The sequence below is a fragment of the Lutra lutra genome, chromosome 10, assembly GCF_902655055.1.
Source record: "Lutra lutra chromosome 10, mLutLut1.2, whole genome shotgun sequence".
In the NCBI taxonomy this organism is placed as follows: Eukaryota; Metazoa; Chordata; class Mammalia; order Carnivora; family Mustelidae; genus Lutra; species Lutra lutra.
In genome coordinates, this window is record NC_062287.1 from 76,015,664 (window position 1) to 76,271,486 (window position 255,823).

The 255,823-nt window shown below is 38.2% G+C and overlaps 1 protein-coding gene and 2 long non-coding RNA genes across 7 annotated transcripts; 1 reads left to right on the top strand and 2 right to left on the bottom strand.

Moving 5' to 3' along the window:
• Positions 1-89,610: 89,610 nt before the first annotated feature.
• Positions 89,611-105,258, bottom strand: LOC125079079 (uncharacterized). Its single transcript, XR_007121038.1, has 3 exons — positions 105,182-105,258; positions 104,101-104,244; positions 89,611-89,691 (listed from the first exon to the last, which is right to left on the bottom strand). It is a non-coding gene; the product is annotated as an uncharacterized LOC125079079 (long non-coding RNA).
• Positions 105,259-122,977: 17,719 nt separating this feature from the next.
• LOC125079078 (uncharacterized) lies at positions 122,978-127,629 on the bottom strand. Its single transcript, XR_007121037.1, has 3 exons — positions 127,025-127,629; positions 125,702-125,849; positions 122,978-123,436 (listed from the first exon to the last, which is right to left on the bottom strand). It is a non-coding gene; the product is annotated as an uncharacterized LOC125079078 (long non-coding RNA).
• Positions 126,215-232,550, top strand: ANO5 (anoctamin 5). 5 transcript variants are annotated; one of them, XM_047692444.1, is made up of 23 exons: positions 126,215-126,533; positions 136,395-136,437; positions 147,024-147,029; positions 147,816-147,866; positions 158,964-159,005; positions 161,751-161,864; positions 165,866-165,934; positions 167,190-167,474; positions 172,363-172,476; positions 174,339-174,454; positions 189,250-189,384; positions 189,734-189,839; positions 189,942-190,002; positions 199,027-199,178; positions 208,048-208,122; positions 209,912-210,134; positions 212,805-212,974; positions 213,621-213,718; positions 220,389-220,519; positions 222,711-222,916; positions 225,051-225,229; positions 227,072-227,177; positions 230,153-232,550. In XM_047692444.1, exons 1-23 carry the CDS (start codon positions 126,358-126,360, stop codon positions 230,372-230,374), a joined length of 2,880 nt encoding a protein of 959 aa, XP_047548400.1. In that variant the 5' UTR covers positions 126,215-126,357; the 3' UTR covers positions 230,375-232,550. The 5 variants fall into 5 exon arrangements, with proteins under 5 accessions (XP_047548400.1, XP_047548396.1, XP_047548397.1 ...); XM_047692440.1 differs by lacking the exon at positions 126,215-126,533 and adding an exon at positions 126,597-127,124 and having other exon boundaries at positions 136,391-136,437; XM_047692441.1 differs by lacking the exon at positions 126,215-126,533 and adding an exon at positions 126,597-127,124 and having other exon boundaries at positions 136,391-136,437; positions 147,819-147,866.
• Positions 232,551-255,823: the final 23,273 nt, after the last annotated feature.

A 255,823-nucleotide genomic window follows, 5' to 3' on the forward strand; every position in this document is an offset into this window, starting at 1 on the left:
CGGTGGGTTTTTCATAGATGGCTTTGATAATATTGAGGTATGAGCCCTCTATCCCTATACTTTGAGGAGTTTTGATCAGGAAGGGATGCTGTACTTTGTCAAATGCTTTTCAGCATCTATTGAGAGTATCATATGGTTCTTGTTCTTTCTTTTATTAATGTGTTGTATCACATTGATTGATTTGCGGATGTTGAACCAACCTTGCAGCCCTGGATAAATCCCACTTGGTCGTGGTGAATAATCCTTTTAACGTACTGTTGAATCCTATTGGCTAGTATTTTGGCGAGAATTTTTGCATCTGTGTTCATCAAGGATATTGGTCTGTAGTTCTCTTTTTTGATGGGATCCTTGTCTGGTTTGGGGATCAAGGTGATGCTGGCCTCATCAAATGAGTTTGGAAGTTTTCCTTCCATTTCTATTTTTTGGAACAGTTTCAGGAGAATAGGAATTAGTTCTTCTTTAAATGTTTGGTAGAATTCCCCTGGGAAGCCGTTTGGCCGTGGGCTTTTGTTTGTTTGGAGATTTTTTGATGACTGTTTCAATCTCCTTACTGGTTATGGGTCTGTTCAGGCTTTCTATTTCTTCCTGGTTCAGTTGTAGTAGTTTATATGTCTCTAGGAATGCATCCATTTCTTCCAGACTGTCCAATTTGTTGGCGTAGAGTTGCTCATAGTATGTTCGTATAATTGTCTGTATTTCTTTGGTGTTCGTTGTGATCTCTCCTCTTTCATTCATGATTTTATTTATTTGGGGCCTTTCTCTTTTCTTTTTGATAAGTCTGGCCAGGGGTTTATCAATCTTATTAATTCTTTCAAAGAACCAGCTCCTAGTTTCGTTGATTTGTTCTATGGTTTTTTTGGTTTCTATTTCATTGATTTCTGCTGTGATCTTTATGATTTCTCTTCTCCTGCTGGGTTTAGGGTTTCTTTCTTGTTCTTTCTCCAGCTCCTTTAGGGGTAGGGTTAGGTTGTGTACCTGAGACCTTTCTTGTTTCTTGAGAAAGGCTTGTACCGCTATATATTTTCCTCTCAGGACTGCCTTTGTTGTGTCCCACAGATTTTGAACCGTTGTGTTTTCATTATCATTTGTTTCCATGAATTTTTTTCAATTCTTCTTTAATTTCCTGGTTGACCCATTCATTCTTTAGAAGGATGCTGTTTAGTCTCCATGTATTTGGGTTCTTTCCAAATTTCCTCTTGTGATTGAGTTCTAGCTTTAGAGCATTGTTGTCTGAAAATATTCAGGTAATGATCCCAAACTTTTGATAATGGTTGAGACCTGATTTAGGACTGAGGATGTGATCTATTCTGGAGAATGTTCCATGTGCACTAGAGAAGAATGTGTATTCTGTTGCTTTGGGATGAAATGTTCTGAATATATCTGTGATGTCCATCTGGTCCAGTGTGTCATTTAAGGCCTTGATTTCCTTGTTGATCTTTTGCTTGGATGATCTGTCCATTTCAGTGAGGGGAGTGTTAAAGTCCCCTACTATTATTGTATTATTGTCGATGTGTTTCTTTGATTTTGTTATTAATTGGTTTATGTAGTTGGCTGCTCCCACGTTAGGGGCATAGATATTTAAAATTGTTAGATCTTCTTGTTGGACAGATCCTTTGAGTATGATATAGTGTCCTTCCTCATCTCTTATTATAGTCTTTGGCTTAAAATCTAATGGATCTGATATAAGGATTGCCTCTCCTTCTTTCTTCTGATGTCCATTAGCATGGTAAATTTTTTTCCACCCCCTCACTTTAAATCTGGAGGTGTCTTCGGGTTTAAAATGAGTTTCTTGTAGGCAACATATAGATGGGTTTTGTTTTTTTATCCATTCTGATATCCTGTGTCTTTTGATTGGGGCATTTAACCCATTAACATTCAGGGTAACTATTGAGAGATATGAATTTAGGGCCATTGTATTGCCTGTAAGGTGATTGTTATTGTATATTGTCTCTGTTTCTTTCTGATCTACTACTTTTAGGGTCTCTCTTTGCTTAGAGGACCCCTTTCAATATTTCCTGTACAGCTGTTTTGGTGTTTGCCAATTCTTTCAGTTTTTGTTTGTCCTGGAAGCTTTTTTTTTTTTTTTTTTTAAAGATTTTATTTATTTATTTGACAGAGAGAAATCACAAGTAGGCAGAGAGGCAGGCAGAGAGAGAGAGGAGGAAGCAGGCTTCCCTCTGAGCAGAAAGCCCGATGTGGGGCTCGAACCCAGGACCTGGGATCATGACCTGAGCCGAAGGCAGCGGCTTAACCCACTGAGCCACCCAGGCGCCCCATGTCCTAGAAGCTTTTAATCTCTCCTTCTATTTTCAATGATAGCCTAGCTGGATATAGTATTCTTGGTTGCATGTTTTTCTTGTTGAGTGCTCTGAATATATCATGCCAGCTCTTTCTGGCCTGCCAGGTCTCTGTGGATAAGTTGGCTGCCAATCTAATATTTTTACCATTGTATGTTACAGACTTCTTTTCCCGGGCTGCTTTCAGGATTTTCTCTTTGTCAATAAGACTTGTAAATTTTACTACTAGGTGACGGGGTGTCGACCTATTCTTATTGATCTTGAGGGGGGTTCTCTGAACCTCCTGGATTTTGATGCTTGTTCCCTTTGCCATATTGGGGAAATTCTCTCCAACAATTCTCTCCAATATACCTTCTGCTCCCCTCTCTCTTTCTTCTTCTTCTGGAATCCCAATTATTCTAATGTTGTTTCATCTTATGGTGTCACTTATCTCTCGAATTCTCCCCTCATGGTCCAGTAGCTGTTTGTCCCTCTTTTGCTCAGCTTCTTTATTCTCTGTCATTTGGTCTTCTATATCGCTAATTCTTTCTTCTGCCTCATTTATCCTAGCAGTGAGAGCCTCCATTTTTGATTGCCCCTCATTCATGGCTTTTTTTATTTCAACTTGGTTAGATTTTAGTTCTTTTATTTCTCCAGAAAGGGCTTTTATATCTCCCGAGAGGGTTGCTTTAATATCTTCCATGCCTTTTTCGAGCCCGTCTAGAACCTTGAGAATCGTCATTCTGAACTCTATATCTGACATATTACCAATGTCTGTATTGATTAGGTCCCTAGCCTTTGGTACTGCCTCTTGTTCTTTTTTTTGTTGTGAATTTTTCCGCCTTGTCATTTTGTCCAGATAAGAGTATATGAAGGAGCAAGTAAAATACTAAAAGGGTGGCAACAACCCCAGGAAAATATGCTTTAGCCAAATCAGAAGAGATCCCAAATTGTGAGGGGGGAGAAAGGGGATTAAAAGGTTCAGAAAGAAAAAAAAAAAAAGAAACAATTAAAAAAAGAAAACCAATAAAGAAAAAATATAAAACGGAAAAAAATATATATATATTAGATAAACTACTTAAAAACGTTAAAAAAGAAAAGGGTAAAATTTTAAAAAATTTAGCAGAAGAAGAGAAAAAAATTGAAAAAGAAAAAAAATTAAATTAACTGCAAGGCTAAAGAATCATGGGGAGAAAGCCATGAGTTCTGTGCTTTGCTTTCTCCTCTTCTGGAATGCCGTTGCTCTCCTTGGTACTGAAACTGCACTCCTTGGTAGGCAAACTTGGTCCTGGCTGGGTTTCTTGTTGATCTTCTGGGGGAGGGGCCTGTTATAGTGATTCTCAAGTGTCTTTGCCCCAGGCGGAATTGCACTGCCCTTACCCGGGGCCAGTCTGAGTAATCTGCTCGGGTTTGCTTTCGGGAGCTTTTGTTCCCTGAGCGCTTTCCATAGAGTTCAGGAGGACAGGAATGAAGATGGCAGCCTCCCAGTCTCTGGCTCGGAGGAGCCGAGAGCCCAGGGCCCCACTCCTCAGTGCGCCCCCAGAGAACAGTGCCCAATTACTCCCGTCACCCCGGCCTCCGGCCGCACTCGGAGCTGACCAAGCTTGCGACCGGTTCAAGGTAACCCCGAGCTTAGAGCTCACTCCTCAGCTCTGTCTCTGTAGCTGGCTTCCCCGTTCTAATACCTGTAAGCTCTGTGACACTCAGACACCCCCGATCCTTCTGCGACCTTGGGGGACCTGAGGCCACGCTGACCCCACGTGGGCTTCACCCCGGTTAAGTCTCTGGAGCGATGTCCCTCAGCGGAACAGACTTTTAAAAGTCCCGATTTTGTGCTCAGTTGCTCCACCCCTTGCCGGGAGCCGGCCCCTACCCCTTGCGGTCTATCTTCCCGTCGCTTTGCATTCACATCTCCGCCAGCCCTACCTTTCAGAAAGTGGTTGATTTTCTGTTTCGAGAATTGCTGTTCTTCTTCTCTTCGATCTCCCATTGGATTTGTAGGTGTTTGCAATCTTTAGATAAGCTATCTAGCTGATCTCCCGCTACGTGAAGTAGTCTCAGCCTGCTACTTCTCTGCCATCTTGACTCCTCCCCCTCATGAAGTGGTTTTAATGAAATAACTTTAATTCCTACTAAATGAGACTTTTAAAAAAAAGATTTATATATTTATTTATTTTAGAGAACGAGCAAGAGTGGGAAGGGCAGAGGTAGAGAAAAACTCCAGCCGACTCCGTGCTGAGAACAGGCCTCAATTCGGGGCTGGATTGGAGGCTTGACCTCACTGAGTTCATGACCCTGGTACAGGACCTGAGTGGAGAAACCAAGAGTTGCATGCTTAACCAACTATTCCACCCAGGCACCCCTTAAATAAGACTTTCAATTGAGCTGTGATAAATGTGTCTTTCTAGGTTTTCCTTTTATTTATTCAGATCTTTTTTTTAAAGATTTTATTTATTTGACAGAGAGAGTGAGTGAGAGAGAGAGAGCACAAGCAGGGGGAGAGGGAGAAGCAGACTCTTTATTGAGCAGGCAGCCCAATGTGGGGCTCGAACCCAGGACCCTGGGATCAGGACCTGAGCCGAAGGCAGATGCTTCACCATCTGAGCCACCCAGGCACCCCTATTTATCTACCTTTCTTCATAACCTCCATGTAATGGATGGTCATGAAGAACCCAAAGTCCTGAATCATTCACTACAGTTATGGGGGTCAGAAAATAAAAGTAAAAAATATCATAAATTGTTTTTCCTTACCAGAAAAGAATGTACCATTGAGATTAAATGGGCTGGAGAAGACAGATTCTAACCATCCCTTACTCTGTACTTGGACTAGTCTAGACTCCGTGGTGTAACTCTGACAGTTGTTTTTTCTTTGTTGTAATCCTAGTACTTGATTTAAGCTCTGATTGTTTAGGACTTCACTTGGAAGACCACTACCTCGGAGAAACTCAGTGCCAATTACAAGGCTAGATAAAGAGCAAATCACCTCCCCCTTACCCCAGGCTTTTTGCTTTAGAGATCTTGATTGATTTCAGAGACTGACCTTTTGAACTGCTTGTTTTCTTTTCCTCCCCCACCCCTGTGCTTTAAATCACCACCCCTCACTCTCCTGTTTTAAATTCCAATAAACACCAATAAAGAGAGAGCCCACCCTTGACCTCCCTGAAAGCAGATCCCTAGGCTCTCCCTACCTCCCTCCCAACCTGCAGACTCTCCCCACCTCCCTCCCAAGCTTGCAGACTTTCCCTGTCTCCAGGCCTGTACATTCACCTGTGCCTTTCAGCTCCAGGACTGGTAAGTAATAAGCCCCCCACCCATTTCCCAATGGTTACCGCTGGGGGTGTCTTGCCATCATAGTAAGAACCACAGAGTCTAGTCCTGCCACAGTTAGTGGTTAGTAAGTGATAGGCTGAGACCCACACATAACACTGTCCCACTGGCAAGCCAAGTTCATTCCCTCTGGGTATCTTTATGGAGGTCACTCTCTACGTCTGGATTATCCAGTTCTTAATAACTGTTCAGCACTGAGATCAATTCCTCATGCCATTATGAAACATTCCATGCTCATTACAATCCATCATTTATCAAACACCGGTGGGCAAACCATTGCATTATATTTATTTACAATTCAATATGCTAAATGTTAGAATAGAGGATTGGGAAAAGTGCTATAAAAAATAAAGTGCTTTTTTCTTTCCTCTTGTGTATCATTTTCAACACTTAAATATCTTGCTTGTGGCATTTCTTTTGTTAAGTTTAACTTCTGTAAAATTGAGCCATTGTTCTCATGACTGAAAACAGTAGAGGGGATAGTAAGGGAGGGCGGGATGGACAGTGAGGAAACTCGGAAGTTTTTGGGGTCTTGAGCGAAAAGCCAAGAAAGAATTCCTGAGATGTTTTTGGTGCAAAAAGGTGATTTTTATTACAGCACGGGACAGGACCCATGGGCAGAAAGAGTTGCACTGGGGTTATGAGGAGTCACTGATTAAATACTTTTTAGTTAGCAGGAGTTAGGGATAATGTAAGTATCTAAGGAATTTGGAAGCAAAGTTTTTGGGACCTGGAGGGGCTAGCTGCTGTTAAGATAAGGTGACTTGAAGTTTTTAATAAAACATAAACATTAAGGCACTAAGGCAGCCATGAATTCCTTGAGGAAGGTCATGTTCTGCTGCTTCATGTCTCTGTCAGTGGTCTGCAAGCTGTAAGGATTTTTAATTTTAAACTATTTCTCCTGCCTTTATTTCCCTCATCAGAGCGTATGGATATAGGTCAATTACTGCTTAAGAAATACAGTTAATCTGCTCGTCTGGCTGGGATTTAGGGACTAAGACACTGCGTGGCTTCTGTGTGTGTGTGTGTGTGTGTGTGTGTGTTTCCTTTTTCTTAAGGAAAAAGATGAAATCTAGTTCTCCGTAGGAAGAGTTCAATGTTAAGAACTGGGAACACCCACCCATATCCACCTGTGCACAGACTTGCTTCCTACAATTCCCCCATACATCTGCTGAGTGACTAAGAAGCATCATGTGGATTTGGGCCTTCCAGAATAAAGGGAAAGAAATCCCAGGTGGATCCTCTGACATCTTTTTCTAATTAATTGTATTAGCTGTATCATGATGTTTCACGTATTCATTTCCCCTGAAGGAAAAGTGAGCCAGAGTCCTGTATCATGACCGGTGATAAGACAGACAAAAGAGGACCAGAATGACTGCCCTTGAGACTTCAAACATAGAGGTAACTTTTTGTGGTTTCTTTCTTCAACACCTTCTTCGTTCCAAAAAGCGAATTTAGTAGCTGACAAAATACGCTAGTGTAAATGGGAGTATTTATACTAATGGTGTTGCTATGGAACAATTTACTGGGATGGAAAATCAAGAACTCCTTATTCAGAGATCACTGGTATTTATGCTGTTAAAACTGTTTGATGAAGTTCAAGCTCCTGAGTTCAAAGGGGTCATGGGGAAATGATTTTCATTGATGGTCAAAGATGTACAGGTGGGAAAACTCCTTTTAGGGATATGGATTCCAACAGATGATCTATGGTACATAGATGTCAGGCAAATTCCTCCGTATTGGACCAGACATCAAATTTTAAATGATATGTGAAATTTGCTTTAGAAGCAACAGAGGATGCATTATTTCTTCTTGGCATATAGCAGACGGAATTTTGAGCTGAAGCTTTGTGCAGCATTTTACATAGGTGAGTCCATCTTGCTGTAAGGCGAAAGGGTAGTAGAACATGGAAATGGCATATTTACAGAACACGAGGGATCTGTCAACTGAAGGAAGTAATGTAGTCAAATGTTCTACTCAGTAAAGACAGGGAGCTGAAATGGGACAGAAGAACAGATAATGGATACTGTGGACAAAATGTAATCTTGAAGTGAGGGTGCAAGTTCTAGAATTTAAAGTATGCCTGAGAATATGAAAAATGGTGCATCACCATCTTAACATTCTTGGAGAGATTTTGTAAGGTGGAGGAGTTAGCTCTGGGAAGGCCTGTTGGACATCTAAAATGAAAATGATGGGTTATGTTCCTTGAAGCCTCTTACTGTTGTTCCAGTCCATGTGACCAGTGCTCTTGTCGGTAAGTGGTATTAGTCGTAAGAAAGCCAGCTGGGTATGGCTTAGTGAAAACTCACAATGCTTATTCATTTATTCATTCAAGAAATGTGCATTGAGGACCTAAGTATGGGGACTTAAGACAGTGGAGCTTTAACTATTTTAGTGTTCTGGGAGCACTAGGTGGACTAATAAATGGTGTACAGGGGTGTAAGTCTGTGATTGTATGGCGTTACACAGAGTGGGGTGTGACCATACTTGTGGCCTAGTGGGTGCCAGGGGAGGCCTCCCAGAGGAGAGGAATTTAAAAGGTAATCATGCAAAAGAAATTAGCTGGGAAAAGTTAAAAGTTTGGTTACTGTGTATAAAATGCCTTGCTGAGGAATGAAATATTTCAGACAGGAGGAAAATTAAAATATGTACCATATTAATGGACTGTATACAATTTCACCCTAGGGAACAACAATTTTTTTTAAATATTTACAGTATGATTAGATATGTAGTTTGGTTTAGGACATGGGTAAGTAAAACTGATTTACTTATTTTCTCTTTTTAGTAGTCTATAAAAGATCTTATTCTAATTATCCTAGGATGATTTTTTTTTTAACTTTGCTTTGTAGAAGTATAAAGGAGTGGAGGTGGTTGGTAGGTCAGGGAGTTTTGTCCTGATGAAATGACCCAATGATCAAAAACACATGAGAATCATAATCAGTGAAATCAAAAGATACACTGTCTTTAAAGATTAGGTACATCTGATTTTTTCTGATGGTGTGAAGTAAGCACTGGGATGAGGAAATCCAGGTTCAAATTCCAGATAATTTCCATGACTTTTGGAAAATCCATGATCTCTCTATGTATCATTGTATTTTACTTTATCTTATTTTATTTGGAAAGTGAGGGAAGCTAGACTTCATGATTGATCATATACCTTTTGGTTTTATTTTTATTTATTTATTTTTAAATTTCAATTTAATTAACCAGCCTGTAGTACATCACTAGTTTCAGATATAGGGTTCAACAATCCATCAGTTGCATATAACACCCAGTGCTCATCACACCATGTGCCATCCTTCTTTTTTTTTTTTTTTAAGATTTTATTTATTTATTTGACAGAGACAGAGATCACGAGTAGGAAGAGAGGCAGATGGCAGGGTAGGGAAGCAGGCTCCTGGCAGAGTAACGAGCCTGATGCAGGGCTCAATCCCAAGATCCTGAGATCATGACCTGAGCCGAAGGCAGAGGCCCAACCCACTGAGCCACCCAGGCACCCCACCATGTGCCATCCTTAATGACCATCACCCTATTACCCTATCTCCCCAAGCACCTCCCTCCAGAAACCCTCAGTTTTTTCCCTAGAGTTAAGAGTCATGGTTCTTGTCCCTCTCTGAGACTTCCTATTCTGTTTTCCCTCCCTTCCTCTATGGTCCTCTGCCCTGTTTCTTATATATTTGGTATTAATATCTAATTTGACATTTAATTCAACTATCTTGGGACGATGGCATCTAGCAACATTGAAAAAAAAAGATGTGCCTTCTTTTAAGTGTGGGCTAAATAGAGAAAGGGAGCTATAGTGTGATGGTTAATTGTCTAGGTTTTGAAAATGGACTGAGTTCAGATGTTAGGTCTCATTTAATAGCTTTGCAAACCTATCCTTTAATATCCTTATTAGTAAAGTGGTGATAATGGAAGTACCTTGTGTCATAGGGCTTTTTGAGGAATAGTGTTAATACACACAAAGCTTTTACATAAGTATTTAGCACATAGTAAATACTCAATAAATGTTCCTTACAAGTATTTGCCGTCTTATTTGGAGCATTTACTAAACATTTGAGATGGGAATTAAAAGTCTGTTTCAATAAAAATGACAAAAGTTCTAAAATTGGAAAGTGATGAGTTGGATATTTTATAGCCACTTTGGTTTTTAGCCAGCACTTTCCAGAGGAAGGAAGAAAAGACACAGTCCATCTTACAGCATAGGGAAAACGGTTTAGGAAAAGGTATGGAACAAAACTATGACAAATAAGGAAATAAGGCTGCAAACATATTTTGTACTCAAAAAAGTCAGTGATTAGAACAACCTAGAAGGAGGGGAGAAAGTCCTTGGGATTTGAGATGAAGCATTAAATGACTGCTGACAGAAGGATACTCATGCTGCTTATAAGGGCCAAGGCCAGCTCCTCTTTCTCTGCTTTTATATAGCATTATTTAATATTAACCAGAATCTCCTTGAAGCCTGGTTTGGTTTTCCCAAGAGAGTCTAAAGAAATCTGGATTATAGTGAGTGGATGAGTGGATATATAATTTGCTTGTTTTGGGTGTGTTCTGGTCTGGAAGATCAGGATTTCTGCTCATGATCAGTGGGCCACAGTGAGCTGGTCCATGGGCCAAGTGGAGTCAACTGTGTTGCCAGAGTGGAAAACTAGGATTATAATCACAAAATGTTTGCCATCATGGCTGGCAATAGGGTGCCAAGAAAAGCCAGCATCCGAAAGGGGGAGCAGCAACAAGGTTGCCTCCTGCAGGGGGCAGGCAGAGCTGACGAATATAATTAAGCATGCATGGTAATTAAGAATAGGGCTCTGTTGTTCCACTGCCTGGGATTCAAATTTGTAATGTCCAAAGTGGGAGGCATATGTGTGGCCTTGTTAAGCCTAGTTTTTCATAACTTGATAGTGCTGGCTGACTCCTAGTCCCTGCCACTCAAGGGATTTTCGCACTGAGGAAATGCCGGCTCTTCCCCTCCCCGCCCTTACTCTCACCAGGCCTATGGTTGTAGCTCCTTCTTTGAGCACAGTCTGGGCATACATAGGGATTGGAAGGGGTGGTACAAGATTTGATGCAGAACATAGTAATGTGGATTATTATTCCTTTACTATATTTGGAAGAACATAATAGGACTTGAAACCAGGGATCTGCAACATCGCATTCTTTGGTGATGATTCAGGAAGAGGAAATGATAAGAAACTTCCCCTTCTGTGGAGAAGAAAGGAGTTTGTGGGTGGTTCCCTGGGCAGTAGGCCATAGGGAGCTTTTGGGAGGGGTATTTGGGGTACTTTATAAAGCTGAGCTACATTTCAGGGACATACATGGCATTTGCTTGGAATGAGCTAGGAAGACAGTCTGTTGTGAAGGTCTGCTGTAAACCTCTGTTCAATGGGACGGAAGAGGTGAAGTAGTGTAATGGCGCAGATGGAAAAGGCAGAGTTGGAAAAAGATGTAGTGGTTAGAAGATTGGACATATGGCGGACAAGATGGCGGGGAAGTAGGAGGAGGTGCCTTTTCAACCTGTACCCTAAAGTGAGCTGATTCCCTACCAAAGAACTCCGATCACCCATGAAATCATCCTGAGATCAGAATTACACACATCTGGATCTCTACAGGAGTAGAAGACGCCAGTGGGCAGGTAAAGCGGAGTGGGAAAGAAAGACTGATATCGGAAGATAAACAAAAGGGGGAGGGAGCCACCAGAGGTGATCAGTTGGAAAGTAATACCCCTAATATGAGCGAGAGTGCCCTGTGTCTGGGGACCAGCATTAACTTGGGAGACTGGTTGAAAGCACTCCAAAAGAGTAAAAGATCTCGGGGGGGGGGGGGGGCATTGTGGGAATCGGGGCAGCTAGGGACAGAGGCTTAAGTCCCTGGTCCCAGGACAGCCTCCCCTGGCGCTGAGCCAGAGTGCCCTGGAGAAGCGAGGTCTTGGTCCCTGAGTCGCCAGCGCGACCAAGATTGCATGGGTTCTGGCCCCTGTGAGGGATGGGAGCCATGCCAGAGGGCAGAACGCATGAGCCCTGCTACAGAGCCTGAGATGCACGCACCCCTCATCCTCCCCAGAGAGAGGTACAAAGGCCCAGCCTGCACTCTTTGACACGCGCCATTGTTTCAGAGCCTAAGACGCGCGCCCCAAACTCTCCCGTGAGAGAGGTGTGCGAAGGCCCAGCCTGGTGCTTTTGGACCTGCTCCCCGTTCTCAGAGCCTGAGACGCGCACATGACCCACAGCCTCCCCTGAGAGAGGTGCACGCAAGGGGCGCGCTCTTAGACCCAGAAAGACCAGGCACTCCCAGCCCGGGCCAGCGGGAAAATCTAACTGTGCGATCGATGCTTGGAACCTCTCTGGTGGTCTGGAGCTGCCCAGACAGCCGCAGCTGCTGCCATGGTTTTGGGTACAAGCGGAAGATCCTGCATCCCCAGGGACCGGGACTGGGAACCTGCTCTGCCAGAGGCCAAGGGGGGATTTATATGGGCTTTGCAGCACCCAGAGAAGAACAGACTGAGGCTTCTCTCTGAGAGGGAGGTCAGGGTGCAGTTTGCTTTCCTCTAAACCTACAAAAACCATCAAAAGCGGTCAAGGCGAGAGGAAAAAAAAAAAAAAAAAAAAGGTGAACAAACATAAAAACCTCCAGAGAACAAAAGCCTTAAAAAACCGGTTTCCTCAGAGCCCACCCCCTTGAGGGGGACTGGAGGACTTAACTCAGGGAACATCATTGACTGAAAACTCACGTGGCAGGCCCCTCCTCCAGAAAACCAACCAGGAAAGGAAAAAAAAAAAAAAAAAAGACTACAAGAGAACCACCACCACTACTTCATAGGACAACTTTTATTTTTAATTTGTTCCCACTATTCTGGCTCATTTTTTTATATAGATAATTTTTTAACCTATTTACCATCACAGCAAGCTGTCCAGTACATCAAATTCCATAATAACCTTCTAACCTGAACTTTTTGATACATACACCTGTGTTTCTTTTGCATTTCTATTTTTTTTTGTCATTTTTAAATTTATTTTTCAGCATAACAGTATTCATTGTTTTTGTACCACACCCAATGCTCCATGCAATCCGTGCCCTCTCCAATACCCACCACCTGGTTCCCCCAACCTCCCACCCCCCCCACCTCTTCAAACCCTTCAGATTGTTTTTCAGAGTCCATAGTCTCTCATTATTCACCTCCCCTTCCAATTTCCCCCAACTCCCTTCTCCTAACTCCCCATGTCCTCCATGCTATTTGTTAAGCTCCACAAATAAGTGAAACCATATGATAATTGACTCTCTCTGCTTATTTCACTCAGCATAATCATTTCATTTCTATTTTTTGAATTTTTTTTAAATTTTAGTTTAGTCTAGTTTATTCCTTTTTTATTTTTAAGAAGCATCTTTCATGCCAATGGGCCTCAAAAGAAGGCTGGGGTAGAGATTCTCATATCAGATAAATTAGATTTTAAACTAAAGACTGTAGTCAGAGATACAGAAGGACACTACATCATTCTTAAAGGGACTATCCACCAAGATAATCTAACAATTGTAAATATCTATGCCCCCAATATGGGAGCAGCCAATTATATAAGAAAACTGTTAATCAAGATAAAGAGTCATATTGATATGAATACATTAATAGTAGGAGATCTTAACACACCTCTCTCAGAAATAGACAGATCATCAAAGCAGAAAATCAATAAACAAGAGCATTGAATGACACATTGGACCAGATGGACCTCATAGATACATACAGAACATTCCACCCTAAAACAACAGAATACTCATTCTTCTCAAGTGCACATGGAACCTTCTCAAGAATAGACCACATACTGGGTCACAAATCAGGACTCAACTGATACCAAAAGACTGAGATTATTCCCTGCATATTCTCAGATCACAATGCTTTGAAACTGGAGCTCAATCACAAGGAAAAGTTCAGAAGGAACTCAAACACCTGGAAGCTAAAGACCACCTTGCTTAAGAATGCTTGGATCAACCAGGAGATCAAAGAAGAACTGAAACAATTCATGGAAACCAATGAGAATGAAGACACTTTGGTCCAAAACCTATGGGATACAGCAAAGGCAGTCCTAAGGGGGAAATACATAGCCATCCAAGCCTCCCTCAAAAAAAATTGAAAACTCCAGAACACAGCAGCTGTCTCTACACCTTAAAGAACTGGAAAATCAACAACAAATCAAACCAACTCCACACATAAGAAGGGAAATAATCAAGATTAGAGCTGAGATCAATGAGGTAGAAACCAGAGATACAGTAGAACGTATCAATGAAACTAGAAGCTGTTTTTTTGAAAGAATCAATAAGATCGATAAACCATTGGCCACACTAATCCAAAAGAAAAGAGAGAAATCCCAAATTAATAAAATTATGAGTGAAAAGGGAGAGATCACAACTAACACCAAGGAAGTAGAAGCAATCATCAGAAGTTATTATCAACAGTTATATGCCAATAAGCTAAGCAACCTAGATGAAATGGATGCATTCCTGGAAAACTATAAACTCTCAAAATTGAACCAGGAAGAAATCGACAACCTAAATAGACTGATATCTAGTAACAAGATTGAAGCAGTGATCAAAAACCGCCCCAAAAACAAGAGCCCAGGACCTGACGGATTCCCTGGGGAATTCTACCAAACTTTCAAAGAAGAAATAACACCTATTCTCCTGAAACTGTTTCAAAAAATTGAAGCAAGAAGGAAAACTTCCAGACTCTTTCTATGAAGCCAGCATTACCCCTGATCCCCAACCAGGCAAAGACCCTACCAAAAGGAGAATTTCAGACCGCTATCACTGATGAATATGGATGCTAGATTCTCAACAAGATCCTAGCAAACAGGATCCAACAGCACATTAAAAAGGTTATCCACCATGACCAGGTGGGATCACTCCTGTGGTACAAGGATGGTTCAACATTCGCAAATCAATCATGTGATAGAACAAATTAATAAGAAAAGAGAGAAGAACCACATGGTCCTCTCATTGATGCAGAAAAAGCATTTGACAAAATCCAGCATCCATTCCTGATTAAACGCTTCAAAGTATAGGGATAGAGGGAACATTCCTGAACTTAATCAAATCTATCTATGAAAAACCCACAGCAAATATCATCCTCAATGGAAAAAGCTTGCAGCCTTCCCATTGAGATCAGGAACATGACAAGGATGCCCACTCTCACCACTCTTGTTCAACATAGTATTAGAAGTCCTAGCAACAGCAATCAGACAACAAAGAGAAATAAAAGGTATCCAAATTGGCAATGAAGAAGTCAAACTCTCTGTCTTCTCAGATGACATGATTCTTTATATGGAAAACCCAAAAGATTCCACCCCCAAACTACTAGAACTTTCTGATGGAGGCATAACACTCCATAGTGTTTGCAGGGTCATAGGGAAGTTCTATTTTTAATTTCTTGAGGAATCTCCACACTGTTCTCCAACTTTTGTAGCAACATGGACGGAACTGGAAGAGATTATGCTGAGTGAAGTAAGTCAAGCAGAGAGTCATTATCATATGGTTTCACTTATTTGTGGAGCTTAACAAATAGCATGGAGGACATGGGGAGTTAGGAGAAGGGAGTTGGGGAAATTGGAAGGAGAGGTGAACAATAAGAGACTATGGACTCTGAAAACAATCTGAAGGGTTTGAAGAGGGGGGGGGGGGGGAGGTTGGGGGAACCAGGTGGTGGGTATTAGGGCACGGATTGCATGGAGCACTGGGTGTGGTACAAAACAATGAATATTGTTATGCTGAAAATAAATTTAAAAAGATTAAATAAAAATAAACAAATAAAAAATAAATTAAAAAAAAGAAGGTTGGACACATGGTATTATATATGAGCTTCTGTCTGACTTGGTTCTTCATAGGAAAGAGCTTGGATTATGTCTCTCTGAGACAGGTTATTTTATTCTTCCAAACTGTTCGCCTATGGTCTCTTTCTTACCACCCCCTTTTCTCTTCTTTTAAAGTTTTCTGTGGGAGACAGAACCCACAAATTCACACTCCTTGGTTAAGGCATAATTTGTTAATAAGGCAAAATGTGCATACAAAGCTTCTTTTGTTACATAAGATACTATATCTCAAATGCTTAGCACAAGGTGTGGGTTCATGGTCAACCGCTGGTATATTAGCTATTACTACTAGTAATAGGTAAGAACAGCAATAGTAGTACCTTACAGTATAATCATTACTTTTGCCTTTTATGTGAGAATGATTTTAGCTTGACAGGAGAAGGGATTATTCCCCAGCTAGTGTCATTCTAGGGAGCTCTGATAGATAAATAAGTAACAGCATTTACTATTGTTAAAATGATAGATAAGGACAAGGTACAATCAGGTCTAAGAGTTCGATAATTTTTTAGATATTTTTTAAAGATACATCTGATATATTTGTTTAAGATATATCTTAAAAAAAAGATAATTTTACTATATTTTATTATCTTACTATCTTTTTAAAACATAATTTTTAAAGATGTATCTTCTGATAGCATGATATGAACCCAAAAGTTCATGAGAAGAAATGTTAGGCTGAATTATGATACAGTTCTCACAGTAGCTGCATTACGGTGATATAATTTCTTCTTTTCCTTTCTTGATGTCACAATTTTTCTGATACATATTTTTTTTGTAATTGAGTCATAAGTTTCAATTCTGCAACTTCTTATCCTGATACCTTCAGTGGGTTATTTATCCATTCTAAATAAATTTCTAAATGTATCCGTTCTGAAATTAATAATGTTAAAATGAATATAATAGTCACTCCCTCATAAAATTGTTTGGAGCCATGGGTGAAGGAATGCCTACCAAACCTTGAGCATACTCACTGATCCACTGTAAGTACTCAAGGTATGCTGTTACCACAATAAATCCTTAATGATAGAAGGATAAGAGTTTTGACATGAAATAACAAATTAACATAGTACACTTAATTTATTCATTAAGAATTTATGAACTTGTTAATCCATTTCAACAATTATTTATTGGGTGTCTACCATTTTTTAGCTTTGTTTCAGGTGCTGGGAAGATGAAAATTAGAAATCAGACAAAAACTTTGGCCCTCATGAAACTTCGAATCCGAATAAATTTATTTGTTGTATGTAAGTTCAAGAAAGTAGAAATAAACAAACATGAAATGTACAAAACCCAGCATCAGTGAACCTGTGCTGCTATAGGGAATATATTGAGGTGTGAGGGGTTTCCTTGACACTGCTCAGAACTCATGATTTAGGTGTCAGCTTTAGTCCTAAGTCATAAGAGGATGATGTATGATATACAGGCTGGGAAATTTTAAAACCTGTATCTGGGATGCTGACCTATTATTTCAGTGGGGCTCAAAGTCCTTTAACAATACTGAATTCTCCCATGAATGAAATCATTTTCTAGGTAATTTAAAATCTTTGTGACCCCTCTTCTAAATTCTATGTAAGCAATTGTTATCACTACAAGGAGAAAAGGAGAAAAAAAAGGCAATCGATAAGCAGGAACAAAGAATAATGAATCAGAAGTGGCACGAATGGGTGAAAGAAGCTCAAATTAAAAGGAAGAAGACAGTTGCTAAGCCTGAAAAAGGGGAAAGCAAAGATTTACATTTATGAGGATTTTAAAAAAATCTATCAGAAAAAAACTAATTAAACTACAAATTTTAATTGGAGTTAATTGGGTTGGGAATGAATGAAGGAAGTGGTGGGGGAAAACCCTCCACTCTTTCCTTCCTCTCAAACACACTAATGATTGATGAAGTAGAGGCAGTTGATCAAAGTATCTAGTTCCCTCACTGAATCTTAGAATGTCAGGCCCAAGGTTTTAAGTCAAACTCTCTAACAGCATTATCTGATAGACGGGGGACACTAAGAACAAGGAAGAACAAAGATGGCTAAGTGACATGCTCAAGGTCCACCCACAGTGCCAAGGACTTGTGCCCAGTGTCCCAAACCAGAGAACTTTCCAAGCACACACCATTGTAGCTAAAAGGCATGTTTGCCACTCGAGGAACAAACAGAAAAGCCTTTCAAGCCACAGCACTTAGAAAGCAGTTACCAGGTGTTTCTGGAAATAACTATTTTGACCAAGGAATCCCCATGATTAATCAACAGTTGGGCATTCCTTGTGCTGGTGGGAAGCGGTTACAAAGAATGAGGGAGAGAGCAATGAAACTGGCAGTTTTTTTTTTCTTTCTTTTTTTTTAAACATTCAACATTATTACAATTAAAACAAAACAAACAGAAAAGAAAAACAACACAAAAACAACCTAAACAGGGGCCCCTGGGTGGTACAGTGGGTTGAACCTCCGACTCTTGGTTTCAACTTAGGTGATAATCTTGGGCTCCTGAGATGGAGACCTGAGTCAGGCTCTGTGCTCAGCACGGAGTCTGCTCAAGATTCTCTCTCCACTCCCCCTTCTCCTCCTGTTGTGCTTTTTCTCTCTCAAATACGCAGTAAACCTCTGGCAGTTCTTCTCCCAGAGACCAATGTCTTTCCTTTCTTGTTCTTCTTCCTTTCCCCTTTTCCCCTTCCCTCCTTTCCTCCTCCCCTTTCTGTCCTTCCCCATCCCTTCTTTATATGGTGCTTATATATAGGTGAGCTTTTATCTATTGGATAAACCTAATTTGTGAGAAGGTGACCTAAAGAGAGTCCTCTTAGTCAATGTAACCATACATTTTCCAAAGCAAGACATTTCTTTGCAGGAATGTAAGGATGCTCTAGAAATGATTATGTATTTAAAAAATATTTGTCTATTATCCAAATTGCTCTTAGTATGCTTAAAACTACTTTAAAAATTAAAACCTATTCCTGAAAGTTAAAGCAAATAAATCAGTATCACCCCACCCTTTATTATGGTGATTGAGCATTAAAAACTATGGTAAGCATTAAAATTATTCTCAGTATTTTTCTATCTTTCATCAGTTTCTTGGCTATACCTATCTGTAGGATTGTGTTACTGATATTTTTCTGAAAAATCTATTTTAATATAGTCTTATTAAAGTTTTAATAAAATTGTTTGCAATCTTCTGGTTAATAAATTTGAAAATGCTGACATAATTTGTTGGCTTTTCTTTGGTGGGTCTTTTTTTTTTTAAGATTTTATTTATTTGTCAGAGAGAGAGAGCACAAGCAGAGCTGCAGATAAAGGGAGAAGCAGGCTCCCCGTGAGCAAGGAGCCCGATGCAGGACTTGAACCCAGAACCCAGAGGTCATGACCTGAGCTGGAGACAGATTTTTAACTGATTGAGACACCCAGGCATCCCAAGAGTCACATGCTCTTGACTGAACCAGCAGGGTGCAATGTTAAATGTTAAACGTTAAATGTCTAACTTCTAAACTGAATTTATAATAGTATTAAAATTTATGTCAGATGCTTCAGAACAAATTCCAGATATTTTTCTTATTCCATTGATTTGTTGAAATGATTAAAATATCATTGGACTGAAGTAATTTTCCATTTAAAGTATCTGATGACATGAATGTAAGGCTGCCATCATTTAAACCTGCGAAGTTCTGGGTGCCTGTGTGGCTCAGTTTAGTGTCTGCCTTCGGCTCAGATCTTGATCCCAGGGTCCTGGGATCGAGTCCTACATTGGGCTCCCAGCTCAGCGGGAGGCCTGCTTCTCCCTCTCCCACTCCCCCTGTTTGTGTTCCCTCTCTTGCTGTGTCTCTGTCAAATAAACAAATAAAATCTGAAAAAGACTGCAAAGTTCTTCTGCTAATGGAGCCAACATATAAACTATTTTTTGTATATGCCCAAGAAAAGTTGGAAATGAAAATGAAGATTTAATTTTGAAGAATAGTCATCGGATCTAATCAGTCATGCTCACAGAACATATATAAAGCAGTTGCCAATGTTAAATGGTCCGTCCCCCCTCCTGCCTTTTTTGTCACTTTCCTTTTAAAAACTAACTTTTGAAGTCAACACCAATGTTTCTTTCCACAGACTTACATCTTCATGTGGTCCATGATGTCACTCTGGCCTCCATAATGGGTTATAAATATTGACGAATATTTTGTGTAAGTCACATAAGCATCATGACTTTTGTGAGGAAAAAGTTAGTTCTTGTAGTATTTTTATGAACGGTTTTTCATTTTTTTAGCTCCTTGCTGCCGAGTGTTTACCATAAAAAGAAAAAAAAACCTGCTGCTGAGTAGTAACATAGTTTTAGATTTATTCTATATCAAACCATTGTGGTGAGAGTATTCTTTTTTAAAGATTTTACTTATTTGACAGAGTGTACAAGCAGGGGGAGTGGGAGAGGGAGAAGCAGGCTCCCCACTGAGCAGGGAGCCTGACGCAGGGCTCGATCCCAGGACCCTGAGATCATGACCTGAGCTGAAGGCAGACGTTTAACTGACTGAGCCTCCCAGGTGCCCCTGTAGGGAAAGTATTCTGAATATTATCTGATCTGTAGCAGGATGGCTCGGTCTTTCTATCTCACATATGCACATACTGCATATACAACTCAACTATAATATCTTGATTCCCACTAACCCCACCAACTGGTCCTCAGATGGAATTTTATTCTTTGTACGCTATGGACCAGTAAGAGTGGCTAATGCCTCCAATAGCTGAAAGGTATCAGAGAATCACGTAACTGTCCACTAGTACCTTAAACCAGAGGAGTTAGCTGTCCCTGGCTGGTTGGGTCTGGAGCTCCCTTTGTTTTATGAACAGCTATCCTATATGCTGTCCTTGAAATGGAGTTCCTGGGAAAGATCATGAAACCAGAGAGATTGTCACTAGTCATATTTCAAATTTATCTTCCCATTCCAGTGAGTAGTTTATTAATTGTCCAAGTGACTCACACACTGCTGGGAGAAACCACAGCAGAAACTGGGAGGCCAGAGTGGAGGGAAGTCTGCCAAATCCATTCTAGCATAGTCTCATTGTTACTTATAATTACATTATAACATTGTAATAACTGTTAATCATGAAGCTTCGTACAAGATGAGAAATAAGAAACACAAGCTTAACTGGATGGGAAATCAAACATACCAGGTCATACTGCTTTAGGTACATGGGGATGTATGGTTATAGTAGTTTTGGGGCCTAGTCAAGCTGGGACGGTCATGGCCTTTAGAGTTACCTGGGAATACAGTGAGCCAACAACAGATTAAAGCACGAAAGGGAAGGATGATTGAGTATCTAAGGGCACTAGAACATTCATCAAGCTGGAGAAAGCCTAATCAAGCATGGGAATAAGTATTATGATCGTGTCCAATTTAGGGAAAGGCTTAGGGCACATGTGATTGGAAGCAAAGTACGTGAACATGAAGCACAAGGTAGGATATATAAGTTTTAACAATAACAAAATAAGGTATTTATTAGGCCAGGCACTCTACTGGCATCTAGTTGACACAACTACTAGGCAAAATTTGCATTAATTTCTCAATGACACAGATGAGAAATACGGAAATAAGGGAGCAATAAGAAACAGTTGGGAAGAAAAGCTGGAATTGAATCCCAGATATGTTCTGCTCCAAAACACACATGTTTTCTACTATGCCACGCTCATCTCCTTATTTCTTTTACATGGAGCTAGATTTTGAAATTTTCTGACTTACAAGTAATCTGAGCTGACCATTCAGTGTGTTTTATCTTCCTTCTCAAATCTGACCTTTCTTTTGACCCCAGGCTTGGATTCAAAGTGGTTGAGTTTCTTGAATACATAGGAATCATATTTGCTTACTCTTTTAGAATCTGTGTTTCACACAAACTTTATTTGGATGTCACTCACTGTAATCTATACTTCCTGGTAGAGTCTGGGATGTACCATCAGGCCTTGTCTCACCTCTGGGCTCCCTTAGTTTGGCCACCAGACCAAAGAAATCCAAGGCTGCTTCTCAAACTTTGGCACTTAAAATTTTTGTTTAAACTAAAATTGAATCCTAATTATGGAGTTTTGTACAGCCCCTTGGGGACCCCCCCCCCCCCCCGCCCCTAGTGATGAGAGAAAAGCACCATAAAAAGGAAATAGAAGAATTCATAACCTGTTCATAATTTTAGATCTGAATTTCACTTTGGCCTGCTCTTGAAACATCTGATCTCACTTCATTGCTACATCTCCTATGTCTGGCTTTACCCTTGTTGGGACTTGGCATTATTTCCCTGAATATGACTGGGGCTTTCTTTTCATCTTAATAGTTAATATTCTTCTTGAAGCCTCTTCACATCGGTACCTCCCTACAGGTAGCACATTCACATGATAGTCTCACAGATGTGATAATCCCTGAGTAAATGGGACATGGTTCAACATTGATAACTCTTGTTGAGGGGCTATGTATAATTCTTTGACATGAATACCAAGAAAATTAAATACTAAATACTACCTTAGCCCCAAATAGCTTCAACCAGTTATATCTGCCTGTATCTAAAGCCCGAGAAAATGTGCTTATAAAAAATAAATAGGGGGTTAAAGCTTGGGCCTTGTCTATATACACATAAAGAAAATTCATGAAACTATAAACTTTTAGAGCCGATGACCTGGACAACAGCGGATAGATCCAGTCTTTTCAAAGCCCGAAGGATGATATTATTAAAGAATATCTGACAGAGACTTTACGAATCTGCACCTTTTTAAGGTTCTCATTAACTATTGAGGACAAGCATCTTCTCTTTCATAAATTTAAGTAGGAACGACCACCCTGATGGACTTGTGGGGCCCATGTGGTGGTCTGGTTGACCGATGGACAGCAGGAAAAGCCTGCATCTATCCGTTCGGCGACTTCATGGCCCTTGCCCAAGAAAGAGATGCAAATTGTCCATGTGAACAATATGGAGCCTCAACTCTGCTTCCAGGGTAAAAACAACTGTGTTTTGATCTAATCACTTGCAATTTTCTGTTTTCACAGTGCGCTAATGGTTTCATTTGTCACTCTCTTTATCACACAATGATTGTTTCAACCTTGAACAAGAGTTGCAATGTCTTTGAGCCTATTATATAAAATCAGAATAGTGTATTACGTTTCTCAACCTTGGCATTATTGACATTTGGGACTGGATGACACTTTGTTGTGGGGATGGGGAGGGAGAGAGTCCTGGTATTGTAGGATGTTTAGCAGCATCCCTGGCCTGTAATCCCTAGATGCCAGTAGGCCACCTCCTGCCCAGGTATGACAACCAAAAATGTCTCCAGGCATGGCCTCTGTTCATGGAGTCAACATCGCTCCGGTTTGAACCACTGCACTAAAACATCCCTAAGTTCTCTTCTACTTTGTATATTTTGTCATACATATTCTACTGCTAGAGATACATTCTTGCCTTTTTTTTTTCTTTTTCAAAATTTTTTCTTGCCTTTGCAATAGACAAAACATTTCCTAGAAATATAGTCCAAGAGGATAACATGAAGAGGGGTGTGTGGCGACCTAAGTTTATAATTAATAATTTATATTTCTCTGGGAGGTCTAGATTTGGGCATTTTATCCTTCATACGAACTTTTATTTTCTCATTTACAAATAATATTGTTCACTATTATAGTAAACTACAGAAAAGCATCAAGAAGAAGTAAGTCATTCTACCCAAATAATTAAGGAAAGTCACATCAACATTCTGGTATATTCCTTTGTAGGATTTTTGACCTAAGTCCTTCAGTATAAAAGCTGTGATCATGTATGGACTTCTGAATCTGTTGGTAAACTTGCCTGAGAGAGTGGCTTCTATGGGGGAATTCTTTGTGCAGTATCATTGCATTATTCCATGGAACAGGATAATCATTTAAAATGAGAGTGTTTACCTTTAAGCTTTCTTTTGGTGTCATTGTGAAAGGAACTCTAAATATTTTTACTTTCTTGCAGGTTCAGTTCTGTGTCGGTCTTAATCTCTATAGTACTCACTGGCATTAGCAGTATTCGGATGATTTGGGATGTTACTGTTTCTTTAGAGTCCCATCAGAACATCCTACGGGCTTCTTTCACTCTGAATCTTTCATTTGTGTTCTTCTATTTTGCCTTCCTGGTTGCCCAAGTTAAATGAGTGACGTATTCTTAGTTCTTGTATATTTGAGGATATCCTTTTTCCTGTTATTAATGTGTAAGAGAGAAATTGGCTGACTATAATCTCTAAAGATTATATCATTTCCCTTCTCAAATTCTCTGTAAATTACTTCATTGTTTTCTGACATTAAACATCTTAAGGTGGGATCTGGGGAAGGCATAATTCTTGGGTTTTTTTGTTTGTTTGTTTGTTTTAGATTAACTTTTTTCTACATAGATACTTGGTGGATTTTTCTCTTCATTTATCTAATTCAGAGATTTTTCTGGGCTATGCCTAGATATACACGGTGGTTTATTAATTTTTCTTGTAATATATTGAGTTCTGTATACATAGATTTTGCTTTGTTCAGGTGGGAATGGAATTTTAGACTTTTTCTTTTATTCCATTTCTTTGAATTTCTCTCTCAATAACCCTGTTTTAATTACCTAGCCTATAGAATGGAGGTGGGAGATGAAGGAAGAATTAAGGTGACCATACATACCAATTTGTTCAGGTCAGTCCTGGGTTCTGTTGGCTGTTCTGGTATAAATATAAACTAATGTATTAATGTTCTTCCTCAAAAATGTCCACTTTCAACTATTTCATTCTTTTTGGCTGCTCACTCCAGGATGTCTCTTACCCTACAGTCCATGCATGGTGAATCTTTGTCCTTTCTGCTCCATTACAGGAGCAGGGAGGGAAATGGCCTATCCAGGGCAAAGCAAGGACATGCTGTTGACACACCTGTAGGCGAGAAAAGTAGTAGCCATCCCTGGCTCTCTTCTACTATCTCTCTCTAAGGTTCCTGATTACATATGCAGTTAACAACATAGTGTCAAAATATACAAAGTTATGATCTAGGTAGTAATGGGGAGATACAGATAAAATATCTATTGTAGTTAAAAGGTTTTTCTTAAAAACATTAAATGCATTTATATGAGAGATTGAGATAGAGAGTGAGAGAGAGATAACAAGCATAACCAGGCAGAGGGCCAGAGGGAGAAGCAGATTCCCTGCTGAGCAGGGAGTCTGATGTGGGACTCGATCCCAGGATCCCAGGATCTTGGGATCATGACCTGAGCCGAAGGCAGACACTTAACCAACTGTCACCCAGGCACCCCTCTAATTAAAAGATTTTAACAACTCCTCAAAAAATGAATACTCAAGATGACAAAAAAAATGATAAAAATAAATCAGCTCAATATAAAGTATGTCTGTAGAATTTACACCCATAAACAGAATATTCATTCTCTTTAACACACCTGCCACCATGACAAACCTGAAATTTTATACAAGTATCTTCGATTGGGTCCCCTAGAAAAAAAAACCCTGAAGTGGAGAGTTGGATGTAGAATGTTTACTGGGACAGACAGGTTTTTAGGGGCTTGCCTGTACATGAATGAAAGGGGCAGAGTTAGGCAGAGAGGGAGGCTGACCCACAGTGAGGTTGCTAGTGAAGCTCAACCATCTCTGACAGATTCTCTGGGGTTGGGAAGGACCTTCAGAGTTTTCTGAAACTGAGATGCCCTGGCTGCAAGCTGCACCAGGGAAGGGGCATAAACTTGCCAGGGTCATTTCATTGCACCTCAGGGTGGTTTCCAGTGAGATATATGCTGCGAATCCTAGGTAGCTGATATTCCCAGCAATGAGGGAAACATGAGTAAGATGTGATGAGCCCAACTTTTCGGGGCATCACAGATTCCATTATACGAGATCACAAAAGCCTCAATACAATCAAAAGAATGGGTACAGTACAGACTATAGTTTCTGGTAACAAGACAACAGTGCATTAGAATTAGAAATCAGTATCCAAAAAGTAGCTTAAAATCCCATATGTCTTGAGACTTAGAAGACAAAACAAACTATGAAATTACCGCTTGGTTAGAGAGGAAGCCATGTAAATAAGATGATGAAATACTTAGAACTGAATGACAATAAAAACACACATGTGGAAATTTGTGAGACAAATGTGAAGCAGTACTTGGGTTAAAAAAAATGTAAAACTTTGACTGTGTTTATGAGGAAACAGCAATGATTTAAAATAAGGGAGCAACAAAAGAAGCTAGAAAATTGGAATAGAGTAAACACAAAGAATGAAGAAAGAAAGATATAATAAAGCTAAGGGCAAGAGTAAAAGAATAGGGAATAAAAATAGGTAAAATTAATAAAAACAAGGCATGGTTCCTTGAAAAGTCTCAAAAGATTGATAAACCTTTGGTAAGACCAAGGGGAAAAAAAGGAATGGGGCAGGAGGAGATAAGATAGAAACTGCCTCTTCCTAAACAGGAAAAAAAAAATAAAATGGTAAAGGGGGGCATAATTACAACTATGTTGACAGATTAATTGTTGTAAAAGAATACTACAAAGTATTAGTACATTTGTAAGATGAAATTGAGAATTAAAAAATAAAATGGAATAATTGACAGAAGAAAAAATAGAAAATAGGGGTGCCTGGGTGGTTCAGTTGGTTGGGTATTCAACTCTTGATTTAGGCTCAGGTCATGATCTCAAGGTCGTGAGATTGAGCCCCACATGGCTCCATACTCAGTGGGGAGTCTGCCTGGAGATTCTCTCTCCCCCTTTCCTCCTGCCCCTCCCATCATGCTCTCTGTCTCTCATAAATAAACAAATCTTAAAAAAAAAAGAAGAAGAAATAGAAAATAGACCAATAAAAAAAAACAGTAACAGTGGAGATGAAATTATCGGCTTTCTCCCAAAATCCTTCACACACAGATGTTGTTAGGGAGTTAATATTTATCTAATACAAGTTGTTCTGGAACATAAAGAATAAGAAAATTACCGAACCCATTTTATGAGGATGATATAGTATTGATTCTAGAACTGAATAAGGACAATATGAGAGAAGAAATGAATAATTTCACTCTTAAACTTATCTTCAAATATCCTAACTAGGCTAAAATAAATAACATTTATAAATATAAGTATGTAACGATGGCTCAGCTTAGAAAAATCTATCCAGGTCAAAAGATTAAAAATAAAAAACATCAAGCCAATGGAAATAATAGTAAGAAACTGTGGGAAATCTGGGTGGGAAAGATTTCTTAAATGTGATTTGAAAACTACTAGCCATGGGGGAAAAACCTGTGATGGATTTTATTATAATTTACTGTATTAATATACTTAAGGAAAAAAATTCAAATCACCTTGCCAGATTCAGAAAACCACTTGAAAAAGTTCCCACTTATTTATTTTTTTAAAGATTATTTATTTATTTGACAGAGATCACAAGTAGGCAGAGAGGCAGGCAGAGAAAGCAGGGGGGTGAAGCAGGCTCCTGCTGAGCAGAGAGCCCGATGCGGGGCTTGATTCCAGGACCCGGGGTTCATGACCTGAGCTGAAGGCAGAGGCCTTAACCCACTGAGCCACCCAGGTGCCCCTCCCACTTATTTTTATGAAGGGACTCTTAGAAAACTAAAGATAGAACTTAATTTGTTGAAAATTCTGAAGAAAGACTAATTTGATACAAATTCCCTTTGAAGTTAAGGCAGTGATTCATCTGTCACTTCAACTGTTGATTCTGAGAAATGTATATAATATAATAGGGGAAAATACATAAAAGAATTAGAATTGCTGGAGCGCCTGGGTGGCTCAGTGGGTTAAAGCCTCTGCCTTTGGCTCAGGTCGTGATCCCAGAGTCCTGGGATCGAACCCCACATCGGGCTATCTGCTTAGCAGGGAGCCTGCTTCCCTCTCTCTCTCTGCCTGCTTCTCTGCCTACTTGTGATCTCTGTCCGTTAAAAAAAAAATAATAAAAAAAAATCTTAAAAAATTTTTAAAAAAAATTAAAAAAAAGAATTAGAATTGCTATTATTTGCAGATGACATAATTTCCATAGAAAACCCAATAGAAACCAACAAAAAAAACCCCAATAATCTATAAGAACAAGTAAGTATTTTTACAAAGCTGTGGAATACAAGATAATGAGCCACAAAATTAATGCCATTTCTCAATACCAAAATAGTGAAATAAGAGAATGACAGCTCTTATTTGCTAAATTAAAGAAAATATTATTTAGGAAATAACCTATTCAAAAGATGCATACAAACTATGGATAAGGGAAAAAAAAAACGGCATAAGAGAATATATGAACACCATATTTATGGCAGGACAATTTAATGTATAAAGATCTTAATCAACTATTCATCTTTAAATTCAATTTTGACTCGGGGGAGGGAGGTCAAGATGGCAGAGAAGTAGCAGGCTGAGACTACTTGAGGTAGCTGGAGATCAGCTAGATAGCTTATCTAAAGATTGCAACACCTACAAATCCAACAGGAGATCGAAGAGAAGAAGAACAGCAATTCTAGAAACAGAAAATCAACCACTTTCTGAAAGGTAGGGCTGGCGGAGATGTGAATCCAAAGCGATGGGAAGATAGACCGCAGGGGGGAGGGGCCGGCTCCCAGCAAGGGCGGAGCAATGGAGCACAAAATCGGGACTTTTAAAAGTCTGTTCCGCTGAGGGACATCGCTCCAGAGGCTTAAACCGGGGTGAAGCCCACGTGGGTCAGCGTGGCCACAGGTCCCGCAGGGACACAGAAGGATTGGGGGTGTCTGAGTGTCACAGAGCTTACAGGTATTAGAACGGGGAAGACGGCTACAGAGACAGAGCTGAGGAGTGAGCTCTAAGCTCGGGGTTACCTTGAACCGGTCGAAAGCTCGGTCAGCTTGGAGCGCGGCCGGAGGCCGGGGTAACGGGAGTAATTGGCGCTGTTCTCTGGGGGCGCACTGAGGAGTGGGGCCCCGGGCTCTCGGCTCCTCCGGGCCAGAGACTGGGAGGCCGCCATCTTCTTTCCCGTCCTCCTGAACTCTATGGAAAGCGCTCAGGGAACAAAAGCTCCCGAAAGCAACCCCGAGCGGATTACGCAGACCAGCCCCAGGTAAGGGCAGTGCAATTCCGCCTGGGGCAAAGACATTGAGAACACTATAACAGGCCCCTCCCCCAGAAGATCAACAAGAAACCCAGCCAGGACCAAGTTCGCCTACCAAGGGAGTGCAGTTTCAGTACCAAGGAGAGCAACGGCATTCCAGAAGAGGAGAAAGCAAAGCACGGAACTCATGGTTTTCTCCCATGATTCTTTAGCCTTGCAGTTAATTTAACTTTTTTTCTTTTTCAATTTTTTTTCTCTTCTTCTGCTAAATTTTTAAAATTTTACCCTTTTCTTTTTTAAAGTTTTTAAGTAGTTATCTAATATATATATATATCTATATATATATATATATATATATATTTCATTTTTATATTTTTCCGTTATTGGTTTTCTTTTTTTAATTGTTTCTTTTTTTTTTTTCTTTCTGAACCTTTTTATCCCCTTTCTCCCCCCTCACAATTTGGGATCTGTTCTGATTTGGCTAAAGCATATTTTCCTGGGGTTGTTGCCACCCTTTTAGTATTTTACTTGCTCCTTCATATACTCTTATCTGGACAAAATGACAAGGCAGAAAAATTCACCACAAAAAAAAGAACAAGAGGCAGTACCAAAGGCTAGGGACCTAATCACTACAGACATTGGTAATATGTCAGATCTAGAGTTCAGAATGACGATTCTCAGGGTTCTAGACGGGCTCGAAAAAGGCATGGAAGATATTAGAAAAACCCTCTCGGGAGGTATAAAAGCCCTTTCTGGAGAAATAAAAGAACTAAAATCTAACCAAGTTGAAATCAAAAAAGCTATGAATGAGGTGCAATCAAAAATGGAGGCTCTCACTGCTAGGATAAATGAGGCAGAAGAAAGAATTAGCGATATAGAAGACCAAATGACAGAGAATAAAGAAGCTGAGCAAAAGAGGGACAAACAGCTACTGGACCATGAGGGAGAATTCGAGAGATAAGTGACACCATAAGATGAAACACATTAGAATAATTGGGATTCCAGAAGAAGAAGAAAGAGAGAGGGGAGCAGAAGGTATATTGGAGAGAATTGTTGGAGAGAATTTCCCAATATGGCAAAGGGAACAAGCATCAAAATCCAGGAGGTTCAGAGAGACCCCCCTCAAGATCAATAAGAATAGGTCAACAGCCCGTCACCTAATAGTAAAATTTACAAGTCTTATTGACAAAGAGGAAAATCCTGAAAGCAGCCCGGGAAAAGAAGTCTGTAACATACAATGGTAAAATATTAGATTGCAGCAGACTTATCCACAGAGACCTGGCAGGCCAGAAAGAGCTGGCATGATATATTCAGAGCACTCAATGAGAAAAACATGCAGCCAAGAATACTATATCCCAGCTAGGCTATCATTGAAAATGGAGAGATTAAAAGCTTCCAGGACAAACAAAACCGAAAGAATGGCAAAACACCAAACCAGCTGTACAGGAAATATGAAAGGGGTCCTCATAAGCAAAGAGAGACCCTAAAGTAGTAGATCAGGAAGGAACAGAGACAATATACAATAACAATCACCTTACAGGCAATACAATGGCCCTAAATTCATATCTCTCAATAGTTACCCTGAAAGTTAATGGGTTAAATGCCCCAATCAAAAGACACAGGGTATCAGAATGGATAAAAACAACAAAACCCATCTATATGTTGCCTACAAGAAACTCATTTTAAACCCGAAGACACCTCCAGATTTAAAGTGAGGGGGTGGAAAAAAATTTACCATGCTAATGGACATCAGAAGAAAGCAGGAGTGGCAATCCTTATATCAGATCCATTAGATTTTAAGCCAAAGACTATAATAAGAGATGAGGAAGGACACTATATCATACTCAAAGGATCTGTCCAACAAGAAGATCTAACAATTTTAAATATCTATGCCCCTAACGTGGGAGCAGCCAACTACATAAACCAATTAATAACAAAATCAAAGAAACACATCGACAATAATACAATAATAGTAGGGGACTTTAACACTCCCCTCACTGAAATGGACAGATCATCCAAGCAAAAGATCAACAAGGAAATAAAGGCCTTAAATGACACACTGGACCAGATGGACATCACAGATATATTCAGAACATTTCATCCCAAAGCAACAGAATACACATTCTTCTCTAGTGCACATGGAACATTCTCCAGAATAGATCACATCCTCGGTCCTAAATCAGGTCTCAACCATTATCAAAAGTTTGGGATCATTCCCTGAATATTTTCAGACAACAATGCTCTGAAGCTAGAACTCAATCACAAGAGGAAATTTGGAAAGAACCCAAATACATGGAGACTAAACAGCATCCTTCTAAAGAATGAATGGGTCAACCAGGAAATTAAAGAAGAATTGAAAAAATTCATGGAAACAAATGATAATGAAAACACAACGGTTCAAAATCTGTGGGACACAACAAAGGCAGTCCTGAGAGGAAAATATATAGCGGTACAAGCCTTTCTCAAGAAACAAGAAAGGTCTCAGGTACACAACCTAACCCACCCCTAAAGGAGCTGGAGAAGAACAAGAAAGAAACCCTAAACCCAGCAGGAGAAGAGAAATCATAAAGATCACAGCAGAAATCAATGAAATAGAAACCAAAAAAACCATAGAACAAATCAACGAAACTAGGAGCTGGTTCTTTGAAAGAATTAATAAGATTGATAAACCCCTGGCCAGACTTATCAAAAAGAAAAGAGAAAGGCCCCAAATAAATAAAATCATGAATGAAAGAGGAGAGAATCACAACGAACACCAAAGAAATACAGACAATTATACGAACATACTATGAGCAACTCTACGCCAACAAATTGGACAGTCTGGAAGAAATGGATGCATTCCTAGAGACATATAAACTACTACAACTGAACCAGGAAGAAATAGAAAGCCTGAACAGACCCATAACCAGTAAGGAGATTGAAACAGTCATCAAAATCTCCAAACAAACAAAAGCCCAGGGCCAACGGCTTCCCAGGGGAATTCTACCAAACATTTAAAGAAGAACTAATTCCTATTCTCCTGAAACTGTTCCAAAAAATAGAAATGGAAGGAAACTTCCAAACTCATTTGATGAGGCCAGCATCACCTTGATCCCCAAACCAGACAAGGATCCCATCAAAAAAGAGAACTACAGACCAATATCCTTGATGAACACAGATGCAAAAATTCCTCGCCAAAATACTAGCCAATAGGATTCAACAGTACATTAAAAGGATTATTCACCATGACCAAGTGGGATTTATTCCAGGGCTGCAAGGTTGGTTCAACATCCGCAATCAATCAATGTGATACAACACATTAATAAAAGAAAGAACAAGAACCATATGATACTCTCAATAGATGCTGAAAAAGCATTTGACAAAGTACAGCATCCCTTCCTGATCAAACTCTTCAAAGTATAGGGATAGAGGGCTCATACCTCAATATTATCAAAGCCATCTATGAAAAACCCACCGCAAATATCATTCTCAATGGAGAAAAACTGAAAGCTTTTCCGCTAAGGTCAGGAACACGGCAGGGATGTCCGTTATCACCACTGCTATTCAGCATAGTACTAGAAGTCCTAGCCTCAGGAATCAGACAACAAAGGAAATTAAAGGCATCCAAATCAGCAAAGAAGAAGTCAAACTATCACTCTTCACAGATGATATGATACTATATGTGGAAAACCCAAAAGACTCCACTCCAAAACTGCTAGAACTTGTACAGGAATTCAGTAAAGTGTCAGGATATAAAATCAATGCACAGCAATCAGTTGCATTTCTCTACACCAACAACAAGACAGAAGAAAGAGAATTAAGGAGTCCATCCCATTTTCAATTGCAACCAAAAACTATAAGATACCTAGGAATAAACCTAACCAAAGAGGCTAAGAATCTATACTCAGAAAACTATAAAGTACTCATGAAAGAAATTGAGGAAGACACAAAGAAATGGAAAAATGTTCCATGCTCCTGGATTGGAAGAATAAATATTGTGAAAATGTCTATGCTACCTAAAGCAATCTACACATTTAATGCAATTCCTATCAAAGTACCATCCATTTTTTCAAAGAAATGGAACAAATAATCCTAAAATTTATATAGAACCAGAAAAGACCTCGAATAGCCAAAGGAATATTGAAAAAGAAAGCCAAAGTTGGTGGCATCACAATTCCGGACTTCAAGCTCTATTACAAAGCTGTCATCATCAAGACAGCATGGTACTGCACAAAAACAGACATATAGATCAATGGAACAGAATAGAGAGCCCAGAAATAGACCCTCAACTCTATGGTCAACTCATCTTCGACAAAGCAGGAAAGAATGTCCAATGGAAAAAAAGACAGCCTCTTCAATAAATGGTGTTGGGAATAGTTTTGTAGCAACATGGACGGGACTGGAAGAGATTATGCTGAGTGAAATAAGTCAGGCAGAGACAGTCAATTATCATATGGTTTCACTTATTTGTGGAGCATAACAAATAGCATGGAGGACAAGGGGAGATGGAGAGGAGAAGGGAGTTGAGGGAAATTGGAAGGGGAGGTGAACATGAGAGACTATGGACTCTGAAAAACGATCTGAGAATTTTGAAGGGGTGGGGGGTGGGAGGTTGGGGGCACCAGGTGGTGGGTATTGTAGAGGGCACGGATTGCATGGAGCACTGGGTGTGGTGCAAAAATAATGAATACTGTTATGCTGAAAAAATTAAAAAATTTAAAAAAGAAAGAAAGAAAGAAAGAAAGAAAGAGACCTAGGTCACAACAGCAAAAATAAATGGTGTTGGGAAAATTGGACAGCCACATGCAGAAAAACGAAATTGGATCATTTCCTTACACCACACACGAAAATAGACTCAAAATGGATGAAGGATCTCAATGTGAGAAAGGAATCCATCAAAATCCTTGAGGAGAACACAGGCAGCAACCTCTTCGACCTCAGCCACAGCAACATCTTCCTAGGAACATCGCCAAAGGCAAGGGAAGCAAGGGCAAAAATGAACTATTGGGATTTTATCAAGATCAAAAGCTTTTGCACAGCAAAGGAAACAGTGAACAAAACCAGAAGACAACTGACAGAATGGGAGAAGATATTTGCAAATGACATATCAGATAAAGGGCTAGTGTCCAAAATCTATAAAGAACTTAGCAAACTCAACACCCAAAGAACAAATAATCCAATCAAGAAATGGGCAGAGGACATGAACAGACATTTCTGCCAAGAAGACATCCAGATGGCCAACAGACACATGAAAAAGTGCTCCATATCACTCGGCATCAGGGAAATACAAATCAAAACCACCATGAGATATGACCTCACACCAGTCAGAATGGCTAAAATTAACAAGTCAGGAAATGACAGATGCTGGCGAGGATGTGGAGAAAGGGGAACCCTCCTACACTGTTTTGGGAATGCAAACTGGTGCAACCACTCTGGAAAACAGCATGGAGATTCCTCAAAATGTTGAAAATAGAACTACCCTATGACCCAGCAATTGCATGCACTGCTGGGTATTTACCCTAAAGATACAAACGTAGTGATCTGAAGGGCACGTGCACCCGAATGTTTATCGCAGCAATGTCTACAATAGCCAAACTATGGAAAGAACCTAGATGTCCATCAACAGACAAATGGATAAAGAAGAAGTGGTATATATACACAATGGAATACTATGCAGCCATTAAAAGAAATGAAATCTTGCCATTTCGATGACGTGGATGGCACTATAGGGTATCATGCTTAGCGAAATAAGTCAATTGGAGAAAGACAACTATCATATGATCTCCCTGATATGAAGAAGTGGAGATGCAACATGGGGGGTTAAGGGGGTAGGAGAAGAGTAAATGAAACAAGATGGGATTGGGAGGGAGACAAACCATAAGTGACTCTTAATCTCACAAAACAAACTGAGGGTTGATGGGGGCAGGGGGGTTGGGAGAGGGTGGGTGGGGTTACGGACATTGGGGAGGCTATGTGCTATGGTGAGTGCTGTGAAGTGTGTAAACCTGGCGATCTACAGACCTGTACCCCTGGGGATAAAAATATATGTTTGTAAAAAATAAAATTGAAAAAAAAAAAAAAAACTTCATTAGGGGCACCTGGGTGGCTCCGTGGGTTAAAGCCTCTGCCTTTGGCTCGGGTCATGATCCCGGGATCCTGGGATCGAGCCCAGCATTGGGCTCTCTGCTCAGCGGGGAGCCTGCTTCTCCCTCTCCCTCTGCCTGCCTCTCTGCCTACTTGTGATCTCTGTCAAATAAATAAATAAAATCTTAAAAAAAAACACTTTGTTAATTATTGGGAAAATGTAAATAACGTGGGAAAGCATTATGTGGATAACTTGGGAGACAGTGAGTGATTAGTTATACTTGTTAACGGCAACAAACTTTCTTGTAGTAAAATGTCATCTGGAATGTTATCATTTAAAACTCAGTTATTAGGGGCACCTGGGTGGCTCAGTGGGTTAAGCCTCTGCCTTCAGCTCAGGTCATGATCCTAGGGTCCTGGGATCGAGCCCCACATCGGGCTCTCTGCTCAGCCGGGGGCCTGCTCCCCTCCTCTCTCTCTGCCTGCCTCTCTGCCTACTTGTGATTTACGTCTGTCAAATAAATAAATAAAATCTTTAAAAAAAAAATAAAACTCAGTAATTAAAAAAAAAAAAACAAAACCCTAATAGGATCTTTAATGTAATACCAGAGTCAGGGGAATAAAAGTCACCTGTGTGCAGAAAACAAGATCTCCTCTGGCATCCCTCATTTAAATTCATTTTGCTTCAATCCTAGCCCTTAAAAAAGATGAAAAGCCCCTAATTACAATATCTAACCCTACTTAGGAAGCTACTGTGCTTCAGTAATTTCCTATTCTATAGCAAGTGCTGTTAGTATCTCTGAGATACTTTGAGCCTCCAGAGAAACTTGGGTAAAACTGATTTCCTTAATCAGTTTGCATTCACTGTGCAATTATTATGTGCTGAGCCTTGCAGGTCTCTGAGGGGGTAAGAAAAAAGGCGACAGTCAAAAAAGTCAAGAGTGTGCTCAGTTGTCCTTATTCTTGACCTTGCCTGAGTTCTCCAGACCTGAGACTGAGTTTGAACTTGGTGTTTGTTTTTCAAAGCATTTCAAGGAGTGTCATGATATTGTCAAGGCATTATCCTGTCTTCCCTGGCATCGTCTGGACACCTTGGAGTACCCTCAACTGTTCCTCCTTTCTCAGGCTGCCTCAATAGTACACATTTCATGAGTCAGTGCATTTTTTCAATCTTCAGAAGAAGCTGTTCCATCAGTTCCTGCTCTCTGTCCCCACTGTCAGCAGCCTTGCCTCATGCTTTTCTTCTCCCGACCTGGACTCTTACCATCTTATCTTCCTAATGGGTCTCTCATCCCCTTGTCCTAGGAAAGAAAAAATATGTGTGTGTGTGTGTGTGTGTGTGTGTGTGTGTGTGTGTGTGTGTGTGTGTGTGTTTGCATAGAATATTAATTTTACAACAAATAAATTGGAAGGGAATTGCCATTTATCCCTGATCTCACTATTCATTTATTTATTCATCAATAAATTCAATGCCTAGTTCCTGTTCTTGGCACTAGGAAATAATAATGAGCAAGACCGAAATGATCCTTACCAATATAGCTTACAGTACAACTTATGCACCCAAATATATAAAACCTAACTCTCTTCTTTCACTGAGAAACCTACAAGTGTATTTGTTGCTACTAGAACAGAACTGTAAAACAAATTTGCCCTAAATCTGCCTGATAGCCCACTTATACTTAATAATTCCGAAGATTACACCTAGACTGAGAATGTAAATACCCAGGGGTCAACAATGGTAAATAACCCCACAAAATTACTTCAGGTAATTGTAACTAAGAATACTATTTTATTTAATAATTTTTTTTCTATTACTGTTCTTAATAAGGTAAAGATATCTATCAAATGGAGTTGTTGGTATGAATAGTAATGTGTGTATGTATACATAATATCCAGCATGCAGTAGATGCTCAAAGATGTTGAAATAAAAATTCTTTTGTCTTCTTAGGATTCATCAAAAAAGAATTACCTATCTCAGATATTGCTATAAAAATATCTCAGAAATGCTACTGTGTTTCATCAAATTATAGGTCAGCCTATACTACTTTTTAATAGATCATCCTATCATAGTTTTGGTAACTATTTAACACTTTTAATATTAAAATTATTGAAGAATTAATCATCAAGCTTTTGACTAAAAGAGCAAATATTTTTTTCACCCTGTCCAATTCTTGATCCTTAAGAGCAAATGGTATCTGAAGAAGCTGTATGCTCTGCACCCCATCCAGTTCACTCTACACCTTATAATAAAATAAGGAAAATCACAAGCAATATACATGAGTGCATTTGCATGAGCTTCAAATGCCTAGAACTAAGGCTGCTGAAAATGATTTCTTATAGGTTTTAGACACAAGGATGAGATTTTACATCCCCTACTTTTCTAGTATAAAGGGAAGTTAGTTCATGACACAGATTTCTCTCGATTTTGTCAGATTCTGCTTCTGGCAAGTTGCCTGTATTGAAGAAGATACACACTAATGCCTGCTACACCAAGGTCTGTGTTGTCTGAGGTTTCAAAACCACTAGGCATCCCTTGCTGTCCCGAACTTTCCTCATTCCCTCTAGCAGAGACCTGCTTTCCTATCAATGATACGGAGTATTTTGACACCCCAGGTTTCACTCGTGGCACAACCCATCTTCATGGCAGCACTTTCCCCTAATCCCATTCCCAAATAGTCATGTTGTGTGGCAGATGGCATTCATCATCTGTGCATCATGTCTTACAAGGTTTGTGGCTGCTAGAGGAGATGTCACTAGAAAAAAAAACCCAACACTTGCGTTGATCTGCAGGCATCTGTCATGGTCTGGCAGCCATGGCCATGGGCAGGAATCCAAATACAGAACAAGAGGGCAAGTTGCCCATTTTAGCAGATGGACATGCAGCGAAATAGCCAAGAGCTTCATAACAAGCACCATGGACATGGAGGCAGAATGGGACATGCAGCCAATAACATTCAGTTGGCTCTTTTTCTGTTGCTTAGAAACCTCAGGTTCAGGAGCAATGTCCTTTCTAATCATGACTTGAGCTGGGAACATTCCCATCATAAGAACTAGAATCTGTGACTGTCATGGATAAGTGTGGGGCAGCAGGAGGCCAGCTGGATCTTTGAATCCCCAGAGCCAGTTATAAAATCCACACTTGGGATAAGCATTATCTCGCTGGAGCTAAGTCAGCAAATGCAGTGTGGTTGTCAGAGCTAAGAGGTAAGAAATCAAGATGAATTATTGCATGCTTGTGTTCTTTTCCTCTGCTCTCATTGTGTGTGAGCAGGAAAATCAACTAGGCAGGAATAATTACAGGAATAAGCCCTTCCTGTAATGGCAGGCCAGACTGGGCTGACCCGAGTCAGACCAGAAAGAACAGAAAAGCCAATGAGAGAGAGACAAGCACAGGAAAGACACTGGACTCTGAACCAAGATGTTAACGAGCCTGTAGACTATCATGAGGCTTGGACTCAGAAGTCAAATCATCGAATTCCAATCCCAGTACCCCATTAACTTCTTAACTGTGGCCATGTTACTAGAATTCAGGGGGGATCCCGCCTTTGTTTTGGAGATCTTAGTTAATTTCCATAAGTAGCCATTTGGCCCACTTGCCTTTTCTCTTTTCACCTGTTAAATTCCCATTCTTGTGTTTTAAATTGACCAATAAAAAGCTGTGCCAGTGAATCCTTACGCCCCCTCCTCAACCCCAGCAAAAGTAGAACCCCAGGTGTGGGAGGCCACAATAAGGCTTGAGACAAGGACCAAACTAGGCCTTGACTTGTGCCTCCTTTAAAGTCTGAATAACCTAACAAAAGGTTTAGGATGGGAAAAGTTGAGTAGCACTGAGAAAGGGTCTGTGCTATGTGTTGTGCACTCGCCTATGTGACTTCCCACACGCTTGCTAAACAAATGGGAACAATTCAGTTGGGGTCATAAGTTCCTGGCTGGTCCTTGCTGCCCTAGTACAGCCCATAAATTACTTTCAGGTTTGCTGTATCAATACAGAACAATTGTACTGGCATCAGCCATTTGGCATCACGAGGTCTGCTTATAGTTAAGTGTGAAACTTATTATGGGAACTCGTGGTTGTTTAACTAGACACAGATGTATTGCTTCTCCTATTGTAATATCACTATATATATGGCCTTAATGCTTTGAATAAACTTAGCACTGTTGGACATCCTCCTCAGTGCTCCTCCTGCGCCCATCTCTCTGCTTCTCGAGTTCTTTTCTTCATCCTCTTACCCTCACGTTCCTGGTCAATTTGTTGCGCTGGCCATGACACCCTGGCCTGCATTTCTCTCTCTTTCTCCCCCCATTCCCTGCAACCTCAATGTGTGGCCCCAGGTGCGCCATGTAAGTTACAGGACTTGTATATAATAAACCTTGCATTTTCTGAGTTACATAATAGTTGTTGCTGACAATGTCTTGCAGTCATAGTAAGAACCACAGTCTGGCTCAGTCTGTGGAGCAAGAGACTTGATCTCGGAGTTGTAAATTCAAGCCCCATGTTTGGTGTAGAGATTCCTTAAAAACAAAAATAATCTTTAAAAAAAAAATAGGGGTGCCTGTGTGGCTCAGTGGGTTAAGCCACTGCCTTTGGCTCAGGTCATGATCTCAGGGTCCTGGGATCGAGTCCCACATCGGGCTCTCTGCTCAGAAGGGAGCCTGCTTCCCTCTCTCTCTCTCTCTCTGCCTGCCTGCCTCTCCATCTACTTGTGATCTCTCTCTGTCAAATAAATAAATAAAATCTTAAAAAAAAAATAGAACCACAAGGGCAAGTCCAGCCACAACTTTGGACAGATACACTGAGACTAGCAGAAAAGGACACTACATCTCACAACAGCCAGTGCAACTACCAACAGTCCAAGAAACTATCATCCCCCTTCTAGAGTACGAAATAGGATTTTCCCTTCTTTTTCTAGCTCTTAAAAAGGTAATAATATTTTTTATGTTTCTGTTTTATCTCCTTTTATTGGCTTATTAGCTCTACCTTTTGTATGATTTTTTTCAATCACTGCTTTAGGGATTACAGTACCTATCTCCAACTTACCATGGTCTATCTTCATATAATATTATAGCACTTCGTGTATAATATAAGAAGCTTAAAACAATAAATCTACACTTCCTCCCTCATCTCCTTTATGGTCTTGTTATCAAACATTTCACATCTACATAATTATAAATCTCTTAGGTTTTTTTTTTTTTTGCTTGAAACAGTCAACTATTTTAAAGAGATTTAAAACTTAAAAACATTGTATTATTTCCCACATACTTACTATTTTCCATGCTTTTCATTCCTTTGTGTAGATCCTTATGTACATTCCTTAAGTGAAACTAGAATAAGAATAGTCCCTAAAATTACAGAGTTGCTGCCAGAAATAAATGAGACAATGAGTGTAAAGCACTTTGCATACATTTTCTTGTATAATACATGGGTATTAAATATTAGCTTCTATTAATTTTTTACAAAAAATACAGCGGGTGTAGAAAAAAAATTTGTAGCTTGAGAGTGAAAAGGGTTTGGGTATCTACAGTAATTACAAACCTAAAAAGAAGGAAAAGAATAAGCACTGTGTCAAGAGTATAAAGACAGACGTTTAAGTTTCCATGTTACCCTAGGTCTTGTTTGCGTTAGTCAGGGTTCTCCAAAGAAATAGAACCAATAGAATATACATATCTATATATCTATATATCTATATATCTATATATCTATATATCTATCTATCTATATATATATATATATATATATGGAGATAAGATGAGATTTATTACAGGAATTGGCTCACATGGTTATGGAGGCCAAAAAGCCCCATGATCTGCCATCTGCAAGCTAAAGAACAAGGGAAACAGATGGTATAATTCAGTCTGAGTCTGAAGCCCTGAGAATCAGGGGACAGATAGTGTAAGTCCCCGACTGAGTTCAAAGGCTAGGAACCAGGAGTACCAATGTCAGGAGTACCAATGTCTTCAAGGAGAAGAATTCACTCTTCCTCCACCTTTTTTGTTCTATACAAGCCCTCAAAGATTGGACGATACCCATCTACATTAGTGAGGAGAATCTTTACTCAGTCTACTGATTCAAATGCTAATATATTCCAGAAACACTCTGACAGACCCTCAGAACTCATGTTTTATAGCTATCTGGGCGTCCCTTAGCCCAGTCGAGTTACACCTCCCAATATTATTAGTGGAAGTCTTACAGCCATATATGAAAAGAGCAGAAATGTCTACTCCAGAGGTCATTGATTGTCATCAAATTTGTATCAAATAAGGATGAAAATAATGCAGAAAGAGGTACATTGGCTAAGCATGACCCCCAGACATACAGAGGAAGAGGTGGAGCTAGAATTCCAGATACTTGACCCCCTACCCAGGGCTCTCTGCACAGTCTCAGAACTGTTGCAGCCCTTCTGAAGCCCTGACCAATGATGGCACTTTACATTCTGGTCGCAAGAATACCCCTCTCTGCCCAAGTTTGGTGCTTTGCTGCTGGCTGAGGAGCCCAAAGCTACACTGTGCAAAAACCACATATCTCCCTTGAGGTCAATGATATTGACATTTTCTGCTTGACTTGGAGGTGCTTTATCCACAAGCACAGTAAATCTGATTTAGTCTCATTCTCCATATCACTGATAATTCTGACTTTGGCAGGAGCATGTGTCATGCCAGAGAAACAAAGTGAAGAAGAGGAACTAGATTCTGAGATACGAGTATGATATATGATGAAGGATCCTATAGTTCAGCTCTCAGTTTGTTGGTTTTTTTTCCCACCTAGAATAAGGTTACCTTCAAAGAAACTTGGAAATAAATTAAAAAATACAATAGATCAAATGTCACCCAAACAGGTATTTATCACCATCTTATCTGGCTTACTAAATAGTTTGTTCAACCAACTGTGCAAACTTAGTCACAAAATCCCCTTTGTATTTGGTGACATAGGATGAAGAAGGGTGTAGGGGGAGAAAAACAACAAAATATGTGTTAATGAGAAGATTCAGAGTATTTTTAAAAACAAGGTGAAAAACTGATTAAGAGATATGGAAATAGCCATTGCTTTTTCTTACTGGGTGTTTTGGGTTTTAGGGGTTTCCAAGCATAGTTCATGGAACATCATAAATGTAGACAGCTTCAAAACCAGATTTGGAAAGAAACACACAAAGAGAGCTTCAGTCTGTCTCCTTCCCCCCATTTGTAATGCGAGCTATTTTGGTGTTGTAGCCTTTCTTCATTCTTCTGGTAACAGAAGACTGCTTTTTCTATCAGAAATCAATGTTTCCACATTCCATACACACCAGGTGGACTGTCGATTATAGCTGTGAGCAGGGGATTAAGACCAGCCAATCAGAGAACTCTATCTATCTCCTTGGTTCCAGTGATTGGGTTAAGAATAGACACATAACCCAAGGAGTATGAGACTTCCAGATAACTGATGTTTGGAGAGTAAGAATGCAGGGTGGGGGGTGGGGAGAGCGGGGAGAGTACTTTTTTTTTTTTTTTTTTTTTTTTTAATAATAAACTCTCAGCACGTTAGCCTGGTCATCTCTTCCACTACAGAAGTCTGAGAATTGAAACTACATGCAGGAGATAAAGGAGCTGAAAGATGAAAATGGAGGAGACAGACAATAACGAAACTTCTAACAATATCTTCTGTGTTGGAGCACCTGGGTGGCTCAGATGGTTGAGCGTCCTACTCTTGATTTCAGCTCAGGTCATGATTGTGAGTTAGAGCCCCAACTTGGCTCCCCATGCAATAGGGAGTTTGCTGGGGATACACTTTTCCTCTCCCTCTGCCCTTCCCCCCTGCCCCTCTCTCTCTCTCCCTCTCTCTCTATATATATATTTCTTTAAAATAAATAAATAAATCTTTTAAAAAAATCTTTCATGTCATTGAATTTTGATACTCAGAATCAAGCTACTTTCAGATATGTAAGCCAATATATTCTTCTTTTAGCTTCAGGAGTTTATTTTTGTGGTTTTTGGCTAAAAAAGAACTAAATGGTATATATTGGAATCTTTCATTATCATAATCTCTAGGACCATGTTTTTCCAGTGTAAAATAAATATAAACCAATTTGCTTCTGATCCTTGGGGAAATTATTTAGACAAAACCATCTAGGAATATGAGATGAAGGCCATCTTTAAACCATCTTTAAACCCAGTTTCGTTCTTTAAAAGTAAACACCGATGTACAAAACCCAGGAGACACAGCAGAGACATAGCAATGAATATTGACCCTCTTACTGCTTGGACTATCCTCCTCTCTCCACAATTATGGCCAGTATTGATTAAAGTTGGTAAAAAGGTATTTCATCAATTACATTTGTTCTATGTAAACAAGTTATGGCAGGATTATTTTGCTATAGAAGTGAAACAGAGTAATTTTTTGAAATATTAATCAATGGTTTTCCCAAGATATTTCTCATTATCTAACCCCTTCTCCTAATTAAAGCAAGTGGACATCTTGTCTTTACTATTACAAGAATGAGATAACCCAGAAAAATGCTTAGTTCAGTTCGTAGCTTTGGAGCTGTGGAAGTCTAGAAAGAAGAAAACTGGAGGGAATTGGAGAGAACTGAGAAGTGGAAGAGATTCCTGAGAAAGGGGCCCCCAGAAACACTAAAGTACAAGTGCTGTGTAAAAAGTGCTTGATGCAACCCCTTGCCCCACTCTATCCCACCAGTTTCCAAGCTTCAGAGTAGGCAGGGAGAGCAGTCAACCAGTTTCCATGCTCCAGGGCGGGGCGGGGGTGGGGTGGGCTCTGAGGCAGCAGAGAGACTCTGACCTGGAGCAGAGGAGAGCACGGTAACAATCTGCAGGACTGATGATCCAGAACCAGACCAGATGACTGACATCACAGAAGATGCCCACATGGGCGGATGACAGTCAGAAACCAGACATCGCTATGCCCTACAACATGAGATACAGAATTTAGCCACCATCCTGGAGGAAAGGGGCAGGACCTTGAATTGATTGAGATTTTAGTTCCTGTCATCGGGGGAATGAGGTCTTGAAACAGAATTATATTGAGTTATAGAAAAACAAGAGTTATGTTTTTGAAGAACTAAAGCTTGTGGGTAAGCCAAGATTCGTATTACTGAAATGTTAAAAATACTTTCTCAGAGTAACAGAATCAACAAAAACTTCAATCATTTATTCAGTATTTACATTTGACATGGATCGCTAAACTTAAGGTTTTGTGTTAAATAAAAAATTGTTGCGTTGTAGACAGCACCTAAGTCTGCATCAGCTGTGGCCTTCACACTCCTGGATCTCTTGGACTTGTGCCTGGGGATATTTGCCCTTCGATTTATCCAAGAATCCTCTATTTGAGGCCAGCATAGCACAAAGGTGGACTGTTAACCAGGAGGAAGGCTAAGCTAAAGGAGGCCCACTATGTATTCTTACCATATAACAATAACTCCAAACCCACCCACATCTCCAACAGAGTCTGGACAGACCACATCAAACACACAGGGTTTGGGAAACACACAGGTATGGGAAGCAAGGCATGGAGAAGTAGAGGGAGAGCAACTTCCAAAGTTCTAGGTCAGCACTGTCTCCCACAAAGAAAAGCCATGCTTGTTTTACCCAGCTATGATGACACATTTTCCTTTTTTCATTTTAAGAACACAAAATAAGGGTGCCTGGGTGGCTCAGGCCATTGGGCATCTGCCTTTAGCTCAGATCATGATCCCAGGGTCCTGGGGTGGAGCCCTGTTCAGTGAGGAGTCTGCTTGTCCCTCTGCCCCTCCCCCCTTCTCATGCTCTCTTTCACTCTCTCTCTCAAGTAAATAAACTCTTTAAAAAAATAAAGAAGAATACAAAATATACATCAGGAGACATGCTAGCTGCTTTATGTGTGTGGTCACGTGTAATCCTCACATCAGCACTGTCTGGTAGATTTTATTCCCATTTTCATATGAGGAGAGAGAAGCTCAGAGAGGTTTAGTGACTAAACAGGTATAAGGAGAAAATTAGGTTCAAATTGTGGCTTGATGACTTAGCTGAAAACTTCATTAAGTGCTGTCTGTGTAATTTCTGTAAGCAATGCTCACCCTTGCTGTTCTTTGGCCCAGAATCCCCGGTCCTACATATTCATACAGTGGGCTTTCATCTTCACGTCTAAGCTAAGGTAAGTTATTTCCTAAGCTAGACTGACCCTATGGCATTATCTAAAGTGAAAAAGTAGCCCCCAGTCCCCAGCCTCTATCTCATCATCGTTGTTGCCCATGTTTATCACTTCCTGAGATGACCTTTTTTTAAAAAAATATTTTTATTTATTTATTTGACAGACAGAGACCACAAGTAGGCAGAGAGGCAGGCATAGAGAGAGGAGGAAGCAGGCTTCCCGCTGAGCAGAGAGCCTGACATGGGGCTAGATCCCAGGACCCTGAGATCATGACCGAGGTGAAGGCAGAGGCTTTAACCCACTGAGCCACCCAGGCGCCCCCAGAGATGACCTTTTTTATCTACCTCCATCTCCTCCAGGTTTCTGACTTCCATTCTTGTGTCTCCACCATGATGTCACAGTAGCCAGAATGATCCTTTGAAAATGTAAGGCCATAATTAAATTCCTCCACTCAAACTCCTTGGAGTCTTCCTATGTCACAGAGTAAAACTCCAAGTCCTTCTTCCGTCTGATCTCTGAGCGCCACTCCCTCCAATCTCCCCAACTCCCTCAGCCCCAATCACTGCTTCCTGAGCAGACTTCAGGGTCTGAGCCCCTACAGTTTTTCTACTTGGGACAGAATTTGCCCGGGTCTCCTCACTCCTCTATCTCTTATTTCCCTCAAGTCACCGTTCCTTATACCCGCTTGCCTAAAATAATAAAAAGTAACATAATAACCCTTCACTTTTAACCACAGTCCCTCTGTAGGCATCCTCACAAGACTAATTACTTGTTTGATTCTATTGACCCTGAAGGACACAGGCATTTAAAGGAAGAAGTAAGAATTTAGTCATCTTGCTATTTCAAGAAAAAAAAAATTTAATCTATGCCCTAGTGGTCAAAGATTTGAATAATTTCATTTGTTGTTGGGTTTTTTTGTGTGTGTGTGTGTTTTTTTTTTTTTTTTACCATTCTACTTATCTTTCATTTTTCTTTTTTTTTTTAGTTTTTTTTTTTTTAATTTATGTATTTGACAGACAGACAGAGATCACAAGTAGGCAGAGAGCCAGGCAGGGGGTGGGGGGGAGGCAGGCTCCCTGCCAAGCAGTGAGGCTGATACGGGGGATGGATCCCAGGACCTTGGGATCATGACCTGAGCCGAAGGCAGAGGCTTTAACCCACTGAGCCACCCAGGCGCCCCTTATCTTTCATTTCTGTAAGCTATTGTCATTTATGTTGGGTCCCCCCAAAATTGGGTACCCCAATAATGGGTCCGTGATTAAAGGAGCGAGACTGATACAAAGCGAAAGTCAAGCAAAGCTTTATTTCGTGCCAAGCATCAGGAATCAGATCATCAAACAGACCGGTAGGGGCGGCCCCTACAGAGAGGATGACCCCTCCCTGCTTTCTAGACTAACTTTTATAGAGCAAAGGCCATGTGGTTGGGCCTGGCCACACACAGGTGGCCAATGAGATTGTAACACACACACAGGAAACTCCACAGTGATGCTAGGCGACCAATTGAATTACAATTTACCCTAGTAGACATTTGATTTAGCCTATCACACCTTGGTTAGGATTGGCGCCAAAATGCTCCCAAAGGGTGGGGGCCCATACTCCTTGGTAGCTAGGAGACAGTATGCGCCCCCACTGAGTACCTCCACCTGGCCTGACCCACCCTTGTATTTGGACTTTGTTACCTGGGACTGGTTTCCAGGACTTGGTTTTAAGTAAGTTCCCCTGTGGTGGGGAGGGGACAAGGTCAATTTAAGTTTTACAACAAAATGGCAATTCAGCCAGGGTGGGGCCGCTCTGGCTGAATAGGCCCTTACAATTTATTTCCTTCATTAATCCATTTATTCATTTATTTACCCTTTTATTCAATGTACATTTTTTAGTACCAATGAAGTATTCAACGATGTTTACAAAAATGAGCAAGACCCCGAGTCTGTCCTCGATGGCCTCAAAAATCTAGAGCAACATTCCTCCTATCTGGAGGGACACTGTGACCTGTGCCACCTTATGTTTCCAGGGGGGCATTTTACATTAAACTATTCCAAAAACCCATTCTCAGACTTACAAAGTTAAAAGAGCTTTCTGGAACCTCACTTTTAGGGGACCAGGATAGTTAAAGACACGCCACACTAAGGAAATTTAGTATTCATACGGTAACAGAACCAACAGGCTTTCTCTTCTTGATGAGTCACAGAAACTCTAGCAGGAGAGGGGTCATACAAAGAAAATGTTATTTTCAATAAATAAGGAGATCATGAGGAACAGCTTTCAAAGCTGTGACTCTCCAAGAAAGTGAATGGCTACCTTTTGTTAAGGTTAGGATGAGTATTTAGATAGGGAAGCCTTGTCATCTGTATGCTGAGGCCAGAGGCTCCTCCTTGGGTGGAGATTTTTGTATTCTAATGATGTAAAAGTAATTGTGAGTCTTTCCAGGGGTTGCTCCATGGTCTGTCTGCACAGATACCAGTCAGGGGTTTAGCTCAAGGGGTGTGGGGCGGTCTGGGCTGGCTGGAGCTCTTGTCCCAGATGTTGCTGTCACCTGAAGGGTGGTTTCAAATTTCTTTCGCCTGAGGGAAGAGGTAAGCTGGAATGAAGGGTGTAAAAAGTCCTAAAACAAAGGTAGTGAATACAAGTAGGTAGGCAGTAAAGGTCAGCCATTGGGCATCTAGTCGGTGACAATAACTAGTAGCACGCCCATCTTAATATTTGTAAGTTCCTCAATAGAGCTTTGACAATGGCACCATATCTTCTGAATGCAGTGTTTGGTATTAACCCAGCCTGCTGCATATGATACCTTTGACAGAACTGAAGGAAAACAGTAACAGAGGGGCAAAAGCCAAATCTGGGATCTTTTTGTTTGTGTGACTACATAGCTAAATGGTAATTCTTTTCTTTTCTTTTTTTTTAAGATTTTATTTATTTATTTGAGAGAGAGAGAGATTGAGATCACAGGTTGGCAGAGAGGCAGGGAAGCAGGCTCCCAGCTGAGCAGAGAGCCTGACACAGGGCTCCATCCCAGGACCCTGAGATCATGACCTGGGTCAAAGGCAGAGGCTTAACCCACTGAGCCACCCAGGTGCCCCAATGGTAATTCCTTTCTGATTCTCTTCCTGGGTAGGAAGAATTAAGAGAAAGCACAAGAAGAAATGAAGTATGGATCACAGGAATCATTGACACATATTTTTCTTTCAACTGAAACTGATTTGTGACTAAACAATTGCATTTAATGTCGGTGAAGAAGGACTGCAGGTTCTGAATTCATTCAGAAACCCTCTTTGAGTACACTGGGTTATGGATACATAGAGGAGACAACATTTCCTTCTACTGAGGTAGAGAAGGCAGTAACTATAGAATATAGAATCATGAAGGTTCTGAAATATGGTTTCATTGCGTTGTAATTTCTGTTTGACAGGTTACTTTAAAATACTTCCATATAAATAATAGTATATTGTGCGGATATGTGTTTATGGGTGTGTGCGCCGTGAATGTTTATGAGTGTGAATCAAGTTGAATTTGCATCATAGGGACAGCTAGTTAGTACTTGAAGTACTGCAATCAAAAATCCACATTCCAAAGTGACTATGCCAGCATTTCAAGTACTTATACTAAAAATATTCTAATAACACACTGGTTAATTTACAAAAGGAATGTTAATTTCACCCCACTGGTAAAAAGAAGAGGTATTCAAACCTCTCCTTGACTAGAAATATTTCACAAACTCCAATTCCTTTTCATGAACCAGATATAAAAACCTACCAAAGGGCTGTTGCTTCATGCCTCAAAGCATCCCTTCTGGTCTAGAACTCCTTTAGGACCCGGGTGTCCCTGGCCTAATGAATACTCCTATGCCTTAACCAGTCAGAAGGTTGCTGATGTGGAGTCCATTTCAGAAGGAACCATTCAAGCACGGTACCGTGCCCAAGGTCACAGAAAGTCACATTACAAGAACGATGGTCTTTGTGTCTGCTCAGCAGTGACCATGCAAGCAATGAAACCATTTGGTAAGAGGCTTACATTCTTGTCATATGTCCCTAACAGTGAGGTTGTGATCAAGGAAATGTATAATACCTCCCACCTCTAATCTCGAGCCTTTCAGGGCAGATCGCCTTACTGATTTAGTTAGTTCCCAACAAGCCTCCACAAAGGACCACTCTCTTTAATCTACTCTGGTTATTAACTTTGGGGCAGAAGAACTATAATAAATGACCTCTTCATGTGCAAAATGCTTTACAGTTTTAGAAATCATTTTAAACCCACACGACCACCTGAGATAGCTCTGAGGGTCCATCTTCCTTGAAAAGGGTCTGGGATACAGTGGATGCACCATCGTCTACATTAGGTATATTTCAATTACTATGCAAGAAAAGCTAGTGTGGAAGGCTTGTGATTGGGACAGTAAGAAATGAGTGTACCAAGAGATACCCTTTTAAGGGTCTGTTAAAGTAAGTTCAGACCAACCCATAGTTATTGAAATAGGTAATCTCAGAGAAGCACATTTTGGTTTTAAAGTTGCTATAGAACAATATCTATATGTTGTCCCAGTTTCATAGGCTCTATTAGTGGAGCTTAATAGGAACAAGTGAATAAATAGAATGGTATTTTGAAGCACCTTATATCTTCATAGAGTTTATCTGCTTCCAAATGACATAATTAGAGGAGCTAAGGGCAGGCAGAAAGAGAATGAGATTGCTCCCTTAAGGTAATTGGTGTGTGATTATTACTTAGTAGGAAATTGTGTGTTGCATAATTTTCTTATTGTTCATTGTTGTCACTTCATTTTAATCTGAAAGAGGTTGAATGAATTAAAAAAAAACAATAAATTTCTAAAATGTCAAATTATCCTAATGGCAGTAAACATCTTTGGATGTTTACTGCCATAATAATCAGTAAAATATATTTTGAGGTTTGAAGGTGGGGATTACATTGAATATCATCTCTATTGTGGGATTTAAGTTAAAGAGAGTGTGTGGACCCAGAACAAACACCTTAAATAAAAGCACATTGCACATAGGAAGAACACAACTGGTGGTTAGCCAGTTCCAGTCAGTATGGAATGGCCAATGGAAGAATTCCATTCTGGGAAGTGATTTATTGTATTTCTCTACAATGCTCAAATCAACTACATGATCATTAAATCTCAACTTTACTGGAAAGCAGTGTTTTAGGGCTCTCCAGAAAAATAGAATCAATAGGAGTACATAAGTATATGTAAGAGGAAATTTGTTATAGGAATTGCCTTATGCAATTAAAGTGGCCAAGAAATCCCACAGTCTGCCATCTGCACGCTTAACCAGGAAAGCCAGTGGTATAATTCAGCTTGAATGTGAAGCCTGAGACCCAGGAGCACTGATGTCTGAGGATAGGAAAAGATGGATGTCTCAGCATAAAGACAAAATTCTCCCTTCCCTCCTTGGCTTTTTTTTTTTTTTTTTTTGGTCTGGCCCCTCAATGAGTTGGATGCTGCCCACCACATTGATGAGGGGTCCTGCTTTACTTAGTCTACTAATTCAAATGCTAATCTCTTCTGGAAATACCCTCACAGACTGACAGGGAAATAATGCTTTACCAGCCATCTGGGCACCCTCCAGCCCAGTCAAAATGACACGTAATATTAACCATCACCAACTGTGTGAAACAGAATTGATGCAATTGTCCCCATAATTTAAATTTGAAAGAGAAACACAACCACACATTTTAGCCTAAAATAATCAGAGGTATAGGTTCTAAATATTTTGAATAAATAAAATGAATTCTCTCTTTCACAGGCAATCAGAATAGTTTTTGTGATTATTCTGGTACAGTGACTTATTTAGACATTCTAAACAGCCTTGCCTCCATTCATATGTAGAGAGAGTTCCCTGATTCTATTATCTTTCAGATCTGGAACAATTGCTTTCAATCTTAAAAATTCAATTTCAGTGGTTATAGGATGTTGAGATTTTTCCCTCTGTCCATGTCAACTTTGTTTTTAAATAAATCGAATCTTGTGATTAAATGTGGACAATGAAAAGAGCTCACTGATCGTTTTGTTATGTTTGTTTTGATAGTTGTTTTACTTTGCTGTGGACAGAAATAGGGCCATCCTGGGGGTTGATCTAGTGTTTTATGTAGGCTTCCACACAGATACTAGTAGTGTATAGAATATCAAGTGTCTTATTTACATGTCTACCCACTCTCTACCCATTTCAGGGAATAGCAAACCCTTGCTCTTTGATCTGTAGCAGCACAACTACCAAACGTTCTACATGGCGTGATTTCTGCTTCAACTTCTTGTTCTAGGGGAAATAGTGAGACACACGCGGAACCAATCCCAGCCCTCAACTGGGATTTTTGTGTTGGGAAGGAGTGGTAGCTGCTGGTGGCAGAAGCTTAACAATGTGAAACTCAGAAACTGTTGGTGGCCATGTCAATTAGCATTCGGTAAAACTCTGTCTACAGTGGAAGAAAATGGAGCTAAGCCAGTGGAAGATAGGGGAAGAGGAGAGAGAATCTTGAAAGTCATTGAGACTCACTTCCATTCCTTCCCCAGATTTGCGTTGAAGCTTTTTTTTTTTTTTTAATTTTTGAGCCAATAAATTTCCCACTTCAGCCCAGCCTTGAGTTTAGCTTGCTAATTTGCAGCTAAGTTAATACAAATTGACATATAATATCTGATTTTTTAAATCAATACTAGCATAAACCAAAGATAGCACATTTATTACCACATGGAAAGAAATCTCCTAAATCACATTTCAATCTACTCTAAAGCTTGCATATAAACAAGATGAATCTTATTACATACCCTCCCCCCGCAAAAAAAGAATTGGCTGTTTGGTACTGCATATCTGATGGAGTTAACCTGAAGTCTAAATATGTAGGATTTTCAAAATATTGTTAGTTTGGATTTCATTCCACACTATTTTAAATCTTTAAATCAGGTTTAAAATCTTTAATGTCAAGGGGTGCCTGGGTGGCTCTGCTGTTTGAGCGTCTGACTCTTAGATTCAGCTCAGGTCTTGGTCTCATGGGTTCTGGGATTAAGCAACGCATCAGGCTCCATGCTCTGTGGAGAATCTAGTTGGGGATTCTCTCCCTCTGCCCCTCCTTCCACTCGCTTGCATGGACACGCTCTCTCTTCTCCCCCTCTGAAATGGATAAATAAATCTTTTTTAAAAATCCGTAATATTAAGCTTGTTTTCACCTTAGGACATTTTCACAAGCTGTTTCCTCTCTCTGGAATACTCTTGCCCACGTATTTCATGGCTCATCCTTCCCATTAAAGTCTTAATAAAATATCACTATCTTTGAGAGATTTTCTCTTATCATCTCCACACAAAGTAGATTTTTCCCATCTCTAGTTAAATTCTGTTATCCTGTTTTGTTTTCATTATAGTCTTTGCTGAAATTCTGTTTCTTGTTTCTTTTATCTCTACTTTACCTAGAATATAAACTCCATGAATAAAGAAACACATCTGCCTCGTTTATAAAGCATCCAGAACAGTGCCTGGCACTGTAATTATTCAATAATTATATGTGGGAAGGTAGAAGGGAAGGAAAGAAGGAAGGAAGGAAGGGTGGAAGGCAGGAGAGAAGGAAGTTTCTGAATTTTTTTTCCTAAGTACTTGGCCAATTGAAACCAGAGCATCACAAAATTGAACTCAGTTGATGAGTTTTTTTGGGTGGTTCTTTTGTTCCTTCCATATTGGAAATGCATCTAGGAATATTATCCAGGATTATCTGCTGGCTATCAGCAATCCTCTGGGGGAAAATACCTTTTGGAGCACCAGGGTATGGATTTCCATCTTAATATTCCATGAGCTGCATTTTCTTATTCATCCTAATATGATCCAATTTTCAGTAGTAACAGAACACTGAGTTAACCACATAAAACCATTCTAGCAACCAAAGGTGCTGCATTGTCTAGTAATAGAGGAACATAGTGTTTTATTGCATCCCAGTGTCCCATCCTCCCACCAATCCATACCTAACCTCCCGTCCTACCAGTATATTAGTGTCCAGCAAGCCAAATGATTAATCAAACCACTTCTTGATAAGCACGAAATCCGAAAGAGAGAAACATGTTGGTTGAAGGAAGCAACAGAGACCTCAGCAAATGCACCGAATTGAACTTATCTGTAACCGAGAATAGTTCGCCAGAGATAACACTGTTTAGGTCCTTCTGATCCCGCATCTTCCTTTCCTGGGGAATATTGAATACAGGCTTTCAAACTCTTTTCTCTATGTAAGGCAATGTCTCTTGAGGTAATACCTTTTTTGCACTTTTATGTATTCATATTACATCCTGATTTGCCATAAGCCCTGTCTTTCAGAGTTTAACTAACTAACTCCTAAGGTATGGATCAACCCCATGACTTCAGCCTACACAATCTAATTTTAATACTCACCTTTTTAAAAAAGCCTAATGAGGTAGTTATGATCTTAGATACAAAGAGACACAAGCAAAAAAACCCCCGAAAACCTCAAGCCAAAATTCTAACGCTTAAAAGATTTGTAACTATGTAGGTAACTTTCCAATTAGTGAGAAGAGGGTATATAGAGTTTTAGAAATCATTGACTCAAGCTTTCAGTTGTGTATATGTATGAGTGCTTGCAAAATTCTTTCTTGAAGGAGAGATGTATATGGGAATGTAACTTGTGAAACAAAAATGGCTCAGAAGTAACATCCGTGCAAATATAGAGTAAGAACATCCAAAAATTTGTCATTTTATAAAAGCAATATAATAAATGGCAAAAATCATCAGAACCAACTTTTGAAGAACACCGAAAATTAACTAAAGGCTTATAGCAACCCAGAAAGCATTTATTCAAAAAAGACTACTGAATTCACAATTGGATTTCTGTCATTGTATTATAGAGAGTCCTGAATTCATAAGTTGCCTGAATATGTATTGTCATATACACTCTGATGAAACGTTCAAAGACCTATCAGAGTAAGGAAAAAAAGTATAACCAACAAGACTCATCAAGGTAGGATCTAGGGAAGAAGCATAACTTGAGCCAGGCCTTGAGCATTGTATAAGGTTGGGCCTTGTATATCTTTGTAAAGAGTTTATATTTTATTCAGTGGCAATTAATTCTTAAAAAACATAAGTGATATTAAGGGAAAGGGAAAAGGGAGGTCCAGCCTTGATATCTCTGTATGCTCATTGCTTTATTGTTTATTTCCCAATAAGAAGGTTGTTGGTATTTTATATGGTTCATACCAAGTCTCCACGGGCTTAAGAACTGATCTTTAACTTCTCCATGTTGAAAGTTTTCTCCCACTCAGTTATTCAAGGTTGATCAGATTCTAGGGAACTAACTGATGCTAATCAAACTCACTAGAGACTATTAGTAACTTGAAACTAATTTCTTGATTTATAATTAGAAACATCATTCCTTCATGGACCATAATTTTCAAGTCAAGAGCATGGTGCATTCTTTTTTAGCAGGCAAGTTTTCTTGGGAACTAAATTAATATGAGAATGTTGCTTGGTAAGTATAGAGATGAAGGAAAGAAAATATTATGATCCTAATGAATTTATAATTAACTATTTTCTCTTCTCTGTGTGTATAGCACTTGACTTGTTTGTTCATTCCACAAACATTTACTCAGAATCTAGAAGTTCCTGAATAATTAGTTGCTTAGCCATGTTAAAATATATGAAATCTGGCCTCTGCTACCAGTAGGAGGACAAATGTGGAACCAGCATTAATCAAGATCTTAGGATGTGCCAGGCCCTATACCTGGTGATTTATATCCATACTTCATTGAATTTTCATAAAAAACTCTATGAGAAATTTGGATTTTATTTTGCCATTTGAAAATGAGAGTATTTTCTTAAAAGGAAAAATGCAATTTAAGCAACTTACCCAAGATCACAGAAGTAAGTGGTTTCATGATTGTATACATTTGTCAAAACTCATTAAATCATAAACTTAATTGGGAATTGTATAATATGAAAGTTACACTTTAATAATACTGATTAAAAGAAACCATGCCAAAAGGGCAGAGGGATTCTGAAGACAAATTTCTGAAAAAGGTTCTTACATGCTATGAGTTCCCAAACCCCCAAACAACTACCTCACTTTACCAAAGGCAAGGTCTTTTACCAAAGTGACTAGGGCTTTAGGAGGAAGGAAATTATAAGAATATTTTTAGGGGTTACTGGACCGGGGCTCTGTACTGACACTAATTTAAGGAAACCCTACATGTTTCTTGTGATCCATTAGTGAGACTAGGGTTTATAGAATTCAGGTGATCAGTGGAGTTTTTAGTTTAGGTTTACCTCTCAGGGGTCTATTGAATTACTATGATGGTTCATTTTAGGAGTCAACCTGGCTTGGCCATATTGCCCAGATAACTGGTCAGACATTATCCTAGATGTTTCTATGAAGATGTTTTTGGTTGAGATTGACATTTAGATCCATGGACTTTGAGTAAGGTAACGTACGCTCCACTGTGTGGGCGGGCTTTTGGGCAAGAAGGAATTTTGCAAGTAAACTGCCTTCAGAGTTCATCTGTAATATCAGCTCTTCCTCGTTTGCCTATAGACTGTCTTTGGACTTGAACACAACTCTTACCTAAGTCTCCAGCCTGCCAGCCTCCTCTGTCATGTTTTGGACTCACTAAGTCTCCATAATCACATGAGCTAATTCTTAAAAAAAAAATGTGTGTGTGTCTTGTAAATGTATCCCTATTGATTCTGTTTCTGTTTCTCTGGATAACTGTAATATAGTCCCCAAGCCCACCCATCCAAATCTATCTTGTTTTGGAATACATAATTGGAATAGCAACTGACAGAATCCCCACATTAATTCCTTGATCTACGAAGTTCATGCTATTACAGTAGGAAAGGCCAAGTGAAAGCCACTAGAACTGCCTGTACCTATGGATATAATAAACCCAAAGCAATACCACAAGACTCAGGGAATTGTAGAGATTTGGGCTATCATCCTATTGGTTCTGTTTTTCTGGGAATTCTGACTAATCCAGTCTGACTCACACCAGAGAAGGTAAAACAGACTATATTAGCAGGATGGAGTTGGTTTGACCTGCATTTCCAATTTGTTGGGACAAGGAATGAATGTTTTCCATGGGTCAGATGTGTACCACTGAGGTGATCTTGGTCCTAATGAATAGGGCTATATAAGAACAGAGGCATCACAGCAACAAGAAGCTACAGTGGACAATGGATTGTTAAGAGTGTGAGAAGGAGCCAATAGTATCCACCCAGAAAATTGATACATCTGCCCAGGTCAAAGGAACCATTGAAGAAAAGTCACTAGTATGGGAAATGTCCAGTATACCTAAGAAAGTACATTACCTAATCCAATCCATAAATATTTATGGAGTTCCTCGACAGAGTTAAGTAGTTTTAGGTGCTACAGATACATAGCACACAAGACAAAGATAAATCATTGCCCTCATAGAACTTTGTGCTGTGGGTAGGTGGAGGGTGGGGGGGACACAGATGATAAATATAAAAATAAAAGTAATAACCAAGGGGATCAGGAATGCTGGGTAGACATCATTGAGAAGGTAGTAATCTGAGAAAAGCTGTGAAGGAAGTGATAAAATAAGTCACAGAGACATGAGCTAGGAAGAGACAGAGCATTCCAAGTAGAGGAAACAATCACTACAAAGATCCAAAATATGGAAGTTTTACTAGCATGCTAAGGATTAAGGAAAAGGTCAAGTTGTCTGTTGCTAAGTTAGTGGCCAAAACTAATCATAGATGAAAGCAAAGAGATAATGGGGTCCAAATTATGTTAACCCTTTTAAACCATTGTAATAACTTTGGCTTTTGCTGTTGAGTAAAACAGATTTGTTTCAGGGCTGACCTGGAGTCACAGTGGTTACTCACTAAGAGCAAAGGGGTAAGAGTGGAGGCAAGGAGACTAGGTAGGAGGCAATAATCTAGGTGAGAGAAGGTGATGGCTTGGACTCCGCTAGTAACAGTAAGAGCAGAGAATTCTGGATGTCTCCTGAAGGTAATGCCAAAAAGATTTTCTGACAAGTCAGATATATGTAAAGAAGAAAGAAGAAAGAATAACTCCACAGATGTTGGCCTTAACAATTAGAAGGATGTTTTCTTGAGATGGAGTAGACTACAAATTGAAGATGCTTTTCAAGGAGAGTTTTTTTGTTTGGGGAATTTTTTTAGAGAGAGAGAAAGAGAGGGAATCTTAAGTAGGCTCCATGCTCAGTGCAGAGCCGGACGTGGAGCTTGATCTCAGGAGCCTGAGATCATGATCTGATCTGAAATCAAGAGTCAGAGTTTTGGGGTGCCTGGGTGGCTCAGTGGGTTAAAGCCTCTGCCTTTGGCTCAGGTCATGATTCCAGGGTCCTGGGATCAAGCCCGGCAACGGCATCGGACTCTCTGCTCAGCCTGCAGCCTGCTTCCCTTCCTCTTCTCTCACTCTCTCTCTCTCTCTGCCTGCCTCTTTGCCTACTTGTGATCTCTTTCTCAGTCAAATAAATAAATTTTTAAAAATCTTTAAAAAAAAAAAAGAGTCAGAGGTTTAACTTATTGAGCCACCCTTGTGCCCCTGAAGGGAAGAGTTTAGTTCAGATGTGATGTCTTAAATTTTAGATGAGTATCAGAAATCCAAATGGGCATGCTGAGTAGGCAACTGGAAATATAAATTAAGAAAGAAATCCAATCTAGTCATATAAATTAGGGATTCATTATTATAAATGTGATCTCACATGAAGATATCATACAGTTTAGAACTGCCTTGTGCCCTTAACCCTTCCTGCTGCTGTGTGAAAGACAAAAGAGGTGAGTGACAAAAGGAGTAAAAGCTAACCATACCCCCATTCCTGAAGACTACTACTGTCTTTACTTTGGGGTCAGGGGCAGGTGAGACAGAGTCCTCCCTTTGAATGAAAACTGAAATGTTTATTTAATATCTTGGATTGGACGATCTAATCTTTGAGTTAAAACTGCATTTGCATCTTAAGGGAGTCATAAGTCTATTTATTATCTGAGTATACTGAATGAAGTCATGGGTAATGTTCAAGTTTTGAGCCAAGGTCATGGAAATATTTCACCTAGTGAATACAACTGGAAAGGGCATTTAGAGAAAAAAGCAAAATTGCTCATAACTATTACAGCATAGCAATTACAGTAATAATTAGTTTATGCATTATAATCTTTTTCACGTATCCACTTAAGTTAATCCTTTTTTTCGATAAGCACATAAAGAAAGGCATCTATTGGTGTCTAGATGAAAAAAAGCTTCCAATTACGGAGTTTGCCAAAGGATGAAGCTTTTATGAGTGTGTGAATGGGTGAAGCGTAAGATTTCTGTGATGTTCCCGGCTCAACACTGAGCAAATTCTGATAACCAATTGTTCTCCATTGATATTTCCATTTTTACTGCAACCACAGAAATAAATGTCCTTGATTAGGTGCTTAGAAAAATATACTCAGTGATAAGGCAAGCTGCTTACAAAGATATTTGACTAGCTTAGACCCTTACTTTTATGCAGACACAGCTCATCAGCTCAGTTGATAAGCCAGGGCACTAAGTTGTGGGTTGAAATGTCATGATGGTATACAACATCTTACTTGATGACTCAAAAAGCTCCCTGACTTAATTTACTTCAATTTTCCCTTTTTATAGCATAGTTCTCTTCTGAAAAGACCATCAGACTTTTACGACTTTTATAAACGTTGCTTTTACAAAGCACATAGAGATAGCATCAGGTGTCAGGATCTAAAAAGGGCTGTCAGGATGATCTTGCATTAACTGGTGTTCTGGCTGCTTGAAGCAGCCTAAAAATATTCACCAGCATGCAAGCCCAATGGCCCAGACACACATAAGAGGATGAAGCAGAGCCAGAGGCCAGCTATTCGTTATTTAAATAGAACATTAATGTAATAGAAGGTATTTGCTTGTTTCAGCAAGACTACCGTCATAAACTTTGCAGAGTAATACCTTGCCTTTAATAGCACAGCTCAGGAGTCATTATGGGCAGCAGCCACCATATGTCTAGTTTAGTAACGGAAGGCAGTTCAAGCCAGAATTTCCCATCCCATACTGCCATTTCCGGAAGTTTGTAACGGTGACGTGGCATGTTAAATATCAGGCGCTCCACCGTAGCACTGAGTTCAAAAACAGCTGGAGACAGCGGGAGTCATGCACTCACCCAGGATATTGCCAGCTTGCAGGACAGTTAAGTTCCCAGGATCCAGCCAGGATTTAGTTATTCAGTCTCATCTCTCTTTGCTCTCTGATTAGAGAAAACAAGGCAAAGCCATGCCTTCAAGGATACTCTAAATTTCTGCGTATGTTTCATCGAAGGTAAACATATGCAAAGGTATGGAAGACTCGGACAAGAAATCAGCCTAGTTAAAACTGTCTTTGTGTTTGCTTGGTCCATGAGAATTGCTCCAACTCTCTTCTGTCTTTACAGAATGTTTGTTTCTTTATATTAGCACATTTTCCTTAGAAAACATAAACATATGGACTCTGAAAAATAATCTGAAGGGTTTGAAGAGGTGGGGGGGGTGGGAGGTTGGGGGAACCAGGTGGTGGGTATTAGAGAGGGCACGGACTACATGGAGCACTGGGTGTGGTGCAAAAACAATGAATACTGTTATGCTGAAAATAAATTTAAAAAATGATTAAAAAATAATAAAAATAATAAAAACATGAAAAAAAAAAAGAAAACATGAGCAGGTATAAAGAAAAAAATGGAAGTCTCCTATAAGACCTCCAACCCAAGAAAACCACTATTAGTATTTTGGAGTTTTTCCTACTATTTAATTATTTGCATATAGTGTGTGTGTGTCTCATATAAATAAGAATAGACAGTGTAAACATATATGTGTGCACACACATATGGTAAAACTATGATAGCACTGGGGATTTTTCCTATAAGTTTCTCCACATTAAATGCAACACATTACTTTAAATTACATCCTATGCATATATTATACTTTGTCCAACCAATATTAAATGTTGTGCATTTATATTGGTCTCACCTTCTGATATTATAAATAATGTTGTAACAAAATATCCTTGTATATAAATCATTGTTCACATTTTTTATGATTTCCTCAATTTAGAGACCTATAAATAAAATTGTCACATCAGAAAACACAAGTAATTTTAATCATATAGACAAATGCAACTGAATACATTCCAGAAGTGTTTTACTAATATATCTTTCCAGTAGCAGCATATGAAAGAAATTATGGCATTGCCTCCAGACTAGCAATGAGAGTTATCTTTGAAAAAAATAGTATTTTTGCAAAGTTAATAAATTGGCAAGGCATTTTGTCTTATTTATGAATCAAAATTCATTTCTTTGATTACTAATAAAATTGAATATTTAAAATATATTTATTAGATAAATGCCAGAATTCTCTACTGTTAATAGTTATGTAGGACCCATCAAGTCAAGAATATCTCTGTTACAACATGTGGAAGGCTTCTTTCATTTGCAAGGTTATGAAGAATCAAAGTAATTTGTTAAGAACAAATTGATCCAATCTATATAATATGAAATATATATATGCAAATATATACATATAACACATATATATTTACACAATAACTATGGAAAACTACTAAAAATAACATCTAAAAATCCACGAAATACATATGACTATAAAATTCCATTAAGGCAGGAGTTTAGTATAATTAAAGAATTAAAATACTTATATCCAAATTGAACCCTGGTTCTCACATGTTCCTTCTATTCCTTTCTTGTTCTATAGTTGTAGTAACTATTTATCTGAAATTCTTAGTCTTTGATTATGTACTTGCTTCATTTTTCCACCCAGTTATGATTTTGGAAATTAGTTTCTGTAGAGTGTTACCCTTTCAACTTTAGGTTTCTGTTATTCCTCATAGTTTTATAGAACTCTTTCTCTCTACCTTTCTGCTCTGTACTCCTGAATCCTATAAATGTTCCATAGTATTTGATGATGGGAGTGTAGTTTTGAATTCCTAATGACTGGACTGGAATCCAAAGTGAAAATGTCTTTCGTCTTGATCATTACACGGTACCAAGAAACTTTCATTATCACACTCTACAGGTAATAGCTCAAGAGTGTTCCTCTTTCATTCCTCTATGCTAGCTACCCAGATACCATTTGTTAAATAATTTCTGCAATGTATAGTCATAGATCGATGAGAGTTTCTGCAGATATCTCATCTAGACAAATCTATAAGTTGCAAATCTGAATACCCCTAAGGTATTATTTGTGGATATTGCCAGAATTGACTATTCAAATATGAATTAGAGAAGGAGGAAAAGGAAGGAAGCAACAGATTTAAAAAATATACATGTAGAACACATCTATTTATTTTTTTTATGAAGTGAAGCCTGAATTAATCTGTTTAATGGGGAGAATGGAAGAGAGGTAAAACTCATCAAGCACCTACTAAGTGCTAAGCTAAGCATATTATTATCTACTTGACAATTAAGCTAGTGAGAAAAATAAGGACCACTTCTTCTTTTTTTTTTAATCCAGTCACTCTGCTAAGTACTCTATGATTGCCATTACATTTAATCCATACAGCAATCCTATTATATATGTCTCTGTTATAGGGTCCCTTTACAAATGAGAAAACAGATTTATAAGTTTTAAAGATCAAATTGCTATGTGATAGACCTAAGATTATGGACACAGATCTATCCGAATCTAAATTACATGCATTTAATTAGTATGTTTTACTATTTCTTTGTGAGGTATATTTAATTACCAACTTTATGGCTTAGAAATTAAGGGTCAGGGGCGCCTGGGTGGCTCAGTGGGTTAAGCCGCTGCCTTCGGCTCAGGTCATGATCTCAGGGTCCTGGGATCGAGCCCCGCGTCGGGCTCTCTGCTCAGCAGGGAGCCTGCTTCCTCCTCTCTCTCTGCCTGCCTCTCTGCCTACTTGTGATTTCTCTCTGTCAGATAAATAAATAAAATCTTAAAAAAAAAAAGAAATTAAGGGTCAGATCCATTAAGTAATACACCCAAGGGCATTCAAACCCATATATGTTTTGCTCCAAAGCTCTAAATTATCCAATGAAATAAACAAACACTCAATTGTTAAGAAGAAATCCCTTGGGTCTGAAAATATGGATAGCCAAAAAAAAGCTATCAAGTAATGTTAACTAAATGTAAAGGATGGGAGCCTCTGATTACAATTCTAGGTAAGGAAAGTGAGGGTCCTCAGGAATTCCAAATTGTAAAGGTTTTCTTTGTTGTTGTTTTGTTTTGTTTTGTTTTCATTTCAAAAACACCAGTCCTGAAAAAACACCTACTCTTTAGGGCAGGATGTTAAATGTAATTGATTATCTCTGCTTTGGTGTGAATAATTAGCACACACACCCATCAACAGGGCAAGCCACTTGAAACAAATCGTTGGGAAATGTCAATGATACAAGAAGGAAATTCTGCTCAGAGCAGCCCTCTGAGTTTCCCTAATTCCCTGAAACAAGTAATGGTTCCACCATGGAAATTCTGATCTGCAGATTTTAGGACAGCTAGAATACCTCACTACAAATACCTCACTACAAATACATGCCAGACTATCTCTTTCAACAGTGAGTCAGAAAAAGCCTGTTTAGAGTATATTACAGAGATGTAAAATAGTCCCAAAGTTAGAAGTTTTGTCAAAGTGTAGATTTACAGATTAGAGGTTCCATGGTTTCTTTTTTTTTCTTTTCTTCCTTCTCCTTCTCCTCCCCTTCCCCTTCTCTCCCTCACATTTTCCTTCTTTCTCCACCTCCTCCCGCTCCTTCTTCTCCTTCTTTTTTAATTTACTCTCTCTCTCTCCTAGGTTTTTATTAAGTCAAGTGGGTGGAAGCCAGCTTCACTCCAGAATTTGCTTTTCTGAATTCTTTAAAGACTGTCTTACTAGTAAACTTTACCCCAAAAGTGAATAAAATCTAAGCAAAGGAGTATGTGGATTTAATATCAATTCTCCAGATTAAAATATATTTAAAAATAAAAGCATTCTTTGGAACTGAATTGGTTTGGGGGACATATCTCACTTTCTACCTAGAGCTGACATATTCCTATTCTTGAGCCCTGGTCAATAACTAGCATACAAGAATGGGTTTCATCATAAGTGCAACTTACATTAATTATTAATAGCTATCGCTAATGTTTCCAATATAATTTTCTGCAGCAGTGGAAATGTTCAATATCTGTACTGTCCAATATAGTAGCAACTAGCCATGTGTACTTCTTGAGGATTTGTCCTCAGTGTGCCTTAGCAAGATTGAGAAACTAAAATTTTAAATTGTACTGAGCTTTAATTACACTAAATGTAATAAACAATTTTATATCACTAAATTTGGCAACTTAAATAAGATGGAAGACTTCCTTTAAAGACCCAAACTATCAAAGATCACTCAAGAAGAAACAGAAATCCAGAATAGCCTTATATCTATTAAAGAAATTGAATTTGCAGTCAAAATCCTTCCCACAAAGAAAACTCCAAGATCAGATGGCTTTCCTGGTCTATTAAAAATTTAAAAGAGAAACAGTATTAGTTGAACACAAATTTTTCCATAAAATTGAAAAAGGAGGGATACTCCAAACTCAATTTTAAGACCAGCATTACCTTGATACTAAAACCAGACAAATATAAGAAAACAAAATCATAGACCAATATTCCTCATGAGCATATATGCAAAAGTTCTTAACAAATTTTTACCAACTGAATCCACGAATATTTAAAATGAAAAATGCAGTATGATGCAGTATCTTGGGACATGCCAAGAATTTAAAGTTGGTTTAACATTAAAAAAAATCAATCAATATACTTCATCATATTAGCAAAACAACCCAAATAGAAGGTACTATTATGTCAACAGGTATAGAAAAGTGTTGGTCAAAACCCATTCCTTCCAGATAAACTCTCAGCAAAATTAGAAAGAATCTTCTTCAACCTGATTAAATGCATCTCTGAAAAACCTACAGGTAACTTCATTCTTAACAGTGAAAGGTGAAATGCTTTCCAATAAAGTTCAGGAACAGGAAAAGATATCCGCTCTCTTTTTCTTTCTCTTCTGGAATTTGTACCTTTTGACCACCTTCACCCATTTCCCTTCAACTCCTTTGCCCCTAACTCTGGCAACCAGATATCTGTTCATTTCTATGAATTGGGTTTTTTAAGATTTCTACAGGTAGGTGAGGTCACACAGCATCTGTCTTTCTTTCTATGACTTATTTAATTTATCGTAATGCCCTTAAGTTCCATCCATGTTGTCGCAAATGGCAGTGTTTTCTTCTTTTTGTGGCTTAATAATATTCCATTATCATTCCAATGAATAACATTTCACATACACACATGTACACACACACACATATATACGTACAATATGTATATATATGATATACATGGTATCATATATGGTATATATATGATATACATATATATGTACGTGTGTGTGTGTGTGTGTGTGTGTATATATATATATATATATATATATATATATGATATCTATCTCACATTTCCTTTTTCCATTCACCTATCAATAGACATTTAGGTTGTTTCCATGTCTTGGGTATTGTGAATAATGCTGCAATGCATATGAGGGTGAAGATAGCTCTTTAAGATTGTGATTTAATTTCCTTCAGATATATATATATATATATATATATATATATGTATATATATATATATACACAGACATGAAATTAATGGATTGTATGGTAGTTCTATTTTTAATTTTTTGAGGAAACTCCATACTAATTTTTTTAGCAGATGTACCAATTTACATTCCCATCAACAGTGCCCAATTCTCTTTTCTCCCCATCTTTGGGGAGAAACCTGGTTATCTCTTGTTTTTTTGATGACAGTCACAGGTGTGAAGTTGTATCTCATTGTGGGTTTGATTTGCATTTTCCTGATAATTGGTGATGTTGAGTACCTTTTCGTGTACCTATTGGCCATTTATATGTCTTCTTTGGATGAAAATCTATTCAAGTCCTTTGCCTATTTCTTGAATTGAGTAATAGGGGTGGGTTGCCACTGAGCTGTAAAAATTCTTTATCTATTTTGGATATTGATCCCTTAGCAGTTAGATGATTACCAAATATTTCTCTCATTCTGTAGATTGTCTTTTCATTTTGTCAACAAAATGCCCAGCTTTTCTGGGCAGAACTTTTTTTAGTTTGTTATAGTCCCACTTGTCTATTTTTGTTTTCATTACCTTTTCTTTTGTTGTCAAATTAAAAAAATATATATATTGCCAAGACTGATATCAGGGAGCTTACAGACTATGTTCGCCCCCTCCCCTCACCAGGAGTTGTATTAGGTTTCAGGCCTTAGGTTTCAGGCCTTAGGTTCAAGTCTGTAATTAATTTTAAGTTGATTTCTATGTATGGTGTTAAGTTAGGGGTCCAGTTTTATTCTTTAGCATGTAACTGTGCAGAGTTTTCCCAACACCTTAAATTGAAGAGAATATCATTTTCCCATTGTATATTCTTGACTATTTTGTAGTAATATAACTGACCATCTATACATGGGTTTACTTCTGGCTTCTGTATTCTATTTTGTTTATCTATGTGCCAGTTTTTATGTCAATGACAATAGTGTCTTGTTTACTATAGCTTTATAATATAGTTTGAAATCGGGAAGCATAATGCCTCTACCTTTGTTCTTTCTCAAGATCGCTTTGGCTGTCTGTGTCTTGTGTGGCTCCATACAAATTTTAGAATTGTTTTTTCTATTTCTGTGAAAAATGCCATTGGGAGTTTAATAACAATTGCATTGACTTTGTAGGTTGTTCTGAGTAATATGGACATTTAAACAATATTAATTTTTCCAATTCATGAGCACAGAATATCTTTCCATTATTTGTGTCTTCTTCAATTTCTTTCATCAATGTCTTATATTTTTAGAGTACAGATCTTTCACCTCCTTCATTGAATTTATTTTTAGGTATTTTATTCTTTCTAATGCCATTGTAAATGGGATTGTTTTCTTAATTTCTCTTTCTAATAGTTTGTTGTTAGTATATAAAAACAGCATTGATTTTTATATATTGATTTTATATTTTGCAACATTACTAAATTTGTTTATTAGTTCTAACAGGTGTTTTTTGTTTTGTTTCATTTTTGGCAGAGGCTTTAGGATTTTCTATGTGAAATATCATGTCATCTGTAAATAAAGACAATTTTACTTCTTCCTTTCTGATTTGGGTGACATTTCTTTTTCTTGACTAACTGCTCTGGGTAGGACTTCCATTGTTGTGTGGGGTGAGTGGGCATCCTTGTGTTTTTCCTAATCACAGAGGAAAAGCTTTCGGTGTTTCACTATAGAGTACAATCTTAGCGGGCTTGTCATATATGGCCTTTATTATGTTGAGGTACATTCACTCTAAACCCAGTTTATTGAGAGTTTTTATCATGAATGAATATTGAATTTTTTCAAATGTTTTTTCTGCATCTATTGAGATGATTATATTATCCTTCATTTTGTTAATGTTTAACAATAATTATGCTGAGTTTAAAATAGTACATGATCTTTGGCTTAATTTACATAAAATTCTTCAAAAATGTATTCATCTATAGAGATATAAAGCAGATGAGTGGTTGCCTAGGGATTGTCAGCAGGTCAGGGAAGAGTGAGAGGGAGAAATGACAAATGAGAAGAAAGAAACTTTGGGGAATAATGACTATGTTCTTGATTATATGAATATTTTCTACAAGCATATATACATATTTATCAAAATGTATCAAGTTTCAAACTCTAAATATGTGCAGTTTATTGTATGTCATTGAAACCTGAAAAGGCTGTTAGCATTTGAAATTTAAATAGTCACATGTGGCAAGTGAGTACAACATTGTATAGGAGACAGCACAAATCTAGACCATTGAAGCAGTCAAGGTTATTTAAAATGTTATGGGGACGCCTGGGTGGCTCAGTTGGTTAAGCAGCTGCCTTCGGCTCAGGTCATGATCCCAGCGTTCTGGGATCAAGTCCCACATTGGGCTCCTTGTTCTGTGGGGAGCCTGCTTCTCCCTCTGCCTCTGCCTGCCACTCTGTCTGCCTGTGCTCGCTCTCTCTCTCTCTCTGACAAATAAATAAATAAAATCTTAAAAAAAAAAAAAAAGAATAAGACTTTCCTGGAGTCTCTATAACACTTTGAAACTGAAGTCCTTTGGTGGCAGGGGCAAGAGATGGTCTAAATGTTCCCGTGTGTCTCAGATGCTCCAGGGTCCAGGGGTAGTAAAAGCCTTTGGGAATCAACTTCCACAGCAATGTCCTTAATTTATAAAAAAATAAAATAAAATAAAATAAATAAAATGTTATGAAGTCAAGTGCCATGATCAAATATGATATCTGCTCTGGATATGAGAGAGGAAGGGGAAGTACATGGGTTACGCTTCTCAGTACTCATTTCTACGTGACGACTCCTAGGATTCCGGTCACTCTGTGTTCTCTGATCCAGTCAAGGCAAAATGTAGCTGTTTGCAGGCCATCCAAAAGGATAGGCTAATGTCTTTTGTTGGAGTAAAAACAGAAGTCTGGAGAAGCAGATAATGAAATAATTATATTCTTATCCAACTCAGATATCTTTCATAGCATTCCATAAGTAGTCATTTTGCAATAAATCCTTCTTGTCATAATTTTACCAAAAATTTTACTGAATTTTATCAAAATTTTCAATTTCAATTTCGATATGCTAAAAGTTTTAAAGAAATGATCTTACCTACCTACAAATAGGCTAATATGTGTTTTTTTTTTCAAGATTTTATTCTTATCATCTGAAACATATAACGCCTACCTCAAAAACAGTGTTATGGTTATAAGAATGAGGAACACTAATATAAAGTTATCTAGAAAAAATTGTATCTTACTTTTCAGTGTTCATAAGAACTGAAGTGTTCATGCTGCAGGTAATACAAGAAGAAGGGGTGGCAATGGTAAAGTGTACTCTCCATATCAGTGAAAGACAATATCGCTTTCTGAGAGTTAAAACTGTAATATAACTATATGGTTAGGAACACTGGTATACAATGTCCATACAGGAAGGAAAATATAAGAATAGCTTCCATGACAGCAAGATAAGAGTGTAACTTAATTTAAGGTATTAGGATAGCTAGAGAAACAGTGTCAAATGTAAGGGGATTAAGCAGTGAAGAAAGCATAGAAAAATGAAAGTCAGAAAAGATATACTTTGCCTGTGTCCCCCTACCATTCCACAGGGGAGAGAGTGCCCCGTCAAGATAACCCAAGTATCCTCCCACTTCTTAGGCTTTCCTATCCCTGGGGGTGCATATCAGAGCATCAGAGTGCCAGAACTCGAAGAAAACAAAGTTCCTTTCCTATCCAACAACCATTGCTTGCTTGCTTTCCTGTTAAAAGAAACGGATTTTATTCAAGTATCAGGCAGCCATGTGTTTAGAGAAATTGAAGCCTGTTTCAAGCCCAGTGGTAAACCATAATAGATTAAAACCAATATTGGTAGGGAGGTTTGGAAAGTCCAAGCCAAGGAAAACATTGTCCCTCTAAGATATCATCATCTGGAAGTGACACCTGGAGCTGCGGCAGCGACCTTGACATTATTAGGTTAGTTCACTCGAGAGGACCAGCCAAGAGGACTGAAGATGACAGCCCTGCATCTTTGATGATGTCATGCAGCCACTGAGTTTACCAACTCTGGAACCCCACTAACTTTAGGCCAGGATTACTCAATTACTCACTATGGACATTTTATTTATTTTTTTAAAGATTTTATTTATTTATTTGACAGACAGAGATCACAAGCAGGCAGAGAGGCAGGCAGAGAGAGAGGGGAAGCAGGCTCCCTGCTGAGCAGAGAACCTGATGTGGGGCTCGATCCAAGGAACGAATGGGGATCATGTCCTGAGCTGAAGGCAGAGGCTTAACCCACCGAGCCACCCAGACGCCCCACTGTGGACATTTTAGACTGGATAATTTTTTGGTTTTGGGGGGCTGATCTGTGCTTTGTACTAGTATAGGATGCTTAGTAACATCTCTGGCCTCTACTCACCTGTCCTTCAGTGATAACAAGCAAAAGTGTCTCCAGACATTGCTAAATGTTTCCTGACTGCCACAATGGTTCCCAATACTAGTCCTGGTTGAGAACCACTGCTCTAGGTTTATTGATATAGGAGATAATACATGTTTCCCATTATTAAACATTTAGTTGGATATGCAGCCAGAAGCATCCTAATCCAGAACTTCATAGCATCAACCATACAATTTATTCATTTTAACCTCTGTATTTCTGTTCTGATGTCCTTGTTTGCTAAATTAAAAAACAAAATCAAAAACAAACAAAACAAAACAAAAAACCAGGGTGGCACAGTCAGTTAAGCATCTATCTGACTCTTGGTTTCAGCTCAGGTTGTGATCTCATGGTCATGAGATCGAGCCCCGTGTCGGGCTCCATGCTCAGCACAGAGTCTGTTTGGGAGGATTCCCAGTCTCTCCCTCTGCCCCTCCCCCCACTTGTACTCGGTCTCGCAAATAAATAAATCTCTAAGATAAAAAGGAAACCTTATCCTTCCTCTTTGGTTTTCCTTTGTTGATTTCTTTCCTTCTTGTTTTAGCCTATCCTCCTCCCTCTTCTCTTATCTCTACAATTTATCCTGCCCTTCCGGCCTTCTTCAGCTCTTCCTCCCTCTCTCTTTCCTTCTTGTCTCCATCCCACTTGCTTGCTTGCTCATTTCCTTCCTTCCTTTCTTCCTATTCAGAGAAATCATGAGTCCTAATAACATAACCATAAGAGCTGGCTTTGCTCATTTGACAGCATTAGGATTCATGCATTAAATCAAAGAAGTTGGAATGACAGGGCCACTTTTCAAGTGGTGGTTGAACAGAATGGCAACAAATGAATTACTACATCTGTTTGTCTTTCTCAGAGATACTGTCAAGCATGAATCATGTACACTGATTTTGAATCTCCAGGTGAGGTGTAACAAAATATGTTGCTCACAAACTGGCTTGAGTTGCTCCAGGCAAAGCCAGAATAGCTACAGCATATTGAAGGAAGAAACCACACACATATGACATTGCCCTGGGATCACGTGTGACAGACCCTAACTCTTCCCTACTCCACCAGTCATCATCTTTTCAGGACAACCATCACCTTTATTTTTACAAGTTTCTGGCAAAGAAGTTCTTACAGGAAATGATGATGAAATTTAGCATTACTTTAAAATGAGTTAGCTTGAAGTGAGTTTAAGACATGCACTAAAATGGGTGTGTTACAAATTAGAGAATATTCTTTTCCCCCAGAAGTCTCCTATGGCAGATATAATGTAGATATAATTACAGATTGTCAGGATCAAACCTTGCTTCAATTTAACATAATTAAAAGTAGTTCTACCAAATTCAATGTTCTTTCTTTGGTAGCAAGAATAACTTAATGTCTTATTCCTGTAGTTACAAAACTACACGTCTAATGGAGCATTTCTGTTTTCGAATTGAAGTGCCATGTTTGTCAAAGATGCATCTAAATCCAATGCAAAGGCTTTCATTAGCTATGTTATGACAATTAAATAACAGCTTTACAATTCAGGAGGCAAGGAAATACTACATCTTGAATGGGAATTTCTCAATAATTGAAATATTAAAAGACATATATAGCTTTTCAGATACCGTGTGTGCTTACACCACCTGGCAGATTCGATCATCCAAAGAATTCTGAGTTCCAGTCTGCAACAGCTCTAGTAAATGAACCAGGGTTGCAAAACTTTGTTGCAAAGCACTTCATATCATTTTTTGAAAACCCTTATGCAATTCCTCCCTCTCCTCTTTCTTTCTGTTTTCTTTCCTACCTTCTTTCCAACATACTTACTAAATGCTACTCTGGAACAAGTTCTGTGTTAGGTTCATACAATCGTGAATAAGATACCGTTCCCAAGCTCAAGCAGCTTACAGTCTACATGGAGGTACAGTAAAGTTAAAAGGCAATACAGGAAGGAAGTACCAAGACAGAGGTAAGCTCAGATATTGGCAAAAATTACCAGAGTTGTATACACTGTTTTTAGAACTTAGGAACCCACAAGAGAATTCTTACTTTATAGTAAGGCAAAAATCTTCCTCTCTGCAATTTCAATTCACTAAGTCTAGTTCTGTGCCCTAAAAACATGTAAAACAATTGCAATTTTTTGCTGTGTTCAATAATCTTGTCAAAGACTAGTTTTTCTTCTTTTCTTGGGAGGAACTTAAGGGGAAACTCAATCTATGATTATTCCCAAAATGAGTCTTTGAAATTTTCCTATGATGGGAAACCTGAAGGAAAGGTTATTTGGAATTTTCCACTGTTGTTAATTTTAGTTGAGAAGACAGAGCACTATAGGTCAGGTCGTAGTCCTTCAGGATTTCACTTTCCCAGAATATGTTCTACAAACAATGGTATTGATAAGTCACCTTCATCATTGACACAAAAGTCAGTGCTCAGATTAGTATTCCAGATTGCACTTGTATTTCAGATGGTTAAAACAAAACAACACAAAACCAAACCCAAGTTCTTAGAGGACCAAGGTTATCAAAGTTGAACTTTCTAGATAGTGTATAATAGAGACTAATTTACCATCATTTCCTTTCCTCTGGCAAAAGTTTTTAAAAGCTTAAGAATTTAGGATTTGGTATATAAATTGTTAAGAAATGTGAATTAAATGAATAATCCTTGGTTTATGAATTAGGAATCTTGGATTCTGCTCACAGGGTGGCCACTAATTAGCTGTGTGACCTTGGAAAAGTCATTTAATTATTTCAAGTCTGATTTCATCAACTATGATAAGATGAACCTAGTATTCCTTAACCTCTTCCTATGATTTTGAACTTTCTATGATTTTGAAAGGACATTATTGAAGAAGTAGTTGAGAAGTCCAAGAATGATTTGAAAAACTGGGGGTCTCTTCCCCACCCTCCACAGGCTGCTCTGCCACAATTAGCAAATCTAAAGAATCTTGAATTTCCCTCACATAAGATTTGTCTGTTAAATTTATAAACCGAAAGGTGAGGGTGAAAATCATTGTCTTCCAAGCACAATATAAAATGCTAGATTCTTGAAACATATTTGCTCAATCTTGTAATCACTCATTTTGTATGTCTTTGTCCCGCTGTTATCGCACCAGTATGACTGTATTGAATTAGAGAGAAAGGGACTGTGACCATTTTTTTTAATCACATAGGTTAGTAGAGAATTTGAGCTGAGATTCACTTAACTCCTGCTTTCTTTTCTGCTGACTCAATGACCCTAAATAGACTTAACTCACCCAGGAAAGGGTCACTGACCTCTCTCTAATTTATCTACAATCAATACTTTGCTGTTGTTATTGTTTTAAACACTCCTATGATGACTGCTTTCTCCTTCAATTCAGGAGTTATAAAATCTTGCTGTGGATACCTGTTCTGACTAATGACCTAGGAAAAATGAGTAATAATTCTTCAAGTGAGGAGTTTAAGGGAAGCTGACATGAATAGACCAAGGGAGAGAATGAAATGAGGTGGAGCTCTCTTCTGGAATGAAAATATTCTTACCTCATAGGAAGGGTGGTTTAGGGGCCACTGGGAAAGATGTGCCTCTAATTAAATTTGCAATAGTGTAGAAAACTGCCCCAGAGTTTCTTTGTTATAACAATGAAGACCTATTACCCTGCAACCATGAGCTCTAGCGTCCTGGAGTTATTCTAAAGACTGACAGCCACCATTTGCTTGGGAGGATACCGGAAAATTGCATGATCTTACAATATTCCCATGCTTAAGAAGTTAAGCAGTATCTTCTTGGGGGCTAACCTTAGACTGAAATCATTATTAAAAATTTAATAGTTTATAGTTGGGGGTGGGGCACCTGGGTGGCTCAGTTAAGTATCAGGCTTTTGGTTTCAGCTCATGTCATGATCTTGGGGTCTTGAGATTGAGCCCTGAGTAAGGCTCTGAGCTCAGCACAGTCTGTTTGAGAGTCTTTCCCCCTCCCTCCCTTGCTGCTCATCCCCTTGCCCAACCACTCACGCACACACGCGTGTGTACTCTCTCTCTCACTCAAATAAATAAAATCTTAAAAAAAATTTATAGTTTCTAAAATTACAACAAATTTTCACATGTCTCCCAGCTAACACGATCCTCTTTTCAATATAACGGCATAGTCCCAGAAGTAGTTAGGAAGGGGGCATAAGAGCAAGGGATGATGAAGAAAAAATAGTCACTCTAACTTTATCCTTGTCCTAAGATATTTTATCTCATCCTTTTAAATTCTGACTAAGCTGTGCTGAACATGAAAACCCCCAAATTCTACATTTTGTTTCCCAAGTTAAGGGAAAGAGAGATTCTTCTCCTTTCAACTTCTAATTTTGTTTATAGGGGGTGACATCTGGGTCCAAAGTGTGAAAGCACATTTAATAGGTGCAATCTAACTTGATTAACCATGAAGGAAAGGAACAGAGAAAAGCCAGTGTGCAACCGTGTTGCCATTTAATGCTGTTCTGCATAAAGATAACAATTTCTAGGGTTCTCTCAATTTGCTAATAATTCTATCATTAGACTTAAATATGCTTGATTATCACTCAACATTATTCTATTTCAAAATAGTAGCAGCCCATTTTTTAAAGAGAACCAACTATGAAAATGGAGGTTGATGATATAGAAGGGGTATTCATTAGGCTTTCATTTAGAAATAATAATGTCCACAATGGCTCTATTCTTTTTTTCCCTGATTGTTGGCTTCTATCTTCCTCCAAAACAATAATATAACCAAAAGAGTCAAAGCCAAACAAGGCCAAACCAGCTCTTGCAGTGGGATAAACAACTGGGAAAACATTTCATCTTCTCTACAGAGAAGCAGCCTCATTTTTAGAAACCGGTTTTCTAGAAAACCAAATCTTCACTTTCATCCTATATTTTCAAAATGAAGAAAAAAATGACAAGGGATTTAATTTATTTTTGACAAATGCTGATGAGAAATAACTAAATCAATGTTAAGAAAAAACAAAAAAAGGAAGGGAAACTGGTCCCAAAGGTGCTTCTGTGTTCACCGCACCTCTCTTTCCTGACCTATAACAGAGCATCTCAAACCAGTGTCCCATAACATTCTGCCATGCTACAGGTGGGCTGAAGATCTGCCCAGATACTGATCCCCACAGCCCTCTCCAAGGCCAGACATGGCCTGAGAAAGCCAGAACTGTTGATTTTTTACACAACCATTCCTGTTAATTTTCCCCAGTCTGCCTACAAGTATTACCATTTTTTACCTATGCCATTACAAGATAAAAGCTAAAACGGCTTGCTTATAGGAATTCTATTTAAACTTTCTCATAGGAAAGACCCTACTAATCTAGCCATCTCTATGTGTGAGTGTGTGTACGTGTGTCTATTAGCTTTCAGAATTAGCCTAAATATTCTAAACATGACTAATATTCCTTGAGGGCAGTAAATCAATATAACAAAATTATGCCACTCGATGGTGCCTAGTGCATTGCTCCAGTCATAGTGAGATCTCAGCAATCAAATGCTGGTTGATATAAGTTCATTTTGTGTCCACATGAATATAGCAGGACCCACTACCCACTCGGTGAACTGAGCCAGCACTCAGACAGATCCAGACAAGGGAATGATTCTTATTTTCATTATTTAAGCCACATTCCAACTGCTAACCAAAGTTCTAGAAAAAATGTGCAGTCCATGTTTCCATTTATATACATGATGATTGGCATAAAAATACTTTAACAGACAAGTAAAAGCAAGGCTTGGTATGTAAGATACAACTCAAATTGGTGACCAGACAGCTAGAAGCTGGTTGTTGGTCCTCAAAATTGTATTAACATTTTTTCTGTGCATAAATTTTTTAAAAAATCTATTCTTTTAGTTTTAAGTCACACAGTCTGTGGGTTCCCCCTGCTGGCTCTTTAACTGTTAGAATCAGAAGCTATAAAAACAAAAACAAAAACAAAAGCAAAAAAACACTGATGATACCTGTCCACTGAAAACCAACTCTACCAGAGAAAGGAAAGTCATCAGAATGGTGCCTGATACTGGAAGATTCTAGTTCAGAATGGCAAAGAGATGTGAAAATAGAACTGTTTATTTAAGCCAAGAACCAATGAGAAGCAAAGCATTTTATTTGACATGTTCATCTGCTTAATGTTTTTGTAAATTGGTTGCCAATATTTTAAAATCTAGATTTGTAGTTTCCCTTGAAAGCCTGCCAAGAGTGAGCCAATATTGCCCATGGCTATGGGAAAGAGCTTGGATGGAGCGTGCCCACTAGGGTTTGCTAAAGGTACCCGTGTTTCCCATGACCTGACCCACACTGACCTAATGTTAGTGGCCCCTCACCATCAGTAGCATGAGTAGTTAGATTTTTTTTTTTAAGATTTTATTTATTTATTTGACAGAGAGAGATCACAAGTAGGCAGAGAGGCAGGCAGAGAGAGAGGGGGAAGCAGGCTCCCTGCTGAGCAGAGAGCCCGATGCGGGGCTCGATCCCAAGACCCTGAGATCATGACCTGAGCCGAAGGCAGCGGCTTAACTCACTGAGCCACCCAGGTGCCCCAGTAGTTAGTTTTTGTATACTTGATCCTTTTCACTCGTTACTATTCTGTGTCCAAATTTCACCAGCTGATTGAGTCTTGGAATTCTCCTTTGACACATAATTTGAGAACCACTCTCTCAAAAAACTACCACTGATTCCTCCACATCCTCCCACCCCAACCTCTTTCCAATAAGCGCTTTTGTGATTTTTGACATAAAGAGGGCTAACAGGCCCAGGGAAAGAATGCTATGAAAACCATAATTTGGGCTTACCTACTTATAATGAGACAGCTCTTATCGCTTCGAGTTTAAGAACAGGGCATGTAGAGAGTTCTCTGAATGGAGAAAAACTATCAAAAGAATACAGTTTCAAATTACTGTTTCAAGTCTGAATCCATTTCTATAGCTGTAGCATGGGAGAAGAGAGAGAGTGGGATCCAGAAAACTTTATCAGTCAAATAGCAGAGGAAAAAAACCACTGTGACTAAGAAAGGGATAAAAGAAATATTTGAGGTATTTCAAGAAAAGACTATATAATCTTATCAAGACCTGCCCAAGACAGGCTGGAGGTCAGGAAACCCAAACCTCCTTTTACACTGCATTTGGATGAAAAGCAAAGCCTTATTTGGTCCTTTATAATTATGTGCTCCCCGAGAAAGCTGAACCTGCCATCTGGACTCACTGCTCCTTGACATAGATATTCCAGGCACTGACGGGTCACCAAAGTAGTTGTTAAGTTTGCTCTGCTTATATATTTGGCATGAAATGAGCTGTTGGGTATATATATATTTCCTCCCCGCTGGAACAGTTAAATAACAGTGTTCTGAGAACCTTCTGTTGTGAGGCTCTCCCACCCAAGTTCAGTGTTTTTCCTTCATCCACCTCTCACTCCAAATACCTCTTATCCCTCATCTCAGTAGTTTGTTTGTTTGTTTATTAAGAGAAGACAAAATGGAGCAGTATGAAGGTACCTGTCTGGGGTCAGGATTTCTGGGTCCAAATCACATCTGTGCCACTGAACAGATTCTGGGCTGGTTTCTTCCAATGGCAAAACACAAAATTTGGAATCCAGGAAAATCCTTTTTCTTTTTTCCCCTTTGGTGACCACTACATCATTAGATATCCGTGCATATAGGCTTACTTAGTTTAATATTTTTAACTGAACACAGAGGTGAGCCAAAGGGTCCACAGTGTGTGAGAGAATTATGCATGACTCAAACACAAGGAAAGTGAATACGGAGGCTTTATCACTTTTATTTTCCTTTTGGCAGACATCTTTCATAAGGATCCCTGTTGTTTTGTGATGAATGTTAATAAAATGAAACCTGAACAGCTCAAAGTATATAATGAATTACTATCAGCATCCAATAAAATGATTCATTGATCCAAGCCAGTTAGCCTGATAGCCAGCCAGTCAGCGTCATGGAGAAACAGATGGGTAGGTCTCAAAAGACCATGAGTATAATCATGTTTAAAACAAAAATTCCTCTTATCTCCAGAGCCAAGTAGGCCATATCTGGCTTACAGGGTGCATGGAGGGATACCAGGTATTGGATGATCTGTATCTTTTTGCATTCTAATATTACCTTCCCGGTCTTTCTTCCTAAAGCAGTATTTTTCTTTCTTTTTCAAAAAAAATTAACATATAATGTATTATTTGTTTCAGGGGTACAGGTCTGTGATTCATCAGTCTTACACAATTCACAGCACTCACCATAGCTCATACCCTCCCCAGTGTCCATAACCCAGTGACCCCATCCCTCCCACCCTCCCCCCTCCATCAACCCTCAGTTTGTCTCCTGAGATTAAGAGTCTCTTAGGTTTGTCTCCCTCTCTGGTTTTCAAAGACCATTCTATAGGATCTCACATGGTGTTCTAACAAAAAACAAAGGGTGGGGGGAGAATGGGGTAGATTCTGAGGTTCTATTATTTAGGATATAATGAATTGAATAAAAAATATTTTTAAGGGAATTCTAAGAATCTTTAACATACCACTTTGCCATGTTATCTGTGAGTTTGGTGATCAGCTACGTTTGTTTTCCATGATATTTCGTACAGCCCACCCAGGGTCATTCAGAGATGTAATAGGTCTTGTTTATTTGTTTGTTTGTTTGTTTGTTAGAGAAACCACAAGGGGGCGGGAAGTGGAGGAGCAGAGGAAGAGGGAGAAAATCCAAATCCCAAGCAGGCTCCACACCCAGCATGAGTCTCACATGGGGCTCAGTCTCAGGACCCTGAGATCATGCCTGAGCCAAAATCAAGAGTCAGATGCTTAACTGACAGTCACACAGCCATCGCCCCCCCCCACCCCCAAAGAAAAAGAAATGTGTTAGGGCATTTTGATTGCCACGGTGGTTGAGGACCTCTACTCACACTTAAAAGCCAGGCAGCAAAGATGCCGCATTCCTACAACACTTGGCACAACAAAGAATTGTTGGGCTCAAGATGCTAGCAGCCTCTCATTGACATAGGCGGTGAATGCAATACTCCTCAAATGAATTTGACCACAGAACCTTTAATTTGGAGAGTAGCTTGTGACCTAGTATTCCCTGGGATCCATTTTGGGAAAGTTAGCCCAAGGTATATACTTAAAGACTTAGATTATAACACTAACCAGCCTTCCCCCCAACCCCCCCCACCCATGAATTTCCCTATTTAACTGGGACTTGGTGAAGACTAAAATGATCACAATCCCTTTAATCAAGTTGAAATGGAAGCAGTAAAATGGAGATAGAGATCTGTAAGTAGAAATTCTGCCTTGAATCCACTGAGTCAGAGAGCCAGCCTTGTCTCTTTAGAGCATTTATGGCTTGTTCCTCTTTCCTCAATTATTAGGATGACTTAGTAATCAAAGCCTTTCCACAGAGTAGTACAACTTGCTGAAGTAGAAGAGAACCGTCGTCTAACTACTGGGACTGGGGTCAGGACTTTGACAAGAAAAAAAGATACAGAATTAGAAATGTTTTGTTGTTGGTTATTTTTGAAAAACATCGGAGTCTTACAGGTCCTTACACTGTGGCCTCTCGCCTGCCTCTGCATCAAGGAGTCTGTCCGTAAGGGTTGGCAAGGATATGGAGAAAAAGAAACATTAGGGCACTGTTGGTGGGAATGCAAATCGGTGCAGCCATTAGGGAAAATAGTGTGGAGGTTCCTCAAAAATTAAAAGTAGAATTACCATATGATCCAGTAATTCCACTACTGGGTATTTATCCAAAGAAAATAAGAACACTAATTCAAAAAGATACATGTACCCATGTTTATTGCAGCATTATTTACAGTAGCCGAGATATGGAAGCAGCCCAAGTATCCATCGAGAGATGAATAGGTAAAAAAGAGATGGTATATATATGGTATGTTTGTGTGTTTGTGTGTATAATATAGCAGTATTATATATATTATATATTACATATACATATAATATTATGTATTATATATTATATATAACAGTATTTTATATACATATATACATAACACATATATATATAATACATATATATATTCATTTAATATATATATATTTTTCAGCCATAAAAAAGAATTAGTTTTGGGGTGCCTGGGTGGCTCAGTCGTTGAGTGTCTGCCTTCAGCTCAGGTCATGATCCCAGGGTCCTGGGTTCAAGCCCCACATCGGGGTCCCTGCTTGGCAGGAAGCCTGCTTCTCCCTCTTGCACTCCCCCTGCCTGTGTTCCATCTCTCGCTGTGTCTTTGTCAAATAATAAATAAAACCTAAAAAAAAATGCATTAGTTCTTGCCACTTGTAACAGGGTGGATGGAGCTAGAGGGTATAATTCTAAGTGAAATAAGTCAGAGAAAGACAAATACCATATAATTTTCATTAATACATGGAATTTAAGAAACAAATGAACAAAGAAGAAAAGAGGGAATCAAACAAAAAAAGACTTAAATAGAACAAACTGGTGGCTGCTAGAGAGAAGGGGGATGTGTGACTCTGATAGAGGAGATTCAGAACACACTGATCTTGATGAGCACTGAGTAATGGGCAGCATTGCTGAATCATTAGATTGTACACTTGAAGCTAATGTAACACTGTGTATTCATTGTATTTCAATAAAAAACAGATTAAAAAAAATAAGTCTGGGTGTGCCCCGCTGCCTCAGTCAGTAGAGCGTGGGACTCTTGATCTTGGTGTCGTGAGTTCCAGTCCCACATTGGGTGTCATGAAAGCTTAAAGATAAAATTTTTCAAAAATAAAAAAAAAAAAAAAGGAAAAAAAAAAAAGAAGTCTTTCCTTTCCACTTTCACACAAGCCTTCTCAAATTGCTACCCTTTTGAGACCCTTTTCCCACCTTCATTGTTGCTTGGATACAGTTCATCATTTGATTTCATTTCCAAATGTTGAAAGGACTTTCAGGAGAGTAGAAGAGTGATAAACAAGGGGCAGGATGTCCATTTTCTTTAGACTCTCCCAAAATAATAGTCACTAATTTCTTTAGCCGTTAACAAAATACTTAGCTGGGTCATCTTGGGCAAATCATTAATACCTTTGGAGTCTCAGTTTCCCTGTCTTTAAAATAGAATGACTAAAAATACTTACTTTACAGGGCTATACAAATGGAATGAGATCATATAGGGAAGTCCTTGACCCTGGCATACAGTTAAGTGCTTGATGTTGGTAAAGTGGCTAGGTTATTGTTTATAATAGTGAAGCAGATTTTCTGCCTCTTCTATTTGGTCACCCACGATGCCCAAGAGGACCCCTGCTGCTTCCAGATGTGGCTGAGAGGATAGCTCAGGCAGTACTGGGGTAAACAGACAGCAGGCAGAGGCTGTAGCCCTCCAGCCTGGGGTCTCACTCACCTCCCCAGGCTTCCTTTTTTTCTTTTTTTTAATTTTTAAAAAAGATTTTATTTAATTCTCTCTGCTTGACTCATCATATGGTTTCACTTACTTGTGGAGCATAAGGATTAACACGGAAGACATTGGGAGATGGAGATGGAGAGAAGAAGCGAGTGGAGGGGAAATCAGAGCGGAAGATAAACCGTAAGAGACTGTGGACTCTGAGAAACAAACAGGGTTTTGGAGAGGAAGGAGGTGGGAGGTTGGGCGAGGTTGGGCGAGCCTGGTGGTGGGTATTACAAGGAGCTCTGAGTGTGGTGCACAAACAATATATTTTGGAACACTGAAAAAAAAAATAAACTAAATTAAAAAAATATATGTATATACCTAGTACAATGCCAAATAGCTAAAACTTTCTTGAGAAATATAAGCTAATTATGAATATGTTGCAAAAATTCAAAATTTATTTGATATTTTGAGCAAATGTTCATGGCCATATTAAATGAATCATCTAGTTTCAAGAGAAAAAAAAAAAGATTTTACTTATCTTTTTGAGAGTGAGAGAGCACAGCAGGGGTAGGGGGAAGGGAGAAGCAGACTCCCTGCTGAGCAGGGAGCCCAACGCTGGGCCAGATCCCAGGACCCTGAGATCATGACCTTAGCCGAAGGCAGATGCTTAACCCACTGAGCCACCGAGGCACAGCCCCCCACCACAACCCCCTCCCCAACCCCAGGCCAGGCTTCCTTTTCCATCATTTAAATTTCAGTTAAGAAAGCAGCAGAGGCCACCAAATTAACAATTTCTCCAATATTCAGTTTCTATTCCCTTTTCAATAAGACTTGATCCCCAGGGTAATTTCTAAATACCTTTTAAAATTCAAATAGCATGGCAATATGAGGAGTAAAGGGATGCAGGATCGTCAGAACTGACCGCAGCTATGTCTACCAGCCTCCCAGCTACGTTTTCACTAAGGGGAATTCTAGGCCTAGAAGGGAGCAGTCACTTGGTCTGCTGCAGAACTGCAACTGGAATCGGGTTCTCTTGGTTGCTTCAGACCACAGAGAATCCTGTTTTAGCTCAGGGATTCTTACAGCAATAAGCCAAAAAGAGCAGAAAAACTCAGTTGTAAGAATCTTAATAAAAGATTGATGCACTTAGTGTAAACTCAGAACGTAGGTATCTCGTGGCCGGGATCCTTCCTAAGTGTATTGGACTAAACAGGACTACCTTAACAGAACAAAACTTGGTCCCACCAATACCGGTCAACAGAAGAAACATCCGGAAGTGAAGCTTGCCTCAGGACACCTTGGGGTGGCGGTCTCCTAACCAGAGGCCTGCAACCATTCCTACCTGGAGGCCCCAGCTCTCACACCACCTCCTGTGAACACTTGGCCTTAAACGCTATGCCAGATGGGACGGAACGCAATGGAGACACGGAAAGGGGGGTTGTTTTTAGTCTTTACCTAACTAGTTAAGGGAAGAGAAAGAACAGTAAATCTGTCTTCCCAGAAAGCATCATAGATCCCTTCTCTTCAGAGGTGATATATATAGCCTTTCCAGGGCACTTCTGGAAGTCAGGGACTGGATCCCCACAGCGGCCTCTCTTTCCCCTCAGCCCTGGACTGAGAGAAACCCACCTCTGCCTTCCATTGCTCCCATCCTCTCAGCTTCTTTCATTAAACCCTAGCATTCCTGGGGTGCCTGAGTGGCTCAGTCAGTTCGGGCATCTGATTCTTGATTTCAGCTCAGGTCATGACCTCAGGGTTGTGAGATCAAGTCCCACCTCAGGCTCCGCACTTGGTGTGGAGTTTTCTTGATATTCTCTCTCTCCCTGTCCTTGTGCCCCTCCCCCTGCTCTAGGGCACTTGGTCCCTCTCTTTCAAATAAATAAGTAAATAAATAAATAAATAAAATTTTAAGCCCCCCCCCCTTTTTTGCATTTTTCTCAATTGACCTTGGTGGCTCATTAAACTCAGGTCCTAAATTATTCTCTTTTCTCTGAGGAAAAAGGGTACTTAATTTTCAAGCCATCTGGGCAGTGAGGAGAAACATTTACATTCAATTCTTTCAGAGAGCAAAAATGCAAGAAAAGCAAACCAATTTGTTTTCATGTTAAGATCATCTGAATATTTACATCCTGTCCTGATTGTAAACGTGAGGAAGGTAGAGCGGTCACAAAACTCTAACCCAAATTCTCCACTACCAAACTAGCTCTCTGTTCTCAGTTTCTGTATCTTTGATGGACTGAAAACTCACCTTGTGTAATCTTTAGTTTCTCCCTTCAGGGATTGCTTCTTAGGCTTACCGAGTCCAGCTTCTGGGAGCTTATAGTAGGAACAAAAAAAATTGGGGGAAATGAAACATGGATAACTAGTGTCTGGGACAGGACAATAACCAGAGCATCTCTTCCAAAATGGGGATAATGATAAGATCTACTGCATAGCATCACTATGAGGGCTAAAAGGAGATACTTGGTGTGAAATATTTAGCACAGCCCTTGGCACATAAAATTGTCTAATAAATGCCTACTCTTTTTTTATAAGAAAAGTTTATTTTTATAAGTGTTTATTTTTATTATTTTATAATAAATAAAAAATTAAAATAAAAATATTTTATTATATATAAAAATAAAATAAAAATAAAATAGATAATTTTATAAACAAATAAAAATGAATTAAGTAAATAATAAAGATAAAAATAAAAAAATAACAATGAAAAACTCTTATTTTATAAGAGTCTATTATAAAAGTTTATTTTTATAAGAAAATTTTCCCCAGAAATGAATCATTGTTTCCTCCCTGCAGTAAAGAATCTAACCTCCATAGTACATTCCTTCCCTGGTGACACTTTGTACTTGGCATTATCAGAAGAGAATTATATCAGTTAAGCCCTGTGCCTTAGTTTCACCAGCTATGCATTTAAAATGAAATTAAAATGAGGCTCTCTTCCATTCACTTAATAAGGACCTATTTTTAACCAAGTATTACTCTAGGCCCAGGGGTAGAACAAAAGGAAAACGTAAGCAAAATTCTTGAGATCAAGAAGCACAATGCCACTAGAAAGCGAATAATGCTTAGGTTTTGGGGGGTTTTTTGGGTTTTTTTTTGGAAGAGGTCACAGAATGACATTGACTTTTCCCTTTTCTTACATGTCATTTATATTTATATTCACCAAAACTCCAGGAAAAGTATTACTTATAAACCTTGCCTCCCTAATGACTCTTGCCAAGAGTGTGGCTTCCTGTCTTTTGACTGATTCATGAGGATAATTGCCAAATGCTGATTTATATTGTTCCTGTTTCTCTAGTGATCATATCCAAATGGAATTAGCCCGAGCTATAAGGTTCCTGCCCCATTAGACATTTCCAAAAAATCTGTTTTTACTAAAACCTGGAATTAGACAACCATCCCCCAAATATATTGCTATAGTAAGAAGACCACACAAATAAAACTTCTTCAATTTCATTGAGCACTTAGATACTCTTCAGGAGATGAGTTAAGTATGAATACTATATGAAGCACTGTGTAAAGCACTATGTAAAACCATACAATTACATATTTTGAGGAAGAAACAAGGAAGGCCACCAGAGAACCCAAATGGGGCCTACACAGAGCATTTGACTGAGTTCTGATTTTGAAAATAAATGTAGAAAAAAGGGGAGGAAGTTAAAGAAAAAAATTTAAACTTTAATTTTAAAAAATTAAAGAAAAATCACACTGGACAAGATGAACAGACAGAAGTTGATTTTATTCCAATACCATTACCAGCAACAGAAAACTTATAACTGAATGCTGTGTGTAGACCTCAATGGTGTTCTCTGAATGCAGGGCTAATCTGGATAGCTACCTCCTATGAGAAGGAAGCTGGAGCGTTTTTAGGAGATCCATTGGGGGAGTAGGCCATCTGAGTTTGCTCATGGGCCTTACCCAAAGAAAAGTAAACTTTCTCATACCTTCGTGACAGGAGGTAGTTTTATAATTTGGAGCAAGGTGAAGTTAAACTCCTACCCTTGCAAAGAAACTGGGACATGGGGACCCTATCTTCCTTGATAACCACATTTCAAAGAGATGATTCTCAAGTCCTGGAGAAAGGCATTCTTGGGTTGTAAGACTAGCAATAGGCTTTTTATTTTTATTTTTATTATTTTAAGGTTTTGTTTATTTGACAGAGAGAGATCACAAGTAGGTAGAGAGGCAGGTAGAGAGAGAGGAGGAAGCAGACTCCCTGCTGAGCAGAGAGCCTGATGCGGGGCTCAATCCCAGGATTCTGCAATCATGACCTAAGCAGAAGGCAGAAACCCAACCCACTGAGCCATCCAGGCACCCAGCAATAGGCTTTTGATATTTATATCTCAAGGGAGAAGGGAAAGGATTTGGGATTACAAGTTTTGTAAAGCAAGTACTCCAAGGAAAGGGAACCAGGAAGAAGCCTGTCCAAAGTTTCATCAAGTTGAGGGGAATAGTAAGGCCCTCTTGATCAAGGGGGCTCTTTGCACTTATGTAAGCTCATGTCACTGTGAGAATAGTGTCAGAAAGGTTAAATCCCTGAGAGAAACAACCTATGTTCTCTACAGTTAAGACAGTTAACATATTGGAAAAGCTTTTGACAAGTTGTACTATGAAGAGTGTAAGGTCCTGCCTTAGATTTTAAAAACAAACCCATTTTCCAGAAGGTAGACATTTTACCTAGCATCATTTCAGGTAAATAAAATGTGGTGTTTTCAACGGACTGGGATTCACTGTAAGCCAAGAGTTTTACTTGGCTTCCTAATATAATTAAACCCACACTAAGTAAATGAAGGTATAACGTGAAACCTATTCCAAACTACAGTTGAATTATGTGGACACAGGTGAAGTGGCATCAGATCCTAGGAGAGGCAGGAGTGCTGGAGTTCCTGCAAATGGCATGAGCACAACCACAGAAAGTAAACACTGTGTTTGATGTTCCAAACTCCTCCATTTGTCCCACAGACTAACTGGTAGCCTTCATTCAAGAAATGATTACTGAGTGGGTAATATTCCCGACACTCTTCTTGGTTTTCTGACTTATGTTTGCACTGTGCTCACTTTTATTGGGTGGACACAAACAATAAAACAAGTGCATAAATAAATGTCAAATGGTTCTAAGTGCTAAAAACGAACACCATGTAGGATAAGGAGGAAGGACAGAGGTAGAAATGATGGGGAGGGGGCAGAAACCACTGGGCTTGCTCTCCATAGAAACAAATTGCTCCAGACTGGATTTTCATACAGCCCTCATCATAAGGAACTAGTTCCATATTCTGTTTGTCTTTCTGATCAAAGATCATAGGAAGTGTAGTAAGCATACAGATAATTGGTAAGATAATTCAAAAGTGACCCATAGTGGGCCATATAGTGCTTAAATAGGGGCAGTGACTTCTCACTCCCATAATGATGATTCCTACAAATTTATATCAAATAGTCTGTGGATTTGCCTTAAATGCTGCCCGTTTTCTTTGGAAGCCAACATTTCTAAAAACTGAGTTTCTTGGGGCGCCTGGGTGGCTCAGTTGGTTAAGTGTCTGCCTTCAGCTCAGGTCATGATCCCTGAGTCCTGGGATCAAGTCCCATATTGGGCTCCCTGCTCAGTGGGGAGCCTGCTTCCCCCTCTGCCTGCTGCTCCCCCTGCTTGTGCTCTCTCTCTCAAATAAATAAATAAAATCATTAAATAAATAAATAAAAACTGAATTTCTTTGCAAAAAAATAAATACTCTACTCAGTGCTTAGAATTATCTAGGAGTTTTTCTTTGAAATAATAAAAATAGGGGCACCTGGGTGACTCAGTGGGTTAAGCCTCTGCCTTCGACTCAGGTCATGATCTCAGGGTCCTGGGATCGAGCCCCCCATCGGGCTGTCTGCTCAGTGGCAAGCCTGCTTCCCCCTCTCTCTCTGCCTGCCTCTCTGCCTACTTGTGATCTCTGTCTGTCAAATAAATAAATAAAATCTTAAAATAAAAAAGAAATAATAAAAATAGTCATACTCATATTGTTTTTTATATATTAGCACACAGTGTACTCATTTTTGCCTCTGTGACTACGTAGTACACCCCATTTCAAAACTACTCTTCTAGCTATTAATTCATTTAATCCTAACAAAAATCTTGTAAAAAATTATTATCCCAATTTTATAAGGGAGATAAGTGAAGGTCACTGAGGATGGTGCCTGGAGTCTTAAACTTAGCAAATGTCAGAGCTACTGGTAGAAAAACAGGAGAAATCATTTATGGTCTTGGCTTAGAAAAGCCTCTATCTTTACAGAGTTCACTTTCTTAATTTAGAAATTAGGAATTTAGATTTGGTGAGGTTTAGGCTCTTTTTAGCTCAAAGTTTATGGTTTTGTTTTGGTGGGTTTTATAATTACGACTTCAGCTCCATGTCCACATGGCATATTATGGGGTAATATATTTGCATTATTCAAAGGGTTATGAAGGCAAAGTTGTTTATCAAAGGAAAAACCCAACTTTCATGTTCCCCTCATGTGAAATCAAGAGGATGGAGAATATATCTGAGATGTTTTCCTGTTCTATTATTCTACAAAGCATTTTTCTAGAACTGTAGCTTTTGTAAAATTTTGTTGTTTTTTTATTGTATAGTATTTTCGTTTTTCTCATCTCTCTACCATAAATATGTTTACCAATACTTGGGCATTTTTTCTGTAAATTCACAAGAAAATCTGTGCCCATCTTCTAGGCACAGAAAACTTCTGAGGTTCAGAAGCAACCAATCTGAGTCCACCAACTAGCAATGAACTGGAAACCTGCCTTTACTGGGCAGGGTGATTTAAATACAGCTGATTCAAAAAGATTAAAGTGTTCCTTTCCCAACCTCAAGTGACATTTCATTCATTTCACCGAAAATTTATTTCCCAACCGAGGACTCAAATGAAACCATGCTGAAAGGTTTATGTTCTATGGAAAAGGTTGTACCTATACTGTATGTACCTTGAGGAACTTGGCAAAATTTCCAGACACTTCTGCACTGAGAATGAGTTTTGTGGTGGCATTATAAAACCAGGCTAATTGCTCAGAATCCATATCCTTCCCTTACATAAATGATGTAACTACCCACTTCCAAATATAAAAATCAGATTGATAGTACACAGCTAAAGAAAGAAAGCAGAAAGGAGAGAAGACACTCTACGACTCCATTGAACCACCACACAACTCTACAAATGAAGAAAACTGGGAAGGAGCCACTGATGGTCTGGAAAGGTCTCTGGGCTCCTGTTGTCCTACCCAACCCTGACTGCCCATTGCTTCCCAGCTGCCCGGAAGCAGTGTTTTCTCAACCTGCACCTGTCTACAGCCATCTACCCCTTACTCTCACCCCTACATGTGCAAGTAAGCAGCCCAGCCATGCTGGTATAGCTTTTGCTTTATAATGGTCTCTCCCTTCCACACTTGTCCCACCATTATCCCTTTTCCCCTGTCTTAGGAACACTCCCAGATGGCTTAGGTAGTCATTTCTTGACTGTAATTAATAAAGTACTTGATTCAACTAGCATAATGATTTAAAAGCTAGGAATCAGACCAACTACTCTATCACTTACTGTCTGACATTAAGTACCACACTTAACCTCTCTAAGCCTTCCTTTCTTCATCTGTAAAATGAAGATAATATTATCTTCTTCACTTTTTTTTTTTGAGTACATAGTTTCTGCCCAATAAACACAGCCATTGTTTTTATTGCTATCACATCAAAGAGAGAAAATCCTTCCAGAAGAATATCGTTTGGGTGAAAAAACAATTTTCAGTTGGATGATGTCTTGGTAAAATATATATATGTGTGTGTGTGTGTGTGTGTATTTCATTTATTTATTATATTTATTTATTTTATATTTATTTATAATATATAATTTATATATAATATATAATTTATAAATATAAAATATATTTATTTATTATACATATTATAAAATATATACATAAATATATATGGAGATATATATATATATATATATATATATATATATATATGTTTAAAATGATAGAAGATGGGATCCGGTCCCATCCCCTCATTATGTAAACTTAGGCAAGTTGTTTATCCTTCCAGACAGTAAAATAAACTATCATATAGCTTTACGCTTTCTCCAGTTGTCAGTTTCTCCTCAGGATCAAATTCATAAGGTATGGCCCGCTGTGTGAATATGAGGATGGGTGCACACACCTTTTCTCTTTGCCAGCTGGCGCAATGTTAAACGTTGTCAGTAGAGGGCGCCAGAAGCAGAAGGAAGGGATCTCTTCTGATTAAGTGGTGCCTGTTCAGCAAGCCTCTGCAGCACACACTGCTTCTCCAGCACCCAGCTCCTTCCTGCCCCAAGCACGGCTTCCCTGGCACGGGGCTCTTGCAGTGAACAGTGAGCAGGAGAACCTAGTGGGCAGCAGTTTCCTGCAGCGTCCCTTCACCAATGCAGTGATATACTATAATGCCTCAGGTAAGACCCTTTCTGTGAATGAACTTTCCCTAGCCCCTAGATGGTCAATTTCCTGCAAGTTCAGAAGGCCGGCTCCCAGCAAGTTCCACCAGTGAGACACCACAGCAATTTCTCTATCATCCTGTGAGCCACAGCAGAGCCTTCTCCGACAAGACCCAGCCCTGGGGTTAGGGGGAGGATCTCCCTTAGGTGTCCTATCTCAGTCTTAGAGGGGCTAGCTGGTCCTTGTATGTGCTAGCTCTGTATTCTTTGGAACTCTCTGTTCTTCTCCCTCACCAAACCCTTGTTAATCTAATCCCATTACTGTTGATAATTCTTTAGATTACATTTTCCCTATTCAATACTGTGTAGTTTCTGTCTTCTGGTAAGTCATTGACTAATAACACCGTTCTAAGATTTTGAGACCCATATATGCTGATTTCAGAAGTGATGTTATTAGGAAAGAGAACTTCTAATCTCACTGCTAAGCCTCCCAGAGTGGCATTATTTCTGAAGATAGATGTTAGGAAAGATTAATAAGGCCTTTAGAAGAAAACTACATTTGAAGAACAGATAAACCTTCACTTAGGATGAAAAAAAAAAGATAAGCCTTGTAGAGTTCAAGATCATCTAAATAGTTAAGAGGGGCATTCAAAAGCTTTGATTTGGATTTGCATTATTAGGAATCAGCTAAACTGTGAGGTTAAGGGCACACTCCTCCAGAATGCCAACTTTGCCCAAGACTTCTTGCACTAAGTGCAAGTTTGGGGGTTCCAAAACCATTTGGGTTTTATAATTCACTAGAAAGCCCACAAAACTCACTGTTATTCTTAAAATCACATGCATTACAGGAAAAGGATACAAATTAGAACCAGCTAAAGAAAGAGATATGTAAGGCAAAGTCTAGGAAGCCCAAACATGGAGCTTCTAAGCATCCCTCCCACCACCATAGTCTGTAGAGTCATGGACAGGTAGCATTACCTCCTCCTAGCCATGATGTATGACAATAAGCATCAGTATTGCCAACCAGGGCAGCTTACCTGCACTTTGATGGCCATAATATTTTATTGGGATTCATTACACAGGCATGATTGATTGAATCATTATTCATGTGATTGAACTCAATCAATAGTACCTACTCCCTCCCCGGAGATTGAGCTAATATCACATGACCAGAAGGGACTGCCATGAGCCACCTTGGTAGCACAGCCTAAATTATCAGGTGAGGTCCCAGGAACCCATCATGAATAACAAAGATACTCCTATCACTCAGGAAATAATGAAGGTGTAGAGGTTACCTCCTCTGGAATCTGGAACAGAGGCTGAACGTCACTTTGGGCGGGTCAGATTCCCGACTACACATGCACCAAATCACATTGGAAAGCTGAGGTAAAAGAAAATGCAGCCATTATTACACTAAAGCCAGATTTTATTGGAAAGAAAAAATAACCACTTACATAAGGTCAGTCTCATGGAAAGGATAATAGCTTGCATATAAAAAGGAAGAGGTAGCAGCAAAATGTTATAGGATTTGTTACCTCACCATTTTTTACCTGTTCTTTTAGCTTCGGGACCCAAGGTTTCGTACAATGGCATGAAAAATGGATTTAGAAGTGAACTTAGTCGCATTAAATCCCCATTTCCTTCCTTTTGCATAATAACATTTTCATCTGTGTATACTAGCATGCTTCATCTCATTGTAGATTTGCCTCCACAAGCATTCTGAAAGCAGGAAGACACCATTCTTTGCCTCTTTCATGCCTCCCAACCTCAAGAAGGGTTGTTATATCAAAATGTTACTGCCCCATTAGATTCTGTGGTCACGTGCTTCTTTTGTCCCCTTTCTTCTTGTTCCAAATGGCTTTTATATGCTAAATGATTAGATCACTGTTTTACATTTGTACATATTCAATTACATCAGGTGTGGCTCCAGGGAATTTCAAAATGTTATTATATATAATGCATGGGCAGAACACCAAACTGTTTGAAATAGATAAAAATTTTATTTCCATGGTTCCCTACTTATTATGTCTGTCCCAGCTAAACTGTATGTGGTAAAAGACAAAATGAAATAAAGGTGAGTCAGACAAGGAAAGCAGATTGGATACCCATAAATCCATGGTAAACCAACCTTAATATACAGTTAACACTGACAGTCTATTCTCCTACATTTGTCTGGTCAACTTCTTCTATTATTTTGACCTCAACCTCAAATCTTTTTTTTTTTTTTTTTAAGATTTTATTTGCTTATTTGAGAGAGTAAGTAAGAGGGATCACAAGCAAGGGGGAAGGGTAGAAGGAGAAGCAGACTCCCCGCTGAGCAGGGAGCCTGATATGGGACTCCATCCCAGGACTCTGGGATCATGGCCCAAGCTGAAGGCAAACGCTTAACCAACTGAGCCACCCAGGTACCAGAAACCTCAAATCTTAACTCTCCTTTCTCTTTCACAAAATTAAGCAGATGATGTCATCATTTACTTTACAGAGAACATACAAGATTTATTATATATATATATATATATATATATATATATATGCACACACACACACCTGCTTCCCTTGCCACCAAGTATTTGAACTCACCATGTATACCAAAGTAAGCTAACAGTGTTTCTCCTTGGTTAGAGAGGATGTACAGCTATTTTGACCATCCAAGGGCAGTATCTCCTTGTATGTTTTCAATCTTATCATCTTCACTCTTCTGTGGAAAATTGCATTATTGATAATCCCCCTTATTCTTTTTTTTCCCTTATACATTGTGACATCTCTTTGGATTGTTCCACTGGTGTTTACACATACTCAAGTCTCTATTATTTAAAAATTGAAATCCTTTCCTCAAATGCAACCATTCTGCACCAGTTAGGAATCTCTCTCTCTCTTCACCTTTAAGGCTGGATGTATACAAAGAAATGTTTCAACTCATTTCCAACTCACTCTTCTAACTACACTAATCTGGAGTTTGGATTCCATCATTGAACAGAAACAGGTCTCCCAAAGGGCCCTCAAAACCTATTGTTGCTAAAGCCCATGAATATTTGTAAGCCTCTTTTAACTTCTCAGCATTATTTGATTCTGCAAATTACTTCTTTCTTCTTGAAGCATCTTCTTGCTCATTATTACAGGATCCAATACTCTCTTGATCTAGTTTTGGCTGTGGCTGCTCTCTTTAACCTCTTTGCCTTCTTTTCTTAGCCATCTGACATCAAAACTACTAAAAGTTCTATCAGAGCCCCAACTGTAACTTTGCACTGTCTTTCTTGGAACCATCATCTACACTCATGTCTCCATTGCTCCCAAACATAGATGACTCCCAGATCCATTTCTTCATCATGGATAATTCCTTTGCATTTCAAGTGTGAATTTGCAATAGTCAACTTGAAAAATTGTTTCAAAAATTCTTCAGACATAACACAGCCAAACCACATTCATGACTCCCCTCCTATAGCCAGAAGCTGCACCCTTCTTTCAATGGTCTATCTCTTATCCATTCAGTTGAATAAAACAGATACTTGGGGGTTATCCTTGACACCTTCCTTTCCCATACCTTCTATATCCAATCCATCACCTAGTTGAGTCAATTCTGTCCCTTAAGACTTAATGAAATATACCTACTTTTCTGTCTTCATGAACAAATCCCAGTCCAAGACAACATAATCTCTCTACCAGACGTTAAAATATGTCCACACATGTATCCCTGTCCCTGTTTGTACTTCTTGCTTCGCCCACCCTGGTACATTCCCCAATAAATAACCAGAGTGATCTGATGATGTTACCTCTGCTTAAAACACTTTGTAGCTGTCTATTTTCATAGATATAGATATATAGATATAGATACAGATCAGAATCCTTGAGTAGTTTACAAGGCTCTTTTTGTCCTGCCCCCTGGTCACCCCATTTCTCCCCTGTCCTTTGCTTTCTTTTCACCTTCACCTTCAATGAATTGAAGTGTCATGCTGCTTCTTGTCTTGTGTTCTGCATGAAATACTCCTACTTCTTTGCTTTACCCTGGTAACTTTTATTTAAGATTTTATTTATTTTGTTTGTTTGTTTATTTATTTATTTGACAGAGAGAGACACAGCAAGAGAGGGAACACAAGCATGAGGAGTGGGAGAGGGAGAAGCAGGCTTCCCACTGAGCAGAGAGCCCCAGGTGGGGCTTGATCCCTGAGCCGAAGGCTGCTGCTTAGTGACTGAGGCACCCAGGCCCCCCTACCTTAGAAACGCTTATCATCAGATCCCACTTCACTCATCACCTCCCCTAGAAAGCCTTCCTAATATTCCTGTCTAGATCAAATCTTCTTATTATATGACACCATGGTAGTGTTCACTTCTTTTTATAGTGGTACACCTTCAAAACATTATATTTATTTATGTAATAATTTCATTAATCTAATCTTCCCTACAGGACCATATACTTATAGAGGACAGGGAGCATATCAGAATCGAGCATTGTGTCCGGTTGTCATTAAGTATTTGTTAAGCACATAAATAAAAAAAAAGAAATTTTACTTATTTTTGAATACAAAATCACTCACAAGAGAACAAACTTTCTGCATTTGAGGATAACATTTAACCCTTTATGGGAAGGAGGCATTTTGTAAATTTTGTAAATTTCCCTTATTGGTCAAAATGTGCTCCTCAAGAACTTGGAAAGCCTCTAAGCCAATCCAGAGCTCAACTGAAATTAAACAAAGGGAAGGTTACATGTTGGGGAACCAGAACCCCTGTCAGCCCCTCCCCCACACTTGAACCAGATAACTTCAATTTTCCTGTATTTACATTAGACTTCTATGGGCTATTTTTTTTAATAAGTATCCACTCTCCTTCCCCATCAAAAAGGTTTGAAAATGACTAAACTAGGGGTGCCTGGGTGGCTCAGTGGGTTAGGCCTCTGCCTTCAGTTCAGGTCATGATCCCATAGTCCTGGGATGGAGCCCCGCATCGGGCTTCTTGCTCAGCAGGGAATCTGCTTCTCCCTCTGCCTCTACTCCTCCCCCTGCTTGTGCTCTCTCCCACTCTCTCTGAAATAAATAAATAAAATCTTAAAAAAAAAAGAAAGAAAAAGAAATGACTGAACTAGTAAATTTCAATGGCCAGATAAGAAAATAGAAGACCATGTTATGTCAGTGAAATAACTCCAAATTGCAGAGGTGGCTAATGTACAATCTCTATATTTGAGGAAAAAATAAAGAATCCCCAAGAGGAGGAAAATTCCTTGGGAAAAATGTAAGTAGTCCTCTAATAACAAAGCAAAATGGTTCTTTTCCCTCTCCTCCTTCCTCCTCCTTGGTAGTTCCCATTTCCTCCTGCTGCTGCTTTTACTCCATAGTATTTGTTATGTTAGCAAGAATGGACTTCACAGACTGAACGTGAGTGCCTCACTATCTGGCTTTGTAAAGGACAACCATTTCTCATAAGTTTAAGTTTCCCAGGCAATGTTCATTCTGTCATTTTCCAGATGGAGATGGCAGACATTTTTAAAATGCCAGAACTTTCCTCAAATAACTAATCGACTCACTCATTTTTGTTTCTGAAGTGAATTTGAAAATATTCAAGCATTACCTCTGAATACGGATATTTATAAATAGGTCCATTCCTGCCAAGGAGTCCTTATAAGCAAGAAATGAGTTAGAGGCAAAATATATTGTTATTTCTGCTTTACAAACAGCAGAGGGCACTAAATACTGGAAAAGAAATCAGAAATGTTACAAACTGCACATAAATAGATTTTCTCACTAGAGGGAGCAAAGAAGTTACAATAATACACTGTGCATACTCTTGAAAAAGCCTGTGTAGAATGTATATGCAACTTTAAGATATGGGGAAGATATATTTATTTTACTCTAGAGAAACATATTACTATCAGCAGAATTATAATTATAACTAACCAGAAAAGATAATCTCTTACTCAGGAATCCTGAACGGATGGAAAATCTGTATCTGTACCAGACACATCCTTGCTATTCTCTCCCTGTCTCTGTTTCTCTCCTTTTCTCCCTTTTCCCTCCTTCTATACTTATGCCATTGTTTCTATCTCCATCTCTAGATATAGGACTATTAATATGTTTATCAATATGTCTCTTCATGTCACATAAAGCAAACAGTGAGAACTATAGCTTCTCAATAGAAAAGTGAGTAAAACATAAAAACAAGAATCATAGTAATAATGTGGCAAGAAAAATAAGGAAAAAAAAGTCCATCTAGTAAAAAGTAATAAAAGATAAAACAAAAGATGATAGTGTTAAAAGCTAGTAATTATATTATATAATAGGGACCTTCATATACCATTGGCAGGAGTATTAACTTGGTTTAAAAAAATTCCAGAAAGCAATGTGGAGATCATATGTGTAGATAGATAAATAGGTAGATGCTTTTAACCTGAAAATCTTTACTTCTTTAAAGCTTCCTTAAGAAAATAATAAGAGATGGGGCACCTGGGTGGCTCAGTGGGTTAAAGCCTCTGCCTTCAGCTCAGGTCCTGATCCCAGGGTCCTGGGATCGAGCCCCAAGTCGGGCTCTCTGCTCACCGGGGAGCTTGCTTCCCTTCCTCTCTCTCTGCCCGCCCCTCTGCCTGCTTGTGATCTCTGTCTGTCAAATAAATAAAATCTTTAAAAAAAAATTCTTAAAAAAAAAAAGAAAATAATAAGAGATAATTAAAATATAAATGTACAGAGGCATTTTGCCAGACCAATATAATAATAACAAAGTGGAAGTAAACTTAGTATCTTATAGTAAAGAAAATGTTATAATAAATTACAATTAGAGGGGCACCTGGGTGGCTCAGTGGGTTAAGCCGCTGCCTTCGGCTCAGGTCATGATCTCGGAGTCCTGGGATCGAGCCCCGCATCGGGCTCTCTGCTCTCTCGGGGAGCCTGCTTCCTCCTCTCTCTCTGCCTGACTCTCTGCCTGCTTGTGATCTCTCTGTCAAATAAAAAAAAAAAAATTACTATTAGAGCCATATGATATTATGCTTTCATTAAAATATGTTTTCAAAATTATTAAATGATATTTGATAAAATCATAATATAATGTTAAATTTAAAAAAATAGAAAATACAAGTATTTACCCAGTACGTTTCCAATACATTGTAAAATATTCTTTTATTAATGGTGGTTAGATTTATAAAGTAGTATTACAGATACTTCTTATGTTCTTCCTAAACTTTTCACATTTTCTAAATGTTCTAAACATACCAATCTTATGATCAGAGAAAAGAATGCTCTTAACTTGTATCTTGAAAAAAGCAAAAAATTTCCCCAAATATTCAAAGATAGTAAAAGAAAATTTTATTAGGATAGGCTTAAAGAGCTGAAAATACTCAGGTTAAAACATGTATTGCCATCTATCTATCCATCCATCCATCCGTCTATCAAAACACACACATATGGGTGGTATGTGAGAGTACTTACTTTGCAATGTACTTATCAGCATTGAATAATATAATTTGTTTTATTTTATATTACCTTGTTTGTCTATTGTTGAAGCTGAATATGACTTATGATATTTTTGGCCATTAGTAATTGTATTACTGCAGTGAATTTTTACTGTATGTATACAGTATGTATACTGTATGTATACAGTAAATGAATATTTACTGATGCACAGACCATATTCATATTTCACCTCTATACCAAAAATTTTCATTTCAGAATTTTTTTTCTTCAATCAAGAAACCAATCCAGGATTACACAATGCAATATTACACAATGCAATATTCCCTTAGTTGCTTTTAATCTGGAACAGTTCTTCAGGCTTTCTTTGTCCCTGGCAACACTGACTGTTTTTGAAGACCATAATCCAGTTACTTTGCAGAACATCTCTCAAAAGTTTGTGGGTATTTTTTGTGCTTATAATCCAGTTCAGGTTATACATTTTTGTCTGGGACAACAAAAACGTAATGTTTCTTCTCAGTGAATCACATCAGATGTTCTATTCTTCGTGATTAATAATTAATTTCTGGAAAGATGCTTTGAGATAATGTACATAGCCTATATCTCATCAAAATTTACACTATAGTTTTATCATCCTTTGATGATTTATGCCTGAATCAAATATTCCTAAGTTAATCACAAGATGGTGATTTTCAGTACCATCATTCCTTCTTCTTTAATAGTTTTCTTCTGTTATAAAAGTTGTCCTTTCTCTTCATCTATATTAGCAGTATAGGCATATGGATTCTTTTTTTTAATCAATGAGTTATAATCCATTACTACTATTTTTAATTTTGGTATCCAATTGTGCCAGATTTGACCACTGGAAGCCCTTCAGGAGAGCCCTTTGTCCTATTGATAAGCTCCCATCATTTTTTTTTCAGCACTTCCTTACTTAGTGGCACCACAAAATGTTCCGAACTCATCTTGTACTTTTCCTGTCTCAACCATGGAAAATTCCAGTCTAACAATACAGGGTTCTCTGTAGCCTTCTTCCCTTCCATATTAGTATCTCCCTTCTCTAAGAGTGAAAACCCTGACTCTGAATATCTTCACTGTCTTTACTTATTCACTCAATACTGCAAAACAAAGAATAATTTCGGATTTACTATACTCATACTACTGCGAAATTTACCAACTAGAGTTGGTAACTAACTAAGAGTTAGTTGGAGTTGGTTACCAACTAAGCTAAGGCTTAGTTTACTGTTCTTTTTGTGTTTAGAATGATAGAGCCTAAAAGTTATTTGAGTTTTAAAAATATTTTTACAAGTTATTTGGTTAATCTTTTTATCTTCTTCATTGTGACTGTATTATTTGGAAAATTATTTTTTTTACAAAGAAAATTATATTTGGTCGGTGAAGCCTCTACCTTTGGCTCAGGTCAAGTTCTCGGGGTCCTAGGATCAAGCCCTGCATCTGGCTCCCTATTCAGTGGGGAGTTTGCTTCTCCCTCTGCTGCTCCCCCTGCTTGTGATCTCACTCTCTCAAACAAATAAAATCTTTTTTTTTTAAGTTAAATGGAAGGTTCTTATGGGTTTATTAATGCATTTCCATTCAATGCCAATTTAGAAATATTTTCACTTATTTCATTTTTACAATGTTTATTTTTGAGAATGAAAAGCATCGTATAACCTAAAGTATAAAATAAATATCAAAGAATCCATCCTGATACAAGTAAATATTGAATAAATAAACAGGGAACAAGAGATGAATCTTCCATGTAGAAGAATTCCAAATAATTATGGAGTTATTTCATCCTCAAGGAGGTAGAGCAAAACTCTTTACTAAGTGTGAGCTGTGCACTGTGACTTCCTTCCAAAGAGTACAGTATAAAAAGGAAGTTAAAAAAAAGTGACTTTATTTAAAGAAATCTACCAAAGTCTACCTCATCCAATTAATCAAGGTTAACATCACTAGTGATAAGTCCTGTTGATTTATTTACCCTTGGTAGAATGGGATGAAAGTGGCACTTTACTTCTTCCTGCCCAAAATACATTACCCCAGTCTAATCATAAGAAAAACATCAGACAAATCCCAGTTGATTGACATTCTACAAAATTTTGACCAGTACTCTTTAAAACTGCCAAAGTCATCAGAAATAAGGAACAAATGAGAAAATATCAAAGCCAAAGGAGCCTATGGAGACATGACCTACTAAATGTAATGTGGTATCTCAGTGGGATCTTGCAACAGAAATAGGACATTAGGTAAAAAGTAGGGAAACTTGAACAAATATGAATTTTAGTTAATCACAGTATACTAATTTTGGTTTATTAATGTAACAAATGTATTATGCTATTGTAAGACATTAATAATAAGTAAAACATGTTGTAGGGTATATGGGAACACTCCCTACTACCTATGAAATTTTTCTATAAGTCTAAAAGTATTTTAAAATAAATATTCTATTTTAAAAATCACTACAAAATACTTGGAAAATGCAAAGTTTATGGAGTACAAAACTTAAATCATTTTCCCACCATTTCTGCCATAAGTACCTTCAATATTTTAACGTATCTCTCTCTCTCCCTCCTTTCCTCCTTTTCTTCTTTCCTCTCTCCTTATTTATCTGTATCCATTTCTCTCTCCATTTCTTTCAAATGAAGTTCTTTGCGTTCCTTTTCCTTTCTCTTATATGGACGGACTCTCTTTGGGTGAGTATATGTGTCCCAAAATAAAACAGATGTGAAGTCTTAACTGACTCTTGAAAACCTCAACCACATTGAGAATATAGGACTAGAAAGTGGGCAGAAGAATTAATGAAGACATGTCCTTAATTAGAGCTGTTTCTACCCTGTGAGTCCTAACTCCACCCCACCCCAGGCACTGAATAAACCTTTACTTGAAGCTTATCGAGGCAGGATAATATTTACAGGACCACACCCAAGATTTAAAATGTGTTTCTGCAATTGAGAAACCCTGAGGACCAGTAACTGATTTATGTCTGAGAATACCAACATAGTCTATGGCAGCAAAGTCCTAGAGGGAGCTCTGCTGTCCATACTGGCATAGACCTGAACTCTCAGACTTTGTTGAAGCAAGGGAAATGAGAGTTTTCCATGAACTTTCCACGAGGTAAAGCATGCAGGAGCAAGAGGCAGTATTGGGTTCTCTTGGGGCCTCTCCAACCAAGCTGTCAGGAAGTGCAGAGGAGCCCTAGCTGCAAAAAGTTGGTTTTCACCAATAGATTCCTGGGGGCTAAGGAAATGAACTATAAGCAACTACTTAGAATAATGGAGCATCCACCCAGGTCAAGGGAATTGATGGAAAGAGGTGATCACTGATGGCGATTGCTAAAGCATCTTGAGATCGCAAAGCTGTTCAGCCTAATCAGGATGCCTCTGTACCTGTCATGGGCTGGATGGATGTCTGTGTCCCCAAAATTCATGTGCTAAAGCTTTAATCCCCAATGTGGCTGTCTTGGAATGGAGTTCTTTAGGGTGGTTATGTTTAGAGATAAAGTACTTATTTAAGGAAATAATTAAGTTAAAATAAGGCTGATAAAATGGGCCCCAATCCAATATTATTAGTATCCTTAAAAGAAGAAGAAATTTGAGTACACAGAGACACATCACCGAGGGGTGACCATGTGACGATACAGAGAAAAGATGACCATGTGTAAGCCTCAGGAGAAATTGAACTGAACTGAAAAGAAACTGTGCATATCTTGATCTCGGACTTCTAGCCTCCAGAACTTGGAGAAAATAAATTTCTGTTAAGTCACCCAATCAGTGGCATCGTGTTAAGGTAACCCTAGCAAATGAATACAATATCACCTATTTGACATATCACACTTAATTTTCCTTCCTGTTCTCTGTTTCTGACCCAGGACTCATTCCGCAAACCTAATTCATTCTTCTTCTTGGTTATTGCTCTTGGCTTCTTTCCTTAGTTGTAATTGGCGTCTCTTCTCCTATATTGGGCCTGCTTTTCTCTTCTATGGGTACAAAATCGATCTAAATGGATGCTGGTGCTTTTCCTGAGATCTCTTTCACTGGGCTAATGGACCACCAAATCCCATCCTTTCTATTCTCAACCCAAATCCTGTGGCTGAATTGGGCCAAAGCCTGGAAACTATACCTGACAAACTTCTCATCAACGAATATCCCACCAAGACTTGGAGAAGTGAACTGCCTTCCTCTAGGTGGGCACTGGAAATAGTAACAAGTGACAATAATGAAGGATAGTCAGAAGAAAGCAGGCAGGGGCAAGGGGACCACTTCCTAAGAGGAAACCACCCTTAACCACCCTTTAAGGGATTTTACACCATCCTGGAAGGAGCTCCCCACCCTTTACCACGTGGTAGGTAGGTGACAAAAGCCTGATTGGGTAAAAGGCCCAAGGAGGGTAATCAGATTAGAACATAAAAAAACCCTAGACATAGAAACTCCGGTGGCAACCCTCCCGGGTCCCCTCCCCGCTCTGGAGTTTTGAACTATCATTCAATAAACTGCTTTGCTGCCCACCACTCTCGGTCCATCTACTTTTTCTTTCTTCCAAGCACATGACCAAGAATGATGGCACCAAACAAAGAAATCCTGTAGCAGTGCAAAACCTGGAGTACAAGTTCAGGTTGTTGATGGCTCTTCAGCACAATAGGCAGAACCACAGGACAGAAGCTGTTTGTCTCTGAAAACCCCACACTTGCTCTATACCAACAATCCTCTCCTTCCCTTCTCCTTTTTCCTTACGCAACGGGGATGTTACCTGGAGTGGAGCGATGTGTGGTTAGGCGACCTTCTTCTCTCTCACCAAGGTTCTTTTTACCTAAGTTGTTATAGGTGGGGCTCATGGAACTTTTGCTTTGGCTGAAGGAACACAGCTTAGTTTTTTGTTTTTTTGTTTTTTAAGAAAGAGGTGCCAAGACAATGGAAGAGGTGGAAAGAGTAGAGGCAATTGGATGATGTTTGCCCCCCACAAGATCCCTTAGGTCCCATGAGAGCTTCTGGTCAAGAGGGAGTTAGGGCCTGAGCGTGATGGACCCCTGTCATGAGGGCCCCAGTGAGAGTCTAGGAAGCCATGCTGCTGCCATGGGACTCAGTCACCAGGAAGCTGAAGAGAGGATCTGTCCCCTCTTTCCTAAAAATACTTTGCTTGGGGGCACCTGGGTGGCTTAGAGGGTTAAGCCTCTGCCTTCGGCTCAGGTCATGATCTCAGGGTCCTGGGATCGAGCACCGCATGGGGCTCTCTGCTCCATGGGGAGCCTGCTTTCACTTCTCTCTCTGGCTGCCTCTCTGCCTACTTATGATCTCTCTCTGTGTGTCAAATTAATAAATAAAATCTTAAAAAAAAGAATATCTGCTGGGACCTCCAGGAACATGAGCAGCTTTAGCCTGACTGGCTGTGTATATTATCCCAGGCCTGCTGAGGTTCCTTCGAGCAGCTGTGAGATGCCAGCATCGGACAAGGGGGAGCTGAGGGGACCCAGCGGAGGCTGCACAGCCATTCGCTGGCTGGGGCTGAGTGGGGAGAGACTGAATCTTGAGCATGTTTTACAGATGCTCTTTAAAGACCCCTCGAAATGGTAAGGGGAGATACTTCTGTGGCAAGGCCGTGGGGGGAGACATTGGAAATACTGACTAGGGAAATTTTAAGGTGGGGATTTACTTTCTTTTTGCCCTATGTTCCCATGTAGAGGGACCTCTAAATCCAGGATGGATTTAGATCCCACAGTAATACCCTAACCCAAACCCTACTTCTACAAAGATCCTATTTTCAAATAAGTTCACATTCACAGGTCCCAAGAGTAAGGACTTGGACATATCTTTTGGGGGGCACTGCTGGACCCACTACACTGCCCTAGTGAAAGAAGTGTTCTTTCCATTGAATATCACTATTTTCTGTTCATTTCAACCAGGTGAGAAAATTTGCTCCAGCTTTATTTTCTGTGCAGTTTTGCATTATCAAAGCTTCAGTGTTTTTCATTTTCTAGGGATAAAATCATATTTACTCGAATCTCATTTTCCAAAATACATTCTGTCTTTACTCACCGCCCATCCCCATGGAGTAGAAAGCCCCAAATGCCTGTCAGTTACACTGTGCTCTACTAATACCTACCAAGAAAGGCAGCCTCAGGCGACTCACGACACTGGCCGTGATTGATTAAACCATTACTCTTTATTCCTGGGCACCATCCAGACTACATTTTCCACTCTGCTTTGCAGTTTGGTAACTAAATTCTGCCCGAAGGGACATGAGCAGAAGTGTTTCACATCTCTTCCAGCTGGCCCATCAAACCTCACATGAGATCACACCTTCTCTCCCCAAATTTCCTAATCCCTTCCAGTCTGGATATCTGCATTCAGGGCAAATTTGAAAGGCACATGTGAAAGATGGTTAATCTTTTATCAGTCTAGGTTTGTGAATGATTAAGTAAAAGAGAGCTCCCGACACTGATCTGGAACTAGCTTGGAATTTAATGGAGTAAGAAATATACTTCTCTTGGGGCACCTGGGTGGTTCAGTTGGTTAAGCCTCTGCCTTTGGCTCAGGTCATGATCTCAGGGTCCTGGGATCGAGCCCTGCATTGGGCTCTCTGCTCAGCCAGGAGCCTGCCTCCCCCTCTCTCTCTGCCTGCCGCTCTGCCTACTTGTGATCTCTCTCTGTCAAATAAATAAATAAAATCTTTAAAAAAAAAAAAAGAAAGAAAGAAATATACTTCTCTTCCAGTCAGTATTAAGTCAGGGAGATTATGAGGATTATCTCTTAGAAGAGTAAACCTTCTCTTGATTAATACCAGCAACTCCGGTGATGAGTAATCTATTAAATTAAATTAAATCTATTAAATTAAATAAGATTAGGACAATCTTTCCTAATTAGAAATTCAGGGGGGGCGCCTGGGTGGCTCAGTGGATTAAAGCCTCTGCCTTCGGCTCAGGTCATGATCCCAGAGTCCTGGGATCGAGCCCCACATCAGGCTCTCTGCTCGGCAGGGAGCCTGCTTCCTCCTCTCTCTCTGCCTGCCTCTGCCTACTTGTGATCTCTCTCTCTGTCAAATAAATAAATAAAATGTTTAAAAAAAAAAGAAATTCAGAAACACAGAATGGGGTGTGGTGGAGGAGATTCCAATGAAAATGAAAGAATAAAATTTAAATATTTCAGCGATTCATTATGTTCTAACAAAATAGCCCCTACTTCTTCCTCTTAACCCCCCTCTTCTAACACCCACACCTTCCTCGCTGGATTCCCTTCACTCTGGTTTCTTTCCTAGACTTGAACATTTCGCAGGGCCTCTCTGTATGCTACTTTTTCTACCTGGATTACTCTTCCTCTGCTGCTTTCTAAAATTAGCTTCTTTTCATTATTCAGGTCTCAACTTAAGTTTCTTCCTCCCAAAGAAGACGTCCTAGATGTTCCTGTATAAACTACAGGAAAAGCAACCTCCCTCATTCCCCCACCCCAATAATTCTTGATCACATTATTCTGTTGTTATTCCTATAACCCTTTGAAATAATCATTTTAAATGGTTTACCTTTTTATTTCTCTCTCCTCCAGACCCTAGATGTTTCATTTGAATAGCGACCTTATTTGTCTTGGCTGCTGCTGTGTCCCCAGAGCCCAGAATAATGCCGGTCAACAAAGAAGATGCTCAGTGATGTCTGCCAAATGAGTGACCAGGGACAGAAGAGGGAGAGAAAAGAAGGATAGGAAGAGAGAACTAGTAGAACACCCAAGAAGATCTCTTGTTATGTACAATAAACTTTCATCAGTAAGTCCTGAGTTTACCTCTTCCTTATTCAGTAAAAGGACCTGCTATGTAGTATACTATATCCTTAAAGAATACCATTCTTTCAAATTAGTTAGCTCTATTTTTCCATGTACCTCACATAGTAACCGGCATATTTCACAAAGAGGAAAATATTTAATTTGGCTCACCAGTATCAGAAAATGCTTGAGACAAAAGTTTTCACAGGTTGAGAACAAATTTGCTGTGTTTGGTTGTAGCAACAGAAGGGGACTTAGCAAGAGACAAAAAGAGCTCAGAGAGTCCACATATCTTAGGAGGGCTGGGTTTAGGAAAGAGACAAATCAAAGCGATTTCAAAGGGCCCAGGAACAGGAGGGACAATAACCATCTTGTAGTAGTAATGGTCTAGGCAGGACACCGGGCCATCTTGCGCTGCTGCCACCAGGACATGCCTGAGCACAGTGCCTCTGTGAGATCCCACATGCCACCATGGCGAATGCGTTCATATCTTCTTTTGTTTCTGTGTCATTTGCTGAAGTTGCAACAAATCAAATGGGAGCATGTGACTGGCAAACTCAAGGTCATTGACCGTTCCTTAGCTGCTACTCTGGTGGCATCTGTGTTAGGAGAGAGGGAAGTAACTGAAACGAGAGACGCAGGAACGAGAACTGTACTTACCAGGAAACAAAGGCAAGAACCTGCATGGTGCATAGTCGGAAGTTCTCAAGGGTGGTCGCGATGAGGAGGAGAGTGTTTTGAGAACATTAAGGAAGGCTGTGGTCCAGGTGGGAAGAGCCTTGATGCTGGGTTCAGAAATTTAGGCTGTATCCAGGAGAAAATGTGCATATTATTTCTCTAACCAGATCATAAATTCCTTTGATGGTTTAGAAGGTAAAATATATATCTCTCCACCCCACCACCACCCCACGCTGCCAACTACAAAAATATACAACAGCAAGAACAGTACTTTGTGCATCAAAGTGATCAATAAAGTCCTTTCAAGTAAAGCAGAATATTGAGGATAACAAGTTGACATAAATTCATAATCAAAGAATATAAATAGAAAGTCAGAGAGCAGGACCATCTTAGAAAATTAGAAAGAGGCTTGTTTATCCCTATCCTCTCCTATTTCCCTTTTTAGGACCCTAAAGTAGAGAAGTATAGCCCCTTATTCTCCCATTCCCAAGAAGCTACCAAAGGTAATGAAGGAAATAGCACTTTAAGATGGTGTCAGTTAGACATGATTTCCAATCCATGCTCTGCTGCTTACCAGCTATGTGACTATGGATGAGTCTCTAACCTCTCTGCTGTTTAGTTTCCTCATTCACAAACAGGGACTCGCGGTAATGGTATCACTGTTGTTGTAGTTTACCTGATAGGGAAGTCCCTTTCTGTCCCTTCTGCCTTCCTCTTACTGAGGCACCAAACCCAGTTCTGACCTTCCCACAGCTCTCCAGTGCCCCAGGATTCATTTCTCTCTTTCTCCCCTCCCGTGACCAGTCTTAGGTTCTCATTCACCTTAGAATAACTTGTGATACAAATAAATGGAACTCTAGTGGTGCACTTAGAAGCAGTTGGTGAGTGATCTTTGTCAGGATATCACTGAGGGGCATCTCCATAACAGTAATAGGTAATCACTTTTGCCTATAACACATGTGCTAGGTAGTAGGAGTTTTCAGCTGTAATGTACAAAATTAATAAACCATTAGGAGGTAGAAGAGCACAGAAAGGGACAGCACGAGTTCTGGAGTCTATTTACCTCCATGAAAATTCTAACTCCATCACTTATGAGCTAGGTGACTTTGGGCAAGGTACTAAAACCCCTGTGCCTCAGTTTCCTTAAATCTGAAAAAGAGAGAGGATACCACCTCTTATATGAGGTTGTTAAAAAGAGTAAATGAGTTAATATGTGTAAAGTCCTTAGAACAGTGCCAGAGATACAACTAAAATCAGTTGATTAAAATGATTAAGAAGAATATCCTTAAATGTAAAGCAAAGGACACATATTCTTGTACTATTAATCTTTTCTTATTCAAAACAGCTCAACTTACAGTGTGAGTTGAGTTGCAAACTCTGACCCAGAGAGAAACATGACAGGCTCCTACCAAGTGAAAGTAAGGCACACAGAGTTTTATGAAGTACGACACATACTAGTCATTCATTTATGCATTGAGAAAAAAAAAAAGTGACCCGAGCCAGACACACACCTATAGCCCCCCACCACACACACATACACACACACACACACACACACACACACACCATTTTTTTCCCCTGTTTATCTTTTAGACTCGGTCTATATCTTGTTGTCTGAAAGATTATTAATTTTATGCAAGTTGAATTCAAAACCATTATAAAAACTATAGTACCATATTGTATAACATGATTTAGTACAGTACAGTATAATATAATATAGTATAGTGTAGTATAATATAGTATAGTATAGATAGTATATTATAGTATAGATAGTATAGTATAGTAGTTATGAGCAGGAGCCCTGAACCATACTTAATTCCCTTATGTCTTCTGCTTGTTTTGCAGAGAAGCAGATTGAGAAAAGGAGATGTTAAGATACTTGCATAAGAATATTGGGGACTGGAACTTTCACTGAGCTTCTGTAATGGGCTAGATATTTTAGAGTTTTCAGCTCATATAACCTCTACAACTTTCCCAAAAGGCACCACGCCCATTTCACAACTGAGGAAACTGAGCTCCAATAAAAATTGGAAGCTTGTGCAAGGTTATAAAGCTAGTAAGTAGCAGAATTATGATTTAAAGTTCAGTTTGCCCACTCAAAATGTCATGGTGTTTCTTGGGTTCTCAGCTTCTATCACTCTTTAGTAGTTAGAAGGAACCATATGAAATGAATATGAAATTAAATGGTCATATCTGAGAATTTCATATAATTCGATGTGTACTTAGAGATATGTCAGTTATATGCTAGATACTATATACGTATATGTACATGCTATATACATATTTGACATGACAACTCCTTGCTAATCCTCTTGCCTCCCTCTCTTTTCAAATTCTTGCCTCCCTCTCTTTTCAAATTCACACCTTGACAGCTTAATCAGTCGGTATTGGCATTGATTTGAATGAAACACCATTGGGAAGGGTTTTGGAGGAATGTGAGATATGGTCTCTGCTCTCAGATGATTACAATCTAGTTGGGGAGATAAGACAATCACGAAAGAACTAGAAGAGAGCAAAACAATGAAGGAGAAATTCATCTGGCTATCCATCCATGAAAATTCATATGTCAAGCATGGTGCTTGCCTCTGGTGGATGCAGTGATGAGTAAAAGAGACACGGCTTGTGTCCTCATGGGGTAATGCAGGAAAGGATAGTGAACAAATAATTAAATAACTACAGATGTAAAATATACTTGAGGTTCCCATCAGTTCTTTCCTCTGTGATTCAACACTCTACTTACTTGGACAAGTCATGGTTCTTCGGACCCTGCCTTGGGGTCATCTTCAAGGCCTTCCCTGACCTCAGTGGAATACATAAATTATTAGTAATTTATCTAGCAGATAAGTTAACTTTTGAAGCAGACCTGTTTTTATTTTACAAATTCCCATTTCTCTGTTCTTGAAGTATGACTGTGTAACAGTTAGCACTCTGGACTCTGAAGAATGACTTTTAAGGCAATTCAGATTAGAACCATCCCCTTAATGTAAAGCAAATATGTACTTATGGCCGGTGGGCTCATTTTGTCTGTGACCTTGCAACAACAAATAAGTATCTAGCTTGGGGGAACTAAATAAAGAATGTGATTAAAATCTTTCTCGAAAACTTGAAATTACAAACCACAACAGGATCAGTTGCAAGTATGCTCATGATTTGGGGAGAGTCAAATATATTCTTGATGCTTCTGATGCTACTGGTGAAAACCATGTAGCCACTGGGTTGGGTACTTGAAAGAGGATTTAATATGGTAGATAAAACCCCAGTTGTGACCACGGAGGCAGTGAAACTCTTTAATCACATTTTCTTTGTACTCATGGTTGAAATTATAACAAAATTAGATACTTTGAAGATAGACTATGATTTTATAAACATATTTTATAAAAGGCCTCACTAATTTTAGCATACATAATTGTACACTTTGACTAACTTAAAGCTCGTGTATTTCAGTCAATTTTGGTTTTCTACTTAACCCAAGTTTTAAGGACTTCTTTAGAATTTCAGTAATGGGTATAATATATTTTAGGGAACGCAAATTGGCAGACAGCATATTTGAATACAAGCATTAAATCATCTTTTAATGGGAATCTACTATTTCTCAGAAGCTTTTATTTCATTGCCACAGCACAAAAGATCCTCTAAATGCCACATAATGGAGCACTTGAATCAATATGTGAGCCCATTGGGTCTTAAGAGTTCCTTCTATTGCCTCCAGCAATATTTATATTGACATTTTATGCATCATGCACTTGATTTCAAAGTCCAGAAATCTTTGGGTTTACTTCATAGATTACTAGAAGTATTATAGACTCATAAAAATAGATCCTTCCATGAAAAACAAAGGGATGAATAAGCATTTAACAATAAACAAACAACTCTAGCTTCTCCAGAACTCTACCACTAAAAATCAACTGAACAAGAATAATAACAAATGTGATAAAATGAAAATGGCATGCCAAGGTTTAATATTTAAACAAAGGAAAACACACGAGTTATTATATCATTGTAGCAAACAATCCTGTGAGTTAGGAATTATTTTCTCCATTTTACAAATAAGGGAAGGGAGGGGCACCTGGGTGGCTCAGTGGGTTAAGCCGCTGCCTTCGGCTCAGGTCATGATCTCAGGGTCCTGGGATCGAGTCCCACGTCGGGCTCTCTGCTCAGCGGGGAGCCTGCTTCCCTTCCTCTCTCTCTGCCTGCCTCTCTGCCTATTGTGATCTCTCTCTGTCAAATAAATAAATAAAATCTTTAAAAAAAAAAAAAAAACAAATAAGGGAAGGGAGGCTTAGACAGAGTAAGAGCCTCACCAGATATCATAGTGAATAACTGAGAGAGTTAAGACTCGAATCAGTTCTATCAAACCCCAAAGCAAACACACTTATCTCTAAAGAGTATTGCCTGATGGGAAGGAAGAAAACCAGCTGTCAGCCTCTCATAGGGACCTATAAGGGAGGCTGTAAGTGAGAGCAGCAGGAAATTACCTGGTATGGCTTCCAACTAGACGAATGCATTTTCAATAACTGATGACTGAAAATTTTTAAAAGAAGAAATGACAGAAAACCTGTAAGTTAGATATATATAATACACATGTTAGACAAAATCAAAGCTAATTTTAGTTTCCACTTTGAAAATCGATATAGTGATTAAGAGCATGATTAGAGTCAGGCTGTTCTGGATCTAAGCTCTCTTGCTTTGTGTTTTAATGCAGGGGAGGGAGGAGCAAGATGGCAGAAGAGTAGGAGACCTAAATGTTATCAGGTCCCAGGGGTTCAGTTAGATAGTTATCAAGCCATTCTGAACACCTACAAACTCGAAGGAGACTGAAGAGAAGAAGCACCGCAATTCTAGGAACAGAAAAGCAACCACTTTCTGGATAGTAGGACGTGTGGAAAAGTGAATCCGAGGTGATATATGGTAAGAGAGACTGTGGGGGTTGGCGCCGGCTCCCAGCAAGTGGCAGAGCAGGGCAGCACAAAATCGGGACTTTTAGAAGTCTACTCCACTGAGGGACATTGCTCTAGAGGCTAAGTGAGGGGTGGAGCCCTCGCAGGGACAGTGTGGTCTTAGGACTGGCAGTGTCACAAAAAGAGCAAGGGTGCCTGAGTTTCAGAGCAGGGAAGCTGGCTGCAGAGATGGAGGTGAGGAGGGGGCTCTCAGCTCGGGGTTACCTTAAACCATGATCTGAGGCACAGTTAGGCCACTGCTGTTCCAGCAGGGACCCCACAAGTGGCAGATCCAGAGAGACTCCTCCTCCTTCCTCCTCCAGGAGGAGCAGCATGGGAGCGTGCTGCAGAAACCAGCTGGATTTGGAGACTCCAAATGGGGCCGTGCGCCAGAGACAGAAACGCTCGGTCACAGGCCAGGTGAGCGAGGAGTGCAGCTGGAGACCAGGCAGACAGGAGTGACTAACTGCTTTTCTCCGAGGGTGCACCAAGAAGTGGGGCCCTGAGCTCTTGGCTCCTATGGGCCAGAGATTAGGAGGCTGACATTTTCATTCCCATCCTCCAGAGCTCTATGGAAAGTGTTCAGGGAACAAAAGCTCCCCAGAGCAAACCTGGACAGTTTGCTTAGCCTGGCCCCTGGCGAGGGTGGTGCAATTCCGCCTTGGGCAAAAACATCTGAGAATCATGGCAACAGACCCCTCCCTCAGAAGATCAGCAAGAACATCCAGCCAAGACCAAGCTCACTGATCAATGAGAACAGTGGAACTCCAGAGTTAGGGGAATGTAACACCTCAAATTCATGGCTCTTTTCCCATGATTCCTTAGCCTTTCAAAGTTAAATTTTTTAAATTTTATTTTTTCTTATTCTATTTTTTAAAATTTTTCCTCTTTCCTGTTTTAACCTTTTTAAATTATTTTATCTTATCAACACCTTAAAATTTTTTTAAATCTTCATTGCTATAGTTATATTTTATCTTTTCATTCTATTTAACCTTATTTTTTGTAAATGTATGTTTTTCTTTCTTTAAAATCGGGGGATACAGTTTCTTCTAACTGATCAAAATATACCCTAAATGTAGCACGTGGCTTTGTTCTAGTCTCCAGCCTGATCACATTCTTTCCTCTTTTTTTTTTTCTTCAACCAACTTCTTATCTGATCAATTCCTTTTTTAAAATCTTTTTTAATCTTCATCCTTACAGTCATATTCTATCCCTTTATTGTTATTACCCATATATATATACACATGTAATATGTCTATATATATATTTTCTTTCTTTAAAATTGTGGGAGGCAGTTTCTTCTAACAGATCAAAATACCCCCAAAATCAAGTGTGTGGCTCTGTTCTATTCACTAGCCTAATCACATATATATATATGTATATATATATGTACATACACAAACACACACACACACACACACACATATATATATATGTGTGTGTGTGTGTGTATATTTTTTTTCTTCTCGCCATGGCTTTGGGTCTCTTCTGATTTGGTTAGTGTATATTATTTTTTTTTTTATACTTTTTTTTTTAATTTTTTTATTTTTCAGCATAACAGTATTCATTATTTTTGCACCACACCCAGTGCTCCATGCAATCTGTGCCCTCTACAATACCCACCACATGGTGCCCCCAACCTCCACCCCCCACCCCTTCAAAATTCTCAGATCGTTTTTCAGAGTCCATAGTCTCTCATGGTTCACCTCCCCTTCCAATTTCCCTCAACTCCCTTCTCCTCTCCATCTCCCCTTGTCCTCCATGCTATTTGTTATGCTCCACAAATAAGTGAAACCATATGATAATTGACTCTCTCTGCTTGACTTATTTCACTCAGCATCATCTCTTCCAGTCCCGTCCATGTTGCTACAAAACTTGGGGATTCATCCTTTCTTTCTTTCTTTTTTTTTTTTTTTTTACAGCTTTATAAACATATATTTTTATCCCCAGGGGTACAGGTCTGCAAATCGCCAGGTTTACACACTTCACAACACTCACCATAGCACATACCCTCCCCAATATCCATAACCCCACCCCCTCTCCCAACCCCCTCCCCCCATCAACCCTCAGTTTGTTTAGTGAGATTAAGAGTCACTTATGGTTTGTCTCCCTCCCAATCCCATCTTGTTTCATTTACTCTTCTACCCCCTCAACCCCCCATGTTGCATCTCCTCTCCCTCATATCAGGGAGATCATATGATAGTTGTCTTTCTCCGATTGACTTATTTCGCTAAGCATGATACCCTCTAGTTCCATCCACGTCGTCGGAAATGGCAAGATTTCATTTCTTTTGATGGCTGCATAGTATTCCATTGTGTATATATACCACATCTTCTTTATCCATTCGTCTGTAGATGGACATCTAGGTTCTTTCCATAGTTTGGCTATTGTAGACATTGCTGCTATAAACATTCGGGTGCACGTGCCCCTTGGGATCACTACGTTTGTATCTTTAGGGTAAATACCCAGCAGTGCAATTGCAGGGTCATACGGTAGTTCTATTTTCAACATTTTGAGGAACCTCCATGCTGTTTTCCAGAGTGGTTGCACCAGCTTGCATTCCCACCAACAGTGTAGGAGGGTTCCCCTTTCTCCGCATCCTCGCCAGCATCTGTCATTTCCTGACTTGTTAATTTTAGCCATTCTGACTGGTGTGAGGTGATATCTCATGGTGGTTTTGATTTGTATTTCCCTGATGCCGAGTGATATGGAGCACTTTTTCATGTGTCTGTTGGCCATCTGGATGTCTTCTTTGCAGAAATGTCTGTTCATGTCCTCTGCCCATTTCTTGATTGGATTATTTGTTCTTTGGGTGTTGAGTTTGCTAAGTTCTTTATAGATTTTGGACACTAGCCCTTTATCTGATATGTATTTGCAAATATCTTCTCCCATTCTGTCAGTTGTCTTTTGGTTTTGTTCACTGTTTCCTTTGCTGTGCAAAAGCTTTTGATCTTGATAAAATCCCAATAGTTCATTTTTGCCCTTGCTTCCCTTGCCTTTGGTGATGTTCCTAGGAAGATGTTGCTGCGGCTGACGTCGAAGACGTTGCTGCCTGTGTTCTCCTCGAGGATTTTGATGGATTCCTTTCTCACATTGAGATCCTTCATGCATTTTGAGTCTATTTTCGTGTGTGGTGTAAGGAAATGATCCAATTTCATTTTTCTGCATGTGGCTGTCCAATTTTCCCAACACCATTTATTGAAGAGGCTGTCTTTGTTCCATTGGACATTCTTTCCTGCTTTGTCGAAGATGAGTTGACCATAGAGTTGAGGGTCCATTTCTGGGCTCTCTATTCTGTTCCATTGATCTATGTGTCTGTTTTTGTGCCAGTACCATGCTGTCTTGATGATGACAGCTTTGTAATAGAGCTTGAAGTCCGGAATTGTGATGCCACCAACTTTGGCTTTCTTTTTCAATATTCCTTTGGCTATTCGAGATCTTTTCTGGTCCCATATAAATTTTAGGATTATTTGTTCCATTTCTTTGAAAAAAATGGATGGTACTTTGATAGGAATTGCATTAAATGTGTAGATTGCTTTAGGTAGCATAGACATTTTCACAATATTTATTCTTCCAATCCAGGAGCATGGTTGTAGGGTTGTAGGGTTGTAGGGTTGTAGGGTTGTAGGTGTAGGGTTAGGTTGTGTACCTGAGATCTTTCTTGTTTCTTGAGAAAGGCTTGTACCGCTATATATTTTCCTCTCAGGACTGCCTTTGTTGTGTCCCACAAATTCTGAACCGTTGTGTTTTCATTATCATTTGTTTCCATAAATTTTTTCAGTTCTTCTTTAATTTCCTGGTTGACCCATTCATTCTTTAGAAGGATGCTGTTTAGTCACCATGTAGTTGGGTTCTTTCCAAATTTCCTCTTGTGATTGAGTTCTTGCTTTAGAGCATTGTGGTCTGAAAATATGCAGGGAATGATCCCAATCTTTTGATACCGGTTGAGACTTGATTTAGGACCAAGAATGTGATCTATTCTGGAGAATGTTCCATGTGCACTAGAGAAGAATGTGTATTCTGTTGCTTTGGGATGAAATGTTCTGAATATATCTGTGATGTCCATCTGGTCCAGTGTGTCATTTAAGGCCTTGATTTCCTTGTTGATCTTTTGCTTGGAAGATCTGTCCATTTCAGTGAGGGGAGTGTTAAAATCCCCTACTATTATTGTATTCTTGTCGATGTGTTTCTTTGATTTTGTTATTAATTGGTTTATATAGTTGGCTGCTCCCACGTTAGGGGCATAGATATTTAAAATTGTTAGATCTTCTTGTTGGACAGTTCCTTTGAGTATGATATAGTGTCCTTCCTCATCTCTTATTATAGTCTTTGGCTTAAAATCTAATTGATCTGCTATAAGGATTGCCACTTCTGCTTTCTTCTGATGTCCATTAGCATGGTAAATTCTTTTCCACACCCTCACTTTAAACCTGGAGGTGTCTTCGGGTTTAAGATGAGTTTCTTGTAGGCAACATATAGATGGGTTTTGTTTTTTTATCCATTCTGATACCCTGTGTCTTTTGATTGGGGCATTTAGCCCATTAACATTCAGGGTAAGTATTGAGAGATATGAATTTAGTGCCATTGTATTGCCTGTAAGGTGACTGTTATTGTATATTGTCTCTGTTTCTTTCTGATCTACTACTTTTAGGGTCTCTCTTTGCTTAGAGGACCCCTTTCAATATTTCCTGTAGAGCTGGTCTGGTATTTGTAAATTCTTTCAGTTTTTGTTTGTCCTGGAAGCTTTTAATCTCTCCTTCTATTTTCAATGATAGCCTAGCTGGATATAGTATTCTTGGCTGCATGTTTTTCTCATTTAGTACTCTGAATATATCATGCCAGCTCTTTCTGGCCTGCCAGGTCTCTGTAGATAAGTCTGCTGCCAATCTAATATTTTTACCATTGTATGTTACAGACTTCTTTTCCCGGGCTGCTTTCAGAATCTTTTCTTTGTCACTAAGACTTGTCAATTTTACTATTAGGTGACGGGGTGTGGACCTATTCTTATTGATTTTGAGGGGGGTTCTCTGAACCTCCTGGATTTTGATGCTTGTTCCCTTTGCCATATTGGGGAAATTCTCTCCAATAATTCTCTCCAATATACCTTCTGCTCCCCTCTCTGTTTCCTCTTCTTCTGGAATCCCAATTATTCTAATGTTGTTTCGTCTTATGGTGTCACTTATCTCTCGAATTCTCCCCTCGTGGTCCAGTAGCTGTTTGTCCCTCTTTTGCTCAGCTTCTTTATTCTCTGTCATTTGGTCTTCTATATCGCTAATTCTTTCTTCTGCCTCATTTATCCTAGCCTCCATTTTTGATTGCACCTCATTAATAGCTTTTTTGATTTCAACTTGGTTAGATTTTAGTTCTTTTATTTCTCCAGAAACGCTTTTATATCTCCTGAGAGGGTTGCTTTAATATCTTCCATGCCTTTTTCAAGCCCGGCTAGAACCTTGAGAATCATCATTCTGAACTCTATATCTGACATATTACCAATGTCTGTATTAATTAGGTCCCTAGCCTTTGGTACTGCCTCTTGTTCTTTTTTTTGTTGTGAATTTTTCCGCCTTGTCATTTTGTCCAGATAAGAGTTTATGAAGGAGCAAGTAAAATACTAAAAGGGTGGCAACAACCCCAGGAAAATATGCTTTAGCCAAATCAGAAGAGATCCCGAATTGTGAGGGGGGAGAAAGGGGATAAAAAGGGGTTCAGAAAGAAAGAAAAAAAAAAAAAGAAACTATTAAAAAAAAAGGAAGCCGATAAAGAAAAAATATAAAAAGAGGAAAAATATATATATATTAGATAAACTATTTACAAAACGTTAAAAAAAGAAAACGGTAAAAGTTAAAAAAAATTCAGCAGAAGAAGAGAAAAAGAAAAAAAAATTGAAAAAGAAAAAAAAAATTAAATTAACTGCAAGGCTAAAAAATCATGGGGAGAAAGCCATGAGTTCCGTGCTTTGCCTTCTTCTCCTCTGGAATTCCGCCACTCTCCTTGGTAGGTGAACTTGGTCCTGGCTGGGTTTCCCGTTGATCTTCTGGGGGAGGGGCCTGTTGTAGTGATTCTCAAGCGTCTTTGCCCCAGGCGGAGTTGCACCGCCCTTACCCGGGGCCGCGCTGAGTAATCCGCTCGGGTTCGCTTTCGGGAGCTTTTGTTCCCTGAGCGCTTTCCGTAGAGTTCCGGAGGACGGGAATGAAGATGGCGGCCTCCCGGTCTCCGGCCCGGAGGAGCCGAGAGCCCGGGGCCCCACTCCTCAGTGCGCCCTCAGAGAACAGCGCCCAATGACTCCCGCCACCCTGGCCTCCGGCCACGCTCTGAGCTGACCGAGCCTGTGACCGGTTCAAGGCAACCCCGAGCTGAGAGTCACTCCTCGGCTCTGTCTCTGCAGCCGGCTTCCCCGTTCTAATACCGGTAAGCTCTGCGACACTCAGACACCCCCGATCCTTCTGCGACCCTGCGGGACCTGAGGCCGCGCTGACCCCGCCTGGGCTTCCAGTTAAGCCTCTGGAGCGATGTCCCTCAGCGGAACAGACTTTTCAAAGTCCTGATTTTGCTCCGTTGCTCCGCCGCTCGCCGGGAGCCGGCCCCTCCCCCCCGCGGTCGATCTTCCCGTCGCTTTGGATTCACTTCTCCGCCAGTCCTACCTTGCAGAAAGTGGTTGATTTTCTGTTTCTGGAATTGCTGTTCTTCTTCTCTTCAATCTCCCGTTGGATTTGTAGGTGTTTGCAATCTTTAGATAAGCTATTTAGCTGATCTCCAGCTACCCGAAGTAGTCTCAGCCTGCTACTTCTCCGCCATCTTGACTCCTTCTGGTTAGTGTATATTATAAAGAAGCAAATCAATCAATGTGATACAATACATTAAAAGAAAGAACAGGAACCACAGGATACTCTCAATAGATGCTCAAAAAGTATTTGAAAAAGTACAGCATCCTTTCTTGATCAAAACTCTTCATAGTGTACATACAGAGGGTACATACTTCAATATCATCAAAGCAATCTATGAAAAACCCACAGCAAGTATCATTTTCTTTTTCTTTTTAAACATTTTATTTATTTGACAGACAGAGATCAAAAGTAGGCAGAGAGGCAGGCAGAGAGAGGTGGGGGGGGGGGACAGGCTCCCTGCTGAGCGGAGAGCCCGATGTGGGGCTTGATCCCAGGACCCTGGGACCATGACCTGAGCCGAAAGCAGAGGCTTTAACCCACTGAGCCACCCAGGTGCCCTGCGAATATCATTTTCAATGGGGAAAAACTGAGAGCTTTCCCCCTAAGGTCAGGAACACAGCAGGGCTGTCTAGTATCACCACTGCTATTCAACATAGTACTAGAAGTCCTAGCCTTAGCAATCAGACAACAAAAAGAAATAAAAGGCATTCAAATCAGCAAAGAAGTCAAACTCTCACTCTTTGCAGATGATATGATACTTTATGTGGAAAACCCAAAAGACTCCACTCCAAAACTCCTAGAACTCATACAGGAATTTAGTAAAGTGTTAGGATATAAAACCAAAGCACAGAAATCAGTTGCATTTCTATACACCAATAGCAAGACAGAAGAAAGAGAAATTAAGGAGTCAATCGCATTTACAATTGCACCCCAAACCATAAGATACCTAGGAATAAACCTAACCAAGAGGCAAAGAATCTGTACACAGAAAACTATAAAGTACTTATGAAAGAAATTGAGGAAGACACAAAGAAATTGAAAAATGTTGCATGCTCATGCACTGGAAGAACAAATATGAAAATGTCTATCAAAATACCATCAATTTCTTTCAAAGAAATGGAACATATAATCCTAAAATTTATATGGAACGAGAAAAGACCCCGAAAAGCCAGAGGAATGTTGAAAAAGAATGCATCAAAATTCTAGACTTCAAGCTTGGGAAAATTGGACAGCCACATGCAGAAGAACGAAACTGGACCATTTCCTTTCACCACATGCAAAAATAGACTCAAAATGATGAAAGACCTCAATGTTAGACAGGAATCCATCAAAATCCTTGAGAAGAACACAGGCAGCAACCTCACCAACTTCAGCCACAGCAACTTCTTCCTAGAAACATCGCCAAAGGCAAGTGAAGCAAGTGCAAAAATGAACTACTGGGAATTCATCAAGATAAAAAGTTTTTGCACAGAAAAGGAAACAGTCAACAAAACTGAAAGACAACTGACAGAATGGGAGAAGATATTTGCATGACATATCAGATAAAGGGCTAGTATCCAAAATCTAAAAGAACTTTTTAAACTCAACACCCGAAGAACAAAAAATCCAATCAAGAAATGGGCAGAAGACATGAACAGACATTTCTGCAAAAAAAGATATCCACATGGCCAACAGACACATGAATAAGTGCTCAACATCACTCGGCACCTGGAAACTATAAATCAAAATCACAGTGAGATATCACCTTACACCAATAGAATGGCTAAAATTAACAAGTCAGGAAATGACAGGTGTTGGCAAAGATGTGGAGAAAAGGAAACCCTCCTATACTGTTGATGGGAATGCAAGCTGGTGCAGCCACTCTGGAAAACACATGGAGGTTCCTCAAAAAGTTGGAAATAGAGCTACCCTACGACCCAGCATTCACACTACTGGGGATTTACCTTAAAGATACAAATGTAGTGATCTGAAGGGGCACATGCACCTGAATGTTTATAGTAGCAATGTCCACAATAGCCAAACTATGGAAAGAACCTAGATGTCCATCAACAGACGAATGGATAAAGAAGATGTGGTATATATATACAATGGAACACTATGCAGCCATCAACAGAAATGAAATCTTGCCATTTGCAATGACGTGGATGGAACTAGAGGGTATTATGCTAAGCAAAATAAGTCAGTTAGAGAAAGACAATTATTATATGGCATCTCTGATATGAGGAATTTGAGAGGCAGGGTGGGGGTTTTGGGGGGAAGGGAGGGAAAAAAAGTGAAATAAGATGGACTGAGGAGAGAGACAACCTAAAGAGACTCTTAATCTCAGGAAACAAACTGAGGGTTGCTGGTGAGTGAGGGGGGAGGGATGGGTGGCTGGGTTGTGGAGATTGGAGAGGCTATGTGCTATGGTGAGTGCTGTGAATTGTGTAAGACTGATGATTCACAGACCTGTTCCCCTGAAGCAAATAATATATTATATATTAATAATTAATAAAATAAAATAAAATAGCCATGTAATTCTGGGTGGCTAATTTTTTTTTTTTTGGCATCAATTTCCTAAATGCTTTTAAAAAATAGGGATACAAAAGTCATTCTATCTTAGTAAGGGTTTTCTCTAATAATCTGACATAAAAAGATTATTTTGGGAAGAGATTCTAAGGAAGCGGAGTGAGGAGGAAGGGAATGCTGGAAAGAGTCACACAGGGAAGGAAGAAAAAGATGATTGAAGGGCAAATGGGGGATGGTCCCTCTGGTATACCCTTGAAGAGCTGCATTAAATATACCTCAGAAATGCCGCACCAAAGAATGGCAATAACCCCTACTAGTCAGAGTTGACCATGTTCTGGTAAATTCCCTGTTTTTGTTTGTTTGTTTTGTTTTGTTTGTTTTTTAAGGATTTTATTCATTTATTTGAGAGAGACAGTGAGTGAGAGAGAGAGAGAGAGTGCATGCATGAGTGGGGGAGGGGTGGAGTGAGAGGGAGAAGCAGACTCCCCGCTGAGCAGGGAGATCTGTGATGCTTGATGCAGGGCTAGATTCCAGGACCCCTGGATCATGACCCAAGCCAAAGGCAGACACTTAACCAACTGAGCTACCCAGGTGCCCCTGCTAACTTCCTTCCTCTTAGAGGTTTGCACATGTGTCAGAGTAGCAGCACAGACATACTTAGGAACCCCACTTCATGGTGGTAGAGAAACCCTAGGGAAGAAAGCATGAGATTCTCAGTGGAGTTCAGGCAAGATCCTTTCCAATTTTACATGTGGATAAGTAATGGCCATAGTGAAAACTGGAATGGAAAGGAGAGCTCCAGTACTGGTGACAGAAAGAGTATCAGTGATTGTCAGGGGCCATGGGATGGGACAAGGGGACTGACTACAAATGCATGGAATAGTTTTGGGCAATAATCTATGTAGTAAATGTTGTGATGACATACATATCACAAAACTTATCTAATTGCACACTTTAATTGGTGAATTTAACTATTCATATAATCATAATTTTTATAAATTATCCCCAATAAAGTGATTAAAAAAAAGGGGGTGAGGGATGCCTGGGTAGTTCAGTCAGTTAGGTGACTGCCTTCAGCTTAGGTCATGATCCCAGGGTCCTGCGATGGAGCCCCACGTAGGCTCCCCGCTGAGGGGAGCCTGTTTCGCCAACTGCTGCTTCCCCTGCTTGTGCTCTCTCTCTCTCTTACAAATAAATAAATGATAAAATAAATGATATCTTAAAAAACAAATAAAAGATAGGGTGAACTAAGATGTTCAGCACACACAAAAGTTATCTGTAATAAGTATCTACTCATATCACCATGCAAAGTCAATGTAGTAATATATGCAAAGCACATTATTTAGTACATATATGAATAATAATAGCTATTATAATTAGTACCACTAGCTTGAGATAACCCTGATAACTCTGAAATAAGTAGGAGAGCTGGGAGCAGAACTAATTAGAAGGAAGACTGATTTGTTCAAATAAAGGTAATATTAGAACACACAGGTGACAAAAATTTTCTAAGGAACTTAGAAATTTTCTCTCTTTTTAAATAATTAATTTATTTATTTGAGAAAGAGAGAGAGATAGAGCGAGAGCATGTGTAAGCCTGAGCAGGGAAAGGAGCAGAGGGAAAGGGACAAGCAGACTTCACACAGAGCACAGAGCCATCATGGGGCTCAATCCCATGACCCTGAGATCACGACCTGAGCCAAAATCAAGACTCAGATGCCCAAAAGACTGAGCCACCCAGACTCCCCCGGAACTTACAAATTTTCAATGGGAAATAAGTGTGGACCCATATATTTGAGAGAGAGCCTTAAAGAAGGTTAATGGGGAAAAATAGTAAATGTGAATAAAAGGGACCGCTTGCTGAGAGAAGATGAAAGAGCCTAGGAAATCATTGAGTGTGTACAAAAGGAAGGTGAAAACTCATATTTATTTAATATCTCTTATGTGCCAAGGACTTGGCATTACTATTTAATTTTCATAACTGTTTTTATGATGTAGATGCGGGAATTAAGATTTAGAGAGGTAAACTCATGAGCTCAAGGTTATGCAGCCAATAGGTAGCAGAGGGAGGAGTCAAACCTGAGACAGGTCTGCCTGATCCAGAAGAGTCTGACTTTAATGTGCGCTTTAGGAGTGGGAGAGTGAGAATTATAGGGACTCGGAATGGCATAGGTCTTGAGAACCACGGGGAGGATTTGGAAGTAGAAACTGCATGAAATGACTGATACAGAGCAGGGAGGGATAACCTCTAAGGGTGGCAATGAAAACCTTTCAGGAGCATAATAAGGTTCAGTAAAAGATGTGACGGTAGGGAAAATGTAGGGTTAGTGAGTACAGACTCATCGATGGAAAAGCTTATCTGTGGAAGATGGAAGAGAAATATAGTAATAGGTGCAAATCCACTCAAGGCCCAGGATGCCAATTCTTCTTTGATGCAGCCAGTGTAGGCACATGGATTATTTTAAATTTTTATCCCCTGTTTATGTGTATGCCAAAGAAAAATAACAATACAAAACATCTGCCATTTAAAGAAGAAAATGTGATTATTTTATATTAAAGGACACATATTAGTACAGGAAGATAGTCGCACTAAAGCACAGATGGGTCAACTTGCCTCTTCTTGTTATTTGCTGCCACTGTTTGCCAAAGATCCAGCATCTGGGTCCAAAGAGAAGCCAAGAGATTGGTGTTCAGATGGTGAGATGAAGTCCTGATTTACTCTGGGTATCTGCGCTAATTGTAGTAGTTTCTTTGGGTAAATTTTATAGTTTCCTCAGAATTAGAAATTATTTCTCACAATGGCACTTGACATTTTTAAAGCCACAAGCCACTCCGAGTGTGTAATAAGATTATTTGCCCAGCTACTAGAAAGCATGGGGCGTTGGGGGAGTCAGCTACTGGCTAGACTAAAAGAATAGGACATTTGATGATAAACCTTGGCCATATCGTTCATTCAAGAAATATTTATTGAAAGCCTTTCTGGGTCAGGCAGCATTCTAAGTGCCACAGAAACAACTACGAAACCTCAGCCTCCACAGAGCTTATACACAAGTGAATCCGCATGAGCAAATAAATATAGAGTCAGGAGGAGAGACCTGCTATGAAGAAAAATAACACAGGGTAAGAATATAGTTGTGTGAGATCGTTGCCTTAGGATGCTCGGCAAAGTTCTTTCCAAGGAAGTGACATCTGCATAGAAACTGAATGATGTAAGAGTAAGAGATCAAGCATCTGAGTGAAGATCTTTATGGGAGAAGAGCAAGGGCAAAGTGCTCGGGGAAGTAATGAGTAAGTGCTTATTATTTTAAGGAACAGCAATAAGACATGGCTGTCTTGGCTGGAGTGTGATGGGAGCGTGATGGGAGAAGTGGGAAATCATAACAGAGATGTAGCCAGGCCGAGATCATGGAAATAGAGCTTTGCAATCCTACTGACAAGAAAGGCATTCACATTTTCCCTTATGTGTAATAGACAGCCTTTGGCGGATTACAAGCGTTGTAGAGTCCTTTCTAACTCAGTTGCCGTCCTAAGCCGGCATGGGAAAGGATAACACACCTTTGTTCCTTATATTCTGCTGAGACCCTTCCCCATGATCTCTTTAGTCTGGGAACCAATGCCATTTTCCCAGTAACAAGGCAGAGCTGACATGGCATCCTGGGCATTTACAAGCATGTGCATGAGGGCTAAGTATTAAATTATTTTGATGACTACAACGGTTCCAGAAGCCAGCTCGTGAAGTGAGGTTTTTCTAGGAGGGAAGAAGTCAAGATGATAGGCTGTGATAAAGGTGCTAATACATAGGACTAGGGCTCATTGTAAAAGTCCTGGACCTTAAAATACATACATACATACATACATACATACATACATACATACATACATAAGCAAGCCAAGATTTGAAGAAATAAGTTTTGCAACTACAGAGACGCAGACCCTCTGAAACCAGGGAGTAGAGCGTGAGGAATCTTTATGGAGTCAGAAAGTGTCCGGAAATTCTGGGGAGATGGTTCAAGCAGCATTTTGTGGGGGAAAGCAACCCAGGACTAGTGCCCCTACCCAATGGCAAATCTGTAACTTTGTGTCAGTCAATAAAACTTTCTCAGGTTTGTTTTCTAAATTCCTTTCAGGCATGTCATCTGTTTGACTTCACAACTTTGGGAGATGGGCAGAACGGGTAAGAGCTTTTATATTGACAGATTGGGGGGGGACCTGTGGCTCATAGAAGCAAAGTCATCAGTTCAAGGTCATTGTGCTGTTCTGCTTATTAAGGAACAGAGACAAGGATAGGATGTAGGTCTTTTGATTCCTGAGTCAAAACTCCACACTTTAGAACATGCTCTTTTATGAGGATTGTAGTGATATTAAAAACACAGCTGACATTAGCAGAAGGAAGGGAAAAATGAAGGGGGCGGCAATCAGAGGGGGAGATGAACCATGTCAGACTATGGACTCCGGGAATCAAACTGAGGGTTTTAGAGGGGAGGGGGCTAGGGGATAGCTTAGCCCAGGGACAGGTATTAAGGAACACACATATTGCATGGAGCACTGGGTGTTATACACAAACAATGAATCATGGAACACTACATCAGAAACTAATGATGTACCGTATGCTGACTAACAATACATAATTTAAAAAAATAGTTGATCCTTGAGCCCCATAGGTTTGATCCACTTATACATGGTCATTTTTGATAAAAACATTAAATCCACTTTCTCTTCCTTATGATTTTAACATTTTCTTACTTTATTGTAATAATACAGTATGTAACACATATAACATAAAAAATATGTGTTAATTGTTTATGTCCTTGTTAAGGCTTCTGATCATCAATAGGCTATTGTTTAAGTTTTGGGGAAGTCAAAAGTTATATGCAGATTTTTGACTGTGTGAGGGTTGATGCCCCTAACCCCTGTATTGTTCGAGGGTCAACTAAACGTAGAATGAATGAAATTTTTAGGAGTTAAAAAATAATAAATGCCTAATAGCCCAAAAGAAGGAAACTTAGTCTAGGAAGTAAAGTATGATATATAGAGAAATCGAGAAAGCAGACTGATCTAGAACATGGACTGGAGGTGCCACATTCTTTCTTGAAATACCAGGAGAATGGAGAATTCATCAGATGACTTCCCCAGGCCTTTTCTGGTCTCCAGAGTCTAGCTCATGAACTTGTCCTCTTCAGAGTTAAATCCAGCTCTTCAATCAAGTTGCTAGAATAAAAAATTACTCATATGTAAGTGTTGCTCAAGTGTATACATTTCACTTCCATACACCTCAGGCTTTCACATATTATATACTGACACCCCTGAAGTGTCTTTCCAATAGCAAATTCATACTTTCAACTGTCAGTTGGCAAATAATTCTTTTGATCTGTCAGTGAACAGTTTAATTTTCAAAGTATCACCATTTATATATATCTTTACAGCTATGTTTCCATTATTATTTAAATACCTTTGCATACCACCCTTAGTCTAAGAAACAAAAGCAAATATTTTTTCAAGTTATTTATTTATTTTTATTTTTTATTTTTAGTGACCTCCACATCGAGTGTGGGGCTTAAACTCATGACCCTGAGATCAAGAGTCACCTGCTCTGACTGAACGAGCTAGGCACTCTTAAGTTTTCATTTTAATCATCACAATAAGTACATTCCTTAATCCTCATCAACAAAAGGCATTTTTTTTTTTAAAATAGCACTACCTGATGATTGTAGTAACACTGAAACGAAGACCAAATAATCTCGAAACAAACGCAGAATTCGTCTAGAGGGCTAAAAAGGACACTTTTTTTTTTCTTAAAGGCAATTTTTGACCCCAATCCAATACTTAACTGTGTGTTCAATTACATTAAAAGAACATGTATTCATTGTTCAGAACAAAATTCTGGAAATGTGTGGTTGATGATTCTGTTACAAGATGTAGGATGTAGCAATGGAGGAAATGGACAGATCCTAAAATTACAAATGGATAAGCAACATAAAATATTTCAGTGTTAAGGATACAGAGAAAATTTCCAAGAGCTAAAAGAATTGTGGGTAAGATAAAGACCTTTATCAAAGGAACAAAAGGAGCCTTCCAATTTTTAACAAAGTTTACAAGAAACTGATAAAATATCAACAAATACACCATCAAAAAGTCCAATTACTTTTTGTGCAAAATCATCAATATGAAATGTCTTCTCATATGTGTCACTTCAAATATGGTAGACAATCAAGAAATATAAAACATAATTTTATAAAATTATAAAAAATAACTTTATTGCATTTATTTTTATTTAATCTATGTACAACAAAGACTATTGTCATCTGCTTAATCACATATCCACAGCACCCAGCAGAGGACTGGTATACAGGAAGAACAAGAAATAAATCACGTTGTTCCACATCTTATTGGAATCAAAGAGTTATTAATAATCAAGGGGCAAAAACTAAACACTCATATCATAACTAGTGATTTATTATGATCACATTTAAGACTATTGCTTAACCTATGTACATTCGTATTTCTTTTTTTTCTTTTTTCTTGTTTTTTTTTTAGATTTTATTTATTTATTTGACAGAGAGAGATCACAAGTAGGCAGAGAGGCAGGTAGAGAAAGAAGGGGGAGCGGGGAGCAGGCTCCCTGCTGAGCAGAGAGCCCCATGCTGTGCTGGATCCCAGGACCCTGGGATCATGACGTGAGCTGAAGGCAGAGGCTTAACCGCTGCGCCACCCAGGTACTCCTACATTCATATTTCAAACACAATTTCAAAATGCATCCAGTAAGGAATAGCCTCTAGTCTCAATTCACTTGACCAGAACTGATGCCATTCCTAGAAGTTTAAATAGGGAACGGATAGCATGGTATAGAAAAGGAAAGAATGGAGTAGAGGAAGGAAAGAAGAAAGAAAAAGAAAATGAAAGAAGAGAGAAGAAAAAGAGACCAAAAAAAAAAAAAAAAAAGAAAGAAAGAAAAAAGATTTTCAGTTCCACAGTTAACCAAGACCTACACTAAAACATTTCTTTCTGGGCCTGTTTCCTCACCTGTAAAAGGTAATTCTCAGTTCCAAAATGTCAATAGAAAAAAAAAAAAAAAAAAGAATAGCTTGAAAATGAAGAAAGGTCAGGTTTTCCCTGTCATCTCTGACTTTCCTTCTTCTTCTTTTTTTAGAGGTGTTGTGTGTGTTTGTGTGTGTGTGTAAGATTTTATTTGTTATTAGAGAGACAGAGCACAGAGGGAGCGCGTGAGAAAGAAGCAGCCTCCACACTGAGCAGGGAGCCCATGTGGCTTAATCCCAGGACCACCACGGAATAAGAGGTTTAACCCACTGAGCCACCCAGGCGCCCTTCCTCCTCCTTATTCTTAAATCACCCCATCCCAGCTCCAAACTCCGTCACTCCCTTTTCAACATCGTCAAGGCTTTCCGCTCAGACCACTACCGCACCCTCAGTTCACCCGCACTCCTCTAGTTCCCCTCCTAGCACGGTGATTCTTACCTCCAAGTAAGTATTGGGGAGCTGGCAGTTGATAGAGTCTCAGCCACACAGAACCAGTGCAGAGGAGGCTGTGAAGAGGGGGACCATTTCCTCCGCTCAAGGCAGTAAGGTGCCGGTGGAGCAGGGCTCAATGTCCTGTGGCTGAGTTCTGAGAGCAGCTAAGTGTTAGCACATTGCACTACCTCTCTACACTCCTCACAGCGCTCTGGGAGGTGAGCGCTGCTGTTCTTATTTTCAAAATGAGGCTTCTAGAAACGAGCCCAATGCCGTCCAACTTGTAAGGGGCATTGGCTGAATTCGGACTCAGGTAAAACAACAACAACGATAACAAAAAAACCTCTGCACTTGCCCCCAACTATATTAGAGAGATTGGTTTAGGCCCAGGAAAGAGGCCCCAGGGAGAAAATTGAAGAGTCGCGCGACAGGTGGCAGAGGCGGGGAGGGAGGGGCTGCGGGCTACGGAGACCCGCCCACGCGCCGTGCTTAAGGCAGGAGCCCCCTTAAGGGAAGGGGGCTTTTCCTCCCCCGACAAAAAATAACTCCTCAACTGGGAGGGGGTTCCCACCGAGTGCCACCCGCGGAAGGCGGAGGGCTGGGCAGATGGAAGAGGAGGACCCGGCCGGTCGGCGGAGACCGGAGAAGCAGGGTTCGGAGAGATGGGAGGAGGCAGCCGAGGAGGGACAGCAGTCTCGGGTGTGGGCCAACCGGGTAGAAGGGGACCAGCGAGACCTGTTGATGGGGCTGAGCGGCCAACAGAGCCGGGAGGCGGCGGAGCCCCCGGGGGTCCCGGAGGCGACGGACACCGAGGAGGCGAAGGAGCCGAGGCCCACGGGCTCAGGCGGCGGGAGCAGAGAAGGGCGGGCGCGGTGGGAACCCTCTGAGGCGAGGGGCGGGGAGAGGGCGGCCCCCGGGGGAGGGGCGGCGGCGGGGCTGGAGGGAGGGAGCGGCGGAGAGGGGCGGGGAGAAAGGGACCGGGTGGAAGCCGAGGGGCAGTCCCGGGAGGCCGTGAGTATCAGCAGCCCAGAGGAGGAGTTGTGGAGCCTGGGCGTCCCGGGGCCCAGGAAGCTCCGGGAACGGTACTGGGAGGGCACCCAGGAGCGCTACCGGGAGAGGGAGGTGAAGCGCAAGGCCAAGGGCGCGAGGCCGTTCCAGAGTAAGTACAAGCTGGAGAAGAAGCCCAACTGGCTGAAGAACCCGACGCTGGTGGGGACCGAGCCGAGGGAGGTCCTCAAAGTGAAGACTGACGAAAACTTGGGCAACTGGGTGTCGGGGCAGCAAAGCCAGCGGGCCACGGTTCGATTCAACGTCTACCCCAGACCTCACCTCCAGTCGCAGTGGCCCATCTGCCGCCACTCGGTCAGTGTCATTAACGAGCTGGCCAAGATGGGCGATCCAGATGTCCTGGAGATGGTGCAGGAGGAAGGTAGGAGCCGGCGGACTCAGTGGCGCGGGGGAGGGCCGGGCTGGGCGCGCGGGGACCCCGGGGGACGTTGGCGGCCCTGCGGCCTGGATCCCGGGGACGTTCTCGGGGTGGCGTGCCCTGCGCGAGACAGCGGCTGCAAGACGCACAGTCCCTAACCCCGGCGGGTGGCTGGGTGTCAGCGGACGGTGATTTCCCCTGCCGCTCGCGCTAGCCTGGGACCTGCGTCCTGTGACCCCGGAGGTTCCGAGACCGCCGTGCTGCTCCAGTGTGCGCCGCCGGGCGGTGGACTAATGCGGGCGGCGAGGCGAGCGCGTTGGCCACGGGAGCTGCGGCGCTCTGGCCTCAGATTCCCACGCGGAGCCGCGGTTTGGATGTGTGACAGCGGTCCCCGGTGTACGGAGCTAGCCCTTGAGTTCTTCTGCCTCTCTTCATTTGCCAATTACTGATCAAGCTGCGAGATCCTTGGTAATTACGCGAGGGGCAGACCCCTACGGTCCATGGGCTTGAGATTCTTGTGCACCTGGAAACGCTGCTGTTTTACTGGCTTTCACTGAATCTTCAGTTCCGTTGAGAAATATATGTTCATTGTTTGCTAAGGCCGTTGCACAGACCTATGTTCTGTGGATCTTTTTCAGTACACACATATGCCTAAGAATGCACGTATGTTTTTGGGACTATCTCCAGGACTCTCGGAGACACTCTCTTTTCATGTCTTGTTTGGTATTAGGACTGAACATGGAAACAGTTTTTTTAAGTGATAAAACATCCAAGTAGGCCTTATTATTGAGTCTTCAGAGTCACCAAGAAATACAGTGCATTATTGAGTCCTCCTCTCTTTTCTTAACAATTTTATTGAGATGTAATTTAGATACCGTAAGTCATCTATTTGAAGTGTACAATCGGTGCTTTTTAGTGTATTTACGGTTTTGCAATCATCTCCTCAAATAGAAACCTTAGCCAATAGAAACCTTAGCTGTCACTCCCCATCCCCCTACTTCCTACACTTAGTTCTAGGCAGTTATTAATCTGTTTACTGTCCAAATGTACCTATTCCGGACACTTCCTAAAAAACAGACTCTTACATTGTGTGGTCTTTTGTAACTGTTTTCTGTCTCTCACCATAATGTTTCTGAAGTTCATCTGTGTTGTAATTTGCCTCCTTCCTTTTTATTGTGATGTACTACTCCATCATTATAGACATACCACATTTTATCTAGTCATCAGTTGGTGGAAAATTGGGTTGTACCTTTTTTTCCCATCACCACAGATAATGCTGCTCTGAAATTCATGGACAAGTTTTTGCATGAACACACGTTTTTTCCTAGAGACAGAATGCTAACATTTTACCTTTTAGACATAATAGTTAATGAGGTGTTTCTAGGATTTGTTATGTTTTCTTTGTTTATTTTCTTCAAAATTGAATACATAAGCAATCAATTTTATCCAGTTAGCTCTTTTCCCACTATCTAATAATTTTTAAACTGAATTGTAAAGGCAATGAGTAAATATATATGTGTATATGTGTGTTTGCGTGTGTACTTTTAAATGATTTATTTATTTCCTTTTGTGAGAGAGAGAGAGAATGAGTGAGAGGGGCAGAGGGGAGGGAGAGAGAACCTCAAACTCTGCACTGAGCATTGAGCCCGATTCAGGGCTCAATCTCAGGACCCTGAGATCATGACCTGACTGGAAACCAAGAGTTGGTCACTTAACCAACCTTGCCATCCAGGCACCCCAAGTATAACAATGTTTAAATAGTTCGTAAACAGATACTGCTGGTAAAATGTCAGTGTTGCTGAAATTGAACTATTGACTGCTTGACATTGTAAGGAAGTTGTGATTTGAAGTATTCATTCTTTATTTAGTTTATGACACATTCAACATGGCAAAAGACAGTTTTAAGGGTTTAACATTAGAAAAGACACAAGTAAAGTTGAATGTAAAGTTGCTTGAATCTTTACAACTGCTTTAAGCATTGTATTTAGCCAAACCACCCTTCTTTTAGGATTGTGAATATTTGAGTGTATGCATTTTGTTTTAGGCTGCTGGAAGAGGTGTAAACTGAGAAGATTATTTGGTAAATGCAAGGGCTATTTTTGGGCTCAGGGTTTGTTGGAGTGTGTATTCTTAGCAATGTGCTTTCAGAGAAAACTCAAAGCCCAGTCTTTGGGTTGGCTTTACTTTTGCTCATATTTTATGATTCTCCATAGCATTTGATGTTAAACCTTTTATATCTCTGGTTTTAAGCCCATAGGAAGAGTGTAATTATTTCTACTGATTTTAGAGGATGCTGGAGAAATGACAAGAGGCTGATTTAAGAGTTGTTGGCTTCACAACCTGCCTCAGATATGTTTGTTTTGACAAAGGTTTGGTGATTATGTGTAATTATGACAACTTCATACTTTGTGAGTGAGTGTGACAGTTTGTGTCTCTGGCATGTGCGAGCATCTGATTGTGCATGTGTGTGTCAGAGAGACAGAGCTAGTGTGCACTATGTGTGAGAGAGAGCACAGTGTGTGAGGAAATATATCTGTTTTTTTTCTAATCTTTCTGGTTTTCAAAAAAGGGGAGAGTTTACAAAGTGTGTCCCACCTGGCTCTGGGGGCTTGCCCTCTCACAAAGGGTGATGTAATTGGGCTGGGTACTCAGAGAGGGCACCATTGGGGGGGGGAGCAGGAAGGAGACAAACACAGGGGACAAAGGAGGAGGTTTCAGGCCAGCACTGAAAGGAGAATGTCAGGAAGGATACAGTGTGAAAAATGAGCAATAGTTAAGGAAGAAGAGAGTTGCTAGTTCTAAGGAAGGAAAGCAAGTTGAAAGGGAAATGGGTAAGAGAATTAGTAGGGGTTGGAAATAACCTGGAGGAGCTGTGTTCTCCCTTTTCCACATTCTCAAATAAACACACTGCATCCAGCTCAGATAGCAACTTGAAAATGTTTTGTTTCTATGAGTTGTTTTATGTTAAATGCAGCAAAAATGCTAAGGAGAAGGAAGGGTTAGTGCTTTCAGTTTTTCAACTCTCTCTTCTAAAAAACAGAATTCCAAAATACTCTATAATCCTAACTTAAGGTTTGCACTTCTTCCCTCTGTATTCCGAACAATTCTTGTGCATAATGACTCTTTTTGTTCTCAAGAAAATAAAAGCCTCTCCTAAGTCAGAATTCAAGTACCCTACATTGAAAGACAAAGCATGTATCCCTTGGAATTCTATTTTTTGTGTACTTATTATAAGAGTTTGCTAGATTGGTTTTTTTCTCATTCAAAAAATCCAGTGAAAGGTGGTCACCATATTGGGTAATTTTGAGCTCTACATCTAGAAAGTACTCATGGGTAAAACATTTTGGTGATGGTGCTGGACTATGTTTTATATCTTTTAAATAATTTTTATTTATACTTTTAGTCTTTTAGATGAGAAAGCCTGCACTTGGAAAAGTTAAATGATATAGCTATAGCCACAGTTTAGTTTTTGTGCTTTGCTATTGCTTTTGCTATTGACTTTTTAAAGATTTTATTTATTTGTCAGAGAGAGAGGGAGAGAGAGCGAGCACAGGCAGACAGAATGGCAGGCAGAGGCAGAGGGAGAAGCAGGCTCCCTGCTGAGCAAGGAGCCTGATGCAGGACTCGATCCCAGGACGCTGGAATCATGACCTGAGCCGAAGGCAGCTGCTTAACCAACTGAGCCACCCAGGTGTCCCAACTATTGACTTTTTAATAGCAGGCCCTGCAACAAAAAGAGATCTGAATACCAAGGAAATTCTTTTGTCTTTATTCTGACACTCTCAAACTTGTCTCAAAGAATTTAAGATTTGAAAAATCAGTAACAGAATATATCCTAATAATAATAACAATATCAATAAAAATAACTTAGATTCATTGACCTCTGCACCCTCATAGCTGCATGAAACACTTCACATGCGTTATCTCATTTAATGCTTGCACAGACCGGATGAGGTGGACATTAATCCCATGTATATGATACTTGGAGGCTTTCAATTTATGCATATAAATTTCAGTTTATGCAAGGAAGGCTGGGATATGTGCGTTTTGTTTTGGTTTTGGTTTTGCTAGAGCACATTGCTTCACCAGTAATTAGCATTTTATTAGTGAAGAGGAAGGTGGAGAAAGGATACTTCTGGGCAGCCAGTGGCAGCCTCTCCTGTATTTGCCCACCGTTAACAATCTTACCCATTTTATTAAATAGAATCTTCTCAAATTGCTCAAGCCTAGGAGGGTCCTCAACTTGTACGTCTGAAATTTGACAGCAGTTTATTTCAAATGTTTACATAAGTATCTGTGAGTCATTGATGTGTTTTCACACACACTTGCCCCCACTGCAGCAGAGACAGCCACACCTTCTTCCTGGTTTACTGGTTTACTGCAGCAACTCCTAATTTGTCTCTTTGGTCCATCCCTGTGCCTTCCTTTTAACCCATTCTTCACTGAGGGACCTGTGCTTTCCATACAGTGTAAAAATATATATGACTTAAAAGTTTTTTTTGTGGGGGGACCTGGTGGTTCCATTGGTTCAGCATCTGACTCTTGATCTCAGCCCAGGTCTTGATCTCAGGGTCATGAGTTGAAGCCCCTGCATTGAGCTCTACCCTGAGCTTGGAGTCTACTTAAAAACAACAACAACAACAACAACAACAAAATTCTTTTGTGGCTATTTTACTTAGAAAAAAAAAAAAATCCAGGTATACAGAGTCTTCCACAAACTGTCCCCAACTCTGTGCCTCTCTGTTCTGTCCTGCCCCTCAACCTCACCTCCTCATCTCCAGCTTGACCTTCGCTTCTTTGAACACGTCAAAACCATTCCTGCCTTCCAGAATTTATGTGTTCTCATACGGCTTGAATGTGCTCAACTCTCATACTTGATCTTAGCCAAAAGGCTGAGAAGCGATGTGTGCTCAACTTTCAGATCTTAGTGTATATATTCCTGCCTCAGAGAGATTTTTTGAATTTCTCATATCTAAACTACTCTCCTGCCCAGCTCTGTTTATAGCATTTATCTCAAGTTTTGGTCTGCTTCCTCTGCAGAACTGAAACTTCTTAACAATGGAGAATCAACACATGTTAGCTATTATCACATTATTATCATTGTTACGTTAATGATCCAATATTGAGAACTGTTAAAGGTCTGAAGCTGGAAGTTAACAGAATATCCCATTACAGTTTCATGCATACTGGTAGAAGATATAAGACACATGGATCAGAGACAAAGGACAGTTTATTACTCACAGCATTCACAGTAGCCCGAGTAGCAGGATTTTCTTCCCATTTCTTGGGCCCAAGTTGCCAAAAATCAACTCAAAGAGACCCAGAAAATACCTGCGTATGTGGTGGGTTGTAATACAGGAGAGCAGTCTCAAGTTAAGGAACTTGAGCCTTTTGTTCTAGTCAGTAATTATGCCTTCTGTTTGCTCTGGAGGAAGACACCACTGCAGTAGTCCCAGATGTGAGCAAACCTGCTCTTTGCTACAGAAGGAGATGCTGTATCTTCCAAGGTGTTCACTCACCCAGGATCCTTTAAAAGATAATCCAGAACAGAGGGCAGTCAATGTCTCACTTGCAAGAAACACAGAAACATGAGAGACCCACAGAGAATTGTCTCTAAACAATATCTGCCTTTAAGTATTCATCCTTAAGTAACATACTTGGGTTTTGCATAATTAACTTTATGTAAGTGAAATATTAAAGTTTCTGCCCCCCCCCTTTTTTTTGCTAAATAATATTTTTTGGAGATTTATCCATCTTTTTGCATATAATTGAAATTCATTCAATTTTGTTACTAGATACAATACCTAGTATTATTATATATATTATTGGCTATAATATCACATACTTGTATTTATCCATTTCACTATTTCTGGATATTTGAGATGATTCCCAGCATGAAGATATTGAGATGATATTCCCAGCAATACTTTTATGGACATTCTTGTACATTCCCATAATGCCTGTATTTCTTTTGAGTATACCTAAGATAGCACATCTCAAACTTTTTGATCTCAGGATCTCTCTTCATACTTTAAACAATTATTAGGAACCTCAAAGAGCTTTTGTTTATGTGAGTTATGTCTGTTGTTATTTACTAAGGATTTCCATTTTTACCTGTTCTATTAAAAATAGTATTAGAAGTTCTCACCAGACTATTTGGCAAGAAAAAGAAATAAAAGGCATCCACATTGGAAAAGAACAATTAAAATTCTCTCTATTCACAGATGATATGATCTTATATGTAGAAAACCCTAAAAAAGTACCCCCAAAAACCTCTTAGAACCTATAATGCATTGATAAAAGCAGAATACAAAGTCACTACACAAAAATACAGTTGCAGTTTTGTACACTAACAATGAACAATCTGAAAAGGAAATTGGGAAAACAATCCTATTTACAGAATAAGAGACATATCAACAAAAAGGTTGCTACAGCTAATGTCAAAAAAGTTACTGCCTTCCAGGATTTTTGTGGTTTCAGTTCTGACATTTGGGTCTTTAATCCAGGAGTGCACTTGTGATGAACACTGGGAGATGTATGGAACTGTTGAAATTTTATATTGTATACCTGAAACTAATGTAACACTGGAAAAGAACAATATTTAAGAATAACCAAAGATTGAAAGACTTATATAAATAAAACTATAAAACACTCCTGAAAAAAAATTTTTAAAATGCAAACATAAATCATGTTCATAGATTGGAAGACTTAATAAGATGTCAATACTAACCAGAGTGATCTATAGATATAGTGCAGTCCCTATTAAAATTCCAATGATGTTTTTTGCAGAAATAGAAAAAGACATCCTAAAATTCATATGAACTCTCAATGAATGCTGAATAGACAATCAATCTTAAAACAGAAGAATAAGGGGCACCTGGGTGGCTCAGTGGGTTAAAGCCTCTGCCTTCAGCTCTGGTCATGATCCCAGGGTCCTGGCATCGAGCCCCACATCAGGCTCTCTGCTTAGCAGGGAGCCTGCTTCCCCTTCTCTGCCTGTCTGTCTGCTTATTTGTGATCTCTGTCTGTCAAATAAATAAATAAAATCTTAAAAAAAAAAAAAAGAATAAAGCTGGAAGATTCACACTTCCTGATTTCTAAACTTACCACAGAGCTACAGTAATAAAAACAGTGTGGAACTGGCATGAAGACAGACATAGACCAATGGAATAGAATAGAAAGCCCAGAAACAAATTCTCACATATATGATCAAGTGACTTCTGGGGAAAGGACAGTTTTTTCATCAGATGGTGCTGGGAAATTTGGATACCCACATACAAAAGAATGAAATTGGACCCTTACCACCACCATATACAAAAGTTAACTCAAAATGGATCAAACTTAAATGTAAGACCTAAAGCTATCAACCTCTTAGAAGAAAAGAGAGCGAGTTTCATAATGTTGGATTTGGCAGTGTGACACCAAATGCACATGCAAGAAAAGAAAGAGACAAAATGACCTCATGAATATGAAAAAAAAATTGTGCATCAAAAGATACTATAAACAGTCTAAAAAAGCAAACCACAGAGTGGGAGAAAATGTTTCCAAATCATATATCTGATTCGGAATATATAAGGAGCTCCTGAAACTCAACAATAAAAAAAATTCTGGTTAAAAAACAGGCAAAGGATTTGGATACACATACATAAAAATATAAAATTGGCCAATAAGAACATGAAAAGATGCTCAATAGCAAAATCATTAGCAAAGTGCAAATCAAAACTAACATGAGCTACCGCCTCAAAGCCATTAAAATGGCCACTATCAAAAAAACAAAGAAGTAAAAGGATTTGTTGAGAATGTGGAGTCATTAGAATCTTAAGGACTGTTGGTGAGAATGTATAATGGTAGAGTTGCTGTGGAAAACAATAGGGCAGTTCCTCAGAAAACTAAAATTTGAATCGCCATATGATCCAGCAATTCCACTTTTCAGTATATGCTCAAAATAATTGAAAGGAGGATCTCAAAGGGATGTTTTTACAGCCATGTTGATAGCAGCATTATTCCTAATAGCTAAAATATGGAAACAGTCCAAGTGTTCATTAACAGATGAGTGGATAAATAAAAGATGGTATACACATACAGTAGAATATTATGTAGCCTCAAAAAGGAAGGATATATGCTACAACATTGATGAACCTTGAGGACATTATGCTAGGTGAAATAAACCACTCACATAATGACAAATTCTGTATGATTCCACTTTTATAAGGTACATAGAGTAGTCAAGACTGTAGAGATAGAATGTAGAATGGTAGTTGCCAGGGACTGGAGGAGAGGAGAATGAGGAGTTATTGTTAATGGGTATTGTGTTTCAGTTTTATAAAATTTAGTTCTGGAGATAGATGGTGGTGATGGTTGCTCAATATTATGAATATATTTAATACCTTTGAACAATACACTTAAAAATGGTTAGATAGTAAAGTTTGTTATCTATATTTTACACAATAAAAAAATGGGGAAAGGACAGAAAAAAAGAAAGAAAAAAGAAAGAAAAGGGGTATACAAGTGGTAGATTTGTATTTTCTATATTTTTAGAAAATATGTGAACACTTCCCAAGGTTAGAGTTACTGTGGATGGCCCTTTATTCCATTCCTATTGTGATTTTCTCAAAAAAATGTTTTTATATAGGAAGGTTTTGACTTGAAAAGTATTTTTCAGTGTTTCTCCAGTGTAGAATCACTAGAGAATAAAAATCTTCTATGTTTAATTTTTTTAGCATCAGAAACTTATTCGAGGATGTATTTCAGCCCAAATGACTTAACACATAACTATCACAAAGATACTCATGTGTATGAGGAAAGTCATTTGGCCTGGTTAGAACTGGTGGTGTCCTTCAGTGCTTTCCTTGCAGACAGTTTGGTTCAATTCCAGGAGACCACGCTGACAGAATATTAAATCTCACACAGTGAAAACTAAGAGGTAACGATGGACATCCGTATTAGATGCTTTCCTCTTTGCAGTTTTGTGGCTACAGATTAATAACTGCATTTATTAGAGTTAATTTTATTTCTCAGTGGGTAAGATTATACTTTACACATCAGTGCTTATTTTTCCCCGGGTTATAGACAGTTTTGGTGCTGACTTCTACTAACTATTTTGAACAACTTCGCTCCAGGAAGGTTTTGGATGCTTCCTTCCGGTATTTTTTCTTTGAACATTTTTGTTTAATTTTGGAATTTCTTTTTTCTCCTCATGTAGACTTTTAACCTATTCTGATCAGTTGGTCATTCTAACATGTTTTTTTTTCCTTTCTTATTTAATTTAGAGAGACTATCCAATATAGAAGCAGAATATGTTTTCGAAATGAATGAGGTAAGTTAAATGTGTATGTATTCGCTTCTTATAAGTCAGAACAGAAAATCAAGACAAGGTTAGAAATGTACTTCATCTGAATACTTGGGTCTTTGTAATTTATTATTTACTCATACTACATTCTTCTTATTTTGTCCTCTGATCTATTCATGTTTTTGGTAAGGAAAGCAAATTCCATATTTCATACAGATTTAATATTCGATCTTTCTAGATGTGATAAGGGGGCAAATATAAGTTTGGATTAGTTTTGAGGCTCCCTGTGAAACAAACTCAGATATTCTGAGTCTTGCAGTATAAGAGAAGAATATTTGGCTTAACTTTGTTAGATATAATGTGGGTGGGATATGTGACAGCTTTTTATGTTACCCTTATTGGTATGTGAAGAGTGCTTATTGATGACTATGCTACATTTGAATGACTCAACTCAAATTAAGTACATATATTAAATAAAATGATAATAAAATTAAATACAAGTTGTAAAGGTAAAAAAAAAAACTAAAGGCCTTATTTTATTTATATAAACTTGCAAAAATACACTAAAAATTCACATGTCTTGTATACAGAATATAGGCATTCTAAAGATATTTGGGATAAAATAATCTTTCTGATAGGCTCCAGCTGACACAAAAGCACTCACAGAAGTAGGCTTCTTTGAATTGGGTTGGGGTGTTGAGCCAGATAGGAAAAAGTTCTTTAAAAATAGATAGTTTTTTAAGAATGACTGAAATTCGCACCCTGGAAAACACAACCCACCAGATAGATGGACTGAATAAGCTGGTTGACTTAAGATTTACAGAAGTTCTGGGATTCCTTTAAAACCTGTGACCAGAATGCTGGGAGAAATAGAATATGGCAATCAAGGAGACTATGACAATCATTTAGTTCAGTGACTTTTACAGTGTAGTTTGTAGACCACCTGAATAACAATTATATTAAAATTTTCTTTAAAATGTAGACTCCTGGGTCCAATCTTGGACTGCTGATCATATTACTGGGGAATAATGTTATAGAGTCATGAATTAAAATAACACCCCAAGTGATCTTTATTGTTACTGAAGTTTGAAAACACTGTCACAAAGCAGAGTCTCCACAACTTAAAGTGATATAATATGACCCAGGGAACATATTTATTAAATAAGTAAGTGAATCAAGGTCACTATGTGAAAAATAACACAAAATATTGTATGTCTCTGGAGTGGACTGAAGAAACAGTTATCATATGAGATTTACTGATCCAATTTAAATGGTAATAAATAGTCATTTTCATGTTGTTCATATTGACATAATAGTAATATACTCCTCACAGATCTCTATATGCATTGCTGAAGTTAATTTCAATTACAGTTCATTTCTTTGCTTCTGTGTGTATCTCTCATTTGCATACACACACTCTAGACTTAAACTTCTATAATAGAAAAACAATTTCATCAAGTCATATTTGTTCTGTTCCTTATCTCTTTGCATATTTAAAAAGCAATGGATATTGCTTCCTTGCTTTCAACCTTGGATGGGTCTTCATTTGAAACAATTTTGCTTAGATTTTTAAGGCTTTACATTTGACTTAACTTTTTTCATATAAAGTACTTCAGAGTAAAAATAGCATCTCTCTGAAACATAATTAAAGAATGCCTAATAAAGGTTGGAATTATTAAATGAGTATATTATCAAATTAATTAGTCCAAAAGTAGCTTTTACTTCCAGAAAGATGGAATAGAAAAAAATTTCCCTGTTCCTTCTGCTAAATACTACTAAAAACCTGGGCATTATATATAAAACAAGAAGACTCTGAAAGTTAGAGAGAGGAAGAAAACTGTCTAGTGACCTCAGGACCCAAGGGACAACACTGAAGTTAGTTCTCTAGGTTTTAGTGAGGAGACTAGGCTTTAACCCCTGTCTGGTGATAACAGGATGCCCCAAATCCTCCTAGAGTTTGTGTCAAAGAACTCTGAATGAGGAGCCAGGACTTTCATTCCCACTGGATGTTAACATGTCCATCTCTCACAATCCCCTGCATGAAGTCAGTGGAGACCATGTAAGCAGCTAGACTTCCTCTCTCATCAGTAGCAATAAGGTGCCCAACCCTTTTCTGCCGGGTTGGTATTAGAGGTAGCCCAATGGAGAGCCAGTAGTTTCACCACGGTCTGGGAGAAAAGCCACCTCATTATCTCTCCCTGACAGTGAAGGCCATGTGGGGAACAGGAGGAGGCACCCTTGCCCTTTCTAGCCAGCTTGGGATCAGTGAAGGTCCGATGGTAAGTTTGAACCCCCAACACCAGCCAGCATTAATGAGAAACACTTCTACCACCTTTACCACCATTTCATGTCCACAGAGGCTGAGTGGGGAACCTGGACTTCTACTTGCATGAGCTAGTGATCAGATACCACCAGAGTAGTATCAGAGGAGATTTAATAAAATATAAGGTTTGGGGCGCCTGGGTGACTCAGTTGGTTAAGCAACTGCCTTCGGCTCAGGTCATGATCCTAGAGTCCCTGGATCTAGTCCTACATTGGGCTTCCTGCTCGGCAGGGGGGTCTGCTTTTCCCTCTGACCTCTCCCCTCTCACGGTCTCTCCTCCCATTGTGTCTCTCAAATAAATAGATAAAATATTTAAAAAAAAAAAAAACAAAAGGTTTAAATAAAATCTACTCATAATATAATACTTGAAAGTTCTAAAGTCCAGATTTCTAGAGGAAAGTCACATGTAATACCAAGAACCAGAAGGATAGCAGCTTGAATGAGAAAAGACAGATAACAACACTGAGGTGACCCGGGTGTTAGAATTATTGAGATAAGGATTGTAGAGCAACATAATAATGCTTCAGTGAGTATTTGTGAACATTCTTTGAACAAATAAAAAAATAGAATTCTCAGAAAAAAAAAATAGAAGTTTTAATGAAGAACATAATGGAAAGGTTAAAACTGAAAAATAGAATAACTGAAATTAAAAACAAAAAACAAACAAACAAACAAAAAAACCCTCAACAGCAAAGTGGAAAGGATAAAAGAAATCACTGAATCTGGAGATAGAATAGAAATTTTTATTTGTCAAAAGACCTAAAACTACAAATTCAAGAATCTGAGGGAACCACAGAAATAAGTAAGTCCAAAGAAATTCACACCAATTCACAAAACGAGATACAAGAAAAGAAAATTTTGAAGGCAGTGAGAGAGAAACAACGTCTTAACTACAAGGGAACGATAATTAAAATTGCTGTAGATTTCTCATCAGAAATTGTGAGGCTGAAGGAACTGGTACACATGTTTTTTCAAATACAAAGAAAGGAAGGAAGGAAGGAAGGAAGGAAAGAAGGAAGGAAGGGAAAGAAAGAAAGAAAGAAAGAAAGAAAGAAAGAAAGAAAGAAAGAAAGAAAGAAAGAGAAAAGAAAAAGAAGAAGAAAAAGAAAAAGAAAAAAAGCCAATCCAGAATTCTACAGCCAGTGAAAATATCCTTAGAAATGAGCAAGACGTTCTCAAGTGAAGGAAGTGAAAGAAGACTGAAGAAACTTTTTACAAATTTTTACCAGCATATCTACCTTAACAGATTGATCAAAGGAAGTTCTCCAACAGAAAATAGAATTTTGTAACATGAGGGAGGAGGAAAAAAACAACAGGAAGAATAAAAATAAGATTTTATCCTCTTATCAAACTTATGTTTGACAGTTGAAGTAAAAATTTTAACAACATCTGATGTGGTTCTCAGTGTATGCAGAGAAATATAGAAGATAATTATACACAAAGTCTGGGATATAAAGAAAGGTGAGGATTTTATGTCTTACTTGAGAGAGAAAGCATGTAAACTGTGATAAGTAATGTATATATAATTTAATATAAAAAGCAACCATTTTTAAAACTATATGAAGAGATACACTCAAAAACTGTTTCGAGGGGCGCCTGGGTGGCTCAGTGGGTTAAGCCGCTGCCTTCGGCTCAGGTCATGATCCCAGGTCCTGGGTTCGAGCCCCACATCGGGCTTTCTGCTCAGCGGGGAGCCTGCTTCCTCCTCTCTCTCTGCCTGCCTCTCTGCCTACTTGTGATTTCTCTCTGTCAAATAAAAAAAAAAAAAAAAAATCTTTAAAAAAAAAAAAAAGAAAGAAAGAAACTGTTTCGAGGGACGCCTGGGTGGCTCAGTGGGCTAAAGCCTCTGCCTTCAGCTTAGGTCATGATCCCAGGGTCCTGGGATCAAGCCCTGCATCAGGTTCTCTACTCAGCAGGGAGCTTGCTTCCTCCTTTCTCTCTGCTTGCCTCTCTGCCTACTTGTGGTCTCTGTCAAATAAATAAACAGGATCTTTAAAAAAACAAAAAACAAAAACTTTCGATAAATAAAAGTGGAATTATAAAATAAGATTTCAGTAACCCACAGGAAGTCATGAAAAGACAGAGAAACACAAAATGGAGGGAACAAATAGAAACCAAAAAATAAAAAGGAAGAATTAATCTCTAATGTGTGTCAATAATTACATGAAATGTAAGACAGACAGAGATTTGAAAAGTGGCTTAAAAAGCTTGACAATAAGAGAATTTAAAATATACATTATGGCTGAAGATATATGCAAATGTTAATAAGAAGAAAGTAGAGGTGTTATATTAATATCCTATGAAGTATACTTTGGAGCAAAGAAAATTACCATGGACAGAGGGGGACATTATATAATGATAAAAAGGGTCCATTCAACAGTAAGACATAGCAATGCTAAATTTGTATGCACCAAATAATAGCATCACAATATGTGAAGCAAAAACTAATATAATGGAAGGAAGTAATACACAACTCTATAATTATAATTGGAGACTTCACCTCTTTCTTAACAATAGATGAAAAAACTAAATAGAAACCAGCAAGGATATAGGTGGGCTCAACAATAGGAGAGGATTGTTATCCAGTGGGATATAATTGACATTTATTGACTATTATACCTAACAGCAGAATACACATCCACCTCAAGTGTTGATGGAATATATGCCAGGAAATACCATAGCATGAGCCATAGAAAAACCTTAACAAATTTAGAATAATTCAAATCATGCAGAGTTAGTTCTCTGACCACAATAAAATCAAACTAGAAATTGGTAAGAGAGAGAGAGAACAGGAGCAGCTCCAACACTTGGAAACTAAACAACATACTTCTAAACAATCTGAAGGACAAAGAAAGTCTCAAGAAAAAGACAAAACCAAAACAAAACAACATTCAACTGAATAAAAGTGAAAATACAACATACTAACATTTGAAGGGTATAGCCAAAGCAATGCTGAGAGGCAAATTGTAGCCCTAAATGTTTGTTAGTAGAAAGGAGAAGTCTCAAGTCAATAATAAGCTTCCATCTCAAGAAATAAGAGCAAAATAAACCCAGAGAAAACAAAACCATGGAAATAACAAAGGTAAGAGTAGAAATCAATGAATTGAAAATTGAAAAATGTTAGAGAAAATAACTGAAATGAAAAGCTGTTTCTTTGAAAAGATAATAAAATTGACAGACCTTTAGCAAGACTTACCAAAAAAGTACAGGAGAGAGAGAGAGAGCAAGGGAGAGAGAAGAGATAGACATACTATCAGGAATAAAATAAGGCATATCACTATAGTTTTTGTAGATATCAAAATGACAATAAAGGAATACTAAGAATAATTCTACACATATAAATTTGACAATTTAAATAAAGTGGATGAATTCCTTAAAATCACAAACTATCTTAACCCATTCAATATTAAATTGATAATATGAATAGTTCCACAATTATTAAGGAAATAAAATGAGTAACTTAAGGACTTCTTCCCCCACAGAAATCTCTAGGCCCAGATGGCTTCACTGGAGAATTCTACCAAATGTTTAAAGAATAATTAACACCAATCTTTTCCAGACAATAGAAGAGGAATGAACACTTCCCAATTCATTTTAGAGGCTTGCATTACCCTCGTACTAAACCAAACAAAAATAGTACCAAAAAAAAAGAGAGAGAAAACTACAGACTAATATTTTTCATGATCACAGACACAAAAATCCTTAGTAAAATACTTTGCAAATGGAATATGAAAAGAATATAATACCATAGCCAAGTGAAGTTTATTCCAATGATGGAAGGCTCATTCATTTTCCAAAAATCAGTTGATGTACTTGATTATATAAAAAGGATAAAGAATAAAAATCAGAGGATTTAACTTTTTTCAGAAAAAACATTTATTTTATATATACACCCACATATTTATCATCTATATCTGTATCTGTATCTGTATCTATATTTAATCGCAGAAAACTAGAAATAGAGAGGCACTTCTTTACCTGAAAAAGAACATCCATAAAACAATAGCATCATATTAAGCAATAAAAGACTGAATGCTTTCCATTATGGTCAAAATCATGACAAGAATATCTTCCTTTATCCCTCCTATTAAACATAGTACTGAAAATTCTTGCAATAAGGTAAATCAAAACACATATTGATAAGAAAGGAATAAATAAAACTCTGCCAGGTTGTAGATGACACAGTGGTCTAAACAGAAAAATCTAAGAACACTACAAAACAAACAAACAAAACCAACCCCTCCAAAAACCAAAACCAAACCAAACCAAAACAAAACCCCCAAAAACCCTCCTGGAACAAAGAAGCTAATTTCATACAGAAATCAATTGCATTTCTATATATGACCAGTAAACACATGGAAGCCCAAATCAGTTTATGGGTTAACCAATTCCTATCAAAGTCTCAGCAGGACTTTTTATAGACATAGACAAAATTGTTCTAAAATTTATATGAAAATGCAAAGAAAGTAGAAGAGATAAACAGTTTTGAAAAAAGAAAGTAGGAGGAATCCTTTTTTTTTAAGCTACAGTTTAATCAAGATACTGTGTTATTTCCAGAGAGAGGCATGTAGGTTAATGAAGCAGAACGGAAACTTCGGAACTAGCCCCACACAGTTACTCCCAAATGATTTTGGACAGATGAGTAAAAACAACTCGATGGAGAAAGAACAGTCTTTTCAGCAAATGGTGCTGGAACATTTGTATATATATAGGCAGAATTATGAACTTTAACTTTAGCCTCACACCTTATACAAAAATCAGTTCAACACTCATCACAGATTTCAATGTAAATCATTAAACTATACAACTTTTTGAAGAAAAAATAGGAGAAAACCTTTGGGAAGTAGGTCTTTGTAAAGAGCTATTAGACATGACACAAAAGCATGATCCGTAAAAAAAAAAATTGATCAGTTGGACTTTTTCAAACCTAAAAACTTTTGTTTTATGTAAGATCGTGGTAAGAGGAACAGACAAGCCACAGATCTGGAGAAAACATGTGCACACTGCATATCTGACAAGAGATCCCTATCTACAGTATTATAAAGAAACAGCAAAACCCAGTATTAAAAAACAACCAGCCCCAATGAGTGAAATACATGATATATTTCCTTAAAGAGGATATAGATGGCAAATAAATACATCTGGCAAATAAAAGATGTTCAATATGACTAGCAATTAAGGAATTGCAAAATAAGACCAAAGTGAGCTATCATATATGCCCACGAGAACCACTAAAATGGAAAATAGTGACGATACCAAACAGTGGTGGAGATGCTGAGAAACCAGGGCTCTCATACATTGTTGGTAGGGATGGAAAATAGGAACAGTCACATTAGGAAACTGTGGGGCAGTTTCTCTTCTTTTCCTTTCCTTTCCTTTCTTTTCTTTTCTTTTTTTAAGAATTTATTTATTTAGTTGACAGAGATCACAAGTAGGCAGAGAGGCAGAGAAAGAGGAGGAAGCAGGCTTCCTGCTGAGCAGAGAGCCTGATGCGGAACTCCATCCCAGGACCCTGGGATCATGACCAGAGCTGAAGGCAGAGGCTTAACCCACTGTGGTGCCCTGTGGGGCAGTTTCTTATAAAAAAAAACAAAACAAAACAAACAAAAAAAAACAACTAAACATACACTTACCTATGACTCACTAATCACACGCCTGGGCATTTATCCCACAGAAATGAAAACATAATCACATGAAAACCTTGGAACAACTGTTTTGAGTAGCTTTTATTGTAGTAGTCCAGAGTACAAATAACCCGAATGTCCTACAGTAGGTGACCGGTTAAATCAACTGTGCCATAGCTCACCATGGACTACTACCCACCAATAAAAGGAATCAATTATTGATATGCACACAGCCGAGATGGATCTCCAGGGCATTAAGCTTAATGAAAAAAAAAACTCAAAGGCCACATACTGTATGATTCCATTTTTATATCTCTTGAAATAATATAATAGAGATGGAGAAAAAATTAGTGCTTGTTAGTGGTTATGGATGTTTGGGGGAGGAATATAGACATAACTCTTAAAGGAGTAGCAAAAGGAGATCCTTCTGGCTAGAATTCCTTTGTGTATTAATTGGACTTGTTCTTACTCAAATGTACAGATATGATACAACACAGTGCGATGCAGCTATGCACACACATTGTACTCATGTCAGTTTCCTGGTTTTGAGGTTGTATCATAAGTATGTGAGGCATTAATCATTGGGGGAAATTGGGTAATGGGCACATGAGATTTCTCTTTTATCTTTGCAAATTTCTAGGAATCTATAATTATTTCAAAATGAAAAGAAAAAAATAAATACAACTTAGGTAACTTTTCCTCAATGCCAATTTGATTTCCTTTTATCGACTCAAATGCTCAAATGCTATAAAAATGCAAAATCTACATTGTAGTCCATTTTTTTAAAAAGACATATTAATAAGAGAATATTCACCCAAGCTTTGGATTGAGGCAAAGATGACCAGAATAATTCAATTGAATTCAATTCAAGACAGAATACATATAAATTCTAGGCTCACTTTTTAAAATTTTCTTACACTTTCAAATGATCCCTTCTTTCACAATTGCTTAAACTTGAAAAGGACTGAATTCTAGACTATCACCTCTGATCTACAGTTGATGTAGGTCATCACTGAACATTGTTCGTATTTTTTTGGAGATCCAGAGAATGCATGTGAATTAAAAATTTATGGGATGATAAATATATTAAATTTATGATATGATCACTGGAAATTAAGTAAATATTAATTTTGTTTAAAAGATTTTATTTATTTATTTGACAGAGAGAGATCACAAGTAGATGGAGAGGCAGGCAGAGAGAGAGAGAGAGAGGGAAGCAGGCACCCTGCTGAGCAGAGAGCCCGATGCGGGACTCGATCCCAGGACCCTGAGATCATGACCTGAGCTGAAGGCAGCGGCTTAATCCACTGAGCCACCCAGGCGGCCAAGCAAATATTAATTTTAAAATGTCAACACATATTGAAAACTTCCCATGTGTTACCATATTTAATTTCACTGTGCTAAAATTGTGGCATGGAGAGGTTAACTTGCTCAAGTTGATTATGTATCAAGTCATTAGTTTTGCAGGTTATGAAGTCTTTAAAATGAGACTAAACTAGTTTGCCATACCCATAAAATTCTGGTGTTGGGCTTCTGAACCCAAGCAGGCTGATTCTAGAGCTTGCTCTCTTAATCACTCTACAGTATTACCTCTTTAAGAATACTGCTTTTAAAAATCCTGTGTAAGAAAAGTACTTTTTCCCCCCTGAATTTCAATTTCCAAACAATTCCTTCCTATGTTTAGAATTGCCGGGATTGCTACTTAGTTTCTATGGTGATGTACAGATCTACATACTGCCTCCTTTTCGTTTTGTTTTGTTTTTGTTTTTGCTACTGGAAGTTTGCATCAATCATTCATCTATTTATTCATTTCATTACACTTTGTACCATTTCATTCCATTCCGTAATGGTTGGGGTCAGGGAAGGAGGCAGCCTGAGACAGGAAAGTCACAGCTATGGAAGGGGGAAATGTAGAATTGAGAACAGCATGGATTCTCCTTGGCCTGAGACTAAGGTCAGTGACAAATTAAACAATGAAATACTCAGCAAAAAGTATGAAGGAACCTATGTGAATTTTATTTTGCAAACTGAAGATACACCCACAGGTTTTGATTGGAAAGTCACAACAGGTTCATATTTCTTAAAGGGAGAGATCGTAAAGTGACTAGCCTGGTTGCTTTTGGGACATTTAATGTTTTTTTTTTGTACCTTCTTTTAAGTAAATAACTGGCCGCTTTCTACCATAAATGAAAAAAGATTATTTTATGAGGAGTCAGCATAAAGTGAAGCTATAATAAATTTATATATTATCTTAAAGGCAGAAATATAGGTGTACAATTTATTAATAGAGGCTGCTACTCTAGAATTGAGGGATGGAGATATTCATTAGCTCATATCTGATGTCTTTAGATGAGTTAATGGGATTCATTCAAGGTCCATAGGCAGAACACACATCAGTAAAAAGAGGATTTTGAGTATATATTTACTCTTTGACTCAGTTTACCATAGTTCTTCCAACTGTTTCAGCATAGCTTTAATACCATAGATGACATCTATCTTTTCATGGAATTTATTTTGAATACCGTAATATGAAAATCAATAGGTGTTCAAAATTCTTTTCCTTGTCCTCCTTAAGAAAACGGATAAATTAGTTTTGTTTTGTTTTTGTTTTTGTTTTTTTTTCTTGTGGCACCTGGGTATAATGATGCTGTTTGTGATTTTCCAAGAACCAGGTAAGTGAATTCCCCATCTAGCTCTGAGTTTAAGATTCTTTTTTGCTGACTGCGGCCTCTCCATAGCACCCCCTGGTGCCTGATGCCAGAGACCACAGGAAGTGTTCGGGTGTCGCTCCAGGCGCGTGTGCTGTGATGTGCAGTGGATCAGGGAATATGAGGATTTAAAATCCAATATACAGAGGCCTAGCTATTACTTTAATTATAAGTGTTCTGTGTGTATTTATAGCCAAGTATGGCCTTTTTTTGGGTTGTAAGTGTAGATCCTTAAGAATTCTGGTGGTGTGTTTCCTAAGGTATTTACTATATTTAATAAATTAATAAATAAAATTATTTAATTATTTAATTTAATAAATATTTGTTCAATAATCCCCCCCAAAATGTTGAAAGGCCTGAAATAGCCAGTTAATTCTGCCTTTCCTTGTGGTCCTGCTCACGACTCAGCATCATTCAAAGGGTGGTACTCTTTGCTAATTTCTCTATGATATAGTAGTTTCTTAACCACTTCCCACATCTTGGGTTTTTTGATTTGATAAAACTACCTTCAAAATTCTCATTCTTTCTCAAGCTCTTTCTCCCTGCACACACAAACACACACACACACACACACACACACACACACACACACACACAGTTTTGCATTCAATTTCAGGTGTTCTGTAAGTTCTCTGAATTGCAGGTTTTGTATTTCTGTATTGAGAACCTAGAGTTTTTATTGTTGAAAGTTATATCCTCCCCACTTGCATTGTTATTAACAGCGTTCTGTCTCCCCCATGGTACTGTTAGCAGTCCCTGAGCAGCAGAGAGACCAGCTTTCTCATCAGTGAAGAACCAGTGGTAAGCAGCCATCACTATACTTTCCTGCATGGACACAAATGGGGTATTATTGTGTAGTCAGAGCGGGTGATGCTCTCTTTCCCAGGTCAGTTATCTTTCAGGTCCTCATATGTGATATTTGAGAATTTATTACTTTGGGAAAAAAAATCAGTTTCTGATGGGGAAAAAAGTAACATCAAACGTATCTATGAGAAATACATATAAATATAAAGCATAGTTGTTTGCTTGCATTTTAATTTCTCAGTTTTTCAAATGAGAAAAAAAATGAAGGATCTCAGAGGCTTAATGACTTGACTAAAATTATCCTGACGTTGGAGAGGTGGATCCTGGACTAGAACTCGAGTCTCTGAACTGTAGTTCAGTATTCTTTCTTCCTGTTTCATCCCTTCAGTTCTTCCTCCTTTGAGTACATGCCTAAGAATAATCATGGAGTACAATTTATTTAATAATCACATTTGAATACCAATTAAGAGGTTGGTAAAGGGATTTAAAAATTTTCACTGATTGCTTAGTAAAAAAAAATGATGCTGTTTGGGAAGATGGGGACATAGAGTTATATTCTTATACTGACAATTTTAACATGGGTGATATTTTGCTTTCCATTAGCATACTGATCTGTAATGTTCCAGAATGAAGGATGTGGGGTGATCAAATTATAATAATTGAAACTTTGTTGGTTCTTTTTCTGGGGGGGGGGAGCATGTAAAACATTTATATGATTCCGAAGTTGAAAGCCATAGATCAAATAAGGTTTAATGGAACCTGAAGCTTATGCTATTTTGCTGTCACTCTTTAAGAAGAATAATGGAACAATAATAATTTACTTTAAAAAATTTACAAACTATTTGACCGTGAGGACGTATTGTTAGAATGTCCTTTGAAATACTTGGAAGGGCTGGTACAAGCAAGAAGAGTAAAGCAGAAAGTAAATAGATGTACCTTTATGAGCTTGAAGGTAAATCTATGTGAGGATGAAACTGTAAAACGCAGCATTTTCAGAGAAAATTTTCTTCCTGGTTTTTCCTCTTAATCCTCTGTAGTAATCATTTGTACTTGGGTTATCCTTTTAACGTGTCCTTTACTTTTCCATTCATGGGTGTGTGTGTGTATGTGTGTGTATGTGTGTGTGTACACATACATCTGTATATTTATATTCCTCCTACTTCTTACACTAAAGGCAGCATACTGTATGTACTGGTCTGTTCCTTCGTTTTCACTTAACATAACCTGAGTTCACGCAATATTGTATGTGGATTTCATTCCTATTCATTTGTATGTTGCATTATATTACATTGTGGGGGTTTAGCATGGTGTATTCATTCAGTCCCCTTACTGATGCACACTTGAGTTGTTTTTAATCTTTTGTTATCATAAGTGTTGTTATAATAAATACCCTTGAGAGTCAGTCTTGATAATATTCTGTCCAGTGTTAAATAAGATTTCTGCATAAAAGAATAAACATATATGTAATTTTGCCACATATTGCCAAATTCCCCTATGATTTACATTTCTAACAAGTGTAGGAGGATGCCTGCATGTTGTCATGAGTTTAGATTTTTGCCTGTCTGGTGTTGAGATGGTTAGTGGCTGTTGGGAGCTCCATCAGTTAGCTGTGTATATTAGTGTGGTTTATTTATTTTTCTTAAAGATTTTATTTTATTTATTTGACAGGGAGAGATAGATCACAAGTAGGCAGAGCAGCAAGCAGAGAGAGAGCGGAGGAAGCAGGCTTCCCACTGAGCGGAGAGCCTAATACGGGGCTTGATCCCAGGACCCTGAGATCATGACCTGAGCTGAAGGCGGAGGCCTAACCCACTGAGCCACCCAGGCTCAGCATTAGTGTGGTTTAAATTTTCCTTTCTCTCAGTATGAGTGGGACATCCATCTTTTCCTATGTTGATGGTCATTTTAACTTATTTTTCTGGATAACTCTGTTCATTTATTATGTCTATTTTCCTGTCAAACTGTTAGGTGTTTCCTTTTTCTCTTGAATTTTTTTTTTTTGGAGCTGTTTACATATTTATTGTTATCCTCCTGCCTGTGATATGAGTTGTAAATAATTTCCCCATTATGTCATATGCTAGTGATTAAAATTCTAGATTCCAAATGATTTGAAAATTATTTATGATATTTCATTTTTTTGATAACATTGTCTTTGGTTAAACAGTAAGTTTTGGAAATTAAACAGTAAGCTTCTTTTTCAAATAAACTTTTGAGTACAGTTTTAGATTTACAGATTTACTGTGAATACAGCAGTACATCAAATTTCTCACACCCCATTTCCATTTTCCCTTGTTATTAGCATCTTTCATTAGTATGGTACAATTAATGAACTATTATTGGTACATTATTATTAACTGAAGTCCATACTTTATTCAGATTTCTGTATTTTTTCCCTAATGTCCTTTTTTCTATTTCAGGATCCCATCAGGATACTACGTTGCATTTATTTATTTATTTTTAGGTTTTTATTTTAATTCCAGTATAGGTAGCATACACTGTTTTATTAGTTTCAGGTGCGTAGTATAGCAATTCACCACTTCCGTACATCACCTGTTCTCATCACCACAAGTGCACTCTTTAATCCCCATCACCTATTTCACCCGTCCTCCCACCTCCTCCCCTCTGGAAACCATCAGTCGGTTCTTTGTAGTTAAGAATCTGGTTCTTGGTTTGTTTCTCTTTCTTTTATCCCCTTTGCTTGTTTGTTTTGTTTCTTAAATTCCATGTCTGAGTGAGATCATATGTATTTGTCTTTCTCTGACTGACTTCACTTAACATTATACTCTGTAGCTCCATCCATGTCATTACAAATGGAACAATTTTATTCTTTTTATGGCTGAATAATATTCCAACATATATATATGCCACGTCTTCTTTATCCATTCATTAATCGATGGACACTTTAGCTGCTTCTCTTATCTTTGATTAATGCTGCTATAAAAATATGGTGCCATGTGTCCCTTTGAATTAGTGTTTTTGTATTCTTTGGGGAAATACTTAGTAGTATGATTATGGAATGGTAGGGCCATCTATTTTTTAACTCCTTCCAGAACCTCCATAGTATTTTCTACAGCAGCTGCACCAGTTTGCATTCCCACCAACCGTGCATGAGGGTTCCTTTTCCTCCAAATCCTCCCCAACACCTGTTGTTTCTTGTCTTGTTCACTTTAGCCCTTCTGACAGGTGTGAGGTGCTATCTCATTGTAGTTTTGACTTGCATTTCCCTGATGGTAATGAACATCTTTTCATGTGTCTGTTGGTCATCTGGATGTCTTCTTCGGAGAAATGTCCATTCATGCCTTCTGCCCATTTTAAAATTGGATTATTTGTTGTTGTTTTTTAAAAGATTTTATTTATTTATTCATGAGAGACAGAGAGAGAGAGAGAGAGAGAGAGGCAGAGGCAGAAGGAGAAGCAAGCTCTCTGCAGAGCAGGGAGCCCGATGTGGGACTAGGTCCCAGTACCCTGGGATCATGACCTGAGCCGAATGCAGATGCTTAACTGATTGAGCCACACAGGCACCCCAAGATTATTTGTTTTTTGAGTTGTTTCAGTTCTTTATATATTTTAGATCCTAACCCTTTATCAGATATGTCAAGATATTTGCAAATATCTTCTCCTATTCTATAGGTTGCCTTTTATTTTTTGTTTATTTTTCCTTTGCTGTGCAGAAGCTTTTTATTTTGATGTAATCCTAATAGCTTACTTTTGCTTTTGTTTCCTTTGCTCTAAGAGACTTAGCTAGAAAAAAGTTGCAACAGCAGTGTCAAAGTAGTTACTTCCTTTTTTTTTTTTTTTTTTTTTTGAAGTGGTTACTTCCTATAACCCCTTCTCTTCTAGGATTTCTCACATTTAGGTCTTTAACCCATTTTGATTTATTTTTACTACACTGCATTCAGTAGGCATGTCTCCTCTTGGCTGTGACAGCTTCTTATACTTTTCATGTTTTTAATGACCTTCACAGTGTTGAGGAGTACTAATTAGATACTTTGTAGACTGTCCCCCAATTAGGATTTTTCTGATGTCTTTCTCATGATTAGACTGGAGTAAATGTGTTTTGGGGAGGAAGACAATAGAAGTTAAGTGATATTTTCATCACATTATATCAAGTGTATGCCCTGTCAACATGACTTACCATTCTTGATGTTAACTCTGATTGTCTGGTTTAAAGTAGAGTTTGTCATTTTACTCTGCCATAAAGTTATTCTTTTTTCTTCTCCCTTTCTATACTATATTCTTTAGAAGAAAGTCAACCTATGAAGCCTACACTTAAGGACTAGGGGGTTGTAATTCAAGTCCGTAAGGGTAAATGAGCTATTTAGAATTCTTCTGTATGGAAAATTTATCTCTCATTCATTCATTCATTCATTCATTCATTCATTTCTATCATGATGGACTCATAGATATTTATTTTCTATTTTGTGTTACAAACCCAATACTATTTATTTATTTTTTTGCTCAAATTGTTGTTGCTGTGGCTATTTGGAACTTCCTTAACCCTATTAATTTTGTTTTGCTTTGTTTTTAGCATTTACTTACTTTGTGGCACTGCAATGTGCCCTAAGATCATTTTATTCGTTCTCTGTATCAGTCCTGGAATCAATCATTTCTACAGGGAAATTTTCTTTTAATGTCACAGAAATATCACAAAAGAAGAATCTGTATCAATTAGGGTTCTATCAGCCATACTCAGAGTAGGATAATATGGGGAGGGCTGAATGAAAAACTTTTACAAATGTAGGGTGCTAGAGAATGCCACTATGTATAACTATAGTATTCATGCATCAATTATTACTGATAGAACTGAAGGGAATAAAAAGAGAGCATCATGTACTGACAAGATTCTTGAGAGGCTCAATGACCTTGAGTGGGGGGGATACAGCCTTCCTGAATCTGACCTCTGGAAGGAAGACACTCATTCTCTTTCTTCTCTTTAATTTAACTTTAATTAATTTTAATAATTGTTTTAATTAATTTTAATTAATTTAATTTAATTTTTATTAATTAATTAATTTTAATTTTTAATTTAAAATCTTAACAGAAGATTTTTATTTATTTGACAGAGCGAGACACAGTGAAAAAGGGAACAAAAGCAGGAGGAGTGGGAGAGGGAAAAGCAGCCTTCCTGCTGAGGAGGGAGCCCGATGTGGGGCTCGATCCCAGAACCCTGGGATCATGACCTAAGCCAAAGGCAGATGCTTAACCACCGAGCCTCCCAGGCACCCTGGAATAATTAATTTTTTTAACATAGCTCCCCTGCATGACAAAATATATTTTAGGTTTAATCATGAAATGAGTAAAAATGTTGGCCAGAAAATAAATGCATCAGTGGACATTTTATATAATTACATTTCATGTATGTATGTATGTGCATACATACACACACACACACACACACACACACATATGTTCTTACTAGTTAAAAAATTTTTAAAGGTAAGTATGTTATTAAAAAAAGGAATAATGGATATTTTAACATTATATTAGTTGAATTTTTGGAAAAAAGGGAGCAACCATATCCCTGCATATTGATCTATCTCAGCAATGAATTGCAGTTGCCTGTTTGGGGGCCTTTTGCAAATGTGTCATTGGTGTATTTAAAATTGAGCTTTGAATAGTTATACTTAATAGTGTATAGCCAAATTTGTCAAATATACTCATAGTTGATAAAAATGATATATTTTATTCATTTGAACTTCAAAAATTTCTTTCCCGTGAAGCAATGGATAAACAAATAGGAAGAATCTTAAGCATAAGGGATTAGAGATTCATAAAATCCCATTTCACAGTAAATTCCCAAGAAGTCATAATACTTCACATGTCTTCAATTTTAGAGATCTGTTCTATCCACTTCAAATGTCTTCAGAGTGGAAAAAAAAAAAAATTCCATTTGAACTATCTTCACCAGGAAATGCATCCTAAATTCTTTTTGCAAAAAAATCCAAAGCTTTTCTTCTGCAAACTGCCCCCCCAAAACCACACCAAAACAAAAACAAAGAAAATGACCAAATGAGAGGGAGCATTGACATTATTTTTCCTATTTCTATAGAAGGAGTGTTGGGGCACCTGGGTGGCTCAGTCAGTTAAGCATCTGACTCTTGATTTTTGTCTGGGGTCATGGTCTCAGGGACATGGGATCAAGCCCTGTGTTGGGCTCCATGTTCAGTGGGGAGTCTGCTTGGGATTCCCCCTCTCACTCTCCCTCTTTCCCTCCCACTGCTCATGTGCTCTTTCTGTCTCTCTCATAAATAAATAAATAAATAAATAAATAAATAAATAAATAGCTTTTTTTTTTTTTAAAGGGGACTTCTTGGTGAAATTGATTGAGGAATTCAGATACTGAAATTTTGATTTTTCTTGCCATGTAAGACCAGAATCTTTTGTCATTTTTCCTAGGATTCTTCTCATAAGTTGGATTCTCTTTTTATGTGCAAATATCCATTTCCTTAAATTTTTTACTACATGGTTAATTATTCTATGATTTTTATGTGCTGGTCTTTGAGGAACAGTCTTAATTAAAGCTTGGTGTTTCACTATACATTCTTTTTTTTTTTTTAAGATTTTATTTATTTATTTGAGAGAGAGACAGTGAGAGAGAGCATGAGCGAGGAGAAGGTCAGAGGGAGAAGCAGACTCCCCATGGAGCTGGGAGCCCGATGTGGGACTCGATCCCGGGACCCGGGGATCATGACCTGAGCCGAAGGCAGTCGTCCAACCAACTGAACCACCCAGGCGTCCCTCACTATACATTCTTAAGGTCCATTGCAATATATGCAAATATTTCTGTGTCTGATAAGCCCATTTAATATTTCAAACTAGAAAAATAGATAGAAAGGAAATTCCACATGGCTGTTACTGTATATTTTGAAGCTACAGTATAAGCATAGAAATATGTAGACCACAGGGGCTGAGACTATGAAATACACTCAAAGCAATCTTCAAGGAAGTTACACATATACTGTCAAAGCAAAGTCTGTTGCTCAGTCCACAAGCATTGGCATATCCAGATATGGTTACACATAATTGGGGATTCTCCAAATTAACTTCCATTTACTAAATTGAAACTTACATATACAATATTAAAACTTATCAGATACAACTTAGAATTTGTTTAGGATTTAGACAAACATATTTTTCAAGAAGGAATATTTTACCAGTGTCATAAGAATTTGCTGGTAGTTGATTTTTTGTTGTTTTTATTATTTTATTGGGTGAACACTAAGGGTGTGCAAGCCTCTTGTGTACCTAGTTGATTTTCTGTCTTTATTAGCATTTGCTGATAATTAATAAGAATCTACCTGATAACATTAAACATGCAGAGTACCCAGTGTTTGGCACCAAGAAATTAAGATATGGTAGCTTTTAATTAGTTTTTTTGCTTTTAATTAGTTTTAATTAGTTTTTAATTGCTGTGGTTTTTGTTTAAATTTAGGACTTGTGTAAGATCCACTCAGTAAGTGATTTTCATAGTTTGTAGATTGAGTGTCTCTATCCTTAACCTCAAGGGTTAATGTAGATTTAAATGTGAAATCAAAGCCTCAAGAGCAGCTGGGCTTTGTCTTGCTTAGGAATTCAGAGCACTGAATGGCTTCCTGTATTACAACTCCCTGAGTTGTACTGATTTTCATTCGCTTACAGTATGTATACCAGAATTGTCTATGATACTGGACTGTCATACCCTGCTCCACTGTCACCAGTGATATAGTAGCTGAGACAGGAGCCAGAGTCAGCAATCTCTCAAGTGCTTCCTGCTCTCCCACACTGAGTAGTGCCTGTATTGGTCAGTAGCTGGTCTGTTGAAGACATTCAAAGAGAGAGGAATACAGATGAGTGATCAGAATTACATATAATGAGAGAACGATGCCGTTGACAACTCCTACTATGTGGCTCCAGTAATTCAGGTTATCAACACTACTCCTAAAGAAAGTGTCTTCGTATGAATAAATTAGATTAAATTTAATGAATTGAAATTACGTAGGGAAAACTTTTATGAAAACTTTATAATATATGAAAGTTTATTTTAATATTATGGTAATAGTATGAAAAAGGCAAGAAACTGCATACATTAAATGATTTACTATATTAAAAAATTCAGTGCTTGAAGAAAGCCAGAAATAAATACATCAAATAGTTACTAAAGTAACAAGGAAATAGCACTGATTTAAAAAAAATTCCTTTTCATTAGTTTCAGTGCTACCTATTGAAACATAGCACATGATGGAAATTTATAACAAAGTTATTAATTCTCTAATTTTTTATCACTGGAACATAATTTTATCTTTTTGTGATCAAGTCCTTTGCTGGTGATCTTGTAATATATTTAAAATTAAGTTTAAAACCTATTAACTGTTGAGGCAATATGTTTTCATGGTCAACTGCTGGTATTGATCCCATTGGCTTTTATATTGTGAAGAGATGTATTGGAAAAGCTGCAAACTAACTTGATATTAGATGTATTTATTGCAGAAGGCTTTTTAGCAATCATCTGAGTAACTTTTTAAACCCTGCACTCTTAGCAAGTCTTAAATGGATGGTACTTAGTTAATTCATGACCCTAGGCCCAACTTAAGATTTTATTTATTTATTTGAGAGAGAGAGAGAGCACACACAAGCCGGGGGAAAGGCAGTGGGAGAGGGAGAAGTAGACTCCCCACTGAGAGGGAGCCTGATGCAGGGCTGGATCCCAGGACTCTGAGATCATGACCTGAGCCAAAGACAGATGCTTCACTGACTGAGCCTCCCAGGTGTCCCATGGGCCAGCTTATGGTATAGGCACAGTGGACGCTGTGCCTACTTGGGCCTACGACACTTTTTGGAGCCCATGGAAATGTTTTAATTTTAATTTCTTCTAAAATAAAAATTAAACAAAAAGAACCCATAAAAGGGCACCTGGGTGGCTCGGTGGATTGGGCCACTGCCTTCGGCTTGGGCTGTGGTCTAGGGGTCTTGGGATCGAGCCCCGAGTTGGGCTCTCTGCTCAGCAGGGAGCCTGCTTCCCTCTCTTTCTGACTGCCTCTCTGCCTACTTGTGATCTCTGTCAAATAAATAAATATACTCTTTAAATAAAAACCATAAATATAATTGTATATATGTATATATGAAAAAATATATATACACATACATATGTATATTCATTTATTTCTTTTACTTATTTAAAAATTTTTAAATATTTTACTATTTATTTGTCAGAGAGAGAATGAGAGAGTACAAGCAGGAGGAGCAGCAGGGGCAGAGGGAGAAGCAGCTCCCCACTGAACGGGGAGCCTGAAGTGAGGCTGCATCCCAGGACTCCAGGATTGTGATCTGAGCAGAAAAAAGACAGTTAACTGACTGAGCCACCCAAGTTCCCCTCATTTATTTCTTTTTAAATTGAAAAAAAAATTTTAATGGTGGAAGGAGCCCACAGAAAGCAAATAGGTCAGACAGAGCCCTTGAAAGTTATAATGTGGTCCTACATGACCCCTTTGTGTACAACTCTTTCCTTTCCCTTAATGATTCTGTGATGAATTTAGGAAAAAGCATCTGAGAATAACAGTAACTTTTGGATCTCATGAAAGATCCTAAGAAAATCAAAGTGCTAAGATGAAAAATATCAGCCCAGCAGAAAAATGCCGTTTAAAATGTGCTTTATGCAGGACACCTGTGTGACTCAGTCAGTTAAGTGTTTGCCTTCTACTCAGGTCATGATCCCAGGATCCTGGGATTGAGTCCCACATCAGGCTCCCTGCTCAGCGGGAGGGTGTGCTCTCTCTCTTTCTCTGACAAATAAATAAAATCTTAAATTTAAAAAATAAAAGTATTTAAAAAATAGAAAAAAATATGCTTTATGCAATAACCAGCATCCTTCTGGTTATTAAGCAACAGCGGTATTACCTTGGCTCTACATAGCTGGTCCTTGGTTTGTAGAGCAGGGATTTTTCACTGCAGCAGTCACCTTTGCTTAGGTGTCTAGCTTATTGTAAGAAAACAACAGTTTTGGCAAAATTTTTTTCCATGACGAGAACTAAAACTTTTTATCGACAGTTTTATTAGAGTATTTATATTTCACTGTATTATAAAATACACATAGCACTTGCCTTTTTGTGCCATTGTTTTGTTTTCTTTAAAATATTATTGATTTTCCCAGATGTTTTAGGTAATTGCCTTGGTGTTTTAAAAATAACAGTCATAGGTGCGCCTGGGTGGCTCAGTGGGTTAAAGCCTCTGCCTACGGCTCAGGTCATGATCCCAGGGTCCTGGGATTGAACCCCGCATCAGACTCTCTGCTGAACAGGGAGCCTGTTTCCCTTCCTCTCTCTCTGCCTGCCTCTCTGCCTGCTTGTGATCTCTGTCTGTCGGATAAGTGGATAAAATCTTAAAAAATAAATAAATAAATAAATAAATAACAGTCATAGTGACTGAAGATTGAAGACAGCTCAGCATTTAAGTAACCAAATGTCTTTCCCTTTCTTTACCCCAGTATTTTGGGAGACTATGAAATATTTTATGCTATGCGGTGAACTTTCCATACCATATAGTAGAATTGTACTGATTTTACTTTTTTTGCCTGCTTTATCTGGGCATACTTAATATTTTCCATCCTTCTCATGTTTTCCTTCCTTATTTTTCCTCTCTCTCCTTTCTTCCTTCATTCAGTTCCACAAATACATATTATTTAAAGTTACTGTATAAATAGCTTAGGGGAAATTTACCTTGAAGTCTCTTTTCCCCCCTTTCCTTTACTCTTTATTGTTGTCTTCCTACATTTGTTCTTCTTTCCCTCTGACTAGCTTCTCCCACCCTCGAACTTTATTTTTAATTTTTAAATTTAAATTCAATAAGCCAGCGTATAGTACATCATTAGTTTCAGATGTAGCGTTCAGTAATTTACCAGATGCGTGTAACACCAAGTGCTCGTCGTATCCTGTGCCCTCCTTAATCCCACCCTCCAGATTTAGTTGCCACACACACACACACACACACACACACACACACACACACACACACACACTCACTTGAGTGATCATACTGAAGGTTTGTGTATTCGCATGCCTGCATTTTGGAGATCTTTAACGTCAGGCAGAATTCGCTAACTTTCTGTTGATTATTTCACAGTCCGCAAAGCGATTCAATTTGTTCCTGCGGCGACGTCTTATGGTAAAGCAAGCCCTGAATGATGCTGCTTATGCTTTGGATGGCTGCAGTGACAGCCCCAGTCCCTTTTATTCAATGTATACCTGTGATCTGGGGGGACTTTGTCACTGATTCCCAGTCCCCAGGCAACTGAGATCTTAGAATGGTGATTCTTAATTGTTTCTGGGTCTGATGAAAGCTGTGGACCCTTTTTCTAAAAAATGTATATGTGTGTCTATTCATATACATATAATTTATGTATATATTATATATAATATATATATTTGGTGTGTATACATATTTCTAGTTATTATGTATACTGATATATATTAGTATTAATATATTAATATATATTATATATTATATATATATTATATGTTATATATGTTATATATATGTTATATATAATATATATTTATATTTGGCATGTCCATATGTATACACGCATACACACACATATATTACATACATATACACACATACACACAATTTGCCTACAGTTTTAGAAGTTTATGAGCTCCCAATAGGGATCCTGGACTATGAAACTTAGAACAACTACCTCATTCAAAGAAAAGGCACTCGGATGTTTGCCTCATTATAAATTGGCATTTCTAAGAACAAATCAAATATAAACACAGATAAGTAGACACATTGCAAAATATTATCTTATTGTCATGTCTTGAGCAAAAGAGAAGAATGATTTTTTTTAATAGCCTTCAGTTATATGTAACAAGGTTATCAGGCTTTTCTCCCCTAGTTTCCTTCAACCAGTATTTTGTTAATGGTACTAAGTCATGTGCCTCATGGTGATTGACAAGGTTACCAGTGATTTCTCCATATTTTTAAACATTTTACAGTTAATATTGGGGCATGACATAATGAAGGAAGTTTGGGTTTTCCTAGGTAGCATTTGGCTTTCAGAAGGGAAGTGTATATACCCATTTTGACTGAACACTCAGAAAAATTAGAGTCACTATTCTTCTAGTTACTTCGTTTATCCCTAACGGTTAAATACTCTGAGTGTGATTTCTGTTGATGTCTATGTACACGTCTTCTGTCATCAGAACTTCTAGGTGGACCTAGATTTAGCTTGCCAAACAATAAAAGCACTTGTAAATATATATTGTTTCAAAAATAATCTCTACCATGCAAATTTCAACCTTTACAAACTAAGAGCAAAATAATTATTTTCCCCCTAATTTTTTGCTTTGATTATGTGTAGTCCAATTAGTCTTTTTTTTTTTTCCTGCCCCAGTTTGGCTTCCACGAGCTTTGGTGGATTTCATAGAATATGCTAATATTATGATGATCTACAAGAGCTCAAATGATTTTTTTGTTTTATTGCTTTTTCTTCCTGTAGTGGTTTATATAAACCAAGAGGTAACATAAGAGTGAGTTTTCTCAGATTCTTTTACTTTCTTTTAGGAAAAGGGAGATGATTATGCGTCTTTTGTTAGGGTACAGAGAACTCAGACATAACATTTGAATTACTGTATTCTGATATTGACACTGGAGAGTCCCTGGATGAGTGTTGTTTCTTTGTTTATTTTCGCACTCATTTCCTCCTGTGCATTGGGAGCTAGTTTTTCCCAAGACACACCAGCCCTGCCTTCACTCAGATAAAATACAGTGACTTTGTTCAAAGACCAGGTCAAACATGAGATTTTTGTCTTATACATGACTGGTCTGTACCCATTCCTTTTTAGGGGAGGTCTCCTTGGCCTGCCTTGAGTGAAAAACAGCATAGAGTGCCATAACAGAAACTCATCAACTCACATAAATACCAGTTATGAAATGTAAAAACATACAGTTCTCCATTCACAAGTTGGCTGAAGCACTTGGAAAATTTCCCATGTTAAATTATGCATCTTAGGGTTAGAGAGATCACTGACACCTACTGCATCATCTATTTGCATCATTCTAAGTATTGTATGAAGGATATTCCAAATATTACATATTGCATATTACAAATAAACTGAGGAAAGCCAAACTAGCCAAACATGAAATCTTTTCTTCTGAAGCTCTCTCGTGATTTTATAGTTCTGAAAGTGAAGAAATTAATGAAATATACAACATGGGAACATTGAATTTGTCAGTCTATTACAGTGAGAGTGTTGATAACATAGATTTTAAGCAAAGGATGGATTCTGGCTCACTTGGGGATTGGTGTTGAAAGGAGATCTGCATGAGTGTAGTTTACTTATAGTAAACTCAGCTGGCAAGCTACCTGCTTTCTAATTTTTAACTGCACCTTGATTTTATTTTAACCCTTTGGAAGTTGAATTAAGGAGAGTGGCAGTTTTATGAAAATAGTATAAGCATGAGTCATCAATCAGTTTTCTTAGAGTGAGATGCATTAATTGGTCTATAATTAATTACACCTCCAAAGTAGTGTGTGAACATGAATTATCTGTTGGGCTAATTGGCATGTGTTTTAATGAAGATAACAAGGCTCCCTCTGAATATCAATTTTGGGATCAATGTATACATATGTTTATTTTATATTGTGGTATAATTGCAGTAGGGAAATGCTTACCCTCATCTTGAATCTTTCATATATATATATATATATATATATATATATATATTCTTTATGGAATTTCACTTTCTAAAATAAACATAATCTGTTGATAAAAATTCTGGTGATTTGTCTTCACCTGACATTTCAAGACTGAAAAAAAAATTAAACCAAATTTTAGCTAATTCTTTTCATGTTTTTGCCATTTGAAAATAAAACTGTAAAAGTTGTGTCATTCATGTCTCCTGCAGTTTAAAAAAGATGAACAAAGCAAAGATTCTATCTTCTTCCGAGATGGGATTAGGCAAATTGATTTTGTGCTCTCTTATGTTGATGACATTAAGAAGGAAGCGGAACTAAAGGCGGTAAGTACTTAAGTGAGAGAAATGGGAATCATTAAAAGAAGGCGTTTCTGTAGTTCAACAGGGTTGTTCCCATGGAATCAAATTATAAAAGTCACTGAAAGCTGAGACTTAGTCAGAAACCTAAGAATGGATTGAATGTGTTAAGTCGATTTGGTTTTTTTGGACTTTTCTGAACCCTATCTTCTTTATCTTCTTCCAAGTGACTGGTACTTTTTAATATAACTCCGCAGTATTAAATGTAACCTTCAAAATTTGAGGTGTATGTCTGAATATGATATTCATTTTTTGCAGGCAGTTTTCATGTTGAACATGTATGGCTAATCCATGCTGTCTGAAATAGCCTTCACATTCCTTATCCTGTTTTCTTTATTATAAGACATCAGTTTCTGAGCTTAAATGTATTCGTTGTTTAACTCGCTTACTGTGTCCAGCACCATAAATTAAGTTCATGAGACTGAGGACTATGTCCTGGTCACTGCTGTATACCCAGATGCCTTAAGCACCGGTGGCAGTATCAATGCTCGATAAATATTAGATATTTGAAATAGTGAATTGATAAATGAGTCTATGTGTGTAACATGTACACACATTTGCTAACTACTTACATGGGAAATAAATATCATATAAAATAAAAATAAAAAACAATAGATACTATCCCGTAAGACCCTGTCCCTTTCTTCCACCATTTTTCCCTGGAAGCCCTTCCATCTGGCCTCTGAAATCCACCCACTGTTATCATTTTCCTTTTCTCTAAATGTCCCCCTGAAAATGGACTCTTCACTAAGGTTCATTGCTTTCTCCAAGAGTCCGCTCAGCTAGTGGTTGGTTTTCACTCATGGGACCTTTTCTGGAGATGGGTAAATGCCTGCCCTCCTCCCATCTAATTGTTGATTACAGTCTGTTCTTCCTACCTTATCCCTAAAATTCCCTGAACTTTAACTCCCATCAGATTAATCATTGCTCTGCTTTGCTGCTGTCATTAATAATCTTTCCCTGGGTCTTCTATTTTATTTCTCAACAGTTTGAGCTCCTGGTTCACTCTCTTCTGTCCACCAATATTTCTCTTAAGACATTGATTATATAGATGACTGTTTTAGGATCCTATCCACTTTCTTCCTTGAGCTCCCTTTCCATTTATCTTAGTCTCTGGCTCCGCCATTCACTTCCCTAGAACTTGTCATTACTAATATCTTCAAGACTTTATCATCTTGTTCCGGGCATCTAACTATCTGACCAACCCCTCAAATATTTCTGACCAATACCCTTCCTTCAAGCAGGACCAGATAAGGTACAATTACCGTAACCCCCTTTTCATTGCTGGTCCTTACCCACTGCTTTCCTATGCTGATCCAGCTTAAATCTCAGGGTCAACGAATGTAATCATTCTATTATGTTTGCCTTCAGACCCCTGCCCCCTCTCACTGTGCTTCCTTGGCAAAACAGCAACTGCAGTTAAACTCATTAAACTTACCTTTCTACCGACTGGGTACCAGAACCAGGCAGAAAGGACACACAGTTCACTTACAGATTTTAGCTCATGTCTGTGCGCATGGACCTCAGCTGAGTGGAGTCAACCATGCCTCTGCACTCATGCTTCACCTCCTTATTCAGTTCCCTTTCCCACTCTGCAAGAACAAAAACCTTCACTCGATCTCAGTTTCCCTGCCAGCTACTATTCTTTTCTCAAATCTCTTTTCTGTCCCATTTAAACCCATTCCCATCAGGCCATCACCTCAACCATTCTGCTCATTTTCATATAAATAAATTCAGTGATAGAGTCTCAACCCACATCTTACTTGACTTATTAGCAGCAGGTGCCACAGTTTCCCATTCCCTTCTCACATGTATGTTCTCCACTTGACTTCCAGAACTCCATATCCTCTTAGTTTTTCCCTTATTTTGTTAGTTGCTCCTTCTCAATCTTTTCCTCTCCCTGATCCTTTGTTATTGTGGTGCCTCCAGGTCCAATCCATAATCCTCTTCTTTTCCCATGCTGCATGCATTTCTTTGACAACACATTCAGTCTCCGGCAGTTGTAAAACCACATCTGTGTGAATTCTGAAGTTCACCCTCCGGTCCATTCTTCTCTCCCAAATGTCTATTTTTTGTCTCCACTTGGAAGTCTCATAGACCTCTCAGACTTGGCAGGTCCAAAATGCGCTCCTGGACATCCTCCACCTCTCCTAAAATCCTGATCTATTTATAGGTCTTCCTCATCTACAGTTACTGATCCTACATTTCAGAAGTCTCAAAGTATGTATTTTACATACATACATATGTATGTATGTATGTAATTTACACTGTGTTGCTAATGGTCCAGTTAACCACTTTTTAGCATATGCCCATAGAACTTAAATATCATGGAAATTTGATACCCACCATCATTCATTTAAAAAAAAAATGTGTTACATGAAGAAATCCTTCTTCCACATTTGAAATTTTACATCATTTATTTTTCTCCTTTGCCTCAAATTTCCATCCCATTTTCCCCACTTAAATTTTTCCTGAAATAAATGTTTTACCTTTGGGAGTCTTTTGTTTGTTCATCTGTAAGTTTGCTGCAACAAATATATGTATACACATTGAAATGTTTTTATATCCCTTAACCAGAACAGTCTAAACCTTAAACGTTTCCTTTGGTTTTGAGTTTTTTAAACAATTGTGCAAGTATATCATTTATAAAGCATCATGAATGTGTTATAAAATTTGACAATCATCAAACATAGAAAAATAAACTCATCATAAGTTCGTCAGTTAATGAGATGGACAGAGGGGCTTTAAATATATTTTATTTATAGATGAACAACAATTATCTCCCAAATAAGATGGTTCAATTTCAACTATATTCCTCTCTTGTTTTTACATGGTAGTATAAATTCAACTTGTTCAGGTAAATAAGTGGATTGAAATAGAAAGATTATTATTTAAGCAGTTTTAATCTCTTTTGGACTTCTGAATTCTCTCTCCAGATTATAGTGGTGTATCATAAAAGTAGTGTTTAATTGTCCATCGGCAACAGTCCTATTAGATCTTCACTTTTGTTGAACTCAGAGAATTGACAGCCATGTAAATTGGAAAAGCATTTGTTACTAGAATGAAAAGAGTTGTTTGCTTTCTCAGTTCTGATAAGAGTATTTTGAATATCTCCTCGACTTTTCCGTGTTCCCTTCCCCCTCCCCCTCTTTTTCTTTGATCTTCTTGAAGTTTGCTATTTGCCTCAATCTGATAACATAAAAGAAGGGCAATTAGGAAGGGGTAGTGGAGAGGAAACTTTGTACCAGTATCAGACCTTTTCTCATCTGTAGCAAACTTTGCAAATGGAGAAAAAGAGGACATTAAATTATCTTTTACTCCTTGTAAAGTTTGAAGATATAGCAAGGTAGACCTATCCATTTGAAGGTAAACATTCTATATTATCATTATAAAAGCTTTTAAATTTTCAGTAACTATAGAATTCTTCACACTTAATTATAATGAAGGCCAAAGGATTTTTCAGCAATCAGTGCATTGTTTGAAGCCCACAAGTAATGATCGCTTTAATTTAATTTAATTTAATTTAATTTTTTTTCTAAGTGAAGCTATTCTGTCCTTAAAGATTAAAAAGTCATAATGATATTTTGGCTTAAAATTGAGTTAAATATATCATTTCTTTTTAAGAGTATTGCTGTGTTTGTCATACGGAGTCTTCCTAACTAGGAGCTTGATATCTCCCTGTTTACCAAGTTTTAAAAAAATCTCAGTAAAGTTTTGCACATATTTTCAGATGGAGGTCCTGCACATTTCCTGGAAATTATTCCTAGATATGTTAGATTTTTTATAGTTATATTGTGAATTTTAACACAGGTGAATAGCAGGCCATGGTGCTAAGATGCAGGTAATACATAAAACACTTTTACGAATAACCATGGGAGGGGCAGAGGACCATCTGGAATAATAGGCCTGTTTTGTCACTGGGCAAAGAAGAGTGTCCTAAATAATTCTATTGATTTGTTTTTCCATAGGAAAGGAGAAAAGAATTTGAACAAAATCTTAGAAAAACAGGTCTTGAGTTGGAAATTGAAGACAAAAGGGTAAGTGTAGTTGTTAATTTTTTCCAGAGTCTTGGTGTTTAAAGCATCATTTTCTTCTACAGCCTTTGACCAGATGGACTTCATGTTTGGGAGTGATACAGTAGTTTCTCTGGCTACAGATACATAGAGGTAGGGCCTGTGGTCTTCCTGGTAAATAAGTAGGTCAGCGCTCTGAATGTAAGATGATGAGTGGAACATTGTAAAAATAGACAGACATAATTCTACTCAGGGTGCAAAGAAAGTGAAGACACAAGTATTTTCCATACGTCTCACTTTTTTTTTTTTTTAAGATTTTATTTATTTATTTGACAGAGAGAGATCACAGCAGACAGAGAGGCAGGCAGAGAGAGAGAGGGAAGCAGGCTCCCCGCCGAGCAGAGAGCCCCACGCGGGACCCGATCCCAGGACCCCGAGACCACGACCCGAGCCGAAGGCAGCAGCCCAACCCACCGAGCCACCCAGGCGCCCCCATACGTCTCACTTTTAAGGCTGCCTGTTATCTCCCACTCTAGTTAACGGCTGTCTTATAACACAACCCACTATGTAAGCCAAGTTGACTTTCTCTCCTCATGAATATGGCAAATTCTTTCATTATTTTTAAAATTCTCTTGCCATGCACTGGTTTTCTAGAATTACCTTCAAAATGGTTTTTAAAGACCTATTTTGGATCCCCAACTGACCATGAAACTCCGGTGTTCTCTAGTTCTTATTTATCTTTTTTTACCGAACTAATAAATATGTGTTCTACCATGCAATGTGTAACTAGGTCATTCTTCTGTGTCCTGAACCCTTATTACTTAAAAGTGCTTCCTGTAGATATAGCTGGGGAAGAAGAGTAAGTGTGTCTTATACTTTGTATGTATCCCTCATATACCCTAAGCACAGTTCTGAGCTCATGGTTAGTCACTAATAACTTTAGAGTTTGCCCAGAATCCCATATGTGTCTGTGGATTTGGGGCTAGTGTACATTGACTCTTAAATACATTTTTTAGAATATTCTTTCTCTGTCTCTCTCTCTCTCTCTCTCTCTCTCTCTCTCACACACACACACACACACACGTATATGTCAATACAATATACAGATATGTGTTTTGAGCATTTGTTCCTTGAGAAGTTTTGCTGAAATTTTTCAATAAATTGAAAATGCCGTGACATCGTTAATTTGTTTGAGATTTTATAAAACTTTGTTTCTTTAATCAGATTGGTATCAAATAAATCATGATGCTGCCTGTTATTTTGCCTCCTTTTTCGACAGAACTCCGAAGATGGAAGGACTTATTTTGTCAAGATCCATGCCCCTTGGGAGGTACTGGTTACTTACGCTGAAGTGTTGGGAATCAAAATGCCTATTAAAGAGAGCGATATTCCTCCAGCTGAGAATATCCCCTTTAGTTATATGCTCGGGCCTCTGAAGCTCCCAAAGAACGTGAGGCACCCTCGTCCTGAATATTTCACTGCTCAATTCACCAGACATCGGCAGGAACTCTTCCTCATTGAAGACGAGTCAAGCTTCTTTCCATCCTCAATGAGAAACAGAATTGTAGGTAGAGAAGACCTTTGGTCACATCCCTTGAAGTGAGGCATGTGTGCCTGCATGTGCTTGTGTACTTGTGCACGTATACATGTGTGATGCTCTGTCTGCACCGTGTGTCTGCATACAATTTGATAAGTACATGGTGGTATTGAGCAGGTTCAAAAGTCCATGAGGACCATGTAAATCTGTTCCCCTACTGACTTATCAAGATTGTTTAAACACCAAAGTTTGACAGTGCAGACATAGTTAAGATAGAGGCTTCATGTAATACTGGGGAAAACTCTTAACTGAGAGCCAGGGCTTAGGTTTAATTCGTTCTTTGTAAAATGGTTTTATAAACTTAGAGTTTGGTTTTATAAGCACAGTGCACAGCAGGATGAATATTGGCCATTCCAAATGAAAATGGAATTTTAAAATTTCTTTATATAGAGATAACATTTGAGAAAGCTCAAAACTTTCTCCTCTCATTTAAAACCATTTTCAGTCTAGAATAATAATATTTCCTCTCTATTTGTACTCCTAGCATCTTTACGTTTCCTGTGAAAAGCCTCTCCCCAAAAGACTCATGCTTCCACTACCACTGTTTCCTCATGTTAAGATAGGAATAAAGTCTACCTCATAGGGTACTCTGAGAATTACATAACTTAAAGTATGAAAGACCAGTATCTGAATATACTAGGTGCTTAGTAAGTGTTAGGTATTATTATTATTGACCTGACTTTAGAGGGGAAAAAAGTTCTGGTTCTTTGGTGTCCCTTCTCCTTGTTGCCTATGAATGTGATCACCAAGGTTCTAGCAATCACAGGATCCTCCTCCTGGAGGTCACTTACTCTCTTTCTGGATTTGAGACCATATTCCCTTTAGGTTCAGTACTCTTCAGTATTTAAGAAGGATTTTGAAATAATCATTTTTCTAGTTTCTTTCTTTTTTTTTAATCACAGACAGGAATATTAAACAAAATACAATGTGTAGGATTTACATATAAAAATAGGAATCTACAAACCCAAAAGTGTTCTCCTTTTTCTTAACAGAAATAAAATACTACCACCACAACCACAACTACAAACCTGAGAGGCAACTTTTAAGGGAATGAAGAGCATATGACATGGAATCAGAAGACCTGTTTCAAGTCATAACTCTGCTGCTTTCTCAATGAGATAACCTCTCTTAAGACAGAGATAATGATGGTCAATACTGGCATTATTGTCAAAGCCAAATGAAAGACTCCGTGTGAAGCACTTTGCAAACTGTAGAGTATTTTGGATAGACTTATAATGTTAAAAAGTAGCTAAGGAAAGGCCAGTGAACCAGGAGGAGTAAATTAGGACCCTCATGAGGTATAGACATATCAGTATCCATTTCTCTTTACTTGTTCTGTGTAAAGAGTATGGATGCCTTAGATGAATTCAGCATTAAAACAGAAATTTTTCCTCCTTCACAGTGGAGCAGAACTATTTTTGCTCTGTTGAAGAAGCTATTGGGGAGATTAACTTTCCTTCCTATCCTCATCCAGGACTCTCGAGTTTATGTATGTACACATGGAAAGTATTCCAAGAGCATCTTACACTGGTATTGAATTTCATACTTCTCAAAGTGTCTTCACAACCATCATGACATCTGAGCCTCATGATGTATATTTTGTAATATCTAGCATGTGTATATATTCCTCATTCTGAAAGCTATTAACTTTATTCCCAACTTTTCTGATTTACAAACAATTCTGTAGTTTTCAACCTGGTATTTACATATTTCAGCATTTATGTAAATATTTCTGCAAAGTTGATACAGATACAAAATTTCTGGATCTAAGGGCACACACATAAAAAAATTTTATATTGCACTATCTCTCTTTACAAAACGATGTACTAGTTTAGAGTCCTAGTGACAATGTATGAGAGTGCTCTGTGTTCCACATCTTTCTTAATGTTAGAATTTACTGATCTTTCTTTTTCTCTCTTTTTTAATTGTGACATAGTATGAATAGAGGTAGGCCTCCAAGTTGTAACTGAATAGCTTACACAGCTGTGCAACTACCAGTCCCATCAAGGAGACAAACTTGTTAGCCCTCCAGAAGCCCTTCTAACTTCCCAGTCACTATTCCCATCGTCTTCAGCAGAAGCGGACTTACATTTTATAAAAATGGAATCATGCAGTATATATTGAGTCTTCAGGCTTCTTCGGTTCAATGCTTGTTTGGGTGATTTAACTCTTGTGTGAGTTTTTGTGCATTCATTTTCATTACTTTGTACTGAAGTTTATTTGTGTATGTGTCATTATGGTTTTAATTTGCGTTTCTCTAATGTGTGTTTGGATGTGGTATGGCTTATTTAGATAGGCATTTTTGTGAAGTCTTTTGTCTGTTTCTCAGTTAGGTCTTTCCTGGTTGATTGGTAGAAATTGTTTATGTATTCCTATGCTTATCATATATATTACTGATCTTTTCCTACCCATGCTTCCTTTTGCTTTCTTTTAATGGATTCTTTTGCTAATCAGATGTTTTTAATTTTAATGTAGTCCAATTTCTCAGCCTTTTCTTTATGAATCATGCTCTTAATCTTTTAACTACCACCAAGACCATGACGTTAATTTCCTATGTTATTTTTTAGAGGTTGTATTATTTTACTTTCCACACGGAGAGCTAGTGTCCACCTGGAGTTCATTTTTGTGCGTGGTGCCATTTACCACTGTACGTGTGATCATTCAGTTTGTCATAATTATTGAAAACATTCAACTTTTCATACCGTTTTTCAGTTCCACCTTTGTCATACTCAAGTTTCTGTATACTCATAGGTCGAGTTCTGGGTCCAGTTCTGCAGCTTTGATCTTTTTGTCTCTTTTTGTATCGGTACTGACAATGTTGAACTTTACTTGAGTTCTTAGTCCTAGAAAACAGGGACCGTTAAAGAAATCCCCCACTCTTCTCATTCTGGGAAACTGTTTCCTGTAAAGGACTACCGTCCACCGTAGGAGTATTCCTGGATAACCACTGCCCCCATCTCCCATTTGACTTGACAGCAATACTTGCCACATAGTTTATCATAAATTCACCTGGCGATGGAAGTGTTGATCTATGTTTTAAAGCAAGAAAAAATTAAGCTTCTCACATCTCTATGCCAAGCAAGTAGTTACAGGTTGGAGTCAGGTGCACAAGCTACCTTACCGGTAGAGCCAGGGCTGTAGGGATGCTATCTTGCTTCATGTTTATATTTAAAAGGGATGGCTCCTAGAAAACTTAAGGGAAAATACTTCCTGGGTTGTAACTGTAAGGAGGCTTATTTAGCTTTGCTGCAGATTTACATAAATCTCAAAGGGATAGAGAAAGAATTTATACTTACAGGTTCCCTACAGGAAATGCTCTGAGAACAACATTTCGGCACCAGAGAAATTTCAGTTCTTTTAGATTTATAATTAGCCTTGTACTTTCTCCCTTTTGTAATTAGTTTGTAGCAATAAGAGTCAAACAGGCCCTCCATATTCTCACTCTTGGTCTAGTAAACAGCCAGCTGAACTCTTCATCCCCACCAATCCATCAAAACAAAGTATGTGTTCGCTGAATTGACCTAACATTAATTAAACTTTGCTCCCACAGGAACCTAAACTGTGTTGTACCCTTAACCCAGGCCAACACTGGCTTGTATAATAGCCTTTTTTTACCACAAAGAAGGACACTCCCTGAACCTGGCTGGCCTCTCCCAAGTGAATGAGTGAAGGAATAAGTGAATGAATGAATGAATGAATGAATGAATGAATAAAACGAAAAGTCCCTTTCTGCCTGACTTTTCAGATGTTCACAGATCTTCCTATCACAATAGTTTCCCTCCTCCTCTTGTTATAATCTTTTCACATAATATCTTTTCTAAGTCCAGATTTGTTTCTATTTGACAGTACCGTGCTGTATTTTTTTTTAAACCATGGCTTCATAATAAGTCTCAGTATCTGATGGAATAAAATTTTCTACTTTGTTAATACCCTAGGACAGAGTTCTAATTTTGGTGACTCTTTCCTAAAGAAATAATCCAAAGTATATAAAATAATTAATATCTATAACATAACAAATAGTTAATAAGTATCTATTTATTTATAAAAATTAAAACTGCTTTCATAAATTGTGATATATTTGCCAGCATAAAATAGTAAGCTGCACTTAAAGGTGTTACCGTATTAGCTAATGGTGATTCAAAAACAACCAGCACTCTAGCACACCAGCCAACAAACCTTTAACATGGGAGATGTAAGAAACGGGAGGTAAGGGAAATAGATCGAGAACAGTGCTGAAAAGACCAAATTCAGCAGAAAAGCAGAAAATCTGAAAAGTTGCTGGAAAACAAAAATGCAGGTAGAATTGAGATGGCAGGAATACGAAAGCAGAGGACAGCAAAACCCAAATTATATGGAGTAAAAAACTGAATGCAAAGAGACAGGTGATTGCAAAGTAGTTGTAGATATAAGGTAATCTTGTGTTAATAAATTCAGGTGTCAGGAAGGGGCCCTGCAGAAATCCTCAGAGTAATTGAAGTAATCAGCCTAGCTAAGTATCAGTTCTATCCCACGTTCCCCCCGACAAACCATTAGTGGTGATATTACACTCCCAACTTGAAGGCCTGATTGTAGAATTTTGGCGCAAGACTTCCAGAGGTGCTTGGGACAGGAGAAGCAAAATAAATCGTGATCCATTCCTGCCTCTCCCCAAAGGAATGGAGAATGTTCATACCCAGGAGCTAACCTACACAAGCTCACCCTCCCCATCTTCCCTCAAACAACAGAGGGAAGGTTCCTTCTGTAATCGGAGCCTCTATCTACGTTTAGACAAAGTTGGCCATTGCTAAATTGGGGTGGGAAAAAATGTGGATAGCATAAAGTTCTGAAATGTGTGTGTGTAATGCTTACCTCATAGGTTTATTACATTCTCTCACGATGTCCTTTTGGCATAGAAGATGGGAAGAAAAAGTTTGGGATTGAAAGACTGCTAACTTCTAATACTTACTCATCTGCCTATCCACTCCATGATGTAAGTATAAGATTGGTTTTGAAATACTGAGCCCATTTTCCCTCTGACATTAAAAGGTCACCTTGTTGGGAGAGAGACTCTTCCCTTTGCTTCCTCTTTTATGACAGGTTACTTAATTCTTCCTCATGTTGGTAGAGAGATATATAGTGGGGTAAAGAACACTATACAATGGATTCTCTGTCAGTCTTTCTTCAACAAAAGGCTCATTTCCTTTTAGAAGATTTTGAGGATTGTGGGTTTGTTTTAGGGTATTAATTCTCTTCTTACTATTACCAGGTCATTAAGCCAAGCTAATATCCTCAGGCACCAGCAACTTTAATCTGTATATCCAGCCTTCCAGTAGAGTCATTTATGATTGCTAGAAAATCAAGGGTACTTAGCTGTGGTGAGAGGTAGTTGTAACTTACTGTTAGTTTTAATTTTTTTTCTTCTTTTTTTCTATCCTGAGTGCTAGGTTAGGTACTGGATTTTCTGTGCATTAAAGAATCATTTTTCGGGCGCCTGGGTGGCTCAGTGGGTTAAGCCGCTGTCTTCGGCTCAGGTCATGATCTCAGGGTCCTGGGATCGAGTCCCGCATCGGGTTCTCTGCTCGGCAGAGATCCTGCTTCCCTCTCTCTCTCTCTGCCTGCCTCTCCATCTACTTGTGATCTCTCTCTGTCAAATAAATAAATAAAATCTTTAAAAAAAAAAAAGAATCATTTTTCAAGGTACCCAAATAGGCTACCTTTTTATTTATTTCATTTCTCAAGATTCAGTAGGATTAGCTACAGAAGAAGAAAAGAAAAAAAGTTGGAATCTAGGTGATAAAAAATCTTATACTTTATCATATCATGATTTTCTCATGTGCTTAATTTTCAATTGGATATTTATTTATGTTGTCTTCAGCAGTTCACTTGTCTGGGCATACAGTTAAAAAATGTGTTGAACTATGATGTGTAGACAGTACTCTATGTCTCAAAGGGATATTATTAATAAGGCAACTCAGTATGTAACAATGGGGAAAATGCATGACACAGTACTGTGGCTCTTAGGTGCTAATGTTTGCGATGCATGTTTTAAATTTTCTGGGAAATTGTGTCAGTGATTACCAGTGAGGAACAGACAAGTCTGAAAGAAATTTCTGTCACAGTAGTGTGACTTTGGATCATTCACTGAACCTTGCTTGAGTATAATTTTCCCATCTATAGAATAAAAGTGTTAGTATATTTCTAAAGTCCCAGACAGTCATACTGTTAGCATAAATCCCTGAGCTGTGAATATTCTGGTAGGATTTGAGTAGAGAAGAAAGGGCATTCCACAGGAAAGAAGAGCTGGAGTCAAGCCAGAGTCTCGAATTTTAACTGGGATTTTTAACTAACTGGGTGGAGGAATCTTTTTTTTTTATGTTTTATTATTATTTTTTTATTTCTTTTCAGCATAACAGTATTCATTGTTTTTGCACCACACCCAGTGCTCCATGCAATCCGTGCCCTCTCTAGTACCCACCACCTGGTTCCCCCAAACTCCCACCCCCACCCCTTCAAAACCCTCAGATTGTTTTTCAGAGTCCATAGTCTCTCATGGTTCACCTCCCCTTCCAAATCTTTTTTTTTTTTTTAAGATTTTATTTATATTACAGAGATCACAAGTAGGCAGAGAGGCAGGCAGAGAGAGATCCCCTTCCAAATCTTAATGATTATCCCTATTGTTATAGTTTATTATAGATTTTAGGAGATAATTGTACATCAATGGAATATGAAAACTCAAATCAAAAGCAAAAGAAAAATTTGCCTCATTCACTAATCTTGTAGAAGCTGTGTTTATTTACTTCACCCCTGTCTTCTGCTATGTCATTCAAGTACTTTCTTTTTGAACATCTGTAGGGTCAATATTGGAAGCCTTCAGAACCTCCCAATCCTGTCAACGAGAGGTACATACTTTTCCAGAATTGGGCTCGGTTTTCCTATTTTTACAAGGAGCAACCTTTAGATTTGGTTAGGTAAGTTCCCTACATACTATCAAACTGATTAAAACTTGATGATGTGGTTTTTTATTCACGTGGCATCACATTCCCTTTCTTTTACCACTGTCTTCATCCACGGCGTGTTTACATCTTCCCAGGTTTGTATCTACACTGCCACTCAGTCAGTCGTGATGAGAATGCCGTTGCCAGAGTACTTCTAACCACCCTGCAGTGGTTGCTGGGTAGTTCAGAGGTTGAGTGTTGGTAGTTAGGTAGGCTGGGTTCAGATCCAAGTTCTTCCTCTTAGAGGCTACATAAACTTGGCCAAATTACTTAACCTCTGTGAGGCTCGTCTGTAAAGTGGGAGTAACAATGATGCTTTCCTTAGGGGGCTGTTTAATAATGAAATGAGACATGAATTTTTTTTTTTTTTTTTTTTTAGGCGTAGGGGCTAGCACTTAGTGCTTCGTACAAATTAGTTTTGTTTTGTTTTGTTTTTCTCTGAGTCCAGAAAGCTTTTGTATGGAGGTGTGTGTGTATGTGTGTGTGTACGCACACACGTGCAAATCTCAGAGATCCCTGGAGGCTCTTGTTCCCTGACCTCAGTTCTTTAGACCACTTCATTGGCTAAGCAAGAAGACCTGTGTTGCAGGTTCCTGCTTTGAGCCCTAACAATGCCCCGTGCATACAGGGTGTCGGGAGACTCATGCTATGATTTCAGTAAAGGAACAATCCGGTGAGTGCCCTGGTTGCTCCACACCTGGAGTTCCGCTCAGTAATTTATGCTGGCAGTGCTATGCTAGCGCACCATCACGGTGTCCCTTTTAGGAGACAGGTGTTGGCGCACACATCCAAATCAGCGGAAGGGCTTTCTCGCCAGTTTCCTTTAAGATAAGTAAGGGGAAACTTTTAAGAATAAATGAAAGGCAGATAGCATAGGTAAGCTGGTACTTTCTCTAAACCATTATATGAACTCTTCGTTGGGTGGATGTTTTATTTGTTTTGAATAATGGCCATTTAATTTTCTAAATGACGAAGCACATTTATGAACCTTCAAATCGTAAAGAGATGCGCAAAGTCTTAAGTGAAATTCTACCTCGGTTGAACTTTGTAGAGGGAACTGCCCTTGATTTGGTATTATCTACTCAATTCTGTTTTTATGTGCATGCATAATAAAATGCACATGCAATCGTATTTTTTTCCTTAGAAAAAACAACGGCATCTTTATTTACTTTTTTGGCCATTTTCTTTTTGCTCTAAATAATATATTATTGGTACTCCTTCTGTGGATACATCTAGCTCTATCTCGTGCTTTTTAACAGAACACAAAGTGCCATATTATAAATGTTTCATAATTCACTTATCTGTTCTTCTGTCGGAAAACAGGCTGTCCCAGATTTTTTACTGTTACAAACCTGATGCCAAGGATATTTACAGACATCAGGCCGTTGGAGAATGCTTTCAGAGCACATTTTTAAAGAAACGTGGTCATCATTTAATTTTTTTAATTTTTTAATTTTTATATAATGTATTATTAGCCCCAGGGGTACAGGTCTGTGAATCACCAGGTTTACACACTTCACAGCACTCACCATAGCACATACCCTCCCCAGTGTCCATAACCCAACCACCCTCACCTTACCCCCATCCCCCCGGCCCCCCTCAGTTTGTTTTGTGACATTAAGAGTCTCTTATCATTTGTCTCCCCCTCAATCCCATCTTGTTTCATTTATTCTTTTCCTACCCCCCCCCAAGCCCCCCATGTTGCATCTCCACTTCCTCATATCAGGGAGATGATATGATAGTTGTCTTTCTCTGATTGACTTATTTCGCTCAGCATAATACCCTCTAGTTCCATCCACATTGTTGCAAATGGCAAGATTTCATTTCTTTTGATGGCTGCATAGTATTCCATTGTATATATATACCACCTCTTCTTTATCCATTCGTCTGTAGATGGACATCTAGGTTCTTTCCATAGTTTGGCTATTGTAGACATTGCTGCTATGAACATTCGGGTGCACGTGCCCCTTTGGATCACTATATTTGTATCTTTAGGGTAAATACCCAGTAGTGCAATTGCTGGGTCATAAGGTAGCTCTATTTTCAACTTTTTGAGGAATCTCCCCGCTGTTTTCCAGAGTGGCTACACCAGCTTGCATTCCCACCAACAGTGTAGGAAGGTTCCCCTTTCTCCGCATCCTCACAAGAAACATGGTCATCAGAATGAAGGTTTACATAGTTTCTAGTGTTCAAAATATATAGAAAATATGTATTCACTTAACATTTTTAAACTATCAACAGGTGTTTCTGCTATGAATATTCTCCAAAGGTTCGTACTTATCACCCTACGAACACATTACCTGTTGGGTCAGTGGGGGCTAGATCTGTAATACTTTGTTAGCCCTTGCAAATTTCCTTTTACAACAAAATGAAAAGTCAAAAAAAAAAAAAAAAAGAAAAGTCAGATATTTAACCAGGTGACAGTATCTAGCATAAATTTAATAACTTTAAAAATTTTTTCATCTTATAATATTATAGCAAGCTATACTGCTTTTCCATTTCAATAATGAAATGGTATTTTTAAATAAATGTAAAATTTTAACAAAATTTAATTAAGGAACTGATAACTTAGGTGAAAAGTCTTTAACTAGTTAACTGAAAAGGCAAAAAAGAAAACACTATGTTATCACAGAGGTAACAACTGTAGAAAATAGCTATTATCCCTAGGGTTTCATTTTAGTGTTTATGTAAGATAATATTCTTTTTCTAGGAACAGACAATGAACTATTTAGGGGTAAAGGACCATGACATAATCAACCAACTTACTTTCAAAGGGCTCATCAAAAGATATCTACATCTATATCCATATCTCTATATATCTCTATATATTATCCAAAGATAGATATTGATATATACAGATACACAGATAGACAAACATATATATCTCTTCATATATACATATATATATGTATATATACATATATATATATATATATATGCAGAGAGAGTTGTATGAAGAGAAAGTACAAATGGAACAGTACTTTTGCAATAAAAGAATTAAAGAGTATATGGAAGTTATCTAAATTATTCTTATAACTTTTTCCATATATTTGAAATTATTAACAAATGGAGACTTTAATAAAAGGAGAGTACAGAAGTAGATCCACACATATATAGTCTACTGATTTTCAACAAAGGTGCTTGGTTATTCACTGGGTAAAGGATAGTCCTTTAAACAAATGATATTAGAACAAATGGAAATCCATATACAAAACATGAATCTAGATCCTTTCCTACACAAAAATGTCAACTAATTTGAAATGGATCAGGGAACTTTGTGTAATGGCTAAAACTATAGAACTTCTGTAGAAGAATGTTTAGGAGAAAAGTTTTTAAGGCCTGGGATTTGGTGTGGACTTTTCAGAAAAGACACAAAAAGTACAATTTAAAAATACATAAATTTGACTTCATAAAAATAAAAAAAAGTGCTCTTTAAAAGACACCATTATAAAAATAAAAAGGCAAACCACAGCCTGGAGAAAATTCTTGAAAGACACATATTGACAAAGGACATCTAGAATATTTAAGGAACTCTTACAATTCAATAAGACAAAATCATTAAAAATGGACAAAAGATTATAAAAGATATTTCACCAAAGAAAGATATTTATGGATGGCCACTTAGTAATCAAGAAATACACAGCATCTGTATCCACTAGAAGAAAAAAATTAAAATGTCTGTCACTAAGATACTAGTATACCACCCATTCTAATAGCTAAAATCTGAAAGATTGACAGTAGTAAGTGCTAACAAGGATGTGGAGCAACTTGAAATCTCTAAGTACTGCTGGAATGCAAATGGTGGAGCAACTCTACTAAAAAATTTGACAGTTTCTTATCAAGTTAAATATGTACTTTTTGTATGACCCAACAATTCCCCTACTAAGTCTTTTCCTAGGAAAACTGAAGCACATGTCCACAAAAACACAATTATTTGAGTGTTTATAGCAGCTTAACTCACAAGAAAAAACTGGAAACAACCCAAAGGTCTATCAATTGATAAATGGTTGAACAAATTATCATTTATTCACACAATGGATTTTTTTCCTCTGGGATACATTACTGATACGTGCAACATCAAAGGATGAATCTTCAACGTATTTTGCTAAGAAAAAGAGGCAGGCCACGAAAGGTTGCATAGTCTTGTTTCCATTTATAAAACATTATTCTGGAAGAGGAAAAACTATAGGCACCTAAATTAAAGTAGGAGTTGCCCAGATCTGGGTATTGGGGAAGGGGTTAAGTGCAAGGGTCTCAAGGGAACTTTTTGAGATGATGGTAATGCTCCATATGTTGATCGTGCTGGTGGTTATGTTGCAGGGTTCTTGTCTCATGGAGTTGAAGTATAAATCTTATGGAAAATAAGGTGAACTGAAAGTTTATTAAGGGAAGTTGAGAACAGAAAGGAAGACTCTCTAGAGAGGGGTCCCAAATGGGTGGCCACTGAGAGCTTTCATGGTTGGTCTTTTATAGAAAACTGACCAGGGAACTTGGCAAATATCTTGTCTATAACATTTAAGACAAACAAGGTAGACTTGCAAATATTGTGAAAATATCTCATCTACATTTAGAACAAAGTGGATTTGTTATTTTTTCTTCTCTCTAGTTAATATCTTGTGCATAACATTTTTCCACATCTGGAATTTCTTTTTTCTTTTTCTTTTTTCTTTTCTTTTTTTTTTTTAGATTTTATTTGTTTGAGAGCAAGAAAGAGCATGAAGGGGGAGGCAGAGGGAAAGGGAGAAGCAGACTCCCTGCTGAATAGGGAGCCTGAGGTGAGGCTCCATCCCAGGACCCCAACATCATGACCTGAGCCAAAGGCAGACACTTAACTGACTGAGCCACCCAGGCGCTCCAACCCATCTAGGATTTCTGTGAGCCCCGTCACGTAGTCCCCTACCTAGCCTCACCTGTCTCTTACTCAGTTACATGAGTGTGTGCATTTGAACTTATCAAGTTATACACTTAGGTATATTTTATTATATATGAAATATACCCCAATCAATTTGAATTAAAAAAAAAACCACTCCTCTTAGAAGATTAACTTTCTGGGATAGAGGGTGAGATGGGGTTTGGTGGAGAAACTCAGAGAGGGGAGGGGGAATTCCTTCTTGGAGAAATGAGCACCACTGGCTTCGAGGAGCTGCCATCCTTACACAGTGACCTGGAGACAGTGCAGAAAGCTGTTCCCCAAAGATATTCCTAGTACAGGAGAGACATATCTGGGCACTCCCCAGGATGCCTGGAAGGAAATGACACAGGAGATGAGGGGCAAGGCCTGCAGATTGGACAGCAGATACCTAGATTAACACTGAATGTGATCTCATTTATGTACCAGTCATTAAGCTATTGTTTCTCGGCTGCGGCCCACCTTTCTACAATCTGCTTTGTGAGATTGAGGCTGGAGCCCTGAGTGTCACCAGTATGCTTTGCTGGTTAGCTCACTGCAGGGCTCTGCCAGCAAGAAGCACTGAGGAGACAGAAAGATGCGGGGGGAAGGGGGGAAGAGGATGCGTTTCTATTGTTTTTTGTTTTTGTTTTTGTTTTTTGTTTTTTTAATGTGTTCCCTCTTTGCTTCCTATGAGCATTTCTCCAACAAGGCTTCTTTCCTGGCTGTGGTAGTGCCTTCCTATTGCTGGGGCGGAATGCTGTTTATAGTTCTGCCAACACTTGCAGATCCAACCTCGTATCTGTTCTGAGATAGCCTGCCAGCCTGCCAGTACCTCCTCCTCAGAGACCTGGGTCCCAGCCCCACAGGCCCCCTCCTGTGACTTTAGAGAGAGCGAACCAGCTACGAACACCATCTTCTGGGTGTTTTATCTTTTAGCTCCGGGGAGCACCAGGTTGTTGATGATAATTTTGAGCATCTGGTCATAGTGTGATGCTGTTTCACAACTCTCTATATAATTTTCCCTTGCTTCCAATAAGCCCCTCATTTTATATTAATTTTGATTGTCCAGTTGAAGAATTTGTTTGATTGCTCCACTGTTTTTACCCTGCTAGTAATAAATCTGTGGGAAGTTCTGCTACTCATTCCAATTTCTCCCTCGACTTAGCAGACAGAAGGATTCTCACCTGAACCAGTATTCACTGTTTTGGTTGCAAAATGAGTATCCAACTGCAGCACTCCTTCCTCATTTACTAGCTGTCTCTCAACCTTCCTTTACCAAAGTTCCACTGGGAGGGAGCCCTTGGAACTAGATCCTGTGTCTTTTTAAACATCTCTCCCTTTTCCTCCCCAAAACTCTACCCTTCTAGCTTCTGGCATAATAAGATTTATTTCAGGTACTTTTTAGTATTAGTTAAAGTCCAAGGAAGGAGCGGCACTCCTTCCCAGATCTCTTTTACTGTACCTTGCCCTCTTCTCTAATTCCTTATCCCTTATAGTTTGCCAGCCTCATTACTTCCTGATTTATCTTTATCAAAAGAAGCAGATATATGTATTCTCTCAGATTTCTCCTTGCTAAACAAAAGTGGCATTTGATATAGACCCCTCAGCACTTTGCTCTTTTCACTTAGCAGTATGTCCTGAAGATCAATGTGTATGAATTCATGGAGACATCGTCATTCGTTTTTCTGCTTTATGGTACACCATTATGTGTTCTTAGACATTTAGGTAGTTTCTAGTACTTCACAATTACAAACAAAAGTGCTTCAGTGACTAACAATGGATATGTGTATTTCTGTATTGTTGGGAGTATCTTCAGGGTAAAACCATATAAGTGAGATTGTTGGGTTGCTGGGTAAGTGCATATGTAGTTGTATTAAAAATTGCCAAATTCCCTCTCAGTGGGATTGTACTATTTGGAATTCCCACCAACAATGTATAAAAGTGCAGAGTACACTGTCAAGTTTTCCAATTCTTGCTAGCTGACAGATGAGATATGGTATTTTAGTATACTTTTAATTTGTATTTCCCTTAATATGACTGAAATTGAACATCCTTTCATATGTTAAGGGACATTTTTGTAGGCTTTTTAATAAATTGTATATTTGTATCTTTTGTCCTTTTTTCTATAGAATTTTTGCCTTCTAAGTTTTTTTAAGTGTTTTATTTGTTGGGGTTTTGTAACCCTTTATAACACATATTGCTAATATTTTCTCCAAGTTTGTCATTTGCATTTTGACTTTGCGTATGAGTTTTTTAAAATTTGTTTGTTTGGTTGTTTGGCTTTTGCTATGTAGAATATTTTCTTATTTTATATGAAGTCGACTTTATCAAAATTTTCATTGCTTTTGGATTTTTAGTGACAATGCTTTTTTTTTTAAGATTTTACTTATTAGAGTGAGAGACAGAGAGAGAGAGAGAACAAGTGGAGTGAGGGTCAGAGGGAGAAGCAGACTCCCTGCTGAGCAGGGAGCCTGATGTGGGACTCCATTCCGTGACTCTGGGATCATGACTTGAGCAGAAGGCAGATGAGTAATGACTGAGCCCCCCAGGCACCCAGACAATGCCTTTTTTGTACACACAAGTTATAGAGGAATTCTCCTACATTTTCTTTTACTTGCATAGTTTCAATTTTTGTGTTTAGATTCCTGATCCATTTAGAATTTATTCTTCCATATCATGTGAGGAGTAGATCTAATTTTATCTACTGTCCCAATACCATTTATTAAGAAGTTTATTGATTCCCAGTGATTTGAGGTACTACCTTTATCTTATACTAGATTTCTACATGCAATTGAGTTTCTTTCTGGATGTTCTGGGGTTTTTTTGTTGTTGTTGTTGTTTGTTTTGTTTTGTTTTGTTTTCCTTTGATCAGGCTGGCTACTCATTGTCAGTACCAAGCTGTTTTCATTACAGCACCATTGCCACAGTATGTTTTACTATATAGTACTACGTAGTATGTTTTAAAATCTGGTTGGGCTAATACTTTATCATAGCTTTTACTCTCAGTGTTTCCTTGTACATTCTGCATATTTATTCTTCCATATAAACTTGAGTATCAACTTGGTTAGCTCTTTACGAAAAAGCATATTGTTGGTATTTATATGGGGATCACATTAAATTTATAAATAAGTTCATTTATTTATTAGGTAGACCTGATAGTTTGATAATAATTCAGTCATTCTAATCAAGGAAAAGGCATGTCAAGGAAAAGATATGTCTTTTTTCAAGTCTAAATTGGGATTTTCAATCCTTTGTATAGATTAGGCACCTCTCTTAGGCTTAATCCTAGGTATTTTATATTTTTTGTTGCTGTTATATTTTATGTATTCTATATCTTCTAACTTGTTATTATTTATATATTGAATGCTGTTGATTTTTGTATCTTAATTTTATATTCTGATACCTTGAAGAAATCTTCATTGAATTAGTTTTATCACTGATTCTTTAAGGTTATCCAAGTATATTACCATGTCTTATTTATATTTATTTATTTACTGTTTTAAAAAATATTTATTTATTTATTTGAGAGAAAGAGAGCACATGCATGAGTAGAAGGGGCCAAGGGAGAGAGAAACTCAAGCAGACTCCACACTGAGCATAGAGCCTGATGTGGAGCGTGATCTCACAACCCTGAGTTGAAACCAAGAGTCAGATACTTAACCAACTATGCCATCCAGGCATTCCCACCCTGTCATTTTTAAATAGGAATAGTTTGCTTTATTCTTTACCAATTCTTAGGTCTCCAGTTATTTTCTTTTGTTCAGTTGCATTGGCTAGTAATTTCAGAACGCTATTAAATAGTAGTAGAGATAGTGGGTATCCTTGGTTTGTGGAAAAGTCTCCAGTGTGTCCTCATGAGTAGAAAATTCTTTTGTCCTTGAACATTACTTTATCATTTTGCTAGGAAGCTTCGAGAGTTTTGTTGGCTTGCTCATTTGTTTTAAAATCTGATAGTTTTAACACATTATGTTTTGGAGGTGATTGTTCTAAGTCTGTTTACCCTGGTTCTTACTGGATCCTTTCAATGCATATCATCTTTTTTTTTTTTTTTAATTCTGGAAGGTGTTCTTTGATTATAATTTTTAAATACCAGTGCTTTCCCAGTATTTTGATTTTCTTTGGACTCCGGTTATATGTAAGTTGGGTCTTCTTTTGCCTGCCCTTTTATCAAACAATTTCCCTGAGAGTCTTTTACTTCTCCATGACATTCACATTCTTTTGATAGGTCTCCTGTTTTTCTGATTGTCTTTCATTAGATTTTCACTTAATTCCCCCTTTATTTACCCTTTTGAATACCTCATGATTTCATCATCAATTCCGATACAACCTCTTGCGATTTTTCTTTTTCCTCTCTTTGTGGACTTCTTTCACCTCTTGTTTTATTTATTCCAATCCCCACACTTCTTGTTTTTATATTTCTGGTATTTTCTTATGTTCTCAATTATTTCTTTGAGAAAATTTAATTCAATTTGTAGTGCTTTAGTCCACCATTTCTTATGTTCCTTTGGGAAATATTCATTAGCTGAAACCATTTGTTTAACATTGTTGGTTTTTCTAATATAGTTTTGTATGGACATGGTCTGCTTTTTTCTATTTGTAATTAAATCACAGAGTTTCTAGCATTAGAGTGCACTCTTCTGCTAGTCCTTTACTATTCCATGCAGTTTCTTCTATGAATGATAGTGTGTGCCTATTGTCTAGGATCCACAGGATCCACAGGATCCTAACTGTCCTTCTTATTTTCTTCTTTCTCTATACTGCCACTACTTTAAGGAGTACCGCCCTTTATAGATGAGTCTTCCCCTAGAATGTTGCTTCTCTGAGGCTGCCACTCTTGCTTATTTTCAGATCCCTTTCTTTTGGCCAGCGCTAGGAATTACCATGTCCCACATGGGTTCAGTATTATGACATTTAATTATGTCTTTTTCTCCCCCTGGGGGTTATTTTGTCTAAATTTGTCTAATGTCTTTCCTTACTTTACTTTTTCTTTTTTTTTTTTTTTTTTCAACCTGGAACTTCTTAAGCATCTTCTTCCTTGCTCTCTGGTACCTCAGGTTTGTGGCAGCAGGTGGCAGATGCTCTGTTAGAATTGGGCTTAATTACTTACAGGTAATTTGAAGATCATGGTGTTCTTTGTCATGATGCTGAAGGCCTGTTTTGGGTGTAGTTTTATTTCTTCTCCTTGTTGATCTTATGGTTTTTAGGAAAAGTTTTAGAGACTTGGTAGCTCTTGATAGCAAGATGATAGAAAAACATCCCTAAAAAGAGAAAGGAATTATCCACAGATGCATGATTACAATGCACACAGTTCCTTTAATGAGTATTTATTTATTAATTTATTTTAAAGATTGTATTTATTTATTTGACAGAGAGAGAGAGTACAAGCAGGAGTAGCAGCAGGGAGAGGGAGAAGCAGGCTATGCTGGGCAGAGAGCATGATGTGGGGCTCGATCCTAGGACTCTGGAATCATGACCTGAGCCAAAGGCAGATGATTAACCGACTGAGCCACCCAGGCACCCAGTGAACATCACTAGATACCAGGCAAGAAAGTAGGGCTACAAAGATAATCAGAACATGGTTTCCTAATATGAATATATTCACAGGAAGACACCCAAATATATAATAATTATAACAGAGCGATACTCATGAAAGAACAGAGCACAGATGAAAAAGCACCTACTTTTATGACGACCTCAGGGAAATTCTTCACAGCACTTATTCTGGAGCTGTGTCTTGAAAGATAAATAGTAAGTTCCAAAGTAAACAAGTTAGGTAAGAATGTTTCAGGCAGAGAAAAGTAGTACAGAGCACGGGGCTGAGGAAGAGCTTTACACCTTTAGTTCTTCATGTAGGAACCAATGCAGGCGAGACTTAAATGTTTATCAGCAACATCATGCAGAACATTGCTAAAAGAAGGGATAAAAACCATTTGAAGGAGGAAAAGGACATGGTTCAGGTTTTGCTTTAGAACCATCACCTCATTGGAAATAAGGAAGATGAAAGATGGATGCAAGACTGAAGTCAGGGAAGTAAGGAGGCTATTAAAAATTTTCAGTAATAGGGACGCCTGGGTGGCTCAGTTGGTTAAGCAGCTGCCTTCGGCTCAGGTCATGATCCCAGCGTCCTGGGATCGAGTCCCACATCGGGCTCCTTGCTCATCAGGGAGCCTGCTTCTCCCTCTGCCTCTGCCTGCCATTCTGTCTGCCTGTGCTTGCTCTCTCTCCCTCCCTCTCTCTGACAAATAAATAAATAAAATCTTTAAAAAAAAAATTTTCAGTAATAGGTATTCAAGGTCATATGCAAGATACTGGTAAGAGAAAAGAGAGGAGACTATGAATTAGAAAAATATTTTTATAACAAAATTTATTGCATTTAGTGGATGATTGAACATGGAAAAATTAAAAAAAAAAAAAGGAAGACGGGATGACTTGGTAGAAAGGGGTTTAGAATTTAAGAGTCTGATTTTTGAGATTTCACATAGTTCGCATGACCTCTACACCAAACTTAAGTTCCATGTTCAAACATTTGTAGTTTTCCTGTCTTTGGGGTGCTGGTCATTTTGTCACATTACATTTTATTTTTAAAGAAAAAATAGAAATACTGAGGTTGCTGTCATTGGTTTATCAGTCTTCAGTGTTATATGCCCTCCAATCCTATTTTTTCTTTCCAGTTTAAGAGCTCTCTATATTTTTTCTTTTGATGTCACCTATTTTGAGTGACTTAATACTTGGTATATGCCTATATAGCTAATAGCTTAGAATAAATCTATTTATAGTGAGTATAATGGTGCTATTCAAATGCTATTAAGTTTAATAGCTAAGAGTCTCAGATGTCCATAAATTCACTATAAAAATGAATCCCTTTTAACCAAATGTTTCCACATGTTTGCTCATTCCTCAAGCCCACACTCAGCTCAATTATATCATCATTCTTTTGATTATTTGCTATGGCTTACGCTAAGTCTTGGAAATACAAAATTGGACCAATACCTTCTCACTAGATCTCACAAACAATATCAATGAGTATCTCCTACCTGTCAGTGGGCTGTTGAGATGCTCTAGGGCCACAGATGGGCTCAAAGTCTACTAAGTGAAATGGGCAGATTAAGAAGTACCATATACCATAGGTGTGAATATAAGGCTCATTTTTCTAAAAATAAATATCAAAAGAAAGATTCTCTTTATATTTGAGTCTTTATAGAATATCTCATATTATTAGAGTTCTCTCATTTTCTTTGTTATGAATAGTGAGATAATTTAACATCTTAAATATTTCAATACTGTGTACATTTTTATCATAATACATATTTGAGATATGTCTTTTGCATTTTACATTTGTAAGAGATGTATTAGTTGTTAATCTGTGATTGTTAAGCTTCCCAGTCCAAAGTTTAGTAAAATAACTTCTATGATTCCATATAACAAATGCTCATCTGAGAATTTCTCTTTTAAATATTTTTTTAGGGGCGCCTGGGTGGCTCAGTGGGTTAAGCCGCTACCTTCGGCTCAGGTCATGATCTCAGGGTCCTGGGATCGAGGCCCGCGTCGGGCTCTCTGCTCAGCAAGAAGCCTGCTTCCCTCTCTCTCTCTCTCTGCCTGCCTCTCCGTCTACTTGTGATCTCTCTCTGTCAAATAAATAAAATAAAAAATCTTAAAAAAAAAAATAAAAAATAAATATTTTTTTAATACTAATTAAAGGTCTGGAGTTCTTGAGGACTTTCTTCTTTTAATTGTCAAGGAATAAGATTCTTGAAAATTGAAAGGGAGAAAAAGATAGTTCTTTAAAAATAAGGTTTGTTGAAATATCTGGTTTCTTTATAAATTCCCAAAGAATTTTTAGGTTAAATCTGTAGCAGTAGTATTGATATCTTCACTTAAAAAAATGATTGGTTTTGTAATTTTTAAAACAGCACATAGAGGGGTACCTGGGTGACTCAATGGGTTAAGCCTTTGCTTTCAGCTTGGGTCATGATCTTGGGGTCCTGGGATCAAGCCCCACATTGGGCTTTCTGCTCAGCGGGGAGCCTGCTTCCCCCTCTCTCTCTGCCTGCCTCTCTGCCTACTTGTGATCTCTGTCTGTCAAGTAAATAAATAAAATCTTGAAAAAAAAAAAACAAACAGCACATAGAAATAGATATGATGAAGAGTGAATTCTACAAAATCAAATATTTTTATCCTTTATTAAAAGATTTTGATGTTATGGGATGCCTGGGTTGCTCATTGGCTAAGCATCTGCCTTCAGCTCAGGTCATGATCTCAGGGTCCTGGAATCCAGACCCGTGTTGGGCTCTGTGCTCAACAGGAAGTCTGCTTCTCCTTCTCCCTCTGTCCCTACCCCCACTTATGCTCTCTCTCTTTCTCTCTCTCAAGTAAATAAACAAAATCTTTAAAAAAAGAGAGATTTTGATGTTATGCAGTATTGAAGTAATTGCTATATTTTTAAGCAAAAAAGAAAAGAAAAGAAAAAAGTTCACTTGTCCCAAATGTAAGTGAACAAGGAATTTGTGAGTGGCAAATTAACAAGGGACTATGGTGGAGTTGTTATTTAATCTCAAGTTTATAGTGATTTGAGGACAGAGCAAGAGAAATGAAAGATGGTAGAAGCAGTGAGATGCCTATTTAATTAGAAAAGATTAGGAATTTTGAGTACTGAAGAATATGAGGTTCAATAAAATTAATATTGAATACAAGAAAATATGTAAATATTTGGAAATTAAGTTTATACCCTTATGTTCATAATTATCTTCTTTTTGAACATGTATGGACATTATAAGCTAATATTAAGTGATGTAATAGATTGTGATACAGCTTGCTGTTAGAACCCAGAAGGATCACACCTGTCTTGGAAACTGTGGAAAGGTTTCACAGATTTGATGAGCTGAACTCTATATGGATAGGTAGGATTAATCTGGTTTTAAGAAATGTGGTTTTTGAGACAGAGAGAACTATATTCTTAGATTCCTTAAGGGATACCTTAAGGGGGGCTTGGTCTAAAAACAAAAACAGAAACAAGAAAAAAAGCATTTAGGACAAGTAGTGCTCTAACTTTTTAACTTTGTAAAGCAATGGCTGAACTGAGTATTTTATGGAACTCTTTTTTTTTTAAGATTTTTATTTATTTATTTGACAGAGAGAGAGAGAGAGAGAACACAAGTAGGCAGAGAGGCAGGTAGAGAGGGGGTGGGGAAGCAGGCTCTCTGCTGAGCAGAGTCTGATGTGGGGCTCAATCCCAGGACCCTGAGATCATGACCTGAGCCAAAGGCAGAGGCTTAACCCACTGAGCCACCCAGGCGCCCCTTATGGAACTCTTATTAAGTAGTCATTTTTAATTCCTTGTTTTGCTACCTATCTCACAATCCTATAAACATCCATCAGAGATTAAAAATTGCAGGAAGAAGGAAGTTTATACATAGAACCACTCTTGTCTGATGTAGTCAGAGAACCTTCTTTATATTAGAAAGAGAAATAAAATGAAACTCCATTCACATTGTGAAAGTGATTTTGATCTTGTTAATTGCTAGAAGTTACATTGCAGAATGTTCTACAGTTTATTTCAATACATTTAAACTCTCCTTAAAACTTAGAAGCTTTTCAAATTACCTTAATGTTTCAAAATTAAAGCTTAACTTATGCTCAGTTGGTGTCTGACTTATGTGTGTTCTCTCCTTCAGTCCTTATACCAATTCTGTGGATAAGCACCCTCCTGCATTTTGTGCTGTGGAAACCAAAGTGAGGAGAGTTTAGTAACTTTACCAAGATTTCAGGGCTAGAGAGCAAGGGAGAGAGGAATATAGGTCTTGTCTGAGTACAAAAACCAAAGCTCTCTGGAGGATATCATGCTTCTAACCTTTGATCTTATTTCTACCTTCTTTCATAGGAATTATTTTGGAGAAAAAATTGCCATGTATTTTGTCTTTCTTGGATTTTACACCGAGATGCTGTCCTTTGCAGCTATAGTTGGCTTAGCGTGTTTCATTTACGGCTTATTATCCATGCATAGTAACTCAAACAGGTGAGTGCAGCTGAATTGCCCACACAGAACACTTTGCTGTTACGCTAACTGAGGCTGTTGCTATGATTTCCCTGGCATGTGTTTCAGAATGTTTCCTGATGGCAGGCAGATAATTTATATTAAAAAAAAAAAAAAATCCCAGTGTAACAGCTGTCCCTCACCTGGTGCTTTAGGGACAATCTGTTCTAATGGTCCGCTCTAAAGGTTCTGTTTCTCAAAACATGACTTGACCTACTACAGAAATTGCTGCTTTGTTGCCCCCCTGCCATATGTGAGAAGCTGTATAAAGAGTGGTTCTACCACCTGAAAACACATCACTTTGCAAATAACTTGGCTATTCCCTCTGCAGCTCTGAGATCTGTGACCCTACAATTGGAGGTCAGATTATCATGTGCCCACTCTGTGATCAAGTGTGTGATTATTGGAGACTAAATACCACATGTTTGGCTTCCAAGGTATGTACGTACTACAGAACAATGAAAAGACTTGGAATTTCTCTCTTTTTGTATGACATTTGATACTGAGTAGACTTTGTGATGTTATTGCCGTTTTTACAGATCTCCCATTTGTTTGATAACGAGTCGACAGTGTTCTTTGCAATATTCATGGGAATTTGGGGTGAGTAAATAGTTACATAAAAAACAACTTTCTCCGTGTTATGCATTCTATGGCCCATCTGTATAACATATACAGATGGCATACCTTATACCAAAGATGATTTTGGACCTTTGTGTCTTTGCCAGCTAGCATCAGTACACTGATGGAGTCTGCATCAGTGGTCTGTAGTCCTTTGTCTTTGGTCCAAAAAGGTCTTTATTAATTATCTCTTAATTTCTCTGAGATAATAATTTTTGAAGCTTTGTATATATTCATTCAGCTTACACTGTCTCCCAGGGCTGTGGTAAAAACCCAGTTCAACATCTACTTAATGCAAGAGAGAGTACACATGAATATTTGTTGGCTGAAAGCCACTGAATCATGGGCACAAAGTTGAACAAGAATCAACAACTGTTGAGGGCTAATAAATCAATGTTTGAGTTGAAAGTCCCTGAGTTTAATTCCGATTCCAGCTTCCAGTTCCATTTGTTAAAAATCTTCATGTAAAGTGGAGTTCCCCTTAATTTTGGAAATGTCCCAGTATCTCATCTTTTTCATTTTACATGAGAAGAAGAGGTGTCATGAAGTTGTTCCTGCCATCAGTGAGGAAAATATTTTATGTAAGAGTAAGTCAGCAGGAAGAAGCCTAAAGCCTTCTAAAACATGTCCCAAATCTCAGGGGACTCTGGGGAAAAATAGACTTCTTTTCTTTCCAACTTAAAAAAAAAAAAAAAAAGTCTTCAACAATATGTGCATTTAAAAACTGGGCAAGAGAACCGGGGTAGCTTAAACCAGCCAAAAAGACACCCAGACATGGGGATGTGGTGTGAAGCAGAGGGATTTAGCAGAGCTAAATGCAGAGCTGCTATGCTCTGAAGAGAGCAGCCTAGATTCGAAAACCAGAAAACAGAGAAATCTTACCAACAGTCCTCTAGTTGCCCAGCTCCACGTGTCTTCATCCCTGTGGCCACCAAGTCCTTCCTTTGTCATGACTCGGAATCAGCAGTGCAGGAGAGGTGCACCAATGGCAACAAATACGATAGTTTGCAGTTAAGTTTCCAATGAGAGAGATGGTGCACCCACAGCCACCTTCTATTTCGTCAGAGATAGAGAAGCAGCCGCATGGGGGACCCACAGACACTGGAAATATGGTGAAAGGTGCCACCATCTGTTCTTTGGGAAAAGTTTACTCTTGTAGTGAATTGGTTTACCTTTGGTTTTTGAGGATCGTGGCCAAATTCTAGGAAAACAGAACTTTGGGGATATTTGTTTTAGTACAACCACTAATAAATAATTGAGCCAAACCAAAGGGTGAGTTGGTGGAATAGGTGTGACGATAAAATATCCTAGATTAAAGGAACAACACTAGTTCAAGGGGTTGAGACCTGAAAATAATGCTTACTATGCTTTGTACTGGCAGAAAGGAAGTACTTTTTACGTTTTTGTTCATAATAAAAATACATACCCATCATAGAAAATTCAAGTAGTACATAGAAGTAGAGAGAAAATAATGTTAACATTACTAGAAGTAGAAACATTATCTTGGCCATGATTTTTCAGAATCTTCTGCTCTGTGTGTGTGGGTATGTGTATTCATACAATTTTACATAACTGTTATACACAGTTTTAAATCTACTCATTGTTTAAACAATGAGTGAGGAGACTCCTTCCAGAGCAGTGGATGTGTGTGTGTGTGTGTGTGTACGTGTATTTATGACTGAATAGAATTGCCTTACATGAGCTTATCATATTTTATGTAACCAGTTCTCTATTGAAACATTTAGGTCACTTATTCTCCCCTACCCCAAGTTTTATTGAGATATATTTGACATATAATATTGTATCAGTTTAATGTATACAACATGATGATTTCATATATATTTATATATTGTAAAATGATTACCACAGTAGGTTTGGTTAACATCTGTCATTTCACTTATTTTTCTTATGATGAGAACATTTAAGGTCCAGTCTTTAACAACTTTTAGTTTTAAATATAATCACCATGCTGTTCATTATATCAAAGGGCTTATTACTCTTCTAAATCAAAATTTGTACTTTTTGACCACTTTCACCCATCCACCCCCAACTCCAGTAACCACCAATCTGTATCTGTTCCTACAAGTGTTTTTTTTTTTTTATATTCCACATATAAGTGAGATCATACAGTATTTGTATTTCTCTGTCTGATTTATGCCATTTAGCATAACATCCTTAGGGTCCATCCATGTTGTCCCAAATAGCAGGATTTTGTTCTTTTTTATGGCTGAATGTCATTCCATTGTATATGTATATGCCACATTTTCTTTACCCGTTCATCATGCATTGATGGTCACAGGTTGTCTCCCTGACTTGGCTATTGTAAGGCATGCCACAGTAAACATGGGGATGCAAATATCAGTTCAAATTTGTGATTTTTCTTTCCTTTGGGTATATACGTAGAAGTAGAATTGCTGGATCATATGGTAGTTGTATTTTTAATTTTTCTGAGGAACCTCCATATTGTTTTCCTAAATGGCTGTATCAGTTTACATTCCCACCATCAGTGTGCAAGGGGTCCCTTATCTCTACATCCTTTCTAACACTTGTTACGTCTTGTCTTTCTGATGACAGCCATTCTGACAGGTGTGAAGTGATATCTCATTGTGGTTTTGATTTTCATTTTCCTGATGATGAGTGATGTTGAGACTCTTTTTGGTTACCTGTTGGTTAATTTTCTTTTTTTAAAGAGAGAGAGCCAGCGCATATGTACATGTGAGCAGGGTTGGGGGGCAGAGGGAGAAGGAGAGAGGGAATCTTGAGCAGGCTCCACACCCAGGGCAGAGCCCAACATGGGGCTTGAGCTCACAATGCTGAGATCATGACCTGATCTGAAATCAAGAGTCAGTCACTTAACAGACTGAGTCGCCCAGGTGCCTCCCTGTTGACCATTTCTTTATCTTTGGAAAAACATCTAATTAGATTCTGTGTTCATTTTTTTTTTAAAGATTGTGTTTATTTATTTGACAGAGAGAGAGAGAGAGAGATCACAAGTAGGCAGAGAGAGAGGCAGAGCGAGAGGAAGGGAAGCAGGCTCCCCGCCTAGCAGAGAGCCCAATGCGGGGCTCGATCCCAGGACCCTGGGATCATGACCTGAGCCGAAGGCAGAGGCCTTAACCCACTGAGCCACCCAGGTGCCCCCTGTGTTCATTTTTTGATTGGATTGTTGTTTTGTTTTGTTTTGCTGTTGAGGTGTATCTCTCTCTCTCTCTCTCTCTCTCACTCTCTCTCTCTGTGTATATGATATTAACCCCTTATCAGATATATAATTTGTAAATATTTCCTTCCATTCTGTAGGTTGCCTTTTCATTTTGTTAATTGTTTCCTTTGCCGTGCTTTCTAGTTTGATATAGTCCCACTTGTTTATTTTTGCCTTTGTTGCCTTAGCTTTAATGTCAAATCTAGCAAATCATTGCCATGGCAATGTCAAGGAGCTTATTACCCACGATATTTTCTTCCAGGAGTTTTCTGGTTTCAGGTCTTATGCTCATTCAGTCTGTAATCTATTTTGAGTTGATTTGGACATTCGGTCTAAGGGATTAAACTTTGTTCCTTTGTACCTGAATATCCAGTTTTTACAAAACCATTTATTGAAGAGAAGTTCTTTCCCCTTTGACTATTCTTGGCTCCTTTGTTAACTATTAGTTGATCATACATGCATGGGTTTATATCTGAGCTATTGATGATGATACATAGGTCTATGTGACTGCTTTTTTGCAGGTATTCTATTGTTTTGACTAATATAGCTTTGTAATATAAATTATAAAATTATAAATTATAAAATTTAATTTAATTATAAATTAAAAATATAAAATATAAAATAAATATATAAAAAGATAAAATTATAAAGTATAAAATTATAAAATATAAAATTATATAATTACTGTAGGTTTGAAATCAGGCAGTGTGATGGCTGCTGCTTAGTTCTTCTTTCTCAAGATTGCTCTGAGTATTCCAGATCTTTTGTGGTTCCATACAAATTTTATTATTGTTTGTTCTATTTCTGTGAAAAATGTCATTGGAATTTTGATAGGGATTGCATTGAATCTGAAGATTGCTTGGGTAATATGGACATTTTTACAATATTAATTCTTACACTCCATAAGTGTAGAATATCTTTCCATTTATTTGTGTATTCTTGGTTTCTTTTATCTGTATCTTGTAGTGTTCAGTGTACATATCTTTTACCTCCTGGGTTAAATTTGTTGATAGATATTTTATTCCTTTTGATGCTATTGGAAATGGGATTGTCTTCTTAATTTATCTTTCTGACAGTATGTGGTTAGTTTATAGAAACAACAAATTTTTGTATATTAATTTTTATCCTCAAACTTTACAGAATTCCCTTATTCTATTTTTGGTGGACTCTTTAGACTTCCTATACATAATTTACTGCCATTTGCAAATAGAGAAGGTTTTACTTTTTCCTTTCCAAATTATATGCCATTTCTTCCTTTTTCTTGGCCAATTGCTCTAGCTAGGACTTCAGTACTTTATTGAAAACAAGTGACAAGAATGGGCATCCTTTGTCTTGTTCCTGATGGTAGAGGAAAACCTTTTGGCTTTTCATCACTGAGAATGATCTTAGCTGTTGGCTTGTCATATATGACTCTTACTATGTTGGTACATTTCCTCCTATTATGTTGTTACATTTCCTCCATACCCATAATGTTGAGAATTTTTATCATGAATTCTTTTAAATGCATTTGCTTCATCAGTTGAGATGACTGTAAGATTTATCATTCATTTTATTAATGTGGTATGCCACATTGATTGATTTGTGCATGTAGAACCATCCTTGTATCCTGGCATAAATTTTACTTAGTCATGGTGTATGATCTTTTTACTGTATTGTTGAATTTGACTTGCTGCTATTTTATTCAGGTGTTTTGCATCTGTGTTCATCAGGGATATTGAGCCATGGTTTTCTTTTCTCCTGATGTCTTTGGCTTTGGTATCAGAGTAATGCTGGCCTTGTAAATTGAGTCTGAAAGTCTTCCCTCCTACTATATTTTTGGCAAGAGTTTGAGAAAGATTGGCATTAGTTCTTTAAATGATTAGTAAAATGTACCAGTGAAGTTATCTTCTTCTGGACTTGTCTTTGTGAGGAGGTTTTTGATTACTGATTCAAGATTCTTACTAGTCAGTGGTCTGTTCAGATTTTCTATTTCTTCATGATTCAGTCTTAGTAGGTTGTTGTTTATAGGTATTTATGCATTTCTTCTAGTTTGTCCAATTTGATGGCATACATAGTAGTCTTTTTGTGATTCTTTGTATTTCATGATAGCAGTTGTTCTGTTTCCTCTTTCATTTCTAATTTTATTTATATGAGTCCTCTCTATTTTTTTTCTTGATAAGTCTAGCTAAAGGTTTGTCTACTTTGTTTATCTTTTGAAGAAGAAAACCAGCTCTTAGTTTTATTGATCTTTTCTATTGTCTGTTTAGTCTCTGTTTCATTCATTTGCACTCTAATCTTTGTTATTTCCTTCTTTCTACTAACTTTGTGCTTAGTTTATTCTTCTTTTTCTAGTTTCTTGTGGTCTAAAGTTAGGTTATTTATGCTGTTATTTATGCAACAGTTCACAGTTAATATAGTGTAGTACCTGAATTTTGAGTCATGCTGGGGGACTTGTGTTGCTTCACTAACCCATGGAAACTGGAACATGCATACTAGAACCATGCAAAGCAAACAATACCCATATTGCTAAATATCTGGAGGAATAATAAGCCACCCCATGCTCGTGGATTGGAAGACTTAAGATTATTAATTTTTCCATGCTACCCAAAGTGATCTAAATATTCAATATGATCTCTACCAAAATCCCAATGACATTTTTTTACAGAAATGGGAAAAACAACTGAAAAGAATTCATGTGGAATCACAAGACTCTTGAAGTAGGCAGGCCGGTCTTGAGAAAGAACAAAGCTGGAGACATCACACTTCTTGATTTCAAAATTGCAAAGTCTACAGTAATCAAAACAATATGGCACTGGCATAAAGACAGATACACAGAGCAGTAGAACAGACAGCAGTTCAGAAATAAACCCACGCATGTATGGTTCACTGTTCTTCGACAAGAGTTCCAAGAATACAGGATGGGGAAGGGCTAGTCTCTTCAACAAATGATGTGGAGAAATTGGATATCCACACGCAAAAGAATGAAATTAAATTTTTATCTTACACCATACACAAAAATCACTTCAGAATCGGATAAAATATCAAATGTAAGACCTGAAACTATATAAAGCTCCTAGAAGAACATTTAAGGAAAAACTTCATGACATTGATCTTGGCAATGATTTCCTGTACATAACATCAAAGCCCAGGTAACAGAAACCAAAACCAATCTGGACTACATTGAGCTAAAAAAGTTTCTGTGCAGCATAGAAAACAGCATAGTGAAAAGACAACCCATGGAATGGCAGAAAATATTTGCAAATCATATCTCTGATAGGGGCGAATCTCCAAAATACTTAAGGAATTCCTGAAACTCAATAATGGAAAAACAACCAGGGCACCTGGTTGGCACAGTCGGTTAGGCATCTGACTCCCTTTTGGCTCAGGTCACGATCCTGCAGTCATGGAATTGAGCCCTGCATTAGGCTCTGTGTTTAGTCTGGAGTCTGCTTCAAATTCTTTCTCCCTCTTCTTCTCTTCCTCCCAACTCATGCTCTCTCTCTCTCTCTCTCTCTCTCAAATAAATAAAATATTTTTAAAAATAGTGAAAAAGCCCTAATAACCTGATTTTAAAATGGATGAAGGATTCAAATAGATATTCTCCCAAGAATATATACAAATGGCCAATAGGTACATAAAGAAATGCTTAGGATTACTAGTTACCAGAGAAATGCAAATCAGAAATCACAATGAGATGTCAACTCATACCTGTCAGGATGGCTATTACCAAAATAACAAAAGACAAGAGCTGATGAGGATGTGGAGAATTATCATAAATTTTTGTACATTGTTAGTGGGTATGCTAAATAGTGCAGCTGGAGAACAGTATGGAAATTCCTCAGAAAACTAAAAATAGAACTACTATATGATCTAGCAATACCACTCATGAGTAATTTACTCCAGATAATTGAAATCAGGTTCTTGAAGAGATGCTGGGACTCCTGTGTTCATTAAAGCACTATCCACAGTAAGTGAGAAGTAGAAACTACCTAAATGTCCATGGACAAATGAATGGGTAAAGAAATTGTGATCATATATGTGTGTGTGTGTGTGTGTGTGTGTATATACACACACACATTATGCATATACATATATACATATATATCTATATATATAATGTGTTATGTGTATATACATATGTATATATGTATATATATACTATTGGTATATACATTTGATATGTTATTCACCCTTGAAAAGAAGGAAATTCTGAAATATGTGACAACATCAATCAATCTTGAAGACATTATGATCTTTGAAATATGCCAGTTACAGACAGAGAAATCCTTCCTGATTCCATTTACATGAAGCAATCTAAAATGGTCACATTTATAGAATCAGAGAGTGGAATGGAGATTGTTGGGGGTTAGTGGAAATGAGGGAAAAGGGGAGTAACTAATCAAAGGCCGTAGAGTCTTAGTTATAAGATAAATAATCTCTAGAGAGCTACTGTACAATCTCATGCCTCTAGTCAATAATAAGGTACTATAGACTTAAAATTTGTTAAGAGGATACAAAGCAGGTTAGCTGTTCTTACAATAAAATAATTTTTTTTAAAGGAAGAAAAAGGGCACCTGGGTGGCTCAGTCAGTTAAGTGTCTGATTCTTCATCTCAGCTCAGGACTTGATCTCAAGGTTGTAGGTTCAAGTCCCACGTTGGGCTCCACACTGGGTAGAGATCCTATTTTTAAAAATTTAAAAATAAAAATTAAAAATTAAAAAATTAAAGAAAATAAAAGTAGGCAGGGAATGAGTCAGATGAAACATTAAAATTTGAATCACAGGTGATAAAATTATATGTTAATATTGATTGTGTTAGTATTCCATTCTTAGATATATACCAGAAAGGCATGCATATGCCCACCAAAAGATATGTACAAGAATATTCACAGCAACAGTATTTGTAATAACAAAAAACCTGGCAATAATCCAAACGTCTATGAGTTCAAGAATAAACAAAATTATGGTTTACTTAAATAATAGAACACTGCAGCAATGAAAATAAATGAACTTTTGCTACACACACCAATATGGATTCAGTTTACAAGAAAAGTTGAACCGAAACAAAACCTAATGCAAAAACTACCTATATTATGTGACCATTTATGAAAAGTTCAAAGATGGGTGAAACTATCCTATGATGTTAGAAGCTAGGATACTAGTTATACTTACATCTTAGAAGAGTCATAGGGTGTGTTTTTAGGGGTGCTGGTCATGTTCTATTTTTTTATATTGATGCTGTTCCATGGGAATGCTTATTTTGTGAAAATTCTTTAAATTTTACAGGTGTGTTTTATGTACTTTTCTGTGAGTATGTTATGATGCAATTGAAAGTTTATTAAAAATTATATGTATATACAAAGAGAGAGAGAGAAAGAGAAAGAGAGGTGGACAGGGACAGAGAGACAGAGATTGTGCTATGGGAATGACTCTCATGTTTTCCTTAAATTTACCTAAGCCTGATAAACTTGTATAATTGCTTGAATGATTTCAGTGGGGAAAAAAAAAAAAAACAACCATGCAAACAAAATCTAGGTTTTAGCAAAAAGGTAAGTTTAAATATTACTTCAGATTATTTGAATGAAGAGAGAGTAATGTGCCTAAAATTGTTTATCTTGCATGGACTGCTATGAAATTGACTTGAGTTTTTACATGAATTACATCAGTGTTATCTCATGTTATTAAGCCAACATAGTAGTGACAGAAGAACCATCATTCAACCAACATTTTTTTTTAAAGTGGAGAAAAAAAAAACCAGATTATTTTCTTATGCATTTTATTCTCCATCCCTTGATTACAGTTGTTTTTATGCTTTTCTTTGTCTACAGTCACATTGTTCTTGGAGTTTTGGAAACAGCGACAGGCCAGAATGGAATATGAGTGGGACCTGGTGGACTTTGAAGAGGAACAGCAGCAGCTTCAGCTGAGACCGGAGTTTGAAGCGATGTGTAAACAGAGGAAGATGAATGCGGTGACTAAGGTGGGTCAGCGTGCTGACGGCCAGCATATCTCAGTGGAGTCCCCGCTCTAGACAACCACACAAATAATAGTGGATGTTTTAATTTGCTTTTAAAATATTTTCCAACAGAGAAATCTTACAAACTTCTTTCCTTGTTTCTCGTACGTATTTAAAATCTATACGAAAAAAGTAGATAGAGAAGTATAATGAACCCCAGGATGGACCTGTCACCCAGCTTCAGTGAATACTAATTCACGGACTGTCTTGTTACATTTACACTTGCTCCTCTCCACCATGGGATGATTTTGAAGCAAATACAAAGCATCATGTCATGATATAACATAGTTTGTAACAAATGGAATAAAAGGAAAATGGAAAAGAATGTATATGCAATGGACTTAGTATATAAATATATATACACGGAAATGATACTAAGTTAACACACCAAAATTAAAATAGTATTATTTTAAGATAGTGAACTTATGAGTGATTGTTTTATTAGACCAAATTTTATTCACCCAGTCTCTTTTAATTTATTATAATGGGAAGATCATTGCACTAGCGTCTGGACGGCAATGTCTAAGTCTGGGCTCCTTCACTGGCAAACCACCTATATGTTGTCGACTGAGTAATTTGACTTCTTGGTGCTTTTTCTTCGATTTTTTGTTTTTCGTTTTTTAATGTGAAAAATATAAAGTACTTTGCCTTCAAAGACCAGACTTGACCACATATTCTTAGCGTCCCTACCTTTCCATCAACCATAGTCACTGTGTGGCCCAAAGCTGTTAAAGGGAGAACAGAATATGTCTCTAACACAATCTCTCTAGCAGAATTTCCCATTCTGTTCAGAACACTGTTCTTGTGGTATAATACTCAAAATTATCTTCACAGTTTAGGCATTCATGCACTCACTAGGCATCTATTGGCTTTACTGAGACATTACAAAAAAAAATCCAGTAAGTGAGCAAAGGGGAAAAATGCCTCAGACAATATATTAATGACTTGGGTGGCTGTCTGACATTAAGAAAACATATTAAAAGAGACTTGCCATGATAATGATGTGATGTGTATCTATTAATATTTCATGGTATAAAAAGGAAACTAAAAGCAGGCCTAAAATTATTGCCATAAAAACCAGAGGTACTGAATGTTTGCGTATGAAACCAGTTGAAAAACAGTATGAATGGACTGGCTGTGAATCATCCACTTGAATGGTTTTGAAATCAAGGTTCTGACTTAATTGCAGGGCTTCTTCAACGGGTCAGTATGGCCAGAGCCCTCACATTTGAGTCTGTATTGAGAACACATACATGTATGCATGGGCACACACACACACACACACACATGCACAAAAAGCATGCACGCACACACACACACACACACACATTGGACACACACATGTGCACACATGCACACACATTCAGTAGAGCTCTTGGACAGCTGTTCTGCCTGTCAAGTTCTGTTTGCATTCAGTCTTCCCTAAAAATCCTCCAGGTATAAAAATCCTCCCTAAAAATCCTATCCTTTAGATAGAATTATATGATTTAGATTTCTGCTGACGGCTGTTTTTTACTCTATGGCAATTTTGTGGGGGTAAGATCTCACTGGCTCTTGATGTAGCTAAGAATTTCAGCTGATATAGGAGGAGGAGTCAAGATGGCGGAGAAGTAGCAGGCTGAGACTACTTCGGGTAGCGGGAGATCAGCTAAATAGCTTATCTAAAGATTGCAAACACCTACAAATCGAACGGGAGATTGAAGAGAAGAAGAACAGCAATTACAGAAACAGAAAATCAACCACTTTCTGCAAGGTAGGACTGGCGGAAAAGTGAATCCAAAGCGACGGGAAGATAGACCGCGGGGGGAGGGGCCGGCTCCCAGCGAGCGGCGGAGCAACGGAGCAAAATCAGGACTTTTAAAAGTCTGTTCCGCTGAGGGACATCGCTCCAGAGGCTTAACTGGGGTGAAGCCCAGGCGGGGTCAGCGCGGCCTCAGCTCCCGCAGGGTCGCAGAAGGATCGGGGGTGTCTGAGTGTTGCAGAGCTTACCGGTATTAGAACGGGGAAGCCGGCTACAGAGACAGAGCCGAGGAGTGACTCTCAGCTCGGGGTAGCCTTGAACCGGTCGCAGGCTCGGTCAGCTCGGAGCGCGGCTGGAGGCCAGGGTGGCGGGAGTCATTGGGCGTGTTCTCTGAGGGCGCACTGAGGAGTGGGGCCCCGGGCTCTCGGCTCCTCCGGGCCGGACACCGGGAGGCCGCCATCTTTATTCCCGTCCTCCGGAATCTACGGAAAGCGCTCAGGGAACAAAAGCTCCCGAAAGCAAACCCAGCAAACCCGAGCGGATTACTCAGCGTGGCCCCGGGTAAGGGCGGTGCAACTCCGTCTGGGGCAAAGACGCTTGAGAATCACTACAACAGGCCCCTCCCCCAGAAGATCAACGGGAAACCCAGCCAGGACCAAGTTCACCTACCAAGGAGAGCGGCGGAATTCCAGAGGAGAAGAAAGCAAAGCACGGAACTCATGGCTTTCTCCCCATGATTTTTTAGCCTTGCAGTTAATTTAATTTTTTTTTCTCTTTTTCAATTTTTTTTCTTTTTCTCTTCTTCTGCTAAATTTTTTTTAACTTTTACCGTTTTCTTTTTTTAACGTTTTTTTAAATAGTTTATCTAATATATATATATTTTTTCCTCTTTTTATATTTTTTCTTTATCGGCTTTCTTTTTTTTAATAGTTTCTTTTTTTTTTCTTTTTTTTTTTCTTTCTTTCTTTATGAACCCCTTTTTATCCCCTTTCTCCCCCCTCACAATTCGGGATCTCTTCTGATTTGGTTAAAGCATATTTTCCTGGGGTTGTTGCCACCCTTTTAGTATTTTACTTGCTCCTTCATAAACTCTTATCTGGACAAAATGACAAGGCGGAAAAATTCACAACAAAAAAAAGAACAAGAGGCAGTACCAAAGGCTAGGGACCTAATCAATACAGACATTGGTAATATGTCAGATATAGAGTTCAGAATGACGATTCTCAAGGTTCTAGCCGGGCTTGAAAAAGGCATGGAAGATATTAAAGCAACCCTCTCGGGAGATATAAAAGCCCTTTCTGGAGAAATAAAAGAACTAAAATCTAACCAAGTTGAAATAAAAAAAAGCTATAAATGAGGTGCAATCAAAAATGGAGGCTCTCACTGCTAGGATAAATGAGGCAGAAGAAAGAATTAGCGATATAGAAGACCAAATGACAGAGAATAAAGAAGCTGAGCAAAAGAGGGACAAACAGCTACTGGACCACGAGGGGAGAATTTGAGAGATAAGTGACACCATAAGATGAAACAACATTAGAATAATTGGGATTCCAGAAGAAGAGGAAACAGAGAGGGGAGCAGAAGGTATATTGGAGAGAATTATTGGAGAGAATTTCCCCAATATGGCAAAGGGAACAAGCATCAAAATTCAGGAGGTTCAGAGAACCCCCCCCTCAAAATCAATAAGAATAGGTCCACACCCCGTCACCTAATAGTAAAATTTACAAGTCTTAGTGACAAAGAAAAGATCCTGAAGGCAGCCCGGGAAAAGAAGTCTGTAACATACAATGGTAAAAATATTAGATTGGCAGCAGACTTATCCACAGAGACCTGGCAGGCCAGAAAAAGCTGGCATGATATATTCAGAGTACTAAATGAGAAAAACATGCAGCCAAGAATACTATATCCAGCTAGGCTATCATTGAAAATAGAAGGAGAGATTAAAAGCTTCCAGGACAAACAAAAACTGAAAGAATTTGCAAATACCAAACCAGCTCTACAGGAAATATTGAAAGGGGTCCTCTAAGCAAAGAGAGACCCTAAAAGTAGTAGATCAGAAAGAAACAGAGACAATATACAATAACAGACCCCTTACAGGCAATACGATGGCACTAAATTCATATCTCTCAATACTTACCCTGAATGTGAATGGGCTAAATGCCCCAATCAAAAGACACAGGGTATCAGAATGGATAAAAAAACAAAACCCATCTATATGTTGCCTACAAGAAACTCATCTTAAACCCGAAGACACCTCCAGGTTTAAAGTGAGGGGGTGGAAAAGAATTTACCATGCTAATGGACATCAGAAGAAAGCAGGAGTGGCAATCCTTATAGCAGATCCATTAGATTTTAAGCCAAAGACTATAATAAGAGATGAGGAAGGACACTATATCATACTCAAAGGAACTGTCCAACAAGAAGATCTAACAATTTTAAATATCTATGTCCCTAATGTGGGAGCAGCCAACTATATAAACCAATTAATAACAAAATCAAAGAAACACATCGACAAGAATACAATAATAGTAGGTGATTTTAACACTCCCCTCACTGAAATGGACAGATCATCCAAGCAAAGGATCAACAAGGATATCAAGGCCTTAAATGACACACTGGACCAGATGGACATCACAGATATATTCAGAACATTTCATCCCAAAGCAACAGAATACACATTCTTCTCTAGTGCACATGGAATATTCTCCAGAATAGATCACATTCTTGGTCCTAAATCAAGTCTCAACCGGTATCAAAAGATTGGGATCATTCCCTGCATATTTTCAGACCACAATGCTCTAAAGCTAGAACTCAATCACAAGAGGAAATTTGGAAAGAACCCAAATACATGGAGACTAAACAGCATCCTTCTAAAGAATGAATAGGTCAACCAGGAAATTAAAGAAGAACTGAAAAAATTTATGGAAACAAATGATAATGAAAACACAACGGTTCAGAATCTGTGGGACACAACAAAGGCAGTCCTGAGAGGAAAATATATAGCGGTACAAGCCTTTCTCAAGAAACAAGAAAGATCTCAGGTACACAACCTAACCCTACACCTAAAGGAGCTGGAGAAAGAACAAGAAAGAAACCCTAAACCCAGCAGGAGAAGAGAAATCATAAAGATCAGAGCAGAAATCAATGAAATAGAAACCAAAAAAACAATAGAACAAATCAACAAAACTAGGAGCTGGTTCTTTGAAAGAATTAATAAGATTGATATACCCCTGGCCAGACTTATCAAAAAGAAAAGAGAAAGGACCCAAATAAATAAAATCATGAATGAAAGAGGAGAGATCACAACGAACACCAAAGAAATACAGACAATTATAAGAACATACTATGAGCAACTCTACGCCAACAAATTTGACAATCTGGAAGAAATGGATGCATTCCTAGAGACATATAAACTACCACAACTGAACCAGGAAGAAATAGAAAGCCTGAACAGACCCATAACCAGTAAGGAGATTGAAACAGCCATCAAAAATCTCCAAACAAACAAAATCCCAGGGCCAGACGGCTTCCTGGGGGAATTCTACCAAACATTTAAAGAAGAACTAATTCCTATTCTCCTGAAACTGTTCCAAAAAATAGAAATAGAAGGAAAACTTCCAAACTCATTTTATGAGGCCAGCATCACCTTGATCCCAAAACCAGACAAGGATCCCAACAAAAAAGAGAACTACAGACCAATATCCTTGATGAACACAGATGCAAAAATTCTCGCCAAAATACTAGCTAATAGGATTCAACAGTACATTAAAAGGATTATTCACCACGACCAAGTGGGATTTATTCCAGGGCTGCAAGGTTGGTTCAACATCCGCAAATCAATCAATGTGATACAACACATTAATAAAAGAAAGAACAAGAACCATATGATACTCTCCATAGATGCTGAAAAAGCATTTGACAAAGTACAGCATCCCTTCCTGATCAAAACTCTTCAAAGTGTAGGGATAGACGGCACATACCTCAATATTATCAAAGCCATCTATGAAAAACCCACTGCAAATATCATTCTCAATGGAGAAAAACTGAAAGCTTTTCCGCTAAGGTCAGGAACACGGCAGGGATGTCCGTTATCACCACTACTATTCAACATAGTACTAGAAGTCCTAGCCTCAGCAATCAGACAACAAAAGGAAATTAAAGGCATCCAAATTGGCAAAGAAGAAGTCAAACTATCACTCTTTGCAGATGATATGATACTATATGTGGAAAACCCAAAAGACTCCACTCCAAAACTGCTAGAACTTGTACAGGAATTCAGTAAAGTGTCAGGATATAAAATCAATGCACAGAAATCAGTTGCATTTCTCTACACCAACAACAACACAGAAGAAAGAGAAATTAAAGAGTCCATCCCATTTACAATTGCACCCAAAACTATAAGATACCTAGGAATAAACCTAACCAAAGAGACTAAGAATCTATACTCAGAAAACTATAAAGTACTCATGAAAGAAATTGAGGAAGACACAAAGAAATGGAAAAATGTTCCATGCTCCTGGATTGGAAGAATAAATATTGTGAAAATGTCTATGCTACCTAAAGCAATCTACACATTTAATGCAATTCCTATCAAAGTACCATCCATTTTTTTCAAAGAAATGGAACAAATCATCCTAAAATTTATATGGAACCAGAAAAGACCTCGAATAGCCAAAGGAATATTGAAAAAGAAAGCCAAAGTTGGTGGCATCACAATTCCGGACTTCAAGCTCTATTACAAAGCTGTCATCATCAAGACAGCATGGTACTGGCACAAAAACAGACACATAGATCAATGGAACAGAATAGAGAGCCCAGAAATGGACCCTCAACTCTATGGTCAACTCATCTTCGACAAAGCAGGAAAGAGTGTCCAATGGAAAAAAGACAGCCTCTTCAATAAATGGTGTTGGGAAAATTGGACAGCCACATGCAGAAAAATGAAATTGGATCATTTCCTTACACCACACATGAAAATAGACTCAAAATGGATGAAGGATCTCAATGTGAGAAAGGAATCCATCAAAATCCTCGAGGAGAACACAGGCAGCAACCTCTTCGACGTCAGCCGCAGCAACATCTTCCTAGGAACATCACCAAAGGCAAGGGAAGCAAGGGCAAAAATGAACTTTTGGGATTTTATCAAGATCAAAAGCTTTTGCACAGCAAAGGAAACAGTGAACAAAACCAAAAGACAACTGACAGAATGGGAGAAGATATTTGCAAATGACATATCAGATAAAGGGCTAGTGTCCAAAATCTATAAAGAACTTAGCAAACTCAACACCCAAAGAACAAATAATCCAATCAAGAAATGGGCAGAGGACATGAACAGATATTTCTGCAAAGAAGACATCCAGATGGCCAACAGACACATGAAAAAGTGCTCCATATCACTCGGCATCAGGGAAATACAAATCAAAACCACCATGAGATATCATCTCACACCAGTCAGAATGGCTAAAATTAACAAGTCAGGAAATGACAGATGCTAGCGAGGATGCGGAGAAAGGGGAACCCTCCTACACTGTTGGTGGGAATGCAAGCTGGTGCAACCACTCTGGAAAACAGCATGGAGGTTCCTCAAAATGTTGAAAATAGAACTACCCTATGACCCTGCAATTGCACTGCTGGGTATTTACCCTAAAGATACAAACGTAGTGATCCGAAGGGGCACGTGCACCCGAATGTTTATAGCAGCAATGTCTACAATAGCCAAACTATGGAAAGAACCTAGATGTCCATCTACAGACGAATGGATAAAGAAGATGTGGTATATATACACAATGGAATACTATGCAGCCATCAAAAGAAATGAAATCTTGCCATTTGCGACGACGTGGATGGAACTAGAGGGTATCATGCTTAGCGAAATAAGTCAATCGGAGAAAGACAACTATCATATGATCTCCCTGATATGAGGGAGAGGAGATGCAACATGGGGGGTTGAGGGGGTAGGAGAAGAGTAAATGAAACAAGATGGGATTGGGAGGGAGACAAACCATAAGTGACTCTTAATCTCACAAAACAAACTGAGGGTTGATGGGGGGAGGGAGTTGGGAGAGGGGGTGGGGTTATGGATATTGGGGAGGGTATGTGCTATGGTGAGTGTTGTGAAGTGTGTAAACCTGGCGATTCGCAGACCTGTACCCCTGGGGATAAAAATATATGTTTATAAAGCTGTAAAAAAAAAAAGAAAAAAGAAAGGATGAATACCCAAGTTTTGTAGCAACATGGACGGGACTGGAAGAGATTATGCTGAGTGAAATAAGTCAAACAGAGAGAGTCAATTATCATATGGTTTCACTTATTTGTGGAGCATAACAAATAGCATGGAGGACAAGGGGAGATGGAGAGGAGAAGGGAGTTGAGGGAAATTGGAAGGGGAGGTGAACCATGAGAGACTATGGACTCTGAAAAACGATCTGAGAATTTTGAAGGGGTGGGGGGTGGGAGGTTGGGGGCACCAGGTGGTGGGTATTGTAGAGGGCACGGATTGCATAGAGCACTGGGTGTCGTGCAAAAATAATGAATATTGTTATGCTGAAAAAATAAAAATTAAAAAAAAAAAAAGAATTTCAGCTGATATAATGAATATCTTCTGTTAATGGCTTAGAAGAACATCAAGGTAGAAAAGCCTGGTCCCCTGAACTGTGCAGAAGAACACAATCCTGTAAATATAAAGATGGTGCCCTGTTTAATATCATGTGTAGCAATTATAGAGCAGTGCAATTTGATTCAATTCAATTAGAAGCAAGCTGTAGTATCATTAAAGCATGTCCACTTAAGCAGCAGCTCTTGGGTTCTGACGTCATTTCCTCTCTCCCAGGCCCTGAACACCATTCTCATTCAACCCTGAGGATACAGTGTGTATCCGTCATGGCTCATATCATGTGTGAACGATCTCACCTGAGAGCCCTGAAGGTCTCTACCTGAAGGGAAGGAACCAGGGCTAGAATGTAGCTGCCCATGAGCTATCGTGGACTCGGGGAGGTTTCTACTCTAACTGGGTTTTGTGGTTTTGACTACTGCTTGGCGTCCCAATGTTGAGGGTAGATTTTGAATTTTGCTGTGATTTCTTCAAAATTGCAGGAGATGGAACCATACATGCCTCTGTGGAGTCGTCTCCCATGGTACTTTTTATCAGGAGCTACGGTGACATTTTGGGTGAGCATGTTTGGGAACCTGCTCTCATCTCTTGATGTGCAGTCTTATTAGGATAACCTCCGTAGTTTCATCTGCCATGGCTCTCGAGCCCCTCTCTCCCCTCCCCCTCCCCTGTCTTTTTATTTTGAATAGAGCTCATATATAAACTCAAGGGTGACCCACATGGATGTGCCACAACTGAATCTTGTAAAAAGAGCTTGGGGAGAGACCGGTGCCTCATCTGAGTGCCTGCCCCTTCCCCTCCCCCAGCAACCAGCACATGTAACAGATTCATTTGCAGACTATTTGGTTTTTGTTTCCTTAAAAAAAAATCATTGATTTATCTTTATATCCACTTAAAATATATACACAAAATGCAAAGAAAAAAAGCATAAACTCAAAATTTATTTTCTTGCTGAAATAAATAGAAGAAAGTATGACTTCTACTTGAAGAATTTAATTAGCGAGTCCCATTGTGAGGGAGTCAGGTTTTTTTCCATGCCTTTTAGCTACCAGATTCCTCCACCACCACAATTCATTTCCCACCCTCCACTTTCCAAATGTGGGTCCTCTCACAGCTGGCCTTGAATTTTAAGGAAAAGAAGCAGTGTTAACTCTCTCAGAGCTTAACATGTTGAAGAATAAATAATTAGCAGTTGTTGACTAGAGTTTAACCTTATAGTTCGTATTATCCCATAATTTTTTATCTTTAACATTTCTAGTTAAAGGTATTGGTTTTTCTCTTTTATTTTTTTTTAAGCTTTTATTTATTTATTTGATGAACAGAGATCACAAGTAGGCAGAGAGAGACTGAGAAGTGGGCTGTCTGATGCGGGACTCGATCCCAGGACCCTGGGATCATGACCTGAGCTGAAGGCAGACGGTTTAACCCACTGAGCCACCCAGGCGCCCAGTTTTTCTCTTTTAAACGTGTGTTTTCTTAGATGATATAACAGTCACTGAGGAGAAGTAATAGTGTAAATAGTATTTTATTGATAATAGAGCAATAATCAAGTCAGGGCACTGCTTGAGAAATAATCTAGAGTGTGGTTCCAGAAAGATTATTCTTTTATTTCTAGTACTCATTCCATTTGATTCAGTCCCTCAACTTTCACAGTCAGATTTTCCAATCATCAAGGTAAAGGCTTCACCAGACCTTTGGGTTTTTGCAATATGGGAAGTGTTTAAAATTTATGTAGCATCTATATAAATATCTAAACTACCAGGCATATCAGAACACGAATGGCAACATTCTGAGGGGAAATGAGACAGGATCTCTAAATGTGTCCTTCTTGGGAAAGTACTTGGTCTTCACACTACCTGTTTAACCACAACCTGGGGCAGACAGAGTTTGGCAACGGTTTTCTGTGGAGGGGCCACATGTATTTTAGGCTTTGTGGGCCACAGACAGTCTCGGGCATGTAATCCTCTTTGTTTTTTCCTATAACCTTAAAAAAAGCAGCAAAAAGCCATTTATAACTCAAAAACCATATAAGAGTGAGTAAGGCCACAGGCAGGATTTGGCCTTGTGCCTAATTTTCCAATGCTTGACAGATGATGAATGGGCAATGGCTACTCATCTGTTTTAGACTCACCCAGCTACAACCACAGGTCTTGTCTTCTCTATAAACCTTTTGCCTTAACAGTGTTCTTTCCCTGCCATCTATGTAAGAGGGACTGGCTTGGTCTGCTTCCCAAGTCAGAGGGGCTGACCTTAACATAATGAGATGAAGAGAATAGTATGTTTCAGATGGGTACACATGGCAGAGATAGAGACCAGAGTGACTGATTCCTTATTTCCCTTTTCCAGATGGCCCTTGTCATCGCCTGTATGGTAGCTGTGATTGTGTACCGCCTGTCAGTGTTTGCTACATTTGCTAGCTTTATGGAAAGTGAAGCATCCTTTAAGCATGTCAAAAGTTTCCTCACTCCCCAGATAGCCACGTCACTCAGTGGATCCTGCTTGAACTTTATCGTCATCTTGATCTTGAATTTCATTTATGAAAAGATATCTGTATGGATTACAAAAATGGGTAAGTTGGCCAGGTCATTTGTGTGGCACTGAAAAAATATTCTACCAGCGCTATACATCAGTTTTGGACCATCCCTTGGGGAGTTCATTTTTTTTAAATTAACATATAAGGTATTAGTTGTTTCAAGGGTACAGGACTGTGATTCATCAGTCTTACACAATTTACAGCACTCACCATAGCATATACTCTCCCCCATGTCCATAACCCAGCCACCCTATCCCTCCCCCTGACCCCCCAGCAACCCTCAGTTTGTTTCCTGAGATTAAGAGTCTCTTATGGTTTGTCTCCCTCCCCAGTCCCATTTTGTTTCATTTTTTTTCCCTCCCTGCCCACCGTGACCCCCTGCCCTGCCTCTCCAATTCCTCATATCAGAGATACTATATGATAATTGTCTTTCTCTGATTGACTTATTTCGCTTAGCATAATACCCTCTAGTTCCATTCACATCATTGCAAATGGCAAGACTTCAGGTTTTTGATGGCTGCATAATATTCCATTATATCTATCTATCTATCTATCTATCTATCTATATCTATCTATCTATCTATATATATATCACATCTTTGTTATCTGGGCTCTTTCCATAGGTTGGCTATTGAGGACATTGCTGCTATAAACATTGGGTGCACGTGCCCCTTCAAATCACTACATTTGTATCTTTGGGATAAATACCCAGTCATGCAATTGCTGGGTCATAGAGTAGCTCAATTTTCAACTCTTTGAGGAACCTCCATGCTTTTTCCAAAGTGGCTGCACCAGCTTGCATTCCCACCAACAGTGTAGGAGGGTTCCCCTTGCTCCTCATACTCACCAACACCTGCCATTTTTAAAGGCAGTTTTTAAAGGCACCTCCTAAGGCAGTTTTGTTCTATAGGTAGACACATAGGCTGGTAATCAGAATTCCCTAACAGCCACATTTAGACCCATTATGGTGGAAGCAAGAAAAAGAACTAAAAAGAAGAATTAGGACTCAGTAGAACTTTCAGAGTATTCTTGTCTCAATCCTTCCTTGATCAGGCTAGTTGAATTTTAAGTAAAAGCCTCACTTTTCTCAAGACACAGATAATTTTTATTTCATGTATATTGTTTTTGGAAGGGTTTTGCTTTTGAAAACCATTGTGGGAAAAACAAAACAATCAGCTCCTCCTGAATATATCTAAAATGTAATACTTTTTTTTTCAGTTGTCGTGGGTCTTAGACCCTGGATTATTTTCCTTCATTAATGAACTGATTAATTAATTTTGAGAGAGAGAGAGAGGAGCGTGCATGCATGCTGTGGTAGGGGTGGGCAAAATGAGAGGGAGAGAGAGAATCGTAAGCAGGCTCCATGCCCAGGGTGAACCCTACATGGAGCTTGAGATCACGACCCTGATATGACCTGAGCCAAAGTCAAGTCAGACACATCTGACTGCGCCACCCAGGTGCCCCTCTTTTCCTTTTAAATTATTAAAAGTTCTCCTATAGCCATGAGGGACAGTAAAGGAGTCATAGTCAAAGTGGGAGATTTAGTCAGGGAGAGGGGTGTGGAGCACAGTTGCTTCTTGCCTTGCCTCTGGCAAGTTGGAAATGAGATCAAGACCCCAGTCCCAGGCATCAGCTTCTCCTCTGAGTGCACAGGTCCCTCCTCCAAGTCTGTATACCGTCACTGCAACCAACAGTACCAGGAAGAGCACATTACTCATTCAGCACCAGAGTTTGCTCTAGGAAACAACTTTCATTAAAGGCTATCTTCAGATTTGTAGTTCTCGCTCAGCTTTACTGCTTTTTTTGTTAATAAAAGAAAAAAATCTAGCATATAGCACTTAAAAACAAAGCATCTAAAAACTCAGAGATTTCGGTGAGAAAAATCACTTAAATACACATTAGAGATTTTGAAAGAATGCAGATAATTTCTCTAAAAAGGAGGAATTCTCTGCATCTTTAGAATAATATTGTTACCATTTCAGTATCATTGAAACTGTTACCACTTTGGCTAGATCAGCTCATGCTGCTGGGAGATCATCAGCTCAGAAAAACATGCTCCCTGACTCGTTCACATCTCCTCATGCTTATCTGTGATGTGAAGGGAATCTAACATTTTTTTTTTTTTTGTCTTTGGAATTCACTAAATGTTAGATCATGATCCTGCATTTTAAATAAAGGAGAGAGAGAAAGTGTATTATTACTGCCACCAATTGTATGACATTCTTTTCAAAACTGATATAAGCATTAATTCATGAGAGGAAAACACAATTTAGTTTGGAAATCATCCTCTGTCCTTGCAGATGCCCTTTACTTTATTTAAACCTGATTGACAACAGACAGAGAGAGATCTGTTATGTTTACAGGATATCATACAGTGTACCAGGGTAAGCATAAGCCTCTCCAGTCTGATATGGGTTTGAATTCCATATTCTGACTGGGTGACTCCAGGTAAAGTATTTTATCCATCTAAGTATAGTAATAACTGCTTCTTAGGCTTGTCCAGTGATTAGATTAATACAAAGCCTCTTAACAGAAAGCTGAGCACAAATTGTTACTTAATATTGGTCTGTTAGGACAAGAATGGCTCCTATTTCAACAGGCTCTCAGAATAATATGACTAATAATGTGACTTGTCCCAGGCAATACAGAATTGAGGGAGAAACAAGAAAGTGCATAATTTAACCTTGGTGTTTTATTACTTAACAGAAATTCCTCGAACTTATCAGGAATATGAGAGCAGTCTTACCTTGAAAATGTTCCTGTTTCAGTTTGTGAATTTTTACTCGTCCTGCTTCTACGTAGCTTTCTTTAAAGGGAAGTTCGTGGGCTATCCCGGAAAATACACATATTTGTTTCACGCGTGGAGAAGTGAAGAGGTAAGAGTTGTCTTGAGAGGCTTGTGGCTTCAGGAACTCAGTATTAACTAAATACTTGTTGTGTGCCCAGCAGTAACTCAGATTTTTATCAGGATCCCAGAGAAGTGTAAGCCACCAACTCTCTCCATAGAGAGTATTGGTCTTACCATCCTATCGTCTGGTAGACGTCCCAGTTCCTTTTGGGCAAGGAGTTATTTTGTGCCTATTATTTAGGAATAAAATATGAGCTATGGAATGGAATAAGTGAATTCTCTATTCCAGAAGGCTTCCTGCCAAGGATGAGCGATAGCGTTCCAGAAGTACAGCAGGAAGGCTCCACCATGGGTCATAGAGCTAGACCACATCAATGGTTTCCATACCTGCCTTGCATCCAAATCACATGGAGAAAATAACAACCCCTACCCCTAACCCCCAACAGAAAGATTCAAGATGTTCTAAGAATGAGACCCAGCAATCCAAATGTGTTGCAGCTGTCTTGTAACTGGTTAGTTATCCTGTTTGAAACTATTGAGCTTAATATCTGTATCCCTTTAATATCTGTTCCCGTCAAAATCTTCAGATTGTAATCTTGGGTCTAAGATTTCTTTTGTTGGCAAAAATCCATCTTTCATTGCTCCCTTTTCTTTTTATCCTTGCTTCTGACTAGTGTGACCCTGGAGGCTGTCTAATAGAATTGACAGCCCAGTTGACCATCATAATGACTGGAAAACAGATCTTCGGAAATGTCAAAGAAGCCATTTATCCGTATGTACAACTTACAAGTTTTTCTTGAGTCAGGTAACCCTGAGAGATTTCCTCTGGAAGAAGATGGAATTCTGTGATTATCATGGTATCATTGTTAGCAAATGGTTGAGTCAACAACAAAAACTCACTTTTAATCAACAGTCAGGAATGCATTGAGGTAATATAGGCTGTTAAACAAGGATTTTTATTGCTTGAGTGAAATTGAGGAAAAGGTATTATTCCCTTCTCCTATGGAGGTTCCATTGGGAAATCTAAATGTTTTATCCTCTGTACATTATTCTATATGTTGCCTATTACTTCTCTACATTACTGAAAGTTAAACTCCAAAAATATCCATGTGTTGTGTACCTTAGGCACAAAAATTGGTCATGAATTAAGTTTTGGTATATGAAGGTATTGTTTTCTATTCCAAAAGCATGACAATAATAGACACGTTATGAAAAGATAAAACGAAAATGACAGTTGATCTCAAATAAAAGTTGAAAATTTCCATGAATAAAAAGAGAATCATAAGCCTATCATCTTGCAGGGCTCCTATTTAGGAAGTGACAACCTCAAGGTTTAGCACCTACAATGTCAGGTGGACTTAAGTGCTCTACTTAAGACCAGGGCTTGGCCCATGTAACTGTACTTGAAGTTAGGGATTGGGTTTATTCTCACCTCTTCGTGAAAGACGGTTGAGACCTCCTCTGCTTCCACCTCTCCCCACAGTTCATTAGTTCTCCTGGGGTTCTATTTCATGTACTGACAGAGGAAGAACATGATGTAACTCTACAAAAAGTATTTGATAAACCACATCCAATTACCATAGAGAAATAACTCTAAGCTATTATCTTAAGTCCTAACTCTAGATTGAGAATCTGGAGGGCAGAATGGGGGTAACTCCTAAACCAAACACAAGAGGGAGAGTAAATATTCACAGAGGAAAAGAAACACTCAGGGAGATAAAAGAAAAAAGAAGCAAGTAGAATTAAGCCTACAAACCAAAGTTCCAAAACTGCTGATGAGATTTCATGCTACAAAGGCTGCTAGCAAAATCAGTTTTTAGAAAGTGAACTTAACTCTAGCTAGAAGATTCTGGCAAAGCCTAAAAACACAAAAGGAGGTAATACCGTTATTTAAAAGGGTCAGAAAATAATTTAATTAAAAACAGATATAAATGAAACAAGAACAAATTAATATGAAAAAGACCCATTCTAAATAAATGAAACATGTTACTTTAAATAAAGAGTGCAGTAGATGACATTGATTGCAGATTAGACACAACTGAAGAATGAATTAATAAATTGGAAAATAGTACTGAGAAATTTCCACATTGTATAATAAAACAGAGTGACAATGAGATTTTAAAAATTGAAGTAATAGGAAGCTATATTACATAAAAAGGTTTCCATATTAACTTACTAGTTGTTCCAGAAAAAGAGAACTGAGTAAATGTTGGAGGAAAAAATTCTCTCACCAATTCTTTCTTACCAATTCTTTGAATTAGTAATTGCTGAAAATTTTCCAGAAATGAAGAAAAATGTGAGTTTCAGAAATGAAAAAGAACTTGGAGTATGAAGTAAGATAAATAAAATTAAATTCATACCCAGATACACTATAATGTAAGAACATGAGAGCTAAAAATATCTTAAAATCTTTCAGGAGAAAAAAGAATATCATCTACACTGTCCACAGATATCTTACTCCTTGCATTAGATACAGAAGACAGTAGAATATTTTCAAGATGCTGAGTAAAATTAGTGTACACCTTAGATTTCTAGAAGCAGTTTAACTAGTGTAAAAAGTACAGGTGAAATAAAGACAACTTTTAGAAATTAAAAACAAGAGTTTACATTCATAGACCATCACTGAATGGTGTAGTTGAGCAAGAAAAGATTACAAAATGAAAGTTTGGGATGCAAGAAACATTGATCAGTACAAAGGTAGTTAGCACCAAAAAAATAAAAAAAAAGAAATACTTTGATATGAATCTAAAAAGTATATGGGATTAGTATACAGAAAACTACAGATCCTGACGGGAAAAAAAGTTTTAATCTGTATGAATGGAGAGAAACGCCTTCACGGATTGAAAGACTCAAATTAGTAAAGACGCCAGTTATCCCCCAAGTTGAAATATAGATTTGTTATTCTAACCAAAATATCAGCAGAATTTCTTTCTGTACATGTAGCATATTCTAGAATTTATATAGAAGATGAAGAACTAAAATAGGAAAACAATTCTCATAAAAAATAAAGTTGAAAAAATTATACTACTAGATTTGAAGGCTTCCTATAAAACTGTATTAATCAAGATGTGGGATTGGTGAAAGAACACATAGTTATATTAATGGAACAGAGTAGGTATTGCAGAAATAGATCTACATAAATATGACCATTTTATATTTGACAAAGGTGCAAAGGCAGTTTATTGAAGAAAGAACAGTCTTTCAACAATGCATGCTAGAACAATTGGACCTCCATTTGCAAAATAGAAAAACTTATAAATCTTATGCCTCATTTAAAAATTAACTGAAAATGATCATAGATGATCAAACCATATTTAGGAAAACAAGGAAGTACTTATTTTAAAATTCAAGATAATGGTTACCATGTGGGAACTGAGGAGTTAATAAATGGAAGTGCTCCTGGGGTTCCTAGGAGATTTTTCTTGCTTAAACTGGGTGGTCCCCTTTTCTTTGTTTTTCCAGTTCTATCTATGCCCATCTTTTTGATACTGTCTGAAAAATGTGAGGGGTTCTGTGCCCTTTCTTTTTCAGTTTGGATATAAGCAGCATGTAAATGTTCATTTTAATGTACATTTACTAGAGTACTTCATGTTGTCTTTTAAATTTTACAAATTTGGGAGGTACAAATGATATCTCACTTTGGTCTTACTTTGCATGTCCCTGATTAGTAACATGAATGAGCAGTTTTAGCTACTGTGTTTCCTCTTCAGTGAAACACTTGTTGGTGTTGTTTAACCATTTTTCTACCGATTTACCCTTTTCTAATTGATCTGTAGGAATACTTTATAACTTCTGGTGACAGTGTTTTTGTTTGGGATTTGGTCATATGTGTTACATTTATTTTATCGGAACATAAATTTTGTCTCTTTATTTTTTCTCAATCCCAGCACTATTGACAATTTGAGCCAAATAATTCTTTGTTGTAGGGAGCTGTCCTCTGCATTGTAAGAGGTTTAGCAGCATGCTTGGACTTTAGACAGACTAGATGCCAGTAGCCCAGCCTCTCCCCAGTTGTGGCAACCAAAAATGTCTCTGACATTGCAGTGTACCCTTGTACCCTTGTGTGTTTACTATCTGCAGAACCTCTGGTATACATGGATAAAGGAATATACTTTTAATACAGTAGAATTTACCAATCTTTTCTTTTATGGGTTAACATTTTTCAAGTCTTATTTAATAAATCCTTCCCTACCCCAAGATCAAAAAGATATTTTCATATACTTCTAAATTTTTAACATTTTAACATTATTGTCTTTACCTTTTAAAGTTTGAATATAGACAGAAAAGATTTTTGTGTTTGATCTGAAGTTCAAATTTAATTTCTTTCTCATGTGCACATATATATGTAATTGTTGTGTTTACCATTTATTGAGAAGTTCCTCCTCCCCTCTCTCCATGATCTACAATATTACCTTATGCCATATAGCAAGTGCAAGGCTAGTACTAGGTTTCCATTCTGTTCCAGGATTTGTCTGTCCTTGTACCAATACTATACTCTCTTAATTAATACAGCTTTATAGTAAGTCTTGATCTCTGGTGGGTCAAGTCTTACCAACTTATTCTTTATCTATAGAAACATATTGGCTATCTTTTATCTGTTGTCTTTCTGTACAGATTTTAGAAACAGCTTGCCAGACCTCATATGGAAAAATATTTGATGTTTTTATTGAAATTACATTTCAGTTTTTTCAATAAAACAACTGGCATTTTAATAATACCAAGTCTTTTTATCTCATGAATGTTTATTTTGGACTTCAGTGACTGTAAAGAGATTTAAACTTAGGCATATAGGTCTTACAGATCTTTTGTCAAAACCATCTAAAAGTACTTTCAATTTTAGTTGCTTTTGTAAATGATATCTTTTAAAAAAATTATGTTTTGTACTTGTGTTTGATGGGCATATAGGAATAAAATATGTAGATAAACTCCATTTTTTCTTTTTATTTTTTTTCTTTTTTTTTTTTAAAGATTTTATTTATTTATTTGACAGAGAGATCACAAGCAGGCAGAGAGGCAGGCAGAGAGAGAGGAGGAAGCAGGCTCCCCGCTGAGCAGAGAGCCCGATGCGGGGCTCGATCCCAGGACCCTGAGATCATGACCTGAGCCGAAGGCAGCGGCTTAACCCACTGAGCCACCCAGGCGCCCCGATAAACTCCATTTTATAAAATAATTCTTATCAAACTTCGTTTGGGTTTTTTAAGCAGGCATTTCATTCCCATTACTATTCATAATCTGAATCAGAGATTTCTTCTCCTCATTTCCAGTTCTTTTGCCTTTTTCTTTTTCATCTTGCTGTGCTAAGATCTCCTATAGAATCTTTTTTTTTTTTTTTCAGAAATTTTTTTTATTACATTGACCATGAGTTCATAACATTTGCTTGGTATAGGGCTACTTTATTCAAGTAAGATGACTTTTTAAATTTTAATTTATGTAGTTAACATACAGTGTTGTATTCAATTCAGATGTACAATATAGTCATTCCATAATTCCTTATATTACTCAGTGCTCATCAAGATAAGTGTACTCTTAATTCCCTTCACCTATTTCACCTTTTCCTTCACCCACTTCCTCTCTGGTAACCATTTGTTTGTTCTCTGCAGGTAAGAGTCTGGTTTATTTGTCCCTCTCTTTTTTTTCCCCCTTTGTTTGTTTTATTTCTTAAATTCCTTATATGAGTGATATCCTATGGCACTTGTCTTTCTCACACTTGTTTTGCTTAGCATTATGCTCTCTAGATCCATTGTTGTAAATGGCAAGATTTCATTCTTTTTTATGGCTGAATAATATTCCATGGTGTGTGTGTGTATGCACACATATCACATCATTTTTTTAAAAATATTTATTTATTTATTTTAGACAGAAAGAGAAAATAAGTTGTGGGGAGGGAAGTAAAGAGGGGGAGAGAATCTCAAGCAGGCTTCTTATGAGTGTGGATCCAATGAGGGTCTCAATCCCACAACCTGAAATCATGACCTGAGCCAAAATCAAGATTCAGACACTCAACCAACTGAGCCACGTAGGTGCCCTACCACATCTTCTTCATCCATTCATTTATCTATCAGGGGACACTTTGGTTGCTTCCATAATTTGGCTATTGTAAATAATGCTGCAATAAACATAGGGGTGCTTATATCCCTTTGAATTAGTGTTTTTGTATTCTTTGGGAAAATACCTGGTAGTGCAATTACTGTATCATAGGGTAGTTCCATTTTTACTTTTTGAGGAACCTCCATACTGTCTTCCACGATGGTTGAACCAGTTTGTATTCCCACCAACAGTGTAAGATGATTCCTTTTTCTCCACATCCTTGCCAACACTTATTGTCTCTTATGTTTTTGATGTTAACCATTCTGATGAATACAAGGTGATATCTCATTGTGGTTTTGATTTGTATTTCCCTGATGATGAGAGGTGTTGAGCATCTTTTTATGTGTCTGTTGGCCATCTATATGTCTTCTTTGGAGAAATGGCTTTTCATGTTGACATTTTTAAATTGGAATATTTGTTTTTTGGGTGGTGAGTTGTATCGGTGCTTTATATATTTTGGATATTAATCATTTATTGGATATGTCATTTGTGAGTATTTTCTACTTATTAGGTTGTCTTTTAGTTTGTTGGTTGTTTCCTTTGCTGTGTCTAATAGATTCTTGAATAAGATGTCTTACATTGTTCTTGATTCTAAAGGTAATGCTTTTAGGTTTTCCCTGTTCAGAATATTTGCCCCAGGATTTTGGCAGATGTTTTTTATCAGATTGAGGTAATTTCCTTCTTTTTCTGCTTTTCTGTCATCAATAGGTTTTACTAGGTGCTTGAAATATATCAAATGCATTTTTCTCATTAGTCAACATAATTTTATATTTTTCTGCTTAAATCTGTTAATGTCATTTATTATATTGATTGCTTTTCTAATAAAAAAGCCTTTCTGTTCCTAAAGTATTCCAACATTACCATGATACATTATTTTTCAAATTCTATGGAATTTAGTTAGGTAATATTTTGCTTAGGGTTATTGCATTTATTTTCATGTGTTTGATGGGCCTCTGTGTTTCCTTTGTTATATATTTTCTCTTGTAACCAATTTCTCACTTCCTTGAGCATACTTCTGAGTATCATGACAACTTAAAGGTTAGTAAATTAAATGGAAAAAAAAGTGGTCCTATGGTGACCCTCTCTTCCACATGATCTTTAACAGAACTGTCTCTGAGTAAAGTATTTCCATGGGGAGAGTCAGGGTAGTCTTATTTTCTTAACACACCAATAAAGAACTTTGACCTCAAACACTAGATTCTTAATTTGACTTTAGCTGTAGTTATACTCTCTTTGCTCTGTGATCTTAAGTTACTTAACCTCTCTCACCACCAATTTCTAGATCTAACACCCTGGTTTTCTGACCACTTTCTTTTAAATTCTAATCATGTATTTACTTTTATCACTTCCAACAGTATGGTTCTGAATTGGTGGAGACGTCGAAAAGCTCGGACCAACTCTGAAAAGCTATACAGTCGATGGGAGCAGGATCATGACCTTGAAACTTTCGGATCTCTTGGGCTCTTCTATGAGTACTTAGAAACAGGTAAGTTTTAACCACTGTCTTGAAACATAGTCAGGCTGAGTAAAGTAAGTTTTGGGGGTTTTTTGGGGTTTTTTTGTTTGTTTGTTTGTTTTAGCTCTTAATGTTTCTTCCTGCCTTGTAGCTAGTAGGTGTCCAATAAACCATTGGAATGTAGATAAAAGGACAGGTGGATGGTTGTATTCCTTACTAGGTAGAATGCAGAATGAAGCTGAGTTTCAAACACCCATGTTAGAGGTATATTTCCTATCAACTGAATGTTAAGATTGTTGAACCAAATAAAGGAAGAATCACTTTTTTTTAACTCCTCTCTCAGATTAGCTTGCATAGTTCCCCTGTTTGCCTCACTTACAGCCCAGAGAGAGAATAACTTGGTAGACATTTCCAGAGTCTGACATACATTTAGAGCAAGTCCTTTATTTCAGGCTGAAAAGAAGGCTAAAAACAGTTGTGTAGGGGGAGTTCACGTTGAACACAAGAAATGCATAAAAAATGCTACGGATTGAACAGAGAAGAGACTTTGAGGTGAAATTTTAGGAGGGATGATGAGGAGACTGCTCGTAAAGTCTATGTAAATGTTTCCTCTGAAGTTACTTCTCTGCTTCTGTGATAAAATTAAGGAGGACAGTTTGCTTTACTTAAGACTCTTAAGGCCCATGAAAGCATGGTGAAATGAAAAAGTGACCTGAAATTGCTACTGGTTTCTCCACTGTGATACATACACAAGATACCTGAAATGAAATAGGTAAATTTAGGACAAACTGAGAGCAGCCTATTTCATATAACCGGTTGTAAAATTGGGTAGTCCTTGCTTTATGGGGTGATAAGGCTCTAATTTTTAATTAATTGTGTATCAAATGCATTTGTGCATAAATGCATTAGGGATTATCACTGAAATTAAAAAAATGAAATAAAAGTTTCATAAGAAAATTAACTACCATTTACTGAGGTGCAGCTGAGTTAGTTTATTGTGGATGTCTTGTGTACATCATAGCATCTTGAAACATTCCACAGAGAACTCATCATTCACTGCATTTTGTTTTAGAGGATACTAGAATTAGGATGGGTCAATTTATGCTATGGGCCAAAAAGATTTTAAGTAAAATGTGGGATTTGAACACAGAAAATTCAAGTTGTTTCTACATAATGCTTCCTCTGAAGAGGTGTTCAGCTGGGTTGGAAAGTGGCAAGACTAATTCCTTTGAGAAACTTTTGTGAGAAGAGTTGAAATCCAGAAACACTTGAGATTCATCTAAAAATAGAGGACTAGTAGAAACACCTTCCTCTCTCCCTTCAGTGGAAAGCCATTCCTGTATCTCTTATTATATGGTTTCCACTTATGGGGGAAGCCCAGACTGCCAGTTGAATGTATGCTTGTACCTCAGTCATTGTTGGAAATTAAAAAAAAAAAAATGGGAAGAGAAGTTAACTTACATAGGTGTTAAGTCTTAATGAGGAAAGAAAATAAAATTTATTTAGAAAAATGTCAAGATAGTATAGAGGACCAGGACCTAAACAAATACATAAATACATCTTTCCAGAAAATTGTGTTATATTTCCTTGGCCCACATATAATTTATATATGTTTGTAATGCTTTAGATGATTCATTTTCTGTTTTATTCTCAAGCATCTTCCTTTGCACTGTCTTTTCATCTGTTAGCACCTTCAAACCTTAAACAGTGTAGCTTGTACACTGTTGTAGTTGAGTATGTTTATATAATCAACACACACTGGCTCTTGGAAACACACAAATGAATCAGACATTCTCACTGATCTCATAGATTCCTCAAGATAGAAGAACTTGATTACCCCACTAATGTGTCACTACCAGTGTAAATACTAGACCAGCATAGACCTAAACATAGCCCCTAATAAAAGGGTGGGTTTTAAGAAGAATAAAAAGAATCTCTTATCTAACAAGAAGAGATGCTTTCTTCAGACAAGCAGATGTCAAAAGAAGACAGCAAGGACAGAACTGAGCTATATATGCCCAGTTTCTCCTCTCTGTGCTAGCCAGTAACTAAGTCACTATGCTTCCAGTGGGGAGGAGGAAGTGGGCCAATGGAAAGAGGCCTGGAGTGTTTTGCTGGTGTAGATCTCTCCAAAAGGAGGACGTTGCGGAATTTGGGCAGAGTTCTTCCCCTTTTCTCTTTCACGATAATGAGTTCACTAATTTTTCTTTTTTTCCTACAGTTACCCAGTTTGGATTTGTTACATTATTTGTGGCCTCTTTTCCTCTGGCTCCTCTTCTTGCTCTCTTGAATAATATTATAGAGATCCGAGTGGATGCCTGGAAACTTACAACTCAGTATAGGAGACCCGTGGCTGCTAAAGCTCACAGCATAGGTGTTTGGCAAGACATTCTTTATGGAATGGCTGTCCTTTCTGTGGCAACTAATGTAAGTGGCCCATTTTGCTTGGGCGGCTTTGTATTTCATTTTGTTTTCTTGGCAATGGGAAGGTGTGCATGATGCTTAACTCAATCTTTAGCTATGTTGATTTCATCATGGTGACAGTCCATAAGATACATCATCCCTATGCTTTTTTTTTTTTTTTAAGAGAGAGAGAGAGAGCATGTGTGTAAATAGAGGTCAGGGGAGGAGCCGAGGGAGAGGGAAAGAGAATCTTAAGCAGGTTCCATACCTAGCACAGAGCCTGACACCTGGCTCGATCTCACAACCCAGAGACCATGACCTGAGTCAAAATTAAGAATCAGATTCTAAACTGACTGAGCCACCCAGGCGCCTCTCATTTTTATGCACTAAACAACAAAGAGAAATTTATGACATGCAAACTCTTAGAAATACAAGGAAAATTGTAAAACCACTGTCCTTGAAATACCATGATACAGTTTTATAACACATGACAAAGTAGACAGAAGATATGTAATGGTACATAAAAGATTTGAATAACACAGTTAAAGCTTGATTGTACATGATGTTGTATACTACAAATAGAGAATATACAACATTTACATGTTATGTTTATGGAGCACTTATTAAAAAATGATTATAAAACTAAATTCCCCCAAAGCAGAAATTTTTACCATATATATTTACATATAAAAATGGTATAAAAATTGAAGTTGATAATGAAGATAATTTAAAAAACTCTAACCACCTAACATTCACACTTCTAAGTAAGCTTTATTATATAAAGAGGAAGCAAAATTGAAATTATAAAGAGCACTTAACTAAGATGAAAACCAATAGGAATTAACGAAAACCACAGTTACAGAAAAATTCATAGCAATAAATGCTTTTATTATTAAAAAAAGAAGACTTGAAAGCATGAGCTGAGCATGAGTTCAGAAACGTAAGGAAAAATGTAATACTAATCAACAGAAAGTAGTAAGAAAAAATTAATACAGATACAATCAGAAATAACAAAATTGGAAAACAAAAAGCAGTATAATTACTAAGTGAATTAAAAGTTGGTTCATTGAAAAGACATATAAAGTAAACAGAACTCTGAAAATCTCCATCAAGAAAAAGAGTTATAAGATACAGGTGAGAAAATTGTGAGACTGATATATGTTCCTTTATTCCAATAAATTTTAAAATCTATTTTTGAAATTCTCACCTTATTAAGAAAATAAAGACTGCCAAAGTTTATTCAGTAAGTGGTAGAAAACCTGATTGGACCAGTAGCTATCAAAGTATTAAAAGGTTTTTAAAAAGCTACCACTAAGGGGCGCCTGGGTGGCTCTGGTGATTAAGCCTCTGCCTTCTTTCCAGGTCATGATCCCAGGGTCCTGGAATCCAGCCCCATGGGCACTGGGCTTCCTGCTCAGCAGGAAGTGTGCTTCTCCCTCTACCCCCTGCTCATGCTCTCTCTCGCTCTCTTGTTCTCTCGCTCTCTCTCTCTCAAACAAATAAATAAAATCGTTAACAAAACTAAACAAAAGAACCTACCAGTAAAAATGTAGAGGGCAGAGCCAGATGGTTTTAAATGGACTTACCTGGTAAAAAAGAAACATGATATTTATACCATTCCAGAGCTTGGGAAAGGATGGAAAAATACCATTCCTGTAGAATCAAATATTGAAATTAATTGCACTGAACTGTGGGACATTAACCATCGCATGGTCTTCTCTCTCCATCACCTCCCCACCAACCACCAACCACCTACCGGTGCGAGGGCATGAACACACACGCACGGATGTGTGCACACTCACAGTCCCAGCTTATGGAGTTGGTTTGGGCAAATGAATTTGGCTAAGGATGGTGTAAATGTGCTGTGAAACAGATGTAAGAAATAACAAGGCATGGTGGAAAGAGCATGATTTTTGGAGCTAGATACATTTAGGTTCAGTTTTCATCATGGCCGCTCTCTAGCTTGGAAGTCTTGGAATACTAATCACAAACTTGAAAAGGACTATTTCATGTTGCAGGCCAAAGACTCCTATGTTAACGTAACTTGTAATAGCATTTTAATCACTTGCATCCATATGGAACCGAGAAATATGCAAATCAGACATTTTTTAAAAACTAGATTGTTAGCTCAAGATTTCCCTCTTGCTTTGTCTTTTAGGCTTTTATTGTGGCATTTACATCGGACATCATTCCCCGTTTAGTTTACTACTATGCCTACTCAACAGATGACACTGAGCCCATGAGAGGATATGTTAATGACAGCCTGTCAACATTCCTTATAGCTGATTTTCCAAACCACACTGCACCTTCGGAAAAACGAGACTTCGTCACTTGCAGGTTTCTTCTTAATTTCTTAGCTTTTAATTTTGCTTTTTATTTTATTTTATTTTATTTTATTTTTTAAAGATTTTATTTATTTATTTGACAGAGAGAAATCACAAGCAGGCAGAGAGGCAGGCAGAGAGGAGGAAGCAGGCTCCCTGCTGAGCAGAGAGCCCGATGTGGGGCTCGAACCCAGGACCTGGGATCATGACCTGAGCCGAAGGCAGCGGCCTAACCCACTGAGCCACCCAGGCGCCCCTAATTTTGCTTTTTAAAATGTGTTTTTTAAGTTCTCCATTTCCCCCATGGCTTGACATACAAAGGATTTACTTAGGGCAATAAATATCCTGGGTAAAGTGCATCGATTTTAGACTTTACTGATCTGATTTGGAAAAGTAGAAAGGCCAAAAGTAAAAGGATATTATGGATAAAAATAGTATCAATTTTGAATTCTTATTTTCTAAATTTATTGGAGAGATTTCTCACCAATGAATGCCCCTTGGCCCCACGATATAATAATATCTATTAGATCATACAGCATGATCATAGTGTATCTGCATTTAACCTATCTGAATTTACACCATGATCATATATCTGCATTAAACCTACTTGAATATAACTATATGTTCTTAAAAAGAGATAGAGTGAGAAAAGGAGAAATAATATGATAAATTCACCATCTGTCCCATGTAGAAGTTTTCCTCCAGGCAGAGAGCATGAAATTAGGTTTGTGAACCTGTTTCCATACTCAGCATCTCCTGTGCTATAGGGTCTTTTTTAATCTAATATAAAGATTATATATGATAAATATATATGACATAAAGATTATATATATAGTACATAAAGATTATACATATAATATATATCTAGTACATCAAGACCACTTAACTTAAACCTTAAGCAAGCTACTACTTCTGGGAAACAGCAAGAGACAGCAAAATGTTGGTAGACATACAGGTAGCCAAACCATTGTTCGATTTTAGATCTGCATATAGAGGAATCATAGTATGGTGTTTATGAGCATGGGCATGTGTCCATTTTCTTGATTTCATCACTTCCTAGGTTGACTTTGAAGAACATCAATGTCTAGTAACTTTGCAGAAAACAGTGGGCATACAAAGTCGAGCACTAAGAAAAGTCCAGAAGAATAGTAAGAAAAATAAAAACAATGCAGTGTCAGATAAGCCAAAAGAAAGTAGAGTTTAAAAAATAAAAATAAGAACAGTCAACAATATCAAGTCCTGTTCTCGAAATATCAAAAAAGGATTAGCATGTTTCTTCAGTTTAATGACAGGAGACAACGCGTTTTAGTGGAGTGGTGGACAGAACTAAGTGTGTTAAGGAGTAGGAAGAGAGCGAATGGAGACAGAATCATTTTGCTGACGCTTTTGAGAAATTTGACTTTGAAGGGCAGGACAGAAGTTTCACCTGTGTCTCCTGCTACACCAAACTATATATAAATAACATGTGGCCATGATTTTATCTGTGCAAAAATGAAATGTATCATAATGGCAGTTACCTTCCTATGACTTGACTTTTGTAGTAAATTAAAAGTGTCTCTTAAAACCGGGGCGCCTGGGTGGCTCAGTGGATTAAAGCCTCTGCCTTCGGCTCGGGTCATGATCCCAGGGTCCTGGGATCGAGCCCCACATCGGGCTCTCTGCTCAGCAGGGAGCCTGCTTCCTCCTCTCTCTCTCTGCCTGCCTCTCTGCCTACTTGTGATCTCTCTCTCTGTCAAATAAATAAATAAAATCTTTTAAAAAAAAAAAAGTGTCTCTTAAGAGAAATGGTAAGAATTTACGCTAGGTCTCTATGTGAAGCGATAGCTAATTTTTTGCATTTACTTCTGTTTTTCAGGTACAGAGATTACAGGTATCCTCCTGATCATGATCAGAAATATTTTCATAATATGCAGTACTGGCACGTCCTCGCTGCCAAGATGACCTTCATCATTGTTATGGAAGTAAGTCTCCCTTAAATTAATTCCACTTAGTCTGTCCTCTCCCTCCAGATTTCTAATGGTATCTGCTCAGCAGAAAATTAGTATTATCTCAGGAAATTGTTTTGAAGGAGGTATTCGTTGTCCTGAAAAGCAACATAGGGATATTTTCAGTACAATGTGTTGTTGCCTATTATTCACCTACTATTGTTGAAAATATCCAGGTGACATAATGAAAAGTAAACATAGGGCCTCTTCCCTCGAGGTCAGGAAAAGGACAAAGAATGCACTGATTTTACTGAACAGCTATTACATACTGGTTCCAGACATTGAAATGATAACCTTGTAGGTTAGACTTTATTGTTCACTCCTGAAAAATGAATCTGAGACTCAGCAGAATTGGCAGTGGGTTTAAAGATAATCAGCTAATGTTGGAGCTGGGCTTCCATGCCAGTTACATATCCCTCCCAGGCCTCTGCTCTGTCCACTATATTATGTTTCCCCCTTTGTGGAATATCAACTCTTATTGTAGATATAGGGCATGCATTAAAAGAGAACAAATACAGAGGGGGGATTTGGGTAAGTTTCATGGTGACGTTCTATATCAAAAGACGTGAGGGCCAATGAAGGAAAGAGAAATAAAGGGAAGGCACTTTTTCACTCTGCCGTGAAGTTCAGTAGTAGTCAAGTCTAATGCAAACACATACAAATTCTATGTGATGAAAAAGAGAACAGTCTTACGTATATCCTTCCCTATATTTTTCTTCTCTCTTTCTCTCTCTTGTTCTTTGTGACCTTATCAGTCTTTTGTTCTCATATTTTCCATCATAAGTTTAGATCACCTTTCACTCTGGTCAGTTGCACTGGAGATTTTTTGATTTTTGTCTATTATTCTTATTAATGTTTTTACTTATGCCAGGCTCTGACTCACCATCTGTGATGATATGCCCATATGACTCACTGGGACTTTCACCTTCTCTTCACCTTCTCTTGTACTGAAAATGATTTTCTGTGGTCTGTGTTTCTCCCATTCTTGGTTTACTAGCTTATTTTGATGAAGTGCATTTTTCAGTAATTTTCTGAGGAAAATTATGAGTGGTCAATTGTTGAGAACTTGAATATTGAGTATTTCTTTTTCTTTCCTCACAGATGACTAAATGGCATAGAATTCGAGATTAAAAGTCATTTTCCCTGAAAATTTTTCAACTAACTTTATTTAGGTATTCCTGACATTTTTTTTTATAAACATATATTTTTATCCCCAGGGGTACAGGTCTGTGAATCGCCAGGTTTACACACTTCACAGCACTCACCATAGCACATACCCTCCCCAGTGTCCATAACCCCACCCCCTCTCCCAATCCCCCTCCCCCCATCAACCCTCAGTTTGTTTTGTGAGATTAAGAGTCACTTATGGTTTGTCTCCCTCCCAATCCCATCTTGTTTCATTTACTCTTCTTATTCCTGACATTTTTGAAGACAGTGCTCTTTTTTCTGTCTGCTTCAATGTTGTTAAAAAAATGCGATACAATTCCAATTCCCCAGACGTTGTTTATGATCTTTTTATAAATCAGTAAGCTTTAAGGATTCTCTCACTAGTCCCTCTTTTATGAAAAATCACAAGTTCTTATTATTGGATAATATTCATTTTTCTGGACACTTGCTGAGCCTTGTGAATCTGAAAAGGTACTTACCCTTCAAGTTGAGAAAATTTGCTTGTACATATTATTTTTTGAATTATTTCCTTCTTTTCTCTGTTCTGTCTTCCTAGAAATTCTATTACTCAGGTGTTATACTTCCTGTTTTGAAATTGTAATTATTTTCTGTCCTTTAGATGAACTCATATTTTTATCTTTTGTTTTGCAGTTGTTTTGCTTCTTCATTATCTCTGTTTCCTCTTAGTTTCTATTTGTCTGTTTCAGTCTTTTTCTTTTGCATTAGATATTTTCTTTTCTATACCTGCTGATTCTAGGCAATCTGCTTCTACTTAAGAGCAAATAAGTGAAAGCTAATTATAACCTTTGTGTGCCTATAGGAGTAATGTCACTTGGCAGGTTTCACTGTAGGGTGATGAGGTAGTGAGGGGACCTTTTCATTTGAAACCTACAAAATTTGGTATCTGCCATTGTAATTTCACAGACTACTTACTTTCCCCAGAGAAAAGTCTTCCAAACTCCTTTCTGTTGTGCTCTTTTATGGCTGCCTGTGTTCTGAGACCTGAGTGAGACAAAGATGACTAAGGATCTTAGGATTCACTGAATTTCACTTACTCGCCCTATTTTCAGTATGGCGCCACTCCTCCATCCTCCACTGTCTCTGATGCTCCTGAGTTCATGGCTTTCTGTTTTGATTTCTGCACAAATTACTCAGTTGCTGCCAGGGTGAGGTTGGAGGGAAGTAGTACCTGGATGGCAATGGGAGAGAGGTCCTGAAAATTCCAGCTTTTCCTTATACCAGATGTTGGCTAATCCTCTGGTTAGCTGCCCACAGGTATGCTTTCACAGTCCTTAGGACCATTTTTCCTGAACTTTATTGAAGATCTAAACAAAGTTGGCTTTTGACTTGTTGGGTTTTACCATCATCATATCATCAATTGCAAGCTGAAGTGCCAGCTTTCTTTACTCTCTTGAATCTGTTATCGCTGTTCCCTCCTTTTTTTTTTTTTTTTTTTGTCTTTGTGAGTTACACCATTTTTTAAAATTCCCTTCCAAGTATCTTATTAGGTTTTCAGGAGTGAGTACAGTTAAACAGTATATTCAATAACCATGATCACCTGGAATTTCCGTAATTACGCATTTTAATAAACATTTATTTGTATAATGTTTGTCTTTTTGTCTTTCTGGGAAAGTTCCAGGACAGGAACCTTATCTTTTTGCTATTCCTGATACCTTCTGTATTGAGCAAAGTTTATTGAATGAATGAAGTGATTTGTAAGAACTTCCTGCTGAACATTTGACAGTTCTAACAGTGTCCTTGATTTTCTCTTATGTTTCTTCCAGCATATTGTGTTTTTAGTTAAATTTTTGTTGGCCTGGATGATCCCTGATGTTCCAAAAGTTGTTCTGGACAGAATCAAGCGAGAAAAGTTAATGACTGTCAAGATTCTTCATGACTTTGAGCTTCACAAATTAAAAGAGAACTTGAAAATTAGTTCTAATGAACTTGCCAAACAAGTCTTGATTCAGGAAAACAAAGCACAACTGGCTAACTCAGCAGTCTAATCACCATAATGAGCAAGCAGTTGGTTGCCTCTCTGGCGTCACAACTTTCCCTGGGTTTTGGGTAGAGGCCAGAACGCATGTGTCAATTTCACCCCATGTCCTCTTCCTTCTTCTTTTTTAATTCAGAGTTTTTGTACACTTTTACAGAGGCCTACTTTATGAGGTTGGAAGAATACCACTTGTCTGCTTTATTGGCTGAACTCTTCCCAGATATTGTTTTCTAGAGTTCTAGAAATGATTGTTAAAAGTGCATGTTGAATCAGAATATTGGAAAATCATGGAATGTTGCAGTTTAGAATTAAACACTGGACTTGGGCTGTCCCATCACGTTCCAGTGCATCTGCACATTTTCATGGTCTTCTGTTGGGTTGTTTTATAACTCCTTCCCATCAAGAAAAATGTTGGTACAAAAGGAAAGGAATTGAAGTGGCCTCCTGAGCCATGTATCTCCTGCCATTGCAGACTATGTGAATGAAAAAACAAAATCAGACGACTTAAGAAAACTCACATATTAAAAATGTTGGGTGGATACCATGGTGGGGGTTTGTTTCTGAAATCATCCTGAGTAAGTTAAGTTAAACTTCCATCAGAATCCCAGATTCCCCTTCCAGGTCAATGCAGAATTGATTTTTCAAGAGACTGAACATTTGGGTTTCAACGAAAGACTAACAACTCTGGTCTTTAAAGATAACATTTTGGTAATAGTAGTTTCAAGGCTGGATTGTCTTATCTGGAAAACAGCCTTAACAAGTTGTTAGGTTGCTTCAGCTCTTCAAGTAAATGAAAGATATTATAGAGAAGTAAATGTGTCTTCTTAGTAGCTAACAAATGCAAGACAATGAATATTGACTAATTTATTGATCTTAATCTGAAAAAAACTGTTGAATTATTTTTAAAAAAATCATTTTTCTTCTATAATGCGTATTTTGCATCATGAAGCCTGTTTGAGCATTAGCTCTTTGTATAAGTTAGGTACAAGTTGTTTATGAAACTTGATCTGTTTGAAGCAATCTTGAATCTTTTAATGAGTTTACCTTGTTTTCTATTGATGCATCACTTCATACAATACTCAGTGCCTTGTCCCTACACCTTTGACACACAGGAAGTGGTTGTGCTGTTCATGTGATGTGATGTAACATCTCAAATATTAGCTTGTTGTACAGAAATTGTCAGTTTAACATCAGTCACAGAGTTGAACACCAAAAGTAGATCAACCAAGTAAGAAAGGGGTGATGGATTTGATTGCTAAGTGGAAAAAAAAATTAATTGCATTATTTCTCTTATACTTAGGCGTATGGCACATGTACACCAGTTCCTTTTTCTCTTATGAAAAATACTTCATATACATTTTTAACACTACAAAGTGAGGGATACAGTTCAGATATAGTACTTGCATCTCTAGCTTTCAATTACACTTCAGTTCCAAAAGAATAGTGTTTTTTTTTAATTCCATACAAAAGAAGAAACTTTATCACAAGATATTTTTAAAGTAGTTTTATTATTTGATACTAATTCATTTTTGTAGAATTGCCAATATTAATTATAATGCAGGTAGTATTAACTAATGATAGATATTAAACATGTAGAAATGAGGATTATGAATTTTATAAAACCATGAGACAGTTACCCCAATATTGGCAGTAATAACTTGTCATCCATTGGGTAGATTTTATTTAAAAAAACATTTTTGTGTAATTTAAAATGATCTCATTATTGAAGAATGATTTCATAGGAGAAGGAGGCCTAGTTCTTGCTTGAGGACACTAGTGTTACTATGAAATAAGCCACAGATGCAGTATCTTTGGCTTGTCATATCAAACTCTGTGTTACTACCATGTTGTCCCTTTGCACAGCTCATACATATTACTTTCTTCCTAGGTGCTAATAAAAATAAGGAAGAGTGTGGAAATCGGTTTCTTGGATATAAGTTTTAGTTTCTATGGCTTAACAGTATTTATAGACCTAGAGTGTTAAGATAAATAAAGACAAATTTAACTCACAAAGTTATCAGTACACTGCAATCTTAAAAACAAACCAACTCAAGTGTTGGGTTTCTAGAATGTATGGAGAAACTGGCAAGAGAGGAAATAAGTTTTAAGACAAGTAAATAGTTCCTATGATTGGTAGATATTTCCTTTAAAATGTTATTAATAAATACTTTGTATTCGTGTTTCAATTTTCTACCAAGAACCTTTTCCTTGTTTCACAGATTTTTAAAATGAAATAAAAGTATCCCTCACTTTCCTAAAAGCTTGCTGACCAAAATCTAATGTCAAATCAATTCAGGTAGATTTGGCCCATCTAATTAAACTCATGTTATTCTGGGAGGGCTGAACTAAGAGCACCTGACCACCAAGTGTAAGTGGATATTTATCAGCACGGCTGATGTGTTTATCATCATCGGATCAAACCCATACTTACTTTTTTCAGAAATGTTCCAGGAAACATTGGAGATTTTATTTGAAATAATTTAAAGTGCAAAACAAAAAAAATTATGTAACTCTTTCAAATGTCATCTCTAATCCTTGCCTTCATCAGTTTTTCTTTGCACACAAGAAGCAGAATCCTTTCCAAACATTTATTCTAGAGGACTCCATCAAGAAGGGAGTATCTTAATTAGATGGAATGCTGTCCTAGTTTTGCTACATCTCATGACTCCTCTTGGCTTTAACATTCTTCTCTTAACGAAGCCATTAAGTCAGTTTTCCAGGAGAAGATGGAAAGAAGATGATAAAGAGGAGGAGGGACAGAGGATGAACGGGGTAAAAGAGTTCTCTCCATATAAAGCCGTGCATGCTTCCATGGGGGGAGGCATTGGTGAGGCTGCATGGTGCGCCGTGGGTGGTAAGGGGGATGTCTCTCCTAAGCCATCTTAGTGAGGGTGAGAGAAAAGCCAAAGAAGTTTCATGTTGAAAACTGTTACCTGTCAAATTCCAAAGTGATTTTGTACTGTCAGGTGCTATGCAGAGCCGTGAATCTCTGTTGATCAACTCCAGTCCAGGGTGAGGAGCTCATGCTGCTTCTTCAAAAGGGGAATCTATTGTTTTGAAAGAACCCCTCCATAACAGTTGTTTTTAATTAGCAATAGTTATTATGTTATCAAAGAATGTTAATAGGGAAGAGACTGTTTCCAGAAGTACCATTGGCTAGGCTTGGAAGTCTGCTACCATGATTCACTATAACTATTATCTTATTCCTTTTCTAGACAAATTTTTACTCTTCTGCTTTATGTGTGATAATTCAAGTATGTCAATTATTCCAGCATTGTGCAGAAATTCATGAGAATATTAAAAAGAATAGCATGGTTCAATGTATATGAGATACCTTCTCCCATTCCCCCACTCCAAAACATTTGACTAGGAATGTCTTTCCTATGAGTGATTTTGTGCCATGGTCCTAACCAAGAAAATAAGTGCTTCTTTTTCTTTTCTTTCTTCCGTTTTTCCCCTCCCCCGAAGGGATGTGAATGGGGTTATGCAGGGAAAGTTGCTCTTTAGTAACGGGTATATAAATCTCAAGAGATTCAGACTCATGCAGTGAATAAAGTAATACTTTGACATGAATTCAACTTAATCTTCCAGTAAACATTGATATAATTTGAATGCTCTGAATTTGAGTGCTCTCGAAGGTTTTTAGACCTCTTTTTTTTTAGAAATATTAAATGCAATTAATATTAAATATTAACAATTAATATTAAATATTACTTTTAACATGTTTAATTCACCAGATTACGTGTTTGTCACATGTAGAGATGCAAATTCCTCAAAATAAGAGGCTGCAGGGTCCAGAAAATTTGGAGAAAGCGGTACTTCTCATAGTTTTGCTTCTATTTTTGTCTACTTTGGAAAATTGATAAAGGTGAATAGAAAGTCCTATATTCTGAATAAAAGTCTGAAAAATCCACAACCACATGCATTGGAATTATCTGGGATAGTTGTGAGAAATTCATATCCCTTGGTCCTAATCCAGATCTCTAGGAACAAAATCTTTGGGAGAGGAGCTTTAAAAAAAATCTCCCAAGTTACATTTTGGTGGGTATAAGACTCAGTTTCCTAAGAATGCCAAATTTCCTAGCCTTACTAAAGCACTTTTTCATAATAACTCTCAAACTTGTCATTCCAACTCATCAAGGAAATATGTCAGGGCTGGTAAACTCAGGATTTCAAAGTTCATACAACTGTTCTAATTCTGCAGTGTGCAGAAGTTATACAAATTTTATACCTTAAGAGCCCTAGACTTGTAGTTTCTACTTAATTAAAAAAGAGAGAGAGGATAAAATAAAACACATTTGCTTTTACCAATGTATTCAAGAAAAGAGAAATGCGCACTGGCCAGAAATCAAGGTGAATTCATCACATTCTCTGTATGAAAGACACATTTTAGGTTGAAAGAATACACAGATTTTCAGAATTTAATCAGGACAGCAAAATGATGAATATTGTAGAATAAAGAATTTGTTATAGAAAAATAGGCCTTTTGAAACTGTGGAAGAAAGTGGGAAACAATGGTGCGGAAGTGAGATTTAGAGAGTCCGATAAAAACACTGTTGACCTCTCCTGGAAGGCTGCCATCTGTGAACAAATGCGAGCAGGTACGGATATTCAAGAGCTGAAGTGAGACTGGGAAGGAGGGCGAGTGAAGGAGTCTTGCTTTTGGCGAAGATAAGTGTGGAAGGTCATTGCTTCTGTACAGCTACTTACTTTTGTGGTTTGCAGCCCAGCTTCCCTGCTGGTCAGCAAGGTCTGGACATGCAGTGGAGAAGAGTGAGACCAGACTCCTGTCATCAGTCACTGCAAAGCTCTCTAGAGGCAAAGAGCAGCGGCTTCCCTTCTGTCCGCCTTTTTTGCCAATCTCACCAGACACCAGATAAGGAAGTGGGAATTACAGCTCCAGCTTAACAAAACTACCATATAAACAAAACTGCCAAATTAATGAAACTATTGATCATTTGGATGTGATTAAAAAACAGAGCCAATCTGCCTTCATAAAATGTTGTATTCAATAACTAAGAATAGGACTTTCTAAGAACACTGTCAATACAAAATCTGACCAAATGCAAGGCCATAAAAAAACAAAAACAAAACCAGAAAATTTCGAAGAACTAAAATCAATCAGAAGGTAATTTTCTCTGTCTACAATAAAATGAAATGAGAAAACAATAATAATAACTAGAAAATTATGTGACAGATTTTGAAATAACGTATGAATCCAAAAAAATCAATCAAAATAGAAACTAGAAGGGCACCTGGGTGGCTCAGTCGTTAAGCGTCTGCCTTCAGCTGGGGTCATGATCCCAGAGTCCTGGGATCCAGCTCCAGCCCCGCGTCAGGCTCCCTGCTCAGCCTGCTTCTCCCTCTCCCACTCCCCCTGCTTGTGTTCCCTCTCTGGCTGTGTCTCTCTCTGTCAAATAAATAATAAAATCTTTTAAAAAGTAGAAAATAGGGGCACCTGGGTGGCTCAGTGGGTTAAGCTGCTGCCTTCGGCTCGGGTCATGATCTCAGGGTCCTGGGATCGAGTCCCACATCGGGCTCTCTGCTCAGCAAGAAGCCTGCTTCCCTCTCTCTCTCTCTCTCTCTGCCTTCCTCTCCGTCTACTTGTGATCTCTCTCTGTCAAATAAATAAATAAATAAATCTTAAAAAAAAAAAGTAGAAAATAGAAGATAATTCTAATTACATGGAACCAAAAGTACTGAGCAGCTCAAATTGTGTGAGTGTACTCAATACTGGTGGGTTGGTTTCAGGGAAAGTGTATAGACTTCAGTAAGCCTCTTCAAACAGAACAAAGGAAAAAATAGGTTAAGCATCAAAAGAAGTTAGAGAACAGCAATGTAAACAGGAAAAGGAAGGAGAAGTGAATTAAGAGGAGAAATTAATGAAAGCCTTACAGAAAACATTATTTTTAATGGGAATATGTTAGACCCACCCTTTTATAATTAGCAATAAGAAATTACACTTCCGGTAGTAATAGCCTGGGTTTTGTTCAGATCACGGAAACTCTGAGAACAACTAGAAAAACTGGGTAAAATGTTTTAAAAAGTTGAAAATATCAGAAAACTACATAGCCAAGGAGGACTTGCAGCCTTTTAGAATCAGTATCCAGGAGAGGGGAGGAAAACCTAGTGAGCAAGACCAGCCCGTGTTTGTGGTGATTTTTCTCCTTGAGGAAATTGGAGATTCCAAAAGCAAAAGTAAGAGCTGAGAGGGAGAGAAGCTGAGCTGAGCATTCAACAGACTTGGGGCTTGGGAAAAATATTTAAATTCAGGGCCCGCCAAAGATAAGAAGCCTTGGTACAATCCCAGAGTTGTCTGCTGAGACTATACATACAAGGACACAGAGAGGTTGAAAGGCACAGAATGGAAAAAAGAGACTCCATGGAAACTCTAATTTCAATGAAATAAGATAGATTTATACAAACGTCAGGCAAAGTAGATTGTGAGGCAAAATATAATAACTAGAATTTGGGATATTTTATAATGAGAAAATGGTAATTTTTAAAAGAATACATAACCATACTAAAGATGTATATCTAATAAATACAAGAGAATATATAAAAGAAATGTTGGTAGAACTAGAAGGGATCGTAAATCCACAACCATGAGAATATGCTCTCATAATTGGTAGACAAAGCAGGAAAAAGAAAATGCAACAAGGACATGGGATATTTAACAGTGCGATCAATCATCATGAGCTAGATATAAAATTACATCAAAAATAGCAAAATACACCTTCTTGCACAGGTGCACATGAAACATTTACCAAAATGGAACATATCCTGAGCCACAGAGAGAATACAATTTCAGAGAACTAAAATCATTTAGAGTATGTTCTCTGGTCCAGTGAATTAAACTAGAACTCAGCAACGGAAAGATAACTAGAAAATATTCAAAATACCTGTAAATTAAGCAACACAGTTCTCAATGCCATATGGATTAGAGGAGAAATCTCAATGGATATTAGGTAACATTTTTAAATGAAAATGAATATTGACATTTCATTATTTGTGGGAAGAAGCTAAATCACTGCTTTAAGAAAAAAAATCTGGATCTTAATGCATGCATTAGACAAAATTATGAAAATAGATTAAGATAAACTTCATCTCAAATATATAGGAATAAAAGTAGCAACATAAAGCTAAAGAATGGAGAAAAGAGAAAATAAAAATAAAATAGAAAGCAAGCATATAGCAGAGAAAATTAACAAAGACAAAAGTTGATTCTTTGAAAAAGCTAACAAGATTGATAAATACCTAGCAAGAAATGATCAAGAGAAAGAGAAATCACAAATTACCAAAATCAGGAGATTATCTTCATGGCTGGGGAGAGGCAGAACAATAACCATTAAAGAAATGAAAGATACCTTAAATTCTTTAAAATTAGGAAATTCTACTCAATAATAGACCTTAAGACTGTGGTAATATATGCCACAGATAAAGAAAAAGTATTTCCAAAATGGCTTGTACCCAGAATATGTATAAGTTCTGTAAATATAATAAAAAGAGATGGCCCAATTTTTAAAAGTGGGCAAAAAAGTTTAATCAGACATTTTACCAAAGTCCAAATTACCAATGAACTATGGAAAGGTAAACGGCACCCTTAGTCATAAGACAGATGCCGTTTAGACCAGTACAACCCTACCCAAATGGTAGACGTGAAATGACCAACAATACAGAAAGGAAAGAAGCCAGTGGAACACTCATCCGCATCTGATGGGACTGAAAATTATTACCAACACTTTGAAAATCGTTCGATATGAGCTACTAAGTCTAAACATTAGTTTACCCTATGACTGAACAATTTTTAAATACTTAAATCCACCAGAAGACATGTAAAGAAGGTCTGTAGCAGCTTTATCTCTTATACTCCAAACTAGCTACCATCTAAAAATCTAGCAACAACATAATGGAGAATTAAGTTGTGTTATATTAAGTCAATAGAATGCTAACAGCAATGAAATAATGAACTATCATAAAGTTCACAGAGTATAAAAAAAGCTCAAAACAAAGGAGTACATTTGCATGTCTAACGTACATATTTTTGACACCCATAAAGTGGAAAAACATGGCAAGATGAATCCATGATCATAGCGGTCAGAAAAATTGTTACTTTTGGGGAGAGTTTTCATTTGGGAGAATGCATGATGGAATTTTCTGGGCTATTGAAAATGTTTTATATTTTCGTTTGAGTTGTGGTTACACAGGTGTATACATAACTGTGAATTCATTAAGCTGTACATATCTCTTCTGTATACTCTGTGAATATTATGCATCAATAAAAAATTGAAATTATAACCGTGGAATAGGAAAAGGTATTAACAAGATATATTTCTGACAAAGACATATCCACAATATTTTTGGAAACTGCTACAAATTTGTAAGATAGGCAACCTGTTATTGAAAATGGTTAAGAAGCTTAAACAGACAATATAAAAAAATTCCAGATAGCCAATAAATACATAACAAAGAGCTCAACTTCATTATTATGCAGGAAAAATATTAAATCCAACAATGTATAAAAAGAATTATGCACCATAGCTAAGTGGCACTCATCCCAGGAATGCTAGACTGGTTCAATCTTCGCAAATCAATTAGTTAATCCACCAGACCAACAGGCTAATGAAGAAAAATCACATAATCTTATCAATAGACACAGAAAAGCCACTTGACAAAATCCAACACCCATTCATAATAAAAACTTTCAGAAGACTACTTTTTTCATCTTGAAATGGATGATGGAATCATGTTTAAATTTTAGGTATGGTAATGGCATTATTGCTATGACTTTGAGAGTATGTTTCTTTTAGAGACACATCCTAACCATTTGTGGGTGAAATGACACTGTGATTATTTCATTTAAAATGATCCCTGATGGGGAGGGGAATTAAATGGGAGGAGATAAAAATAAAACAAGATTGCCGGTGTTCACATTTGTTCTAGTTTGGCTGGGGACATAAGGGTTTTAAGAGCTATTCTTTCTACTTTTGTATATGTCTGAAGACTTTCACAATTAACAGTCAAAACAACAACAAACTACAAAGTGTCTGACAAGCAATTTAACTAGAAATTTATGTTACAGAAATAAGAAAAAATTTGTAGGGGCGCCTGGGTGGCTCAGTGGGTTAAGCCTCTGCCTTCGGCTCAGGTCATGATCTCGAGGTCCTGGGATCCAACCCCGCATCGGGCTCTCTGCTCAGCGGGGAGCCTGCTCCACCCCCTTCCCCGCCCTCTGCCTGCCTCTTTGCCTACTTATGATCTCTCTCTCTCTCTCTGTTAAATAAATAAATAAAACCTTAAAAAAAAATTTGTAACCTGAAAGTAATTAGTAAAGATTAAGTAAGTTAACATTCTGGGATATAGCACAGTCTGTTAAAATTAATATGGAGGTTCTACAAAATTGTAATTTCATGTGTATACAGTTGCGTTCACAGTTTAACTCACATCTGAAATTGAGATAAGTTTTTCTGTAATTACTTTTATCTTGATTGCCACCTGCTGGTAGCAAGGAGAAATATATATATTTTGAGAAATAAAATTTTTCTTAAAATTTTATTTATTTATTTGACAGAGATCACAAGTAGGCAGAGAGGCAGGCAGAGAGAGAGAGGGGGAAGCAGGCTTCCTGCTGAGCAGAGAGCCCGATGAGGGGCTTGATCCCAGGACCCCGAGATCATGACCAGAGCTGAAGGCAGAGGCTTAGCCCACTGAGCCCCCCCAGGCGTCCCTAGAAATATAATTTTTAACCATTACCCAGTTTCCAAGTTAGTTGGATCCAAAGAAGCAAACAGAATGCTTAGGTAATCCCAGTAATTCCTGGATAAAAATGCTCAGTCTCTCAGGAAGCCTGCCTCCCCTCTTATTTGTTATAGCAAAGATGGCGTTCCAGTTTATTAGTGGAGGGAAATGTGGAATGGGAGAAGGGTCTCTTGTCTCGCACTGATTTGGAGTGTATATGTGCACTGTTCTCCACTGTTCTTTGGCAAATGACCCTTGTAGGAGTGGCCACTGGGAGCCTGGTGGCATCCTAGGACAAATAAACCCATGACATTGGCATGGATAATACACCTCAGGGGGAGCAGCTATCTTCCTCCCGCCAGCTCTGTTTGCCCTCAGGTTCTGCTAGCTAGCTGCCTCTCAGCTTATGTCATGGCCCCATCTGGCCCCCTGGCCCAGGGGCCTGCTGACAACCTCTGCTGGATAGTGCCCTCCGTCTCCCAAGGGTGCTAAATGGCAGTTCCTCAGGTTCTCCGCTTAGGATCCACTATACACAAGAGTTGAGGGGGGCTTGAGGAGGACAACTAGATAGTCCGCCTTATCACACCCATCCATTCTTTGTTTCTATGCTGGGCTGGTCCGTACTAGCGCAGAGTCCTCCATGTAATTTCCTAGTTTCCTTCTTGAGACCCCAACTGGATCTCAGGGCAAGTACTTCCCACTTTCAGTCTTCCCGTGCTTATTGCAGGGAATGCAATAAGGATTGGGTGAAATGATTTCTTTGGGATGTGATTCCAAGGACTGAGAAGATGAGGCAGGGAATAAAGCATGTGTTTATCGGTGGACTACCATTATAGGAAACTAGAGTTCAGCCTTACCGAGAATCCTCAGAGACACTGTTGAAAATGAAGTCCAGAATTCTTATGCTGAGGGAGGGACAAGATGGGGTCTTTATCCACCAACTCCATCCCTCATTGATTAAACGTTGCTTCTAGGAATGACTCTCATGAAGTTCTACCTGTCCCTGCAAGCCAAGAACACTCTAGCAGCCAGAAAAAATCATTCTGAAAAAGGTAAAGAGATGCAGGCACTTGGAGTGGAATGCCAACAGTCTGATGGAAATTGTCCACTGAAGGTGCAGTAAACTCTAGGTGAGTGAAGGACAATGGGTAGGGTACCAGTAGCATCTGCTTACATTCCCTCTCCTTATTAGGATACTATTCCTCTCTGGACTAAAGCCTAGGAAGGGGAAATTGAAATTCATGTCTCATTAATATGCTTTCCTCTTTTTGACTTCACCTTTCTGTCACCATCCCGCAAAGCAGTGAGATTTCCCATTTGCCATACACTGCTTTTCCCCAGTTCTAAATCCATTATTGCTCAAGATTTTTTCAATAGCAAACTGAGATTGTTTTTTTTTTTTTTTTGCAATGAAGAAACTCTATGGGTGATACCTCTAAGCTGAGCTCTCAGTTTGCAAATGCGAGCCACATGCTTTAAAAAAAAAAAAAAAACTTTATTGAAATATAAATACATAGTATACAATTCAGTCATTGAAAGCGTACAAATCAGTGGATTTTAGTTTATTTACAGACACATGATGATTAAATAATTTCCAAAACATTGATTTATTGCTATGTGAACTGAAAGGTGGGCAGGCGAGGGGAAACAGTAATTATTAACACCACTATTCCTGACTTTGTGCTGGAGAACTCACATATATGAGTATTAAATTCCAATTAATACTCAGATATTATTAAGACCTTATGAAGTGCACTTATTAACTGGTCCTGGACTTGCCCGCAAAGAGTAAACAACTAGGCCTCACTGACTCGAGCTTCTTGAGAGAAGGGAACGGAATGAAGCGAAGTCTCTTACCCTTTGGGCTGTCTGCCTGGAGGCACTTTCGAGGCTGAATAATAGGGAGAGGAGGCCCACACAGTGCCTGGCTTGTTGAGTGAAGGGGACAGAGACTGGAGTTCTGGAAGCTAGGAAGGCTGATATTTGCAGGACATACCACTGGAAAGGAAGGATCTATGTAGAGAAAGACTCCAGAAATCTGCACAGGAATTCCCTTGATTCTCTTGCCAACTATTAAACTGTGTGTGAGATCAGGCAAATGATTACCAGATGGCTCTCAGCTGAAAAGTTCTCAAAGCTCACGTTGGTATGGGGAAAGGCAGAGTTCTGACTGAATGGTGGAAAGAACTTGTGAACACCTGTGGCAATCAGTAGAGATCCTAGAAAGGTCACACCTTAGTATGACACCTTAGGCTTGTCTCATGTGAGACAGATTTAAATTAGCCCTAGAGTATAGCCTATTCTTAAACTTAACAATACTTAAAAATAAGTCATGAAAGAATCAGACAGATTCATAATAATATAACAGCATTTCAAAAATAGTTTCCAGAGGAAGAAAGAATCCAGACATTCAACAGTGTAACATTTACAAAGCTCAGCATATAATAAAAAATTATTAGACACATAATGAAGTGGGAAACTATGATCCATAACGAGGTCCAGCAAGTCAACAGAAACAGATGTAGAAATGACAGCGATGATTAAATTATTGGGTGTTGACTTTAAATTTGGCTAATATCTCCATATCTCGTATTTATCTGTCTATCCAAGGACGTAAAGGAGAGGTCGCTTCCAACTCATTTTATGAGGCCAGCATGACTCTGCAAAAGCAGAAGCAATATTACAAGGAAGCAAGCGAAAGAACAGCCTTCTATGCCTTAAGAAGATAGAAACAAAAATCTCTAAACAGATGTTAGCAAAGCCAAATCAGCAACACGCTCATACTACAATACCTCATGACCAGAGGGGCTTATCCTGAAGGCGCCAAGCAAGTTGTCTTCATAGTCAATAGTTCATTGACATAATTAGCCACGTTTAAAGAATAAAGGAGAAAAATCACACAATCATGTTACTCAAAATTTTGGAGGAGAAAAAAAAAGACAATTCAACACCCATTTGTGACAAAAACCCTCAGCAAAACTGACAGCAAAAGAGAATTTTTATAACTCGATAAAGAGCATCAACAGGAAACTACACCAACATCAAACTCGGGGAAAATTTTGGGGTTCTTGCTTTAATCCATTTCTATTCAATATCGTGCTACAGGTACTAATCAGTGTAATAAGGCAATAAAAAAAGTAAAGGGCGTAGACATTGGAGAGGAAATAAGACAGCTGTATGTATGTGTTGATGGCATGATTGTATATGGAGAACATCTTAACAAATGTGCAAAAACCCTAATAGAATTAATAGTTAAATTTATCAAGGTCATAGTACATAAGGTCAATACACAAAAAATCAATTTTAATAAATAGTTGGAAAATGAATAATCTTCAAGTTCTAAAATTATGTGTCTCAGCAAAAAATTTTATATATATAAAATTTTTATATAATATATATATATATATATATATATATATATATATATATATAGTTTCAGCTCCCTCTAAGGAAATACAAATGACTTCAGCCATCAAGCTGTCAGCCCCTAAAAAGTAGATTTAAAACCTGTGTAATTCATGACTCATTTAAAAAAAAAGTGACATTTCCATCAGAATTTTAAGCCAGGTCAGTCCGACGGCAACACTGTACCACTCAATGGCCTCTAATATTGCATGCTCTGTAATGGGCATCTCCCTTCCGGAACGCCGATTTATACTTAGGATAATGGATAATCTTATTGGACATTTTAAAGCTGGCTTTTTGTGTTCACACAGCACTGTTGTTGTTTTCCTAGACCATAGAGAAGCCCATTAAAAGCTGCAAAGTCCAGGTGAGTTTCTGCCCTTCCTTACACAAAAGCATTGCTGCCTCCGGCTTCGTGTCACTCACTAATAAGGAACTAGACTTGCTTAGCCTGATCTCTTTCACTGCCCTTCCAAAGGCCTTTCTCCATCTCCAAAAGACCACCCTAGGGCTAGAAAGAAATTGGATTCTCTGACCTGTTTTTGTTTTTGTTTTTGTTTTTTTAATTCCAGTTCTAAATGGGATTGTAAAGGTTATAAGAAAGAAAATTATTTGGGGGCATTGGTGTTAGGCAGGTCTTCCCTTGGGCTTTTTAGCTCCTTTTGTTAGAGAAAATCTCTGATGAGGACAAGGTCACTGGAAACTACTGAATTGCCATGCTCTTCTTTGGCACAGATTGTATTCCTAGATTTGACCAATAACCTGGCTCATGGAGCATTCTTTCACTGAACCCACTAAGTGCCAGGAACAGAAACAAAATACCAATTAGTGATTTTCAAAGCTCTTGGCATGTGAGACACGCTGGGAGCTCTGTATGTTTCAGGTAGGATCTCATTTAATCCTCCCAACAACTGCCCGTTTGAGTCATGACCATAAAGCCACTTTGGGTGAGGAAACAGACGTGCGCAGAGGAGCTCTGGCAAGGCGGAAGACTGAAGGGACTGGGATCTCACCCCAGCCCATCTGAGTCCCTATCAAACTGGACAGAGTGCTTGTCCCTGTGGAGCATATACCTCCATGGGGAGCAACAGATCGAATGTTAATTCCCTAAACTACATTCAATTATTGTTTTATAATAGTTCATCATTAAACGATTGTGATTAAGACTGAACGAAGGACTATGGAGGACTATTAGATCCCACTGAGGATGTCAGAGAACGCCCCCGCCGTGGGAGTAAACCTTATGCTGAAACACGAATGTTTAGGAGTTAATCAGGTAAACAATGGGAAGGGGAGTGAGCTTTCCAGGCAGAGAGATGTGCCCTGTAAAACAAAAAAAAGGAAAGGAAAGGAAAGGAAAGGAAAGGAAAGGAAAGGAAAGGAAAGGAAAGAAAGGAAAAAGGAAAGGAAGAAAAGAAAAGAAGCCAACATTTACTGCTTGATTAATGACAACCAGGCTACCCTAAGCTCTTTGTAAGGATTATTTCTCTTAATTCACACAGAAACTCTTTAAGGTAGATATTATTACTATCCTCATTTCCTTTATCCAGAAACCGTAACTGGGTATAGTTAAGCAATGTAACTGAAGCCACACATTGTGGGAAAGGCCAGGGCCTGGGCCAGTGCAGTGTAGTTTTAGAATTTAGATTCTTTTTTTATTTTTAAATATTTTTAAAAGATTTTTATTTACTTATTTAACAGACAGAGATCATTTGTAGGCAGAGAGGCAGGCAGAGAGAGAGAGAGGGAAGCAGGCTCCCCGCTGAGCAGAAAGCCCGATGTGGGGCTCAATTCCAGGACCCTGAGATCATGACCTGAGCCGAAGGCAGAGGCTTTAACCCACTGAGCCACCCAGGTGCCCCTAGAATTTAGATTCTTAATTACAGTTTGTTATAAGGAAGAAGGAACCTTGGATTTACTTATAGTGGATTGAACAGTGTCTACTCCAAATTCATGTCTACCTGAACCTGGGAATGGGACCTAATTTGGGCCTTGAGATAAAACGTTCTGAATTTAGAGTGGGCCCTAAATCCAATGACCAAAGTCCTTCTAAGAAGAGAGGACACAGAGACACAGAGAAGAAAGCAATGTGAAGACAGAGGCAGAGGTTGAAGTGACCCATCTATAAGAAAAGACAAGGATTGCCACCAACCACCAGAAGCTAAGAGCCAGACATGAGATGATTTCTCCCTCGTGGAAGGAACCAACCCTGCTAACACCTTGAATTTGAACTTTAAGCTTCCTAAACTGTGAGAGAATAAATTCTGGTTATTTTAAACCACCCAGAATGTGGTAATTTGTTGTAGTAGCCCTAGGAAACAAATACAGCACCCTTTCCCACAAGCAGAACCTAGTAATGAAGTTTAGGAAGATATACTTATTCAACTTTATTTATTGTTTGGCAAGAATTATGGAAAATGCACATAATGTCAATAGGAACTCCATTTTCAAAGACTGCAGGGTTGAAAATGGCATTTCACATAACAGTTTTAAATAAATCATCATCATCATCATCATATTAATAATTACTCCCATGTGCCAACCACTGTGAGAGGTGGCTTACATGCATTATTTAATTTAATTTGCAAAAGATAGATATAACTCTTTCCATTTAACAGATAATGAAACTGAGGCCTGATGGGTTTTAATTACCTTCTCTAGTGTTGTTCATTTTTTCCAATGACAGAGCTGATCTCACTTTCCAGTGAGGGGATAAAGGAAGGAACTTCATTAAAGAGCATGCATTTGATCTGGGTCTGGAATGATACGCCATGCTGGGCACTGGTAAATGAAGGCAAGGGCAATGGCCTTATGGGCGAGTGGTAGGGAATGAATAGCCAGAGGAGAAAGGAGTGGGAATTTTGTGGGTAATAGCAGGCTTCAATTTGTTGGAATGTGTAGAACACTAAAAAGGAAAAGTGGGAAATCCGTTTGGAATGGCAGATTCAGACCAGCTATTGATCAATGAACAGATGTCATTGATGTCAGGAGGAACTATGAAATGATTTTCAAAGAGACTAGAGTTCTGAAAGATTTTGCGAAAACAGGTGGAAAGATCTGAGTGTTGCTTCCGGCAGATAAGTCCCACTGGGACGTGAAAAGTGGACTGGAGCCCAGGAGAGACTAGTGACCGAGAACCCACTTAGGAGCCAAATGCCATTAGAGAAGACAAAATCTATTCACTTTTTTCAGGAAACAACTCTAAGTTCAAACACCAATTACTTATTTATTCAAAAATACCTGCTGAACCATTCAGTGTTATCCAAACAGTGCTCTCTCTATAGGGCATTGTCCTGGGTTTCCATTCTAACTTAAAGGGAAATGTTTACCATGTCTGGAGCCCAGATATCTTGCAAGTGAAGAAGGATGTCCTCAAATTTCTTGCAGCAGGAGCCCACTTCAGTGGCACTAACATTGACTTGCAAACTCGTGATGTGATGTGACCTGACATGGACGTGACATGACGTCATGTGATGGCATCTACGTCATAAATCTGAGGAGCACCAGGAAGCAGCTTCTGCTGATGGCTCCCGCCATTGTTGTCACTGAGGATGTGGCTGATGGCAGAGTCACATCCTCCAGGAATACCGGCCAGGGGGATGGGCTGAAGTTTGCCGCTTCTACGAGAACCTCTCCCACTGCTGGCTGCTTGGCTTCTGGAAACTTCACTAGCCAGATCCAGGCAGCTTCCCAGGAGCCACATTTTCTGATGGTTACTGATCCCAGCGCTGACTACCATCCTCTCGAAGACTTGTCTTATGCTAACCTGTCTACATCACTCTATGTAACATAGAATGCCCTATGTGGACATGCCACTCTGCACAACAGCAAGGGGTCTGATGTGGATGCTGACCTAGAAGTTCCGAGTATGTGTGGTGTCCTATAAGAACCCATGCCTGATCTCTACTTCTTTTTTTTTTTAAAAGATTTTATTTATTTATTTGACAGACAGAGATCACAAGTAGGCAGAGAGGCAGGCAGAGAGAGACGGGGGAAGCAGGCTCCCCACCGAGTGGAGAGCCTGATGCGAGGCTCGATCCCAGAACCCTGGGATCATGACCTGAGCCAAAGGCAGAGGCTTAACCCACTGAGCCACCCAGGTGCCCCCTGATCTCTACTTCTACAGGGATCCAGAAGAGATTAAAAAGGAAGATCATGTTGCTGCTGAAAAGGCTGTGACCAAGCAGGGATTTTAGGGTGAGTTTACTGCCACTCATCTAAGGTCTGAAGGCATGCCTTCCTCTATTCCTACCCAGTAGTTCCCTAGTAAGGATGGGAGCGCTCAGCCTGCCACTGGGGACTGGTCCACGGGTCACTGAATGGATAGGGATGGCCATTGAGTGGTCTTAAGTTGTTTTTCCATTGGCTCTAATGCAGAAAAATGAAAATCTAGATCTAGAAAGAAGAGAATTTTACTTTTTTTTTTTTATTTTGAGAGAGAAAGGGAAGGGGAGAGAGGGCAGGGGAGGAGGAGAGGGAGAGAGAGAACCTCAAGCAGACTTCACACCCTGCGTGGAATCTGACATTGGGCTGGATCTCACAATCCTGATATCATGATCTGAGCTGAAATCAAGAGTTGGATGACTAACTGACCAAGCCATCCAGGCTCCCTGTAATGAAGAGAATTTTTAAAAAGATAATATGATAGTAAGCCAGAAGAGGTCCTAACACAAAAACACACTTGTCCTGTGTTCATGGTGTATAAAGAGTAAGAATGAGATTAGTTAAGATGAAGGTGTAGAGGTAGACTTCCCTGGGAGGATTCAGCTAACCTTGATCAGAATGGTATAAACTGAAATATTAGAATTGCTTCTGTGATAAATATGCTATTTTTTTTTCTATCCCTGAAAAAGAGAAACATGAGATCGGCTTCAAGGTTTACACAATAGTCTTTTTAAAAATATTAAGACCTATTTTTTTTAGAGGAGTTTAAGGTTCATAGCAAAACTGAGGGGAAGGTACAGAGACTTTCATATACCCCCTCCCCCATACCCAGTATCAACATCTCCAACTAGAGGATTACATTTGTTACAACTGACCTACATGGACACATCATAATCACCCAGGTCTATAGTTTATATGAGGGTTCAATCTTGCTGTTGTACATTGTGTAGGTTTGGACCACTGTGTAATGACATGTATCTATCGGTATGGTATCATATTTTCACTGCCCTAAAAACCCTCTGTGACCCATCTGTTCTTCCTTCCCCCTCCCAGTCCCCAACCCTTACAATTCCTGGGAACCACTGATCTTTTCACTTTCTCCATAATTTTGCCTTTTCCAGAATGTCATATAGTTGGAATCATGCAACATGTGCTTTTTTCAAATGGGCTTCTTTCACTTAATAATATGCATTTAAAGTGTTTCCATGTCTTTTCATGGCTTGATAGTTCATTTCTTTTCCAGTGCTGAATGATTTTCCATTGTTTGAAAATACCAGAGTTTAGCGATCCATTCACCTACCGAAGGACATCTCGGTTGCTTCTACGTTTTGGCAATTTATAAATAAACCTCTGTAAACATTCATGTGCAGGTTTCTGTGTGGGCATAGTTTTCAATTGTTTTTTTTAAAACTATTAAATAGACACTGATTTCCAATTAAATCTGGATGAGTGAACATATATAGCTTATGTCCATTTTTCTCCTAGGACCTCACTAAAATGATAGTAAGGGATTTCTCTAAGTTAAAAATGCCCAAGGATAAAGAGAATAAAACAGAAGTTTCCAATATGTAGAGGATGTTAACAAGATTTTAAAAGATGGAAGGCTGATGGGCAAGTGGAAAGTGACCTAGATGGTGGGGAAAGATGAACTTTAAATGCTTTTCTGTGGGAGGTAACCTGATTCATATGTAAACTATGGAAAAAACTTGTGAGTTGAAGTGACCAGGTCACTCTGAAAGCAGCATTGTGGGCCTGTGGTTAAAAACAGATGGTTTGCTGCAATTCTATATAAAGAGGATTTAGACCTACCTTAGCCTATGGAGACAGGCAAATAGACCTCACTCAAGCAGAATATGGAAATTTATCCCTGCAGGGTGAACCATATAGACCTGGGTCTCAAGGAAGGCAGGCACAGCTGAGGTCTGGGGGGACATGCCTTATTAAAATCAAGAGGAAACATGGTAGTGTGCATCTGAATAGCGAGATTCTATAAGTAGCTCTTCTCTTCTCAGCTTCTAGAATACTGGTTGCCAGATGTGTAATCTTCGGGAAAGAGATTGGAGGACTCCTATATAAAGAAGCTCATCAACCTAAGAAAAACAAAAACAAACAAACAACAAACAAGCAAACAAACCAATGTTGCTATCCAGGGCCCACAACTAAAAGGTTGAGTTTTTGTGTGATTCATCTCAGTTGATAAGGCCCATATCTACAGTGCTCTACTCTTTTTCTTTTCTTTTTTTTTTTAAGAGTTATTTTTTTATGAAAGTGAGAGAGAGATCAGAGTGAGGGGCAGAGAGAAAGAATCTCAAGCAGACTCCACGAGCTCAGTCTCGTGACCCTGGGATCATGACCTGAGCTGAAATCAAGAGCTGGACGCTTAATTGAATGAGCCACCCAGGCACCCCCACCGTGCCTTACTCTTGAATACAAATGGACTGCTGAGGACTCCTATGTGTCCGAGGAAAAACGCCAAAAGAATCTAAAACAAAGTGAAAAAGAGGAAATTAACAGAAAAGCAAGAACAAAAAGAAAACTAAAAATAATAACAGTTTTCTGAAAATATTAATGTTAGCTGCTCTTATTTTTGGCAACAATTGGATCATGATATGGGAAAGAAGACTAATTTTTAAAACATTTCATCAACTAGTAGACTATTGCAATAGTTGTCTTCCGAATTGAGAAGACTGTCTCCATTTTCTCTTCACAATTTACCACATTATTGCCTGATTAAAGTTCTAAGAATGTTATCCTGATTACTTCTAAGAAAAAAATATAAAATTCTTAATTAAAATCCGAGCTTTCTGAGAGCAAAATCTGTGTATTATATTTCTGTTTCCCTGGTATCCTTCAAAAGACCTGGAACATAATTATAACTCAGAAATGTTGAATAAAAGTGTAATTGAATTCACTTGAAATTCTTCTGTCTTATGCAATTCTGCCTTTCTGCTATTTTGTTCTGTAATTACTTTTATATGACCTTTCTCGCTTTCTAGTGCTTTTAATTTATATCCTATACCTCAAATCTATCTATTTATCCTTTTTTTCTATTCACTCATTTATCCATCTATGAAATTCTTTTAAGGTGCTAAATCAAGATTATTTCAGTTAATGAAAACCCTGACTCAAACTGGCTTAAATGTTAATTAAAAGGGACTCAGTGGCTCAAAATTTTGGAAAATCAGTCTAGTGAGAGAGCAGGTTTAAGGTATGGTTTGATCAGCTCTCTGATTCTGTTTCTCCACAATGAATGAGCAAAGGAAATGGCACTCAATATCCAGTGTCAGTGAAGGACCACAGCCTCTCCTTTTTATACAATAAGACCTACTCACCATGGTCTCACCATAGTATAATTGTGTCTTTACAATTACCATAAAATTACCAAAAAATTATTTAAATTGTAGCACAATTTTTCCATGGTAATTAATCAGTGCCCTTTATTCTTTGTGTTAAGAAAAAACAACAAATAATATGAATATTATTTGATACATGTTTACCTGCTGATTTTAAAATAATTTAAGTCAGCATGCTTTAGGTTAACCTTTTTAACTAAAAGACCTCTTTTTTCTTTTTCACCACTAGAGGGCAGAGGTTAGAAAAGATTTATAGCCAACACTGTGTTTCATTACATCTTTTCACTGTTGTTACTTCTGTTGTTTTTACTTCCCCAAAATTGTGATAGAGTTTCCATACAGCAGTGAAATACTCTGTATTTTAAATATTCTGTCCTACTAAAAAAACTATGTACCCATAGCTTTACTTTGGGAAATGTCACTCTAAATATTCTAGAAGTGAAATTCCCCCACCTTCTGCCTCTGATAGCTTAAGTAACTTAGAAAATGTGGACAATTTAAGCAGAAGATACCTAGGTGTTTGCAGCCAAGGGGAAATTTCAATAATGCTAGATGCTTTCCTCCAAGGAACATAATATTCCACAATCTGGAATGACAAGCCTCCTAGGCCCTTCCTTTGAATAGGAGGATAAAACCTAGGAGGTTTAACCTAGGAGGATAAAAGCTAAGTAGGATTCTTAGGACCCAGAGAGAGAGGAAGACATTTCAATTAGTAAGAGTTCATCACACTTGAAGGATATTACTTGTTACTTGTCACTTAATCTCTTTATTTACATATAAAATATCTTAAGTCATGGTAATCTCTGCCTTGGTCTCCTTTATATTGAAATATATATTTATTTTATTCTTTTTTCAAGTTGCATCTCTTTTCTGTCCTAGTTTCTCCCAGTATTCCTTATACAATCACATCTTTCAGTTTGGGAAAATCTTTTTGAGAGTTTAAAGTGAGTTCAAAGTCCTTTGTAATTTATCACATTACTCTCTACATATACTATGGAATTCAAAATTAGAAGTACTTTTCTGACATTGAGAACAACAGTATTTGGTCTCCATTCATGTTAAACTTGGATTTTTCTCAGAAAATAAGAACTTGGTTTTTTTTCCTTGAGTACAGAAAGAAAAGATAGGAATAAAATGGATAAATCTTTCTAATGGTAAATTATACAGAATAAGATACACCCTAAAAGAACACATAGCATAAGTGATTATATACATACATTTTTGGTAGTTACAATATATACTTAGGATTACAGTGTGCTTTATTGAAAGCTTCCAGTTTTTTTTAAATCAGATCACAGGGAAATCAAAAGATACTTTTTACTAGGCCACTAAATATAGCAGTGCAACATATTGGCTTATGTACACAGATGTGGATAAGACAAACTAAATTATTTCTTCTATCTCCAACACTCAAGAAATTGCATAATCATAATTTCTTGGAAAAGTCTCTGAGGCTAACACTGCCAAGTCAAATCAAATAAAGCTGAACTAAAAGCTGTCCACTTAAAAAGCCTTGATAAGAAACAAGTCACAGATGAATCCTAGAGCTTATTTGTATGGCCTCCACCTGAAAGAGGTGTGTAATTATTAGAGTGAATGTTGATTTAGGAATTCAAGTCAAATACTAAAGAGTGATACTTTAAAAAATAGCTTCTCAAAGCACCTTCCTCTTCAGGAATATACACTTCCTCCATCTATTATAACATGTATTATAACAAATGATACTGTCCTGAGCTCTTGGTTTACTATATTCCAGGAAAGGGCCTAAAATACATGTGTAAATTATCTGTTGAGTATTTGTTGAAAAAAAAAAAGTAGAAAATGTTGCATTTAAAATATCCCTGGAATTAGATACATCGAGGAATTTTTTTTGAAATAAATTTGCCTTAAGAAATGCTCCAGGAGAGATTTGTGAATGCCATTAAATATGATGCTTTAAAATATATTTTTTGGTAATGGAGAAGGAAACATCACATTTACATTACTGTTTTGCAATATTTATAAAATTATCATAAATTATTCTATTGAGATTAGAAAATTTAACCCATTTTACCACTGTCTGATTACCATATCATTTATAAATCTTAATAGAATTAAATTTCCATATAATAACTCTGGTTAACTGATTCTTAGATAATCAACTTACTTCTAAAGACATATAGTACTTGGTTAGGCATTTGCAAGTGTGTTGTCCACAAAAGAGACTTCATATTTTTAGCTGTAGATATTAATTTAAAAAGTACTAAAAGGAGATAAAGACAGAGTGAATGAGGGGGAGAGAGACTGAAAGAAAGGAAGGAAGGAAACAGTGGTTTTAATTACATTATTAAGGACTACAGTTGCTTCTAAAGTAATTGTGTATCCTTCCACCAGAGGGCAACATTTGCAAGTCGTTTAAAAGATCTCTCAGAAGTATTTCCTCATAGGTGGATATAAACAAATGCAAACCTATCACATTGTTATTGGGTAATATCTTCTATAAATTTCAAAGAATACTATAGAGACAATTATTGAAATGATTGCATATAAAACTCGATATCTACTTATAGTAAAACAGGCAATAATTTATTCTTTGAATATGTAAGAAGATTCAACTCAGGAAGAAGCACACTTCTCTCATGTTACTGGCATTTTCCTCTGTTCATTATCAACCATTCACCTCAAATAAAATAGAGAAATCTCATGGTGGGACAAGCAAAGAAAACGTAGCTTTGAATCAATGAATAAATTAAGGAAAAAGTCATAAAATTTTACAAGTAGAAGGGGTAACAAACCACTTACTCTAACCCATCATCTGTACAAGTAAGGAACTGAAGTTCATTAAAGTGAGATGATTGATTAAAAGTTAGAAGGGTGATAACCAACAGAATCAGGATCCAAACCCACGTCAGCCGATTTCACCTTTCATACTGTAATGCTGTCTAGATTCGAAGTGTGATCCATGAACAAATGGTACTGGAAACTTGTTAAAATTGTTGAATCTTAGGCTCCACTCTGGACCTATTGAATCAGAATCTGTGTTTTAACCAAGATCTTGAATTGTGACAAACTACTCTACCTCATGTCTTCAGGCAATTCATTAAAGCTAATTTTTCTCCTCAATAAAATGGGAATGAAATTAGTTTAGTCTGAAGAATAATTATAAGGAATAAATGTGATCATGTAAATGAAAGTCATTCATAATTTGTAGTAAGTTACACACATTAAATAAATTCAATGAAACCTTTTATTTTTAAGAGTGCTTGGGTAGAGGGGACAATTCTTCTATAGGAAGACTTGTCTAATAAATCAATTTAAGACTGTTAAAATTGGGTGGAAAATGGTGTAAAGGGTAAGGGAGGTAAGTGAGTAAGGGAGTAATCTCATCAGATTAATACCATATGTGTAACCACTAATGTTTCTTCGCATAAAGATAAATCTGATCATGATTGATCTTAAGGTTGATTTTAAGGTCACAAACGTACATGTTCAGTGTTTGAATTTGAGGATCACACATGAAGAAAATCTGTTGGGTATGTTCATAGTGCCCGAGTATATGTCTCTTATATTGGGAACTATTAATTTAAGAAAAGCCTAAATGGCATTCTTTGGTCTCAGGTGGCCTAGTAACAATTCTTGTAATTTTCCATATACAATATTTTTCCTTTGTTTATGACTTTGCTCAAGATGTCCCCTTTGGCTGGGATGCTCTCCAATCTTAGCCAGTTCCACCGGGCTGTCATCACCTTCGTAGAGCTAAGTTTCTCCTCAAGTATTAAGACAGATGAGGAAACATCATTTCCGGGGATCTTTTCTGTATACTTTAACTTCCAGGAGGGCTTTTTTACTTATTTATACTTGTCCAATTGCATCCATAATTGTTTGTAATTGTATTTCTGTGTCTATTTCCCATAGCTTGTGAAACCTATCAGGGAATATTCCCAGAACCTAGTGCAATTCTTGGCACTAAATGAGTATTTTTAGAATGAATAAATCAATATTAGCAATAATTCTGATTCAAGCACTTGCCCTGTTATCGAGAGAATGGAGGAGCCAGATGACATTCATTTCAACGAAGGTGAATGTAATTATTTTACTACAGAAACAATGTTCTCATGTTGGATTTGTATTGCTTGGTGCCCTTTCAGATAATCTATAGTGCAGAGTTAGCAATTCTGTTTAATGGTAGTTTATATAGCTAGTTATTTGAGGTGAAATGTAAGCAGGAGATTGGGGAGAATCAGTTTTATATCACCCTCCTAACTTCACAGATATTTATCTAACTTCTATTTTTTGTATAACTTCCCAGAATTCCAAAATCATGGAATCCCTAAGTGAATTTGATCTAATGAACTTGGTCACTAAAGAATTGAAAAAACATAAATATTTTGAAAATCACCCTAGATGAGTAAAATCCTTGTTAACTTGAACCTTTTATTTGGGAGGAGATAGATGTGTATGTGTGCGTGTGTGTGTTTCTTTCTTATACTAGATCATCTTTGGGGATATTATTTTGAAGGATTCCAGAGTTCCAGTGTTTTAGAAAAATCTGGTTCACTGTTTTATAGGGATATATATTTTAATACATATTTATCAAAATGATATATTGACATATAATATAATTTAATAATGGCAGATAGTTTTAGCTACTTTTGGTTATCTTTTTTTGACTATCCATTCACTGTATACATATCCATTTTATTTTTTGGCCTATTTAGGGAACATTCTTACATGATTCTGTATTTAGATCCATACTTTAGAAATTTGGTCCCAAAATCCCTAAGAAAAATCTACTCCCCCTGTTGGCTTAAATAAAATTC

Excerpts from the sequence above, each read along its gene's own strand:
- ANO5 (XM_047692444.1), top strand. The coding sequence starts at position 126,358 with ATGGGAGGAGGCAGCCGAGGAGGGACAGCAGTCTCGGGTGTGGGCCAA. Across the intron at positions 172,477-174,338 it reads CTGCCTATCCACTCCATGAT|GGTCAATATTGGAAGCCTTC; the intron begins GTAAGTATAAGA and ends GAACATCTGTAG. Across the intron at positions 212,975-213,620 it reads ACGCGTGGAGAAGTGAAGAG|TGTGACCCTGGAGGCTGTCT; the intron begins GTAAGAGTTGTC and ends GCTTCTGACTAG.